The following is a 288,358-nucleotide window of genomic DNA, read 5'->3' on the forward strand; positions in this document are numbered from 1 at the left end:
GGCGATAAACGTAGTCATTCGGTGCAGGAAGGGTCAAACTGACACATCTGTTATCAGTTGAAAATAGTGTATGAGAGCATGTTCCAGTGTTACCCATTCCAGATCATTCCAACTTGGCATTTTATATATACGTAGAATTTATACTAGTATGTTTTTATACATCGCGGCCAAGTTTACAGCCTTTAAAGGAAGAAAGCTCTTTTACCGTGGGCCTGTGGAGAGAGGATCTGTAGAGGCTCAACTGAAGATCATGACCGCCTGGGATCCTTCAGCACGCTGCAGCTGGTGGAGGGGTGAAGGAGGAGAGAGCGGCCCAGCCCTGGCAGCCTTAGCAGGAACAGATAACAGCTGATACTGGGACTAATTTGGTAATGTGCAGTACCACTGGATGACGTGAGTTGCGGGCTGGTGGTGCTGCTGATAAAAAGCATGCCAGCAGAGATGAGTCCTCCTTGGGATGCTGGTCGTGTTTTTGTGAAGTGGATATATGTGTATGTCTGTCCACAGACAGGGCGGCCATTTATAAACCTACCTCAGGATTGGTTGCTGATGTGTCTTTAAACGTTAATAAGACTTGCCAAATGTTCAGTGTTCCTGTACCTTTGATTAAAAAAGGCAGTTTGTGTATCAATCTGTTTATGTATGCTCCAGTCATTTTTATTTGATCAATATGGTCACTCTTTAGATTAGAGTCCAATTCTCACTTTTAACTATAACTCTTAACTATGACTTTTGCCTCAGTAAACTCATAATGACTGCTTATTAATAGTTAGTAAGGTAGTTGCTAAGTTTAGGTGTTGGGTATTAAAGGATGTAGAATATGGTCATGTAGAATAAGGCATTAATATGTGCTTTATGAGTTCTAATAAACAGCCAATATCCTTGTAATAGTAATGCTGATAAGCAACTAGTTAATAGTGAGAATTTGACACAACTAAACGGTTATACACTTTTCAGTTAACTTATTATTAAAAGATATATTAATACATTAAAAAAAATGCATTTTAGTGTGTGACTCCCTAAATGAATACAAAAAAATTATAAAAATATAATAACCTGAATTGTTTTTAATATTTCAATATTATTAATTTCAATCAACTATTATAATTTCAATTTGGTGTGTGACTCACGTTTATGTTGCAGTTGTCAACGAGCTGGATGTATTAAAGGGTTAGTTCGCTCAAAAATGAAAATTCTGTCATTTATTACTCACCCTCATGTCGTTCCAAACCCGTAAGACTTTCATTCATCTTCGGAACACAAATGAAGATTTTTTTAAATGAAATCTGACATTTCTGTCCCTTTATTGACAGCCTACGCAACTACCACTTTCAAGCCCCAGAAAGGTAGTACAAACAATAAAGTAATCCATGTGACTCCAGTGGTTTAACCTTAGTGTCATGAAGCGGCACAAGTGCTTTGTTTGCGCAAAAAAACAACAAAATATTAATAGTAATTTCCAACGTGCATTCATGCAGCATCTGCTCTCACATCAACACAACAGCTCTCGTGAACCGGAACTGGAGATTAATATTTTGTGAATAAAGTGGTAAATTATGTTGTTGTTGTTTTTTGTGTGTGTGTGCAAACAAAGTACTTGCGTCACTTCATAAAATTGAGGTTAAGCCACTGGAATCACCTGTTTTTTAAATATTTTTTTATGATGTCTTTACAACCTTTCTGGGGCTTGAAAGTGTCAGTTGCGTAGGCTGTCAATGGAGGGACATAAAGCTGTCAGATTTCATCAAAAAGATCTTCATTTGTGTTCTGAATTTTCTTTTTTGTGTGAACTAACCCTTTAACATTTATTTACATGCATTCTTCAACATTTACAGTATTAAATTTTTTTTTAAGTATTCTATTTCATTCTATGATTTCCTCGACTACTTTATTCTATGATCTCTTAACAATCTCAGTTTAACCACTGTGAAATTGCTCACTCACAGGACGTTCATTTGCAGAGCCATTCTAATTCTTTTCTGATGGGCACTGGCTTTGCATTCAGAGCCAGGAAAAGTATTATGTTAATAACTGATACCGCTGGAAGAGTGAGAGTTTGGAAATATACAGGGATAATAATAACAGCATCTGGACTCTGGACAGTGTTATTACCATTTAAATTAAGGCCCTTGAGCTGAGAGCCTCTCAAGTGAACAATCTTACAGTTAACTAAGCACACATGAAACCACAAGGCCTGTTTCTCCCAGTATATTTTTAATTTATTCTTTTTTTCACATTGAGGTTCATTTTAGGATTACTCCCAACACAGCACGGCACAGAGTTCCATGATAAAGATTTATATTTTGGATTACTGTACCATATGTTCACATTGCCTGTTTAACCCACAAAAAGGAGAAGCATTATGTAAATACCACGGTTGTCAAGGGTGACAGATTGACATTACCCGACAACAATACGCAACCCGCTCTTACGGCTGAAAGAGGCCGGCCTGTCTCGATGTAAATAAACCTAAATAAAAACTGCTCTCAGAGCAGTGTTGGAAAAGTCACCCATCACAATGACTGGGAAATGTCTGTGTCACATGTGCTATCCAAAGCAGACAGATACACAGAGCAGCAGTCAGGCTGTAGGCTTGGCCGGCGCACAACAGCAGACATTACTTACGTTCCCTTCAGTCTGTTCAAAAATGCATTTAAGTCTCGAGTCTCAGATCTTTTCATCAGCGCGAGCTGGTCATGGGTATCCTCTAGCAGCCAGATGAGACATTATATTAGCAATGCAGTGTAGTTTCATCAAAACACATCCTGATTATTCATCATGATCGGGATGGCTGGGAAAGTGGTGAGGAAAGGTACCTGCTATAACATCCGCTTCTGATTTGTTCCTGAAAGGTTTGAAGTTTTAGAATTAGCCTGGTAAAGACATGTGGCGTGCACCGGCCAATCTACACATGGATCTGTGCTCGCTTTCTGCGAAGCCAACAGGCAGATCTGACAGCAGCTAACTAGCACCCCCTTTTGAAGTGATCGCATCTGGTCGTAGCTGCTGAGCGTCTGAGCGCAGGGGACGAGTCCAAACGTGATGTTTTTCCCTTTTGCGATTGCGATCTTAGAAATATCCATTTTATAAGAAGCCAATTGTTCTGTCATTTAGCATAACAGTCAACGTTTTATTTGTTTCCTTAGACATAAAAAAAGAAATTGGCTTCTACATTTTCAAATAACAAGCATAACACTTCCTGTTCTTTCTTTTTGATCCATTCTGCAAGTGGAGGAAGTGAAACAACAGACAATTTCATCACTGCAACACACTAGTTCAGCACATTGTGTGGTCAGATAGCGTTCCCATGGGTGTAACTCCTCAGCGGACGGCGTGTAATTAATCCCGCGCAAACACTCATAACCCTTCTCTCTGAGGGTCTGGGATCAGAGCAGGAGCGCGGCAGCTATCAGCCCGCTCTCCAGGAGCCGCTTTAGAGAGCGGCCTGCCGGGGTGCGGATGGAGCCGGGGCCCCTGGGCCACCGAAGAGCAGTATGGGAAAGTTCAGATAAACAGCTCAGACAGGATCATGGGTGAACCGTGGGGAAAGGACTCGTTTTCGTCTCTCTTTCTATCCTCTCTCCACTTGCCTGAGCACCGGAGCTCCACACTATAGGGCTCATCTGTGTGTGTGTGTGTGTGTTTTCACAGAGTTTGGAGCTGCTGTAGGTCAAAGAGGAGACTGGCGGGCCGGGGGTGCAGACGGGCTGGGCGAGCGTTAAGCTGGTCAGGTGCAGCGCCACCAGTGATCATTAGGGTTACAGCTGCTAGGGCCAGATTGTCTGCTGCCTGTGCCGGGCGAGATGTCTCACCCTGGGAAAAAGAGTGAGCATCTGTCTGTCCTTCCCCGTAGACACGAACCTCCTACCAGCCTGTCCAACTCAGCCCGACTGGTAACAAGGTCACCTATCTTTTTTTTTTCTCTTTCTCTCACTCTCTATCTCATTTTTTCTCGCTATGTAAATGCTGTTAACCGTTGCTTCACTGCCTAGTTATCAGGTCAGAGAGGCACAGTTGCTTTAAATACGTTTCTTTGACAGAAATGGTTGCATTAGATTAAGGAACAGAAAATTAAGTACTGGAAATAATAAAAAATGAAGGCTATTAAAACATTTTATTGCAATTAATCTCTCTAATTAACAAAGTTTTTTTTGTAGTTAGCACATTGAGTTTAGTTTCCAGGAAACCAAATAATATTCCTACGAATGTTTAGCAAAGACCCTGCTTATAGCATAGATTTATATAAGCTGAATTTTCTGCATCATTACTTCAGTCTTCAGTGTCACATGATCCTTCAGAAGTCATTCTAATGATGATTTGGTTTATTACTATCAATGTTGAAAACAGTTGCACTGCTTAATAATTTTGTGGAAAATTTCAGGATTCGTTGACGAATAGTTCAAAAGAACAGCATAGGTTAAAACCTTTTGTGAAATCAAAAATGTATTTACTGACACTTTTGATCAATTTAATGGGTCCTTGCTGAATAAAAACATTATTATTATTTTTTTAATTACTGTCCCCAATTGATGATGTGTTTCAATCCTAGGTGATATTTCACTTTAATGAATGATTAAATTACATTTACATTTATCCATTTAGCAGACGCTTTTATCCAAAGCGGCTTGCAATTGAGGAATACAAATTATTCATCTTAAGGAGGCAATAACACAAGAAGTGCTAATACAAAGTTTCAAATATCATTCAGAATTGTACAAGCTAGAATGGGAAGAGATTAAGAAATAGTGAAATTCTTTTTTTTTTTTTTCAGCAGGATGCAGTTAAGTGCTCACGGAATAGATGAGTTTTTAGTAGGATAAGGTTGGGAAGATCATTCCACCAGCAAGGAACAGTGAATAAAAACGTTCTATAAAGTGATTTTGTGCCTCTCTGTGATGGTACTGCGAGTACAAGTGGATACTTTTGTTAAGTGGATTTACTTTTGTCTGGGTTTGATTTCTAAATAACTTACCTGTAAAGTGGGTCTTTATCCATGATTTACTGATAAACACGTGCAAGGGACTTTTATGTGCATCACATAGAATGGAATAAAATGAAATAAAAATTGATTAACGTTGTTAAAAATGCTTTAAAACTGTGAAATAATTGCATGCATTAAAGGCACACTATGCAGTTTCTGTTTTTCTCAAACAGCGACCTGTAGAGTCGCTGTGTAGTACTTGTATTTAACATTACTGTCGTAAATACCACTCACGCAGAGCCGTCTCCGCACTCTTCCGACCGCGTTTTCTTCGTTTTCTTCGTCGACTCTGCCATGATTCACGTCTGAAATGCATGCTAGTGTCTTCCATTGAGGCTGCTTCATATGTTGATGTATGTGACGTCGTGCCGTAAAGCAAGTCGTGATTCTCGCGAAATATGTCGGAGCGCCACCTCTCAAACCTGCGTTGCTGGTTTTGTCAGCGGCTACTACGTTCACCCTACTACGATTTTGTTTACCATCAAAATGATTTCAAAGCTTGTTATATTAAAGGGTTAGTTCACCCAAAAATGAAAATTCTGTCAGTAATTACTCACCCTCATGTTGTTCCAACCCCGTAAGACTTTTGTTCATCTTCGGAACACAAATTAAGATATTTTTGATGGATCACTCCTCCACAGGCTTATGGACACTATGGGCCCTATCTTGCACCCAGCGCAATTGACTTTGTACACCGACGCATGTTTCATTCCTATTTTGCACCCGCGCAAAGCGCGCTTTTCCCTCCACAGAAGCACGTCGCTAAACTAGGGAATGAACTTGCGCTCCCTGGGCGGTTCAGCGCAAAAAAGGAGGCGTGTTCCGGCGCAAACGTTCCTTCATGCTATTTTGCAGGTTTAGAAAACAATTGCGCCACTAACAAGGAAAAAATTGTTTAAAGTCAGTGGCGCGTTGCGCATGTTATTCATATGCTATTTTAAGGGCGCATGCTTGGCCATAATCAATGTAGCGTGTGCACAACGCGCATACACTTTGATTCTCTCATCTACACAGAAGCAGCAGTTTTCATTTTTTGCAAATCATACATTATTACGATAGATAGATAGATAGATAGATAGATAGATAGATAGATAGATAGATAGATAGATAGATAGATAGATAGATAGATAGATAGATAGATAGATAGATAGATAGATAGATAGATAGATAGATAGATAGATAGTTTATTATAAAAGCATACATCTAGCTTACACATTTACCCAAATTATCATACGCCTTTTTAACCGAAGTTAATTTGGGTGGGTTTCTCCATCCCCAACGTCCCTGACGAGAGCGTTGCTCTCCTTGGCTGTGAACCGCTCCTGGCGCGCGCCTGGCAAATCCGCCGTTACAATAGGAATCCGCTTTAGAAAAAGCGCGTCTGCTCTTAAAGGGAATGTAAGATGACGCTCTGATTGGTTTATTTCACGTTACGCCCAAACCACACCTATGAATAATGAAGCTACTTCAGACCAACCCATTTTAGATTTGCGCCTGGCGCAAGAGTCATTTATCTTGCCGGGAAAATAGCAACAGCGCCAAGACCCGCCCACAAAGTTACTTGCGCTTTGCGCTTTGACACTTGCATTTCAGATCGTTAAAATAGGGCCCTATAACTTGCTGGCCCAGAAAATGTATTAAAGACATTGTTAATATAGTCCAAGTGACTCCAGTGGCTCAATCTTAAGTTTATAAAGCGACGAGAATACTTTTTGTGCGCAAAAACAAACAAAAATAACGACTTTATTCCACTTTTCATTTCCTTCTCTCTGGGCCTCGAGTCTTTTCACGTAGTGTAATAGCGTAGCGCGTCTGTGTTTCACGTCACCACGTATCACACACATGACCAGCGTCGCCCAATAGTGAGCCTACGTGGTGACGTGCAACACAGATGCGCTACGCTATTACACTACGTGAAAAGACTCGAGGCCCAGAGAGAAGGAATTGAAAAGTGGAATAAAGTCGTTATTTTTGTTTGTTTTTGCGCACAAAAAGTATTCTCGTCGCTTTATAAACTTAAGATTGAGCCACTGGAGTCACTTGGACTATATTAACAATGTCTTCAATACATTTTCTGGGCCAGCAAGTTAAGGTGTCCATAAGCCTGCAGGAGGAGTGATCCAGCACTCAGATTTCATCAAAAATATCTTAATTTGTGTTACGAAGATGAACGAAAGTCTTACGGGGTTGGAACAACATGAGGGTGAGTAATTACTGACAGAATTTTCATTTTTGGGTGAACTAACCCTTTAAGGTACAAATCTTGCATAGTGTGCCTTAAATATGTTAACTTTGACAGACCTAAAACACAGTAATACATTTCTTTAAACAAAAAAAAAAACACATCAACTTTACACCAGAATGTCTTTATTAATGAGGCTTTCGAAAAGTTATTTGAAGACATTGTTTCTGTTATAAATAAATGCCTTGTGTATTTAGTCAGAGGAAACAAAACAAGCAAGGTTATAACCCTGGAAGTGAACAAACATTGTCACTGGGCCAAAAACCTGAGAATCCTCAAAACAAGTGCTAGGATTTGCTCCTAATAATCCTCTCAGCATATGAACACATCTCCATTGTTGATTATTTTAAGATTAACTGGACTCATAATCTCAACTAAAGTGCATGAATTGATGGATTTTAATCAATGTGAGTGAGTTCTACTATGTAGAGTGTCATAATAAAAATCACATCACAGCCTCAATAAGCCACAAATAGCATATGGCTGGCTATTAATCTGTCAAATGCAAGATTCTGCAAACATACTGGGCAGCGATTAATCAACATCGTCAAAATATGATTTTAAGTCAAATGATGATTTTAACGGACAGCAGATTAAAGCAGAGGTCATTCCTGCTGCTCTGGTGGCAAGAAGTCAAACACCAGCTCTTGAACTACTGAGAACACAGAGTCTGAATTTATGAAGAAAACTGCTGTTTATCATCTGGATTTGAGCGAGAGCTGTTTGGACGAATATTTTGGAGAGTATAAATTGCTTGGGCTTTTATGAAACAATGACCTATAGGCACAGGGCAATGCACAATATAGCAAACTGTTTTAGACATATATACAGAAGAGACAGAAAGGGAATAAAGAGGAAGCCCAATAGAAAATACTTTGCATTAACTTGGAGTACAGTAAATACCATGGCAATTGTTTACCATGGAAAATGCCCAAATACCATGGTTTTACTATTTAGACCATCCTTTTGCCATGGTACAACCAGTGCTTTTTTGTAAGGGATGCAAAGCGAGTGGCAGAGAGAGGGAAAGAGAGTGAGAGGGAACACAAGACCAAACAGGTGTGACTCCAACTTTCTGCCTCACAGGAGAAAATGAAGCGCTGTCAAGGACACTGCACCTGTGCTATTGTCTGCAACAAATGGCTTTTAAGTGCAAATTTCTGCCAGGCTTAAAGGAGGGCTGTGGCCTTTGCACTTATATTCCCCATCTGAACTCGTACAATCTGCATAATGGGGTGGGAATCAAAATGAGGCTCCACAATGATTCTTCAGTGCTATGAGAGGAACACACGACACATCATCCCATCCTCAAACACTTACTGCCATATTGCATCTGTTTCCACACTCTTATTTCAGGCATAGAGCCATAACATTAGACATATGAATAGTTTGACCAAAAATGACTTTCTTTCACCATACCTTGTAGAATCTCCGAGCTGTTTTCCCTTACATACTGTGATGTTGGATGGAAAAGGACAAAAAAACACCTTGAAAGTACCATGAAAATTGGCAAACATCATTGATGTTGTTGCCACACGTCTTGTGGACAATACTTTGCACTAACCGCATTAGTAAATGATGACAGAATTTTCTTCTCTTTTTTTGTGGGGTGAACTAAACCAACGTCATTTCTAGTGTAGTTTAGTAGAAGTGCAACTAAAAATGTGGTAGTATATGCGGATGTCTATAATTTGAGGGTATATACGGGCTATTATAGCTATCATAAAATGGAGCAATAAAATACATGTTTTTGTCCATAGATAACAATACACAGGAGAACATATTCACAGAGACCATATAAGGACAGTAACTCCATGGAAGTATTCGCAATACACAACATGACAGCTGAGGGAGGAACAGCCAAATGTTAAAAAAATAATTCAGCTCTTTTTGAGTAACAAACTTCTGCAGTATTGAATGCAGTATGTGACTAACATTGTCAATGTTAGTCGTGATTTCAAACATCTCCTTAAAATTGGATTGAGACATGGCCTGTAGTGCATGCGGTGAGCGAACATCTACACCACTTGACCACCTAGAATGCGATCGTGAATGGACCAAGGGGGACACACCATTAACACACACACATGTTTGGGACGGCCCTGTGCATGTGCCCCTACATGTGCGAATTCAAATCTGGCTTAGGTCAATATATATCCGATGGCAATGTTGTATTTTCCATTTGCAATGTTGTGTCATTTGTAAGGCTAAATGCATCAGCTGACAGTTGACGGATACAAATTAACATATTACATGAACAAACAAAGGCTGTTAAATAAATAAATTGATGCTCACCTCTGCTATCAGAATCAGTTCATAGATAAATAGTGTATGGAAGTGCTGATGCAAACTCCTCTTGCGTAGCTTAGAAAGTTTCACTGACAAAGGTGGAGAACGAACGTAGCAATCTCTGAAATTGGAATGAACCTGTGATGCCCCAGGATATTTGAAATAATAAGGTTACGTCTTAGAGGTGGGACATGAATGGAAGAGGTTCTACTAATGGCATGCTGTGTTCTCTCTTTAATGTGTTGCTAACGTGTTGCATCAGTTTTCACTGCGCAGGTTTGTTTGCTAAACTGCGGGATTTGTACCTTGATGAAATTCTGCTGAACGAAATCATGCATGAGCCCGTGTTGTTTGTTTGGTAGTTCAGATGAAGAACAGATTCAGTCTCAAAAACATGTTGTGGTGATCCAGCCCTTTTATGAATTAGAAATAAGTAGAATTGCTGTGTTGTTTTTGAGAACTGAAGTAGCTGTGTACTTACTGAAGAACTGTGTTTCTATGTGGTCTGTATTAAGTTATTGTAATGCTGAACCTTTTTTTGGAGGGGTCTGGAGAGCAAGAATTTTTGAGCTTTGTCCAATATGTGCAAAAAATAAAAAGAAGCTATTCATAAGCAAATCAAAGGGCCTTAGAAGAGGTTTTCATCAACACAGACTCGACTTTATCTGCATCTTGTTGAATGCTGGTGTATCTAGAAGAGTCTGAGTCTGGCTTCACTGTATTGGGTGACTCAGCCCTAGTATGATGCTAATGGTTTTCCTGCGGCGGTCGCATCAACACCTACTGTATGTGCTGCAACCAGACTGCAACAATGACACGACGCCGAGAGCGTCACCTGAGCTCACTGTGAATTTTCTTCTTACATACCACCTATGAGTCATTTTTGCCATTCCTGTGGCTTTCCATAGCAAGTGAAGCTTATCTTGAGAACACCTCATTATTTCAAAGATGGGATATTCATTTTTTTTTTTTTTTTTTTGTCATCGTGATGAATCATTTGAGATGTCAGGTGGCAGCCAAAAATATCAAGCACATTATTTAGTATACAGGTACATCATTTAGTTATATAATGATTAATGCATTTTATTTTTTATTTCCAATGTTCTCTAACATTTAAAGAAAATTATAATTTGGGTAGTTGACAAACTGTATCCAATTTTTTTTCTCACCACTAAGATTTTAGGTTACAATAGGGGTAACTAGGGCTTGTTATCACACACTTTAAACAATTATTTGTCAGGATAGGTTCATTTTTAAGAAAAAAAGCCAGCTTCTGTATAGACACGTACCTTGAAGTCTTGGCTAAAAAGAAATACATTTAAATTTTTTTTTGCATATTTTGGGGTAGTTTTAACACAAAGTGTGTGTGTGTGTGTGTGTGTGTGTGTGTGTGTGTGTGTGTGTGTGTGTGTGTGTGTGTGTGTGTGTGTGTGTGTGTGTGTGTGTGTGTGTGTGTGTGTGTGTGTGTGTGTGTGTGTGTGTGTGTGTGTGTGTGTGAAAATTGCCTTTTGAAAATTGAAAAATGCAGAACGTTTTCTGTGATGTCAAGGTGTAGGGGTAGGGTTAGTGTAGGGGGATAGAATATACAGTTTGTACAGTATAAAAACCATTACGTCTATGGAAAGTCCTCATAAAACATTAAAACCTGTGTGTGTCAATAAAAAGAAAACAGAAGTACAACATTTAAAACATCATCTTGATTTTATGTTTTTTTTTAGCATTTTAATTTAGATTATAGTTAGATTATTTTAAAATATTAATAATAATTTATTCATTGAAATATTTTAAGTCATTCTGTGGCCTCCTTGGAACTTTGAATAGCACCATTTTTAATTTTCTTTATTTATTATTTGTACCCTTTTTAATGAAATTTTATCCATTTGAAGTTCACTTAGTCCTGTGGTGATTCTGAAACTTACAAATATTAATGTAGTCTTTTTAATTAATATGATGCATGTATAGTAATAAAAAAAAAAAAACTCCCTTAAAATACCTGGATGAACAGCATGTTACACTGCAGTCTGCTTCTGAACCAGCAATCAATTCTCAACTTCCATTTTTTCTCTGAATGAGTTCACTAAAAATCCTACAAGTTCTTGTGTTAAGCAGTAGTGGCTCTGTAGAAACTGTCACACTGCCTAAGCCTGCATTTCTACATCAATTCAGCACTCGAGAATTAGTTAGGCTTATCTACTTGAACTTTCAAACACTATAAACATTTTCACACAAATACTTACACTGGCAAGACAAATAACGACGCAAACCCTGAAGTCTTGTTCTCAGCTAAGGTAGATTATGTGCTGCTGCTGTGTGGAGCGTCTCCTGGGATACTTTGGATGCAGAGTAATAAAACTCTTAGCGTGCCTGTGCCAAGTTGGGACATCTGCTCACCTTATCACAGATAAGTGGGGGTTTGTCCCAGCATCTGTTAGAATTAATCCATTTTGCAAACACAGTTATCCTAATCTCCTAAATATGCCCCTTGCACATCAGCGATGCACAAATATTGCTCTTTTTTGGTGTTTTTTGTCCTATTTCATGTTAGGCTAAAAGCGATCGAAACGGTAAGCCGGTGTCCAAAATGGCTCAAGTGCGCGGAGGCCTCTCAGCGTACCTACAATCTCTGTATGCATATTTATGAGGCGCCCTCTTCCTTTTGTTGCCTGCCTAGTCAGCAGTCACAAAACACATGGTGAGGGTTGGCAGTGCCTTGCCTAGGTAGAGAGGGGCGGTGGACGGAGGCAATGGCAGGAACCAAGACCTGTGAGGGCTGACTGACGTTTCCATCTGTGGCGAAGGCTGGTAATTATCAGGAAGAGGAGCGCCCGCAGCAGCGCGCCATCTGCTAAGGGGGAAACGGCTCAATGAGGTATGATCGGGCTCCGCAGCGCCGCCGTGCCATTGCCTGATTCTGACATGAGGGCCTCGCATCTGCTGCAGACGGGCCGCGGCCATGCCACACACACACACACACATACACGTCTGGGTGCGAGCATCTGAGGAGAGCAGCCAAATGCCCTCTGTGACCCAAATCTCTATCTCCTTTTCACCTCTCAATGCCTACCCAGCCTGTGCACCACACCACTTAAACACACTGAAGTTTCCACACAGCTGTGGGATTTTGTTTGTGTGGCTGGTTCGTCTCCAAGTGCTGTTAGCAAGTGCATCAAAAAGTACCCAAAAAATCTAAACAAATCTTGTTCATTTCAACCTGGTGTGTTCATATTGCACTTTCAATTGCATGCAAACAAAGAAGTTTACTTTTAGGCATTTGGCTGCATGCAATGCATACATTCTATCAGTTAATGCATTCCCTGGGAATCACACTCATGACATTGGCATTCAAATGCGCATACCTATAGACAGAACACATAATATGAATGTGCACGCAATCAGCGGTCAGCAGAGATGATAACGTTTTTTCAAAAGTTTTCAACGCTTGCACTTTGGAACCTATTTCAAGTTTTGCGTTCTTTGCGTTCCTGTTGTTGTTAAGGGTTTTCTGTAAGAACGGTGTCATGTAAGCGGCCCCTATAAGTAAATAACTAATGATCTTTGCAATGGAAGTGAATCAATCAAAAATGAGTACAACAAGGTCAGTTATTGCAATAACAGTATGTAAGTTCTTATTTTTTTTAGACATTCCTAACCGAAAAATTCTGAATGGCTTTAGACACTGTGTCAAAAGTCTACACATTGCCACAGGTGTAACAGGCTAGCTAGTAAGAACTGTACAGGTAAACCTCACTCCCCTGCCTTCAAGATGTGGGTTGGCGCTGGTTCAAATCCAGTACGAGTAGGTCCGGTCACATTGCTGCCATGACCAGAATTGAAGTGAGGTTAAGGGGGGTGAGTGTAATGGAAGCCAGCTAGTAAGGGTTGTGCAGGTAAACATCAAGAGGAACACACACTTGCCACTAACACTAGGGGCCCTATTTTAACGATCTGAAACGCAAGTGTCAAAGCGCAAAACGCAAGTAACTTTGTGGGCGGGTCTTGGCGCTGTTGCTATTTTCCCGGCGGGATAAATGACTCTTGCGCCAGGCGCAAATCTAAAATGGGTTGGTCTGAAGTAGCTTCATTATTCATAGGTGTGGTTTGGGCGTAACGTGAAATAAACCAATCAGAGCATCATCTCACATTCCCTTTAAGAGCAGGCGCGCTTGTTCTAAAGCGGATTCCTATTATAACGGCGGATTCGCCAGGCGCGCGCCAGGAGCGGTTCACAGCCAAGGAGAGCAACACTCTCGTCAGGGACGTTGGGGATGGAGAAACCCACCCAAATAAACTTCGGTTAAAAAGGCGTATGATAATTTGGGTAAATGTGTAAGCTAGATGTATGCTTTTATAATAAATTGTCTATCTATCTATCTATCTATCTATCTATCTATCTATCTATCTATCTATCTATCTATCTATCTATCTATCTATCTATCTATCTATCTATCTATCTATCTATCTATCGTAATAATGTATGATTTGCAAAAATGAAAACTGCTGCTTCTGTGTAGATGAGAGAATCAAAGTGTATGCGCGTTATGCACACGCTACATTGATTATGGCCAAGCATGCGCCCTTAAAATAGCATATGAATAACATGCGCAACGCGCCACTGACTTTAAACTATTTTTTTCCTGGTTAGTGGCGCAATTGTTTTCTAAACCTGCAAAATAGCATGAAGGAACGTTTGCGCCGGAACACGCCTCCTTTTTTGCGCTGAACCGCCCAGGGAGCGCAAGTTCATTCCCTAGTTTAGCGACGTGCTTCTGTGGAGGGAAAAGCACGCTTTGCGCGGGTGCAAAATAGGAATGATACATGCGTCGGTGTACAAAGTCAATTGCGCTGGGTGCAAGATAGGGCCCTAGAGGTTGCGGTCTTTAGTGTTCTTATTAGATTACTTCTCATGCAGGTTGATGTAGGTTTCAATCTCTCTCAGACCAGTGCAAGTAGGACCAGAGACATTGTTGTCATGACCTGGATGGGGTGAAGTTTAGGGGGTGAATGTGACAGTGGCCAGTTTGCAAGAGTGGTGCAGGTAAACCTCACTCCCTTGGCCTCAAGAGCACTATTAACTGATGCAAGAGGTTGTGGTCTTTAGCGTCCTTGTAAGCATGCCTACTTTCTTCTCATACGGGTTGACGCTGATTTGATTCCCGCACAGAGTGGTGTGAGTAGGGCCAGTTACACAGCCAAAGAATGCATAGTGCCTGTAATGAGGGCACTTGTGAACACCTTAAAATGACATGGGCAACTCTGTGGTCTTCAGGACTACATAATGCACCAAAACAACACATGCATTGTTCCTGGAACAGTGCACATTTTGTATTCATTATCTGACCCTTCCATTTCAGGAATTGGATTCTCTACTAAAGAGTTGAATCAGGTGTGTTTGATAAGGAAGACTTCAAAAATGTGTACTGTTGACATTCTTCCAGGAACAGGGTTGGGGAAAACTGACATAGACTACTTTTATGGTATTTTCTTGCACTTTTTGTCCATTTTACAGCTTGACGCCCCAGTCCCTATTCATCGCATGGAAACTAGCAGTCTGGATATTTTCTAGCTCTTTTTTTTTTTTGTTCAACAGAAAAAGAAGGTTAAATGATTTTCAAATCACATGAGGGTGAGAAAACAATCCCTTTATAGTCTGAAACATCCATGAAATTGGTCATGAATAAGTAGAAGAGCAGAGATGAAGATGTGGATGTATGTCTGTCCTCCAGTAATACAATGCAGATGTAATAGAATGCTCATCTGTGGAGCACAGCATTGTGGGCTCATGGATCCTGGTGATGGAGCTTTACAACACTTCTCCACCTGGCAGGTGCAAACTCCCCCCTTCTCTGTCCAACTCTGATCGCTTTCCCCACACTGCCTGCAGACACACTAACATCCCCATTAACAATGAGCATGCTGTACCGGCCTCCTCAGGGGGCCGCAAACCCATGATGAGGATCCATGATGTCCCAATGCTATTATCTATAAAAACAGCTGCATGTGTGCGCAAAACCCAGCATTTTCTATGATTTTATAGAACTTGTATAACACAGTAAATGTTTTCAGTGTTAAAATACAATTTAATAAGCAGAGAAATTGTAAGTTATTTGTATGATAATTTCGCCACAAAAGTATAAACACTGTGTTACTATTAAAACATTGCTCTGTTTGTGACGGATGTTTGTGTTAAGTTCAAGTCACATCGTTTTCAAGAAAATATTTTTCTTAATACATATTTTTGTCTTGTTTTCCAGTCAAAATATCTAAAAATCTCTTCTAAATATTTTAAACTTAAAACTTATGAGTTAAATTTATGATTAAAATGATGATTTTTCAATGTGGTAACAACAATAAACTCTTATTTTAAGGATGACAACTAGACTAAAATCCTGGAAGAAAATTATTTTTTATGGAAAATACTACAGCTAACTTCAAAATGACACTATGCATATTTCTTTAAAACATTATTCGTGTCAAATGCACACCGGTCTCATGTCTCTCTTTTTCAGAAATCTCTTTTATTGTGTCTTGCTAAAATACAACTTTTCTAAACTTACACCATATTTTCTCTCTTTCTTCCAAGCTGCTACTTCCCTCTGAAATCTCTCAATATTGCAGGAGCTCTTTTCACCTTTGTGGGTCTGTGTTTTCACGCTGCACTTTAGTACTTCTGGTCCCATCTGTGGCTGAATAAAAGAGGAGGAAATAACCTAACTCTCTATCACAGGAATTTGTCAGACTGTTTGGACAGATTGGTAGAATACAAAATGCAGTGGGGAGCTCTGATGTGGTGATAAAGCGCTCCCCTTTGATCGTGCTTTGCCTCCCCCCTCCGCAACGCACATGTGCATGTCAAAGTCAGTTACATCATATACCGAGAGACAGGAAGCTAACCACCAAATTGACAGGATTTTTGTCCTGGTGTAGCTTTGAAATCGTTTCCCCTCTTTTTTGTCATTGTGAGAAAAGACAAGTTTTGCTTCTGATCAATGCAGAGAGGTTTTTTTTTGTGCCTGCCTGTACGTCAAAGTGGAGAGAGAGAGAGAGCTACAACACTACAACACATGTAGTGCGGTGAGCAATAGAAAACTACCGTTGAAAAACTATTTCCACATGTAACATTATTTCATAATTAACGTCTAAAACATTTGCTTACGAGAAAAAATTGGAAATGTGACTTTTCTCTTTTTGTTGGAGTGGCTTTTTAGATGTTGCCAGCACTTAGGAGAAATTCACGACAGCATCAACAACGGCCGTCTCCCCATTCAAAAGCATTAACTCTGTGCCATGTGTCTAACAAACAGAGGCCATTCTACAGCCCTTAATGACAAGGCAGGCGCTCCTCTTGCCTCCCTCTCCGCTGTTCAAATTGCTCTCCAAATGAAGTACAGCTGTGCCGACCAGGTGCTGCCATGCCTTTCAGAGAACAGGAAATTATCAAATCCCCAAATTCCTCAAACACAGCAAATGCCGGCTGCCTCTTCGTATCTGTGGGCTCTTATTTGAGGCGGGTTGCACGCCTCGTGTTGCCATGCGTGCACTATGCATAGATTACTGCAGCTCTTGTTGTGAGTGCCTTTGGTTCAGATTAGGAAGACTTTCCTTGGAAACCGTAGAGCGGGGGTTGGTAACCTTTTTCAACATGAAATACCATTGTTTTAGTTTTCTTGTTTATTGATCTCCTTAATTAGGGGCCGAGTACTGAAGGTGCGTAGGCACCTGTTGTATCTGTTAGTGTTCTTATTAGGGGCCAAGCACCAAAGTTGCGTAGGCACCTATTGTAATCACTAGTGTTCTTCTTCTTCTTCTTTTTCCACTATTGGATGCCCATAGAAACAAAAGAAACAACATTCAGTTTTCCTCTGATTTCTTGGCTCAAAACAATTGGCTCAGAAAATTTTCCAAAAAAAACTACTTTTTTGAAGACCGTTTGTCAGATTTACATGAAAATTGAAGCAGATCTTTTTCAGACCATACAGACAAAGAACAAAAAAACAAAAAAAAAACATGGAATTCAAGTTGATTAGCCAAACCATTCTCAAATTACTCACAAACAAATTCTACTCTACGAATTCTAGAGCACACCAAAATGGAAATGAGGCCATATTTCTGAACTAACTGTATTCAGACCAAACTTGGTATGTGTTATGACCTGAGGATATGTGCACAGTTTCGGCACAGTGCCACCTAATGGTCAGGAGATATGAAAAATTCATCAATTATTTTTGCTTATAACTTATGATCGTTTTGGCCAAAAATTACAAAACGGGTCTCTTTAGATTCGGTGTGGCAAAGCCAATTTTCCCATGTCGGCCATTTTGGGTGACTACCATTTTGAATTTTATGAATGCATTGGCATACCATTACTAAACTCGTTTCCAAAGTGTCATCGCTATCATGCCCTGAAGGTACTCAAAAAGCTTTGAAACAGAGCCACCTTGTCAAAATTGGTCAAAAATAATAATGAAAGTTGATTTAATTTGCCTATTTTAATAAACTGGTCTTTATAGATTCCTTGGGTTATACTGAGAACATAGATGGCCAGCAGCCATATCACCCTCTAGCCCAAGACTGGTTCCCCACTGAAGCTAAGCAGGGTTGAGCCTGGTTAGTACCTGGATGGGAGACCACCTGGGAAAACTTGGTTGCTGCTGGAAGAGGTGTTAGTGAGGCAAGCAGGGGGTGCTCACCCTGTGGTCTGTGTGGGTCCTAACACCCCAGTGATGGGAACACTATACTGTAACAAGCACCGTCTCTCGGATGAGACGTTAAACTGAGACCCTGACTCTCTGTGGTCATTAAAAATCCCTGGATGTCCTTCAAAAAAAGGAGTAGGGGTTTAACCCGGCATCCTGGCCAAATTTGCCCATTGGCCTCTGTCTATCATCATGGCCTCCAAATCATACCAATATACTGACTGGCTTCATCGCTCTGTCTCCTCTCCACCAATAAGCTGGTGTGTGGTGGGTGTTCTGGCACAATATGGCTGCCGTTGCATTATCCAGGTGGGTGCTGTACATTGGTGGTGGTTGAGGAGAGTTCCATGTAAAGCGCTTTGAGTGCAGAGAAAAGCGCTATATAAATGTAACAAATTATTATTATTATTATTATTATTATTAGATAGCAGTTTTGCCATAGTCGGCCAAACTTCCTTTCCGCCATTTTGTTTTTCTTTCATTTCTCCTCGTAGACTGTTTGTCAGATTTTCACCAAATTCGAGTCAGATCATCGTCACACCATTTTTTGGACCGTTTTCGTATTCCGCATCACTGAATTTGATGGCATAATGCCAAACTGCTTGAGGCTTTATCTCTGAAAAGATTTGACATATTGACACCAAACTTTATGTGTGTAATTGACTTTTCCCTCGACAGACGCACGTCAGTAAATTAGGGAATGAACTTGCGCTCCTGGGGGCGGTTCAGCGAAAAGAGGAGGCGTGTTCCGGCGCAAACGTTCCCTGGTGCTATTTTGCAGTTCCAGAAAACAATTCCACCACTGACCAGGAAAAACCTAGTCTAAAGTCAGTGGCACGTTTTCAGTGGCGCGTTCAGATGCTATTTTCAGGGTGCATGCTTGGCCATAATGTAGCGTGTGCACAATGCACATACACTTTGTTTCTCTCATCTACACACAGATGCAGCAGTTGCCATTTTTGCAAATCATACATAATTACAAGGAAAAATATTCCACAAGACGGAAATCATTGTGTTGTCCATGAAGATGTGAAAAAATAGGCATAAATCTAGCTTACACATTTACCAAAATTGTTATACGCCTGTTTAACCTGACGAGAACCTTGGTCTTCTCGGCTGTGAACCGCTCCTGGCGCGCGCCTGGCAAATCCGCCGTTATAATAGCAATCCGCCATGGAACAAGCGCGCTTGCTCTTAAAGGAAATGTGAGATGATTGGTTTATTTCACGTTACGTCCAAACCACACCTATGGGTAATGTAGCTACTTCAGACCAACCCATTTTAGATTTGCGGAGGGTGCAAGAGTAATTTATCCCGCCGGTATAATATAATATAATAATAGCAAGCTGATGCTCGCTGCCTTGATTTTTAGCTCCTCATTCTGCCTATGTGGTGTTGTCCCCTTAATTGCGGCTTGCAGATATATTTAATATTTGGTTCATTATTTGTACTTGCTATTTTTTAGATTTTTTCGTTCTGTAGTAATAACTTTAAGTGCATGTATTCCCTAAATCATGCAATTTTGAGCATCATTGTATTTTGTATGTAGAAAGATTCTTTGTTATATTCATCATATTTATTCTGCATTTTGAAACACCGTTCATGGTAATATCTCACTTATAAAATATTATTTTGAGAGCACAAAGCAACAAAAATGCAGACTAAGCTACAACACTGGCGTGTGACCATCCTGCAGTTTACTTTTCCATTGTGTTGTGCAGATAGTTTATCTGTGCTGCACAGTTCAGTGGAAGCATTTAAGCTCATAACCGTATAAAACAGACTGTGTTACTGAGGGAGGACCAATTAATATTAACTTTTAGTGCTTATTTGCCAGTGATGACCCTAAAGTTGCTGACCCCTTTCCTTCAACTGAGGTTTACAAACTAGTGTCAGGGGACATCCAGGGGTGCCACAAGGGGGTGCTAGGGTATTCACAGTCAAAAAAAATATTTTACACATGTATTTTTAGGCTTTTCAAAGTTAATGTGTGCACTTAATAGTGAAATGGCTTTATTTATATCTGATTATGAACAAATAATTTTGATGTCTTTATAATATCACAATTAATATTTTTCTCACATAGTATAAATGGGTTTACATGAAAACAGCAAGGGGGTTTTGACATCAAAAAGTTGTAAGAATAAGAATAGCCTACTCCTGTTCTTAGAATACAGAATCTCAGATTCTACAGTGACTGAATATTAAAAAGATAAATAAAGTTCATTAGCTATCAAATCTACACAATTACCAATGTGGCATTGACAAGTTTCCTACACACTGCAACAGCTTATCTATTATAAACTGTATTTTTGTTCATCACATCACTCAAAAACACATCTGCATGTGTTAAAAGTTTTTATCCCATTATCTTGTGGTTTACTGGTAGGACCAGCTTTTTCAAGTGCGCACTGCACTTTTCACTACGCCTGTGCTTGAAATGTCGAGAGCAAACATCACTTCCCCCTTTTCATCCATTCGATGTGTATGCTCAGCTGTTCCAAAGGTAGAAAAAGTGCATGGCCTTGTGCGCAGGAGAAGTACAGCTGTCAGTGTCTCCATTAAAGTCCTTATTCATAATACACAAAGCATTTCCACAGCCTGGCTTCATATGTGCACCCCCAGCTGGTCTCCCACCTCAGGCAAATCCCATTCAGGCATTGTTCCAGCCAGATGTGCACTGCACATCATGGCTTCTGGGTCAACAGATGTTAAAGGTATACAGGGAGACAATCATATGCAATAGAAAGATGAAAATCAGGGTGTTACAACTGTCCTGATATCATAAAGCAGAAAATAAACTCATAAACTCTTTCCACGCCATTGACGAAATTTTCCATAATTTTTTTCCCCCGTCATTGATGGAATTGCATGGTAATCAATGTAGGGGGCACTATTACGATTCATCTGAAAGAGTACAGAATCTCCGTCCGGATCAAACCACAGGAGAAGAAGCAGAAACAAAAATAACACCATCACCAAACGTTAAACAGCATATAAATCAAAACTGCCTAGTGTTACTTAATCATATGTCGAACCAGGAAGAGGTATAGGGCTGTGCAGGCTTGATGGTGTTGAGGGACACGATCTACTCGGTCTGTTTTAATTAGCATTTTGAATACGATCCAGACATAGTCTTTGACAAAAATGCGATTCTCTCAGCTTTTTGTTCAAAATGTAGTTTTATTTTTAATTTTATGAAACTTACCCACATTCAAGTGTTGATTAAAGGTATAGCGGAGGATCTTTCCAAATTTTAGATAAGACCCGCCCTCTCCACTTTTTGAAAAGTTTGATTGATTCACCAGAATGATTGACAATTAGGAGGACCAATAGTATAGGTTACCCACCAGGAAGTAAAACATCCTCCGCTATACCTTTAAGGAAAAAAATAAGGCATGAAGCTAGTTTTTTTTTTTTTTTAAGGAGAGGCTTTTCTTTTGATTTATTGAATGCTTTTCAGGGAAACGCACGGCTAAAGTAGTTCCAGACCGCATTACAGTTCCATATCACTTACATTGTTGTCTTTGCAGCCTACAACGGCAAAATTATCCAAAACCCACAACGACACTGACCAAGCAAATAAATATAGTAAACAATAGGGTAAAAACAACAAATTATTTCCAACTTAAAAGTTGTTAAAATTCCTCACTAGCGAGGTAAAAACAGCACTGTTCTTGGAGCAGATAAACGTATAGTTTCGCTATTACGCTGCTGTTGAGAGACAGACTCAGGTAATTCACATATGCTACGATTATTCTCTCTCTCTTTCGCCCTCTTTCTCTTTCTCTCTCTAATAACTGCATAATAGTCTGCTATCAATAGCTCAAGCCTCCATTTTAGCCTCCGCTCTAAAACGACGTTTGAAATTAGCAACGGGGTCTTAAGATGCGTAAGAAATTAGTCCTACACACAAGAGTGCTTTAAGGACAAAAACCTGACAAACATCTTGAAATACATCACGTGAACAATGTTTTCGGGTGTGTTAACCGTAGTAGAAGTGAATTTAATTGACTGCAGCCCGTTGAATTATTGAAAAATAATGCGAACCCAAGCTGTAACAGCATTACCACCTCTGAAAATATCAGCTACTTTGACCTTTTTAGGACACGCCAAGGTTAGTTCAGGATGCTAAATGTCATGAGGTGTGACTGCCAAAAATAATTCTGAATTATTAATTAATTACATTTGTAAAAAATACTTTTTACTTCGGTAAATATATTTTAATGTTTTTAATAATGAAGATGTGTAGATTCACATTCAAGTAAAGAAAATATACACCGCATGACATTTCACATGACGAGTCATTAATTAAATTAAATTAATGACTATAATTTTTTTTTTTAAATCACAATGTTATAATTTTTTTCCAAAACCATCATGTTCTCCGAGTACATTTCTATGAACTTGGCACATGTGTTTTAAAATATATATTGAAAATATTCTTCCTTAACTGTACCATAGACAGACATTTTGTCAGATCTTGTGCTTTCTCTACTCTCAAGTGCTGAGCTCATGCACATGTTTTCTACTCATGTTTCCTTCTTTGGCATTTATATGCCTCTCTGGCACTCGTGCCAGGGTCAGACAATCCAGGTGGATGCCCGACTGATCAAGCTTTTTAACAGCCAGGCTTACTGGGATCACAAGATGCGCCCATGCTGGCTTTTATGTCCCCTTGTGCAGTTGAGGACGACCTGAATTGGAGATGAGCAAACCCCTGCTGAAACCAGATAACCTCAGATGGGCAGTCTCATTCGAAGACTTGGCCTGCGCTGTGCCTCTGAAAAAGAACGCAAACTCTTTGAAATGCAGAGCTCCATAAAGAATTGAGAAGTAGGAGAAGAATCAAAGGATTGCGATTGGAAAGCAGGGAGCGAAAGTGATTCCTGAATTAAAGATGAGGAGGAAATGTGTCAGGTTTTAAATGCCAGATGAGAAAGAGGAAATCAATATGTTTTCACACAAACAGAGACCATAATTTCTCTGGACGTAATATTGGATTTATGAGCAGGAGTGTATGATGCATGTAGAATCTGATATGGAGAATCTCGTATTCAAAATCGTTCGGCTGGTTCACGAGTAATCAAACTTTCAGAAACGCGTCTTGCTTATCGGAAGTCTTTCTCTCTTCTCTTTCATCCCAGCCAGAAAAGGACAGACAATGGCAGCAGTCCTTGTGAGATAAATAAAGGGGGGGAATATTGTAATGCAGTGCCGACAAAGCGTTCTGGTGATGGTGGCAGCTGATGGCTATTATGTCCAGGTGGCCAGGGTTGCGCCAAGGCTCACAGAAAAAGCCTCCCAGCTGCTGGGATTCTTCGCATGTCAATTAGGGGAAAAGGGAATGTGTGTTTGCAGGTTTCACAAGGACACGCGGCACTCCATGTGTCATATTTGGCGAAAATGCAGAAAATCGCCATTGTGATCCTCAAACTACGGGAGGGGCTTTAAAGTAATGCAGGTGCTGCAAGATATGTTTTTAATGGAATGCACTCATAAAATATCACTATTACCTGACGGATCATTGGATTAGTGATTTAGAGGGCTGTGGTCAGATGTTTGTTGAGCTAGTCAGATGACTTTGACGTACTTTCAGCCTGTCAGTTTTTTAGCTTGTTTGCAGGAAAGCCTATATGGGAAGCAGGAAGTTTAAGGCCATAAGCAACTTCTAAAAAGTTGGTCATTTGAACGCCGTTTTACCAATATTGCTTTTGTTTTGACAACTTTGAACATACTGAGAAGACGTGCTGTAGCTCTCGCTCCATCTTCGCCATCTTAGTAGGGTGGGATTTTGGAAAGAGGGTCGAATTCAGTGGTTAGATCTGGTGGAAGCTATTTTATGTTCTACAGCTCTTTTATGTTCATCAAGGACATTATGAGTATGAGTTTGTATGTCATAGCAAAATATTTCAACTTGCATTAATAAGTTGAACAATTCAATCTCAACTGACCTTCAGTAAGCTTTGCCCCCGTTGGTTACTGCTGCTAATTTTTACAGAACATCCTATATCAATCTGAAATGTTCATGAATAGCATGATATTCAGTAAGATATGCTCATAAATATTGGATAGTATTCTTTTTGTTCCTTAAATTAATTGAAATCATTTATTTATTTTGGAAGAAATCAGTCAATTATGCAGTGACCTGATTAAAAACTTACTATGAGAGAAAGAGACAATGACTGTTCATGTTTGTGTCCACCCATAGTAGTTGTATAAAAAAAAAGAAAAAAGGAATGTATACATTTATTAATATTGCTGTACCCTTTGTATATTCCAATAAAAAAAGATATATATATATAAAAAACTGAAATATATCTCTGAAAACTGCAGAGACTATAAATCAGGCAACTGAAAAGTAAGAAGCATTATTTTAAAGCAGACGTAAGTCAACAGAACTGTTCCTAATGTTCTTAATGAGTAAAGGCTCAATTACAGTAAGCAACTGTTCTATAGATCAAATTTATATTTGTTGAGGAAGGAAAGCGGTCAGTCCAGTGTTTCTGACAGAATCCTCTTTACGCAGCATGGGAGCAAGATTCATTTGACTGCTTCAAATTAATCACTTTGAGCGATTCATTAAGTGATCTGGCTCACAAAAGTGTGATTTATAAAGACACATTTACAAGAAACAAAGTCACAATTTGGAGATATAAATTCTGTGAAATAAAGGGGCAATCATCATCAGTAAAGTCACAGTAATTATTTTTTCTCACATACAGACTACATACAAACCAAGCCATGAAATGAGTTTAATGCAGTAAGAATGTGAGCAGGAATTTGCTATGCATTTGTTTTTGCATGCGGATAAAATACAATTTCTTTCCTTATGGCACTGTAGAATCAACTCTAGGAAATGATGGGAAAATCACAGAATCCTGCACACTATCTTACAACATCAAACTCATTTCAATGGCTTGCTTTCCCAAAGACCGTACAATGCAAGTTCTCTTTCACCCTTGGATATCTGGTAAAGGTCGAAGTGTGCGTGGATGTTAGCCGTTACCCTGCTACGCCTGCCATTTTAATAGCATGCGATGGGGTCAGAGGGCAGCGAGCGTGATTCAGTTTTCATACTCCGTATCGCACAGCCGGGTCTGTCGGTGTCTGTACGCGAGCTGCTCTTCGCATTCAGCCCTGACAGGCCTGGTGTAATTGGCTCAGGGAGGTGAATCCATAATCTCGTGAGTGGCACGTTCCTCGCTACATTTTGACATCAAAGGTGAGGGAGAGGGTGTGTGTCACAAGTTGCCATAAGGAGTAACCTTGCTAGAGGCCAGAAGCTCACATGCGAGGTGTTTCTATTTTTGCCTTCAAATTGCGTTGCACTATAAAACAAGAATTTTTGGGGGACTTAAATTTCTGGCTGCATCTGTTAATTTGTTGTATGAAAACACAAGCCGTTGACATGGGAAGTGAGCGGGTAGTTTTGCATATAGAAAAGCCCACACAGAAAGCGTATAGTTCCATATGGCAAAGCTGGACTTGTCTTTCTCCTGGCCAAGACATTTGAAAAGAAACGCGTCATTCCTCGGAAATTCAGTCTCCACTGCAGCACACAGATGGTTATTATGGAGCTCCACATAAATTGATTATGTTGGAAATTAACTGTTGCTGTCAAAGTCAGCCGCCAAACCTGTCCCAGTGTGTCCCTCTGCCCGCTGATGCATAGGATCCAGCTGATGAACCAGATGTTGCGTCGAGCTCTTCATTTTAAGGTCAGCGCAGACGTGCTATGGCGGTCCTTACTCCTCATCTTGCTTTGTTTGGTAGGCTTGTTAGCCTTGTGTATTTGTCAGAAATAGCTATATGTTTCACTGTCAAGATTGAAGAGCAATCTGATGTCTATTCTAGCAGATGTGAATCTATAGTGCATATTAAGAGTATGCAAACATATCATCCCATCACTACATCGTCTGTCATTAACTGCTCTTTATACCATAAATGATTGCCATGCCTGCACATTTGAAATTAATTTACACCAATCACTCAGAAGCTTCTTTAAGTTGAATAGGCATGCTGTTTTTAGCTTGTGGACCAACTAACTATGCGGTTTACAAGCAAAGAATTCTGGTCAACCTGCATAATCTTTGTAGTTGACCATTTATCTCTTGCTGTTTGAGCTAGTTGAGAAGTTTGTTGGGGGACATCAGCACACTAGGGTCACTGTGATTTTGTCAAAGACATGTTCTTGGATCAACATATTTTGTTGATATACACACACACACGATTGTACCATGTCATAGAATCTGTGCTAACTGCTAATTTTAACTACAAATATTTTTTACACTTCAGTCAAAGCTTCATTTCTGTAAGTTTATATTTGCCAGAACAAAAATTGAGTGCTACCTGGTTCAGTTAGAACAGGGATTCCCAAACTTTTTTGTCAGGCGACAAAAAAGTACCCTCTAAGATTTCAAGTTAATATTTCAATTATATATGAACGTTGATATTACTGCCATAAAAAAAAAAAAAAGTATAACAAGTGTGGGATTTGACGTTAACGGCCACTGCTGAGAATGCAGATAAAGATCACTGAATAAAGGTTTGAATTTGGGTATGTTCCTTGCAGTCGAATGGATTCTGTTGATTTAGATCACAGTGCACAAATAAAATTGATTACTTTTGTGAATTTATGTTGCATTTTTTGGTGCATCGGACTATACTGAGAAAACGCCATTTGTGTCCCACAGCAAACTAAATAAATATTGCATGATAAATAATGATTAAACGATTACAGAAATGGAATTAATTTTAAAGTGTATCTTGTTCAACATTATGTAATCCTTCAAAACGAGTTTGCAGCAGAAGTCACACAGAACAGAGCGAAATGTTATAGTTTCATATGAGTATACTGCGTTTTTAACAAATGCGTCTGAAAACATAATGTCATTGATATGACAATTGAATACAATAGAATCAAGATATTAATGTCACAATTTTAATATTCATAAAAAAGGATTCATACATTGAACACATTTGTACATCTGTAAAGTTTTACGTTTTAGTGCTGTCAATACGTCAATATTGTATGTTTCCATGTGTATGAAAACATAAGTAAATGTATGTGTGATAGAACCACACTTTACATAAAAACATACGAATACTCATGAGATCACGTAGGTTTTGGACACACTGGCAGTCCCACCCTAACTTCATGGAATTGGTTTAGCTAATAATGACATGTTGGACCACTCAAAGAAACAAGTTAATGTTGAAAGCGCCACAGTGTTTAATTTATGAATTAGAAAGGAGAAAGTATTTAACATTGAAAACATTACACACAGCAGCTGTAAAATGCAAGATCTCTGCAGTCCACCCATCTATTCATACATCAGTGGAGGAAAATACCTTTAAAACACTGAGTCTGTCATGAAAAGAAAACGTTTCTTGCAGCGTTTCTCTTCCAAACACCTAAAATATCACAGCAAAGCAGCCATCTGCAGAACGCATTCCAGCCTTTTAGTGAGCATGCCTTTATCTCTGATTGGGGAGCGCAGGCTACACTCGCCACGTCTGGCAAAAGATGGAGTTCGGGCGCATGAATATGGATGCTGTCAGGTGTAAAAGAGTGGGGCTCTGTGATGCAGTGCTGTCTGTGACACATCCTCTGCTCAGCTCCCTGCTCCAATCACACCCCAGATGTACCAGGACTGCTGCTGCTGTCACTCAATCTGCGGCCCACAGAGTCTGCCAGCAGCAGGAACCTCGGTCCATACAGCACAGCTCTGATAGAAGAAGACACAAAAGAGCCGTCCTCAGTTTGGGCTTCCAAGAGCTACAGGGGTCCCCTTTTAAATGAATTAGAGGGAGATGTTGATAAAATTAAGCTTTAGTCATCATGGAAAATCATACCGTGTTTGTTGTCACAATATAGTTAATATAAAAGACTTTTTTCTGTAGTTTTAGGAAATGACTGGGAGTAATTTCATTAGTATTTACTCAGTGTTAGCTTCATAAATAAGAATGATGTACAGATGAAATGAATACAGTATAAGCCTGTTTCTCCCTCAAAGTTAAGAAAACAAGAATGTAATTGCAACACTATTTATTGTAATGGCAGTGGATTCTGACCTATTTTGCTCAATCTGAGTGCGACCTTTGATACAATCTCACATAACATCCTTCTAGACAGACTGGCCTCCCTAAGAGTTATGGGTAGGTTTAGGCCTGTCTTAGTTTAGATCATATCTTTCTGGTCACACTCAGTTTTTACAACTCAAAATCTTCAGATCTAAGCCATTGCAAGTTACCACTGGTGTTCACCAAGGCTCAGCGTTGGGCCCTATTTTATTTATTATTTATTTACTGCCCCTTGGACATATTTTCATGAAGTTTGGTATTCATTTCCACTGCTATGCTGACAACAACCAGCTTTACCTACATGCTATACAATCTTCCATGCCTACTTTTGTTTTTCCTCCAATTTCTCTGTCCAGCTGCTTAGCTGAAATTAAAAACTGGTTTTCATCAAATTTCCTTAAACTCAATAGTGGTAAAACCGAAATTCTCCTGGTAGGTACAAAATCTACTCTGTCTGGATAAATCTGATAGCTTCTCTGTGACTATTGACCAGTCTATAGTTTTTCCATCCACGCAGGTTAAAATCCTGAGTGTCGTCCTTGATAGCACCCTATGTTTTGAAGCCCACGTTAATAATATATTCGTTCTGCTTATTTTCATTTATGAAACATAAACCGTCTTCATCCTTCTTTGACAATGAACAGCACTGCTGTACATGCCTTAGTTACATCACATATAGATTATTGCAATTCTCTTCTCTTTGGTCTTCCTTCCTATTATAATATGCTTTGTCTATTGTTGTTAAACTGATGTTTTTAAAAAGATTTTTAAGGTGACCTTGAGTGTTGTAAAAGTGGCGCCTATAAATAAAATGTAATAAAACTTATTATTAAACCTTTGTTTCTCTTAATTGCAACTTTATACTTTATATTTAGCAAGACCCTGTTTCCTTATAACATGACTCACAATTGTCAAAATTGAGATTTTATACTTGCAACTGCGATTTTATACCTCTTAGTGTGACTTTATCAAACTTTTTTCACATAACTGCGATTTTATTTCTTATTTTAAACTTTATCTCATAACCTTTTTTTTATTTTACCCTGAGGTGTAAATGGGCTTTGATACCAACAGTCACCAAGCATATTGAAAGTACACTTTTCTTTTTCTGCTAACCCTACTCCTCTGCTGTGACTTTTCACATTAAAAGAAAAAAAAAATTATGAACTCAAGTTTCTTTCACTTTTGCCCGCAGAGATCTCACGATATGCCCTTCTTCTTAGTGTGCAAGTAATATAATTTTCACTCGACATCTGCTGAAGTCACCTTGTTGTGATAGTCATTATTATTTCTTTGTCTTAGCGTGTATCCCATATTTGTACAGGGTCCACTTGTTCGCATGCTTTTCGCCACTTGGCTCAATCCAGGGCATCATCAGTGGTGATATTGTCTGCGCACCTCCGCCAGACGATCGAGCCACCGCTTCTTTGGCCGGCCGCGCGGTCGTCGTCCAGGTGGTGATAGACTTCTGATGACGTGGCCATACCAGCGGAGTCGGGCTTCACTTCTTTTATGACGCGGTCGAATCGCGTGAGGCCAAGGGACCAGCGGAGCATCTTCATCTCCATAACGTGGAGGGCCTGGCCTGCTCAGGTTTGGTGGTGCCTGGCCAACACTCGGAACCATACAACGCGACAGGGCGTACAGCGGTTTTATAAATCTTGCCCTTGAGTGGTATGGGCATTCGGCGGTCGCAGAGGATGCCCGTGACTTGTCGCCATTTGAGCCATGCCGTGTTGACTCGGGCTCGGGCGTCAGGGTGAATGAGCAAACCGACATATTTGAATTCAGTGACTTTGTTTAATGGCTGCCCTCTAACTCTGATTGTCCCATCGGTCTGGGGTCCGCACTCCATATACTCTGTCTTTTTGATGTTGAGGCGCAATCCATGCGCGTCCAACTGCTCATTCCAGTCTTGCACTTGACGTTCAAGCCCACGATGGGCTTCATCAGTTTGGAAGATGTTGTCGGCGAATAGAAGGGACCAGGGCTGAGACGCCTGAATATCCCCCGTGGCAGTGTCCATGCAAAGGATGAAAAGGAGCGGGGAGAGGGCGGATCCCTGGTGCACGCCAACGGTGGTCGGAAACAGTTCGGACAGGCCTGCGGGGCATCGAACGACACTGGTGGTGTTGGTGTAGAGGAGCTGGATCCACCGTATGTACTCTTTGGGGGCACCGTGAGAGCGGAGGAAATGCCAGATGAGATCCCGGGGCACACGGTCAAATGGCTTCTCGAGGTTGAGAAAGGCCATGTGTACTTGCTGGTTCTTCTCCCGGTGCCTCTCCAGCAGCAGCCTGACGGCGTGGATTGCATCAGTTGTGCCGCTTCCTCTAACAAATTTGCACTGATTGGGACTGATGGAGATGATCTTCTGGAGACGGGCGTCAATTACGCACTCGAATATCTTCATGGCATGGCAGAGCAGACGAATCGGGTGGTAGATATTGCATTCGCGATGGTGGGCTTTCGCGAGTTTATAGATTTGTTTGGCTCCTTCAGGCGTGTCGAGCTGGGCATAAAGGTTGGCGTGGTGCCGGACCTTCGCGGTAGCCATTGTCATTATTTAGTCTTATGAAAACTTCTCTGTATGCAGTTTTTGTCCATTTTTGCAACATCCTTAATCATGTAACTGTATTTCTTATTTGAAACGTTGCCATAATAATGTTTTTATTTTTTACTCTAAGGTGAAAATACCCTTCGATAACATCAGCCACCAAGACACATATTAAAAGTACACTTTTCACTTACCACCAACACATTAACATTTAAATTCCTCTGCTGTGAATCTTTTCATCAAAACCAATTTATGAACTCAAGTTATTTTACTTTTGATTGCAGAGATCTCAAAAGATGCCCTTCTTCTTTGAGCGCAAGTAATATAATTTTAACTTGACAGAGAACTTATCTTGACCCTGATTAAGACTTATGAAAGCAACTTCTCTTTTTTTTTTTTCGCCTAACATCCTTGACAACAATTCTGGAATAAGTTAAGTCTAATTTGTGGCTTTCTCAAAAGTTTGAAAAGCCATTTTAACACAGTTTACAGAAGTTGATCTCACCCATAATCCCTTTGGTTTTTTTTTTCACACTGCTTTGTGAATCACCGCCGAGGATACGGACGTCTATTTATTGTGTGAATAAAAAGATTAGAAAAAGAAGCTTTCTTTTCTTTTTTTAATGCGATGTTAATGGGATGCGACACAAAATATGAAACATAAGTAGATGATGCTCTGCAAACCCAGATGGGGCCATTTAGCCTCTTTAAAATATATGAGAAATTAAACATGCTTGTAGGGGAAAGAAATGTGCTTATCTCATTTTACAAAGCACTCCTGTAGAATATCTGCTAGTATCCAGACGAAAGGAAACAGAAGTGAAACAATGTCGAGATTTTGGAGCAATGTGCACTCATTGTTGCCTGAGTTAGATTAAAAATGAGAGGGGGATGAGGGCCGTAGGGGGAGGGGGGCGTGTGCTTTTTTTCCGTGATTCATACCCCTCTGTAAAAGGCAAAACTCTCAATTCCAGTATATCAGAACCAAACACCTTGGCTGATAGACGCTGTGAGGTGGAAAATAACGAAATGAAATTTTCTGTGCTTAAACGGCGAGAAAAGAGGAAAAAATAGAAGAGGGGATATTCTCCAATCACTGCACCGCCATCCCTCTTTGTCCTGAGAGGCCTGTTTGCCATTCTGCACGATTAACAATATTATCTGTACCTGCCCGCGTCTGCCGGCAGGCTGCATGCCATTGTGTTCTCGTCAGGGGTGAGCGACTCGGGCCTGGCGTGACACTGACGCTGGCCCGTCAGGTGCCACAGGGTTGGCTTCTCCCAGGTGGGACCGAGCTGGCATTTTAACCGACTCCTCGCAGGGAGGGGGTGTAGAGACCCCCGGCAGGACAGACTACAGGGGCAGCAGCTCCTTCACCACCTGCCCAAAAAAAGGTGTAAGTGTTTGGGCAGTGGTCCCAAAGGGTGTAGCATTTGTACAGTGTGTACAGAGCTCCATCTGGCTCTTCTGTCTGGAACAGAAAAGTGTACAATGAGCCACTCCTTTTGTGTTTGATAAGCATTCGGATTCATTTATAGGTTTTTCTGTTGAACATAGTTTCAGCCTTGGATGCCTGACAGTCCGTTCACTGACGGTCAGATGCATATCACACACAAACACATCGCAAGTTCCAAGCTTGGCTGCCAGCTATGCATTTTCCGCCAGTCAGGTAGATTTATATCAATGTGCCAGGAAAAAAAAAAAGTACTGAGCTGATGTAATCAGCGCTTCTGATGAGGAACATCTGCTTCAAATTTCAACGTCAAATTTCTTAACATTTAACATTTTAAGTGTATAGTAGCCAGAATATGTGACATGCTCCATCAGATTGTCGCTTTGAGTGATTTTGTGTTTTATGCAATTTTATCTTTATTCTGTATTGCTTAGATATCAGTATTGGCTGTCATAAAACATTGTTCACAAAGATTGTTCTAAAGACTCTCAGATAATCATTAAAAATGATTTGACAGAAATAGGAGATTTAAGATATCACTTACAAGTAATATACTACCATTCAAAAGTTTGAAATTGGTAAGACTTTTTAAGGTTTTGAAAGTCTCTTATTCGCATAAGCTGCATTTAATTGATAAAAAAAAATGCAGTAAAAATTTATATTGTGAAATATTACTATTTTAAAATGTAATTTATTTCTTCAATGGCAAAGCTGAATTTTCAGTATCATTACTCCAGTCTTCAGTGTCGCATGATCCTTCAGAAATCATTTTAATATGCTGATTCAATGCTTAAGAAACATTTATTATTATTATACATAAAAAAATAATAAAAAAAATATATAAAAAAGAATCGTGTGTAGTCTATGATACTTTTTTCAGGATTCTGCAGCTCCAGTGCAACACTGCAAGATAAATTGTGCTGTTAAAAGAAATCTCAAGCTCTCTCTTTTAAAACTTGGGCACACGGATCCCTCTAAAAGTACTTTGATCAATTTAAAAAACAATACTCTTTCTCTGTTTCTACCTTTCCACTCTCTCTTTCTTTGCCCACTCTTCTATTCACACAGAATAATTGACTCAGCTGCAGTCTTTGTGATATAATAACCAGTTCACCTCACTGAATAACATTTCAGAAGCTCAGCCCCAGCATAAAGCTAATTGTTCCTGAAAGAAAAAGAGAGAGCCGTGTGTGTGCGTGTTTGTGTGTGTGTGTGAGTGTGTGTGTGTGTGTGTGTGTGAGCAGTGATAAGAGTAGACGCGACACACTCTCACTGCAGGCCTGTGTGTGTGCTGAAAATGACATTTATCTTCACAGTGAGGCCTGGCCCTCCCTGTATGCCCATATAAAAGGAATAGACTCCAAGCCACACTGTATTTTTTCTTTTTATTATTACTTTTCAATAACTACAAGGTTTATTTTTCTCTCCCTGCAGGCCCAGTCTGGGATCCTGCTGAGCTCAGATAGGCAGTGTAATATTCACAAAACCTCCATTTTCTTTCTTCCCCATGAGCACCAGGGTTATTTCACCAGACAACTTTTCATTGTCTTTCTGAACTGTATTTAATTTTTTTCAAAGCATGCTTGATGGATTTACAGTTAAAAGGCCTTTATAAGCCCTTGATCATTAAACCATTCTGGAACATATATGTTGTGCCTACATGGTCTTCAGTAAACCATATTTTTAAACAACATTTATTTTTCATGGGTTTAAATGGTCTTAAAACAGTTGAGTTACTGACTAATGAAAGAGTAGATGCATATTATAAAGGACGTTTTACAGCCACTAGGACATATTATTATATTATATTATATTATATTATATTATATTATATTATATTATATTATATTATATTATATTATATTATATTATATTACACTGTAAAAGATTTCTAACCCTCCCAAATAAAAAATTTCAAGTGACCGATAACATCTAAATTTTTCAATTGGCCCAAGTGAAATTCTGTAAATTCTAAAATTAAATTTACAGAATTTCACTTGGGCCAATTTAAAAATTTAGATGTTATCGGTCACTTGAAATTTTTTACAGTGTATATTATATTATATTATATTATATTATATTATATTATATTATATTATATTATATTATATTATATTATATTATATTATATTATATTATATTATATTATATTATATTATATTATAACAAATTGATGCATTGGGAAATGTCCTTCCCTATTTTCAATTAATGACAAAGACAGGAAGCGTATTGTGCTTTTGGAACTTTATACAACAAAATGAAGGTTAAAGAATATACATTCATCTGTAACTGATGCTATATCAATAAAATCTATTCAAAAATGAAATGAAAATTTATTGTTATTGTCAATGTTGAAAACAATTGTGCTGCTTAATATGTTTGAGGAACACTGATCATTTTTTCAGAATTCTTTGATGAATCGGATGTCTAAAAATAGCATAATTTATTTGAAACAGAATGTTTTATATATATCTATATATATAAAAACATAAATGTTTTACAGTCTTTTTTAAAATGAGTTTAATGCATCCTTGCTTAATAAAAGTATACATTTCTTTATTTTTATTTTTATTTTATTTATTTTTTACTTTCTGACCCCAAACTTTTGAACAGTAGGTATTTTAGACTGATTTCCATTCTCAGACAGTGATGGGAAATGTGCTTTTGGCTTACAAATATGTAGCCTCATAAACCTGCTTAATGAGAAGAATTTTATGGCAAGTTTTATAGCTGTTCTTCATTAACAGTACCCAAAGATGAGTACAGACTCAATTTTAGTCAACTTTAACAATTAAAACTTAATTATGGCCCATGCCAATTGGCTTCTATAATGATTTTTTTTATTGGCACGCCCCCAACTCAAATAAAATCTTATAATTTGATAATTACGACATTGTGATGGCGTTCATATTTGCTCATCTCGTAAATACTGTCCTTCCAATATTATTGTGTCACAAGTTACATGAGTCCTTTATTGGGCATAAGTCCAAAAATAAATAAATAAATAACATTCACAGCTTTACCACAGAATAAGTTACCTAAGGATATTTAACAAGATGTAGACTTCAATAACTCTGAGTGATTATTTTTAACCTGTATTTTAATCTGACAAATAAGAGGATAATTAATGTAAAGTCTCTACTTTTGTTTTCCCAGTATAATACCATCCACATGGACAAGACCAAATGGGTAGTGTTGCACTTTATTAATGTTGCCTGAATTAAAGTATTTGTTTGAACATTTGATAATACTACAGTTGGCTCATCCAGTTTTTTTCTTTTGATGGGAAATATCTCTGGACTACTTCATTTCAGATATTGGAAGCTCTATTCAAGCCTATGGGGGATTTGGGAAGATGTCCCTGGAGGTGTCATGCTTCAGTTGATTTCCTAATTTTCTTTTTTAGTTTTTTTTTTCTTTTATTGCTTGTCTACTGTATCACACAACAAAACATGTCCAGTTGGAAGGGGCCGTAAGTGTTTTCTTCTTCGGCAGTAGGTCTCTTTTGGCTCAACGATATGCATTTCTTACTGTTCTTAGTTATTAGAGAAAAATCCTTCGCTCCATTTCTTTTGCCCTCTTGTCTTTGTATCTCGCATCCGTTTCAGTCTTCGGATTTGACCTTGTGGGATGTTCCCAGTTTCAGAATGGATGAAAAAAAAATCCTCTGGGAAACTTTTTTTTTTTCTTATCCCACATTTTGAAGTTTTAGATGTTATAGTTAGCTGTAAAGTAGGCTATCATTGCCTGGAGGAAGATATGATATTGGAAAAAGATGTAATTTACTAAATTAACTCTAAAGGGGGCAAGATTTCTGGTCTCAAGTCTAAAAACTGTGCAAATACATCATATTTGATTATTATTATTATTATATTCTACAGATAATTCGCATTTAGACACTAAATGTGTACATTTAATTGTTATTAAAAATAACAAATTATTTTTAAGTCAAAAACGCAGCCCTAGTCAGTAGGTGTGGTTTCTGCAGCATACAAGTCATGAATCCATTTTATATGACCAGGTACACCCCATGATATATAAAAACATTTGCCATATTCCAGAATGGGAATTACTCCCATTATCTTCCTTACATAGCCTCTTCACACATGCATCTACAAGAGAATATTATGCAGTCGCCTTGCAGTCTGTGCTGAGATTACAGGTTTATTACATTTGCAAGAACATCAGTCTCTGTCTGTCTTTGAATATTTGAGGTGTGAGTTGAGCACCTGTGTGTGTGTGTGTGTGTGTGTGTGTGTGTGTGTGTGTGTGTGTGTGTGTGTGTGTGTGTGTGTGTGTGTGTGTGTGTGTGTGTGTGTGTGCGCATGCCTGTGCGTGTGGGGTGTGTGTGTGTGTGTGTGTGTGTGTGTGTAGACAGCTGTGAGTGGGGGAGGGGGTGCTGACACTCCTGAGCTCGCTCACAGCAGAGTGGGAGGTGTGAACAGGAAGTACCGCCCAACCTGCTCTCCGCCCAGCAGTCCAACCCCCTCACGTCCCAAACTGGATACCATTGGGGAGAGAGTTTCACCGGCAAGGTACCAGTTTTGTTTAAACTTCAGGTTCAAGTGAGGACTGCTTATAGGAGAAGCTTCAAAGATAATATAATTGGCAAAACCTCCCTTGTTGACATTTTTCATTTTTATTATCTTTGGCGGAGATGGCATTTATTAGACTTTAAACCTCACAACTGCAACTTTATTTTAAAGGATAATTCCGAGAAAAATAGACCTTGAGTCTATTTTGTAGTTTGTTTTGGATGAACTAGAGTGGTGGACACAGATTTTGACGATGGGTCCTGTCTCGACTTTTTGACTCTTATAGAATCGCCTTTGACCGCTTCAGAGTGGCTGTCTATGGGCATGCACGAACATATCCTTAAAACAACCCTTAACGCTCGTTTTCAAAACTGTGCAACTCACCGAATGGTTAGTGGTGTTTGTTGATGATTAAAAACAAGTAGCGTAGATTTAGAATCCCATTGATTAGAATCCCATTGATTTCTGTTGGAGGACTCATTGCTCGTTGATATTACTGCGCTACCGGAAACGGAAAAGGGGGCTGTTTACATTTGGTTGTAGTCTTTTCGCTCGGTTCTCCATCTCTCAGAAGGCTAGCGTGAGCCTAGACACCGAGTTCCATACCGCGTCCTTGTACGGCAAAGTGGTTGTCGCCATCAAGTGGTCGGGAGTGTGCTAACGCTTCAGACTCAAATATTGAGCGGAAGTTTATACGCGGTTGTAAGGTATCTGAAAAAATAGTTCCATTATAGCAAATAACACGGATTGAAATCATACATTGCACCGATATATTTGTTTTTAATCATCAATGAACACCACTAACCACTCGGTGAGTTGCACAGTTTTGAAAACGAACGTTAAAGGTTGTTTTAAGGACATGTTTGTGCATGCCCATAGACAGCCACTCTGAAGCGGTCAAAGGCGATTCTAAAAGAGTCAAAAAGTCGAGACAGGACCCATCGTCAAAATTTCTGTGTCCACCACCAGTTCATCCAAAACAAACTACAAAATAGACTCAAGGTGTTAAATACCGGAATTATTCTTTAAGCAATTGTGACTTTATATCTCACAATTCAACTATTTAATAATTGCGACGGTGTTTCTCATAACTGTGACTTCTCATAACTTTATATCTTACAATTGCATCTTATAACTTTACATCTTACAATTACAACTTTGCATCTCACAATATGATTGTATTCAATAGTTGAATCCTATTTCTCAATGACATCTCAATGTGATGTTCTAATGCACAATTGCAATTTTAATTCTCGTAACTGCGACTTTACAACAATTTTTTATGTTCAATACATTGTTTATTGTTCATTGATTGTTATTGTTCATCACTATTAGTATGCCACTAATGCTTCTACCAGCTTCTACCTTGAACCTCCCAGGCACCGTCAGAACATTGACAGTGCTCCGATCTCATCCACCAATCACTTTCCAGCTCAACCTATAGCAATAGTTTGGGGCGTGGCTTCTGTAGCAGGTTAAACCAGAGGCTGTTTAGCCGGTGTGGGACCAACATTTGCTGCATTTAAACCTTTAAGGATTAATCCGGTCATTAACAAGTCAAAACGAATGGGGCATTGAGATGCTACGTGCTACAAATGGACACTTTGGTACCATATAGCATATATTCCATTCAGAAAGACTAATGTACCAGTTTATAATGTTCACTTAGTTGAGGCACGTCATGTCAAAAAAATGCACCCGGTGCAGATACGTTAGATGGGTTTAACATAAGTGAGATGCTCATGATCAATGTTAGCCTACTCAGTTGCTTACTCATGACACACAGAAACATAGCTAATATGTTGTAGCCTACTTTTATTGAAAGTAGCCTACTTTTACCAGTTGAAACATGCCTTTACAAGCAACTGTAACATCTGTATTTGTCATGTTTGAGTTGGGGGAGGAATGACGCGCGAAATGAACATTTGCAAGGTTGTTTGAAAATATACTTTTTGTAATTCCGCTGGCTGCCTCTAGTGTCGCAGAAACTACATACTGCACCTTTTAATAGGGGTGTAAATCGGACAGTTCATCACGATACGATATGATATCAATTCTCTCAGCCAGCGATATGATATTTGGCGATACCTCAAAAAATTCTGCGATACGATTCGATTCAGGGCTATATCGATCGATTAATCGATATTTAGATATTATGTTCACACAACCAGTTACATTTTTATTAACTCACAAATGCAACCAAAATATATAACATGAACGTTTAATTAAACTCTTTGAAAATTGCACACCCTCTCCCAATTGGGACATTTACAACAGAAGAGGTAATTTGCAAGTCCGTTCTTGTTCATTTTCATGTTCTTTATTATTATTGTGCATTCCAAGTAATATCAATCAAACTGCAGCTGGGTTGTTTTGATTAATAATAATAATAATAATAATAATAACTTAAAAAATACAGGTAAATTACAAAATTAAAGTTAATTGAAAGTATGCTTTAATATGTTAAAAGTTTTTTTTTTTTTTTTTTTTTTAGCAGTGCAGATACATATTCACATTTCATCTTTCTGAGTCAAACAAAACCAAGTAATTGCTATGATAAATAATACAACACTCTGTTAATCTTCGTAACGTTAATCTCCTCAGCTGACATGGACGCCTGACAAACTTTGTTGTTGTGATTAACGTACACGTAATACAGTGAGCTTTTCCCACACCACTAAACGAGCTGCTTTAGTAAGGTTCTGTGAAAATGTTTCAGCTTTTATTTTCCTTTTACGCCCCGAAGAAGATATCACGGGTTCAAGTTCATTGAAATTATCCATCCTCGATCACTTTAAGTCAGCTTTGACGAAACTCCTCTTTACGCGTCTTTTCAAAGTGACATCTGACCTGAATACTGCGCGTTAAAGTCGGTAGAGTCGCTAAAACGGACTTATCGTGTTGTGTTCACCAACAAGGGTGCGACTGCTTGTCTGTTTCTGCTGTAAAACATGAACTCGCGATGCCTTGACAGCGGACAATTCCGGCTTTTGTGAAAAAAACTTGTTTAGGGTTCAGTCAGTCTTGTCAGGCGTCTATTTCAGATGAGGAGATTATAAAGACACACCGACAGACAGTAGCCTATGGTTGGTGAGTAACGTTAAACGAAAATGTGTGCTTTGGCGGAAGAATGTTACGTGAGAATGTGGAGAGTGTCAAAATAAAGGTGTATATCGATATTTTACGTGTGGAATCGATGCATCGTATCGTTAGACATTATATCGATGCATCGATCCGATGCATCGTTACACCCCTATCTTTTAATAACTGCGACAGTGTTTCTCATAACTGACTTTATATCTCACAATTACGACTATTTCTCGGAAATGCGATTTGAAATATCACAATTGCAGCACTATTTAACAATTGTGGTTCTTTTTCTAGATAAATCCACTTAATGTCATTCCAAAGAACACTGTGGTGATATTGGATATTTTATTTATTGGATGGGCCTAGTATGACTGCTATGTGTAAAATAGCATTACATTTTTTCATAGCATTGTAATATCTAACTTTTATGAGCAGGTTTATGGGGTTCTTGGCCTTTACCGATGTGGTTTTGACCATGGAGGTCTGGTGACAGTTCAGAGCAGCGATCTTCCCCTTTGTTTTCCTCTCTTCTTTCTCCTTATCTTTCCACACGCCAGAGCTTTCAGGGGCTGCTGGATCTACATGGCAGATGGGTGCCTTGCTTTTACATCTCACTTGAGGGATGGAAAAAACAGCGCAATCTGCGACCCACAATGCAGCATCAGCGGAGCCGCGCAAATGAAACAGGGAATCGATGCAAGGGCACAGCCCAGATTCTTAACAATCCCTTTGAATCCCCATTTCCCCTTGCCCGGCCCTTCAAAGTGTGCCCAATGTTTTATTTATCCGATGGAGGGAGGAAATAAAGAGCCCGGCACAACAGAGTACCCCTTCTGTTTCCTGAAAAAGTCGGCCGTTATCGAGAACGAGGGGAGGGACAGTGGGGATTCGCACATGTCTTTGAGAAAGAACTACAAATCCCAACAGGCTCAGTGGTGGAAACGGACCAGCTGTCCACAGTTTTGCAGATCAGATCCCGTTGTCTTGATTATGAAATCACAAAATAATGAGGAGTAAAGTGCAGGCATGAGTGTTTTCTCCTTTGTTCTTGCTTTTGACAGAAGTTATTTTTCTCCCGTTGCCTCCAAGCTGTGGTCTGCGGTTGCCAATGTTTGGTGCAGGACTGCATTTGTTCCCGCAGACAGAAGAGAAGACTCGTGGCCTGCCCTGTTTAAAGCTGTCATCCAACTCCCGCCTTGTGTTTTATTCAATTTTGACTGCGGCCCATACGCCTCCCATACCAACTGTCATCATCAAAATTGCAAAAGTCCAAAGCAATTAGACTTTTAGGAGACTCTCGGTTAACTTCTGTTGTGTTCTCGCATGATGTGAGATAGATAGATGTGTTACTTTATGAAAAAAAAGACAAAACTTCTTAAAAAAAGGAATTTGAGTATTGTTTTTGCAAAGATTCATAGTTGACACTTACAATTCTGTCTAGTCTGAATATGGTATGTCAGTCATACTTTGCAAAAACTGAACTGGTACAATTTCAGTCTGGCTAAAGCTAATTATTGCTTCGATCTGACAGAAGTCGAACTTTTACAGTCGGTTTAAACACACTTACTGATGCTCTCACAAGCACCAACCATGACTTCCAAAAAGCATTCCGAGTTGACTTCCATAAGGACTGGCTAATTTTCTAGTTTCTAGACAAATTTGAACTTTTTACGACACAGCAAATGAGCAAATCACAGCAGGCACCGAAAGCAGGCAGCATTGTCAAAAAAGATTTAGATATGAACAAAAAAGCTGACAGTGTTAATATGGAACCAAAAAGAGGAGCGCAACCTGGCATTCACTCAAATTTTGCACCTGCACCTTAACAAATGGAGCTCTCCTGTGTGCATCTCTGGCTTTCTCTGACTCCATCTCTCATTTCTATTCAGCAAAAACTCTCATTCTGCCCTACACCCAGGCTCTGGGCGACATTTTTGGGGTGTTTCTTCTGCTCGGTGTACTGAGTGTGCGTTAATTTGGGCCCATCCCTGAGGAAGCTCAACAATGAAGTGGACCTGTTTGGGAACGCGGTGCCAAGATTGGGGGATGACACAGCGAGGAGTTAGAGACACCTGGTCTGCCTGAAGGGCAAGCGGAAAACTTCTTCCCCTTTCCCTCGCTCTGAGAAAACAGCTGCTGATCAGCATCTCGCAGCCATCTTACCATACTGGCTCAACCTAGGCCATCAATCAGCCAACACCTCCTGGGTGAAAGAGAGAGAGAGAGAGAGAGAGAGTGAGCAATGAGCAATACCTCATTTACTTTGGCATAGGTGTTCAGTATTCTTTCACACAAGTCTCACATCAGTTTTGATGGTCTGAGTTTGTTGACAGCTACTCAAGAACTCTTGAAATCGTTTGATAAGTACAGTTCCATCCTGTGTTGACGCAGGACCAGTTTATATATAAAACTGTGTATATATATATATACAGCATATAAAGTGCTGGTCATGAAAAAAAAGAGCTTTTTGGCAGCAAACACTTAATATGGGTTTGGTTCATACAGGGATAAAAAGTACCCCATGCGTAAAATGAAATACTCTGCTGTATCTTTAATGCTGTGGGCCTAATTTTGTGCCAGAGGTCCTGAACATCTTGTTCAGATACATGGCATCACGGATTCGATCAAATACCAACAGATAAAAAATCAAAACCGCCTGTGCTAGAAATCTTATAAATGGGCCATTTTTGGATCTTCCAACAAGATAGTGATCCAAAAACAAACATCAAAATCAAAACAAAAATGGGTCACTGAGCACAAAACCAAGCATTTGCAATGGCCATCCCAGTCCCCAGACCTGAACCCTAGAGTGGGCTGAACTGAAGAGAAGAAGCGCCAACATGGATCTGGGAATCTGAAGGATCTGGAGAGATTCTGTATGGAGGAATGGTCTCTGATGGTCTCACAAACTCATCAGGTGTTATAGGGGAAAACTCAGAGCTGTTATCTTGGAAAAAGGAGGTTGCAAAAAGTATTTAATAAAAGGGGGCAAATAATTGTTCCCAATGTGTTTTGGAGAAAAACATTTATTTCATAATGTGATTTTCTCCCCACTTTCAATTATTAAATAAAAAGTTAAAATAAAAAGTTAGATTTTTGCATTTTGTTTAATAAAATATCAAAAGGATAAACAATGCAGATTTATTTTTATAGCCATATTTGATCATATTTACCAAGGGGGAAAATAATATATAAAATATATAAATATATATATATATATATATATATACCTTTACATTTTTATAGTTTTAGTTTCAGTTTTAATAATTTTGTTATACTTTTGACATTTTTATTAATTTTCTTTTTATATTACTATTTGGGTTTAAGTTTTTATTTGTTTTTAATTTTAGCACTTTAACTTAAACTTATTCCGGTTAAACATTTCTAATTTTATTCAGTTTAGGTTTTTGATTTAATATTAATATTTTATTTTATTTCATTTCAGCTTTATTTAAATTAAGAAAAATGAGGGACTTGGGTTTCAGTTTAGTTTTAGTTAATTATATTAGTAATAAATAATAATAAAAAAAGATTTGTTATCAACTTGATTAATACGCACAAAAACACAGCAAACAAAAATATTGGGTGAAACGTCTGTGCCCTGTGAAAGGAATGAGACGCTGTGTCGTGTTGCCAAATTCCAAGCATACCTGCGTGTCTTCCTACAAATCAAAGTTGATGACGTCTAATGCAGGCACACTTTCATAGTCACTGCCTCGGCCAATAGAATTGCCGTGTTTTTACACGTGCTTCAGACACCGGCGCACACTAAAGGATTTCCCATAGCATCAGCAACTAACACAGCGTTGAGCTCCCTCGAAAGGGAACAGTTCATTGTTAATTACATTAACAATAACTAACTTTTTTTTTTTTTTTTTAAGTGTGATGAACAACAAAACTCCTCTGTCCTACTACACAGCAACTCAAACATACACAGCAGACACAGTGCGAAACCACTTTCTGTACACTTATCTGCCAATATCTCAACTCACATTCTATCCATACTGCAAAGTATCTTAAATCACATTATATCAAAAATATTATGCCAAAAGTCCCAGGATGGTGTATTATTTCTGGTGGATTTTCAAAGTAAGCATGCTACTGGGCTATTTTCAGGCTAAATGAGCTAATGCATGGCACACAACCCCAAATGCGAGGCCAAAGTTGGCACAGGAGTTCTTAAATATATCAAATCATGAAATTTTAGGTAATGAAATTAGCACGGAAATACTTAAAGGTGCATTGCGCAAGTCTCTGAGTTTTTGCAGAACTATGCCCCCTCTGGCGGCAAGCGAAACTGCAACCAGAAGTGTGCACGCTCACGGACAAAAGTTTTCTTTTTTTTATCTTACGTGGAGTTTGTGTTGGTGTTTGAAATGAACTACAAGCCGGTCTCTTAGAATCCGTCTTCTACGGAGAATGGCGGCGAATACACAAACCTGCCAGACATAGCTATGTGGGCGTGCCGTGAACGCGCATGACGTCACGCCCAGTCTAAAATTCCGGCCCGAATCCCTCTTATTTATTTTACTTTACAGGATTATAGAGACAATCTCAGTGATCAGAGAAGGGCTCATTCAGCCCATCAGGCAATTGTTTAAGCATGTATGGGTTAGAAAACGGGTATTTTTAACATGAAAAGTTGCTTAATGCACCTTTAAAGGGGTGGTAAAACACCTTTTTTCGAAGGCTTGATTGTGTTTGTGGGGTGCACTGTAACATGTGTTCATGCTTCGTTTTCTAAAAATTTGCATTATTTTTCACATATTTAACCATTATTCTACACTGCTCTGTCCCTCCTTGTAAAAACGGTCGGATAATTTCCGGGTTCCATGAAATAATTTACACTGATCACATAAACGACAACAACCACAAACATTCCAAGTTCGCTGCGCTGGTGATATTAAACAGAAGTTTGTATGTGTTTGTCGGATAAGTGTGAATTAGCATTTAACAAACTGGTTTGTGGAGCCAAACAGCGTTGTCCTTCGTTTACTTCCTTGCTACAACGTACAATTAACAATACGAACTATTACAGGAAAACACATCAACGAAAAAATCATACTTACAGGTTGTGGCTCGTAAACAACAGCTTCTGTTTTTAAAGTTGGAACTGCTCCATCTTTCAGGACAAGCCGTTGTGCGAATCCTGCATTGAACTAGATTGAGGAAGCTTTCCTCCGGAAAATGTGCAGCACAGCGACATTCGGATTATAATTATGAGGGACCGTAAAAAAATAAAATGTAACCATTGCTCCCTAATTCCACCGTCCTTAGGAAGACTGAACAAAGTGGACCTGCAATCTGGGTGAAAATAACAGCGTTTCGACGGCATGGCGGCAACGACACTCTACTACCACAACAACTCTTCTCCAAAGCAACATAAAATGGCCTCGCCCCCTTTATTTATTGATGTCACTAACCCTGGAGGAATGTCTTGTAGTCCCTACCGGCTGTTTGCTGTAGTCCTTAGAAATTGATTTCTTTAAAAGCAAATATCACCCTTTGTATTGAACTTTGAGCGTTGTAACTTTGCAGATGTTGTTTATGCTCAAACAGCAACATTACACACTAGCTAAAGTTAAAAAAGTGAGATCACATTCAACCACCCCTTTAACGTGCAAATACAAACAGTATGTGATAAAAGTGGTTCATACTTTCAGTGTGCGGTAGGAATGTGAATTGCAATCACAGTCCTCAATTTCTTTTCATCTGAATGTGCTTTAGAACTTTCAGTCCTCGATGCAAGTGTGCTAAAAGAGGGAATCCTCTAAACGTCTGTCTGTCTTTCTTCTCCTCTGACGTGTTGAATAATGGAAAGTTGCAGGAGGAGCGCTTCTAGGCAGAGCCGGTGACATACGGACCCAGACACATACTCCGGCACACAACTTGGTCAGCACAGATGAGTTGTGGGAAAACAAGCAGCTGCGGGAGGAAGAATGGACCATAAGGCTCGACCGCTTGCCAAATTTCATCATCTATTATGGATTGCCTGAGAAGCATTCTCCACTGCGACCGGGGGCATGTCTGAATCACATGCAATCGCAAATCCGCACCGAGCACAGAGATATTGGTGATGTGCTCTGAGCCTGCCTAGGTTTATGGAATTTAAAATGTTACTACAGAATTAAAAGATTTAGATGGTTGAAATGTCTTGTATTGAAATACCCCTGCAATTTCAAATCAGATATAACATAGATTTGCTGACTTACTGAGAGATTTATTGCCTGTTTGCTCAGAATGATAAGTAGAGGATAAATCTGATCAATGTATTAAACTATAATAAAAAGCATCAGAGCAAATCCAAATTGATCTGAGCTCTTCGAAAAGATACAATGCTACACGATTTGGCGTTGTCCTTTTTTGTTGTATAATCCTGAAAGAAATATGTTTGTCTTTGTCTTTTTCGCCCCAATATAGCAAATAGGCTAATGCATCCGTACCATGGTACAATGATAATATCAGACAGTTACCAGTCATGGTACTTTCATATACATGACTAATATATAATACTGATATATATATAGTTGTTGCACCATTTGACTTATATTATTATATTAAACGGTTTTGTTGAAATTTGTTCTCAAGAAATAATAGAACATTATGCCAAACTATTTAATAAGGTTTCCTTTTCGAGATTTTCAATCTTTTAATGAGCTTAAAGTCAATATATGTAAGAATTTACAATATACCATGGTGCCAAATGAACACAATGTGGTTCATGTGGTACCCTAATTAACTTCAATGAATCAGTTCAAAGAATGATGATATAACCATAGTACACGTTCAAAAAAATACCATACCACTTTATTTTGTTAGTGCCATTCCAAAGAATCATTACATGAAAAGGCTATATCTCTAAAGTAAAATCCCACTCCATCAAGGCAGATATATCCCTACCGTTCATTATCTACAGCACGCGAGCTCTCTCGTAAGAAGCTGAACTAAAGCAGTGTCGAGAGTTTCTATATCTTTTCTGAGGGACCACTTTGGCAGGCACCATCTCCGCACAGCAGTCAATTGCCTTGTAAATTACGGGGCTGGGGTAATAAAAACTGATTTGTATATCATCAGGAGTGGAGAGTGTGTCTGTCTTGTAAATTTAATTAAACAGCAGGTGCAAAATCAGGTCATATGGCTTTGATGTGCCCCATGTGAGAATGACAACCAGACAAAGATTCTAATATGGGCAGCATTTACATATTTTTGCATGGGCGCTTCTACATTGGAACAGCCATCACCTTGTAGTGCATCGAATCCCCCCACCCAAAAAAAATCAAACAGGATTCAAATGAACCGTCACCTCCAATTTTAATAGATCTGCACCAACGTTTAAGCTCTTCTCAACAGCTTTAATGTTGCATAAATGCACCTATTATAGTCAGCTCACCCGTACTGAGACGCTCTAGCTGATACAAGGCAAATGATCAGCTCATCGAATACACAAAATATGTAAATAAACTCGAAAATATTTAGGTTCCTGCTATCTGCGCACATAGGCTTCCTCTCAGGCTTGCAAAGCAGTGAAGCTAGAAATCATCCTCTTATTGGACGGTGTGACCTGTGACATCAGTCCCGCCTCTGTCCCCACAGGACCCCATTGATTTGATTTGACTTGCAAGAGGTGTCAGAGTCTGACCTGATGGCAACACCCATCTTGTGCTTTTACTTTCTACTTTCTTTTCTTTTTTTCTAGAGGAGGTGCTGGATAATTACCACCTAGGATGTTGCCATCTGTGCCGCCTTTTCACGGTCTGTTAACTTGCCTCTCAAAAACTTTTCTGGTGGCAAGGGCCACACATGTAAGAGAGTGCGCATTCAAGCATCATTAAATCCTATGCTAAAGAGGATAGACTCTACTTATAGCTCAGAGCAGTATGTCACGCCGCCACAAAATAGGCCGTTGGAAAATCAAGTCCCAAAAATGTAATAAATTCAATGTGTTTTTGAACATCGAGGTCATGTTAGCGCGATCCGGTCCAGATCGTGCTGGCATGCGCTGTCTTTCCAAAGTCAGTCTGACCTTATCCACCTTATGTCCAGTTAGGCACAAATGTGTGGAATAAATGTTGGTATCCGAGAGCCGTAACTTTATTGTTCTGTCTTCTAGAGCGGCGGAGATCAAGTCTGACCCGACCGCCAACAATAGCAGCGTTTTGTTGTGGTGGAAATCTGTTATTAACAAGCTGTCGGGTATTTGTACTGACAGATTCTTTGTGAAAGCCTCACTTAGGAAACCACGGTGTCAAGCTGAGCAAGTTTTTAATGAGAAATGCCAAGCAAAACACGGCACGCTGCTGCAGGAGCGAGGATGGGTACAGGTGCATGGCTGGAAGCGGTAGATGGCTCAATAGCCAAGAGAGAACATATCTGTGTTCAGGATCTCCTCTGATTATTGCCACACATCATCAGAGAAATGAAGCAACGTCAACACAGGTGCGTGGCAGAGGGTTATGGGAGCCGGTTTGACACGTTTTGTGAAAGCTCGTGCTGTTTTATTGCTCGGGATGCTTGCTGCGCCACGCAAAAAATCCAGCAGCGGTACATTATTTGATATGAAGCAGTTCATCAAAGCTATGATGAAAAAAGAAAATATTACACCAGAGAAATAATGATTGTTTTTCTGATAAAAGCAAACAATCACAATTAACCCTTCGCTAAGCTCCACCCCCTCTGGTTACTCTTACAATTGCAGACTTGCGAGTTTATGAAACATCCCATTGGAATGAACTGGAAATTAAAATCGATTGTATATTATTATTTCATTGGCTGGAGTGATTTATGGCATTGCAAAGCATTAGCGGCAGATCGCTGCTTCTGTATTGTGACTTACATCCGAAGTGAATGTTGAAATGTGGGCGTGGCACTCAAAAGTAGAGGCAGATGAATGCAAATGGGGAGGGGCGGGGTTTAAGCAGACTAAATGATTGGAGAAGTTCTGCATATGTCACCAGAAAGAAGTTTATTGTTTCACTGGAAGATCCAGTTATGACATTTTGATAAAGATTTTTTTTTAATAAAAATTAACCATGTAGGGTGAATCGTTTTTTCATGACGACTTAGTAATTATATGCGATATTTATAATTATTACACAATAATACGATGAAAAACTGTGGACACTTCAAAACAGAATCAAGTCAGTCAACTGGCAAGAGAAAAGAATTGTGAACAGTGAACAGAACTGTTCCAACCATTCCTATGACACATTCACTATGGTACTGCAAACTCTTTAGTTACTAACTCACTACAATGACCTGAATCAACACATAAAATTAAATTATGTTAAATAAGTCCCATTAATTGACCTTGGAGCAATTTTAAAGTTCTTGCATGTTCATTTAGGAATGACGAGCGACACAAATTACAACACGAACTTCTCAAGACTTGTTTAAAGAGAACAGAGAAAATCACTTATATTCTCTCTGGTTACATTTTCTAAGCAATTCTGCAATATTTTTTAGATAATTCCAGAAAACTGTGTACAAAACTATCAAAAAGAGCAAACCCTGATAAATAACCTCATTAAACCACCTTGAACTGTTTTACTGGTCTTTGCTGGTTTAAGCTGGTCTTTCAGCATGGTAAAGCAAGATGTTTAGCTGGAAAATTTCCCAAACCCCTCTAAAACCAATTGCCAATCAGCTAAGAGCTTGAAAATGGCGAAACGGCACTAGCTGTTAATTCATATAATTGGTCTGTAATGTTTGAAGGTGTGGCTTTGTGAAGGCTCAGTTCACAAGTGTGAAGGCTCGAAAATAAAGATGAGCTCACATTGATTACTTTTTCTCCTTTAAAAAAGATCCAGCTCTAGCATATGCAATAAATTCCTCACCTACGCTCCAGTCCCAGGGTGTGTCCATTGATTTATATGGATACGCCTAAACAGTTCTAACCCAAAACACCTACGTGTCCAATAGAAATGTCATGAGCGCAGCTGAAAAATCTCATAAACTCAGGTGAAACACTCCAGGCATCAGCCGTGCAGAGCACCAGAGTCCTGGATGCAGACCTTTACTATTGACAAACATGACAGTTCCTCTTCATAATGAATATTTTCTTGCTGCAGCTGTTGTAGATAACATACAAGAGGGCTTGATGTGTTGGCAGATTTGTACAAACAAGTGAGTTAAAGCTACATTTGGAACACCAGACTATAAGCAACATGAGGACAACGACTCAAACCTGGATTGTGGTTTAACAGCGTTGAATCGGGCCAACAGCATTAGTGCTGGCAGCATGTTTGCTTGCGTAAGCTGAAGGCTGGAGGGGCAGGTCAGGGGAATGTGTTGTGTCATCTGTAGGCCTGAACGCGTCTACACTGCACTACAGACCTCAATCCATCATCGACCTCATCATCTTCCTAATTAACTTTACTCCCCTGTGGAGACAACCCAGCAGCAACATGCCCTCATCCAATCAATCCCGTCATAGACAAACCCACAGCAATCTATGCACAGGTATGAATGAACAAATCAAAGGCTTACTGAACTTATTATGTTCAACACATTCCCAAAAGTGGTTTTGGGAAGCAGCCAACATGGTTCTACAAAGGTTCTTGCTTTAAAAGATGATCAGAATTGACTTTGTGGTGTTTATGTTTCTGTGTCGTTCAATGAGTAATTCTAGTGAATGTATTATTATTATTTTAATTATTTGAACTGTTTTGTGGTGACAAAAAACTGAGGGATTATTTTATTTATTTCACTTTCCATACAAGCAAATATTTACAAATATTTAAACATGATAACAAAATCTTCCAAACGTTTCATGACTTCTGGAGTCTCAGAATTATTCAACCCCTTCATGGCAAGCATCTTTAAAACTTAGTAGAACACCCTTTTGCTGTTATGACCTGCTGCAAATGAGATGTATAACCAGACAGCAGCTTCTGGCACTGTTTCTGAGGAATCTTGTCCAATGGCCTCCAGTTCAGTAATATTCTTGGGTTTGCGTGCTGCAACCGCCTTCTTCAAATCCCACCAGAGATTTTCTATGGGGTTCAAGTCAGGTGACTGTGATGACCACTGCAGAATCTTCCAGGACTTCTTCTGCAACCAGACCTTGGTGGAATTTGAGGTATATTGGGTTCATTGTTCTGTTGGAAGGTCCAATGATGCCCAAGTTTCAGCTTCCTCACTGGCGGCATGACGTTTTCTCCTAGGATTTCCTGATACTTCAATGAATCCATCTTGTCTACCACACGCTGCAGGTTTCCAGTGCCACACGACGCAAAGCAGCCCGAAAGCATCACCGGGCACCACCAAGCTTAACTGTAGGCAGAGTGGGGTTTTTTTTCAGAATATGCTACATTATTCTTCCTCCAGACACCGCTGATCCATAGGGCCCAAAAGTTTTGTTTCATTGCTCCACAGAACAGAATCCCAAAACTTCTGTGGCTTATTTATATGATTTTGAGCACTTTTGGGTCAGTAGTGGTGTACGTCTTGGAATTCTGTCATGGAAACCACATGCGTTTAGTACTCGCCTTACTCTGCCAGCTGAAACCTCAGTGCCTGTTGCCACCAAGTCTTGCTGCAGGTCTTTTGCAGTCACTCGAGGGTTTTTCTGAACCTGCCTTCTCAAAAATCTGGTTGCAGCCGTTGATAGCTTCTTTATTCTGCCCCTTCCAGATAATGTTTTCACTGTTCTTTTAACTTTGATCTTGCAAACTATGCTTCCAACGGTGTTTCTAGGAAGATTTAGTGCCTTTGCTATCTTTTTGTATCCTGTTCCTTGTTTGTGAAGGGCGATGTTATCTTCTCTTAACTTTTTGGACCATTCTTTTGACTTAGACATATTTCTAACATGCAGACAAAGGTGACACTCAACAAACCTAGCCAGTTCAGATATTTCATGTGTTCTAGCTCAAGCACACCTGGTGCAACTAATGAAGCCCTTGATTAGTTACATCAGGTGTGCTTGAGATAACCCCTGTTTTGCAGATGTATGCTGTTGTGAGGGATTCTATTCAGAGGGTTGAATAATTTTGAGACTGCAGAAGTCATTAAAAGTTGCATTTTCAGTTGAATTTGGGAAAACCACTTGAAACATTTGTTGTGTTGAGCTATTTCAAATACTTTTGTTTGATTTGTTGATTGCATACAGCTGAAAGTCTGTGAATTTTGCCAATAAACCTGATTTGCAGTGGGGTTTGAATAATTTTGATTACAACAGTATTTCTTTACCACAGAGCCTAGCACATGATATGAAAAAAAATACAAAAAATAATTTCCTTTGCCACAATTTAAATAAAATGAGGGACCAAATTAGTATAACAGGGTCACAGTGGTGTAAAGTTTTTTAGTAAATGTAATTAGTTACTTAACTTAAGCATTTTTTGACTACTTTGTAATTTTACTGAATATCAAAGATTATAGCAACCTTTTCTCTCCATTTGAATACATTTTTGAATAAGCTTATATACTCTTAACTGCAAGACAATTGTGATGAGTAATGCAATTACTTGTTACATTTTGCATGGCACATAACTTTTTCTGCAGCTGTTTATTTCTGTTATAAACAAACAATATCACAATGTACAGGGCATTGAAGGTACTGTATCTTTTGTGTTTTGTCCTTAACCAAATAGTTAAGGTCCTGCCAACAAAGCTACTTTACATGAATGTGAGCAGGTAGTTGGTGAATCACAGGTGTTTGATTTATAAGATGAGGTCATGACTGTAGCCGGTGCTGAGGCAGAAACCAGCACATCCAGTGCAAGTACACTTTGACTGGTTAATTTTACTTAACTTTATTTTATTTTTTATTGAAGAGAACTTTTTGAAGGATATTGGTTTACTTATGGCCTTTTTGAGCACTAGAGCTTAACTGAGACGTCAGAGGCTGTTGTGTCGACCTTGATTTATTGCAACTTGATTTATTAACTGTTTCTTATTTTCACTGGCATGTCTCTTAGGTGTTGAAGAGTATTGCATCTATGAGCCTTCAGTACAAGTAAAATATAAGTACTATTAAAAACAGATACTCTATGACTTTTACTCAAGTTGTATTGAAATTGGTGACTTTTAACTTGTAATGGAGTCATTTTCACACTTTTACTCAAGTATGGTTTTCTGGTACTCTTTACACCTCTGCTGGGCCATGGTTTAAGCAAACAGAGGAATATATTATATTTATACTATATTAAACAGATTAGGCTTTTGTTACAAACAGAAAGTCAGACACTGCAAAAATTTGAAACACAAATATCAAGTTAAAAGCAAAAGAGTGGAATTGATCTGTTGATTCTGGGAACATGTCAAAATGTAATAGCAATATTTATTATGAATTGTCAAATAATATAAAATAATGTCAAATATTAAGATAATACATATAAAATAAAATATTACAGTGCTATAAAATATTAATAAAAAACAGAAATATTAGGAAGATTTAGTCTTATTCTTAGAAATCATCTGACAGGGAAGGCTAGAATCTTTCTTTTCTTATAATGTTATTTATTTAATATTTTTTGACATAAAAATTTGATATAAAGAACTTTTTGAGGCAATTTTGCAGCCAAAGGCCATCTGAAACTGCTTGAAGACACGTCTTAGAGCTTCTTTTTAAAACTTTTATATCAGCAAGTATATTAATTTGTGCAATGTATAGCTGTTACATGTGCGTATTGTTTTGTTGAGTTTCAGGTGTAGAGGTAATAACAGTATAAATAGGTTAAGCAAATCCCATGGTTTTCCGTGGTTACTGATACTTTGGTTCCCTCATTTGGTAGACTCGTGCACTGCAAACATCCCATAAACAGGGAACATTACTTAGTGTTGTGGGTGACATATTTATGCTTTATGTTTTTCTAATCCATCAAAAAAAATAAATGATAAAAATCAACGAACCCTGAATGAGACAGAATCCACATTTAAAAAAATAGATGACCTAAAACAATCTTTTATCATAAGAAGTGATAATCTTACAGAAGGGAACAAACCCAATGGCTAATTAATATTAAAGGTCCCGTTGCATGCGATTCCATGTTTCAAACTTTAGTTAGTGTGTAATGTTGCTGTTAGAGCATAAATAATATCTGTAAAATTATAAAGCTCAAAGTTCAATGCCAAGCGAGATATTTTATTCAACAGAAGTTGACTACAAAAAACGGCTCGATTGGACTACATCCCTCTACATCCTGCATTGGTGACATCACCAGAACCGTTTCTTGACTAACCTCCGCCCACAGGAATGCTCCCTCAACTCTACTGGCTATTTGCGCACTTCTTATAACTTAGGCTACTGTGTTTACTCAGCTCTTACGGTGATTTTCTGAAGTAAAACTGACGCTTCATCTTTTGTGTGATGTACAATAAACTTTATTATACTCATCAGTACATGTTTGATCATCATTCAGACAGCAGACTTGTAGGCTATTAATAAATAATACAAGCAGATGACAAATACGTTATAATAACCGTAATTAAACTACTAAACCATACCTGTTTCATCTCTATACAGCACTCTGACTCTGTAGGCATTATTGTCCGACTCGAAATGAACACCGTTACTGAGAGTTTCTGATATTATCATCATTCCGTGAGATGAATTTGTCCTGACAGACTGAGCACGAGCTCATGAAGCTCCGCCCCCTGTGTCGTCCAGCAGCACCTCATTTGCATTTAAAGGGGACACACTGAAACGGCTCGTTTTTCTGAGCCCCAAAAAATGTCAATTTAAACATGCTGTAAAAAATGATCTGTTGGGTATTTTGAGCTCAAACTTCACATACACACTCTGGGGACATCAGAGACTTATTTTACATCTTGTGAAAAGGGGCATAGAACGGGACCTTTAAAGGTGATAATGAAGGGATTATTTTTCCAAGACTATAAGCAATTGGCTCTTAATTATAGGTGCTCTTTTTCTCTCACACACACTTTACGCAGCCTTTGACGCAGCAGTGACAGAAATAACCCCTCATTAGCAGTTAATCATGTTAACCTGACTGAGTGTGCAGTGATGGGGAGCTAACTCGATTTTGCAACAAGAGATTGATTTCTTACAATTAAATGAACAGGTGCGACGCATGTAGAGTTTCAAAATTAAGAGTTCGGAACAATCTCTCAAGTTTATTTCAAACAGACATCGCTAAATAGCCATATTTTCCTTCTTTACAAATAAGATGTGAAAATCTCAGTGACTGCACATTTTTGAACTCAAGTGCGTGAGAACTTTGAGTATAAACTTTAGGAGTTCAGCCTCCAAATAAAGTTTCTCTTTAATGTCCTATTAGAGCACAAAATATGAGATCATAAAAGGCTCTGCAACACTCCTTAAATATAGGCCTACTACTGTAAAAAAAAAAAAAAAAAAAAAAAAAAATTCCAATAATATAGTGAAATATTATTACAATTTAAAATGTTTTCTATTTCGAGATTCATTCCTGTGATAGCAAAGCTGATTCAGTCTTCAATGTCACATGATCCTTCAGAAATCCTTCTGATATGCTGATTTGGTTCTCAAGAAACATTTCTTTTTTTAACATAACACATAACACCACTCCATAGATGATAGAAATTCATAGGTGTTAGTTTAGAGTCCATTAGCATTAGCAGTTAGTCATTAGGCCAGATGAAAACCACCTAAGGGTTACCATAAATCACAATCATCAATCCAGATTCCTAATGACCCTAACATCAGATGAAATATCCAGAAGTTTGGATACATTTGACTGAATATAGGTTTCTAATGATCTTAAAAACCTTAACATCCCCTTTATACTTAAATGTAAATAAAAACACAATACAAAATGATATAATAAAATACATAATTAATTAAAATGATTCAACATGCTTCCAAAAGGGCAAAGAAAAACACTAAGCACGCTACCACACATAAAGCAGCTAAAAATATACAGCACACTTGTACGAAAAGGTCGCAGCACATTCAATTAATGACTACACTAAAAGAATCATAAAATACATTTAGCTTAGAGCTCTGAATGGTATAGCTGAGTGATTGGAGTGCAGGTTCAAATAAGTATTCTCATGTGGGCACAAAACAAGCTGCTCTCATGGTCTCATTTAGCCAGACAAACTTGTGTACACCCGCACCAATACAATGTACAGAGTCAGGGCTCTCGAGTGGAAATTATGGCAAAGGTATGTTACTAAAACAGCTTTATAGCCTATAAACATAACACTACAACTACACAGATCTGCAATTTTGCTCCTTACAAATGCTCAGAGGTTTATATGTGCATCTTAAAATAAAACTAAAATATTTAGGCTGACCTGAGTTTTTGAAATACATGTTGGATCATCTAAGCTACATGTGCAGCTGCTCTTTCCTTCAGAAACAGACATGTTTGATGGTGGCACCTTGTCTAACGACATCCACACTTTTTTTGTCATTTAAAAACACAAGCTAAATGAAGAATTAAAACGCCCTTATTCTTACTGTATAACTATACAGGTAAGTTTCTCACTATCCAGGTTTAGCCTTCTTACAGACTAAAATGTGATACAACAGCGCCATCTTTCGGCTGGAGCTACACATTGTGAGTCTGAGCCTGACATTTACTGTGATGACCCTCAACATCACAGGTGTAAAGAAAAAAAGCTGTTTCCACTATAGGTTTTTGTTGCAACTGTAGCAGTGGGGTATTAAACAGTAAAATAAACCAGTATGACAGTGACACACCAGGCATAATGCAAACTGGTCCTTTATCAACCTTGTAGCCTAAAACAAAAATTGCCAGAGGAAATATATTAAGTGATTTTTAACAGCGTTATTTTATGTTAAAAATAAATGAGATGCCCCATCCATGATAGATGTTTCACCATTTTCACTATTTGATAGAAAATTAAAAGAAATTAAAATAACTTTCTGGATTAAAAAAAAAATTAAAGAAAAAATGCTACATTTTCTATTATTGCCTGCACGAAATCCCATATTATCCATGGGTAAAAATTATGATTTTTTCCATGGTTACATCAATGTTACTGGCTTCTTCAAAAGTACACTGTAATATTTGGCCCTATAGTGGTAAAAAAAACAACAACTATGCATTCTGCGGAAGAACATTGGTTGTGCTTCAGCTCTGCGTGACTGCGGACGAACATGGTTATCCTTACATTTACATTTAATCATTTAGCAGAAGCTTCTATCCAAAGCAACTTCCAAATAAGGAGAGCAATAGAAGCAGTTGAACTGATGCGTCTTTCTTGAAAATGGCTACGGACTCAGCAGCTCGGGTTGAGTTAGGCAGGTATTCCACCAGCAGGGAAGAGTCAAGGTAAAGCACATAAACCACTCACTTGGCTTAATAGATATAATCAGTTTAGATGGAAAGGTTTTTAAACTGACTAGAACAGGTTACTGTACAGGGGCGCGGGAAGTGGAAGTGCTATAGCACCCCCTGTTTTCACAGGATTGTAAATGCAACGCAAATGTTTGTTCATTAACATTTATTCATTTTTAGCATTAAGTCATTTATTTGTAATAAACACTTTAAGTGCGCTATTTAAAAAGTGTTATTTATATGTTAAATTATGATTTTTAAAACATAATATTTATGTATTTCTATGTTTTATTTATTCCCATTTATTTATTTCTACATTTCTTCCTCTGTATGCTAATGAGGGGGCGTTTTACCTCGAACATAGCTACTGAGCATTTATATATCACTACTTTTTCAAAAGTGAATCGATACTTTTCGTAAATATCGATACTTAATTGCTATGTCTGAAAATAGCAATAGCTTATTTTAAATAGCTTAAAATTTAGCAGAATTGCTACTTTTTCAAAAATGAATCGGTACTTTTTCCAAAAACAATCGCTACTTTTTCAAAAAGAATCGCTACTGTTCCCAAAATGAATCGCTACTTTTTCAAAAAGAATCGCTACTTTTTCAAAAAGAATCGCTACTTTTTCAAAAAAGATTCGCTACTTTTTCAAAAATGAATCACTACTTTTTCAAAAAGAATCGATACTTTTTTCAAAAATGAATCGATACTTTTTCAAAAATGAATCGCTACTTTTTCAAAAAAGAATCGATACTTTTCGTAAATATCGATACTTAATTGCTATGTCTGAAAATAGCAATAGCTTATTTTAAATAGCTCAAAATTTAGCAGAATTGCTACTTTTTCAAAAATGAATCGATACTGTTCCCAAAATGAATCGCTACTTTTTCAAAAAGAATCGCTACTTTTTCAAAAAAGATTCGCTACTTTTTCAAAAGGGAATCGCTACTTTTTCCAAAAAGAATCGCTACTTTCTCCAAAGTGAATCGCTACTTTTTCCCAAAAGAATCGCTACTTTTTCAAAAGTGAATCGCTACTTTTTCAAAAAAGATTAGCTACTTTTTCAAAAGTGAATCGCTACTTTTTCAAAAAGAATCGATACTTTTTTCAAAAAATGAATCGATACTTTTTCAAAAAAGAATCGCTACTTTAAAAAAAAACAAATCGATACTTTTTCAAAAGTGAATCACTACTTTTTCCAAAAAGAATCGCTACTTTCTCCAAAGTGAATCGCTACTTTTTCAAAAAGTTAATCGCTACTTTTTCAAAAAAGATTCGCTACTTTTTCAAAAATGAATCGCTACGTTTTCAAAAAGAATCGATACTTTTTTCAAAAAATTAATCGCTACTTTCTCCAAAGTGAATCGCTACCTTTTCCAAAAAAGAATCGCTACTTTTTCAAAAGTGAAATCGACACTTTTTAAAAAAAGAATCACCACTTAAAAAAAAAAGAATTTAAAAAAGTATTGCTACTCTTCCGAAAGAGAATCGCTACTTTCTCCAAAGTGAATCGCTACTTTTCCCAAAAAAGAATCGCTACTTTTTCAAAAGTGAATCGCTACTTTTTCCAAAAAGAATCGCTACTTTCTCCAAAGTGAATCGCTACTTTTTCCAAAAAAGAATCGCTACTTTTTCAAAAGTGAAATCAACACTTTTTAAAAAAAGAATCACCACTAAAAAAAAAAGAATTCAAAAAAGTATTGCTACTCTTGTGAATCGCTATTTTTTCAAAAGTGAAATCGACACTTTTTAAAAAAAGAATCACCACTTAAAAAAAAAAAAAGAATTCAAAAAAGTATTGCTACTCTTCCGAAAGAGAATCGCTACTTTTTTCAAAAGTGAATCGCTACTTTTTCCAAAAAAGAATCGCTACTTTTTCCAAAAAAGAATCGCTACTTTTTCCAAAGTGAATCGCTACTTTTTCAAAAAAAAAAAAAAAAAAAAGAATCGTTACTTTTTCCAAAGTGAATCGCTACTTTTTCCAAAGTGAATCGCTACTTTTTCCAAAGTGAATCGCTACTTTTTCCAAAAAAGAATCGCTACTTTTTCCAAAAGTGAAATCGACACTTTTTAAAAAAAGAATCACCACTTAAAAAAAAAAAAGAATTCAAAAAAGTATTGCTACTCTTCCGAAAGAGAATCGCTACTTTTTTCAAAAGTGAATCGCTACTTTTTCCAAAAAAGAATCGCTACTTTTTCCAAAAGTGAAATCGACACTTTTTAAAAAAAGAATCACCACTTAAAAAAAAAAAAGAATTCAAAAAAGTATTGCTACTCTTCCGAAAGAGAATCGCTACTTTTTTCAAAAGTGAATCGCTACTTTTTCCAAAAAAGAATCGCTACTTTTTCCAAAGTGAATCGCTACTTTTTCAAAAAAAAAAAAAAAAAGAATCGCTACTTTTTCCAAAGTGAATCGCTACTTTTTCCAAAGTGAATCGCTACTTTTTCCAAAGTGAATCGCTACTTTTTCCAAAGTGAATCGCTACTTTTTCCAAAAAAGAATCGCTACTTTTTCCAAAAGTGAATCGCTACTTTTTCCAAAAAAGAATCGCTACTTTTTCAAAAGTGAATCGCTACTTTTTCCAAAGTGAATCGCTACTTTTTCAAAAAAAAAAAAAAAAAAAAAAAGAATCGTTACTTTTTCCAAAGTGAATCGCTACTTTTTCCAAAGTGAATCGCTACTTTTTCCAAAGTGAATCGCTACTTTTTCCAAAGAGAATCGCTACTTTTTTCAAAAGTGAATCGCTACTTTTTCCAAAAAAGAATCGCTACTTTTTCCAAAGTGAATCGCTACTTTTTCAAAAAAAAAAAAAAAAAAAAAAAAGAATCGTTACTTTTTCCAAAGTGAATCGCTACTTTTTTCAAAAGTGAATCGCTACTTTTTCCAAAAAAGAATCGCTACTTTTTCCAAAGTGAATCGCTACGTTTTCAAAAAAAAAAAAAAAAAAAAAAGAATCGTTACTTTTTCCAAAGTGAATCGCTACTTTTTCCAAAGTGAATCGCTACTTTTTCCAAAGTGAATCGCTACTTTTTCCAAAAAAGAATCGCTACTTTTTCCAAAAGTGAATCGCTACTTTTTCCAAAAAAGAATCGCTACTTTTTCAAAAGTGAATCGCTACTTTTTCCAAAGTGAATCGCTACTTTAAAAAAAAAAAAAAAAAAAAAAAAAAGAATCGTTACTTTTTCCAAAGTGAATCGCTACTTTTTCCAAAGTGAATCGCTACTTTTTCCAAAAGTGAATCGCTACTTTTTCCAAAAAAGAATCGCTACTTTTTCAAAAGTGAATCGCTACTTTTTCAAAAAAAAAAAAAAAAAAAAAGAATCGTTACTTTTTCCAATGTGAATCGCTACTTTTTCAAAAGTGAATCGCTACTTTTTCCAAAAGTGAATCGCTACTTTTTCCAAAAAAGAATCGCTACTTTTTCAAAAGTGAATCGCTACTTTTTCAAAAGTGAATCGCTATTTTTTCCAAAAAGAATCGCTACTTTTTCAAAAGTGAATCGCTACTTTTTCAAAAGTGAATCGCTACTTTTTCAAAAGTGAATCGCTACTTTTTCCAAAAAAGAATCGCTACTTTTTCAAAAGTGAATCGCTACTTTTTCCAAAGTGAATCGCTACTTTTTCAAAAAAAAAAAAAAAAAAAAGAATCGTTACTTTTTCCAAAGTGAATCGCTACTTTTTCCAAAGTGAATCGCTACTTTTTCCAAAAAGAATCGCTACTTTTTCAAAAGTGAATCGCTACTTTTTCAAAAGTGAATCGCTACTTTTTCCAAAGTGAATCGCTACTTTTTCAAAAAAAAAAAAAAAAAAAGAATCGTTACTTTTTCCAAAGTGAATCGCTACTTTTTCCAAAGTGAATCGCTACTTTTTCCAAAGTGAATCGCTACTTTTTCCAAAAAAGAATCGCTACTTTTTCCAAAAGTGAATCGCTACTTTTTCCAAAAAAGAATCGCTACTTTTTCAAAAGTGAATCGCTACTTTTTCCAAAAAAGTCGACAATTTTTAAAAAAAGAATCACCACTTAAAAAAAAAAAAAGAATTCAAAAAAGTATTGCTACTCTTCCGAAAGAGAATCGCTACTTTTTTCAAAAGACTTTTTCAAAAGTGAATCGCTACTTTTTCCAAAAAAGAATTGCTGCTTTTTCAAAAGTGAATCGCTACTTTTTCCAAAAAAGAATTGCTGCTTTTTCAAAAAAAGAATCGCTACTTTTTCAAAAAAAAAAAAAGAAAAAAAAAGAATCGCTACTTTTTTCAAAAGTGAATCGCTACTTTTTCCAAAAAAGAATCGCTACTTTTTTCAAAAGTGAATCGCTACTTTTTCAAAAGTGAATCGCTACTTTTTCCAAAGTGAATCGCTACTTTTTCAAAAAAGAATCGCTACTTTTTCAAAAGTGAATCGCTACTTTTTTCAAAAGTGAATCGCTACTTTTTCTAGGGTCTAGGGTGGTATCACGGGTCATGGTAGATCCAAGATAAGTGAAATTTCCCACATCATCAAGTGCTGTATTATTTAACTGAAAGCAAAACATTTTAGCAGCTTGTGACAGTCACAGTTTTTTTCAAGCCGATTGAGAGCCCAAAAGCATCACATGATCTTGAGAAACAGTCAAGCAGAGTTTGCAGCTGCTCTGGTGAAGATGTCCATAATGCATCATCATCTGCGTATAGCAGTTCTCTGATGACAAACTCTTGTGTTTTAGTTCTTGCTCTGAAACGGGATAGATTGAAGAAATTTCCATCATCCCTAGTCAAAAGAGTGACTCTGGTGTGATTATCCAATTTTTCAAAGGCAGTCTTTGGAAGGAACATGCTGACTTTTGGGACTTTAGCTTACAGTGCTTCGCCTTCTGATAATATAGTTCCCAGTATGTATACGGTTAGAAGATGGCTGTGTCTCATGTGACCTTGTTATTTGTACACGCTGTGACTATACAAATTACAACATGTAAAATAAAGTGAAATAAATGCAGAAGAGGCTTGGAGCAAAGACACAGCCTTGTTTATTTATAGGGAATTCATCTGATAGGTCACCATTAAATTGAATTCGGCCTTTCATTCCATTATGAAAAGATTTGATGAGTGATAGAAGGGTGGGAGGACAGCCAGCGTTTTGCAGAACCATAAAAAGAGTTTCTCTGTTGACTAAGTCAAAAGCTTTGGTCAGATCTACAAAAGCAAGATAGAGCGGTAGATTCTGTTCTCTTGATTTTTCTTATATTTGTCTTTAAAATGAGTTGATGGAGATGGCGGGCTAGGGGTTCAATTCCAGCTTGGAGAAGCTCACCTGGTATTGCATCAGCCCCAGCAGTTTTACCTCAGCCCAGTCCATAATTACCATATACCATACCATACCATACCATACCATACCATAATTACTATGGTAATTACCTCATCTAGATCTGGTTCTGCATCTAAGCAATTTTGAAGTGGACAGCCTTGAAGGTTAGCTAAAGTTTGATAACAGATGATGCTTTTTGAACTGTATAACTCACTGTAGTGCTCTATCCAACGTGTAAGCTTTTCTGATTTGTCTTCAATGATGGTACCATCTTTCCAGCCCACAATTTAAACACACCACAGGTCTGGGTGGTAGTTCCTGTTAGAGTTTTGACGGCCTTATACTGTACATCGCTTTGATATTTCCAGAATTTCCTGCAATTTCAATATTAGAACATAGCGTTTCCCAGTATATTTGGGCACATTTCCAAACGGTTGCTTGTGCAGCAGATTTGACAGCACGATATAAGACTGTTGCTTGTCCTGTGGGTCTTGATTTGAGCTTGCCGCTTTTCCTCAAGGCATTGTAAGAATCAGGGTCCTCTTTTCTTTCCAAAAGTTTGTAGAGTGGTGTCATTTCTTATGGTTTCCCAGTTAGTATCAGGGTTTGGGGTATCAGGAATGCTCTGCAACGTTTCTTCAAGCCTGCTGCAGTATCTTTCTCTGAGATTTGGAAGCTTTGTTTTGAATGTCTATCATTTGGGACTGTTTCACATGACAGTGGAAATGCTTTGGTTCAATGTATATGGATGACACAACTAGACTGTGATCAGTGTCACAGTCAGCACTGTGGTACGTGCGAGTGTTTATGACTTCTTTTCTATGTTTCTGCTTCACAATGACAAAGTCCCCATAGAAATAAATGTAGAAACAAATAAATGTTGGAATAAATAAATGTAGACATAAATACATACATACGCATAAATAAATGAAAAAATATAAATGTGGAAAAAATACAATTATACATAAGGAAATAAAAGTATAAATACTCATTTAAAAAAAATTTTCTTTGTATATTTATTCATTATTGTCATCTTTGGCATTTCATACGTATGGCAATTTATCTGTTCAATAAAAAACATATGAAGAGACACACACAAGCAAGTGACGTATATATGCAATTTCCCTCAAAAAACATTCTGACAGGTCTAAACCAAATTTAATCAGGACAGTTATCCTTTGTAATATATCTAATGTTCATATTACATGTAGCAAAATAACAGGACAAACGCTTTGGGAAAAAGAAAATGCTTGTTTTTATTAGTTCTGCATCCACAACAGAGGGCTCTGATAAAGAGAAGTAAACTGGTTGGTTGTCTATATTTTGTCAAGAATTACAGAGATCGCAAACAGCATCTTTCTTGAATAAGGCTGGCGACAGAAAGGTCACTTAAAACAACCACAATGTTGAAATAGTATCTATATTAATACATCCAAAGCAAAACTCTAGTGTTCATGGAAGGAATTCCTGCAACAACTCATAAGATAAGCAAATGTCCATGAAAATAATCCACTTCCACTGCCTGCTACAAGTGGAACATAAAATTCACCCTTAATCTGCTAGTTATCATGGAAGCAGTGCTTTCCATCAATGCCTTTTCAGTCCTTTTGGTGCGATAAACCATTCACTGTAACTCAAGTCTCCTGAATGATACTGGAAATGCTAGTTTATTGTCTATCTTCAAGCTAGTCATCGGTCTTGGCCTCCATCTCCTCTGCGTCATCGTCTCCGTCCACCTCGGCATTCTCTCTCTCCAGCCGTTCTAACTGTCGAGCCAGTTCTGTCTCATCTGTGTCCGTTACGACTTTTGGCTGTGGGGATATTGAAACAGGTCAAATGCTAAATTCAAGAAAGCAAGATTTACAGCAGCATACTGAACTATATCTTCAGTTAGCAAAGTCTCCGTGTCAGAATGAGAAATCATGACTCGTAGAATTTCTCACCTCCATCTGAATGTTGAAGACGCCTCTCTTCTCTTCGATCTTCTCTTTAATGACAGCCATGGCTTGATTGAGCACAGAAAGGCCCTCTGTGCGCTCCAGTGTGGTTGTGGTCATAACGTAACGCGGAGGAGCAATCAAGTTGATCTGCAACAAAAGAAATGTAATAGTGAGCAAGTCTGGATTACTAGGAGGTGTTCACTTGGTTAAAAAAAAAAAAAAAAAAAAAAAAAAAAGTTTGCATTTAAAAAAATCTTACGTCTAAAGGCCCTTGCACACCGAGTCCGAAATAATCGCATGCGTTTTTTCGCATTCGTGATTCGGTGGCTCTGAATTGTCAAAACACCATTCAAAATGCTTGCTACGGATGCGAAAAACGCAGAAAATCGAACCTGATTGGAATTTTTTCATACGTATTTCGTACTTTTTACTTGATTTTTAAAGACCTGTGGTCTTTAATAATAAAATATTTTGCCAAACTACTTAAGATTTTTTATTCTTTTAATGAGCCATTTTTCCTTTTTTTTTTGTTACACACCACCCTTAAAATATCTAAATAAATTTAGAAATTAAAAACATGTTCATCAATAACATGGTGTACTCAAGTCTCTGTATGTATGAATTGCATTTTGAAAGCATTTTTGAATAAATGAATATATCAGTTTTTACCTTGATTGGCATGCACTCTGTTGAACACGTCAGTCCAGCCCTCAAAGCTTCTTTCACTGCGTCTATGCCCTCATAGCCATAGCAGGCCACCTCAATGTCCGCTCTTATTTTGACAGCCTGCGGAGTGAGTCGTCTGTTGATGTTGTCAATCAGGACGGCCCTTTCCTCCTCCGTCAATTCCAGACAATCTAAAATGGATGGGTCCCTACACAGAAAAATAAACCACATCTTTATACAGTTCAAAAACATCTTTACAGAAACAAGGTCGTTTCAAAGATGAATGCATACTTACGACACAGCCTGCTTAAAGATGTCGTAGGCTCCGTATCCAGGCCGCTTGTACTTCTCATCGAACACCCAAGCAGTTCGCTGGTACAGACTCTCGAGCTGCTCATCTTTGGTGTACTCTAGGACTTCAGCTACGTGCCTCAAAATGCTGTAAACCTATAACAAACATACACACAGCATCTATGAAACCACTTTCTCAAGTGAGCTGCTGGACAAGGTAACTAAGCAGCCTTTAAATATGTAGCGCTTTATACAATACAGATTGTTTCAGAACAGCTTCACAATAATAAACAGGATAATAATGATGCAAACTTCAAATATAAGACAAATATAAAACTGCTGCAAAATAGAATTACAGAAGATAGTTAATCAATAATGAAACTAGTTCAGTTCAGATATAAGCAGCTCTACAGAAGACAAGAGTCATTATGCAGCTCAAGTCAATTAAGTGTTGATTCAATTCAGTTCAATAACATTGCCAATGTAGCAAAATTAGTCAGTTATGAAAAAGTTATAATGCAGCTCTGCAGAAAACAGCTCAAACAGTCATTATTAGAGGTGTAACAATATATCGTGTCACAATATATCACAATACAAAAATGAAACAATCTGTATTGTGTATAGTTAACCCAAGATAAAAATTGCTGTGTGAGTATATAATGTATAATAATGCAATGGGGGAATATTTGTGGGTCCTGAAAATGCCACATGTCTTGTGTTACCAGTAAAAAGTGGCCTATATTATTTTAAATACATCTATTCAGTGACAGAGTGCAAGCATATTCGTCTGAAATATTTCTGTATATTTCCACCTTCAGAATCATGAATCTTTATATTCTCATGTCACTATTGTTCTGTGCATTGGGTTACCAGCACCAAGTCCAAGCCTATTCATTTTAATCAACAGTACATTGTTTTGTTAACCTTTACCATATGTCTTGGAGTATCACAATAATATCGTATCGTGATATGTATCGAATCGTGACATGAGGGTATCGTTACACCCCTAGTCATTATCCATCTCGATTCAGTTCAAGATGGACAATATTACTAAATATTAAAGGAGAACTCCGGTCAATTTTAACATTGAGCTCATTTTTTTGTAAATTTGGAGTGCTGTCAATCGGTGTTGCCTACACCGTGTTATCCTCTTTTTAAAATTTGCACCCTGTTGACCTCAATGGGGCAAGTTTTAAACCTGCTTTTAGCCTCTTAACATCCTTGATGTGTCATTACAAGTGCACAGCCAATGTGAGTGATTCCTTCAGAGTGATCACGGGTGAATCTGACTGCAGTAGATGTGAATGATATGAATAAAAATAATGTTTATTCAGCCAGCGCACATACCTGTGTTTACATCCTGTTTTCGGTCAAAGTCCATAGTAATCGATTGTCAAGTTCACCCGCATAGGTTTAGTTACCTATGATCACGCGCGTGAACTCGACAATCGATTACTATGGACTTCGACCGAAAACAGGATGTAAATACAGGTATGTGCGCTGGCTGAAATAACATCATTTTTATTCATATCTTTCACATCTACTGCAGTCAGATTCACTCGTGTTCACTCTGAAGGAATCACTCACATTGGCTGTGCACTTGTAATGACACATCAAGGATGTTAAGAGGCTAAAAGCAGGTTTAAAACTTGCCCCATTGAAGTCAACAGGGTGCACATTTCATAAAGAGGATAACACGGTGTAGGCAACACCGATTTTTGTCGTTGTTCTCTGTACTGACAGCACTCCAAATTTACAAAAAAATTAGCTTAATGTTAAAATTGACCGGAGTTCTCCTTTAAGAGTCTTTTAAACCTGGTCAAGGTGATCAAAGTGTATTCACCATTAAAGAGGCAAGGCATACTCACGGTTTTAGATTTTGTGAACTTGTCTTCGCATTTAATGGCCTCTTCAGGTGACACTCTTCTTTTGGATAAATCAATGTAGCCTGTGGGAATGTGGATATCACAGGTTAAAAATGGAAGAATGGATGAAAAAAAAAGCAAAAAACTTACATTTCAAAGTAAACACAGCCCCACCTTTCTCCTTATCCACACGAATGACCACCACGCATTCATTGCGTCCGATCCGGATGAGTTTGTTGATGGATCTGATTCGTCTTCTGGAGAGCTCGCTGAGCAGGATCATTCCCTCGATGTTGTTGTACTCCAGCAGGCTCACATAAGCGCCCATCTCTGCTATTGACCTGACATTGACCATCACCACATCTTCCACCTCTGGAAACCTGTGCTGGTAGAATCTACAGCTGAGTCCTGGCATCCTGAACCTGGAGGAGCGAAAAGGTCTCATGTGAGAATGCTGCCTATGTAGAAATCTCACTAGGTTTTGAGACTTCTAGAATGAGAAAAGCTTCTCAGTTAAACGGCTTATTATATAGAAGTGAAGTGTGAAGACTGGAGGCACAACAATCCACCATTATTTTAAACATACGGTAAACTATATAATATATAACTGACAGACTAACTGATATGAGAACAATTTAGCACAAACCACACTACTTTCTGCCACAACAACCACTTACCGATATACAGGAGAAGTGTGTACAGGAATTTAGTCAACGTCCTTTATTTGATGATGAAAATCCAAGTGCATAAATACAAAATAAGAAGTAAGAGAAACGGAAAAGCGGTGTCTCTGCTCCCTATTTCATCAGCATGTTGAAAAGCGGGCGGAAGAGGAAGTCATTATTTTTGTTCGCGGCTTGTTAAGTTGCTCTGTACCGCCATCTAGTGATTCGGAGGCGCACTTGCAGACCGGAAGATTCGGTGAAAACGCTTCAGAAAATATATTTTTTAATAAAATTACATTACATTTCTCACAGTAAATATTTACATTATGTAAACACCTGTTATTCATAACGAAACTATTCATGACACCACACAATGGTACTTACTTAATATTAATATATTGGTGCTTATTGAGAGTGGTTTATGGGTGATTTCCAGGTCACATTGTTTTGATTTTGCTACTTATCAAAGACAGATTTTTAATCAAAATAGCAAAACAGTTTTGAAATATTATTACAATTTAAAATAACAGTAATATTGAGGCTTCTTTATTTCTGTGATGACAGAGCTGAATTTTCAGCATCATTACCACAGTCTTTAGTGTCACATGATCATTCAGAAATTATTAGATTTGGTGCTTAAGAAACTTTCTGAGTGTTGTAAACAGTTGTGCTGCTTAATATTTTTATGAAACCTGTGATTGCCTATTCAGGATTCTTTGGTGAATAGAAAGTACTAAAGAACAGCATTGGTTTGAAAAATATATATATATTTTTTTGTAAATATGTAAACATCTTTATTGTCACTTTAGATTGATTTAATGTATCCTTTCTGAACAAATGTATTAATTCTCTTTCAAAAACACTTTATTTTAAGATGTCCTTGTTACAGTGTAATTGTACGCCTAGCGCTGAGTAATATTTATTAACAACACAGACTTACTAAATTTAGTTTTTTATTTTCATAACAATTAAGCACAATTTCCTCATCAGTCTCATAACCTGTAATGCATGTGGATGTTTTACTTTTGAGTTTGTAATTCTCATTACTGTGGCCTAATAAGCACATAGCCCAATGAAAATCATCTTGCCAGATCAGTACAAAAATGTGAAATACAGTATAGAACCATTATACTCACAATTTTTATTTTTTATACTTTTAATTTTATTTTATTTTTTTACTTAACTGGAAAGCTGATGTTCTGAATTTAAATAAAATGTTTGCAATGAATCTTCACACACTAATACAGCTACCATCACACATCCATAAACAACAAGAGACGAACACTATTAATCTGGGCTTTAATTCACTTGTATAATTCATACAAAAACAGTTGAGAAGGAAAGGTGATTCTTCTTTTACATTCATTAATTCTACTTCCAGTTGACTGGCATGTAACTAGATCACATGAGACACAGCGGGTTACCGGCTTCGTCCACACTCAGAACACAAACCAAACTGTAGTGCACAAGAGTAAAAACCTCAACGGTGTGTTTTCCTAGTGTCTGAGCTATTCTGTACATTAAAAAAATATTTAGGTTGTTTTCTAAACACACATTGATTATCTCAAGAAAAAACAAACAGTAAAAACAGTTCTGCAGAACAAATCTCAGTAAAGCTGCTTCCAGTGTGTGCTTGAATCAGCTATGGAGATAATACTTGCCTGCAACAACTGACAGTCCTTCCTTTAAAAGAGTTATCAATCATACACACACAGCTTTCTGTCCATCAAGATCAAGAGTTCTCTACTTCCAGCATTTGCACTCACACACCCCAAAATCATGCATTCACAAGCATTCCATCAACACACACACACCTCACCTCAACACAGAGCTGATGTTTCATACTTTTGATCAAGTCTAACGAGAGAATTTTAATGAAACTCATCCAGGTGAGATTACACCCCAAAACCAAAAAACAAAAACAAAAAAAAAAACCTTTTGCATAAAGAAAATGGAGCCTATTTTTGAACCATATTATTGTCACAAAAATTAAGCAATGTTTATTACTGTAAAATCTGATCATTTTATTCATTATTCTCAAAAGCGATTCAGAGACTGAACAGTATTTTGACCATTACAATACACACCATATGATTTATAAGCGCAAACTAAGGGCAGTACAAGAAATATTTCATGAGAATTTGGAGGAAAATGCTTAATTGTTAATATCACAACCTAAAAAGATTTTAATGCTTAATGCTTTTCTTAAAAAGAATGAAGCCTGTTTTTCTTTCTTTCTGATTTAGGGTGAAATATGACCAGGACATGTTCTTCACAAGTTTCATGAGACCCTAATAATGTAGAGCATCACCACAAGTTAAAACACAAGCCCTTTGCTCATGTTGAAATGGGTAAAACACAACACAGAACCTTCAAATCCAATCAAATCACAAAGGAAACATTTTAAATTGTGCAGAAGCATTGACTAAGACTAGGCCGTGCTGACGCTCAGATGGTGAACCTCATTGTATTGCTGTCAAATACTGTTTACAATACTGGTTACACTTCTGAGTGCTGGAAGTGCATGTGAATACTGAGACAGAGAGCATAGACTTAAAGTTAGCCGCTTACATATTGCAGCTATGTTCAGATGTGGCCTGGCAAACTCTCAAAAAACCTGAAGTTTACTATTAAACTCTGTCATAATCACAGTGTTGCTTGCCATAGGAACATTGAGGCAGCGCCACAGGGACAGAAGGCATCAGTCGCTTCGAGAGTTATCCCTTTTGGTGTCTTGTAAGCTTGCAAGAGTTGTTCAGACACAATGGGCACTGAACTCACTGCTGGAAGTTCTGGTCACATCGAACATCAAAGGTTAAAAGAGGAGAAAACAGAGTGCACAAATGTCATTGTCCAATAATAATGTCAGGGAGCCCAACGTGTTCTGGAGTCTGAATATCTCACTGGACTTTTTAAAACGGGTGACTTTTAGTACAGTTGCTTTCCCACAATGCAAACCCATCTCCACATTTGTCCAAAAACTTCTTTAAAAATACATATAGAATATTTACAATCATAAATAGTTATCAAAAGCAGTATAGAAGCCCTAATTCTACTGCTGCACCAAGTGCTGGTAACTCTCTCACTGGAATGTGGCTAAACGGACTCAAAAACACACCATGATCAAACAAATTATGACATAAAAACTCATTCCCCCAGCCTGCCGACAGCGCAGTGCAGACAGACACTTCTGTCCAGGTCTGAGGGGGCGCGGTGTCCTTATCTAGTGTCCAATCCTGGGGTGTAAAAACAGCGGTATTCAGTCAACTCTATGAAACCCGAGAGTGTGTGATTCTATCTGCTCTTCATTTACATCCGTCGGTGGAGGGGTCGCTGTGAGTGGGGTTCATCTCAGCGCAGCCAGGATGAGGGGACCCACTGAGGTTCAGTGTCTAGTTTATTGATGAAACGCAGCAGCTCCTGGTAGGCCTTGTCCAGGTCAGTGTTAACAATGGCGGCGTCAAACAGGTGGCCGTAGTTCTGCTCCATCTCCCGGGCCTTCTCGATAATGTCTCTCAGCTCCTCGGGCTAAACCGAGAGAGAACAACAACAAAAGTGTGAAACCAAGAGTATGGGAGTGGATTTGTAGTCTAAAGGTGGGTTCACATAGAACACGTTTTTGTGTTTAAAAACATGAGACAACGGGCAGGAGAATGGAAAAAAAGCACAAGGGCCGCATCCGAAAGCTTAGGCAGCTGACTTATTCCCTCACTGCCATATCAGGCAACGACTTTGAAGGCAGCGTTTGCACACAAAGGTACCACACGAGCATAACAGTTTAATTATGTACAACTAAATAGAGAAGCTTTGGAGCAATTTTAATCACTACAATACTTATTTTTCAAGCTCAACTGTCATCAAATGGATGAATCGATCAGATGAAAGTATCTCAGTTGACAGAATGTGACATGATCATTGGATTCAGACATGCCTTGTTGCCTTCCTACCTTTGTATGCAGCGTTTTTCTCAGCCAAGGTCTCAAGGTGACGTGAGCACAATGGTCAAAAGCATTTGACTAGCGCATGTTTACATGGAACAACAATACAAAATTCAGCATGGTGGGATGCTATAACACATTCTGTGTGAATGGCCTCTAAAAGTTGATCCTTCTGTGTCAATGTTTACCTTTGGGTTTTTGTTGTCTTTAGCTAGGAGGGCTCTCAATCGCTCCTGGGATGGAGGAGCAATGAAGATGATGTAGGGTTTGAGGTCCGAGCTGCGCAACACTTTTAAAGACTAAAAAGAGAAAAGAAAATAGTGAGTAACAAGATTTCTAAAGGAATCAAGGTCTTCAAGATCACTAGAAACATCCAGGCAGTTGTGCTGTAGCTAATCTCTGCAGGATTGGACGTTTTAGGAGATCACCAGACATTGTTGCACTAATGTTTCTAAAGTGTTCTGAGTGGTCCATCTCACCTGAGTGTGTACACACAGTAGGCAGATTTTGCCCGTGTTGATGACTTGTCGGACCGAGTCTGTGCTGGTACCGTAGAGGTTCTTTTCAAACTCTCCAGACTCTATGAACTTCCCTGCTGCGGAGTCCATCTCAAAAACCTGACGGGACACAAAGTGGTAGTCGCGGCCATTCACCTCAATATCACGGCGGCTCCGTGTGGTGTCTGTGGCAAAGAGAGTTTCTTGTTCAGGACATTAAAATAAAATAGGCTGATAAACAACAATGAAGAAAAAACTATAAAATGTTTTCAAACACTTACGAGGAACAGCGCCAGCAAACCTGTCCGGCTCGCTGGAGAGGAGTCTTTGTCTGAGCTCATTTTGCCCACAGTTCGGTGGGCCGATTAGAGCGATGGGCCGTTTGCGATTGGCTGGCTGATGGTATAGTGCCATCTCTTCATATGTGAGAATCTCCTCATTATCAAAATCTGCAAAGCGAGAGGAAACACATTAAGCCCAAAGTATACTTCGGTTGTTATGCGTATGCTAGGGGATGCATGAAGTGTGCAACGTAAATTTCATCATCAGCACAATAGACGCATACTGTACGTGCACATCGCACTTCTACAAACTCTGTACACTCAGCTCGCACATACACCTTGTTTTTTTTGCACTAATTGCATATTTGTCAACACGGACAATCGTTACACAGTCAAAAAAGAAAAGGATGCGACAGAACAGCAACAACAAACTACTGGAGAGGGTACCATCAACATACTGAATTATGTAGGAGCACCTGATAAAAAATACCTTTTCATGCTTTTCATGTCTAGAGACCCCTCATCACGTACACTTTCATTCCAATATTTGTCTGAAAGACTCACCATCATTTTTGTTAGCATTGTATTGCATCTTCTTTCGCTTCTTCTTGTTCTTTTTAGCACACCAAAGTTTTCCTGACAACAGAAGATCAGTGTTAATGAGAATTAAGGGCTTCGCACATATGCATTTAGGAGTGTTACGACCCCAACCTGATTTCTCAGGCTCTTTATCCTCCTCTATGGTTTGCTTCATTGCCTCTCGCTGCTGCTGGAAACTTTTGCCTGGACGATCAAATGAGAAGACATTCAAGTATTAAAGTTAATGTAAAAAAACTAGGTCGAATTATTTAAACACAGATCTGGATCCACAGAATAGTATATAATATAGGGTACCAGGGACCAGGCCAGCAAGAGGCTGGTTGTCTTCGTCCCCGTCTCTGTAGGCCTGCCACCAGTTGGGGTCGTCTTGGCTGATTATGTGGAGGATGTCTCCCTTCTGAAAGCACAGGCCGAGCTCTCGGCACGGCACATAGGGGTCATCTGAGGGGTCGTAGTCAAAATGCGCCTTCACATGCGTCTGGGTGAATATGGAGATATGGGTTTAATCATTGATTAGTTTTTGCACTGCTTCATTTAAGCAGCAATTCATTTAGTTCTGACTGAAGGCCTCACCACAGTCTCTTTAATGGGAGGTGGTTTGATCTGCGCGCTGGGGATGAGAACGAAACTGAGAACGCCATGCATGTCCGCCTGTGAACAAAGCAAAAACAACCCAAAACATTCAGAAAACCTTTATTTTGTAAGCAAGGGAATAACAAAAATGTTCCGTAGCCAAAAAAATGTATTTGGATACTAAAGTAATATTTAAAAAAATATTTAAGAACTTGTTTTATAATAAAAAACCTAACAGACTTATGTATTTTTGTTCTTCCTGTCATCTTTCTTTAAAATTAATTACCAGGATATCGAAGACCTCGTTGACGTCTTTGCCACGGATTTCCACACCGTTGATCTCCAGGACCTCGTCTCCTTCGTGCAGGAGGCCACTGCGTTCTGCCGCCCCTCCTTTTACAATGCGGCTGATGACCACGCTGTCCATATCGTTTCTAACTGTCGCTCCCTGTATAAATACGCATGTGCACATTAAGTCAAAATGTGTCAAAAGTCAAGAAGTGCATAATATGGTGAGAAGAGGCAGTGAAAGAACGTCCTCACCAATGGGACGTCCTTAGCTTTCTCAATCCGCACGATTTTGACAGTCTCCCCGCCCCACTGGGTGAGAGTCTCACTTGCATTGACAGAAGGAACAAGAGGTTCCAGCTGCATCTCTTGTTCAGCCACACTGTCATGGGCCATCATTAGCGCCTGGAGGATATAGAGAGCCAGAGATGATGGGTTATATTCAGGATGAAAGCCACTGAGTTCTGCAGAGTAGACATGAGCCTGACCTTAACGTTATGTATAGAGTACAGGGATTGTGATTACAGCTGTGAGCATCTGCACAGCAGCATAAAGCAGTGGTTCTCAAACCTATCCTGAAGTACCACCAGCCCTGCACATTATGTATGTCTCCCTTATCTATCACACCCGATTCAACTCATGAGCACATTAGTAGAGACTGCACAACCTGAAATGGGTGTGTCAGATGTAGGGAGACATACAAAATGTGCAGGGCTGGTGGTACTCCAGGACAGGTTTGAGAACCACTGGCATAGAGGATGCATGGGGGAATGTGAGGGATGTGAGTACATGTGATGGTGACAGACCTGCATGTGAGGCGTCGTGAGCAGGGTGCTCAGCTCAAGTCCATCCTTCTGTGAGCTGTTGTGTATCATGACCTCGACCTGTGAGGACAGATTCATAAGATCATCAAATAAATATAACACAACTACTACATTAATCATGCTTTAAAGTACCTTTTACAGTGATGTTGTTAACAAAAAAGTACCAGAAATTAGGGCTCCTGATTTCTTTAGGTTTTTGTAAACACAGTACAGCTTTGTATCATGGGTTCAGAGAAACCGGGGCCTCTGAGAGGTTTTTGAAATGATCCCACAGATACAAGTCATTGTAGTCTACCATGTTAAAATTTTCTGATGTAGAACGTTCAAGTATTAAGGGATATTTTAGGAGAACCTCGAGAAACACAGTATTTATGAGAAGATGAGATGAAAATGAGCTCTGGATGAGATGTGCCCACATTTGAATAGACAGTCCACACTGCCTCTGTCCCATGAGAGAGAGTATTACTGTGAGAGAAGAGCACAGGTCAGTGGATCTGGGTCTTAATGACTATGAAGGACAGAGCAGCTCTCTGTCTGTTATTGTCCCGAGAGAACCAAAAACAACAACCATGAGTTTATCAGGCTCTCATTAGCACTTTCCACAACAGTGATTCCAACTAAAGAGCCTTTTTACCAAACATCAGCTTCATTTGTGCACATCCTCAATCATTTGGGTAACTACTAATGTCAGATCTTCTGAACAGTCCTTTAATCAGTTATGCGTGGTGCCATCAGGCAATCATACTGTCATTACGTTATTTTCATATGATTAATCAAATGCCATTGACACAACTTGATAATACCTTTACTATACCAATGAACAGACAAAACAAAAGTTGCCAAAGTGCATGTTTTAATTTTTGTACACTGGTTACAGGTATTTTGGTAATATGGCACAGGGGCGGTTAACCAGGAGCCTGAGAATGGTGTAATCATTTTATTTTTTGGAGAAAAGAGCTGGGTGGGGTGTGTTCAGTAATCACTTTAGTGAAGTTCCATCCGCTTTACCAACCACTTGTTGACACCAACAACATACACGCATACAGAAATGCACTGACAGCTTGTGACTGTATGATTATAATACTGAGATGAATCTGACCGTTTTGATGACTGTGATGATCCTTCAATACAACAGGAAACAAATAGTCCAAATTGTTCTTTGATGCTAACTGATTTCCAGGCTGTGTTCACTCAATGTAATAGAAGCATCAACAAATGAATAGTTAACAATAGAACACACATTTTGCAATGTGTCATTTCACCTCTCTCTTTGTAAAAGTGCTTAAAAAAAAAAAAAGGTCTGAAGCTGTTGTGCTTCACAGATACAGAGAGTTTCTGTGGGTCAAAATACACTATAGTTCAAAAGTTTTGTGCAAAAGTGGAATTATCAATTTAATGCATCATTGCTGAATAAAAGTATTACTTTCTGTATGTGAAGATTTGTATGTTTTATGATGGAACCTTGAACCTTTTATGGACCATTACAAATATTCTCCTGATCATTTTTTTCTTCTCTCTTCTCCTCTCTGTAAACCCTGATATGATGTTAACAGTATATGAATATAATTGTATGTGATACCCCTAGTGACCTGTTTGTTCTATTCTTTTGAATGTGTTCAACTAAAAGCATATATAAAACAATAATAATAATAAAAAAAGTATTACTTCCTTTAAAAAAAACCTAGCTGACCCCAAATTTTTGAATGGTAATGTAATTTTCCATCTACATCCTGTTCATCTCAGTCAAAACACAAGACCTACATTAGAGTTATAGGAGTTATAGGTTTGGTTATTTTTCATGAGGTCCCTAATTGCGATAATGAATCAACTAATCCACAAACACTTTTTCAAAAGCTCCTTCACCAGCTGGAGGGTGGTCACAATCATGTGGCTCTCTGCACAAATTATGACAATGTCCACAAGACTGCAGGATTTAACCAAGAGTAATTTGACGAAGCAGATGCAGGCCTTGTCTTTTATGTTTTCAAGCATCTATCCTTCTTGGCCTTCAGAGAGGAAAAACCCTCAAATTTTTTGTTTGTCTGTGTGCTTTTTATTAGTAGGCATATTCTAAAGCCATACGTGTCAGAGCACTTCTTATGATTGCAGCATCCGTATTTACAATGCATGCATGTTTCCTGCTCATACTAACACTTTGACTTTGTAAGGCACTCCTCGATCCATGTATGTAACAAAGTGGCGCTCACCTCTTGCGCGAGGCTTTGTGCGTGATCCGTCAGGGGGTAGGGAGGGCTGGGCCGGTTCATATTGTGGGCCACGGCGTTGTGAATGTTGAAGGCTTTCTGGAAGTCAGGCTTCTGGACCAGCTGTAGAACCAGCTCCACGTCCTCTTGACTCTGAGAGTCATTTAAACTATGCTGCACCTGCTTGAGGGACATCAACAGGTCCTCCAGCTCTGAAAGTATAAAACCAACCATAGATTCAGTCTCAGGTATGCTTACAGATCACTCATGTACTTGAAAACACCCTGCCATTAAAAACAGAAGAAACAGTGACTTGACCCAGGAACAACAATACATACCTCTGAATCATTCACCTGGAAAACTGGTGACATGGCCTCTCACAAAGACTCCCCCATTGAGCATTTTTACTGTTCGTCACCCACACTGCACAGCGTTTGAGTAAATCACAGATGTAATTCAGCTATTCTAGTGTTGTCCTTGACGAACCGAGTTGCAGCTATGCTGTAATTCTCCTTTATAGTGTCTAATGCCATAATGAGAGAATGGCAAGACACAATAGGAGTGAGAAGTGGGTGTGTTTTCTTTGTGTGGTGTGTAATGTCTAAGTGGGTGGCTAATAGAGGTATTAGTGGACAAATCAAATATTTTAAGTGACGCCTTTGCTTTGTCCTCGACGGGATGTATTTTACGGACAATTTAGTGACACAAAGAGTTTTGGAAAGTCCCAAAAACGTATAGAGAGAGTGTGACAAACAATGCAGAGAGATGAACTGGAACACAAACAAAAAGGAAAACCGAAGAAAAGCATTACAGCAAGAGCGGTCTGGGTCAGAATGTTTCATAAAAGGCTTTTTAATTAACCTCCCCCTCTGAGGGTCCTCTTCTCCCTCCCTGAGGAATTCCACTCACACACATCCCTTGGCCATGACTTTCAGCAGCAACTCCAAGTGCCCCTCTCATTTGCACAGTAACTCATTTCGTTCTTCCTTGCCATGCATGCTGGACTTCCCCTAATGGAGATCTATTCAAAACCAAGAATTCACTGCAGGAGCTGAACATGTGTGTCTGTCTAATCTAAAGAATGAAACTCCAGTGAGAGGCTTCATGCAGAGAGGAGCTAAAGAGAAGGAATATGAGCTTGTCTTGTGAGGAAAGCAAAGAAAAGTGAAAAACAGATTTAGAAAAATCAGCTAAAAAGGATATTAAAATAATGGGGCATATAAACGGTCTTTTGTCTTCATTTAGTTTCAAGTCCAGTGGCTCTTTGGCTCTTGAACACTCTTAGTCATCAGAAACACGGCTCTTTGCCTCCTCTGAGAATGACTTCACTCATGCATGCTGATTTTAGCAGTCAAGGGCCCTTCAGTAACTCAGATTCAGATTCAACCTCACATTACCATAAATGTTACTTGCTTTTTGTCACTTTTTTTTGATGAGATTGTGGAGGGCAATGGATGATTGTTATCTTTCCTGGACACTGTTTGACTTTTATAAAAAGTCTGAATGTCATGAGTTTGAGTTTTTTTTGTATTATTTACAGACTATTATAGTATTTAATAATATTTTGAATTAACTTTTATTACTACACCTTCAATTTAGATTTTAGTTTAAATTTTAGTAATTACATTTTTTTAGTAATACATTTTATTTTAGCTTTGTTTTGGTTTTAGCATTTCTAATTTTCAATAAAGTTTTTCATCTAACATCGATATTTTATTTTATTTCAATTAATGAAAATGACTGATGATTTTTAATTGGTTTAGTTAACATTAACAACAATGATATTGTCCAATTTGTCAGTCTTATCACTAATGGACAGTAGGGATGTGATGGTGAGGAAATTTTCCCACTGGTTAATTGATGTGTGACAACACCGGTAATACCGGTCTCACCGGAGGGTGGGGGATGGGGGCGGACACTGAAGTTTTTCCCTCTTTCCCAGTTCGCTTTTAAAACACTTATGGTGCATGTCCACTGGCGCAGAGCAGAGCGAGTGTTTTCAGTTAATTTCTATGGAAGTTGAGCTTCACACTCACGCACGAGCATGAACTTCAACTTCCATGTGAATGAACGGAAAACACTCGTTCTGCTCCGCGCCAGAGGACATGCACCATTATGAATGGCGGCAATTATGAATTCGAATTAGCGGCAATTCGGGGGCGGCAATTACTTGAATGGTGGGTTCTTTATTATTCATAACACAATAAAAACACAATAACAAAACTGTACAATGACAAACTCGCTTATATTAAACTTAGAACGTTTATTAACAAAACGAATAAGCACGGCATACACCATGCTGATGAATGCATGCTGATAAATGAAATCTGACTCCTGCTGCGACTCTTGTTCGGGTCACGCTGCATTGAGCAGACGCGTTCAGTTTTTAATTGTAGTGTCCGTTCTCTAACTGAACCAATTGATTTTTATTACTATAAAAAAATCTAAACGACGGTAGGGGCGGTGCCGCGGTGGACAAGTGATGTAACCGGTATTGCAGCTGAAAACCAGTAACACCAACTATCGCAGCAAGCCTAATGGACAGATGACAGAAACAATGAGGAGAACAAAGGGGATTGATAACTGGAAATGTTGCAAGCCAGATTCGAACTTGTATCACGCTAGGCCACGGCTCAACCCAGAAACAATACCGCTGCTTGCTCTGCATGTCATGAGTGGGTTTATAGTAGCAATCTTTGGAAACAAATGCTTATTAGCAGTTTATTACACCCACCTAGTAAAGCTGGTGGTGCGGTGAGGCTCTGCAGACCACCTATGGAGCCACCGGGACCTTCCATTTGCTCAAAGGTGGGGTTATCGATGCCCACCTTGGGATTCTGGGAAAGTTTCTTGAGGCGCATGGATGAATTAAGGTCGAGTTCCTGCCGGTTGCGGCCCTCTTCCTCTCGTCTCCTGCGGTCCTCCTGCTGCTGGCGAATCCTTTCCAGCTGGGCGCTGCGTCTGACGGGCAGTGTGCGAGCACCCAGATCACTGGGACAGTCCACCGCCATCTCCCTGTGCATGTCAGTGCCTCCCCCGCCGTCTGACTCGGTCACATATCCGTTCATGTGGGAGGTGGTCATCATGGCTGTGCGTGTGTGTGGTGTAGTGTGGTGTGAGTGTGTTTGAGGAATGAGGGTTAGGAGGGGTGCTTTCTGCATGGTGTGAGGGCTGATGCCATGACAGCAGGGCTGAGGTCAGTAGCTCCAGACAGAGAGCCACACCTGGAAGAAAGGGAACTGCGGTTAGAGGAGTCTTCCACAACCAAGGATATTTTATGTATATTTAAAAATATTTGTATTCACAACATGTATTTATATGCGTTATCTATTCATTTAAAATACCAGCCAACATTTTTATGGACAAACTAAATATTAAACCTAATTCATAATTTCTTTCAGAACTGTTTGTGCTACAGGCATGAATGATTCATCAAATCATGTGACTTGAGGAGAGAGCTTCTATTACTAAGGGATCAGAATTATGATTTTCTTTTGGCATACAATGAAACAAAACAAAACAAAAAAAATCCCATACACTTGCATAGAAGTAGTGACTGATGTAATATCTAGAGACTAGACACATATGGCTGAATGATTAATTGAAATAAAATCAAAATGGCATTATGGATTAGTGCAATTATCAAATGACAAAGTCTGTGATTTAATTAGATAAATATATGTGCAGTGTATTTTAAAGTGAAGCACAGCACTGCTCATTTACTCGCGAACAGCTCGTAATACAATGTTTTTAGTATCTTAGAGCAGGTTGCAGTTAATGTGGCTTCACACAAACTCCCATCTCTATATCTGCTCTTAGTTTGGGTCACTTATAGCATGCATTTTGGAATGTAATGTGCACCACCCATTTCTCTAGATTTGTAATGAGAAGCATTGAAACCTGTTGACAGAAGAAGTAGGAGAAGCTTTAAGGGCTCCCAACAGTTTTATGCCAAAAAAGCTCAATGGATCAACGTTATGAAATTAAGGAAATATTTGTATTGTAATTTTAGAGCTGTACTATAAAATAACATTTATATTTTTCTTAAATACTTTTTACAGTGAAATTGTATTTTTTATAATGGTAATATATCTTATTTATTAATAATAATAATAATAATTTATAATAAAACAACAAAAGTTTTAAAATAATATTGATATGCAATCTTTTTTTTTGTTGCCAAATTGTGCATTCCTACAAAATAGCACAACAAACTAGGAGCTCTTATAAAAATTGTAAACACAACTTTTTGTGCAGTTAGATTCTTTCCCGCAAATCATGTAGCCATAGTTGCACTCTTTACACCAGTGACCACCCAAAAAAGCACTTAAAAACCTCATAACATCATGCTATAGAACAACCTTAGCAACAGCGTAACAATGCTCTGCTAAATACCAATAATGCATTAGCATCATGGTGACAAGTTTAGCCCAGACACCACTTTTTTTCCCTTTTTTTTTTCAGAAATTGTAAAAATCAATCAATAGATAGATTCATTGATAGATAGATTCATTGATAGATAGATTCATTGATTGATTGATCTATCAATGGATCTATCAATCAATGGATCTATCAATCAATGTATCTATCAATCAATGAATCTATCAATCAATGAATCTATCTATCAATGAATCTATCTATCTATCTATCTATCTATCTATCTATCTAGTTGTTTTGTCATTTAATTTAGGCCTAGTTTTTTCTGGACAGTAGAGATTTGACAGGAAGTGGAGGAAGAGAAAGGGGGAATGGGTTTGGGACAAGACATAAACACGGGTCCCATGAGCAAAACAGCCATGATGAGCAAAACAATTATGATTAGGAGTACTTGATTATCCAATAAAACACAATGCATTTACAAAACACAAAAACCTGCGGTCACAACAGAAAGTTGTCTAATTACTGTCCCCTCATTCAACACAGCTGATTAATTACAGTGCAATTTATGGCATTCAGTCCAGTATGAGTGTACAGTTATTTAAAGAGCTGTGTCAAAAACTGCGCAATACGATGACGAAACAAACAAGCTGTCCTCACGTTAAAGGCCTAGAGCGATAAACAAACCGCCACACGGTCCTCTTCTCCACTGTGGTGGCCTTGTGGTTGTGAGTGCCGTGTCAGCTGTCTGAGACAGGCCAGATCACTGTGTTATCTGCCCCTTTATCATCCCCATTTCTGACAGCTGACACTTTTCAGAAAACCCCAACTCGCTTTTTCACCCCCCAACAAGACCTTGCAGATGTGAGCGGCCCTGACCCTTGACCCCTGACCCCTCAAGCCTTTCCTTCCATCTTCTCAGACAGTTTTCAGTAACAAACAGCCCTGAGTCACGGCTCAGTCACTCAGTGAGTCAGGTGATGAGGCGTGCATTTGAGAGAGATGCTCTTGCAATGAGAGTATTCATGGAAAAAAGGATTTAGGGCTGAAGTGTTTGCAACTGACTAGATACCAATGTTCTACCGCTGAATTATGCATGAGACAGTGATACCACGTAAAATGGGAGTCTTCTTCCAGGAAAACCCATCCCATAGGATAAAGAAAAGTCTGCACAGTGAGGATAATGGATAACCTTTGTCCCTTCATCTACCCCTCCTCCATTCCACTTTCCTCATTCCTCACTTCTCTATCTACTCCCACTATGGGCACACAATATGAGAACCAGCCCATGCTGTGATGAAATATCATAAATATAATAATATGTATCTGACCTCCTGACAGGTAAGGGTCTTATATGGGCAAGAATATCTGGATACTGAAGTGACCCGCATGAATATTGTATGTTTTGTTAATGAATAACAGTTTTGACCAGCATTTCCACTACTTATTCTAAAATTATTATTATTCTTTTTATAATAGTGTTCTTGAAGGTTAGTTTTCAATTTTCTTGAAGGCCCACGCACCTCATGTGAGCCTGAAAAGCTGCAAGCTAATTTTGGGAGTGCTAAAGGCAATTTAATAACTTTTCAAAGTCCAGCCTGCCCAAACGTATTATCTTAGCTCCCATCTTGTTGGAGTCAGTAAATAAAGCAGTGCTGATTACAGAAGTTGTAACAGCATAAGTGGTGATAGCTGAGATAAAATCACTGGAGTTTCTGGGAAACTCTTGATTCACTCTGCCTCTCAGTCTGACCTCAGCGGAGCCTTCTGTCTGAAAGAGAACCTCTGTTATCTTTAACACCATCCCTCATTTAGTCTAGCTTCACTCCTCACTAATGGACTGCTCCCCTCACTTCTGCCATGCCCTACCTCAGTTTCCCCTCCTCCCGTTAAGACTACTCTGAGATTTCTGTGCCGCACGACTGCCTAACGCATTGCCATGACAACAGCTTTGTCTGTGGGCGGGAGGTCCCAAGGCCTGAGAACCAAAGGAGGAAAACACAAAGAGGACACACACACACACACACACACACACACACACACACACACACACACACACACACACACACACACACACACACAGGGGGAGAAGCTACACGGGGGTCCTCACCCGTGTTTGCCAGTCAGCCCAGGATAAGCCCTCCAGATTGTAGCAGGGTCTCCTCTCTCGTCAGTTCTGACCCGTCTGCCTCCTCTCTTCCCCTGAATGCTAAGTCTGTTTCTGTTGACCCCTCCTGAAATAGAGAAAAATTGTGAGTGCAGTTGACAGCATGACCTCATTTACACATGGCACTGAGATCCGTATCTGTGATCCGATCACAAGCTGATGACACTTAAATGCAGGTGACCACAGTGCATTTGTAGAGTAAATGCTAATCTGTCCTGATTTGTCACGGACACGGACAAGAGTAAACGACTGCATAATCTACAATAAATGCTAATAATAAATATAAACATATGCACAGACTACCAGTCAAAAGTTTGAAATGTCTTATGCTCAGCAAGGCTACATTTATTTGATCAAAAATAGTAAAAAAAAACATTAACAACAACCAAAAACCCAGTAATATTGTGAAATATTACATTTTAACAAACTGTTTTCTATCTTAATTAGGGGTGGCACGGTACATGAAAAAACATCCGAACCGTTCGATTCGCTTGTCTCGGTTCGGAGCGTGTGTGCGTTGGACGGTTCGCACGGTTCGACGTATGCGCAATGTAGCCTCGTGCCCGTGCTAATACAATGCTAAATCATAAATCAGACATATGTAGAATAACATTACGATGTCCAGCAATCGATTTAAATAGTACACTGGGTTTACTTAGACATTTAATGAGATCTACTCCACTATATGTTGTTTTTTTCATGTGAATAAATACATAGATCGACTGTTTCACGTATGTACTTTAATGGTCCAGTGGCAGAACTTTTGCCAAGCGTGTCATAGGTTCTGAGATCTAATCCGCACTCATATATATATATATTTTTTTCTTTTTCATCAAAACCGATTATGTTTATCAGTGGTTGTATATCAAGCAGGGACAGATTTGTGTGAATTTTGTATTGTGATTTCACCGGAACGAATAGAGTAGAGTCTCCTCAACGGATTGAAGCGCGCGTCCGAGTGAAGAATGTGCGGCCGCTGTGGCGTGTGCGCGAGCCACAAGAGAACACTGTATCAGCGCCAACGAGCACTTTGATCACTTGATAAAAAAAAAAAAACACATTTCAGCGCTAGATTGTTTCTTATTTAACAAACGAACAAAACGAATACTTTGCTAGTTAACTGGAGATGTTTTATTTATTTGTATATTGGTACATCCGTGCTGCGAGATAGTATCGACCCTGGCAAAAAGTGGTGGGAACATGTCCCACCCGCAAATTACGCCTATGATGACGAGACACGAGGAGAAATTGACAAAGAACTGTCCAACACAGCCCACGTAGCTCTCACTACAGATGGATGGACCTCCAGGGCCACTGAAAGTTTCCTCACGGTAACCGCTCACTCACTCACTATATTACTTCGGAATGGGAAATGAGAAGCTGCGTTATGCAAACACGCCCCATTTATGAAATACATTAATTAATTAAATAATTAAGCTATATATCATATGCTTAAGTAAATCTTTGGAGTGTTAAAGATTAAAAGAAAAAATAACAACAAAAACCGTACAGAACCGAAAACCGTGACCCTATAACCGTCATACGAACCGAACCGTGCCACCCCTAATCTTAATATATTTTAAAATGTAATTTATTACCCTGATTGCAAAGCTTAATTTTCAGCATCATTACTCCAGTCTTCAATGTCACATGATCCTTCAGAAATCATTCTTATATGCTGATTTAAAGCTCAAGAAATATTTCTTATTTAGTTGAAAAATAAATATTTTGCACCATTATAAATGTCTTTACTGTAACTTTTGATCAATTTAACGTGTCATTGCCGAATAAATGCATTCATTTCTTTTCTTTCTTTTTTTCCCAGTTTCAATTTCCATAAAAAATACAGTTGATTAATAATAATAAATATTTCTTGAGCACCAAATCAGCATATTCACATGATGTCTGAAGGATCGTGTGACACTAAAGAGTGGAGTAATGACTGCTGAAAAAGCAGATTTGCCAATATAGATATTTTTGTTTATAGTTCCTGCGTGCCTCCATTATAATTCACACAGCCATCTCTGAGGTCATCGTTGTGCAGTGATGGAGCAACAATCCCATAATGCACACGGAAGGAATGCAAAACAGCCTGGGAATGACATTCCTCCGCAGACCAGACCAATATAAGGGCTTGTGTACGTCTGCATGCAAACGCTTTCTCATGCAATCTTAATACCTGATTACTAGTGTAAACCGAAATAAAGGTTACATTAAGATATAAAAGAACAAGAGCAGAAAAACAGGCCTGCTGTGAACAGATTTATTTCATTAAGACCTCTAAGCTACTGTTGTTTGTTTGGATGCAGGTGTGCAGATATCGACAGGAGAAAATCCAATTAATCTTTCCTATAAAAAGATAAGAGGATTGTAGCCTTACACCTACACACAGATGTAGCTTGCCTTGAATGTAGCAAACATCCACGTGAGCGCCACACACTCCCTACATTCAGGTACTCATGCTGACGTCATTATGTTGGTTCTCCACCCTGCTGGCCACAGATAAGAACAATCTTAATGCCGCCTACTACACCGCACCAGAGACAATAAGCAATACAGAGCCAAATCAAACAATCCCCCTGACGATGCCAAAAAGCCCCGTACATTTACATAACAGACATCTACCTTTCATGAGAGTGGCTCAGATGGACGACTGAGGTATAGGCTAGTGCTGTACAGGGTCTAAAATTAACACTCAACAACAGCCAACTGAAATGAAAAATTGCCTTTGGCAAGTAAATTTACTGGAGTTACTGGAAAGTTGGCCACAATTATTGTTTAGGAAATGCAACATGATTTTAAATGGAAATACAAAAATGATTGTCTGACCTTTGCCATTTTTTAAATCTGGCATCAGTGAAGTGAGCAAATCAGGTCTGATCATATCAGAGAGATAATTAACATGCACAACTATGTTATCGTAGACACGCAGTTGTAAATACACTATTAGCCAATTTTTTTAGAATCTCTGTATTTTCTACGTTTCTTTTCATATGGCACACAATGGGTAAATGAAGCTAGCAAGGTACTTTGTTTCAGGGCAAAAGACTTTTGAGTCAAAATCTGCAAAATTTTTTTTTAATTTATCATGTATAAATGTATCATCTTTTATTGGAACATTTTTTAAAAATCACCTGCCAAGTTTATAATATATATTACATCAGCATATGAGAGTCAAATTGGACAACTATACAGGGACTCATCTCAAGATCACTCATTTATTTAAAAGTTCATCTATTTCCAAAATTATGAAAAAAAGATCACTCAAGAATAGAAATTGGTGAAAATATTCAAATCAGGAATATCAGAATCAGAATGCATAATTCGTGCATAAAACGTGCATTAAAACCAAGGTATATTCTTTTTAGCATGCAGTGTGAAGTATTTCACTTGGTTCCCTGATCATTCAGATTCATTTTCTATTGATTATAATTTCAATTTATACTCGCGTGCCAAACTTTATTTTATTTTGTATTATACAAGGTATTGTCTCTGACAGATGTAGAAGCCGGTCAGGCCGACAAAATCTCCCTCATCTCAGAAAGCGGTGCAACATTCAAAACATCCGGTGATGTGGGTTTTCCAGGAAATGCATGTACTCGCTTGACCTCTGCTTCTTGTAAATACTACTGTGAATTATGCACATTATATCTTGACAGACATCGATGTCATGATATTCAAATGATGATAATTTGAAAACAGATGGATCGTAAAGTAATAATTATTTATTTCTTAGCCGGCAAGTATTCAGTGAAGTGATTAAGTCTGTTTTTAGTTCTAATATTCCAAAAGACAGCCAGCCTAAGTTTTTCACGTATGCATAAGGGGATAACATGCATAAGGGGTGAACTATGTTTGATTTTGTGGTAATTATAAAACGTGCTACTTTTTGCATAGTTCATTATACGTATTTTACGGAATGTTTATTTTTACATTAAAAGTTTATTTCGTGGCTTAAATAAATTACGTTACACAGAAACGGACATGTTTGGCTTTTTACATCTACATATTTCACATTCAGCTTGGTATTCATTTGGTATTCCATTATTACCACTTAGCAGATTTTGACTCTTTTCTCAAACACCACAGTATCGGTTTACATAGTCAATGCACCACCCAGCCCTAACAGGTTCTTTATACTGTAAATCAGGAGAAGGGCAGCACTTATTCATTGTTGTCCCAGCCTTGCAGCAAACCACTCTTCTTACAAGCACATAATTATTTATGGTTTTAATTATTAAATTTTTTATTGTATTTTTTTGCCTATATTTATTTAAATCTTCAAGGTTCATTTCAAAGTTACTTTATTGAACCAACCAATTCTGACCAACGGCAACAGACACTTTGTCCGGTTTTGTCAGATCTGTGGTCAGCGCTAGTGCTGGGCGGTTTGACCAAAAATCAACATCACGGTTTTTTTCTAAATTATACCGGTTTCACGGTTTTTACCGTTTTTTTTTTTTTTTTAAGCATGATGGGTGTTAACCACATTTTCTACTGAGTAAGAGAGGAAATACTGCAGTAGATTTACTTATAATGCCCTATTTTATTGTCATGAGTGAATATTATAGAAACAATCCACACTAATATTAATAATACAGCAGGTTTGCAAGGCTGTTTACAAAGAGGTGCCAGCAGGACGCGCTTTAGGAGCGGCAGAAACAGTGGTTTCCCCGGTAACGGCTGTACACAAAGCAGCAACGCTCATAAACACTGCTTTATCAGGAAAGATTCAATCGTAATAACAAAGAAACTTTTCTAAAGACCGTCAGTTCACTTCAGATACGTTAATACAGTATAAAAACACGCGCGCCGCGAGAAAAAAGACACTCTCACCCCCACACGTCTCGTGCCCATTCTAGTCAATGCTTGTGTTTCAGATCGAAGCTTCCCAGAAGCGGCTCTCCGTGCCGCTTCGCTAAATATAGGCGCCTGGTCTATTTTGACGCACGCGTGTGGAGGACGGAATAAAACCTTGTCGCAGCTGTAATGCGCCGCAGACGTGTGTTGTAAATGAGGGGTGAGACTGTGTCGCGCAGCGCCGCGTTCCGATTAAAGCGACATTAGTGTTGTCACGATACCAAAATTATTGTTTCGATACCGATACCAAGTCAAGTATTGCGATTTCGATACTTTTTCGATACTTTTCCTGAAAAGGGAGAAACACTCAAATATCATTGCGGGACAACATTCTAATCATATAACACACTAATAAATGAACATATGAACAGCAGATATATTAAACATTTGAACAAAATATGAAATATCAAAATATAAAAAATAAATTAGAGCAATGACATTCAAGGTAAAAAAAATATATATATAAATTTAGCAGCATTATCTCATTTATCATAAGAAACATAAGAGCTTTACCTTGATTCTGAACTTTGAATACAAATATGAAACGCGATTATATTAAACAATGTTTAATATTGGTAACATATGATAAGCCTCATTGGTGATATATTTGACATGTAGGGAGAGCGTTGTGGAAGGCCTATACCTCATTTTAAACATATCAGCAAAGACAACGTCGGCAGTGTTGACTGCAAAATAGGCTACAGAATAATTCGTTCTGTATTGAGAGTTGCAATATTTGAAAATCGATAATATTTTTTTAAATTACATTTATATTGTATTTGTCAACTTTTAAACATCAAAATGTCATTGATTAATATATTCGTGTCAAAATGACATAGAAAGATCTTTTCCTATTCTATTTTGCCTGGAAACGCTTCCAACACGCTTGCGTGTCATGTGAAAAATAGGTGTTGGTTCTATTTCTAGCATGGACGCGTCTTCCGCGGGGCTCGAGCTGCGCCCAGACGCGTGTGTCACGCAGGCAGATTACATGGGAGCCGAAATAAAAAAGGACACGACACGCAGCCAGTGTGTCGCCGGCCTTACAAATCTGGAACGCGGTCATTCTTAGAAGTATCGATACTAATAAATTAAGGAATCATGATGTTTTTAATTTCCAGTTTACTTTAGAAGTATCGGTGCACCGTGCAACAGAGCTAGACTGGCTAACGTCAGACCAAGTCTCATTTGAGTGAATTTGAATAAAATCGCGCTGCAAGCAAGGCAGTATGGGGAAACCCAGGCTACAACAGAGCAAGGTAGGCAACGTACTTCCATATGTCACTCCTCTCGTCATCTTTTTCTACGAGTCGTGGACCACTTGTGCTCGTATGCAGCCATCTCGCTGTAGTGTTTTGTCACATGGCACTGACAGCGGTAGGTTCTTTGCTGCGTGCGTCAGGAAAAAAACACAGACGTCCATAGGGAGGCGTTTTTTTTTTTTTTTTTTTTAAGTATCGATACTGATAAATGTAGTTATCGTGACGTTTTTAATTTCCGAGTAACGCGATACTTTTGAAGTATCGGTACATCGTGCAACACTAAGCGACATACACCGGTATTGCGGTATATTAAAAATTCATATCGTAACAAAAATAAACACCGGTATTCGGTATGAACCGGTAAACCGCCCAGCACTAGTCAGCGCTTGTTCAATCGACGTTTGATCGGTCGTGGAGTGTCTGAGAATTGACGTACTGCAATTTGGTGATTGTCTGCATTGGTCACCACCTGTGTGTGAATTGACTTTAAAAAGTAACTTGCAGACTAAAACTAATAAAACAACAATAATGTTTGTTTATTTCTAAACATCTTTTGCAGTGTTTTGATAATACCAAGATAATAGCTTTCACAATTATCAGGATATAAAAATTCAATACTTGTACCAGGCATTTGCAGGTGAGCCAATATGTGGTCATTCTGTACAATGGGGTTGTGCAAGGCAGCTTAATTAATGCTGTTTTACAGATCGTAACATGTATGTACACAAACACGCTCACACCAATACCGACTGTCTTAACGATGTTTCCCCTTCCCCCCTACTTTATGACACAACACGCAGTGGAGAGCCTTAAGACTGAAAAACATATAAATAAAGCCTCAAACCATCTGCTGTTCAAGAGCTTAAGTAGCCTACTTCAAACCCTCCTGTTCCATTCAGCCACTGGCTGGCCACGACTCAACTACAGCTCGGCCAAGCACACTAAGCCTCTGGCCTCTTACACAGGGAATAGGGACATCTGGGCTCTAACTAATAAAATCTGCCCTTTACACTGATGTAGTAAACCAACCAAAATCCAAACATTAGCCTTTATCAACTAAATAATCAGGCTGATCTTTGATAATGCCAAAGGGAAGGCTAATATTTCCCAGTGTGGAAGACCAGGGATGAGGCGAGGTAGATTAGGAAGACACGTTTGTGGTGAATGCAGGTGTTTCTAGCCAGAGCAGGTGCAGCACGGCTGGCCCAAAGGCAGCCAATGAGACGTGAGCATTAGTGGGTACTGTGTCAACAACCCTGTTGTTTTTCATTCCACCTGGGAAACGGTCCTCACAGATACTGCGACTGTGAACACACTACACAATACACATGAAGGCCTCTCACCGGTCACATTCCTGGCAAGATTTTGTGATAGAGTAGTTTCGCTGATGTAAACGAAAAGTGAAACAAGAATTGTTAAAGTAATCAGATGATACTGATCAAAAACAAACAAATTTCCACTTTACACATGAACAATTTATGCGACTAGTTCTAATTAGGCCTGTCACGATTATGAAATTTGGCTGACGATTAATTGTCTAAAAAATAATTGCGGTTATGGCGATTAATTGTCAGTTTTAGGGCTTTGACGATTAATTGTCTGTGTTAGGGCTTTGGCGATTATGCCAATTAATTGTCTGTTTTAGGGATTTGTGCTTCATTCATTAAATAATTGTGATACATTTAATCCTTTGTACTGTAAGTTATCATTTTGCAGTGTAAGATTACAGTTAACACCTTGAAATATTAAATAAATATATTCAATAGCTATGACAATTTGTTTATTAAACTTAGTGAGTGTATAAATCAGCAGCAAAAAGTAATTTTTGAAAACACCTGCACAGTAATTGAATAAAATCTAAACATGTTAATAAAAACAAATGTGCACAAACCATGATAATATGATACGCTTCAAAACAGAGCGGGTCAAAGCGCGTATGCGCATCGCGGGTGCAGAATGGTGTGCTTAATGCAACATTGAGTCACAGTGCGCAGCGCGCCGCTGCACAAGTGCGCATTTAAAAGTTCACGGCACAAAGTGAAGAAATGTCGAGGGCACAAATCCTAGTGTATATCAGTCCAACAGTTGATTGATCATTTGTTTCTTCACAGTTTTAAACTCCAGTTATTGCGCGTCTGATGCCAATTCATAGTCCTTGTGCTGTGTAGGCACACGGTAGCAAACGAGTCATTTAGAAACAGCAAAAAACTCCAAAATAAAGTCATTTTATGCAAATCCACAGCCCTTTATCTACAGATCAAGCATTATAACGTCAATGTCACAAGTTTTACCGTGTATCCTGTCGTAACCGGACAACGCGCGCTGTTTGAATGCTGAACGGAATGATTGACAGCTGCAGAGTTTGAATGCTGAACGGAATGATTGACAGCTACAGACGAGTTTGTGAACTTTAATTTAACAATGTAAATATACAACTGTCCCTCACATTAAGCTATGAAATGGCTTCAGATGACTTTGAATATGTTGTTGGAAAACGTAATTAGTGCTTGTCTATTTATTTTGGTCCATGACTCCCCCTTGTGCCGTAGGCCTATAAAAGAGCGCAATAATCGCGGTTGTCTGAAACAATCGCGGTTAGATCAAATAATCGCGATCAGACGGTTATTTAATTATCGCGACAGGCCTAGTTCTAATGGCTATCATTTGAGATAATCAGCCACTAATCATAAAAGATTAAAAGATGTCCAATGCCTTATGATTTCCGCAATGCAAAAACCCAGACAAAAATGACAGAATGCGGTCATAAAAATTGCTATTAAAGACACAGTACACCCAAAAATTTTAATTATGTCATTATTTAGCTTCATGTCATTTGAAAGACTTTTTATTTATTTATTTATTTATTTATTCTAAACACAAATAAAGCTATTTTTAATGAAACCTGAGACATTTTTTGTTTCTCCGTTTAAAGTCCATTCAACCAAAACCAAAACTTTGATGCTTCAAGAACTCCATATGAATCGAGCGGTTTAATCCAAGCTAAACACAAGTTAAACAAAAATAGTCGATCTCCGAATGCAACGTAACAGGGAGAAGAGTAAAGATGGAAAGCTCCTAAAGCTAAGTTCTATATAAATTTGTTGTTTTGTCGTTATTGAAAATCAATATTGACCTTGTATTTGAAAAAGGATCCTCATATAAGAAACAATCCTAAAATTCAAAGTCAGTTCATTCGCATTCGGAGAGCGACTATTTTTGACTGTCAAAAATGCCGGCGGACACAGCTACAGTGAGTTGTTCAAAACCTTTTTGTTTCAGTAAACTCTGTGTACACAAACAATGTTCTCAATGCTGGAGTTCATGTGTAGGCCTAGAGCCCCTGGTGATACTTCAAGCAAAGTTTCATGTTGTGTCGAGCCTTCTTAGTGTTTTAAAAATAGCGATTTTTGATGCTATCATAGTAGTGCTCCTAGCACTCACATTCAAAAGGCAATCTGACCGAAAACGAAAATACGGTCAATCTTAAAAGTGGCATTTCCGTTCTATTATGCTTTTAAATGAAAGTTTGCCTCGGGTAGATTCACAAAAACACCCTAGGTTACATTTTGGCAAGAGTTACACTTTAATGTTGAGCCCTGCATTTAGAAAGCAACAGAGGGCACTCTCAGCCAAGCAACGGTGCGTAAAGCTCAGCAGACAATGAAATTATATCTTTTTTTGGGCTCTAGTCTAATTCAATAACATGCGAGTGAAATTGTACAATTTACTAGCCATTGGCTAATTAAAGAAGTATGAAATATGCAAGTGATTTACTTGCATTGTAGAGGGCTAAAGATGGATGAAAGTCGTATGGGTTTGGAACAGCATGAAGGTGAGTAAACAATGACAAAATTTTCATTTTTGGGTGAACTATCCCTTTGATCAAATTCAAATTTCAATACTGTCTATTGTGACTACTGTGTAATTTTTAAATATATAATCTGCACATGCTGCTTTCTTCAAAGATGATGAGCGGCAATTCAATCTGTCTGTAAGAGTATCATGGATGGCTTACTAAATGAGTTAGGCAATATAAAGCTCTTATGGCCTGTTAGCTTAAACAAACAGCAAAGATCTCCATTTAACGCACTAAATAACATGCATTATTCACATGAAGGAAGTTTTCTTCCTTGGCCTGGCAGACTCTGCCCTGCACAGGATGAACCTGTTACTCTGATAAACATGAAACAGCTCGTCCTGAGGAGTGGCAAGTATGGAAAACAGTCCCTGAATTCTGTGACAGGGAGGGACCGGAGCTCCTTTCCCTTCATCACCCTTCAATAGGTTTTATAACTATCTGACAATATAAGAAAGCTCTGGCGTCCACCACACCTTTACACTGAAATACAAATAATAAACTAACTGACAACTCACAGATATGAATCTTTCTCATCAGAGAACTGGAAAATGCACAAGAGAAAAGCTGATGTCTGCAAAGACATGCAGGAGATAGGGAAGCTGGACAGGCCGACACTTCCATGGCTGTCACTGTAGAGGAGAAACAGACCAGGATCGTTATCTTCTCCAAAGCTCCAGCTCAACATTCCAACACCCAGTGTTTTCGTACAAAAAAAATTCCAGATTCCAAAGAATCGAACACGTACCACTTAGTACCAGGAGGGAGAGCAATGCTGGAGAGAAAGTGGAAAAGAGAGGGAAAGAAACAAACAAAGGGAAAATATGTGGATACAGCATGGTATGTGAAGGACAACACCAGCATGCAGGGATGAATCACTTTTGGCCTTTTTAGTGCAGAAACAGAAAATAAAACCTGCACATGACCTTAATAAATAAACCATTCAACTCGCCTTCAGTCGACAACTTCCATAGAAGACATTCAAAAAAAGTAATGTGCATGGAAATGTTTGGAGAATACATTACCCAATAGACCGACAGGTGGAAACAAGACTGCAAGGCTCCACCTCTCAAACCATGAGAAAATCAACAACATACACCACAGAATACTAGGGATAGGTACCGAAACCTGCTATTAAATGGGCCCCGAGGCTAAATTATGAAAGACCACAGTACCGATAAGCTCGGGCCTTACAGGTTCTGCTGTCGGTAGAGAAATTAAGAAAACAAACATACTATTTATTATTGCTATATAGGCCTAGATGTTATATTGCATATAAGATAATATTAACCCATTTGTCTGTGATGCATTTTTCACAATCTAGAAGAGAGAGATCTCTCTCACCCAGAGCACAATTCAAAAATCCCTGCTTAATTAGCGACAATGGCCGAGAGAACTTAACATTACTTTAGGCCTGTGATATTCATTTCATTTTTCGATTTTGGCTTCCAAGGATTATCAAAAGGAAATATTTGAGGTAAAACCATTAAGAACTAGAAGAGTTCTGTCTAGCGCCACTTCCTTCCCTTCACAGCGGAGCGTTGTCATTTCTCCCTAAAACCCAAACTTAACATCAGAATCAATCAGTGATTGGTGTAAAATGCAGTCTCTCTAGTGTTGTTATATTGCACGATGTGTTTGATAATAAAAAGAGCAATTAAAAGCACAATAATCCACGCAAGAGAGAGAGACGCTATTTCCAACTTCAAGACGGCTTTCTGTATGTGTGCTCCGATACGGACCACAACTACACAAGCAAATTATACTTTAGGCTATGTGTGCGTGTCTAAACTACCAAATACACACAAAATATGACAAAGAAATGACCTGCTTGGAGAGTATTCACTTTTATTAACAGTTCATGTCTTAGGGGCTGTTTACACCTGGCCACTTCATGCGTTTTCTCAGATCGGATAGCTATCCGATCGTGAAAAGACCAGGTGTAAATGCCCTCCGAAACGCATTCGAGACGGATTTGAATCCGATCGCTTAAACTACTTCAGGAGGTGGTCTGGGCCGCATTCCAGACGAAACTGGACAAGTGTAAATGCATCTGGTTGTTGAAACCACATATGTAAATTGTACTCCTCCCAAAAATGCTAAAATATAAATGTGTGAGAGCGTGTTATAGGCTATATGTAATGTTATAGCCAGATATGACGAGGCTACTGGAACACGCATCACCGCAGATGAGAAGCTGAGCATCTATTCATTAAGCCAACGTGCAAACTATCGCAAATCAAAGTGAAAGTAAGTCGCAGACGCTTAACACACAATCATCATCATTAAAAGTAGAGAAATTAAATGATCTTACCAGGGCTGTTGCCGCTCTTTCTTATTGCGGTCTTTGATTTAGAAATTTTTAGCTGATGATCAATAAAATGCAGCTCATATCTGTTGCTTTCGTGACAGGCACTCCATTAAATCTGCATATAGCGCGGGAATTGAAGATCGGATTTAAATCCGTTTCGCAAAAACACATTTATGTGACCAGGTGTAAATGGAATCGTTTTGATAAATCAGATAGCTATCCGATCTGAGAAAACGCATTAAGTGGCCAGGTGTAAACAGGCTCTTAAATGAGCGTAAATATATGATGTGTATTATTAGATCTGCATTCTGTCTTAAAGTGGCAGCAGTCTATTAACATGCTGACGACTGCAACATTAATGTGAATCAAACAACAAAAGGCAAAGAGAACATTACTCACAGCTCTTGAATTAATAACTTAAGCTTTAATAAGCATTAATCTATCAATTTATACAGTGAAAACTATGCAGTGATATTTTACATTTTATTAGGCTACTTTATTAGATTTCTTTTGTAGGCCATATTACTGACCTGAACAGTAATGTTAGTAGACCATCCTGCAATTAAAGCACTGTTTATTGCTTTTTGCATATTTGCTTTTATTTTCCTTTTATCTCTGTATAATGCCTGTCTATAAGCGCAGCACTGCTTTGTGGTACAGTGGTAACAAAGGAAACACCATTTTTCTGCCATTCCATAAGCGCCACTGTCAATTTGCATTGTCTGTCAATTTCCTTGTAAAACAAAATCACAATCGGCAATGAAAAATGGTGATCAGAGCATTCCTAGTATTAGGAGTCATATATTTTTAATCACAACCACTGATCTATAAGTATCAAGTTCACCAGTCAATCAGACAACCCACTGACTTGTCGCCGTCGGTATTTAAATTATATGTTATTTTGGAATCCGTAGTGAGAACATAAAATGATCAACACGGTGGCACAAAAAAGCAGCAGAAAAATATTTGCATGCTTTAAAGTGTGCTGATGTGTTGCAATTTATAGCATTGAAAGCCTATTAGACACAGTGCTGGGGATCTGTGGCTCATCCACTCTTGACTGGTTGCTGCACCTGGACCAGCCTGCAATGACTGAGATCTGACAGATCCCAAACAGAATCAAGAGATTAATGAGGATTCCTCACAGCTAGCACAAGCCAGGTGACAAACAGTCAAAACAAACATTTCACACAACTGATGAGTTTTCAAGTCGATAATTTGAGAGCCATATGCTTACTTTTCAGGGGTCATTCGTTAAAACACTCAGGGACCAACGTGTTGTTATTTTTCTTCACAGGCCCCCTGAAAAGAAGTGGGAAAATCCAGGTCTAGACAGAACAGTATCCCCGCGGCATTTTGTATGGGCTCTCTAGGAGAGTTTGTGGTTTGTTTATTCTTAACCGTGGCAGTCCATCAGGACAGCAGAGTCGGTGCATATTGAGAATTCCTCAGGGGACAGACGGGTTACAGCAGTTCTGTACACTCCTGCCACAGGTACCAGCCTCTTCCCATACTACAGTCCATCAGATATAAAGTCCTGGCTAAAGCGACTAAACTCGCAGTGCTTTCAGATGGAGCAGCATTTACTACTGATCACAGAGAAGCTGTGTATATATTTATTGAATTAATATATATAAAAAATATCTTTGCGATTTCATAATCGCACTAAAGCAAATCATGATTTCGGTTTAATTTTGATTAATCATGTAGCCCTACTGTCTACTCCTTCATACTTCTCTTCCCGCATCAATGCATCACACGTATCTGAGGCCCTGTTTACACTTATTAAGATGCATTCTGGTCGATCGGATCACAAGTAGACGGGGGAGACAAGTACCTGTTTACAGTTGGTGTTTTAATCCGTCTCTCTTGTCCACTTTCAACCACTTCTGTCCTGATTTATTTGAGAGGAGAGTCTATGTGCGGTTAAATGTATGGGCTTTTTCAGATCTTTTGATCTAATGGATGAAATAAGCTCATGCAATTTACATATGGAGAGCAGCAGCTTTCGTTTCTGCTCTGATATCCATTAGGGATGTGCAAGACTATTCGACTATTAAACGATACTGCTGCTGCTAGTTGACTTGGAAATACTAGTCGTTTACATTTTTTGTACCTTTGTTTTGCTTTATATTTTTACAAAGGCTACGTTTAAATTACCATCATGTTAATGTTACATTTTAAAGTTAAAATATTATCTTGAAAAGTTTACTATATCTGGAGCAGAAAATGAAATCATTTAATTTAACCTCAGATTTTGAATGCGTACGTTTTCTCTGTGGCACTCGCGGCGGGTTCAGAGAAATGTCCACTCGGAAGATGAGCAAGGTGCGGGAGTATTTTGAAAGCATACACAAAACCTTTCGGTTTTCTTCTATGTCATGTCAAACTATAACAAATAAGCTAAGCTTGTTATACTACCGGTTATGAGGGTAAAGTATAGCTAAATCCCGTCTGGCTAGCACACCTCTCATAATGTTTACGCGTTAGGTAGGCAGAGAGTAGGTGGTCTTTTGTGGCTGTTCGAACGCATGAGCGTTTACACTATGAAAGCAATCCGGTCAAATACAATTTTCGACTACCTCTGGAACTGGTCGAAAGTGGACAAGCTCAAAACGTTTTAGACCCTGTTTACACCTGTAGCATTGTCCACTTAGCCTCTTAATACCAGGGGCCAGTTGCACAAACTTAGCCACTATGTTAAGACGGTATCTTAAGAACTGGTTTAACCAACTAGAAGTTGAATAAGAGTTAATCAGTCTTACTTTGCAGGTCAAATTAGACTGATCTACCTTTTTATGTAATTGACTTTAAAAAGGTAAACAAGTCTTGAAGAAAAAAAAAATAGATAACTAACTTTTAAGACTAGTTTTAAGACTAGTCTAAGCAGTTTATGTAACCAGGCCACAGATGTAATAGAACCTGAGAATGAGGCTGAAACACTTGAGACTATCAGCCTACTTGCTAGGTCCACACATAACTGTAAAACATTTGCTGATAACATTTGATGCTGGTGTTTGTCACTAGTGTGGATATGAACTTAATGCTTGACCAACACAGGTATTTCAATGGTTAATGCAATGCAACAAAATAATATCTAGAGCAGGGAGGCTGAGCACATACAATACCATTCAAATGTTTGAGGTCAGTAAGCTTATTTTACTTTTATTGTGCAGGATGCATTAAATTAAATAAATAAAAATTGAGAGTAAAAACATTTATAATATTACAAGTTTCACATTTTTTTAAAAATGCTGTTCTTTTGAACATTCTATTCATCAAAGAAAAAAAAATCCTGGGAAAAAAAGTAATCGCAGTTTCCCCAAAAATATTAAGCAGCACAACTGTTTTCAACATTGATAATTATAAATGTTTTTTTAAGCACCAAATCAGCATATTAGAATGATTTCTGAAGGATCTTGTGACACTGAAGACTGGAGTTGGCTGCTGAAAGTTCAATGTTGCCATTACAGGAATAAATTGAAAAAATGTAACAATTAAAAAAAGTTATTTTTAAATTGTACAACAAACAAATGCAACAACAACAAATGAAAAAGTTATTTTACACATTTTTTTACACTATAATAATAAGAATAGAAATGATTACATATAATAATTTTTTGGATATAAATGTAATTATTCTGGATAATAAATATTTAAATCCATTGATAATATCTTCAAACCGTCTCTGAAGAGTCGCACTGTTCTCTATATTCTATTCTATATATCCAAAAGGCCATCAGATTTCATCAGTCTGACAGGCCAGACTCACTGAAGGAACGTGGCAGTGAGGTAATATGATTCTAGAGCGTGCTGGCATTAACACCTCTTGCTCTACTCTGAAAACAGATACCGTCTCCTTGAAAGAAAGCCCATCTGATCCAGAGCCAAAATCCTCCATCATCCGTTATAACATCATTTATTTGTGCAGTAACTCCACACCTGTACCAAGAGTGCCATAATAACCTACTATTATTTATTGCCATCAACAGCACTGAATAATGTTATGGAACAATTGATCTTCGACTTAAGTACGCACATCAAGAGCAGGGAAGGTTATCTCTGTGACTGTGCTGCTGATACAGGTTACCTACGGCCACCTCTGAGCTGAATTATATCACAGCATGCAGTGAACACTTATCTTTAAACAACACAGAGCAGCCAGCTGACTCGCAGCTTGTGATCTGAGGAAATGATAAGATTGTCAATTGTGCTCCTAATAATGGAATGAAGACATGGATCACATCCAGCCCCGGGTGGGATTGTACTTTTGGTGACTTGGCGACATAAACAGGTAGGCTACATCTAAACAAACAAAGCCAAGCCAAAATGTGTTGACACAGTGAAGCACTTACAAAGTCTATGGGTCAACTGTCACACCCCCATAGACTTTCACATTACGTAGCCTACATTAATCAATATATATTAATACTGTAGGGTTCTCACATTTTCTGGCCAATGATTTGATATGACTTTTCCAGTTGTTTAAAAATAAATAATAATAATTATACATATGAAGAGTTCAGATGCAAAAGCCTCTAAGTGCCATCTGAAGTTTTCTTCTAGAATGATCATTTTTATAAAGCTTGTATATTTAAGTTAAGTAAATTCACTTAAATGACAATTAATAGGTAATTTACATTGCCATTTAAGTGAAATTATTGAACTTAAATATACAAGCTTGATAAAAATGATCATTCTAGAAGAAAATTTCAGATGGCACTTAGAGGCTTTTGCATCTGAACTCTTCATATATATATATATATATATATATATATATATATATATATATATATATATATATATATATATATATATATGTGTGTGTGTGTGTGTGTGTGTGTGTGTCTATAATGACAATATATAATATATTTGTCACAAATACTGTCGAGAGCGTATTTAATCCAGAATATTAATTGAAACTCACTCCATAAGCAAGTAATTAAGGTGATATGATGCTCTAAAAGTGAGGTAAAATGATTTTGGAGTCTATAATAAACAAACATCTAAAGTGTAGCCTACAAGTTACACATACTATAGTAAGTTTGAGTAAACTTTTGCAGCTAGGAACACAAGAATAGATCAATAATGGAAAACTCGGGCTTTATTTTATCTCCTTTACTAGCTCATCAACCTGTCAGAGTCCACTGAATATTCAAAAAGGAGGTTGATAAAATAAACCAGAACACTTAACAGTAAATTTTATTAGCACATAAACACTTTTAATATGCCTAGTAAACAGCTCAGTGTGTCTAGAGTCCGAGACCATTTTTACGAATGACACAGGCTCTTAATAACTCACAAATTATCAACATTAACTATAGATGTCTGTAATATGACTGGTGAAATACATCATTCCCCTTCACCTCCCTTAGGGCAATTCACTCATAAAATAAAACGATAACGCCCTTTCCATGTCAGCTTTGATCCATGGTATCCCAGTAATCACACCAGAGAGAATATGACGGGTTCGCGCTATCAGATTTCTGAACCTTCCCGAAGGAACAATGCGACATTTGTGTCCTAATGGCTGTAATGAAGGTAGATGAACAATGGCAGTCCGTGTATCGATCAAAGAAACTTCCAGGCAGTTTGAACATTTTGTTTAAATCCCTAGTTTTGCCTTTTTAAACATGTAGCTTCATGATCACTATTAACGTTACTTAATACAAACAACAGGGCATCTATCTCAAGACCTAGTGAACTGCCACTTTTTGGGCGTAGAAAGCGCTTATGATGCCTACAAATGCTGTCTAGGTAGGCAGCTCATTAGGTTTTGAGAGACAGCCGTTGTATGAGATTGGCGTGCCCTCAAAACTAAACAAACAGTGAAACATATAACTTTTAAATCTTCTAAACTGTCTCTTGAATGTCTCTAGTGCTTTATTTGATACAAATGAGAGTGTGTTTTAGGGTTATGCTGAATATTTGCATAGCTAACACAGCTAGCTGGCCACTTCCCGAAGTGCAGCGCTGCTTTCTTTCCCAGGCAACCTGTTGCAAACACACTTAACTTACGCCGCGTTTTAACGGCCAAAACAACTTGAAAGTGTCGCTTAGCTTACCTCTTCAGTAAGATGTGCCGTTCTTTTAGTCCAATTAATGTAAATATACTCCAACAAAAGCGGTTTTGTTCACAGAATATCACATTAGATTGTTGTCATGTTGTGTGACGGGTCGCTGTGGCTAGAGACTCGAGTCTCGGTATTGTGTGTCTGTCTGTGAGACTGACGGAGAGCGGCTCAACAGCGCCTCCGGCAACTGTATGAGACGACGCTTCTGATTGGACAGATCCACCATGCTTAAACTCCACCGTCCAATCAGGTGTGGTTTTTCTTGAGCACGTAGAGTCGATTACAAACCGGTTAAAGGATTGGAATTTTTTAAGGCTTGTTCAGTTTTTTTAGATTGTAACCACTTTTAATATTGTAGATCCAAACGTTAAGTAAAAAAAAAAAAATAATAATAATAATAGAAAAAAAGCATAGACTTATGGTATAGCAAATTGTCCACTGTGAATGGTGTACATTCAGGTATTCACCAATTTTTTTTTACAGTCTATGGTATTCACCTAACTTGACAAACAGCTTTTTGCCTGCTATATAGCCTAGTATGTCGACCTTTAATAATGCTAAAAGTAAAAAGCCTATATTTCAAGAGAGTATCAAAAAATATACTGAATATTTATTAAGAACATATTTAAAAAAAAAAAGATGTTAAAACAAATATTTAGTACATAATAAACATACATCATACATGCATGAAAATAAATGACAGATATGGAGAACTCAATCAGCTTTCAGAGTTTATTTAAAAAAAGAAACTGAACCACGTCTTTACATAATGATCAAGAATTTTAATTCTCGCATTAGATCAGTATTACAGAAAATGATATTATAGTACAGAGTTTTTCAATATCTTTTCAATACCATAGTATATTCCTTAGGAGTGCTGGTCACTTGTCTGTACAATATCACTCTTGCATTTTTTTTGACTGTACATTTTATGCAATTTGTTTAAAAAGGCTGTCAGCACTTAAATAAGCTGTCTTCATCTTCGAAGTTAACAAATAAAAGTTTCCAGGGAGCTCAGCCTCTAGGATTGGGCCGGGCGAGTTTAAATGTAAGGGTAGTGGGTAAAATAGAGAGTAATAAGGGCAGAGCTATGAGGGCCAGTTTATTATGAAGTATGTTTCAGACTGAGGTAGCCTGTAGCACAGGACATGCCTCTGTGTGCGCTGAAGTAGCACAGACTTTACACAGACCCTCACCCGTCATCGTTTTGCGAAAACAATCCGTACAAAGTCTGTGATATCGGCGACACCCGCTGCTTTTCGGCGTCATGACCACAAGACCTCCCCCCCCCACAGCCCTGGCTTTTGGCACTGCGCACATAAACACGACTCACAAGATAAACAACAAGCAAAGCGGTTTTGTAAACCCTTTATGAAGCATAATGAAGTCTTTATGGAGCATATAATACTAAAGGGAAAGAAGCTGGGTCACCTTGGTGCACTTTGAGGAGAGATGAAAAGATCCAGCTCCCGTCGGGGATCCAAAGGGGTCCCCGCTGTCATTTTGAAGAGCTTTTCATTCCTCAGTGACACATTTTCTACTGATGAGAAAATAAGCTTTCTGATGTATGTGTGACAGGCGCCAACAGCTGTCTATTAAAATGCTACGGCTATCTATAAGTTCTAGCATTGAACACACAAAGCAATTGCAATGAAAGAGAACAGAGTTGCTTAATATGATAATATTCATCATTATATTAATAATCATAATAATTATAACAATATATTACAGAATAAATCTCTTATATTTCATATATATATATATTATCAATTTAAAAGGTATAATATTTTCTGTCTTTGAAATACTATGATGTCTTCGAAGTCGTATTTTCATAAATTTCACATATTCGTCTGTTCGAAATGTTGATTATACTGGATCAACTTCTCCCAAATCAATAAAAACTAGCTGTGCCGTTGCATATTACAGAATAGTAATGATATGTGGACATGCACCACTTTCTTGCTCTATACTTGGTCTGTCCCCTTAAGATGACATCATAGCCGTCCTATGACCATGACGTCCACGACTTCACCCTTGTGCAACTCCACGTATTGCTCTGTTTTCGGAGGCAACATCAGAAGGCCGTTGGCACTTCGCATGCTCATTAGCCGACTACTCATTTGGTTTCCTGAGAAACAGAGCAGGAAATTGCTATTTAGCATACAGATAAGTTACTTATAGCATGTGTCTGTGAATATACGCATAACTAATTATGTATACCTGTGCTCTGTGCCCAGGGAAGTGGTTCCTGGTGGTGCCATGTCAGTATACAGCGATGATATTCTGGACGTGGATCCAACTTTACATCACATGAAAGCTGCAAAGAAAAGGACACACACTGATTACATCCCGGAAGTACAGAAACACAATGCAAGTCACAGAAGCTTTAGTGGCTGTGCTCACCCTGGCTTTGATGATGGTGGGCCGTGGGTCCAGTATCCCCTGCATCTTTCTTAATGCAGGAATGACAAAGAGGTTACAGGTTACAACAGCTGACACTGGGTTACCTGAGAGAGAAAGGAGAGATGACTGTTGAGGTGAAGACTACGGCTGTGACTGTGGGGTGCAGAATCTAAACTGTAGATCAGTAGTAGATAGGAAATCAGTTCTGTCTCCTGATAAAGCACCACTGATGTCTATAAAGCAACAATTCACCCCCAAATTTTAATTCTGTCATTTATTTACCCTCATGTCATTCCAAACTAGCAGAATCTCTCTTTTCCATTCATTTCATGTATACAATGATCAGTGGCTGTCAAGCTCCACAAACAACAAAACAGCATAAAAGTACCAGAAAAAGTTGTCTGAAGTCTGAAAATATACCAATATCTGCCATCTCAAATCTAATTATTGTACACTACCATTCAAAAGTTTGGGTTTGGTAAGATTTTTTTTTATGTTTCTGAAACAAGTCTGTTATGCTCACCAAGGCTGCATTTATTTAATCAAAAACACAGTAAAAACAGTAATACTTTCTATCTTAAAATGTAATGTATTCCTGTGATGGAAAAGCTAAATTTTCAGCAGCCATGATTTGGTGCATTTCTTATCACTAACTATGTTGAAAATGGTTGTGCTAAGTAATATTTTATTGGAAACTATATATATATATATATACAAAAATGTCTGTACGTACGTACATATATATATGTGTTATATGTATATATATATATAAACACACACTCACCTAAAGGATTATTAGGAACACCATACTAATACTGTGTTTGACCCCCTTTCGCCTTCAGAACTGCCTTAATTCTATGTGGCATTGATTCAACAAGGTGCTGAAAGCATTCTTTAGAAATGTTGGCCCATATTGATAGCATCTTGCAGTTGATGGAGATTTGTGGGATGCACATCCAGGGCACGAAGCTCCCGTTCCACCACATCCCAAAGATGCTCTATTGGGTTGAGATCTGGTGACTGTGGGGGCCATTTTAGTACAGTGAACTCATTGTCATGTTCAAGAAACCAATTTGAAATGATTCGAGCTTTGTGACATGGTGCATTATCCTGCTGGAAGTAGCCATCAGAGGATGGGTACATGGTGGTCATAAAGGGATGGACATGGTCAAAAACAATGCTCAGGTAGGCCGTGGCATTTAAACGATGCCCAATTGTCACTAAGGGGCCTAAAGTGTGCCAAGAAAACATCCCCCACACCATTACACCACCACCACCAGCCTGCACAGTGGCAACAAGGCATGATGGATTCATGTTCTCATTCTGTTTACGCCAAATTCTGACTCTACCATCTGAATGTCTCAACAGAAATCGAGATTCATCAGAGAAGGCAACATTTTTCCAGTCTTCAACTGTCCAATTTTGGTGAGCTCGTGCAAATTGTAGCCTCTTTTTCCTATTTGTAGTGGAGATGAGTGGTACCCGGTGGGGTCTTCTGCTGTTGTAGCCCATCCGCCTCAAGGTTGTGCGTGTTGTGGCTTCACAAATGCTTTGCTGCATACCTCGGTTGTAACGAGTGGTTATTTCAGTCAAAGTTGCTCTTCTATCAGCTTGAATCAGTCGGCCCATTCTCCTCTGACCTCTGGCATCAACAAGGCATTTTCGCCCACAGGACTGCCGCATACTGGATGTTTTTCCCTTTTCACACCATTCTTTGTAAACCCTAAAAATGGTTGTGTGTGAAAATCCCAGTAACTGAGCAGATTGTGAAATACTCAGACTGGCCCGTCTGGCACCAACAACCATGCCACGCTCAAAATTGCTTAAATCACCTTTCTTTCCCATTCTGACATTCAGTTTGGAGTTCAGGAGATTGTCTTGACCAGGACCACACCCCTAAATGCATTGAAGCAACTGCCATGTGATTGGTTGATTAGATAATTGCATTAATGAGAAATTGAACAGGTGTTCCTAATAATCCTTTAGGTGAGTGTATATATATATATATATATATATATATATATATATATATATATATATATATATATATATATATATATATATATATACACAGCCATTTTTGATCATATTATTAATAATAATATATAATATATGAATATATTTCTTTTTCAGGATTCTTTGATTATTAGAAAGTTCAAAATAACAGCATTAATTTGAAATAGAAATCTTGTGTAACACTTAATATATCCTTGCTGAATAAAAGTATTATTATTTTTTCATTATGTATACTTTAATTTAAATTAAAAAGAGCAGAATAAAGATTTTCCTAAGCTTCTTTTGTGTTCTTTGGACAAAGGAAAGTCATACGAGTTTGTAACGAGACGAGGGTGAGTAGATGATAACAAAATCTTCATTTCTGGGTCAACTGCCCATTTAAAGAGTCTTTTTTATGTCAGAGTTTAGTTTGTCAGGTTGGTGTGAAAGCTACACTCATGTTGAGGATGCAAATGTACATTTGTGTTCATGTAGATTTCGGAGCCCAATAATACTGGGGCTGGGGGAAGGAATTGAACTTTGGTTCGGACCAAACCAATCAAATAAAGTGTGAAAACAACCCAAGACTCTCTGATAAGACAAATGTGTAGCACACTACTGAAATCAGTCAAGGAAGAAAAGTGTGTCGAGTGCAGAGGTGCTGCACCACATCGACAGCAAGGGAAGAGGGGCACTGAAAGCAAAAGGAGGACAGGACTATTTCAGACAAATAGCAATTTCAAGACACTAAGCCACATCACGGTACACAAACGGAAGGGCTTTGAGAGGTTGCAACAGAACTAATAACTACAAGGAGTGCCATGGACGCAAAAAAAAGAAAAAGCAAAAACACAAAGCTTCTCTCAGAAAACAGAACAGAAAGCGTCACATTGGAAAATCAGAACAAAAATATTATTTCCTATGTTTCATTTCATTGTGTTTTGGAGGTTGTTAGATTAGACAAGGCTTTTCATGTTTTATTAACATCTTGTGTCCGTAATAATTATATCATACTGGTCCCAAATGAGCCCAAGTGCACTAAAAAGAGATTTCGGGTTAAATCCTGTTCTGATTTCGAAAACCAGTTCATTAGGATTTTGTGTCAAAATTTCAAGTCCATTTCCGTTTTCTGAGCGCGGGCTGAAGACAGGGCTTATTTCCTGAATTAAGAGCACCTACTTCCTCGTGGGGGAGGAGGCACAGGCAGTCTGCTGGCCTCGCTGTCACTCAGGGGCACAGTCTCCAGAAGAGTCGCCCCTGTGTCTCTGTAGGTGAAATTACCTTTAAAGGGGAATATAGAAATCGCCACTGTCACCACTGCCTCGACCACCTGGTTTCTGAAGGCACAAGGTGGGAGCACAGTGGGCTCGGGATGGGGGCAAGCCTGGGGAAGCTGATCGGGCCAGTGGGCAAGAAGGGAAATGTAGGTTTGCAGAAGGGTACATAAGTGGGTAACCGTGGGCTGATTATATTGAATGGAGAAGGGACCATTTAGTTTGGAGATGGTACTATATAGAGATGTAGGTTTATGTATATACTTAGAATAAGGGAAATTGTTCTAACTGGTACAATACATACATGGGGAAAACAGGAAACTCAGTCACCTGGGTTTGTGTATGTACGTGTTCTTGTTGAGAACATTTTTCCTGTCAATACTTCTCTGTTCGCATGTCAAATAGATGGCGTATTGTACCTGGAAGGGCGAAGATCAGTTTTCGTGTACCGTCAATGTCTAAGGTGGCAAAAGTAGTAGGCAAACTGAAACAGAAATAGAATAAAGCGTTAATATTCTGAATTCCAGGGGGGAAAAAATCATTTTGAAAAGAAAAAAAAAAAACCTTATTCCCTAATCAGACTTAACATGTCATGAGAAAATGTACAGTCAGTGAGTTATTATCGCAAATCATTACACGGCTCTCTAAAACACTTTCTAATTGGTCAATCAGGGCATTCGGCTCAAATTAGCTGAATGCCACAAATGACCAATCAGAATCAAGTATTGTAGAAAGCCATGTAATCAAAACCGGTGTTATTGTTAACTAAAACTATTTAAAAAACAAGTACACAAGTCAACAAAATACACAACATTGTTCTAGTGGTTTTTGGATATTTGAATTCAAAAATCTTACATATTGTGCCTTTAAGCTGAAATAAAATAAAATATAAATGTAAAAATAAAATATAAATATGAGATGAAAAACAAACAAAAATTAGAAACGTTGACTATTTTATTTAACTGAAATAAAAATACATTACTATAAATAAATAACTAAATAAATGTATTACTAAAAATACAACTGAAATAAAAATATATTTTTTAAAACTAATAAAATGACAAAAGCACATTTACAAACTGAAAAAAACAAACAAAAATAAAAGCAAATGTAACAAAAATAAAAACTATAGAACTATATAAATAATACTAAAAGAACACTGATAAAACAACATGTAGCTCTTTTTCTGTTTACTTTGTCTTTGAATCAGATTACATGCCAATGTTCAAAAACCATCTGATGCATATTGCACACACAAATAAAAATAAAAATTCAAAAAGAAATATGATTGGCAGGGTACTTCCAACTTTTGGGAGTCAGGGTGTAGTGGTTCTCATCAATATTTTAGTTTTGCCAAAATTTTGGAGGTCATGACATTAAACACTTGTAAGAGTTTTTCGACAGTTAGTTTTATCCCAGAGCACAACCAAATGCCTCCCTCATGTCAGTGCCGCCCCATCAAGACTTTACGCAAGTCTAGCTCTGTAACACTGCTTCTCTCACTCACCCTGGCTTCATAAACACTCGACCGAAGTGGATCTGGGCATGGAGGTCTATATCCAGCACTTGCTTCAGGTAGTCCTGAGAAAAAAAGGAAAAAAAAGAAAACAGACGTTAGTGGTGTGTGTGTGTTTGCGTTTCTCCTCTTATGTAGTACAACACATCTATCCCTGCCTGGTGAAGTGAAACATTAGGTAATTAAAGAGCTCTAATTAATAGGGCGGAAAATCAAGAGCAAGAGGCGGTCAGTGCACTGCTGCCTGGGCAAAGACCCAAAATAAAAGGTCAGATTAACAAGTGTTGCTTTGTGATAAAAAAACAAGCAGTAACACTAGATGGCAGTAAAACACACGTTGACCTGTGGCATAAGCTCTTTAAGTGTTTTGATCTGAGATCTCATGGCCTTTGGGTAAACCAAAGGAATCCTCTCCTTGACATGAAGCAGATTGATCTGTGAGGCCGCATTCCTTTATTGAAAAGCTCAGACATTTAAAGCATGTGACCTTGCATACACTTCCAGACAACTCCAATCAACTGACCTTTTCACCCATGGACACGCCCCCGGAGGTGATGATGACATCAGCACGACTAATGCCCTCGTTTAGGGCGTTCAGCAGGTCGTCTGGGCTGCAGGGAGAGTTAGAAAACATGTTCATGCCAAATGACTTCCATTTTCTCTTTGCCACATCCATTACTGGCATATTGGTTAAAAGTGTCAAATGTTTGCTTACGCCAGGTTCACACATACTTTATTTCCCGTGCCCTTGTTAACAGATTCTAGCATTCACACCGCACACGGATGCGGTCCGGCAATGTGTTCCAGGAGTAGAGCGTATTGTTTCCGCACTGTCTATTAAAGTGACAGTGTATTGTTCGCATAAAAAAATAAACACATGGCTTTTTGCCCAGAGTAAAGCAAGGGGAACTACACCTTACCTCATATTTAGATTAACAAGGCGACATAATGGATGACAGTCGTCTCTTCGTGGAGGTGGAAAAACAGAGTTCTTTATGACCCGCATTTCTTGTATGTAGATTTAAATCCAAAAATAAAAAAGGCTGAGAGTCAGCTGTTTTGTCAATGTGTAAGTTTTACTTTAAAATGTTACCTTAAAAGAAAAGTATGTTTAAATGTTATCCCACTTTTTTGAGCAACCTAATATATAAAACTAGAATGAATTGAATAATACATTGTTTAAATTGGTGTACTTAAACGTGGATAAGTCTATGAAACTTTGCTTAACTGTTATGTGTACAAAGAGAATCACAACGCTGAAAAAGCATTTTTCAATAAATGTTGTGTTTGTGGTATACAGCAAAGGATCAGTTGCACACTGCAAACGTGTCATATGTGAAAGCACATGAAGCCGTGCTGCTTCTGCACTGCGTACTGCAAACGGAGTATGTGTGAACCCGGCGTTACACTGTTAATAGTGCAAATTGAATGCAAGAAATAACCTGAATTTAATATTTTTATTCATCAAGGACACATTTAATTGATCAAAAGTGACAGTAAAGACTTTTACATAGTTGCAAAAGATTTATTTGAATCTTTTTTACATCGTTACAAAAGATTCAAATAAATGTTGTTCTTTTGAAATGTGTATTCATATAAGAATCCTGAAAAAAGCATGTATTACAGTTTCCACAAAAATATTAAGCAGCACAACTGTTTTTAGTATTGATGATAAGAAATGTTTCTTAAAAACAAATCAGCATAATAAAATGATTTCATAAGGATCATGTGACACTGAAAATAGGAGCAATGGCTGCTTTTTCATCACAGGAAAAAATTACCTTTTAAATTATATCAAAAGAGTAAAGTTATTTTTAAATTGCAATAATATTTCACAATATTACAGTTTTTACTGTATTTTTGATCAAATAAATGCAGCCTTGGTGAGCATAAATCTTACTGACCCCAAACCTTTGAACTTTTTTTTTAATCAATATTCAACCTGCAATACTTCAACTGAAAAAATTAAATAAAACATCTGTTCTTCTACTGTCCTTATTTTTCTTTCTTTTTTTTTTTTCTTTTTTTTGGATAGACTTCATTGGATATGTCAGCAGAATTACATAAAGCAATAAATAATACATTTCAAAATACACAATATCTTGTTATATTTTATATTTATACTAAATGCATTAAATACTTCAGTCAAACTCGTTTTTCATCACTGATACTTTCAATGTAAACCTATTTGTAGTTGCTCCTTATACATGTTTTTGTAAACATCCTTACAGTATATGTATGTGAAGACAAATAATGGTGGAAAAATACTTCAGAGGACTGCAGGAAGTGCTGTCGTCCAGTAAATTCTGCTGAGACGTTGTATGATCCTGTATCGATTCTAATATATGAGCTGGAGTTTCAGAGGAGTGCTGAGGTTGGAAAGATTTAGATATGTGCAAAGCTGACTGTGTGAGTGTGTGTGCGTGTGCGTATGCTTGTGTGTGGGCGGTAAAGGAGGGATGCTGACTTGTCTCCGACGATGCCGAGGTTGATGGTGGGGTAGCCGTGCTCCTGAATGGTGGCCAACAGTGTGGATCGGTTACTGTCCCTGATCTTGCCTGGGTGGAGGTCATCCTCAGGGTTCAACAACTGCACACATAAGCATATATAAACACGTTCAAACTCGTTTTAAATGACCATGAGCAAAAGAGAGTAACGAAGCAAGCCCTACCTCATTGCCAGTGGACATGACTGCTACAACTGGGAATTTCTGCACCTCCACCTCTGTGACTCCTACAGTGGCCAAGAGGCCGATCTCAGATGGACCCATGTGAGTGCCCTTAGCCAACACACACTCTCCACGCTTGATATCATGACCTATAGGCCTGTGTGTGACACAAGCAAGTGACTAGACTTTAACATCAGCATTTAAAATACCAGTTTATATTATTCTAAACAAATGAGCCTGATTAAGAATATTCACATCAAGCATCAAACATGATATATGTACACATACGCTACCGTTTTTTTTTTTTTTTTTTTTAAGAAATGAATACTTTTATTCAGCATGGATGCATTAAATTGAATAGAAGTAATAGTAAAGACATTTATAATGTTACAAAAAAAATGTATGCTGATTTTAAAATGTATCCAAATAGAGAATAGTTATTAGGGGCCAAGCACCGAAGGTTAAAATGTTAAAATTACCAATAAACGTTTTTTGATAAACCCAACAGTTCTCAAAAACGCACAAATTAATTTGATAAAATAAAAATGGATGTGAGGCTATATCTCCGCAACACTTGAGTGTATAGAGACTTGAGACTTGGTACATGTCATCACAAGCATGAACTGAGGCTATATGCAGCGTTTTGGCACAGCGCCTCTAACTGGTCAAGAGATATAAAAAAAATAGCTATTTTTGCTTATAATTTCTGAATGGTTTGCCAAAAATTCAGTTGAGTAAACAGAGTCGAACAATACCCAATTTTCCCATATCGCCTATTTTGGACGCCGACCATTTTTAATTTTGATGTAAAATGCTCCATTTTATAAACGGATTGTCGTATCGATACTAAAGGCTGATTTATACTTCTGCGTCGGAAACTACGCCGGATCCTCTACGCTGTAGACTACACGTTGGTTTTCATTTATACTTCTGCGTCATTGTCCGCGTTTTACGCGGAATTACACATATAGAGGGAGCATGTGAAACACGAGGGAGGGGTTCTGGCAGACCAATCACAGCGCTTGCGCCCGCGTAGAATTGACGCGTTGTTACATTTTTGGAGAGGTGCACGTCAGGGTACGCGCGCTACACACAGCCTACGACGTAGCTACGGCGACGCAAAAGTATAAATTGGGCTTAACACGGCAAGTGTCATCGGCACTGTGCCCTGAAGGTACTCAAAAAGTTGAGACTGAGATTGCGTTTTGATGATATTTTGATCAATTTTGACTTGATGGATTCCTTGAGTCATTGCGAGAACAATGATGCCAGTTATGCCACTGTTGGTCAAATTTGTTTGAAAACCTACTTTTTCAAACTCCTCCTAGACCGATGGTCCAATTTTCACCAAAATTGGCTCAGATCATCTTCAGTCCACGTTGGCAAAAAGTTATTAAAATCTTTTTGATAGACAAAACCTTTATCAAATAACGCATCAACGGAATTGTTGGCATGATGCCAAGCTGATTCTGAGGCTGTAACTACGCAATACGTATTGACACCAAACTTTGTACGTGTCATAGTCACCTCACACTGACCACACAATATTAATTTGGTGACAGCACCACCTATTGGTCAAAAATGAAAAGCAATTAGATCGTATTACTAGTGATTGTATTAATGCTTTTTCAACCATTTTTCATATTGTTGTTGTTTAAATGTTCAAATATTGATACAACAAAATATTCTGGGGGCCATGACATTTTTTCTGATGAAAATGATCAAAAACTCTACTGGCTGGCAACTTAAAAAATAAAATAAAAATGCTGGCAAGGAAAGAGCTAAGATGGGAAAATACAGTAAAAATCTAATTAAAAAGTAAGTATTTTTTTCTTGAGGAAGCAAACTACAGTCCAACTCACCTGATATCCTGTCCTGGACGGGCCTGAACCAGGATCCTCACTTCCAGCTCCTCTGTACCCTGTAATTCATAACCAACCCATAACCAGACACCTGTACACTAATGAACGACACTGGACTTTCATTTATATGCAAAGTTCCTACACACTTTTTAGAAAGTTTTATGTGTTGTGTTTCTTGTTTTATCCTTACTAAAACCATAACACAAAAAACATACCCTTAAAAATCCTTATGTATAATTTATTGTAATTATATAGTTGTAGATTACTAGTGTTTTTTTGTTTTGTTTATATATATATATATATATATATATATATATATATATATATATATATATATATATATATACACAATTTTTAACACTTTGAAGTATGCATGTTTCACTTTCGAGTCAAAATACGTGAAAATTCCCATAAGAAAGTAGCTAATACTAACAAAATGGGCAGCATCCTCAAAAGGTAGAAATTACTCATAAAAGTATTTTTATTCTAAAAATACAAAAGCTATTATTTTAGGGATATGGTTAATTTGAGTAAGTTAAAAGTTATTTATTAGAAGTTTTATTTATTTATTTCCATTTATTTTGAAATATTATATATTAATTATAATAATTACAATTATTTTGTGGTTGAGAATGTGATATACTTACGTCTTCAGACTCTCGTAGCAGTTCTGTGTCTTCTACTTGCACTACAGCGTCTGCACCACATGGGATAGGAGCACCTGTCGTCACCCTCATCACTTGGCCTGGCATAACTGTGAGAGTGGGCTACACACAGAAAAAGACCCTTCACCACTGTATCAAAAAAAACATACATGTGTATGCCTTTGGTGTGGAAGCAATACACTGATGTTTTGTCCTTCTGATACTGGGTTAAATTGCGTTTATTCACATAAAATAACATGTAAATACATATAGTACATTGTTATCTGTATGGCATCAGCTGAGAAAGCAACAGTACAACAGAATGACCCAAGACACAAATACAAACACACACTTTGCATGTTCATTTTAATGTGGACGTCAGCCATGAGCACTGGAGTGCTGGCCTGCACTCTGCTGCACACAGCCCACAGGGATCTCCCCCTCTCTCTCTCTCTCTCTCTCTGTTTAATGCACTCATTAAACACGCTCACTGATTCTGAGTTTTCTTGCCATCTGAGCACACAAGTATCCTGCAGATGCAAAGTGCCAGTGCAAAAGCAGGCATTTCCATGTGTAAGGAAGAGAAACTCAGCATGTTCACATCAGGTTTTCATGGCACAACAGTGTAAGAAGACTAGTGAGTGTTAGCTTAACTCACCTGCTCCCCAGCCTGAGACTCCCCAATGATGAAGCGATCACCAGGGCCATCAGCAGCTGAAAAACAGTAAAAAGAATAACTCAGAGTTATTTTCAGCAGGTTTGGTGAATGAGATTCTAATGGTAATAAGGTTAAGAATAAGGTTGTTATATATTATTAAGCATTATGGGTAAAAGGGAAATAATCATAAGTTCTAATGAAGATATCAATTAAACCTTTTTTATCGGCAAAGTGCAGGTGCCAATTTGGCCCTGTTCCAAAAGGTGGTGGACCGCAAAATCTGCGCTTTAAACTTGGTCAACTTGTTGTTGAACTGCAAACATCATTATGTGTGAAATTATATAGATTTGATTTGTTGATGTATCTACCTCCTACATATATACATTTAATGGTGGCATAAAATTACCTTGGATGTTAAAACTTTCTTAAAATGTTTATTTGTGTTTGCAGGCATTTGTTAGGGCAATGTGAACTACCCTGAACACTGAATGTGCAAATGTATATTTATGGGCAGGTTATATTATATAATCAGTTATGTGATCGCTCTGCTCTTAAGTCAATATAAATGCGGTACAGACTGAGAGAGGTTGGAAAATCTCCAGACCGAGCACGGTTCCAGCAAGTAAAAAGCACCATTTGGGTGGAAAAGGGGTAAAAGAGACTTATTGTGTGTTTGTGTGAATTTGGCAGAAACGAGTAATCACCTCGAACAGCATAGCCATCTTTAACTGACGCAGGGAAAGGAGGCAGGTTGTCTTTGGCGTAGACGTCCTGAGCCAGAACTCGACCCATTCCATCTACAAACAAAAAAAAATTCTGATGAACTCATACAATCATGAATACAACAACAAAGAAAGATAACTTCCTTGTAAAAGTCAGAAAGGGAAAATGTGCCTAGATCAGAGGCCAGCAAAAGAATGCAAATGCATGAGAAAGCAAATGCACACATGCAGCCAAGACAACAGACATGAACACAGGGACGTAAAAACAAGGACAGTGCATATTATGATGTACACTCTCTTAGCTATTTTAATAAAAAACAGAATGTATGTTATTAATTACCAGTTAAACATTTCATGTTTGTTGTATGTTTATTCTGGTAGCCTGCAAGCTAACAGGTTAGCATATTAGCTTAGCATACTGCTAATTGACAAACATGCTGCTAATTGACAAGCCTGCTAGCCTTGCACACAAACTCGCATAAATTATACACCATTATTTGTAGTAGCTAGCACTGCTACGAAACGACAACCCATAATAGTGAAACTGGACACTCTTAAATAGTGAAATAACATCCCTAACCCTTGAAAATGTGAGAAGAATTTTAATCTATCTTGTATAAAGTAGAATTGTTATTTTTTCCTCTTCAAATCATCTTAAATGACTGAAAAGTTCCTCTAATTGAGGAATCAGCCATCATTTCAGTGAATCAAGCTAACCAGTTAGCATACTAGCATAGCATACCGCCAGTTGATGAGGCTACTAACTAACTTTGTATTCAGCTAGTCAATAAGCTAGCTAGCTTAGCGTACTGGTAATTGATAAAACGGCTAACCTAACACATTTGAAGCTAGCATAACCCACAAACGTTATAAAAAATAATGTATTTAAAATAATATCTTTAATTTGAAAAAGTTATTTTCATGGGGCGCATCTCAATCAGCTCCCTAGTTCAATAGTCAGGGCACTGATCAGGAAGCCAGCCATTTTAAGCACTGTGTAATAGTAGCTGTAATATGTGCAATAATGTATTTATAATATTTATAAAGAACTTTGTCAGTGGTCGAATTTCACACATTTCATACTCTCACGTGAAAGCACAAATATTCACACATAGCCAAAATGAAGTTGTAGGAAAGCTGGATGAGCGTGTGCCCTGAAACACAGACGTGCCATTTCCTCTGAACACCAAACATACACACTTACACTCACACACAGAGCCTGAGATCTCTTGGGGGAGCAACAAGCGCCCTCCCACACATGAAAAGAAGAAGAGAAAAGAGAGATGACAGACAGAGAGGGAGAAAAAGGGGAAGGAATAAAGAATCGGGGAGAGCCAGAAGGAATGAGAGAGAGAGAGAGAGAGAGAGAGAGAGAGAGAGAGAGAGAGAGAGAGAGAGAGAGAGAGAGAGAGAGAGAGAGAGAGAGAGAGAGAGAGAGAGAGAGAGAATAAAGAGAGACAGAAAAAGAAAGAATGAGAGAGTGCAAAGGTGCTCTTGTAGAGATAAAGCAGGAGAATGAGAGAGGGAGAGCGAGCTGATGCTAATGAGGCCTCTCCTCGGTTGGAGGCTGATTAGAAAAGACTTATTTCTCTAAAACAGCACATCTGACGAGGCTCTAAATATAGCGTGTGTCTGGATTGGGAGATCAAACAGATGGGGTCGGTGTTATCTACACACAGAGATGAGTACTCAAGCGCACATCACAGAGCCCTGACAACCCAGTCACCGTGAAACTGCAATGATTCCCTGCAGCTACAATACAACAAGCCCAGATCAACTCAACACAGCCGAGCACAGGCCCGTAAACAGACCACATGTAAGCCTGGAGTCCATACCAAATGCTGTCGTCTTGAAATGAACACTAAAACAGTGCTCCTAAAACTGAGTTAAAGTTATCTTTGACTCAATTAACTTTAAACTTATGGGGAAAAAAAGTTGATAATACTAATAAGCTTGGTAAAGACACTTAAACTTGTAGAAATTTCTAACCAAATGAAAATATTTGGGGAAAAACTTCTAAAGAGCAGTATTGAGGATATTTATAATAAATTGTACACATAAATTCCATATATTATAAATATAATTGAAAACATTATAGTGAAAAATATGATAGGAGAATTATATAATTAATATATATATATATATATATATATATATATAAAGAGAGAGAGAGAGAGAGAGAGAGAGAGAGAGAGAGAGAGAGAGAAGAAAAATACATTTTTAAACCTATTTTAATCTATTCTTTAAAACTAGAATGATTAGTTGCTTTTTCTAATTATATTTTTTTCCTATTTAAAATCATCCTAAGGGATAAAAAAAAGAATCAGCCATAATATCAGCCAATTATACACTACAGTTCAAAAATTTGGGGTCGGTGAGATTTTTTTTTAAAGAAATGAATACATTTATTTAGCAATTAATTCATAAATGTTGTACATTTGAACTTTCTATTTATCAAAGAATTCTGAAAACATGCATCACAGTTTCCACAAAAATAATATATATTAAGGAACACAACTGTTTCCAATTGATAACTACAAGAAATGTTTCTTGAGCACCAAATCACTGAAAACTGGAGTAATGGCTGCTAAAAATTCAGCTTTGCCATCACATTAAAATAGACATTTTAAATTGTAATAATATTTCGCAATGTTAATGTTTTTTCTGTATCTTGGTCAAATAAATGTAGCCTTGTTGAGTTTCAATATTTTTCAAATCTTAACAACATCAAACGTTTAAATAGTGGTGTATGTAGACATAGATGTACACAGCAATATCTGCAAACCTATTGGTTATTGGTAATTTATATCGGTGCATCAGAAACTCTTATACATCAAAATCCATCAGAACAGGCTCTCACCTCAGCATACTCTAAATGGCCAATCTTCTCCAAGGCTGAGACCATTTATACATTTTAAATTCATTTTATTAACCAAGGTGACAGAAAGAGGTTTTAAAACAGACAGCCGCTCATAACTTACACCCATCTTGTTGTATGAACAACGCATTTCAAAAATTTATGAGTGACATTACTTGGCTGGGTGAGGATATTTCCTCTATTTACGCTGATCTGGACCTGCCCTCCTCGTGCTCGCACTGAGCTGAAAATCAATCACTTTTATCTGTCAGGAAACAGTGAAGCTCTACACACAGTTACTGATAGATTGAAGGCACAATGTTTGAGGTGCTGGCGGGTTTTGTGAGAAGAGGTGATGTCGGAAAAGCTTGCGTATTGAATGTTTGTTTTAAGTTTTTACTGTTGGATTTGTACGCAAGCACACTGACATATCTAAGCGTTCACTGGCTTCAATAGCGGCAGTCATGGACAAATGATTTAGAACGCAAAAATGACAACAAAGCTCTTTAAAACTAGGCCATTCTTCGTGGATAAAACAAACAGATACAGCCAAACATGGAACATGATTCCGTTGACTATGTATGACAACCATGCCATGTCCAAATCAGTGGAACAAGCTAAAGGAAAACCAGTGAATCACTAGCCTCTTATGAGCTGAATCCCAATTCGATATACTATCCGTAATAGTGTCACATTAAAGTATGTCAAAAGGTACTCAAATGGCATACTATTTCTGGTTGGATGGATCATTCCATGCAATGCAAGTGGATTTGTTTGCAATGATTCACTGATGTAACATCAAGACACGATTTTTGTCACAATTTTGTACTGGCTTACTTCATACTTAAAAGTATACAATCAATGGCTAAAATTTTTATATTATACTTTGCATACAAGTATACAAAATTATGCAAATAGTGATTCAGCGAAACTCAACTCAGACCTTGACATGACTTTCTTTTTCCACCCTCTCATCAGTGGCAGCAAACAACTCTCAACCGCCCCCTGTTGGTCTGGAGGTGAAATGGCACTGAGGCATGAATGACTGTTCCAAATATTACTGGGGCCGGATGAGCATCAAGCATGCTCGAAGGTGTGCGCCGGACATGAAGGTGGTGCTGGGTAAGGTGCTCACTGACCTGTGTCAAACTTTTGGGCTTGGGCGGCACTGGCCAGGGCTATACTCTCTGCCTCTGCTTCGGCGCCAGTGCAGAGAGGAATTTTCCGCCAACTTGAGCCACTCTGGCGCCAGATGCCTTTTCGTGCTGGAGGGGCCAAGTCATCTGCATTGGGCCCTGCCAGACGCATTGGGCACATTACACTACCACATGGGCAATCCCACTATCCCCCACCACATGGACCGACATTAACGCCCAGCTCACAGACCTGTGTCTTGGTGGCACAATTCACATCCACATGCAAGGGTGGCTGCTCTGTGTTAGTGATGGCCATGAAAAATCAAAAAAGAGCCATAAAAAAAAAGAATAGCATGGGCTAAACTAAACAGCTTTTGGTGCACTGACCATAAAGTACATCCCATAGTTTTTTGTCTTGTTTTGTTTTGTTTAATCTAACCAATGGGACTGGACCGCTCCGGATGTTCATGTGAATTGAGTCACTTTGAATTGAGAGATTGAAAATCTTCCATAGTTTTCCTGAAATTCAGAAAGAAGGCCTTTACGGTTGGATTTGTGTGTAAACTGATCACAAGATCTGTCTTCAGATGAACACAATGGCATCAAAGCTTCAGAGAAGGTCAGCGAGTTAAAAAACAACAGAGGACGGCGGATGGAACGAGCGACAAGATTAAAGCTGGAAAGATGGAGAGATGATGGGGTGAAAGAAAGAACGAACAGATGTGTGACAGATGAGGAGCTACAGGCAGGAAAGATGAAAAAGCTAAAGCTGAAGCCTGCAAAGCAAAAAGCTTGGTGACTATATGCCTTCAGCACTTACTGGCCTATATACACCACAGTCCAACAGCCAATGAGAACACAGTTTGGTATCATAAGAGGGACAGTACTACATGTTAAAAGGATAGCCCACAAACAATGAAAATTCTTTCATCGTTCATTCATCCTTGCGTCTTTCAAAATCCATTTGACTTTCCTTCTTCCGTGGAGAAGAAAATAACTTATTCATGACAGCATGTCTCTATAACAAAATGCTCTTCACAATAATGAAAGTACTTTTAAGATGTTTTATGGCTCTTCAAATTACATTGTATGAAAAAGAGTAGCAAGAACATTCTTCAAAACTTACTGTGTGTTCCATGGAAGAAAGAAAGTCATATGGATTTGTAACAACATAAGGGTGAATAAATGATGACAATAATGCTGGTTTTTGGGTGAACTATCCCTTTAAGGCTTATTCACAACATTTTTTTTGAATGAGTCTGAATTTTAAATACTAAAATATGCATGACAACATTTTTTTAAATGAAACGATTCAACCTTGTGAACTCCATGCAGAGTCTAAAACACCATACTGCAATGATCCATTGTTGTTTTTTAATTCTGTTCTGTTCATTTTTACTGGTTGTTGAACAAATTATAAGGCAATCAACAAAAAAACAGAGAATGACGTAAACAGAAATAGGTTTTTTTTTACAATAAGTTTGTAAAATGCCAGTAGTTTATAATAGTACTAGTAAAATATCATGTTTCTCAATACCAATTTCAATGCAACAACAAAACAAATTATGCTAGAGAATACATTCCTTTATTTTAAGGTATATAAGGTGTATATATATATATATATATATATATATATATATATATATATATATATATATATATATATATACTGTATATATACACAAACACACACACACACACACACACACACACACACACACACACACACACACACACACACACACACACACACACACACACACACACACACACACACACACACACACACACACACACACACACACACACACACACACACACACACACACACACACACACACACACACACACACACACACACACACACACACTTTGCTGTTCATGTCTGATTGTAAGTGACTCATAACAGCTACTAAAGTTATTCAGCCAAGAGCAGACTCTTTCTTGTTAATATTGTTGTTTGATTAATATTAATGACAGTTGCGGGTCTAATAGGCTGAATTTACACTGCAAATCCTAATGTACAGATTTCATATTTGATTTGATCACATTTTTGTCCCACCTATTCGCGTTCACCAATATCTCACCAAGATTGATAAAATGACAGTTGCGGGTCTAATAGGCTGAATTTACACTGCAAGTCCTAATGCACAGATATCATATTTGATTTGATTACATTTTTATCCCACTTGTTCATGTTCACCATCTCACCAATATTGACCATTTTAAAATACTTTATTAATACATCCCTAGTTTGCGAATATACATTCTCTCATCTGGTTTAACTTTGTGCGATCAGGCATTTGGTGTAGTTTAGGGTTGGTATGCACATACAAAGAGCTTACCTCTGTAGTTGATGATTTCAGTACCCAGGACAGGAGTCATCTCTAGCACAGTGATGAAGGCCTTGTCCATAGAAGTGAGGGGAAACGGGGACATGCGGTGTCTCCGAGCTACCTTGGTGATGTCCACTGCACTGTGACCTGATACAAAGAGTGAGAATTTACACATGCTCTCAAACGCACTTGCACAAACATCACTGATAATGCACAATCGGTCACCCACTTGCTCTCAGGATGTTCTCCTTGCTGCTGCATCGTGACTGCACCTACAGATATAGAGAGAGAGACGGAATGAGAGGGAATGAAGAAGAGAGAGAGAGAGGAATTGGGAAAAGAAAGAAAGAAAGACATGAAGAGAGTTAGCGCACAAAAGGAGCCCCATCCTCCGTCCAGGAGAGTTAGCATTCCACTGACAGGGTTCATATAGATCAGAATGATCATCTACACATTCAGACAAAACAACCAAAAGAAACTAGCTTGAAAACAAACAAACAAACTGAAAATAACATTTTCAGTCCTACTGCCATTATTATCATTATCATCATGGACTTAATGCTGTAGCAAGGCTGAACATTTAAGTGTTATGTCATGTTAGCACTCTAGTGCCCAAACCAACCCGGCTTCAGAATCGTATCTGATATAACAGACATTAAAGTCAACATGAAACTTTCTAATCCTGTAATCTGATGTATTTTAGAGATGCAGTTGTAAGCATTTCCTATTAAAACATTGAAGTACTTGAAGTACTACTTTTATGGTACCTTTATAGTGTTTATTTTGTCATTTTACTGCCATAAGTAATGCCACATAAAAAAAAAATAATGTAGAACTTGCTTTTATCCATCACAAATTAATTGGATTGTGAAAATTGGGTGTAAAAAAACAAAATGGGTTTTCTGTCTGCTTTTTGACTGGAACTTGAGGTTGAAGGTCAAGTTTAGCCTTAAAAGCATTTTGACTTATCCCATTGATAATTCTCCTTTTTTTAAATCCAATGCTATTTGATATTGTTAATGTAATATTTTTGAAAAGTTTAGTTTCCTACAACAGTAGCCTAGATGTGGCCTACTTGATGTCAAATAAGAACAGTCCTTTCAGAGGCCATTAATTATTTATTATTTACATATCTATTAAAATATACGTTTATTTAAAAAATACGCTCAATTTCAAGTTGACTTTAACAGCTAGGAAGCTCCGTAAAACAGAACACCTCAAACACTCCCTCCCATTCAGTTTAATTTTGACCCCTTTTAAGCTGAATTTCTCACAAAATTAGCCATGAATGTTTTAAGATAATAATAATAATAGCAAATTTGATTATACATTCAGCTGTAACTGTGGAATCTACCAATACAAAGTATCATAAAGTATGGAGTTCCCTTAGGCCAAGAGTAATGGTATGAGAGGGCAATCAAATTCCATGCAAAAATACACATTGACTTGAGGCTATAGTGGCTGAAGTCTATAGATATTACGTTTTTGATTTACTGCATGAAAGCGTTAAAACAGCCCTTTATGTGTCCTTCGTGCTGAGACGCAATGCCCCTGGCCTATAGGGGGAGACACACAAGCAAGTCCCAAATCCTTTCTACTCACGATCCAGTTACAACAGACTAGCACCAACACGACAAATCAATGATCGACACAGAGCAGAGAGAGAGTTAAAGAAAGACAGGAAGAGGAAGAAAACAATGAGGCGCAGCTCACATACAGCAAACAGCAATAAAACACTGCATCTAAATGGAGATAAAACTTAAAAGGAACAGAAAAACAGGAGAAAAAAGATCTAAGAAACAGAACTCAATGTCCACAAGAGACTCCAACACACCAAACGGCTAATAAAACAAAGAGAGCATTAGAAAGAGCAACGTCTATAGACAAGATAATGAGAGAGAGAGGAAAGAAACAAGACAAGGAGAGAGAAGAAGAGTGTAAAGCAAGGAGTTTGGACTCCTGACGCAAAGCAGAGTTTGCGGATGGAAACAGCTCCTTTTTTTTGCGTGGGTTGGGAATAGTTACTCGCGAGTCGAAGGTCCTATGGTTCCTGCGATCATCTTTGAGCCCCTCCAGCCTAGAGTGGAGCTTTGGCAATGAACAGAAACAAAAGGGTTTACAACAGACAGAGCAAAGGAGAAGCTTTGGGAGACCAAAAAAGAAAACCGAATGAGTTTTAAAGGCTCTCTGAGACAGCGCTCGCTCAGTTTACACACAACAAGCTGAGATGACAACGAATGAGCACTGAGAGGTGAAGAGAGATCTGACTGGACGTCATTCGCTCCTGTTGCTAATGTTTAGGTGGGCATTATGCCGGCCAGCCAGGCGGTTTTTGAGGTGAGGCACAATGTCACTCGGCACGCACAGTTAGCGAAATAACACGGCACATACTGCACTTTTGTTCCAGTGAGATTTCAGAGGACACCAGAAAAGACAGTGGTGTTGATTATCAGTGTGCTAATGGCCACCAGAACAGTTCAGAGTTTGTATAATACATTGGATGGATGGATGGATGGATGGATGGATGGATGGATGGATGGATGGATGGATGGATGGATGGATGGATGGATGGATGGATGGATGGATGGATGGATGGATGGATGGATGGATGGATGGATGGATGGATGGATGGATCTTTTAGTTTAGTTTTCTTTCTTTTCGTGAAGTACTGAATGCGCTAAAACAAAAATTGTCAACTAAAATACAGGCAAGTATAAGATAATTTGTCATAATTCAAGATACATTTAATTTACTGATAGCCCTGTTTAAACTTTGTGTAATAATACATTATGATGATCATTTCATAGATCCTAGAAAACCATACACCTAGAGTTACTGCAAATGAATGAATGAAATTTTAATTATTTATTTAAACCAGTTAATGCACAAACTGTTTCAATTTCTTTTGTTTTCTTTCTGTAATTCTATAATCCTAGTACTTAATAAATACATTATAATTGAATGCACTACACTAAAAATAAATATCAGTTCAAACTTAAGTTTGAGGTTAATCATATTAACTAAAAAAATACTATACTAGATTAACTGTGATGAATTTTAATCAACTAGTAACTAGTAAAAGTTATTGTTTAGGTTATTTAGATTCTAGATTTAGATTTAACATAGTAAGTAAAAGGATCATAATAAAAACACAAAAACTGCTTCTAAAATGCAGATTAAAATATCAGGCCATAACTCAATGAATTATAAGATTAATAAAATAAAATAATTATTTAAAACAGTTAATGCACTAAAATAACATTAAAACGGTTCAATCAAATATTTTCTTAAAATAAAAATAAAATAAATAAAATAAACATTGTCTTCCCTTAAAAACCCAGTAGTATTAGTTGTATTAAAAAAATGGGCCAGTTTAACTACAGTATATCAAACACATCACCACAAACATGCAGATCTAAGACTGGTAACATCCCGTTAACCAGCAATCTTTAATCAAGTCCTGTACAGGCAAGGAAGACTGTACATACGTAGCACTTTTTACTCTTCCCCTCCTCCTATTTGTACATCCAACATCCTTTCATCAAAAAACAGACAGCATGAGTGAAGATGCTCATAGTGACTCATAGTGAAGATGAGAGGTAACCAATGATCACAGGACGTTGAAGGAATGGATGGAGGCAATGAAAGCAATGCAGCAATGTCAGGTCTCTTTAAATCAGAGTGGGACCAAAGAACTCAGTGGACTGAAAACACACGCTCACAAACAGACACGTCCTCACACACATAGGGTGGGGAACGATGTGTCAGCATATGGGCAGATGAGAGTTAATCCCTGACCGGTGAAATGAAGATGGAGTAATTGGGAAACAGCAATGGGGAATGAATTATTAACAAGAGAGTGTCAGGCCCAATAAGATGAACTCCGCTCTGTGATTAACCAATCAGAAATGATTGATAAGACAGTATGGAAACTAACAGCTGTAATGCTGGTGAGCCATTTTATTAGCTCGGAAAGAGGGATGGAGAAACAGAGAGAGAGAGGTAAAAAGAGAGATGCTGTATTCCAAAACTTAGTGAGCTGCCTAACTAGACAGTATTTCAAGGCATCATAGTCACACTCCTGACATGAAAGTTGCTCCAAAAGGTAGGCAGAATAATTATATAGGGCAATTAATTGATTTAAAATAATAGTCAACCTGATTAATCTCAAACTTGGAATTTGCATAAATTTCACATATTATTTTATTTTAAAGTATATATTGTATTGTATTGTATAAATATAGTGTATCCAGTTTTTTTGGCATCAGTGTTTTTTTAAAGAGAACCTATTATGCCGTTTTCTAAAATCTTACATTTGGTTGTGGAGTCTACTAGAACAGGTTCTCATGCTTAAAGGTATAGCGGAGGATCTTTCCGAATTTTAGATAAGAACCGCCCTCTCCACTTTTTGAAAAAATGCACATGCGCAACACTCTACTTGCTCCCGATAGGGAACGCCTATTAAACGTGTGCGAGGTTCTCCTCGTGCACGCTCTGTTTACAAGTTGCTGTCGGCATCGCTCATACAAGATTACTTTCCAAAAGAAGATTTGCACTTTTTCTCCAAATAGCATGCCAAACTTTACCTGTCAAGTAGAAACTTCGCGACTGAGGCATCAGTGGGAAGCCCAACCTGTGTTTTCAGCGCACGCCATCGTGTGAAACAATCTCCCAAAAACACTCTGATCTTGTTTCTCTCTTCTGAGGCCTTTCTCTTCTTCTCATACAGTTCGTACAAACTTTTTCTCTTGCGACCCTCAGACATTTTCAAAGGACCCGGTCAAACGGCGAGCATTAATGAATGGCTGAGCTCTAGCTCACCACACATAAACACCTGAAAGTGCGCATGCGCAGAAAGCGAAAACTAAGGGACGAGCACGTACGACGGCCTTACGTAAACATATCACCAGAATGATTGACACTTAGGTGGACCAATAGTTTACACTACCCACCCGGAAAAAGAAAATCCTCCGCTATACCTTTAAATATTTAACAACACATTATTTTTCAGATATATTTACATTGTTCCAGCACCTCCCAGTCTGTCAGTAACGCTATGTTTAGTTCCTGTTTCTATGAAGCTCTTCCTTACGAAAAACGCAATGTTTTCGGATTGGTCGGCTGGACCAGTGTGTTGTGATTGGTCAACCGCTTCGAGCATGTTTCGGAAATGTCACACCCCTCAACATAACCGAGTTTCACCTATAGACTATAAAAAAATATAGACTTAGTGTCCGTGACGTCACCCATAGGTGTCTAAAGAACATTTATGAAGCCCAAAGTGGGTGGAGCCGGCCTTTGCCATCTTGGTAGCGAGTCACTCCCGGATAAACGAAAATGGGCAAAAAGGCAGGAGTAGCTGAGGTGACGTGACGGCATGGCTAACAAACAGCAGACAAACGGCTAGTAGTGACAGCAGCCGCAATCCACCTGTCACTCAAGTGGTCACGCCCTAAATTATGCAGAACTTTAAGGCTTAATATTATTTAAACGGATGAGTTATACAAAAATTCACCCTCCTTACAGTTGTCATGAAGGGCAAAATTAGCTATATAGACCAAAACCACTTTTTGCACCAGGCTGTAAACACTTTTTTTCTGCTGTAAAGTTGGCCATTTTAACATGGGGGGTCTATGGGATTGACTCTCTATTGCAGCCTGTCTCTAGCGACCAGTCGATAAATTGCAGTTTAAGGTTGAATTGCAGAGACAGGAAGGTTGCCGCTTGGTTTCAACACACTACTAACTCAACCAGGCCTCACCCCTTTATTTTGTATGCGTCTTTGCCGGGAATTATTCAAATGAGGAATATTGTTCTTTTCCTGGAAGAAAACTCAAGACTACAATCAAGGCTTTCAGGGAGTTCAGAATCAGTGCTTACTAAAATAGAGAATAACTCCCTTTTTAGGTTGTGCTTTGTAACTTTGCAGACTAGTAACTTTACAGACTTGTAACTTTGTAGCTCAATTAGCTAAAAGTGTCAACTGCATTAAATTATGAATATTTAATAATTACACTGCCTTCTAAAATTACTAATTTGGTCAAATTGTTAGAAGCGCGAGAATGCAGAAATACCAAAATGCATCGCAACAAACTGTGAAAAACATCCATCAAAAATAGCATACAAGTCAAGAAAGATGTTAATGATAAATATATTTAATTAAATAGCAAAAAAATTACTTGATTGAATTAAAAATTGTGAATCGATTCTCCTGTGCACTTCATGTGAGGAGCGCTAAGATAGCCATCTTTGCAGTCGCTAAAGCAAGGTAGTTCACTAGGTTTTGGAACAAAGCTAGAGAGAAAGAGAGATTTTTTTAAGACAAGAAGTCAAAGCTATAACAAAAAGTGTATTGATGCTACATCAGAAGGCTTTGGGCCACGTGCAACACTCTGAGGGAAGACTCTGGTGCATGTTTGTATGTGTGATTGACTGAGTGCTGACTTATGTGAAGATTAGGGGAGAAAGGGATATCTGTTTACCTGGTCCAAGGTAGAGTACCTTGACTTGAGCGTGATGACCTCATCCAGGTGAGCCCTGAACTCTCTCCGTGAGGCCTGGAGGAAGCCACAGGACAGTAACTCACCTGATACAGCCTTGCCCGTTAACAAACACACACACACACACACTTCACAATATACACTGTCACAAACACACACTCTAAGGATCATCTAACACTGATATGAAAAATATGAGGGGGAATCAAGCGAAAAGTCATAACAGCAAAATAATCCTACTACTGTACTACTACTATGCAACCAAAGAGGAGCAAAGCAGCTGCAGCGTGTCTCTGTGTGTTACGGCGATTTTTCATCTGATCTCTAAGAACAAAGGAGGCTTCCGTGGATAATGAGCACTCATGATTGTATTAAAGCTCATTTCTATAACTCCTCCAACTTTGTGAAGCTGGAAGTGTTGCAGAAAAAGTACAATATTATGAGAGATAAAAGTCTTTAGTCTGGAAGGACTAGCGTGTATTTGGTGTTTTTTAAAGCTGCTGTTAGCAAATCAGAAATCATGCTAACTTCCACCACCATTCCCCATCCTACACTCTCGACAAAAAGCTGCCCTCTAAGGATGAATCTCAGATCTTTCAAGAACATGTCTTAATCATATCATATCAAAAGAAGATAAATTATATTATATTAAATTTTATTTGTGAAAAATTACTACAATGCAAAAAAAACTTTCACATTACTGTAATGTGAAAAAACAATGATATATTATTTAAAATGTATTATATTATCTCTATATGTTGTACAATTAACAGTATTAATATATCACTTGTTGTCTTTAATATATGAAATAAATAAAACACTACCTATTAAAGTAATAAGAATCACCACTGACAATAATAGAAAATAATGCTTTAATAATTTGATGATTGGTGGTATTTCATAAAAATTGCTTAGAACAGCTTTAAATGTTGTTTTTTTTTTATCAATCACATATTATGCTATACATTTTTCTAATTACTGATCACTTTATTCTTATTTAAAGACTGAAAAGTTCACAATTCACAAGAAATTGAAGCACACACACAAACACACTCTCAAACACACAAAACAAACTATGAGGCATTTTGGGGGTAAATAAATGAACCGATGAGACAGACTTGCATCACAGGGATGAGTTGTGCACGTGTGAGGTGTGTGAGCAATGATTGGCCGAGTCTCTGAGAGGGGCGTGGTTAGTCGCAGGGTGATGGGCGGCGCAGTGTAAAACATGCTGTACCTCTGTGACACTATAAGTGGATGAGCAGGAGGTGAGCCGGGCCTGGTGTAGGGAGAGAGGGAACAGGGAAGAGGAGGGTTAACACTGCAGCCACAAGCAGGGGGAACACATATAAACAGCATTCCCATCATTACAGCGGCTCACAGGCAAGTGCTCTACAGGGAGAGGACACATTCAAGACACAGGTGGCAGCAACCCCACTGCCAGTTTGACAGGACACAACTGCATACGTTTGCCAAGACCTCCAGAGAGAGATTATCTTCAAACACAAAATGAAACATGCAACAAACTAGTTACAATGATAGCTCGCTGACAAAAAATAAAAAAGTAAATTCTGTCATAAATTACTCAAATTTCAAACCTCAATGACTTTCTTCCTTTGAACACAAATAGAGAAATGTTGAAGAATGTGTTGGCTACTCCATATTATATTCTGCTTTTCCATTTTATGAAAGTAAATGGGATTCTGGGTTGTGGAGTTTCAAAATGAACAAATAAAATTATTAAATGAAACAAAATAAAACAAAAATAAGGAGCTCAAAACTATGACAAGAAGAAAAGAAAAAATAGATATTATAACCAGAAATTAAGAATTTGTTCCCACAACTTGGCCACATTAAATCTATGCATGTCAAATCCTGGTCTGTACATCACATAAAACTATTGCATAACTTTAGAAGGTTTGGAATGTGTAGTGCATGAGTAATATGGACAACTTGACTAATACTTTTATGGTGCTTTTGGTCACTTTGATGCTTTTGACAACCTGGATCCCAATTTACTTACTATCGTTTACTATTATGGCAAATGGCCAGTATTTCTAATGCAGCATTTCTGCTGTTGTGTCACATCAGAAGAAGAAAGTCATGTGGGTTGAAAGATATGAGAGTGAATGATGATGGCAGAATTGTAATTTTTGGATGAAACTATCCCTTTAACGCCTGTTTATATTCTGAAAGAGGATAAACGATGGAAAACAGAATCCTTGCTCTTTTAAAATAAAAATAGTTTAAACATACTCTAAAACTCACAACACAAAGCTTCATCTCTCCATTTGAGAAAACTAAACTGCATTAAAAAAAAAGGTAATTCTGAGATTGGTTATAACATCACAACATAACATGACCGCCAACATTTGCATATCAACGCCCATTCAGTATTCAGCAACTCAGCCCACTCTGATGAACGACGACGTGAATTAGGCTAGTATTTCTCACATGCAATTAGCCATTCATAACACAATTAAAGTCAATTAAATATAGAACTCTTACAGTAGCAGGTACAGTAAAAAAACAGTCTCTTTAATCTCACTGTTTTTGGTACAGTGTAAGATTCTGTAGAAATGAAGAACATGGTCGCTTTAACAGACTGCCAATGTAGCTGTATGTGTCAGAAGATACGTACGTGTATAAACAACAGAACCTAAAGAATGAGCTAAAGGATGGATTGACGTGTGAATATGAAGAACTGAAACTATGGTAAAGGACACACAACTGGACAAACGCATAATTCGAATTAAACAGAACCAATCAAGTCTATAATGTACCACTACGTGTCCTTGAAAACTTGTACCAGCCTTTAACCCCATAGGCACGCACACACGCACAAACGCACACACACACACAACTAAAAAAATTAAATGCAGAGGCACTGCCAGATACAATATGTATCTCTTCCACAACTGCCACACACCTGTCACATTCAATGACAGGGATGTGTAATCGCCACGGCAAGCATAAGGGCCTGTTCTCCCCTTCAGCTGACCTTCAATCTCCTCTCCATTCATCAATGTAAGAGAGAGAGAGGAGGTGGGGGTGGGGTGGGCTCAGGAGCAAAGGGTCATTGGCCTGTCAATGTCCATTTATTACACTTCCAGAGAGGTTAGGCCAGATACGCTGTCTCTCAAACCGACACACGCAACCTAAACATGTTATTAGTGTTTATGTGACTTAAAGTGCCTTATTTCGGTTATCCCAGTATCCTATATTTAACAATTTCTTTTAGACATTTCTTCTTTTTCATTATTCATAATGAAGGTCCGCCCTGTTTACACCTCATATGATACAAGTAACACAAAAGCATAGAATATTGGTTTCTCCAGCACTTTTGAGAGCTATGATAATACATTTTGAAACTGAAATGGGCATTGCAGAACACCTGTCCCACATGCTGACGGGCGAGGTTGCTCCCGTCTTGCTCCCTTTTAAAAGTCAACCCATTTCAAGAGAACAAATGCAAATCACTATACTGACAGCAAACATGCCCAGCGATGCAGCCAGTAACGTATTGCTTTCGATGAAAAACCTTTCATGTCAAACCTCCACTTAAGCAAAAGGGCATGGGAATATTGTTTTCATGAAAATTATATATTGGGGTATTTAGTCATCATGACTTGAGGTATGATTTTCAATTTGAACAGCTACATAGTTACATAGGCCTATATATAGATTGAGAATACTGAGAAACTATATTCATGATAATAGAAATATTGATATTGAATAGAAATATTGATGATGATTATTTACACCAAAGCAATGGGTTTATTGCTCACATCTGTAAAAAGGCACTATAGGGAACTTTCAGCATCAACGCAAAAGCACTAGAAATTAAATTTAGCACTTTTATAGACAAAAAAAAAACAAGTATTTCATTATTTTTTAATTAAAACAAGAATCTTGTATATGGAAAATTGGTTTGTATCTGCTTATTCTTTTTTGTAGTGTTTGTATCAATAAAGAAGTCAGAAACCCAGAAACCCGTTATACTCGGAGTGGTTCGTGACGTTAATCAGAGCGGTTCTTTTTTAGAATTTATGTGTTTCAATGGCAACACTATCAACGGCGAAATGAACCTGCAGCCGTCAGCTGGGGTACAGGTCAGGGTTCTTTAAGTTGTTTACGTTCATTATTATTGTAATGTTATGTGCTTTGAAACATGCGCTAGTTTAACGCCGTCTTGTGACGCTTATATTTGCTCCCTGCTGTACGCATTCATGTGTTTTGAAGGAGGCGTGGCTTTGGAGATGCTCTGAAGGAAGGGTGGGACCTTATACTTTCAAAGCTAGCTCGCTATTGCTAGTCTCTCTGAAAATTGCCTACCACTCCTTTTATTACAGTCTCTTTTTTCTGTCTGTTGCTGAAAGCCCCTCCAGGTGGTATCCTTAGTCAACCCTATCCCGCAAGCACACACCAGTGAACACACCAGGGTGAGCTTCAGTCTGAATCTCTCTGTCTATATCTCATATTGCTGTCATCTCGACTTATTATACATCACACACATGATGGGAATCACCAGTGATTAAGAGGTATGGCACCATCATTACGTGTTCACTTAGTGTTTCTTTACAAAGATCGCCAACTACTATAAAAATACAAATACATACAACTATATGGGAATGGGGATCGTTTTGACAATGTTGTTTGTCTGTATGCGAAAAACGCAAAGGAAACACTTTCTTAGTTTGTTTATTACATCGTTGTCATGTAAATGTAGCCTAAATATTCAATCAGATACTTAGCCTGTTTTTTTTTTTCTCTTAATATCACATCACAATAGATTACATTACATTATATTATACTGAATTACAATACATTACATTATATATGTTTTGCAATAACAATGTGTTGGAACTTATTCATGAAATGTCTGTTATAAAACTTCTGAGAAAATTGTGTCTTTATAACGGAAAATCCAAAGTGTGTAAAATAACAGATTCCCCCTCCCACAAACAAACACACACTATGAACATGAATGCGCAAGCACACACAACAAAAACAAGCATACGTACACTTGCACAACAGGCAAACACGCATAGTTAGCGACAGAAGGAAACAAAAATGCACAAGTCATTAAGGAAACAACACGATTCTCCCTGTAAGCACTTCCAAACAGTGGCACCTAATGGAGCCTCCATTCAGAAAGCCACAGTAATGTATCCTGTACGACCACATCAGACCACTGCAGTTATTACAAAACCAAGTGGCTGCTCCTTACGCTGTAGATCATGCTGCACCCTGAAATCCCCCTGTCCCACGATCCCCCTCAGAGTCTATCTGAAGCCCTACTCACTTACACCCCACACGCACACACATCCAAAACAGACACGTGTATAACAAAACAGAGTGACGCATCAGAGAGGAGAAAGACGGCGCTTACCATGCTTTATCCTGGTACACAGAAGAATGCCGCAAGTCTCCCGTGCACACACTGACACACACACGCACACACACGCACACACACTACACGCATGAAGCCAGAGAGAGTGTAGGAGGGGAGAAAGAGGTGGAGTGAGACAGCATGCAAAAGCGGAGGATGAGTAAAAAACCACTGGGATCTAAATTTGGAGGAAGTGCAACCACAGATTTGAGGGATGTACGGCATAACGGGGTTGACGACTGTGTGTGCGGTTACGGAGAGTGTTTTCTGAAATCAGATCGGCTCAGACGAAGCATGTGAGTGGGTTAAGAGAGGGAGAGAGAGTGTAAAAACGTATTATGCATTATTACCTCTGTGTTTAGTGCGCATGGAGAGCTCACAGCCAAACGGGGTCTTATGTAACAGCTGGACGATGTGCTGAGGGAATGCAGTGAGCATATGTGTGTGTGTGTGTGTTGCCTCTGGCCGTACTGGATGATGTATGCTCGGAAAAGGTTTTTAATCACACGCTGCTTTCACACTGCACACAAATCCAATTTGGCTTCCCATCCGATCTTTGGGCCTGATTGTTATTTTGATGAAATAGGAATTGTTTGTTCAGAATGTTAAGTTTCAGTGAATCCTCATTGTAACGATTTTAGTGTCAGCATGGTTCTAAAAGTCTCTCTCATACAACAAGCTGTCAGCTTGGAAAGAGACGACTGGAAAACTGGAATTCGGCCTCTGCTGATGTCTACTACACCGTTCTGCTGACCAGAACATAAGCTACATTTTATGCATTCATGCATATATTGTGTGCAAAACTGCTGATTTGTTCACTACACAGTGAATGTCACACAGTTCACTATATAACTAAGGAAGGAGTCAAACAAAAAAGAAAATATTCAGACACAGTTCCAAACAATATTGAGCGCACTATGGATTTTTACAAACATTATCATTCAAAGTCTCATAAAAAAGTAGAAAAAAAAAAAAAAAAAAAAAGCATACTGACCTTGAAGTTTTAAAATGCAGAGAACCTGCTTGAAATCTGACTGATCAGAATGCAGACTTTGGATTTAATGTTTTGGTTCCCATTTGGAACTGAAACTGTTTGGTTACCAACATTCTAAAAAAATATATATATTATTATGTTCCACAGAAGAAACAAAGGTTTGGAACGGCATGATGATGGATTTTTTTTTTTTTTTTTTTTTTGATGTGCTATCTATTTAAGTGCCTCTGTCTTGGAAAACAATTGGTTTTGGGAAGTCAAACAATCCAGTATATATAATGTACGGTATAAGCAGTAGAGCTGCATGATTCTGGATAAATTGAGAATTTTTTTTTTTTTTTTTTTTTTAGAGAGATCAAGATTCTCCCACGATTCTAAATAGACAACTAAACAAAATAACATGCAATTTACTAGAGGTTCTGACAAAATGTTAACTGCTGTGGTCCATTTAAAAATATTTAATTAATTTAAATTAATTATTCAAAACCAAATCTGTTTGAATGACTGATTCAATTACACTTATTTTATTACTGGATGAATCTGCATTTTTCAATGAATCTCTTGAATGAATGATTCAATGACAAAAAGATTTTTTAACAGTCACATTTCACCACTTAGAGGTGATATACAATCTTTGTTTGAAGCGTCGAGTTATGAAAGGTGACAGACATCAGTGTTTATATCCAAACTATAAACTTTTATTCCAGTACTTCTGTGATAATTTGAATTATTGTAAGACAGAATTAATGACCCTGTGTGGTAGAAAGGACTGTTTGTAAAGGTGTTTTATACAGTACCTACACGTCAACTGCTCTCTCTGGGTCAGCGGCAGCGTAAACGCAGATTTTAATGTTTGCTGTGATCGTGCTTGTCAAAGGTTTAATAGACACAGGAAAATCGTTGTCAATTAAGAATAAGATCATGTGGGTGTTTGAATCAAAATTGCAATCTTTTGACGATTAATCTTTTAACGATTAATTTTAGCCTAAAAATTTAAATATTCCAAAGTGATTTACAATGATTAAAAGCCTCATTATCCTAAAAATGTTAGGATGATTTTATGATAATGAGGTGTTTAATCATTGTAAACGACAATGTTCATGGGGTTATTACATGTTAAATGTATTTTTGTTTTCCTATTTTCATAAAACGTAAGTCTTTCATCTTGTCTTAATTTACTTGATAAAATAATAAGTATGTTGTATCTTAAATCTAGGTAATGGTATAGTCCAAAGTATTTTTTACACAAACACTAGGGTCCACCCTGTACATGTGCAGCTCGATTTTTCTAAATGGTTGAGTTATGAAATGCTCAAAATAATATCAATGCCATGCATTTAGAAAACAGATTTTTATTTGATTACAAATTTAATTTGGCCCCTCTATGAATGTGAGCCTCACCACAGTCTCTCTCTCTCTCTCTCACTCTCTCACTCACTCACTCACTCACTCACTCACTCACTCACTCACTCACTCACTCACTCACTCACTCACTCACTCACTCACTCACTCACTCACACACAAACACACACACACACACACACACACACACACACACACACACACACACACACACACACACACACACACACACACACACACACACACACACACACACACACACACACACACACACACACACACACACACAAACACGCAATATCCGCATATAAATTCTCCACACATTTGTGAACCTGCCATAACTCTGTTTTTTCAAATCTGGGAATTCCCCAAATGCTCAAGCTGGTAGGTACACTGCTAAACAGCGCATATAACAAGTACACACACACACATACACTTCTCTGCACGTTCTTTACTCTGTAAACCTCTAACTGTTAAGTGCCACCTGACACCCTTGTTCAGCAACTAAAGCCAAACTGCCAGACACTTGTCATAAAAAACAACAGTCAGCAGAATTAAAACCCAGCCTGAGGTCAACGCTGAAGCTTAGAGCACTTCATTGGAATTCTGCTTACCACAGGCGTTTCACATACATCCTAAAAAAATATGATATAAAGAGGCCAAAACATTTCCATTATATACTTCAAGCATTTTGCAGACCAACTTTACATAGTCTGTTACTAAGACAAATACTTGCATCTATTAATACACACTGTGTTCACTAGAGGGAGACAGAGAAACTAGTGCAGCACCACTAATTACTTATTCTGATTATGTTGACAGATTTCACGCACACATATGACTTATGTGACCCACTGTCTCATGAGCTAAATTGACACACATACAGTGGTCCTTACCCATGATGTCCACGTCATCAGGGCCAAAATAGGAAACACACACTAATACTATGACACTAAAAAACAATTGAGAAAGAGCTGCAATCAAAGTAACTTATTGACATGCACTCCACAACAAAATGTAACTTGTTATAAACACAAAGAAATGACTACATTCAGTATACAACTCGATTGTCTACACCAATAGCACTTTTCATTCAAAAGTTGAGATGCGAGTGCATGTTTGATAATGATGTATAAAGTGACCAAATACAGACACAATAGGGGCTTTCGCAATGGGAAGATCTAGGAACTAAGTTATAGGAACTAGCCACCATGGTGGTTCCCCCGAGAACTACTGGTTCCCAAGGAACGTTTTACTGGCTTCATTCGCACCACCAGTAGGAACCGGTAGGAACTCTGAAGTGACGTAAGCCGCAATTGTTGTTGTGACTTTTATTTTGACAGCGCGGCTGACCTTTATTTTGACGTCCCTGAGAACGCCAGCCACAGCCTGAGCACACAGCGCTCCCATTCTCCGTGTTCATTAGTTTACGGTCTGTCTAACAGTCCTGTCTAATACTTTATTAGATAGAACTGTTATACATAGAAAGTAGACAGTAATGAAAAGTTATTAGCGTATGCCGTGTGGTTGATGTCCAGTGTTGCTAACTGAGCAGAAATACATAATCATGTTTCACTTGGTCCCCTCAAAGTTGCGTTGGGTTTTCTCCTCAGCGTAAAGGTTAAGAGGCCCATCGATCACTGTTTTCCATGTTCGTAGAGTTAGTTTGTTGACTAAATATATAGGCTACAATCTGTGTGTTTACACAGCCTTTTTTTAAATGGCGGGTGCTGGCGTTCCGCGTGCGTTCGGCCAATCAGCGTACACTAATGTCACGGATAGTTCCTGTAGTGCTGGTTTAGACCCTACTCTGATGTAGGAGCTAAATTAGTTCCTCCAAAAGAGTTCCTAGAACTAAAATCGTTCCTAGTTCATGCAGTGCGAACACGCCAAAATCCGAGAACTTCCACCGATAGTTCTAGGAACTATGAAAAGGTTCCTCAGGTGTGAAAGCACCTAATGCGAGTTAGGCCCTGTTTACACCTGGTATTAAGATGCGTTTTGGTCGATCGGATCACAAGTAGAGGAGGGAGGCACATTCCCGTTTACACCTGGTGTTTTAATCCGTCTCTTTTGTCCACTTTCAACCACTTATGTCCCGATTTCTTCGAGGGGAGGGTCTTTGGTCGGGTAAATGTATGTTTTTTTTTCTAATGGGCAAACGCGCATGGAGACAACGGAAAAACATACTGAGAGCAACAGCTTTCGCTTCTGCTCTGATAGCAGCAAGACCACGCCGAATTCTGTGAGAGTTTGTTAGAAATCAGGAATGGTGAGAGAACATTGTGATTGGTAAATTTTTCGTCTTCAAACCAAATTTGGGTCTTCATCCGACAAAGTTTAAATCCAGTCTGGCTAGTGTGCTTCCCATAATTTTTCCACATTAGGTCAGTAGGTGGAGAGCAGGTGGTCCTTTGTAGCCTAGAAATCTAGACGCACCCTAGCGGCAGCAAAATTTATTTTGCCGCCCGCCAGTGTAGTATAGCAACTCTCTGTTGACTTTCGAGCTGGAAAAACCAAACTCTAGTCTGGCCAATCAAATCGTGTATAGAGTCGGTGGGCGGGCTTAACATAATGACGGCAGAGTTGTGACGGTTCTGCGTGAATTCCCTGCTACTTGAAAAGAAAGAATGGCAGCTGCTGCTGGCGAACAGCGGTCTTTCAAATCGGCTTTGGCCGCGACTCTGGAGGACTTGGAGTTAAGTTTTTCTTTGAGAAAAGAACAAAAAACGACACTTAAGTCATTCTTAAAAAAAGAAGATGTGTTTGTAGTTTTGCCGACCAGATACAGCAAAAGTTTAATCTATCAATTAGCTCAGCTGGTGGGCAAACGCTCAAGTTGGTTGTAGCGCTATCCTATTGCATGCAGGGGGAATTTGAAAGACAACCGTTTATCCCGCCCCTCGGATTGAGCCGTGCCAATGGTGAGTTGCCAGGCTAGGTCCTTTGTGGCTGTCTGAACGCATTCGACCACATGTGCGTTTACACAACTAAAGCAATCCAGTCGAATGCGTTTTCGACTACCTCTGGAAGTCGTCGAAAGTGGACAAGCTCAAAACATTTCAGACCTTGCGTTGTCCACTTGTGATCCGATCGACCATCTTAAACGCATCTTAATACCAGGCGTAAACAGGTCCTTAGAGACACTTTAAATAACTGTTAATGCTGCCAAAAAAAAAAAAAAAACACCCAAAAGAGCTCCTGAATATCTTAAATAAAATAATAACAAATGTTATGAATTAATAGCCCCCCTAATAATCATACGTTGGATCTAAAACAACAAACTGTCAACCGCTACAGGAAGAAAATCAAATTGGCCAAACTTAAAATTCAGTCAGTGAAGAAGCCCCGCTTCTCCTATCGCACGGCCCAATGAGCAAAGTCACTGCTGTCTGGAATGCAAAGCAGTGTGTCAAGCAGCCAATGAGGTGGCCATGGAGGATACTGAGTGCATGACGAAACAGAAAGCTGAGGGGAGAAGGAATGGTGTGAATAAAGGGAGAAGGGGTGGAGTCTTACTTTAGGGGTGGGGCAGGAGGCAGTGGAGAGGCGGGACTGCTGAGCACAAGGAGACTCTGAGGGTGTGGTGCTGAGAGAGGCGGTGTCCCGCGGCAACACCTGCACGCCTCGTGAAATGATGGACTCTGGGATCTGGAAATAGAAGACCATGACAGTCAAATTCAGTAAAGAATTGTTCAAATTAAGCATTTATACTTAAATACTATTGTTTACACTACCATTCAAGGGTTTAGAGTCTTAATACTTTTATTCAGCAAGGACACAGTAAATTGCTCAAAAGTGACAGTAAAGAAATTTATAATGTTACAAAAGATTTCTATTTCAAATAAATGCTTTTCTTTGGAACTTTCTATTTACCAAAGAATCATGAAAAAAAAACAAGGTTTTCACAAAAATGTTAAGCGGCACAACTGTTTTCAACCTTGATAATGATAAGAAATGCTTCTTGAGCATTAAATCATCATATCATGTAAGACTGAAGACTGAAGAGTGATGGCTGCTGAAAAATTCAGCTTTGCCATTATAGGAACAAATTGCATTTTAAAACATATTCAATTAGAAATTGGTTCACTGAAATTGTAATAATTTCACACAATATTTCAGTTTTTACTGTATTTTTTATCAAATAAATGCAGTCTTGTTGAGCATAAGAGACTTTCAAAAACATGAAAAAATCTTAATTATTCCAAACTTTTGAATGGTAGTGTATAATGAAATAAATTGGCTGAGAAGGACTAAGGTATTTTAGCTAAACTGAAATTAAGTCATTAAATCTAAATTAAATTCAAGTAAAAAATAAAATAAAAAACAACTAAATAATTGTGTATATAATTGTGTATGTGTATATATATATATATATATATTTAAAATATATATAAAAATATGTATATTATACAAATTCTATAGAATAATTTTCAATGACATACACATATTTAATTATAAATGTTAAGTATTTATTTATTTTATTTATTTATTTATTTAAAGAAATTAAACCCCTGATCTTTTACAACAATCTAATTTTTAGTCGTTAACATATGACCTCCATATGTGTTGGCTGGCACGTTGCAAAGCATTAGCCAATCATAACACTGCTTATTTGCATATAGAACTCTCAAAGGTACAATAGCATCAGAGAGGGGTGGTAAATAATGTAACACAACATTAAACCTTGATTAACATGGATTTTCAAATGCTACAGAAGCGCATAATATGGCCCATTAAATGTCTGCAGAAAGCATCAATGAGCATCCACAACGAAGACAAATATTTGAAACGCCATGATCTATACAGAATGATATTTGCTACTGTATTCAGACTAAGACTCTGCTTTTGATCCAGCAGACGAGTCTTCGTGCAGTAACAAACTGCAGCTATGCTGTCTGGGAGAACCGTGGTGGGATTAAGCAGGAGTCTGATGGGCAGAAGGGCGAAGAGCGCAGGGATCTTCCACAGGAACGCTGGGGCTTAACGGAGCACTAATTAACACTGGGGCTAAATCAAGGCCTCGCAGGAAAGAGCAGCTCCACAAGCGCTTTAATTACCCAGCGCAGAAGCTAACCCGGCGCTAATAATAGCATTCGACTCAACCTCTGCCGTCCCAGGAGACCCGTGCTGCGAGCGCTCCCTGTGGAGAACACAGTAATGCCAACCTGCATGACCCCATTATAATTACTATATAAAGACAGCTAATACAGGATATACGCTCAATCCTATGCTATCAGGGAAAAAGCTTTACAAGACCAGGCAAAGCTGAACAACAAGACAAATATTGCTTACTAGATAATAAACTGATACAAGGAATTACAGAAAGAAAGTGAGACGTGCTTGCCAGTGCAACACTAAGGTGTTGTGGGTGGTTGCCAGGGTTGTACTTACTGGCAAAATAAAAAAAGCAAGACCTCAAAGTGCCAAGTCAATGATATTTTGGTCTCTAGATATGGCTTTATGACTAAATAAATAAACAAATAAATAACAGTATAAATCATTTACATTTACAATTAACATTAAAAAGGTTAACTTTGTTGTTATTGCATTGTGATGCAAAATCATTTTGTGTAACATTCAGATTAATGAAAATTAATAAAAGAAATACATTATAAAAAATAGCATTTAAATTATTAATGAAATTATATAATGTTAAATGCCTGGTTTACTTAAAGTTTAATTATTAAATAATATTAAAAGAGATGGTAAAGGTTTATACATATGTTGATGTTACACAATCTACACAAGAGTTAAAGTGCCCCTATTATGCTTTTTCTGATATTTCCTTTCATGTAGCGTTTAATATAGCTGTTTGAGAATGTAAAATGTCTGCAAAGTTTCAAAGTTTAAAGTGCATGATATTTGTAGTTATGGTCTACCAAAAGAAAGAACCAATTCAGAACTGCCTGAAAAGAGTCGCCAGTAATTCCAGCCTTACTTCATGCTCAAACCTATGTAGATTTGTAACATATTTGCATAATGCCAGGTTAATGTCTTCATTAGCAACATCTACTTTAACCCCGTCCTTAAACACTGTAGTTGTAGCTGAGGCCTGGAAGAGTTTGGTTCATGATGTCGCGAGAGTAAATCCACTTTGCATGCACTTTCGAAGGATGAGGACTTGAATTGATACGATAAAAACTGACACCATTGTTATTGTTGGTGTATAAAAGTGCTGAGGAAGCCTTCAGAGCTGAAATTCAGATATGGTAATGGACATTTGGTTTCTGTAAGACGTAGGCCAATCAGAGAAGAGTGGGCTCTTGGAAAGAAGGGGTTTAGAGAGACGAACTGTTTATTGAACTGCTTTAGACACGGTGAGAAAATAGGTGATGCTGCAATGGAGACCTCCAAAACAAATTTAGGAACCTAATAGGGACACTTTACATTAATTCAAGACTGCAGTAGATAAGTAGAAGAAAGTACAAAAAAAAAAATATATAGACCAGGAGGTGTCAACTATTTAATATTTTGGTCTTTAAATATGGTTTTCCTGTTTTATCATCAACCAATAGTAATAGCGACAAATCATGACATTTCATTTCTATGATTGGCTGTGAAACTAGATGTTCAAAAGGGCCAATGGAATATCAGGAGAGGTGAATATGGATGGAAAGGTGGGTGTGCCTTACCGTGTCGCTGCAGGAGCAGGTGAAATGGGAGGGAATGGAAGTGGGCGGGATGAAGCCACTCAAGGGCTGCCCACCTTTCGCCATGAAAACGGCATGGCTGGGATGAGACTTCATGTTCTGATGATGAATATGAGACATATAAACATGACAAAAGACTTGACACATGTACACACAAAACATGAATTAATGGAACATCAAGGGCAAGAGATGATGAAAGAAGGGGTAGAGCGTCATTTTTTCAATGTCAAAATTTCAGTTTTCTTTCTCCTATTCCACTGTTAGGAAAACCTGTTTGAAGGCAGTTGCTGCCAATCCACTAGTGGCACAGAAATTACACACTTTACCTTTGAATACAATACGAAATTACTATTTAATGCAAGCTTATCTTCATAAAGTGATTAAGAATGATTTCTTTTGGTAATTTTTAATAATTTAAAAAAGAGAAAAAAACAATATGATACAAAAACATATCAGTGAAATAAGCCAGTCTTAGATATTAAAAGAACAGCTTGAGCCAGAGTGTTATATAGACTAAATAACCATTAATGGTGCTCACCTTAGCAGCAATAGCAGCTGCTGTGATGTGAGAGGAGCCGCTGTCCTCTGTGGACGCAATGCCACTGTCCTTCTTCTCCTCGTCCTCTTCCTCACACTGCACACCCTTGTCTTCTGTCTGCTTGTGTGGGCTGGTGGTGGGTGGAGGGGAGAGGGGCGGCGGAGGGGATGGCAGGTCCTCTAGAGCGTCGTGTACCTCCTTCACCTTCACTATGGCGTCCCGTAGCAGGTCTATGGCGTGGGGCAGAGCAGGCAGGATGAACTGGAAGCACTCCTGTGAAAAGGAAGAGAAGAAACATGTGAAAGAATGAAACAGCAGGAAGATCTTTTAAACCCAAAACATGTTCCTTTCATATCAATGAGCTCATGAGCAGCTCAATTCTACAGTGATGCCGTGGTACTAATTGCACGTGGCAATAATGTGACAAGACAGTGGAAAAGCGATAGAAATATTAATTATAAATGCACTTATAATTCATTCAATACTGAAAATAACAAAAAATATATAGAAATATCTTTAAACAATAAATTAAATTTAATAAGCAACATAACTTGTCCAGTATTCGAGTGTGTAATGTATATTTATTATGAGTGTCACATTGGTAAATGGCAGTTACTAATAGGCCGTAGGCAGGTTTCAAAGTTGTGGAAAAGAGCCTTAATTAAATTTAATTTAATTTAATTAAACTTTTTGTTCAAAAACAAATCAAACATAACATAAGTAAACAGTACATAATTCATATCTTAATGAATTATTTAATTTACATAAATACAGGATATTAAACTTCGATAAATAGAATCAAGGTTAAAAAGGTTCAAATAAATTATTTCATTCTCTTACTATACTGTTTGATGGAAAATCTTACTGTCTGACATTCGGGGGAATAATAAGAAATTACGATTTTTACAATAAAAATAACACTCTGGGATTATTATTATTATGGTTTGCTTTTCAAAATTTACATAATTTTTACAAATATTATTACAAGAGATCAAGAATCAACATACAAACTAAAGAAATGCCTGACTGAAGTAGATTTTTATTTTTCTTCTACTATATTTGACATTAATATTTGTATCATACAATATTTAACGTGCTTAAAGGAGCTTAAATAATATTTAACCTGAGCTACTCCTTTAAGATTTGAACGGTGGAATTATAAAAAACAAATTAATCTGTTGTATCTCCTCAGAGTTCAACTTTCTCCAGCTCCTAAGCGTCAAGTGTACTGTTTAGCAGTAATGCGAGGTCTTTACGGCGTAAATCCCTCTTGTTCTCCTCCAACGTAATGGGCCACTATCTATCCGGATCCCCTAATAGGATGACATACAGGCCAACCTATTGACACTAACTTAATGGAATTTCTAATACAGTTGGACATCCTCCATTTTGAGGGGATGAAGTCCGATAAGGACACAGCATGTGAACTTAACACAGGTGGCCAAACTCGATTGCTCTTAAACCACATTTCTTAAGTACTTCTGACAAGAGACATTAATAATAATGAAGGAAAGGACGGCAGCGGGGATGGAGACGGTCCAGGGAGGGTTGATGCAGTGGAGTATTTCCCCCCGCAGGTCTGATGTGGTTGCATCTCTCCGTTTTGGTGACTCAGAGTTAAAACGAAGATTAATGTGTGGAGACATTAGAAGTCCATAGGCTACTTCATGTCCTCTTGGTGCATGTAGGAATGGTCTATTTTTGTCTTCCTGGTGCAAGGTGAGGCACATGTGTGTGCGCTGACACTCCAGAACAGAGCGCGCGCTGCTCTGTAGGAATAATGGCACCTGAGCTCAAAGAAAGAGTGATTGGCAACTCAGACACGCTGACCAGACAGGAACATGCCAATATGGATGTGTGATGTGAAGCCACATCACTGTAAAAGCAGATGGACACATTTCACGTCCAGTTTCCTCGAGACAGCAGTAGAAACCCCTACAACGTAGCCCTTATTCAGAGCGGAGGCATTATAAGACATTTTGTCAGTCACTTCACTTGGTTTCTATTTTGTTGTGTTCAACAGATCAACCGTTTTCTTGTCAAAAACAATGCATGTAATGCATACAATTTAAGACGTAGCATTGACGTATGCATTCAAATCCAATGCAATAATCTAAAACATATGGGTTTCAACTTCTGCCAACTTTTGAACTCTTGAAACTCTTGGAAACTTTACATTTTTACCATTAAACTATGAAAATCCATCATAAAAATAATCTAAACAGAGCAAAATAATTGTACAATTTTATGCGAAATTTAGTTCTGATAGAGTTTTTAAAAAATTCTATTGCCTCACAGTTGTGGCATTGTTTTTTTAACACAACGAAAAATGTTGCACCTAATACAGTGAAGCAGTGCGTGGAGCTTTTTTTAGCAGCCTTGGCTCCCCATTCATTTATCCCATAGAAAGTCAAGCCAAACAGGATTTAAAAACCAAACAAAATACAAAAGGTACACTGTGCACTTAATGGTTTTCATAAGGGAAAAAAACTATAGGTCTGTCTTTAAAGAATTAAATGTTAATTAGCAAATTGATGAAATGTGGAGGAAATTAAAAGGATTTGACTTTTCAGGACACCTGACTGTTGACTCTATACAGTTTATTTTAAAAGTGTGAGAGAAAACAAAAAATCTAAGTATATTGTATAATTTCCAATCAAGCTATAATTTTGTCAAATTACACATAAAGTGGGAACATGTCAGTAAAGGGGTACTTCACCGCTGGCAAAATGGGCTTTCAATAAAACTTGGCTGCCTACACAGTAAAAATGGTGGATTTAAAAAATGTTTTAATTGGTGTTACCTGACTAGAGAAAACAAAGAAACGAAAACCGCCGTTCTATCAGTTCCGCCCGAAGCAAAACGCCGTTGCGTGCAGGTAAGAAAGCTGTTGCCATAGTGTTCCATTTTGACCATAATGTATAAAGACAGTACGATACAGTTTTCAGTGATAAACCTAACACTCTGTTCTGTTAATAACCCGCTGTCGATCTGACTGTCTATGGGCGGGGATACAAAAATACTGGAGTATAATCAGTTTTCATGAAAACCCTGGAGCTCTCAAAAGTTTATCTGTCCAGGTAACACAGAGAACGATTACACATTGTTCATTTACATACTACTGACATTGGGTCTCATTCATGAAACATTCGTAAATATTTGAGTAAATATGTGAGTGATTTGCGTGTAAAGAGACCTTCCCGAAAACTCTTCTCCTGATTCACAAATACTTCGTAAACGTCAGATGTGATAGTGAAATGTGTGTGTGTGTGTTAATGAATTCCAATCAGTCGTAAATGGGACGCGCGTGCACGCTCATTCTCAATTACCATAAATCCCGCCCATTAAATCCGACTGACAACTATATATGGGCATCATATTATGATACCAAACGAAGGATTTCAACATGTCTTCTCAAAAGCGAATGAAAAAGAGAAATTTCTCAGATGCAGAAATTGAAGTTTTATTATCAGAAGTTCATTCAAAACGCCACATTTTATTTTTAAGCGTATGTAGTGGCGTATCAGGTCCTAAAAAAAGGAAGCTTGGCAGCATATTACAGATGCAGTTAATGGAGTTGCATCTATTAATCGAACAGTCCCAGAAGTGAAAAGAAAATGGTTCGACAAGTAACTCCGTCAAATAAACCAGATTAAGGTGAATTCATATGCAGACTTATTAATGAGCAAAACGTTTGGATGTTAAACGCACTATTTACGCGTGGCTGGGAGCAGGTGTAGATTTCTTTCGTACCAACTAACATTTGGAAAACACGAACATTTTAATGAATCCAAAAATTTACGCCAGAACCAATTTACACACGATTTACACAAAAATTTGTTCATGCTCGTGTTTCATGAATGAGACCCATTGTAACAATACAAAGTAGGTTGAATATCTATGAATTTATACTTTAATTGTGTGTATTTAGGATATATAAAATGCCAGCTATCTTAATTAGCAAGGAGTTAGCTATTTTATTAATTTATTTATTCATCACATAATAAAACTTAACAACACATTATATGAGATGCAGCGGAAACAGTCAGGAATTTGAGAAAGTGCCCAAGGTTGAAGAAACACCAATTATGTTTATTTTAGCACTTCATGGCCCTTTGAAGTTTGTTTGTGTTTCCCATTCTAGTGCACACTGGGAACACGCATTCCCATTTTCTCAGATGTGCTGAGGTCTGTGGCCCTTCCCCGTTTCAAATTCACTCAGTTTACTTAAACGGTAACAATTTTCCTGCATCAAAGCTCTTGCTGAGAACATTAGTGATCTAAAGGCGTTGCGGAGTTTCTCTGTGGACCGGTGTCTCTCTCTCTAAACCTTCAGCGGTGTGGCCTGGGTCTGTCTCCATTTTAAAAGCAAGAAGGGCAAACTCAGTCCAGAAGCAGAGTCGCTGTCATAGAGGAGGAGCTGGGGATGTGAGGAGGCTGCTTTTATGGGTCGTGGACGTGGGATGGAGGGTGCTTTTATTTAGGAAGGGAGAGGGGGAGTGTAGTCGCTGAGCTGGACTGAGCATAAAGGGGTTCTTCAAAGTTTAATCCCCTTATCGGCTCGGCTTCTGGACTTCAAAGCAGCAGTGACAGCAGAGTTCTCCGTGGCTGGGGCTGATGGGTAATGGAGATTAATTCCACGGCCCTATCAGCAGAGCTGCACGGGAAGTAGCTCTAATAGGATTGGCCACAATGTTAACACGGTAAGCGAGGGTGAACGTATATGTGAGAGGTGAAGGAAGGGGAGTGGACTCATTCGTATACTCATTATATATATATATATATATATATATAATTTAAAGAGCTTTTTACATGGTGCTTTTTTATTTAATTTATAATTTTCATTTATGTAATGCATCATATATATCTATAGTCTGATATAGATTACTCTTATATAAATAAATGCAATTTATAACCAATATAAGCAATCGCTTATATATTTTATAGATATTGCAGAGTAGTTGAAGACAAGGAAGTGATCAGAATACTTATGTACCAAAAGAGAGAGACACACACACACACACACACACACACACACACACACACACACACACACACACACACACACACACACACACACACACACACACACACACACACACACACACAAATAGCTTACCTGTGAGCCCTTCTTGCTCCCAGGTAAATTAATGATGAGGGTTTTGCCTCTGATTCCACATACGGGTCTACAGGAAGGACATGATTAGTATTTAATCCAATTAGTATTCAAAACACATCCTTTACACTTGTGTGTTTGAGAGTGAAAGGCAGAAAGGAGGAGTGAGATAGAGGACATGTCTGTGCATGTGCATTCACCTGGATAGCATGCCGAGTGGCGTGACATTTAGGGAGCCCATGAGCATTGCTAGAGCCATCCCTGGAGCTTCACGCTCGATCACCTCTCTGGTGGCCTGCGGACGGCAGAACACACACATATATAAGAAACAAGTAGTTCATAATCCAATGTCAAAAGCACCAGTATTTTGGAGTCAAGTCTTTCTACAGTACCAAATTGGTAGATGAGTGCTGTTTTTCTTGGTTCCTGAATAATTACTTGGTTACTTGAATAAAAGCCTAAATTCAACCTGTTCATCATATAAAGTGATCGTGTCTCTTCAGAAAATTTTGGACTAAACAGCTCAATTCATATGGATTAGTTTTACGATGTTTTCATGTACTTTTTGAAGCGTCAAGTGTGCATCTGTCAAAGGCGGGACAGAAAGCTCTCAGATTTCATCAAGAAGATCTTCTTTTGTGTTCTGAAGATAAACGAAAGCCGTACGGGTTTGGAACGACATGAGGGTGAGTAATTAATGACAGAATTTTCATTTTTAGGTGAACTATCCCTTTAAGAAAAGTGCTACGCTGCATTTTGTGCCATCTAGTGGTTTAAAAGAGAATAAAGTCAAATTATTAATTTATTTTTTCAACTTATAGTAATACACCCATGACATCAAGTAGTACACTAGACATGGAAGGCCGGAAAGGAAGAGCTGACCAAACCCTAAAAATTCTGTCATCATACGATATTTTTTTTTAAATGTTTCAGTGTCTCAGTGTTTTTTTGTCCATTCAATTAAAGTAAAGGGGTCCAATGTTGTCCAAAACTCTTCAAAATATCTTTTTGTGTGTTCCTCATGAAAAACAAAGTCATATAGGTTTGATACGACATGAGGATGAGTGAATGATGACAATTTTTGTTTCCAGGTTAAAATAAATAGCCTATATAGGGGGCCTTCAAATATTGTGTCGGAGAGTGGCCTTCGAGTCAAAAATGATCATGTCGTGACTGCATGTTTTGTCAGTGTAAGTGCCAGAAATTTTGTTCCATAAATGTAAAAATGTTATAACATACACGCTAACAGGCTAAGCTAATTCATCATTTAGAGCCAATTGTTCTTCACAGCACAGTTGCAGAGAATTATCACTACGAACACAATTCAAGTGGGCCTTTTATGTCTCTACTCTTCCATCTGAAATCCCTGTTCACTGAACCCTTCTCAGCCACCCAAGGGACACATATCCCTCCATCTCCACTGTCCCATCCCAGTGGAACACACACACACACACACACACACACACCCCATACAGTCTACTCAAACAAACACATTCAAGAACACACGCAAAGTCAGAAGAAAAGTGCACAGCAGGGAAGGAAGGAGAAGAAAACGAAAGGGATCTCACTCAGGCTAAAGGAAGGAGAGAATTTCTCACCGACGTGGCGCACTGTGCCCTTGGAATTGAATGACACTTCAAACACTCACATTAGTAAAAAGGAGAAGGAGTGCAGGGTACATCAAAAAAAATATCTACACAGCATCGTTCCACCAGGCACAATCCCCACCAGACAGACTCCCATATGGATATACACCGTTTCACTCGTACACATCAATTACAGCACCTTTGTGTGGAGATCTGCAGGAACACACACGCATATTTTCTCCTTATGGATCAACTAACTTTTATGAGTCAGTTCCCTTTAGTAAATCAAAAACATACTGCGCAACCACAGTGGTTCATCTGCCAAACAAATTACTCTTTTGTATATATAATTGGTGTTGGTAAGATATTTTTGAACCAAGTCACTTATGCTCACCAAGACTGCATTTGTTTGATTTAAAAATGTATTCTTCTGAAAAAAAGCTGTATTTACAGCTATTACTACAGTCCTCACACGATCCTTCAGAAAACATTCTCAAATGCTGATTCAGTGCTCAAAAAACATTTCTTATTATCAATGTTGAAAAAAAGTTGTGCTGCTTAATATTTTTGTGGAAATAATGATACTTTCAGGATTCTTTGATGAATAGAACATTAAAAACAGCATTTATCACATAGACATCCTTTGTATAATCTCTTTACTGCAACTTTTGATTCATTTAATGCACCCTTGTTGAATAAAAGTATTATTCTCTTCTTTCTTTTTTTAGACTTACTGACCCCAAAATTTTGAATGGCAGTGTTTATAATTGTCAATTATACATAAAATGATAAGACCGTATTTATGCCACTTCTAAAAAGACTAGTAAAGCTATTAAAAAGTTATTACAAATACACATATCGCAAGAACTGTTTTTCATAAGAAAGCATCAACCAAGCAGCATGCATGTGAATGTGAAAATAAATTGTGCACAAAAATACACAATGCCCAAATATACACAAGTCACAATTTCTCTCATTCTCATTCGAACTCAGAAAACAAGGACACATGGGGGTGGGGACAAAAACACACACTCACATGGACACAAACACAAACAGGTGGGCTCCCATGTACCTCAGGCGTGACATCACGGGGTGCAAAACCCGTTCCACCGGTGGTCAGAATCAAGTTGAGCTCCTTCTCATCGCACCAGTCCACCAGTGTCTCCTTTAAAGCGTGCACAAACACAGAATATCAACACAAAACATTCAACAGTAATTCTATATAGTGCAAAAAGATACATTCGTATCCCTCAAACTACTGGTGCAACATCATTTCAGCTATTTCGGGCATATGGTCTGGCCTAATAAATAAAACATCCATTTTTATTCTGCTGTTACCAGCAAAAAATATCATATACAGTGGCTCCGAAACGTATTTGCACATTTAAGCCATTGCATCACTGCAGCAATAGACTTTTAACCAATTAGTCCTCCATGGTGATTTTTAGTGGATGTCTATCACAGTAACCACATGTGAAGTTCACCACATTGTTTTATCATTTAAAAACTTCACAAAATTCCTTGATGAAATGTTTTGCTTAAAATGGGTTTAATACTTGTTTTGTAATGCAATGATATGTATACTTGGTAAATGTGCCCATTTTAGACACTTCATTACATTTGTCCATATCTGAGCTTAGATAAAGTCCATGTTATGGATAAGAGTGCAGCACTAATACTGGCCTCTAGGGGGCAGTAGTGTGCAAAGGTGTGTATGGATGTGCATGTTTGCCTCATGGTCTCACTGAAGGGGTGGAGAGGAAGCATTACCTTGATCTCGTCAATCTCATCAGGGACTATTTTGTATGCAGAGATTATGCCTCCGAGCCTGTGGGTGAAACACACAAACAACAACAACTGTTAGTGTATGTTCAGTCCCAACAGCAGGGGAGAAACAGGGAGCGAGAGAGGGAAAAAAACACAATGTGACAGAGTGCAGGAAAAAGAAAGAGCAACACAATGCCAGAGGTACCAGAAAGCTGTCAAAATACATCCCCACACACTCCACCCACAACCAGAATGACAGTTAAAGAAGAAATTTCTTTCTTTCACAGGGCTCTTGCTGTTTTATTCACTTCTGCATTCACAGGGGTGACGGCTCACTAAGGATCAAATTTTGACAGTGCTGTTTTAGGCCACAAAACAGGTGGATTAACACAACAGCTAGGTTTCAAGTACAAGCCTCCTATATAAACGTAAATTTGCACTCGAAACTTTTGAGCAAACCATGTTCAAATACTGAAGTGCAGCGCACACTAGTGGCTGCTTCTAGTACTGCAGCTCGCAATACAGAGACAGGCAGCTCAGACACAGATGCAAGCACACTTACCATTTTTGATTTCGACAAATAAACGTGTACATTATCCAGCTTAGAGCATGATTATATATAAATAATTGATTATATAAATAAACAAATTAATGTTTCATGTTCATTTAAGTTTAAATTATGTTATTACGTGAGAAGAAAGGTGATACAATATGCAGACTCCTAAGTTGGAAATCAGTTGCTGGATACAATGACCAATTAAACAGTTTAAAGCTCTTTAAATATTAAACGGGAAGCTATTAAGGAAACAGTGCAGGAGATGATGCAAGTCAGACTCAAACTTGTATCGTCTGCGTGAGAACCACGTCTTGACGTGGACATGGACCGCAGAGCTACGTGTCCAACTAAAGAGGCTAAAACCAGGACAAACGGAAAAGATTTTTCCTTTTTCAGAATGGCTCAGGACTGGTTTTCTGGAGCTTATTTGTATATTTGGGGCTCTCTCACGTTGTTGTTTTGCATCTACTTTCTCTCTTGAATCACCTCTATCAGTCCATCTAACTACTATGGTGTAATGCCCATAAAAGAGCAAGAAATAGAGAAAAAGAAAGAAAGAGAGAGGGAGAGGAAGGAGAGACACAGAGAGAGCAGAGACTAAAAGAAGAATATGCTGAACACAAAGATGCAGAGCTCTTTAATCCGGTTGCCAGGGAAACCGCTGGTGTGTGAAGATTGGGGGTTTGGAAAGAGGTGCTTTAAGACGGAGATGAGTTTGGGATTTCAACCTGGGTATTTTGTTTGTGTAAGTGAGTACACACATGCACATACGCGAACAAAGGAAGGCGAAGAATGCTGAATTTAACTGAAGCGTCTACTGAATCTGGACGAAACTGTTCGATTGTGGCTTTATAAATGAATGTGTACGTGGGCTGGGCAGCACAGTCTGTCAAACCCAAATCAGTGTGTTAACGTGCGTCTTTGTGTGCTGATTTAGTTGAGGTTTCAACCTGAATGAACCCTGAATAAAGCCATCACACACTATTTTCAACTTTAAAATCTCTGTGGTGCAGTACATGGACGCCACGAATAGCCACCCATGCTCAACTAAGCAGACAAGGATTTGGAATATATAGGGATGAATTTACTAACCAGTTGAACCTCTTTTACACAGTATTTCAGAGCATTATTCAATTACCATCTGCAATTAAAGGCACAGTATGTGGTTGCTTATTTAAAACAATAACAAGGACATAGCTTGAATGAGCGTGGAATCATGGGAGTTGTCGTCTTCACCTCCACAGCCGATGGAAAGCAGTCCGACGGGATTCAGGCAGAAATCATGTTCATGGATGACCTAATGTATTAAGATCATTCTAAACCTAATGTATTAAAGTTTCATTAATGTTACTGTGGTATGAAGCAGGGTGGGACCAATAGCAGAACGATGACGGTGGAGCGAATGCTAGAGACACCTGCACGACACACCTCCTTCTTTCCTGAACTTGTTTGTTACTTTGTTACAGTTACGTTTGATCACTTACATTTCACATTATTTTATTTTTATTTAATTCTAATGAAATAGCCACAAGTGCTGAATTACTACTCCTGCGGGCCAGTTTATATGACAAAATAAAATAGTGGGGTAATGCAGCACTGTTTTACTTGGTCAAAACAATCATACTAAAAATACATTTAAGTGTGTTGAAAGTTATGTTAATGTTACTCTGTGCGTTCGCTTGGTGGCTGGTATGAGACACTTTTTGCACACTGTAGTAAGCTACATCAATATTACAATGAGTACTTGATGTAATGTATTAAATGTGTGGTGAAAATTAAGTTTTTAATGTTGTTTATATGTCTATGTGGTGTTTCTAATATTCTTTGAGACAAACCATGTGCAAAAGTCAGCACCATTGCTGAGTATTTTCTCCTTAAAACTCCAGCGAACCAAAGACAGTCTTTAAAAATGCGGTTTGAAATCGCTGGTGTTTCTGTCGTCAAAAACTACCTTGTAACCAATCACGTCAACGTGTGATCGCCAATGAGTGGATCTCTGAGCTGGAGTGAATGAGTGAGTGAGTGAGTGAGTGGAGGTGGGGCTAATTTGCATATTCATAGAACCACGTATACTAAATGAGGCAAGGGTGTAGAGTTACATTCAAACTATTTTAAGGCATGGAGAATTTTTTACAAGGAAATACCATTTAAATATGTCATTTTGGTGATCATAGAGGAGTTTACTTTTACTGTTCACTCCTTTTCTAGTACAGTTAGCATTGCGCTAAACACGTCTGCGGTAAACGGAAAGTTAAAAAATGTTTTAGTGAGAAGAGACCCAGTAAAGTAGCCTTTACAATGGAGTACTAAGAACTCGGCAACTTGCTTTAGGCACAGTCATTAGTAAACATTGCAAGATGGCTATGAATGAACACCAGTTGTTTGAACGGCTTTGGCCGCTACAATGAACGAGTTAGACTTGGCTTTTTATCTAAAACAGTAACAGAAGACGCTGCTCGAATCGTTCCTTTGCAAGAAGGACGTTTTTGCTGTTTTGCCGACCGGATACGGTAAGAGTATAATCTACCAGTTAGCTCCGCTGGTAGCTAAGAGTATGGGGTTTATTGTTGTGACTGGTCGTAGTGTTATCCAATTGCGTGCAGTGAGATTTTCAAATGCATGCTTAATGCCGCCCCTCAAGCTGGCCGATTTTCATTAGTCGACGCCAGACCATTAATCTTTTAGATTTAGCTCTGGATTTCCAGGCTAGGTTCAAATATGGTCCCATCCCAATCCCATCCCTCCCAATTTCCAGTCTCCTCTCTACTGTCATTGATTTAACAAAAACTTATAAACAGACCACTCTGGCGAGTTAATAAATAACTGTCTGCAGGCCCGTTGCAAATAAAAGCCGGTTTCATAAGGAACTATAACCTTGGTGACCCTTTTCTGCTCTCAGGTGAAGACACGTCCATTTCTGTTTCTCAGGTGAGTGCTCAGCTGTCCCTCTCTCAAACGTCTGCATGTTTACCTCTCTGTAGGTGAAGACGTCAGAATCCTCTCTATCCAGAGGACGATGAGCCACGCGTGTCCCCCACTATGATTAATTCAGCTCTATTTTTACCACACCTCGTTAGTAAAACTGACAGCTCTTCCAATGAATCAATTCACCTGAGCTGACAGAGCACTGGAGATGGAGCTCACCAGTCAACAGACAACACACACATTCATTATCCATCAATACTCTCTGAAGTATCTCTACCTTCTGGCGGCACCCCATGCTTCTCTTCCTCTCTGACACCTTTCAGAGACCTACATCCTGCTGTCTCTGTCGCTTCACTGACCTTGTCGGGGTACAAAGATTTGCTCGGTACAAAGCTTTGGTTTTTGATGCTAAAGTAGAAACAGAGGTGGACAGGCATTGCAGGTTCTGGTACAATGTAGTCTTCGAACAATTGGGAGTTCCTTTAATTCCTGATTCATCTATGATGACCCTACTGCTCAATCCTCTTTACCCATAACAGCACAATACCAATAACCACAGATATATCAATTATTAAAATGGGGCATTGTACACTTGCTGTCTGAAACCAAAAGCAGCTTTTTTTAATGACATAACAAGTAGCATTTTCTGAAATGAAGTACCTCCCAAGGAAACTAGTCTTTCAAAGGCACTCCAGAAATCAACAGATTGGTGCATCTTTTTAGACAGGTTGTTAGTGAACATTGGATTTGGATGTGCCTTGATACCTTCCAACATTCGAATTATGCCTAGAGAAGGCAGCATTTCTACAGAGGTGGAAGGACAATGAGTTCTTCTTCTTGCTGAAAGTCTTTTAAAGAACGAGAAGGTTTCTCAAAGCTCGAGAGGTCTCCGCTGAAGTATACAAGAAGTAGCTGACATTCAAGAGGCCGAATTAAATGAAGAGTCCTCACTACACCTACTATGCATGTGGTCATTTTTTCATGGCCTTTGACGCATGACTGAAGAAAGTAAATATGCTACTTTAGCATCTCATATGCACAAAGTAAAAAGTAGAAACACCTCTGATGTAATCGACACTATAATAGACAATTTCACTAACTGCTTACAGTCTACACAAATTACAGGAAATAAGATAAGTCCTGTTTATATATTAGTTCATCTTATGGACCCAGATTTTTGACCACTGACAAAGTCTGGTCCACTTTGAAGAGTATTCTGTCCAAAAACTTCCTACCTAGGCCATTTAGAAAGGACAAGTTCTTACTTATTTAGAAACCTCTGCATTAGATTTCATTCAGACAGGGAACAAGGGCCAAATAAGAGTTAAGGAAAAATCTTAAATATCTTTCAAAGATCTGATGCCATAAAACTAACAATCTTAGGCAAACCCAGCAATAAGCTGTTACTCAGAAGCATTTATTATATCAGCTTGATACCCTGTCAAGTAAATCTTGCTTCCTGGAAAACTGATAAAAGTCTGTGCACCTCAATTCCTAGAAATTGTATAGAAGCTTTGCTTCAAATTTGGTCGATTTACAGAATCAATGAAGTTTGCAACAATGCATGAAAGGTATTGCAGACAGACTAAGTAAGAAATTGCAGCTGCTGTCCTCCTTTGTCAGGGATGGATTCTTGGGGCTTGCACCAAATACTGTAAACACTCGCAGTCTTCTAAGTCCAAACATTGGTCTGGGTCGTTGGGTAGTAGTCCTTATCAGTGTGGGCTTGACATAAGGCCACATTCAAGGGCACAAAGGGACTATAAAGTAGAGGTCTTCACGGGTCCACTTGAATCCGAAAACCCGAGGTCCGACCCTAGCGGGTTCGGGTCCAAAACTTCGACGAGTGCCTCGGACACGGGTTGGGTTCGGTATTAGTGGCCTCAGGTCACGGTTAATTTGAAATTAATGTGCTTTTTCCTAATGGACCTGAGAAGACCCGAATTCTTTTAAACTATGTTGGCCTTTTAACAAAATGTTATTATTAAAAAAACAATTCTATAGAAGAACAATTCTTCTATGGTCTCGTGGACATCACAAACACTTGCAGTCTTCCTCCAAGTCCGCACATTGGTCTGGACCATTGCGTAGTAGTCCAATCAGTGTGGGCTCAGCATAAGGCCGCATTCAAGGGCACATATAGACTGTAAAGAGGGCTACACTATGGTCTTGTGGACATGTTCAAGTGACAGCAATCACATGTCCACAAGACCACAAATACATATCAAGTGCAGAATTTGGGACAAGGCCTTTATCTTTAAGAAGGACATCCATCCATTCAGCACAGAAAGACAAGGAATGGGAAACCTGTCCGGAAATGTCCTATGATGAACGAGACTTAATGCATGGACAGTAGTATTGTACAAAGCCAATGTGCTTGTGTGTGAATCACTTACAAGGATGGGTCATGAACAAGATCTTTGAGGTTGATTCCACTGCGGTCCTCAGCAAGGTTTCTGAAGCAGCTGTCACTCACTGCAGACAGGAGAGAGATGGAGGAAGGACATGAGACATAGGAAAAGGGAAGAGAAAAGAGGAAAAAAGCTCATTATTGCATGGGAATAATATAATGCTCTTTTGCATACCACAAATGTCTGATTCCTTAAACGTCACGTTAGTCCTGAGGTTTGAGAGAATATGAGTTATGTCAAAACACATTACTCAACAAAAGCACGCAACTACAAGCGTGGAGATTCATACTCTCAGGCCTTCGTGTGTTCTATGTAATGGAGGCCACACTGTTACACACCAGACAGTATTAACATTACATTACTGTCCTCCTCTGCGTTGTGTCAACTTCCTCTGGTATTTTACAACCTGTATGATGGTGAGCAGATTCAGCACCACTGATAACCATCAGCTGAGCACACATCCTCAAGCACCAGCACAAAGCTCCTAGTAGTTACAATTACAACAAAGGGTATGTATTATTAAAAACAGGATTTTTCTTGCTCTTTCCCTGTTCTTTTTGAAACTGCTGCAAAAAATCTGACATTCAGAAATTTTCATGGTATTGATGCCTAAACCATAAGCTTATTAGCATATGACCAACCACGCCGCTTGCATATCAATGCCTATTTAGAATTCAGTAACATGACAAACCTTGATGAACAACAATGAGAACTTTGTTATTAAAAGGTTAGCCAATTATAACAGAGGTCACTTATAGAAGTCTTATGGAAATAAAAATTCAATGTTCCATGTCCTATGTTGTTTTGGACTCCACTGACTTTCACTGTATGGACAAAAACAGTTGAAGCATTCCTAAACATTATGTTCCACAGAAGAAAGTCATACCGGTTTTAGAATGAAAGGAGGCAAATGAAGCCTAGTTTCCCGTCAGTGTCACGCAAACCTCTGCAATGCACACACAGTGTGCTCTGGTCAAACAATACCACAGAGTGGAGTCGGCACAGACACCACAAAACAAGTCAAGACCAAATGCTCCAAAAGCTCAAGGGTCCATGACAAGACCAAGACCATGAAAATATGGTCAAGATTAAGTCCAGACTCGAGGACTACAACACTGGACACTGTTCAAGACAACAGTGAAACCCCATTTAAACCAGGTTTTACTGTGCATGTTATGCCAAAGAAAAATATCTTTAATGTTTCATCAAAATATATTGGAATCAAAATATATTTCATCAAAATATAACTTGCTCTGCCTCTAAAATTACTTTTTAGGGTCGCTCTTATTTTTCAACCACCAGCTATATTTATGATAAAAAAAAAAAATCCATTGAATATCATGCTTTACCTAGAAATATGCGCATTACCGAATTAAAAAGGTTGCAAATAATAGTAACAGAAATAATAGTAATTTCAACAGCATTATGATATAAAAGGGTCCAGTCTTGCTCAAAACAGGTCAAAATCTGTGACGAGGGAAGAGAATGACCCGTGTTGTGTAAATAAATGATAAAGTGCTGCCATTCACCGTCACATTCTCCATCACGCACAAGGGCTCGGTGCAACACTTGCTTCATAATTGCAGCATTTTCTCACCCTTCTCTCTTTTCTCCACATCTCTTGCTCTCTCTGTTCTCTCTCTCTCTCTCTCCACCCTGCTAACCCTTGATCTATAAATAGGCTGGTGTTCCCTGCAGGAGGCAGGAGAAGTGAGCTCTCCTCAGAAAGGCGGCAAAAAACTTCTTGTCACAGGCACGGAAATGCAATGTCTGTGTGAGCATGAATGAGGGTGAAGGAGGATTGTTCTGCCGATGCATCGTATACAAGTGGCCATTTGTGTGTGTGTGTGTGTGTGTGTGTGTGTGTGTGTGTGTGTGCGAGAGAGAGTGAGAGAGAGAGACGCAGCAGTTGGAACATTCATCAGAGATGTTAAGGCATCAGAATGTTAATGTCACCAGAGCTCTGCCCAGCATGAGAGGAGAGGAGAGTTGTCTATTTTCTCAGAACTGCTAAAGAGCTACACTTCTCAAGTAAAGCATTACGTATATCAATTCATTGTTAAAGTCAATGTTCCTTTAAAATATTTTTTAAAAGCTGGCAGTAACCAATGGTAATACCATGGTGCTTATATATATATATTTTTTTTTTTTTTTTAATTCCTTGGAATACTATGTGAATGTTTAAATCTGTGTATATATATATATTTATATATATATATATATATGTATATATGTATATATGTATATATATATATATATATATATATATATATATATATACACACATATATATATATATATATATATATATAGTGAGGAAAATAAGTATGTGAACACCCTGCTATTTTGCAAGTTCTCCCACTTAGAAATCATGGAGGGGTCTGAAATTGTCATCGTAGGTGCATGTCCACTGTGAGAGACATAATCTAAAAAAAAAAAATCCAGAAATCACAATGTATGATTTTTTAACTATTTATTTGTATGATACAGCTGCAAATAAGTATTTGAACACCTGTCTATCAGCTAGAATTCTGACCCTCAAAGACCTGTTAGTCTGCCTTTAAAATGTCCACCTCCACTCCATTTATTATCCTAAATTAGATGCACCTGTTTGAGGTCGTTAGCTGCATAAAGACACCTGTCCACCCCATACAATCAGTAAGAATCCAACTACTAACATGGCCAAGACCAAAGAGCTGTCCAAAGACACTAGAGACAAAATTGTACACCTCCACAAGGCTGGAAAGGGCTACGGGGAAATTGCCAAGCAGCTTGGTGAAAAAAGGTCCAGATTATATACACAGCTTTAAACATTCACATAGTATTCCAAGGAATAAATAAAAAAATACTACATGACAACATATGACTGTTCTATATATGAGAATAGGAATGATGATTAGTTGACTTAACATTCGCCCAGAAGCTGTAACTGATTTGCTGAAAAGCAAGTAAGTGAAGGTGGACATAATAGGAGAACCAGTCACTGATTCATTAATTACATCGACAGTCAATTTGTAACCAGTTGACAAAGGCTTCTGCTTGGTTTTAAATGGCTTCGTTTTATGTAGCCGGTAGCCATTTTTTTATTTGTACTATAAAAAGAATCTCTGAAAATATATAATGTAAATATTAAAAATATATAATTAAATTATAAATATTTAATGATTATATAATGACATCTTACAAAAAGTACTGTAGTGACTGATGGTCATGGTATTTACATAAATTTCCAGAGGTAGCGAAAAATACCATAATTTCACTATGAGTAACATATGTGACCCTGGATCACAAAACCAGTCATAAGTCGCACGGGTATATTGTATATATATTGTGTATATTGTGTGTCAAAATTATCGATTTTTCTTTTATGCCAAAAATCATTAGGATATTAAGTAAAGATCATGTTCCATGAAGATATTTTGTAAATTTCCTACCGTAAATATATAAAACATTTATTTTTGTGAGTGAATGCAGCACAATCGCGAACATAAATGGACAACTTTAAAGGCGATTTTCTCAATGTTTCGATTTTTTGCACTCTCAGATTCCAGATTTTCAAATAGTTGTATCTCGGCCAAATATTGCCCTATCATAACAAACCATACGTCAATGCAAAGCTTATTTCAGCTTTCAGATTATGTATAAATCTCAATTTCATAAAATGTACCCATGTCACATATGGTAATGCCATAATAATTAAAACGTCGTTCTGAATGAATACACTATTCAAATAGAGTACAATAGTATTTACATGGTAGTCCAAGTTACTTAAAATAATTATTTAGTATAGTGTTACTATAATATTTTGAGATATGAACTCAATATGTACAATGTACTGTATATACATGCCATGGTATTTACATACAGTAGTACTCTAAATGTACTTCAGAGAAATTCCAGATCCTATCATACAGTGATGTAACAATTGTTAATACCACAGCAATCTGTTGCACTCCACTGTACGCATTGAAAAAAAAAAAAAAAAAGCATGCTAATACCATGCTTATGCTACATGTACAAAAATCAAGAAATTAAAGGGGTGGTTGATTATGATTTAACTTTTTAACTTTAGTAAGTGTGTAATGTTGCTGTTTGAGCATAAACGAAATCTGCAAAGTTACAATGCTCAAAGTTCAAAGCAAAGGGAGATTTTTGCTTTTAAAGAAATAATTTTTTAAGGACTACAACAAACGGCTGGTAGGGACTACACAAGCTTCCTATCAGGTTAGTGACATCACTAACCCTAAAATTTACATAAACCCTGCCTCCGGGAACACGCAACAAAGGGGGTGAGTCCATGTTGAGAAGAGGTAATAGGATTTGCTAACACACAAGCTCTTGAAGCTCCGCCCTCTGTGCAGGGAGCAGCAGCTCATTTGCATTTAAAGGGACACACACAAAACGACACATTTTTGCTCAACCTCAAAAAGGGACAATTTTAACATGCTATAAAAAATTTATCTGTGGGGTATTTTGAGCTAAAACTTCACATACACACTCAAGGGACATCAGAGTCTTATTTTACATCTTGCAAAAGGGGGCATTATACCACCCCTTTAATGTTACATTGAATTCCTTTTTAGTTAGTAAAAAGGAAATAAAGTATTATATCAAATAATCTAAATATAAAGTAATTATTGAACACCACCAATTCTAAAGTCACACAGAAATGGCATCTTTCAAGCTCTGTTTGTAGGAAGGTGCGCACACACAGACACACTAGCTCTTTCTTTCTACCTCATGTCTGTGACTCACAGCTCTGCAGACGGAAAAGTCTGTCTGCATGGACACTTTGGTGAGGTGAGAGTTTCCCTCTCAGCGTGAGACTGTGTGTGTGTGTGTGTGTGTGTGTGTGTGTGTGTGTGTGTGTGTGTGTGTGTGTGTGTGTGTGTGTAGGTTGCCTGTGGCTGTGCGTAGGAGTTAGACTTGCATGAGCTGAGCTGGTGTAAAACCCTGTCTCGTTAACCCCTGCCTACATCCAGAGAAGACCTGTGGACCTCAAACACCACAGGTCCAACACCTGGGAGCAGATAAGCCCAGCTTTGAGCATCAAACCTCAGTGGAGGAGCATTCCCTTTGAAAAACACTCCTGCTATAAAAGACTACATATAGAAACATCCGATACTAAAGCTTACAGTACAAGGGACAAGTCTGTCTCCGATTGGATGATCAGCTAATCCATTTGGTTCATTTACTTCCTGGCTTGTTTCATCCCACTTCTAGTTTTTCAAGGTTTATTCTGATACCAAGTAGCAAATAAGGTTGAAACTTCCATTTAATAACTCTTACACAACTAAAATATTCTTACATTTTCTGAGGCATATACAGTAGGAGTGGTGCAAAGTTTCTGTGTGTAGTTTCCAGGGCGTTCCTATGCATTTGCTAAGGTCTCCTGGGTGGTTACTAGGTGTCCTGAGTGTAAAGGCCCTATTCACACCAAGAACGACAACTATAAAAATAACTATAATGATAACTGTGAGTCCACATCAGCGGACAATAACATTGTTTAAAAGCCTGCTGCAGTTATACATGTCATTTAAAGTCACCATGAAATCGAAATGGACAAACAATTCTTGTTTAAAAAAAAAAAAAATAATAAATTGTGTCGTCCTAATGTTTAATCAAAATTACGTCCCCTCCCTCTTGCATCTCGACGTATTTTCTCTGATGACATGTTTACGGGCGCGAGGGCGGGACATCCTGTCACTCACATGAGATCACAGCAATAGCAAACCACAACCATCCAACGATCCAATCCACAACGATCCAAAAAAGTGATTCAGAAGATTTTGCTTGATTCAGAAGATTTTGCTTCTCTGTGTCCTTCTCATATCTGTGGACTTCACTATTCTCATAGAATTAGAGACATTATTAAAACTTTGTAGTTACAGGTTTCATCATTGGTGTGAACGGGCCTTTAAAGTCGCGATGAAATGGAAATAGCAACAGATCTTTTCTTCAGTATTGTGACATATATAGTGTGAATGTAGGACACGGACTTAGTTATAGACATGAACTGTTTAATAAATGGAGGCAGATCGACAGAATATGAGCTTGCAGTCGATTGTTAAAATGGGTAGGGGGGGCTTAAGGGGACTAAATGATTGGGAATATCAAGTAATGATATTCTGAGTAAACATTTAAAAACTCTCCACAAAAATAAATAAAAAAATAAAAATAAATTCACACAATACAAGATCATTCATGTTCTTACTTAGCATAAAATGTTCCAGGACCAGGTATGTATGCACCAGAGTTCAATATCTAGTGTTAGTGGGTACTCTTTTCAAAAATGAGTAATAGTAGCTTTCTCAAGCACCACTAGCAACATGATTTAGAGGCGTTTGCTGTCTTCAGATGTGTGTCCAATCAGACTGAAGAATGTGTAACATCCTGCTGACCAATCAGAGAAGCCCCCTAGACCAACTCCCCAAGAGCAATGTTATACATTACTCACTCCTAGCTCTAGATTTAATCAATGACTATCTCTACTGCCCCCTGCCTCCACCTTCATGACTATGCAAAACTGCTCTGGATACATGGAAGGTGTGGAAAAAATATGGGAAAAGGGCAGAAAGGAAAAGGGCTTTCAAGAAAAGAGAGAGTCTGTGTTGGTTTCAGGTGAACTCCATTAGATCAGTGACAGGAACACGCTGATCCCCAGGCACATAGTTAAACATGCTGGACAGGACAAGTTGTGTGTGTGTGTGTGTGTGTGTGTGTGTGTGTGTGTGTGTGTGTGTGTGTGTGTGTGTGTGTGTGTGTGTGTGTGTGTGTGTTGGGGGGGGGGGGGTGTGGGGGGATTTTTCAGGAGAGAAGAGAGAAAAGCACAATGGAACTCAAATCTGTGAGCTGCATTTCAAAGCACCTTTATACAAAATGTATCGTATAGAGTCTACAAAAGCTGTTTCTAGATAAGCATTTCACAAAGGCAAAGGAGGGAATAGAGAAAATGAAAAAATAATTTATTTAGGGGGGAGGGTGCAGAAGGGAATGTGGACGTGTTCTAGAGAGGAATGAGGAGCATCTAATTAAATCATTGAGAAAACACCAACATCATGCATCACGATATATATATATATATACACATATACATATATACACACACATATACATATACATATATACACACATTTATACATACATACAGTGCTATGCATAAGTGAATACACCCATGCTAAAGTTGACTAAAAAGAGGAATAAAAAATCATATTTTGGAAATTGAACTTAATGCCTTAATTTAAAAAATTAGGAAAAACCCAACCTTTAAGGACACCAATTTTCTTTGTGAATGAATAATGTATCGTAAATAAATAAATGTTCTTCCTTAAAATACATGGTGCATAAGTGAGTACACCCCTATGTTAAATTCCCATAGAGGCAGGCAGATTTTTATTTTTAAGTATTTTTTTTTTTTAGGATACTATGCATCCTGATAAAGTTCCCTTGGCCTTTGGAATTAAAATAGCCCCACATCATCACACAGCCTTCACCATACCTAGAGATTGGCATGGTTTTATTTCAGTTAGCCTAATAGCTGGTTTGATTTGCATTGAGAGATGATCTTATGGAAAGTACCCCATGCCAAACTCTAGGTATGGTGAAGGCTATGTGATGATGTGGGGCTATTTTAATTCCAAAGGCCAAGGGAACTTTATCAGGATGCATAGTATCCTAAAAAAAAAAAAATACTTAAAAATAAAAATCTGCCTGCCTCTATGGGAATTTAACATAGGGGTGTACTCACTTATGCACCATGTATTTTAAGGAAGAACATTTATTTATTTACGATACATTATTCATTCACAAAGAAAATTGGTGTCCTTAAAGGTTGGATTTTTCCTAATTTTTTAAATTAAGGCATTAAGTTCAATTTCCAAAATATGATTTTTTATTCCTCTTTTTAGTCAACTTTAGCATGGGTGTATTCACTTATGCATTGCACTGTATATACACACATATATACATACATATATACACACATATATACATACATACACACATATACATACATACACACATATACATACATACACACATATACATACATACATACATACATACATACATACATACATACATACATACATACATACATACATACACACATGTACATATATACACACACATATTCATAAATACATATATATATATATATATATATATATATATATATATACACATATACATTTTTAATGTTACATGTTTTTAAAGCTGTCATTTTATGTGGTCAGGGCTGCACGCTGAATCAAAATAAAACCTAAATCGCAATTTAGCTTACTGCGATTATGAAATTGCAAAGGATGTGAACTGCACAAGCACTGCGAGCTTGAATTTCTTATAACGTGCATTTGAAAGAGCAACAGGCGTCAAACATCTTCCTAAACTTGTAATGCAAAGCGTTTATAAACCTGTTGTCCAACAAAAGACATATAATAACGTTTTTACTCCAAACTCACTTCATAACATCAGTTGAGTGTTTGAAATAACTTCTTTTTGTACGCTGATATGGCTTCTTATCATAGAATAAGGCAGACAATATATTATTGCATAGTATTCTATAGAGTGATAGTCTATGTCGATTAGCATTGCATTATAAATATACTTCATTATGATGAAAATACCAGAGGCTTGAAGAACAATAGTAAAACACGTTTGTATTGTAATGTTTACTGCCTTGACCTCTGTGTTTCCACTGTAAGTGCCTTATTGTACGTCCCACGCTGCTAAAATATTGACACTACAATTTAGACAACAGTTCAAATGACACAAATATCGGTGTGGAAAAAAGTATATAAGTGCTTTAACAAAATGACAAGCCCAATGTTCTGGTTTCCCCATAGTAAGCACATTAATGTAAATAAGTCAAGCATTTTCTGTAATTGTATTTAAAAAATGTTCCCTAAACATCAGGCACATCAACCAGATCATCTGACCTCACTGGACTTCTGCACCAACAAAATGCGCTTTAAACATTCCATCATGACATTCTGCGAAGTCAGACTTTATAAGAACACCACCCTGATCTAAGTCTGAGTGAAAAATAAGAAAAAAAAAAAAACGAGTTAAAAGTTGCCCTCGTCGTCTCTCTCTTTCCAGAGCAGATTAATAAAACATCATACACAGCAGCTCCACTGCTAACTTACTTAGTCAGCGAAATGTAGCCCATCTCTCAATACTGAACACACACACACACGCATGCAAACAACGGAAAGATCACACAATAACAAAGCAAGCACACACAAAAATAAAAGAAATCATACTGCGAAGAAGCGAATGCTTTCAGTCCGTCTTTTAAAAATGTTCAAGTTCTCAGGGACGATCAAAGTAAAAAAATATATATATTCACAGTATAGACCACACTCGCATCTTAAAAAATGATTATGTGAATTATGATATGGGTGAATCCACTAAATGGGGGATTATAAAGCTGAAAAAAAAAACTAATTATGAATAACTGGAAACTTTCATTTGTTTAAACATACCAACAAACAAAATCATTTCATGCTGTTTTCTTTCATCAGTTTGACCAACTTATCCTTTTTAAAGTTAACTGTTATTAAAAAAGACATTTTTTCCCAATTTGTCTTGTTATATGACTGTCAGTAGGGGATGATCTTTTAAAAAAATCAACACTGTTACCATGATATTCTATATTTAAAAAGGGTATAGATATATCAGCATCAGATTGTCTTTATAAGCAGCACCTTTTAGTTTCATGACCTAGAGAGGTTTATAACGTCAACTTAAACTAAAACTTACCACCCTGTTACGTTTCTGAAGGGATAATTATTCATCAATGTATATTAAAACTAATCAGCTTAGCAATGCAATTTGGTAAATGCATTATTTGTCTGATAGAATGTTTCCACTTTAATCAAACTGCAAAACTACACATTTTATAAATTAATATATTTTTATTTTCTAGTTGCTCAAGATTTCTGGATGAAGTTTTCTAAAACATTTAGGAGGAGCAATATTAAGCCGATTAAATATTTTATTACTTTTCGTGACTTTTCCAGATGTGGAAATCACTGAAAAAAACTGATAAATTCCCTTATAACAAGATGAATTAGTCTTTACCGTGAGTTTTTCCATTTTAATTACTGTGAAATAATTCCAAAATTTTTCCCCCCAATGGCCTTTTTTTATATCTGTGAGATGGGATTGTCCACCATTATTAATATTTCATTTCCAAGTTAATAAATATTGAGGAGAGACTCATTCAGGAAGCCGCTGCACACATAGAGAGGAATCTCAGCACTCGTCTCTTTATATCCCTCCATCCTGCCACTCCTGTCATCTTCAGCTCTTACACTCATCTACATTTCATAAAAATCAAAAGACACAGATAGTTCATATTGAGAGAGACAGAATGACAAACAGAGATGGATAGAGACAGATGGTCAGTCAGGAAGAACAATGGGGAATGATGAAGGGATCTGAAGACTGAAGAAGAGAATGGGGGAGGTGTAGAAGGAGCGACTGAGGAAGAGTTGGATTAGGGAGGAGAGCGAGAGACTGTGGATGAGAAGAAAAGGCATCAGAGTAGATAAATGATGAACAAGATGAAGCATACATCCTGAGAGAGCGAGAAAGAAATATAGAGAAAAGACATCAAAGAATGAGAGATTTCGATTTACAGAGGTATGACGCAAACCCTTACATCCAAAACACACACACAAACACACACACGGCTATTCCCCTTGTGAACACTGGTAATTATCTTAAAGCCCACTGCTGATGACCCCTGTGCTTTCATTAGCACTTTTGCCTCATTTCTGCACATACTAGCACACACACACACACACACACACACACACACACACACACACACACACACACACACACACACACACAGAAACTAAACTGTTTACTCTCCTGCAAGACATTCATTAAGAGCAGAGCTGTCACTGTAACACATATGAAAACAAAATTTTGGAGTTCCTCTTGAGGGGATATTATGGCTTTAATATGAGTTAAGGTCTATGGGAAACATCTGTTATCAATTATGAAGAAAAAAAAAGAAAAAAAAACATTTCAACCTTTCCCTCTTTTTGCGAAAGCAAAGAATAAAACGCACATAAAGGACTTGCAATGGACTCCATTGCAATTATAACTCCATAGTAAGAGCATTTCTGTCTCACCTTTTTTGTTTGTCGAAAAAAAAAAAAGGTCACCAAAGTGAGTGCTTTTTGCTCCAATACTGCTGAAACTTGCATTAAAACGCACACAAAGAAAGAATAAAACGCACAAAGAAAGATTAAAACTTAACAAAAATGACCCAATGAAAATCAAACAACTTTTGTAGGCCATGTTTGCTTTAAAGCTAAATGCTAGTGTACTCATAAAAAGTCAATCACACTTTTAAAATTAACCGTTTTTCTTTTCTGGAACAAAATTGTTGTCTGGTTACCAAACAGTTTGGGAACCACATGAGGGGAGTAATTGACAGAATATTTTAGGTGAACTCTCGTCTCTAACTCATGGCCATGTCAAACTGTTTGTCCAATCACATGGTCTCTAGAATGAACATGTCCCTTCTCCTATTACCATCTACCTTATAGCAATAGCAAGTAGCAAACCATGGTTTAAGAGTCTGACAAACTAAAAGTTAGTGGCTACTCAGAAAAAAAGAAAAGGAAAAATATCTTTAATATCTTTCAACATAACTTCCTTTTTAATAGGAAACAAGGGCCTTTAAAACAGAGAAATGAGTTGGAGAAGTGGCCTAGCCAGACGTGCTAATTCAGGATATTTCATGGCTTCCTATGCACTCTCGACTACTTCTAAAAATAAAAGTGGCAAAATCCCAAAAATATAAAAGGCACCAGCCTTGAATCACCCTCAGAGTGACGGGGTGCAAAGCTTCTCATTAGTTCTCATAAAAAACATCATACTCCGATCTTTTCTCGATTAAAGCGGTAGTTCACCCAAAAAATTTAATTCTGTCATCATTTACTCACACATTTACATGTCGTTTCAAAGTCATAAGACTTCTGTTCATCTTCAAAATAAAAATTAAGATATTTTTAATGAAACCTGAGAGATTTCTGTCCTGAGAGATTGGAAAGTCCATGTAAACACAAAATTTGACACCTCAAGTTTATAAAGATATTGTAAAAGCAATCCATATTAACGGAGCGGTTTGATGTGCTCTATGTATGCGTGTTGATTAAAAGCCTAAATTAACTTGGTTTATCATATAAAGTATTCCTGTCTCTTCAGAAGACTTGGAAATAACTTGATTTGCTTAATTCACTTCATAAGGATTACTTTTACTATATATTTATGAACTTTTTGAATTGTTGAACATTTTGGGTGAATAGACTTTTGACAGAAATCATTAAATATACCTACATTTCTGTTTCAAAGATGAATGGAAGGCTTATAAGTTTGGCACAACATGAGGTTGAGTAAATGGGTTGAACCAACCCTCTTTCATGGAAACTATGTACAAACCTTAATTAAACAATTTAATAAACAATTAAAAAGGAATTTATACTTGTGTATTACACTGTACCCACATTGGACCAGCATTTTATAAAATGGAAGATAAAATTATCTTCGAGCGCCATCGTTTTGCGAGATGTGGGAATTCCTTCGGCGCAACTCTGACAGTGCATTATGGGTATTCTCCAGCCTAGTGTTTCTCAACTGGTGGGTAGCAAGACCGTTTTGAGTGGGTCGTGGACTGTGCAGTCAAAGAAACAAACGTAAAATTCAGTTTTTTCAGATGCAAGACTTTTATTTTGATGTTGACACTTCTGTCAGACGCAATTTAAGTAAAGAGTGCCTGTGAAAAACACATTGTCCCGATTCAGTATCTGCGGTCAGATGAGATGTTGTCAGGCTATATGTCGAACGTTATTTTTGTAACTTGTTATGACATAAAAAGTCTCTCACCTCAAAAAAAGCGAATGTTCCTGTCCTGTCAGACATTATACTGTTCTCATAGCGTGCACTCTTTATTTGCATGTCCAAATGCGTTGTCGTGCGCTGTATAGTATCAATTCATTCTAAATAAAATTGCAAAAGAAATTAGTTATGTTGTCTATTATTAAGTCATGGAAGTACCAATACATTACATAACTGGTACGTCATGTGTAAACTGGAAAGACTTTTGGATGCAGCTATGTTTATTCAATTCATCAGGAGCAGTTGCCATATGTTTCATTAACAGTTCATGTTAGTATTATGTATTTACCGTGGTAACTGTAGTTTCAGTAACCCCAAAATGCCACTAATTTTGTATATTTTTACTGTAGTGGCTCATGCCAACTTACTAACTTTATTGTATTAACAAAAACTAGTTTACTAACTGCGGTGCATTATGGGATTTAATAAGTACACTTGATAACGTCCACTATGGTTTCGGACACCAAATGTCTGTCCCCTCAAATAATGCCCTATTAAAGGTTTAGGGGCTGATTTCAAACACAGCCCAAGACAAAAAGAACTTCCTGTAGGCCTCATGTTGCAGACTAATTTGTAAAAATCATTTTTGGGGACTGTGACAGCAGGACTGTCCTTCACTAGACTGACACTGCAGATGAAGACAGTCTGCTCCAAAATGTGAGAGCTGTAATCCCACAATCCAGCTCTGCATCCGAATCAGAAGCTTAATCTGCTGCAGAACGACTCGCTGGGTCTCGCACACCACACTGACTTAAAGGTGCTCTTTTCATTCACCTTGTGGATTGGTGTGTTTTGTGAATCAATGAAAGTGTGATTGCATCTGATATGTCCAGGTAGTTGGGATCACCCATGATAAACAGGAAGATCTCAAGCATGACTAATGATCCAAAGCTGCCCGTCTACAATCACAAGAAAGACACAAAATTAAGCAAAGCAGAGAGACGGAGAGATAGCATGGATTAAGAAGATAGAGTTGACAGAAGTTGAGTTCTCCGCTCCTGCAGGAGTTTGAGAATCCCTCTCACCAAAACGCATCAGTGCTAAGATCATATCAGAGATTTCATTATGTTATACTACCAAGTTTTTTTTCAAAGTAGGTTCACTTCAACCAATAGACACAAACTGACACTTTAGACCAGTTAGACTTGTTTCATTATTAGAGAAAGAATTCAATCAATAGAATATATTATTATTATTATCATCTTTCACCAATTTTTCATTATAATACAGAATCACCACTCTGAAGCAAACCAAGCATCAATGCTTTAATTAGCATTTGTTGTTAAATCAAAACAAATTGCACTGCTTTTGGTTATTTGAGAGCAGTCTGAAGTTATTGTAGTACGGTTGCGCAAACTTAAAGACGTCTCATTCTACATACGCACCGAGAGCCTGGATTCATTTCACCTTTAATAGCATTAAAGAGAAACAAAAGCCTGATATGAAAAATGCAATTTTTAAGAGATGCCATATGAAAGCCTTATTGCAGTTTAATAAGTCTTGATGTTCTGTAATACTTTCCGTATTTCTGCATATTAAAGAGGCTGAAACTGTACTGCAATATGACCCGAGAAATATGAAGATTATGACGGTATTGCGGGATCCTTGGGATTCACACCCCAATAATTAATAATAATAATGGTGGTGGTGGTAGCAAAATGTTTGCAGTTTCAATTCCAAGTAGGTGTGTGACCTACTCTTTATTCACATTGAATGGTTTTTGGAAAGATCTGTGCTTTCTACTCATCAAAGAACGCAGAAAGAAACTTCCCACCTTGCCTTTCTCAGGACAGGCACTGCACTCACAGAACTCTGAAGCAATGCCGACACAGAAACACATCACATATGCTCTGAAACACACACTCCAACAGTTTACAAAAACGTAAAGAGCAGCATGTCCATTTGATCAGCGGTGCATTCCGGGGGTTCCTTTAGCCGTAGGTGAAGGGGGTCTGTGATTAATGTCTGTATTCTATTATCTAAGCCGCTGCAGTCACACTGTGTCCAGATAAGGCTCGAGTTAAATTATTCATCCAGACACGAGCCAACAGAACACAGGCACATTCAGATGGGAAGGCATGTTTAAGAGAAGAGATCATTACTGAGACACTTTGGCAGATTCTCTCTCTCACACAGTCTGTTTCCACCATATGGGCCTCTTGTACTGTTACTGATACAGTTTCTACCTCACTGTGAGAAGTGTTCCCGGAATATAACCAAGCTGTTCAGGCATCAACAATAAGGATTTTTTTTCTGCTGGCCCAATCGATTTGTCAATAAGCGTTCAATTTTTTTTTATATAATTTACATTTAAAAGTAAATAAATAAATAAAATAGTAAAAAAAATATATATATATATATATTTTTTTATTAACAACATTTTATTTACTTTTTATTTAGTTTAATATTATTTCATTCACTTTTTAAATATTAGACTAACAAGGACTAGTCATATTGTTGCCCTATTGTTGGTTTGATTGCTTCTATTGCTCTCCTCACTTGTAAATTGCTTTGGATTAAACGTACAGTATGTAATTTTTTTCAGCGCTAGGGGTCGCTAACCTCTTACAATAACAAAGGCGTAGTTTGATGACGCAACATTTGCTAAGAATTATGGATCTTGTCGTCAACGTCAAGCCGACCGATTTAATAATGTTTATGGATGAGTAAATACATCAATGTTTTTATCATGACTGTGATATGAAGCAGGTCGGGATTGCTAAGAGACAGCTATCAGCTCCACACGCGACGCAAGTCCCGCGGATATAAAAGGAATATGGACATTTCATTCAACCGAACTACACGCAAGTGCAGAATTACTACTCACAGGTCAGTTTATTAGACAAATTAAACTTGTGAGGTAACGCAGCGCTGTTTCACTTGGTCTAACATTACACTATCACACTAAACTGCATTTGAATGTGTTGAAATTAATGTGTTAGTTTGTCTGTATGAGACTAGCAGTAAGCTAGATCAACATTAGAATAACATACTTAAAAACTTAAAACTTAAACAACTTAAACTTAAAAAAATATATAACATAGATATTGTGATTTTTGCTATTTTTAAAGCAAAAAAATTACATATTGTACCTTTAAGTCTTAATTTTACATGATCTTAAAGGGGTCCTATTATGCTTTTTCCCTTTTTCAACTTTAGTTAGTGTGTAATGTTGCTGTTAGAGCATAAAAAATATCTGCAAGGTTACAAATATCAAAGTCCATTTCAAAGGGAGATATTCACAAAGAAAATTGGTGTCCTTAAAGGTTGGATTTTTCCTCATTTTTTAAATTAAGGCATTAAGATCAATTTCCAAAAGGTGATTTTTTATTCCTCTTTTTAGGCAACTTTAGCATGGGTGTCCATACGTATTCACATCACTGTATATAAAGCACAGAAACACTATTATCATTTCTTCTTGCCTGTTGCCATGTTTGTGTACTCCAAAGTCACATTTGACCATGAGAGATTTTGCGAGATTTCCCGTGTTCACAGTTGGGAATCTCGTTGTTTGTGAATGGAATCTGTTAGTGTGTGGTGTGCTGTCTTGGCACTCCACATGCTATAGAAACAAAACTGTTAAATCTATGATGTTTTATTGTCATGTTTGCGGTCTCTCACATTTTGAAAATCTGATAAAATTGAAAAAATCTTTTAGTTTGTGAAAGCCTTAAGCAGTTTATACAACTGGCCAGAGGTTCTAAACGAGCTGATAAACGGATAGCCTTTTTCAGTCTAACAAATAATATGGGCATGTATGGCTGTGATATAAGATATGCAAATAGAAAGGCATAATAAACAGCTTAGAGAGCTGGAGCTAAACATTTTGACGCGCTTTTTATGGCGATTAAACGGAAAACAATACGAACCGTGTCAGGCATTGCTCCATGGGGCTGGTGCGGTGAGAATAGCTCCCTGAATACAAACACGTGTACACGTTCACATCACCAACATGCTCACAAACATGAAAATAATCCCCCCCCCCCCAAAAAAATCACCCAGCATTATTAAGGAACGATAAAAACTACACAATTAAACCACGTTTGCTCACACAATCACAAAGCCATTACAAAGCCATGTTCTCAATCAATTCCACAAACACACAGGCTTTCTCCTATGTATTCAGAGTTGTATGTGTCTAGCGTTGGACAGAAGTGTGTTTGGAGTGCCGTTGACAGTGGAGGGGTGTAATGAGAGTAATGATTAAAGGCCGATTAAAACTGCATGAGGATTATCATGCTCATTTTCAGCCTCTGCTGTGCTAACTATCAAAGTGCTGTATTTCAGCCACTGCGCTAGAATATCCTGCAGCATGCATTCGTTTTATACATATTCCTATACGTGGTATTTAAATCATTGATTTTTAATTGGTACACAACACTGCTTTGTGTTTGTGTGTGTGTGTGTCGTGATCTGGGCTGGTCTCTGAACTCTAATGGTGGAGCATGATAAATATATGACCAGCCATGAACCCCTTCAGAGGACCATTTAATCAGCAGTCAGGAGGCCAGCGTGAAAAATCCACCATTTCAAGGCCAGCACTCAGGGCATCATGGGACAGAGGAGGGCAAAGGTCATTTCTTGATCATTAAGAGCTGAAAGAGGCACGAGTTTGCTGAAATAAAAGTCATAATCGGAAGTGAATTATATCTTGTTAGGCACTTAGGCTGATATACTGTCATACTGAAATGGATCTCAGGAGCATTTGAGCATATAAATATCTTATGAATAAGCAAAATCCGTTTCTCATTTACATAGATGTTTATAGAAGACAAACTATTTTTAGCAGATGCGCTCATATTGAAACAACTTTACAGTGTTTTCTTAAACGTGTAATTGGACCACTCAATATTTCACTATAGCAAATACTAAAAAGAATATGAATAATGAATTATCATCAGGGCTGAGCATTATCCAACAAAACAAAAAAACTCGTATATTGTGTGTATATTTCAGACCTTTGGTATTAAAAGAGAAAAGCCATTATAATTCAATAATACAGCAAAAAAAAAAAATAGTAAAATGAATAAAAAAAAAAATTCAAAATAATAAGAATTACATTTAATTTAAACACACACGCACACACAAATAAGTTTATCTTTACTCTGAAAAATGCCACAACGAAACTTTATGGAACATGGACATAAATCAAGGTCTATTAGCACTTCTGCTAATGGACATTAGACATCCTTTAAATTATAATATAAGAAAGAGAATTAAAAGATTTCAGATTTTACTTAAAACAAATGAAACGTGGATGCCTGACGTCAGCAAACAGGCCAGTCTGGTTCTATGAGGGTCATATACACTGTGTGTAAAACACACAATATACCATCTGCAATGAGTTCACACACTCTCCACACACTCTGAGTGTAAGTGGGAAGTGAAGCATAGGCTAGACGGCATGGTATAAATGTCCTGCTGGATCATATTTCCCACTGCTCCAAATCCCCAGCAGGACACAGACACAGAGCCAACACGTTCATGAGCCATTACACATTTATGAATGAAGCTTGTGGTGTGGTAATAGAGGCAGGCCTCTGAGCCAACACACTGCGAGAGGACAGGAGAGCTGTCAGTCACTATAGATCAACCAATAGCAGAGCAGATCTCAGACAGGTGACCTTCTTGAGAAAAAAAGTCTTTAATAAATCATGTGTAATGAAACAATGTTAAAACCATTTTGGAAATTATAGGCTACACTGTTCATTTTGTATGTAATTAGGTGCAAAAAAAAAATACATAAAAGAATAATTGGTCTTTTTGCGGAAACATGCTCACATGCACAATTGTTCTTTATTTTGGCTCTTAACATTAAACACAGCCAAATAAAGAATCATTTGGCATGCAAGTATGTTTTATGGAAAATAAGAGCCAGAATAAACTATTCTCATGTTAGAATGTTTATGTTTAAGTATGCTGATGCAAAATTATTCAAATTATTATCAAGAAAGAAATGCTTGCATGCAAGATTATTCTTTATTTTAGCGCTTACTTGACATACAAACACGCATGAATGCAAAATTATGTAAAAAAAGAGCCAAATAATTTGACATGTCAGCATGTTTTATGGAAAATAAAAAAGACATGCTTTTGTGCAAAATAACTTTTTGCTTTTTATTTGTCAAAAATGTACTTGTTTGCATAATCATGTGAAGAAAAAAAAATTAATTGTATATGCACGCATGTCTTTGTAATATAAGAGCCAGAATAAAAATATGTTTGCATGTCAGAATGTCTTTACTCTTTATGTAAAACATTTGCAAAAATAATGAATAATTTGTAATAATACCCAAGCAAGCAAGCATATATGTAAAATAATAGCCAAAATAACTTTGCATGAAAGAGTGTCTTAATGTAAAATAAAAGCCATAAAGAATCATTTATCTTAAAAATGAGCATCCTAACGTTTAACTGTAAATCTGTGAGTAGTACTTGCATAGAGGACCTTCCATTTCAATTCTGTCTGTTCTAGTTGGACTAAGTGGACCCCTAAGGCGTTTCAAAGAATACATCATTGCCATGGGGTTACACTATAGCCGAGACTTACATTAAGTATATCTCAGTACAAGCTATGGCTCTCTAAACGGCAGAGAGATGCTTCAAAGATAATCCGCTTCAAAAAGAAATTCTTGTGCCCATGCTGAGAGATCTGAGCTCTAAACATATGCAGATAACAACTGCAGTGGATTTATCATGAGCATGCAATTTCATCTCGCCCACATCTGGACAGAAATCCCTCGATGGAATAGATTAATAATCCGCTAAACTGAAGATACCTTCAGCATGCAGTTACCAGAAAGAGAACTGCTTTCGATGGGTCTCTCTGGTTGCGCCGTATGACAGCTTGGTCACCAGATACATGTAAAAGGTTGCCCGTGAGCATGCAGCTTAGTGCTTTTTATGCCAAAATGCCTCAGGAATGATATAGTATTAAGTCACTGTAGGTCCAAAGTCTTTCAACATCCTAATTAACTTTGAAAAAACGACAGTGATCTTTAAAAATACGCACCCATATGCTTCTATAGTGACGACTAACCTAGAATACCATAAATGTATGTACATGTATACATCATTCTGAAGTCATTTGTCCTCTACATCCCCAAAGGGCAACTACAGTCAGAAAACAAGGAGCATAAATCCACAAAAATGTCATCCATGTCGCCATGGAAAGGAGTATTCGCATAAACCACTACATAAAAGCCGCACATTTGCCTTTAGCTTTGATTTGATATCTAGCATACGTGCCGTTTTGAGAACACTGACCAGAATGCTTTGTTATCTGTGTTCTCCGGGGCTGATCTTGTCTGAATTTTTAACACCTGTGAAATGATGCCCCTGTAATTCAATACTGATAGCTTCGAAACGATACCTGGGGACTGACATCTGAACTATCTTTCATTAAGGCTTATTAATGGCAACTGTTGACGTAGAGCTGAGATTAGATCTGGGCAGAGGCCAATGTCTTTCAAATACAAGGTCCTCTATTGCCTTTAAGTCTGGCACATGAGTTCCCAATTGCTATTCAAGTGTCTGCTCCCTCACCACTGGAGGGTTTCTGGAGGTGTTAAAGGGACTTGAAGTGTAAACTTTTGGAGAGCTGTTTGAGTGTTAGCACAAAGATACCCTTCACAAGGGTGCTAACATGCTCTGACACCACAATGGCCTTGAGGAACTACATCTGAAGGTGGATCTCAAGACAGGAGCAGCTTACTGGTGACTAGAGATGTAAAAAAATGCAACAATTTGATAATAAAAAATTCAATACAACGATTACGGTACTTAAATGACTGCATAACAGAGTGTTATGACTATAATAGAGTGCTGCAGGGACAACATTTTTGTATGCCAACCTGGAAGTTAGCATCACCCTGGACTGGTTCCCTCGACATAAAGCCAGATTTTTTCCATTGACTTTTGGACAACTACAGAAAATAAGCTCTGTGCTGCCAACAAAAGTTTATGATACTTGCATGTCTTCTTGATCTTCACAAATGAATACAACTTTTAGTCATTTTGAAGCCTTAATGCAATCGCCAGAAGTACAAATCTAAAGTTAGGCTATAAAGAACTACTCCACGATCGCATGACTTCAACTCCCCCACTGAGCTTCTGACAACTCTTTGTCTTTATTTAAAATCTACAAGTTAGAAAGTATGAGTTAGAATGGTTTGCAAGAGTACGAAGGCTGTAAAAGCCGACTAGTGAGTAGATGAGTTTATCTGTTTGGCATGATGATGTCCTCAATGGCCTCTGTAGTCCCATTTCGACACTCCTTTTTCAAAACATCTAAAGCTTAAATAAATCACAAGGGTGTAATCCTGATGTATTTTATTGTCAGAATAAAATGTGAAAATATCTTAAGCTTGTGTTAACCACGGATCTAATTTCAAAGCATAAAAGTTATGCTAACTAATTTCTGGGTTTTAGGATTCATTTCTGTGGCAGACTATAAAACCCAATGTGTTGTATCAATATAACGCCAAGGTGGCGCTCTCTAAATCGAAACTTCAGTTTAATGGTAAAATATCTGGCCAAGTAAACCAAAGTTACGTAGCCCCACACACAACACAAGGGGGAAACTCTTATTCATTCGCTCTCTCGTTTTAGGTAAATCGTGGCCACATTGTACCAATTCGTTCCTTCGTTTTAGTCAAATCGTGGCTACGATTTAGCTTAGTTAAAATCAGATAATGAAGTAAGTCATGGTTGCGAATTCTAAATTCTTGGCCATGATATCTTGTATTTCTTCCCTGCATGTCATGTGTGGGGCCGGCATGCTTGGCCATATATTTAACGGCTAAGCTGATGGTTTGGTTTAGAGAGTGCCACCTTGTGGTTGTATTGTTGTAACACTTTGGGTATTATTATAGTAATTAAGAATTCTTAATTTGTGGCAACAATATCTAGGCTATTTTTGTATCTATACAATGACAGGCATGTACCTGACTTAAGTTTATTCGCTGAAGTACGACAGCTGTTCAGAGGGAGGAGCCCTGCCCACACGGGAGGATCACTCCGAACACCTCAGAGACAAGTCCTGACAGCATCCACAGCCGTGAATGTAACTCTGATGCTGGCACCTTTGAATTGAAAGATGAGAGCTGGAGAGGAAATGATCTAAAAGCTTGGGATTTTTCTCTATGTGTTATTTCATGTATCCGATATCAAAAAGCAACCAACGACTTACCGATAGATGTGTCTAACCCTCCATAGCATGCACAACTACAGCTCAAGCAATCAGAATGAAAAACGCTTGGTTGAGCAAACCTGATGAATGCAGTAAATATATGGCGTTTACAACACGTTAAATTTGGTCCAAAATCACAATCCCCTTCAGGAGGCGGTTTGTAAGATACACAAATATTTTACCATTCTAGAAAAACCAAAAGCAACACAATCCCAAAAATTGAAGCCTTTGAGCTCAGCATTCAACCAAAACCTTGAGACTCATGAGAATTCTGCATTTGTCCTTTATATGCATTCATTATTTCCCTTTCTCCCCCAAAATGTTCCAGGCTATGAATGTTATATGTAAAACAATCATAATACCAGACATCATTCGGAACAATGATAACGTTCTGGAAACCACTCGGATATCAAAGCATGTCTCGACTGCCACCCCAAAAATAAACACCAAAACAAATCAACTTTGAATAGCACAAAATCAATGGTTTCTAATTTAAATTATTTTTGAATCCCATTTTAATGCATCAGTTTGGAGACCTATTAATTTGGAAGTCCCTGTTATGTTTCTATCATACCAATTTAAAACATCTAAAACAAGGGGTCAAAAGGTTTTTGCCCTGTCAATGCACAACTGTCTAGAAATGGCGATGTGTCACTCGCTCACTATTAAGTATGCACGTTTCGTATTTCTTTGTGTTTGGTCCCTTTTTCGTCTCACTCTAAGGCATCCATACTCGCTCTTGCTCCCTTCCTACCTCCTTTACACACACACACACAGAGCTCCTCATCAATAAGCGTGCGCTTCCATGAAATGCCCCTACACAGTGCAGGCATGCTAACCAATCTCCTAGAAGGGTTTGCCGTGACTGCGACTAATGATGGACTAGATCAGCTGATGTTAGTATAAGAGAAAGGGGAAAAGGGGGGTGCTTATAATGTCCTCAGGAAAATCCCTCTCACCTTTTCAAATATGTTTCTGTTACGGCTCCACATAGCTGAGAAAAACGTTGCGACAAGCACAAATATGAGGCTGACAGCACTTCAGCACCAAAAAACAGTGGACAGCACCCTCAGCCAGAAGTCATGCTTATACAGGGGTGCATGTGTGTGTGTGTGTGTGTGTGTGTGTGTGTGTGTGTGTGTGTGTGGTGGGGGAGGGGGATTCCCACACTGTTTTATGCCATTCCCCCTCGCAACAAGCTCAAAGACTCGTGCTCACAGAATGGGCTTGCGGAAGCACGCCGAAAAGAATGTCATGAACATGTGACACACTGCAAAGTCATTGACATTTGCATTCAGTCAGTGTGTGCATTTCATCACTTGTGATCCAAGTCCAATTTATTTCCATGAATCGGTTCCTTTAAGCAGTTTGTTACAAAGAAGCAGTTAAAAAAATGATTCAGCGATTCTTTTACATCATCATGTGATCCGTGACATAACTGTGTGGTATTACATCCTCTAAAATGTTCCAATAGAACCATGCAGCCACATAGTTGGATAAAACTGCCATTAAGTTAGTGTTATTAATAAGGGTGATTTTAATAACTCTTAACTTAATGTGATCATATTTATTGTTGTTCGCCAAATTTTCAGGACTAAATCCAATTATTTTATCTGGAATCAACAGGAATTTCACACAAGGGCAAAAGATTTCCTCACACAGATTTCACAATGGGTTCAAGTTGGTCACACAAGTTTGCAGTGTGGACCAATAGTGAGCGATTGCTACACTATATATTGACAATAGATCACACAAGCAAAATTTCGCAGAAATGTCACTAATGGGACTGCTTAATCATGCATGTTGACAAAAAGTACATATAATTAAGTTTTAATTTATTTACGAAACACTGGACATTATTTACGAGTGGGAAAAACTGTTCTCGAATCAATGAGTCGCTAATACAATCGATCAATTCGACTCGTTAATGAACGAGTTCCATACGACTAATTGTGAACAAGTTCATTGTAAAGATCTCTGACTCAAAAAAAAAAAAAAACATTCGTTCACGAATCGGACATCGCTATTCATCACTCATCACTTATTCCCTCCTGCTCCCGAGGGAAAGCAACGGCAGCGATATTTAACAGGAAGGCGGCTGCTTCGTTCCCCTGTTTTTAGCCAAAATTGGGGTGGCGATCAATGCAAACGATTCACATGCATACACGAGAATAGGCTACTACTTAATCGCGCGCATAGTAAAAGCCATTATCGTTAACCCTGAAAGTCGTGTTTCAGGTGCATTTCTAAGTGGATCTATCTATTGCACGAGACGCTGTATATATTTAGATATCACCGTGCATGTGTACAAATAAAGACTCGAAGCAAACCCGAAGCTGAGATGCTGCTGTGCAGAAATCCATGAGGAAGGAAAAAAAAAAAAAACACACTGCGTGACCAACTCCAAATACCAACTCGTATCTACATAACAGCACTATTCAGCAGCCACACACGTTAATATGACCATAAACAGACATATGGCATCGATCGGAAGGTTCATTCACAGATATAGGAGGGTTTTCCAGCTATCTGCTTTATGTTATTTGGATGTCTTGCGTACAAGCTATGAATAATTCATCACACAAACTGTTGTCTTGACACTGAGCTGTGCTGCATGACAGACCAAAGGCAGATCTCACAGAGCCGGATACGTTATAGCATATGTGTATAAATGAATACGATAATATATAGATAAATAAACGCACAGCTTTTTACAAATGAGCCGAGAAACGCGAGCGATAGATGGGCAGAACTCGCTGATAGGAATCACCACCAACACGACTATCAACAGCGGGCAACAGCGTGAACGGACACACCAGCACGAGCGACGAGGCGTAAAAGGAGCTAGTGTCATTTCGTATTTACCTGTCAATATTCCAACTCGGATTTGGTGGTCGTGGTTGGTTAAAATCATCCCGTCCGACGCCATGTTTAGCAGCGCTCTCGCCCGCACTGACAAGCCTGAGCAGAGCCGAGAGACGAGCGCATCGAACTCGGGGGGAGGAGTCAGGTGAGAGCAACCGAACCCTGAGCACAACACTGTAGATTTGGCAAAGTTGCTGGTGTTGGTGTACAATAATATAGGCTACAGTTTACTCTCAAGTCGCTTTTTTTTTCTTCTGAATGTTAGAGAAATGACTGGGGATTGATGCCCTATATAGGCTAACTGGTGTTTTAAGCCTAACGTTACTCCTCCATGAATATGAGATGAAGACCGGAGTGTAGCCTAATAGATTTTGTATAACGTAACGCTATTATTTTAAAAGTCTGCAAGAAACAGAAGATGCTATAGTCTTTTCTTCCCTATTGTGACTTATATATCCGAGTGAAACGGAGAAATGGCTTATTGAAGAAGTAAATGTAAAGTGGGACTTTCTCATGTGATTGACAGGTTGTCCTGCCCTCCCGCCAGTAAACACGTCATCAGAGAAGAGATGTCAATTAGTGTGTGTGTGTACAATAAATATAATTTTGGCATACTTTTAAATTCTAAATAATTGTATTCCATCCTCTTGCACCGCATGAATTTCATTTTATATTCAAAATGGTAAACGGGAAATAAAAGGGAATCGTCAATGTATATAGCCTATCAATGAATATATCTCAAACTACTTTAGTTTAAAAATTGTTTAAATGTTCATTGTTGTTGTCCTGAAAATGTTTATACCCAGCAATAATACAGTATTTGGCAAAAAGCCTAATAGCTTGACATGTTTCAAATATGTGTTTCATAGTTCGTGAAAAATTATTTAAATGTATGATTTGTATATACAATGATTTATTAGTGTGTATTCTTTGGATGCTTTTTGTATGGGTTCACAGTGAGTGGAAAAAGCACATTTGTGCCTTTTTATCTACATTTTATTTGTTTGAGCTTGAAGGGGCAAGATAAGGAGTAGGCCTATCCCAGCAATATGTCAGTTGCAAAGATTTACAACTCAATTGTTCTGTGGCCTTTGGCATTTGAAAGTTTCAGTAATACCTCACATATTTAGTTTAGTTTAGTTTAGAAACCTTTTATTATTTATACCCCTTAGCGATAATTTGTTCTGCATCGTGGAAGTTTACCATCACAAGAAAAACACATTCACAACATCAATAATACTTTAAAATACAGGAAAAATATATCTAACCTTTCCTATTTAAATTGAGGAAATTTATAGCACATGGTACAAACGAAAATTAATGTATAATTTTAATTAATTAATTAATTAATCCTATCATAGACAAATTATGTAATTACTGCAAATGATTAAATAAACAGACCCAATGGAACTCCGCAGAAAGATAAGTAGATTTGCATGGAACTGATAAACTTGAGTCATACATGAGTATTTGGTTAGTACATGTTTTGGCTAATTTGATTATGCTTTCTGCTACTAATGGGAATGTAGTAGTGAACTAGTGTGTGGAAATGCTGAAAATTGTATGCAAAAACTGAGAATCTGATCAGTGCTACAGACGTTTAGAGTAGGACTAAGGGATCATTAACATGATATGGATTCCTTGAGGTTCACTTATAATGTTAATAAAGTTTTTTATGTGGGAAAAACGATTATTTTCAACCTACATTCTGACTCTCTGTCTGAAAAGATTAGTTTTTAAGGGGCGGCTCCTTTAAAGGGATAGTTCACCCAAAAGTTATTCCAAACCAGTATGAACTTCTTCTGCTGAACACAAATGTAGATATTTAGAATAAGAATATGGGTAACCAGTTGATGGGCCCCATTGACTTCCATAGTATATATTTTTTTTCCCACACTATGGAAGTCAAGAGGGCCTATCAACCGTTTGGCAACCGACGTTCAGCAGAAGAAAGAACTGCATACAGATTTTGAACAACTTAAGGGTGAGTAAATGATGACAGAATTTTATTTTTTGGGTGAACCATCCCTTTAAGTCTTGTCAGTAAATGGCCACTGTTATGATTGGCTAACATCTTTGCATAGGAAACAGTATCACTATTGCACATGAGTAAGTGTTTTGAAAACATTTTCCTTATAAAACTGTCATTTAAAGACAAAGCATTATGAAATCATTTACTTACGGGTTGTGAGCTGCTGTCAATAGAGCTGACTGCTTCATCTTTCAACAAAAGTTTTTATGCGAACTCTCCATTTTAAAGGGGTGGTATCTTTTTACAAGATGTAAAAAAAGTCTTTGATGTCCCCAGTGTGTATGTTAAGTTTTAGCTCAAAATACGGTTACCCCACAGATCATTTTTATATCATGTTAAAATTGTCCCTTTTTGCGAGTGAGCAAAAAACGCGTTTTGTGTGTGTCCCTTTAAATGCAAATGAGCTGCTGCTCCCTGCACAGAGGGCGGAGCTTCAAGAGCTTGTGTGTTAGCAAATCCTATTACCTCTTCTCAACATGGACTCACCCCCTTTGTTGCGTGTTCCCGGAGGCAGGGTTTATGTAAATTTTACGGTTAGTGATGTCACTAACCCAATAGGAAGCTTGTGTAGTCCCTACCAGCCGTTTGTTGTAGTCCTTAAAAAATGATTTTTTTAAAAGCATATATCTACCTTTGCTTTGAACTTTGAGCATCATAACTTTGCAGATTTTGTTTATGCTCAAACAGTAACATTACACACTAACTAAAGTTAAAAACGTGAAATCATAATCAACCACCCCTTTAAGCTTGATTAAACAAATGTTTTGTTTATAATGAGGACGGCGTTTTAAGCTATGAAACTTACAGGATGTTTTAATGGTACAAAGATCTTATATGTCAAAAGATCAAGGCAAATTAAATTTTTCATGTCATGACCCCTTTAAATCTAAAACTTCTCTGGTTAAATGTTACTCTGGTACATTATGCATTATGAATCCCATTTAAAAACTCCAAATATTTTACTGTTTGTATGTCATTCCCTTTTCTCCCTTCCAGCACATAATGACATGGTGGTCAATCACCTTTAGCATCCCTCTAGAGATCATTTATTAAAAAAAATATTCAGGTTCAGTATAAGTTAAGCACAATCAACAACATTTATAATTTTGATTACCACAAAAACTTTTTTCAAATGGTCCCTTTTAGATTTAAAACACAGACACACTTACAATGGAAGTGAATGAGGCCAATTTGTAAATGTCTCAGTAGCCAAGATCACTATATGCGTGATTTTCACATGAAAAAAATCACTTACTAACCTGTCCTGTGTGAAGTTTCTTCGTTGTCATGACAATGCAACTCCATAAACCCTAAATTATTATACAAATTATGATTTAAACAGCTTTACAGCTTAGATAATACACACGTTTTAAGATAAGAATTAATGGAAGTGCTTTTATAATATTATAAGCTTCACATTTCTGCTTTTAAATCCTTGAAAAATTTACCCCATTCACTTTCATTGTAAGCTTCAATATTTGCTTCTCTCTTTTTTTAGAAAAGAAGGGAGTCTAAATTAATTTAGTATTGGTTCACAAATGCTGCTGATTTTACTTAACTTGAACTGAGCCTGGAATATTCCTTTAAGGGTTGATGTTTAGCGATGATATTATTGGAGTGTCAGAGCGGGATGGATCCAAGGGAGTTGGTACCTGTATCAGAAATTAATTACACACTTTATTGCATCACAGAATCACAAGCTTAGATCTGGCACTAAGGTGCAAACCTCTAGAAGAAGCACTCCAGCTTTATTAACATGTGCACAAGAGCATTGTGCGGGAAAAAAATAGGGAAGGCTGTGGGGAAGCTTGGGTCTTGTCCATTAATAGACATGAATGTTTGCAATGGTGTTATTAGAAGAAACCATTTTCTGCTGTTGCAAGGATCATAGGGAGATTTTCAGGCAAGCACAGCTAAATCTAGATCAGCGCTCACCATGTAAGCCCAGGATGTCAGACTTTACTGGAGTTGAGTGAAAAGTCAGCACGTCAGCGCAGGCCTCCTAGGAGGACAACGGCTTTCTGCAGGTCATTATTTAAGCATTCTTATTAGGCAACAAGCTCAAGCCAACAAAATGAGCCGCTGTTTTCTGCTGGCAGAGCACAAAAAACACAGCATAGAAATCACAATCTATCCTCACATCTCAAAAATACATGCAAACACATTTGACAGCATTCAACATGGGGTTGCACACTCCCAAACGAAGTGTGCTCTATAGAATTCTATGGTGCAAATGACACTGATGTAAATTACAGTTTGAACATTTTTGGAGTAAAAAAAAATATTTTGTCTTCATAGGGGCAATTTCACACTGTTTGAATAAGCAGCTTGGTTAAATTAGATATTTTATACATTGATAATTACCTTGAAATTGATATTTACCTTGATTAAGGTCATCAATTTAATCTCAAGCTCTTCACTGACTTGTTAAACAAGTGCAAAAAAAACTTTATTAGGGACAAAATGGACAAATATTGTATATATTTCAAGTTTGGAAGTCTGGATAAACAACACATAAACAATACAAAAAACTATTTATACATGAGGCATTTCAAAAGTAGCAAGAGATGAAATTTAGATAAAAAAAAATGTTGTGAAGAAAGATGAAACCTGCTAATTGATAATAATTTAAAATAAATAGCAACTCCTTGGATGTAAAACAAGTGTCAAAAGTTGAAGAAACACCCATGTAAATATGTTTTATGTCTCTGACATCACTTTCAGGATCTTTCAGTGTCTTCATGTATGACCCTCCTCTGCTTTACAGAATGTGTGTGCATTACTATAGTAACACAGGAAGGCCTTTCACTAGAGCTGACAGGAACATTTCCAGCTGTTGGCACTCTGTGAGGAAAGCCTTAGCACTCTTAGATGAGACGGCTCTCCAGTTCACACATACTGTATGCAGGCAGAATTTTAACCAACCTGAATTCCAAGTAGGCACTAGCCTGTGAACCCGCTCCACTCGCCCATTCGCTCACCTACCCCATCCTCTCAATCTCTCTGTCTTCCTCACCAATGTCTTTTCAGACATTGAAAAAATAATTAAATGTAATTAATTAAAACAGACTGCTACCATGATCTATAAATACTACTAGTATACTGTATATATATATATATATAGTGAGGAAAATAAGTATTTGAACACCCTGCTATTTTGCAAGTTCTCCCACTTGGAAATCATGGAGGGGTCTGAAATTGTCATCGTAGGTGCATGTCCACTGTGAGAGACACAATCAAAAAAAAAAAAAAATCCAGAAATCACAATATATGATTTTTTAACTATTTTTTTGTATGATACAGCTGCAAATAAGTATTTGAACACCTGTCTATCAGCTAGAATTCTGACCCTCAAAGACCTGTTAGTCTGCCTTTAAAATGTCCACCTCCACTCCATTTATTATCCTAAATTAGATGCACCTGTTTGAGGTCGTTAGCTGCATAAAGACACCTGTCCACCCCATACAATCAGTAAGAATCCAACTACTAACATGGCCAAGACCAAAGAGCTGTCCAAAGACACTAGAGACAAAATTGTACACCTCCACAAGGCTGGAAAGGGCTACGGGGAAATTGCCAAGCAGCTTGGTGAAAAAAGGTCCACTGTTGGAGCAATCATTAGAAAATGGAAGAAGCTAAACATGACTGTCAATCTCCCTCGGACTGGGGCTCCATGCAAGATCTCACCTCGTGGGGTCTCAATGATCCTAAGAAAGGTGAGAAATCAGCCCAGAACTACACGGGAGGAGCTGGTCAATGACCTGAAAAGAGCTGGGACCACCGTTTCCAAGGTTACTGTTGGTAATACACTAAGACGTCATGGTTTGAAATCATGCATGGCACGGAAGGTTCCCCTGCTTAAACCAGCACATGTCAAGGCCCGTCTTAAGTTTGCCTATGACCATTTGGATGATCTAGAGAAGTCATGGGAGAAAGTCATGTGGTCAGATGAGACCAAAATAGAACTTTTTGGTCATAATTCCACTAAACGTGTTTGGAGGAAGAAGAATGATGAGTACCATCCCAAGAACGCCATCCCTACTGTGAAGCATGGGGGTGGTAGCATCATGCTTTGGGGGTGTTTTTCTGCACATGGGACAGGGCGACTGCACTGTATTAAGGAGAGGATGACCGGGGCCATGTATTGCGAGATTTTGGGGAACAACCTCCTTCCCTCAGTTAGAGCATTGAAGATGGGTCGAGGCTGGGTCTTCCAACATGACAATGACCCGAAGCACACAGCCAGGATAACCAAGGAGTGGCTCTGTAAGAAGCATATCAAGGTTCTGGCGTGGCCTAGCCAGTCTCCAGACCTAAACCCAATAGAGAATCTTTGGAGGGAGCTCAAACTCCGTGTTTCTCAGCGACAGCCCAGAAACCTGACTGATCTAGAAAAGATCTGTGTGGAGGAGTGGGCCAAAATCCCTCCTGCAGTGTGTGCAAACCTGGTGAAAAACTACAGGAAACGTTTGACATCTGTAATTGCAAACAAAGGCTACTGTACCAAATATTAAATAAATAAATAAATACCAAATAAATATTAATTCTGGATTTTTTTTTTTAGATTATGTCTCTCACAGTGGACATGCACCTACGATGACAATTTCAGACCCCTCCATGATTTCTAAGTGGGAGAACTTGCAAAATAGCAGGGTGTTCAAATACTTATTTTCCTCACTGTATATATATATATATATATATAGTAAAAATTTGTAATAATTACATTTTTTAAATGTCATTTAAATGTGTTTAAATTAGTCCCGAAAATAAAGTCACAATGCAAAAAAAAAAAAGGGGGTGATAATGTAAAATGATATTTTCCTTTGGTTTTAACCTGGATATTTCTTGACGGCTTTCATTCTAAAAAGCTGCTGTAGTATGATCATTTCAATGTGATGTTGATATAGAGTCAAACTCAAACGAAATCCCTCGGCATAACTAGAGATGATGGACTGGATAAGGGATTGTGAAGGCTGGTTTAAGTGGGCTGTTGGAGAACACGTACCACAGTCCCAATTTCTAGCAGCACTGCTCATATATTCCAGGAGGTAAATGAGGATGGCTGTGTGGTTACAGAGATTGAAATATATTCATTAACTTTTCCCTTTTTGCTAATATAAGCCTTTTAACGCCACGCATCCCTGAAATTTACATTTAAATTAAATTGACTGGGGGCCAGATGAGGAGGCACCCTAGATCAGGCCCCTGGGGTGACTGTTATTTACTGATCTCCTCTTCTCGTTGGTCAGTCTCCACTGCATGTCCCCCTCCCAAACCCATCCCTCGCTTTTCCCCCTCTCCCATCGCCCCGTGATGGGGAGGACACAGGCCTAAGCCTTTAAGCAAAAATTCCTGTCAAGAACTTGCGAAGACCCGAGCTTAGAGATGTGTTCGCTGACAGCTCGTGAAAGAAGACTACATGTCTGGAAATGGAGCGGATGACATTGTGACACGCGTGTAGAGGTGAGCGGCGCGTTGAAGGGTCAGGAGGGGTCAACCTGAAAGGTCACATCTTCATTACTGTCACGCGCACGCATGCACACACACACACACACACACCTACACAAGCTCTTCGGTCCACCCCAGATAATTCCACAGGACAGAATTGAAGGTTAACTTCAATGAGAATCGATAACCCATTTATGCTAATGTCAGCGTAATGTGCGTTTCCAGCGAGTACGACCTAACCGAGTTTGTGCTCGAGTATCGGCCTGCCACGCGAAAACAGCTCTAGCGAGCAAAACGCTCTCCAGATTCATTTTTCATCTTAGCGTGTTTCGGCTTAGCGTCGGTTTCTTTGTAATTGGATTTCAGGCGAATTACAGCCAGCGAGACAAACATCCATCGCTGGACATCGCTCTGACTGCAAAAAAAAAAAAAAAGAAGTGAGCTTTAGGTTGATCAGAATTCATCCCCCAATTGATTTGTTTGAGCAGGGGAACATAAAAGAGGGGAAGGGGTTTAGATGGAACCAGTGGCTGCCATCATCACACGTCTTGGAGCACCAACACATCATTTTCATATTGTACACGCTTTGCCACAATGAGTGTAATTTTATTCAAGCCACAAGGATAATGCAACTCAATAACTACATCACCAAATCCCAGTGAAAATGCATAGATAAATGTCTCACCACGCAATTCAATAGCATCCATCTATCCAAACCACTTATCCTCTAGTCTACAGGGTCGTGGGAATTCAATAGTATTTAACTTTGAATTTCCTTTTGAATTGCACAGAGTCTATGTTTTATATTTATGTTGCTTGAATAGGCCTGTATGTTCAAGGTTTGAGCGGCACTGAGCACTGATTGGAAAATATCAAATACCTCGACTTTGTTTCATTTCTATTTCATTTTTAATGCATCTTTTCAGTTTAGGTTTTGTTAGTTTATTATTGTTAGTTTTGGCTTCAAGTTTGGTATTTTTAGGGCTGCCAAAGTTAATGTGTTATCTGGCGTTACATTTCTCAACACAGTCTAGTGTTATTTAGTGGCATTTTCATTTTCAATTTGGTTAATTTGTGGTTCACACACCATATATCAAAAACTAAAATTAATTTGTGGCCATTTATTTTTTGGAGTCATAAAAATGTATCTCAGTTTAGATTTTTTTTTTAATGTTTATTTAATTTAGTTTTCATTATGCTCATATAACTGCCTCACAATGCAATTCAATAGCATTTCATATTAGTTTTAGAGCTGAGAATGCATTTATGCATTTATATATATGTATGCATTTTTATTTGATTTCGTTTTCATTAACAACACTAATCCTCATAGAGATCACCATTTCCAGCTAGCAAACTGGTGAGTCTGTATATGACAGAACATACGGTTACATCGGCAGGCTGATCAATGAAGACATCCAGCTCATTAATATTCCACATCTCCATGTGACCTGCTCACCTCCGACGCCTCCTAACCTGACAATACTGTGTGACCTGAGCGCCCTCTGAAACGATCAGCAGGGGACAGCTAAAAGGCTCCGTAATCCAATAAATAGAATAAAGGCTCATTATTCAATTCTCAACAATTAAGTGTGTCTATTCTTTGTAATCAAGCGCTGAGTAAATGTTTCTCATATGAGGCCCACCTCTCACCTCCACCCAGAGCGCACTCATGCAAATGCACGATTAAAACGAGCCATTACCCTTCCAGAATGCAAAACTGTCATCCCATTATCATGACTAATTGAGGCTTTATAACATGGTGTTGAGGTCTGTTTAGACAGTGACTCTTGTCACAACAGAGAAAAATAAAACGGTGCAACTGTGGAACATGGCGGCAGGGTGTTATTTAAGTAAGTGCAGAGAGAAGATTTATTTTTAAATAGGCTACAACATATTACTATTTGGATAAGAAGGTGTGTGTTGAAGGCCTAACTCATGAATATTAATTATGATAAAAAAAAATGTTTTCACACAAATAAAAAGTCAAGATTTGTTTACTGGAATGCTGTTTACACAGAAGGTTCACACACACCACTGAATTGTGCTGTGCTCTGCATCAGTCCTGCAGGCTCATTTTGCAGTGCCACACTGAAATGAACAATATAATTAGCCAGTAGATGGCAGCAGCGTGTTGATAAAAGGTGTTGGGCCTGGAAGGTTATGACTCCAGCATACCTGTTCATGCCAGCCATTCATATCTACACTTATTTGTGTAGCTTCAGCCACCATTTTGGCATAAACGGTGCCACAATCATAAAATGAAAACTGCATGAAAAAAAAGCACTGGAAAATACAAAAAAGCCACTCATAAAGGCAAATGGGGCATTAGTTATTTCACAGACTGTGGTGATAAAAAGCAGTGCCAAATAGCCTATAAGTGAGATAATCAACCATCCTTGATTAACTCAAGTACATTAAGATGGTTTTATGTCGAAATAGTACCATCTACATTTAAGGTCATGCAAATCTTATGGCTCAGATCTCAAGTGCTTCATACCAGACGCCCATAAACCTGTTGAGCTCAAGATGGGCTACATCTGCAGGGTCGCCAGGTTTCATGTAACAAAACCAGTCCAATTGCTATTCAAAACCCCGCCCAAACACGACCAAAACTAGTCCAATCGCGTTCCGTGATGACAAATCAGGTCCTCTTCGAAATCGGGTCTCTGTTAGGAGTACCCCAAGTTACTTTTAATAGGTACTCTCTTTAGCATCTGATTACAATTCCTACTAGATCATGTTATGATAAATGGTGTTTGAACTACCTTATAATGACAATAATGTCTGTATTAGTTAGCTTATGTACTAGCATAGCATACAGATACCAAATTAGCCTGATAGCTTAGTTTATACGCGCATTTGCACTTACCCTACATGTATTCACGATCATCTTTTAATGTAGTAGGCTAATTACATGTTAAATTGAGTGTTAAATGTCCAAATATTTCTGATGATGTTCAATTATTCACTCAAAAGGCTATTATTATTATTCGTAATTAATTAACAGTTTATAAAAGAAATTACGTTCAATTTGTTTTATTATGCACTATAAGCTGATAGCAACCTGATTTTGTGGGAGTACCGTGACACCGGGGAGTAAAAATCGACTAAAAAAACAACCCCCTTAAAAAACCTGTGGCAACAGTGTAAAAGTAGCTCAATGCCGTGGGAAAACCGTGGATGACAACACTGACATTAGCAGGAAAATGAATTTTGAGAGGAAAAAGAGGGGGAGGTTTGCACCGTTTTTGCTGGGAAAAGTGCTTGTGAGGTAAAGGATATGCTTGAGGAGGGAGAAAACAAAAGTCTAGTGAAGTGAACAGGATGACAGATAAGAGTACGAGCCATGCTGTGATCTGTGAGCCGTGTAAAGCCTAACCTCACAAGTCTGAGTGCTCGCTCTTATGTCCAGATTTATAGCTGCGCCCCAACTTAAAGCGAAATATTCCTGTGCCGGTCATAAGATATAGTTGGGTTACAAGTGCAGGTCTCATAACGCACGATGAGCCTCGGCCTGTGAAAACAGCCCTCTGATCTTTATTGCTGTACTGAGGTAAGCACTGTAATTATGAACACTATCTCTGTGTGACTCCAATTATGTAATCTTTCCCTCCCTTTCACTCACTCTTTAAAGTTATAAGAGTCACAGATTTATAAGAAGGATGAGCAGCGGGAATGGGACAGTAGATGAAGAAAGTATGCTGCTTGCCCATGCAACTCGCCAGTGTGTGGCTAAGCTGTTTTGAATGTTTTTAGCACATAAACACTCAAATATAGCATGTGGTTGCTAAGGCGTTGCTAAGATGTTTTCTCTGTGGTTGCCAATGTGAGTTTTTTTTTTTGGATTTTGCAATGTGGTAGCTAGTGTGGTCTTGGTGGCTGCTGGGAATTTCTAAGGTGTTCTGAGTGTTTTTAGCATGTTGCTACGCGATTACTAGAGTGTTCTGGGTGGTTGCCTGGGCATTACTAAGGGGAGTTGAGTATAGGTAGTTGCTAGAGGGCTCAGGTTGTTAAAATCTACACAGTAAAACACTGTGTAGATTACATTTTTTTTAAATCTGGCAACCGCATGCATGTTGTAAGATCTTTGCGGCTCTTAGCGGCTAGACTTAAGTCTGTAATTTTTTGTCTCCTCTTTTTTTCCCAACAAAAACAAAAAGTGATTCACTACATAGTCTCGTCTTTTTATGTCAATGATATTGCATGTTTATACTGTCACAGTTGTCGTTTAATGACGTTGGTGTCGTCGCGTCATCGTCTCATCTTGATCATGGAAAAAAAGGTTGTCAACGAACATTTTTCGTCATAGATTTCGTTTAACGAAATTAACACTATTGCCATTATTATTACGTTTTCGGATGTTGCTAGCATTTTGTCGGTTGTTGTTGGTTGCCAGGGCATCACTACAGTGTTTTAGTTTTAGTGCATTGTTATGCAGTTGCTAGGCTCTTCTTGGTGGCTGTTGGGCATTGCTAAGGTGTAAGGAGAGTTTTTGCAGTTGCTAGGCATTGATACCATAGGTGATTAATTAGGGGTGGATCAACAAAGAGCCATGACACTCATTTGGGTTGCAAGCGTTTGAACTTGTGACATTTCCTGATTTTGGTCCCACCTGTTCCCCAAATAATGTAGCTACTGTCATCTCTTTCCCTGTCCAACAATCAATTAAAAAAGTAAAACATTGTAATTAACCAAATGTGTCTATAATAGGAGTAAATGATTTAGCATGTGTTCAAATCATATCCATTTATGATTTAGAAGTAAACTTCTCTGATCTGTAGATTAGCACACAAGCACTTTCATATTTCACAGATGGTGATACTGTATATTACCATGCAACACACACACATCTCCATGGGGAGGATATCCATCACATCTTCTTTGATCTTCAGTCTTCTGGAGGCTTACAGAACAGCAAAGGGACCCTCAGTTTTTGCATCTGTAGCGAAGTGGCCAATTACACTTCAAAGTAAAACCAAGGTTTTCTTTTTTTTAAACGCACCCCATAAGGCGTCCCCCTGGCTCTTTTCCCTCTGCTCCCTGTTTTATCACATTCCCACTCTCTCGTTCTCCCACTCCGGTACATGGAATGTAGACACACAACTACTTGGCATGCAGCGGTCTTTTAATACCATCAAATATTAACAAGAATGCTTGACAGCCCAGGTGTTTGAGTATTCTAGACAAGCTCACTGAAGCCTCTTTCCTACTTACTTTCAGGTAACGCATTTCCTGGCAAACTCATTTAACCGACCCAGCTCTGACACTCTGTGGCCAAGTTGCATGGAATTTTTCCATGCAAGTCGATATGCAAACATGAGAAAGCCAGGAAGCATTTAAATGGAGATGGTAGAGGCCAAACCATATTTATCAGTTCATCAGAGGAGACAAATGAAAAAAGACATGCTTTATTTTGCTCCCATTATTTGATACTTGCAAATGGAGCGCTTCCCTCCCATTCTGCCCCCGTCACAGTGAAACAAAAAAGCTTTTTAGTTGGGAGGAATTATTTGAGATAATGTGTGTTCTCCCAGTGCGACTCACAACTGATTTAACCTGGCTGCGAGTTGCCGTGGAGATACGCGAGGAGGGCGTGCGCGAGCGTGTGGCGTCTCTCTTGGTTGCTGATGGGAATAAAGTGGAGAAATAAAGAACATTGGGTTTCTAATGAATCTGTGCTGCACCTCCTCACAGTGTGTGCAAATGGAAATAATGTCTCCAAACAGCCCAGGTGAAATTCGGCCTTGTTTGACATTGTTGCAATCATATAACATTACTTGAAAATTGGCTGTGGGTTTGTAGGGATGTGTAGGTTTATACTTTTTACTCTTATTTGAAGGGGGAAATGATCTAGTTCACTTTAAATTCATACTGTTTCGGGGCTCAAAAGTGGATTTGGATCTCTTTGTGTGTATCTAGTTGTGAAGGCCTCATTGGTTTTTTTTTTTTGAAGCGTTCACATTTAAACTAATCCTGCAAACCACTTTCAGACACAAAAATGAGGTAAGTGTGAAAGCACTGTCATTTTGTGTAATCAGCATCTTTAGTTAGTAGAAATACAGCAACATTTTTCATATTTCCATAAAATTCACAATTTCTTTCAAACCAAAACTCTCACAGATTATTAGAAAGAATCCTAGATTATTACCAACCCTGTCACAATATGTTTGGCATTCATATACTTTTCAATACTATTTGAATAGAGAAGTAAATTAACCCTTAAATGCATACCTCGGGTCTTTAGTGACGTTATTCACTACCCTCCTCCTTAATCAATTTTTTAAAGTTATACATCATTCTTCTTGGTTTTCCTCAATCAATTCATTCTAAACAATATAACAAGAAAAAAAGATAAAAAATTGCCTGTTTTCCATTTTATTTTTTGTAAAAATGGTATATAGGGTCGCTACCGACCCAAGGTGTGTATCAGTGTAAGTATACTTTTTTCTACATAACAATAATTGAATCTTTGATGACTGAATAAGTGCAATTCACCCTTTTTTATCAGACTTTCATGTCTGAAACGTCTGATTAATGATGCTTCACTTATAGTTGCCGCAGGCAGAAAACAAAAGAATAGGAAGTATCATCAGCAAAACCTGAAATGGCTCAGTGATTTACTACAGAGCAAGTACTGAACACAATCAAATATTAGTGTCTCTGTCACTTGATGGTGGATCTGGTGAAGAAGCTGTCAGCGATCAAAGTAGGCTAGTGATTTTAAAGATGTTGAAAAGGATAGATCGCGAATATGAGCCAGATGTTGAATGTACTGGGAAATGAGCTCTGACGAGGACAGTGATGATGTTATAAAACATCTGCTTAAACTGAACGCTTCCAAGCTCTAAAAGGTAACAAAATGCGCTTTATTTCATTCTTCTGTAATTGTTACTCTAATATCAGGAGAGTTTTATATTATAACGACAGGTAGAGATCCATCCGTGTTAGATATAGATCCAGGCCGCTAAAGACCAGGATATGAATTCATGATTGGCGAAACATTCATGTATTTAAGGATTAATATTTAATGTATGAATAATTTTTGACACATTTTTAAATTACACATTTTTGGTGTGTCTTCTAAAAATAATAACATTTATCATAATTATAATGATAAAAAATATGTATATTGAAAAGGTTTAAAACTAGCTATACTACATTAGTATAAATCATTACACATATTATTTACAATTAATATTGCTGCAAAGAATCTTTTCTATAAAAAAAGATCATTACATGGATTTATTCCCATCTAAGTAAATGAAAATGGGTAGATGTCACAAGGACACTCATTACACCCAAATGCCATTGTATCCTGAGAGTAACCCTAAACTGTTCTCAACACCACTAATCACTTATTTAAATCCGTTTCACCGGAAAAGCTTATTATTACCATATATTGTTACTACATGGATTTTCTTTCTTTCTTATTCCCTCATTTATCCATCCACCCATTCATTCAGCCATTGAATTTCCCCAGGCTATTTTCCGCTGCATTGTTGCAGGTGCTCTTTTGCCATCTTTAGTCGTAATAAGACGGGATCTGATTTGTTTCTTTTAAGCAGCATTGTATTCATCTGTCCTCCCTAACCTATTATTCCCTTTTGCATTCTCATGTCCCAGTTTTTCTTTTCTTCCCTACAAACAGACCCACCCAAACACACTCACAAAGTCATTTTATATCTATCTGTGGACTCCGCCCCAGTTTTGTTACATTTGTTGCTCTCTGGTTTCTTTTTAACTTCACTGCATCTCTATATTTCATCATCCTAACACCTTATTTCCTCCCTCCCACGCGCTCAATTCTCCTATCCCTTTCCTTGTCCTTTATATCTTTTGTTTTCTTTGCTTTCATCCCTACTCTCTACTTTTCTCACTCTCATTCCACATCAATCACTCTTAACTAATCACCGATGATGTGGAGTTAAATATGGAAATGAGGTACATGCAACAGGAGGGGAAACTTACTCCATTTAAAGCTTGCCCGGCCGTCCCATCCATCAGTCTCCCCGGCACGGCCTCTCATCTCTGCCCCGTCTGATTAATCATCACGGTCACATTACAGAGGCAGCGTTATGTGAAATGGGCCTGAGGAATTTTTAAAAGATTCAATTTAGAGTATCACTCCTCATCCGTTCCCAATAAATGCCAATGTGAGCATCATTATGGTGGCCTTGTTAATCAAGATATAGAGAGAGGAAGGATGAATCAGAAAGGTGCTGCTTAATTTAATACTGGAAAGACTTTATGGCCAATCCACCAGATTACCCTGTGTCCACCTGAAGGAGTATGTTGGATTTTGGGTAAGATATAAATACAATGACTCAGTTATAAGCTAAGGTGTTTTTTTTTCCTACTCTGGCTGTATTTAGCATAAAATAGCTCTTTGTTTTGAAGGACTGTATCTGTCTTTTTGACAGACGGATAGATGGATACTAGCAGCACTGCATTCTATACTAGTTTCTATACAGTATGCAAATGTTCTTGGAATATAGTATGTATGTGTGACTTACTATATTAGTCAAAATGTCCAGTATAAAACAGAGCACACTGCATAAAATATTGTCCCACAATGCAGTGAACTCAATTTGAAACTTCAATTTCCAGTGTGACGAATGAACCGGAAGCAATATCAATGTTAAATTATAATATTTCCTTCTTGGCCCGTGTATTTCATCAGACATGTAACTCAAAACTTGATTAAAATGCAAACGATATTTATTACTCTCTGGAATAATTTGCTTCATGTCTAGCTTCTGAACACTGTCTGGATTTAGTTCAAATGTTCACCTGATCATCCAGTTGTGTCAGAAAAAATACTATATTTTTGGTTTGGTACTAGGCTATATATTTATATATATCAAATATAAATATATAGCCAAGTACCGAACCAAAAATATAAACTTAAACTTAATTATGTATATATATATATATATATATATATATATATATATATATATATATATATATATATATATATATATATACATATATACTACTAGTGTTCAAAAGTGATGTCCTGGGGGATATTTGTTTTTTAATGACCCTACAAATTCGATTAAACAATCAAAATATGGGGAAAATATTTGATATTTTTGAAAATATTTGAAATATGAAGGATGAAAAAAACACTGAACTTAGTTAAGGTGTTTATCTGACAAAATGATTTGGCTACAGCTAAAGGTTATATTTTACTGTACAAAAACAAAAAGGCATAGAAAAATAAAAAGCTCACAGGAAAAAGCATATACGTTGACCACAACTTGCAACTGTTTTTAGCACATAAGGTTTTAATTCAACTGCTAAGATGCTGTGAACACACAGTACAAAAGGGACATCCGAGAACAGGACACCACAAAACGGGTCGTCTGGCGACGCTAGTTTTCCAATAGGAGATTTAGCTAGCGGAAACACTCCGTCTGTGCGTGTGTTTTTGTGTGGTGTAATGGAGACAGAGGGAGATAGACAGCTTCATCATCTCCTCACAGTGTCTCTCTGTCCATATGTTCACCAGAACTAACTCAGTTCACTACATCGGGAATGAGACGCTTGGAACAGCTGCTGAAATTGAGTATGTGTGTGTGTGTCCTCATACATATGTCAACTCGGAGGAATTATTCATCAAAGTGAGAGCTTCTGCACACTGAGTGTCAGCATTGGTTTGGTGATTGGATTCCGTCTCAACTTGGCGAAGAAGTTCCTCCCACGGAGGCGAGAGAGACTTTGTTTGTCCTTTCTCTCTAACGGTCGGGGATGCCATGGATCGTGGTGTTTGTGTCAGCTGAGTAAACAAGTCCATTTAAGCTGCTTCATCAACATAGAACAAACCAAATCGAGCCCAGGCAACAACAGAAACCACACAGAGACTGTATTGACTTAAAGGGTTAGTTCACTTTGATGAATTTTGTACTCTCATTGTGATGAATAATGAACGAACTAACACTTTAAGGTCAAACATATCTGATAATTTCACCTTTTATGACAAGATTAGTTCAGGTTGTAAAATGTCATGTGGTGTATATATACTGTAGGCTATATATAAAGTTTACCTACAGATATTTTGAAACATTCTCTTAAAAACAGTAGATCTTTATCATTAACATGTTCATCCAAATTGACTTCCAGTACACTTATTACAAGGACAGTCCCAATCAATCATCCTGGAGTTAAGTGCCTCGCTCATTGACACAACAGCTCATATCTTGCTTCTTGCAAGTCTTGAACCAGCGACCTTCTGATTATCAGCCTTAGGCTGTAGCCACTGCACCACATAACTAAAACAATAAATCATCTTTAGCAGATGACTCCGTGTCAGTCTGCCACCCTTAAGCCTGCAAATGATCAGCCCAAGCTGAACACTGAACATTATCCGAGGGAAGTTTCAGAAAAGACACGTAGAATGTCTCTGTATATAAATATGGCTAATATGCGACCCTATTTGTGTTTTGTTAGAGTGGATGTACTCTACTAGATCCATTCTAATCAAATGAAAGTCTGTAATCTGGAAAAGGAGCGTATAGCTCCGTTAATTAGAGTTATAACCCCATTTTCTCTGGCCGTTTGCCCCAGCAGAAATGAACAGACTCAAATCGAATGATTTTATCATGGGAAATGAAGCTTTTGTGCTTGTTGAACAGCTTTGTCTAACATTAGAGTTTAATTGGAAGACACCGCACTGCATTACACAGTCTGCCACTGTGTACTGAGATAGAGTAGTTTAAGTTTTTTTTTTTTGTTTTTTTTTTTACAAATCATTTCTTTTTTTCTACGATCTTTTAACATTAGTCAAGGTTATTTGTACCATAAAATTTAAAATTATACATAAAATTAGTTTTTACCCTCTCTAAGCCTTCAGACCCAACTGGCTGTTTTGCATAAGCTCTGTTTTTGCATGTTTTTTGCATCATATGCCATCGATTTCCCGCAAAGGTGTTAGGCTACATTAGCTGTATAATTTCCAAATGTACTTTTTGTAAACTGGTGCTCTTTGCGTGTCGGTCAAAACTTTTTTTTTTCTTTTTTTTATTATTTCAATGAAATGAATTTACTATATTTTAGTTTGATAATTATTTTTATGTAATATTTTGTATTTTTAGGGGATTTTATGGTCCTAAATTATATTATATTAACTGTCGTTAATCTTGAATGCTTTAGAGCACAGACTTAAGTTTGATCTCTTTTCAAAAATGACACTTGGCAGATTATTGCTGAAGTGAAAAATGTAGAAAAAAGAGAATTTGGAAAAAGTTACAGAATTTTACATTTATTGTTATGAAAATTGCTCAAAAATAAAAAAAAATATTTTCAAAAACACATTTTACTCTAAAACTGCAAGAAAATCAAAGCCATAAATCTAAACAAGCTTGATATATATAAAAAATAGCTTTCAGTAAGATTTTGTTTGGCCGTAGTACCAAAACTTTTCACTAGATGAAATTCGTCTCCCATTAATTTCCAATGCGGTGAAAAAAGAGCACAAGTGTGACCATTTTTTTCAGGACCATTAACCTTTTTGAATCATGTCCATGATTTGTGTGTGTGTGTGTGTGTGTGTGTGTGTGTGTGTGTGTGTGTGTGTGTGTTCACATCAAGTACCAAAACCTTTACCAAGTTTCGTACCATGAACTAAAAAAAATCTCGGCAAAAGAGCACTAAAGGGTTAAATAAAAAATAACAACAATTCTATATTTTTAGTGAACAAAAAATGGTAACATCTGACAATAAGGTCCCATTAGTTAACATTAGTTGCAATTATTAGAATTAACTAACAAAGAGCAATAGTCAAGTCAAGTCACCTTTATTAATACAGAGATAACAGGAAAATGATGCATGTCGGCTGTTGTTCAGCTGAAGTAAATTGCTTCATTTCTGTTGTAAAGATCATCAATTATTAAATTAGTTCATTTCATCTATAAAGAAGTTCTGCAAAACAAATGATGTCATCGTCCAGCTCAGTTTAGTTCTCATACAACAGCGTCAGTACAGTCAGATCAATAATATGGTTGTATATTAAGTGTCCCGAACTTAGCAAGCAGAGGAGACAGTGACAAGGAGCCCAAACTCCATCAAGGTGACAATATGGAGAAAAAAACCTTGGGAGAAACTAGGCTGAGTCAGAGAGCCAGTTCTGAAGCTGGTCACGCTTGACCAGGGTCAAGGGAAGCAGGACATTGCTCGACCAGGGTCATATACCGCCTTGCTTTAGTAGGAAATACTTCTTAGCAAACTTTTAGTCATAAAGGTGTCGACTTGTATTGTTCCCAGGTGCAAGAATTCAAAGACTAAACGTTTAGTGGGAGTGAGTTACTTTCGGTCTCCAGGGAAGGATCCAGTGCGTTGTAGTCAGTGGCTAAAGGCAAAGAATCGGAAATGCAAAGAGAATGGCGTAACGGAAAAGCCTTCATGTTTGTCAACAGTTAAAACAGGATGACCACATACACACAGTGTTTTCTATCAAACGGAGGGGAAAAACATGAAAAAAACTGCCAATCCGTCAGTTCCGGCCAAAGCAAAATGATTTTGCGTGCAGTTAAGAAAGCTATTGCCATAGTGTTCCATTTTTATCATATTGCTGTTGTAGACAAAGTACTACAAAATTTAGTGATAAATCTACTCTTACAATAACGGTTTTGTTAATAACCCTTTGCCGATCCGACTGTCCGTGGGCGGAAGTATAAGCTGTAGTTTTCATGAAAGACTTTTGCTGACAAATAAATGTGATTTTTTTTACATATACTGGCGACATTGTAACAATACAAAGCAGGTGAAATTTGGCGAAGTTGCACTTTAACTGAGATTAATAAATGTTTTAGAATGTTTATAGAATGTTTTTTTCATTGTTAGTGCATGATATAAACTAATACACAACTTTAAAGAAAACTTAACATTTAATAAAAAATATAAATACTTCCAGTAAATATAAAATGTGAAAATCTTAACTAAAAAAAAAAAAAAAATCTTTATTGTTAAGTACCAAGCCATTTCTGCAGCTAAGTTTAAAAAAAAAAAGTATTTTTGGATCGAGGGGTTCTGGAACGTACAGTATGTTTCCAAGTGCAAACTTATTTGTTTTAAAAGATCAATAAAACACACAGAAAGCACAGGGGGTCTGCAGTAAAAGGGTCCTCCGGTGGATCCCGCGGAGTCTCGGCACTGCAGAGTCAGCACAGCCCATCTCACAGCCTTCACCACAAGGGCAGACCGCTTCTCCTTTATCACTATTTCAAAAAGCCCATCAAACGGGACCGCAGACGCTGACAGCTCTGCAACAGCAGCTCTCCATCCTGTCAGTCAGGAGCTATTACGACTCCATGTTTGGCTGGGTAGATCTGGGCACTGTCCCAAAGAACATCTTTAGGAGTCGAGCCCAAAGAGCGAGTTTCAGTGTCCATAGTGGGACAGCAGATTGTCAGAACACGAGCCTCATCAAATATTCATCAGAACGAGGCCCTCTGGTCTCAGATCAGCAGGAGAAGAAGGGAGAAGAACAAGATGTCTTTCATTCCACACATGATAGCAGAAATGAAACATGTCGTTTCAAGCTCTTCAAGGACATCTCCCATCTAGAAACACTAGAATCTGACCTGGTTTAACGGTCTGAAAAGGAGGAATGTTCTGAACATCCTCTGTCTACACATGAGCACTTTGAAACAGTATTGCTAGCAAGCTAATATTCATTTAAAGTAAAGTTCAACTACAATTGAGACCTTCTTTTGGAACTACATTGAAGCAAAGTAAAGGGGCAAAATATGTTTTGAATGTAATTATCCTATTATATAATTTAATTTAATAAGAGCCAAAATAAACAATTCATATTTTATATACAATGAAATTTATACAAATATAAAAATAGAAAACTAACAGTTACTTCTGCTTGTGTTATTTTTTGAGTAGCTTTAGATAAACATTTAGTAAAAAATAATTAAATGTACACATTTCTATTTCAAATAAATGCTTTAAAAAACAAAACAAAAAAACTTTCGCCTCAAAGGATTTCCAAAACAAAGTACCACGTTTTATAGCAGCACAATGATTTCAGCAATGATAATTGTTTAAATATAAATCAAATAAAAATGTTTAAAATGATATAAAACATGATATAAAATGTTTCCTGAGCACCAAATCAGCATATTAAAATGATTTCAGAAGGATCATGTGACATAAATTTAAAATAATATGAAAACGGTTATTGTAATTTTAAATGCAGACAAAAAGAAAAGACAAAACGTGAAAAAAACGGTCATATCCCAAACTTTTCTACTTTAATATAAAAAATAAAAAAACATTTTCATCATTATATTCCTAAAGATTCTCCATTTGCTCTCTATATTATCTCATTGCTGTCTAGGAGAAACAGTTTGTATATATTTTTTTCTCTAGCATGTTTACTGATTTATTCATTAACCTTACTAACCTAGACCTGCACAAACATGCACACACAGCAGAGACAGAATATACATTGCTTATCAACCAAAAAACCTGAGAAAAACACTAGATTTACAGTTTAAAAACTTCATTGGGAGCCCATGGTGAGAGTCCTGAGATACCAGCTGTGGTCACCAGTGACTGAGTTCAACAGTACTACTCTGTTTAATGGCTCTTAAAGTCACAGCGCACTGAATAGACCACTCTTCAAAACTAGCATATACACCTGTTGCATGATGCCACTTGAACCCTTGCCATATTTTTGGCCATTATATCCCTCACTGGTTTAGATTAAGACTGACTGTATTGTGACTCTTGGATCAATATTTAATAAAGGATGCAAATACAATTCAAATGCAGCATATTTCTCCACCATTATTTCCTTATTAAGGAGAGGATATAAAAGGAGGAACGGGATGTTCTTTCAGGGGAGGAGAGTAAAAATGAGTTATACACTACTGAAGGATTCTTCAAAAAGAGATGGGAAATGGAATGATAATAAAACCCTCTCGTTTAGCACACCTAACACCCAGCTGCCCACCGAGCCATTCACACACCATCACACAGGATCTCTCGTTTTAACAGACTCATTATTCAGCTCTAACCAGGCGGCAGTTCCAGCAGCTGAACCAGAGAGGACCCTGGGAAATCAAGCTTTCAGAGGACTATTCCCTCTCCACTGCTGCATCACTCTCTGTCACACACAACTCATTCTCACTTTTCATCCAAAGACAAAGCTTTCTCGCAGTTCTCGGGCGTTTATTACTGTATACACACACGCGGCACACACAGATGTGAATGATTTCAAATACGGCAGATGATTGTTCAAAATGAATATAAACTAGGGAGAGGTAAAAAAGGGAGAAAGAGAGAATTGACTTAAATTAGGCAAAATGGACAATGCAGAAAGTTTTTTTTTTTGCCACTTTAATTGAGAGGGCGATGGAGAGGTGACAAAATGCGGAAAAGGAAAACAAGTGTCTTTGTGCAACATGTCAGATCTTCTCTCAGACACAAGCGGACTTCCCTCAGTCTGTTCACTGGCCGTCTGCATATTGCAGTGCATTTTCAAAGTCAGGGGACAGGTTTTTTTTCTCAGTCCACCAGGAAACAAATCATTGGTCAACCTGGACTTGTGGAATCAAATCAGTTTTAAGGCTAAATCTCAACAAGCAAAACTGTACATTCCACTGTGTTTTCTTTCTAATGAACAATAAACAATCAGTACTTATTAATGGGCATACAGATAATCTGATAAAAGCCCAGACACATTTAATTTTCCAATAATTTTCAATTTTAGTGCTTCCTGTAAAATCTGTATTTTCACATGATATTTTCTGTTAAATGCGATAGTAGTTTATCAAACATATCTGATAGTTCTCAGTTCATAAACATGGGCTATTTTGCTTCAAGTGCTTTAAAAAGTAACACTAAAGAAGAGTAAGCAATTTATACACACGCAATGACCAGAACTGAGGTAAAACTTAAACAGTTAGGTTTATTTGCAGACATGGAAGGAACACAATAAGTGATGACACTTCAGATTGTTACTTGAGATTGTTAGCAGATGAGATTATTATTAGTATAGACTAGTATCAGTATTAGTATAGTATTGTTAAAGGGGGGGTGAAATGCTCATTTTCACTCAATCTCCTGTTAATCTTGAGTACCTATAGAGTAGTATTGCATCCTTCATATCTCCAAAAAGTCTTTAGTTTTATTATATTTATAAAAGAAAGATAGGCTGTACCGAGTCTTTCCGGAAAAAAACGAGCGGCTGGAGGCGTGCTGTGTGGGCGAAGCTAAAGCTGTGCAAACGCGGCGAGCTAACAACAACACACAGAGACAATAGAAGCAGTTTTACTCACCGCCCGGTTCCAACGCACGACTGCGAACCTTTATCGTTGTGACTGCTCGATCCTTAAGCATTAGACGATCTGCAAATCCGTCGATCTGGGCTTTGTTTATAAAACAATCATCGTCGAAATGCAGGGAACAAACAGTCTTACACACAACTCCGTTGATGCTCAGAAAAAACAAACTCCATCCACTGGTCCCTTAACGCCGGGTTCTTTGGGAATCTGTGCAGGGTTGTCTTGCCCTGGCAACCAAAAACCCACTTCTTTGGTGACATTGACTTCCCAAAAGCCGAGCAGGGCGCTTTGATGAGGTACTGCTTTCGCTCTCTTCTCTCTCGGGTCTACGAGTGCGCGCGCGCCCGCGATCTTACCGGAGAAGTGCCCTTAGGACCCGTATAAGGAAATTCCGCCACATCTGACGTCACACATGCCCATACTCGAAAAAAACTTTCCGAAACTTGTGACAAACCAGACGTACAACTTAATTTTTGAAACTTTGTCCATGTTTAGCATGGGAATCCAACTCTTTAACAGTGTAAAAAACTCAGTATGCATGAAATAGCATTTCACCCCCCCTTTAACTTTGAGTTTTTGTCTCTGGGCACACACACACACACAAGGGAACAACATTGAGATGAGGGATGACTGGAAGATAACTTGGATGACATGATGACTGGAGATAGCGGTAGCTAGCAAGGTTATCAGGAACATCAAGCGGGGAAGTAGCAATCTGTAGTATCAGATGAGGTCAGATCAGGGCTGTGTTTAAGTCCATTTTTTACGCCCTCCATCTTGTTTACGTGGAGGTACATCATGCTTACGTTGCACGAGTGTCCACTACTGGTGGAACCTTGCGATGTTTTTAAATGGAACGCATTAAGGCCTTGATCACTTGGAAACCACAATGGAGCTTGTCTATTAGTTACAGTTTTTTTTCCTTATAAATTTGTTTATACGCACCATTCTATACGAATTCGTACAATTTGGTAGGTAGGTAGGTCATTCGTATGAATTCATACGAATTGGGCAAATTGTAAAATACGTATGAATTGCCATGAGATCGGGTTGGGGAACACCAAATGGAGTAGCGTTAGTATTTATGTAACAGACACTTACTGTATGTCCAAAGCACCTAACAGATGTAATACTGGGACAGGTCTACTGGTGTAACATGAGGATAAGTACTTTGTTCAAGGGCACAAGGGTAAAAGCTCAGAGATAAACCCTCACATGGATTTTACCCACACCTTTTCACTTACCAGCCCAGATCATTACCCACTACAACACGCAACCAGTCAAATAAGCCTTTGTTCTTTCACTGTTAAAAGAGTTGACACCATATGAGCTCACCTGAAAAAGTACAGCTGGACAATTACTGACAAAAAATAAACCAGCAGAATGCCTGTTCCAGTAGGACTGTGGAATAAATCCCCTCAGGATCCAATAAAAAACGTCTCGCATCACCTACAGAGAGGGCTTTTCTTTCACTCATCATCCTTTTCAGCTTTGTTTACATCTTTATCCTCATTCTTTCTCTGCTGTCAAAAGCAGCACAGTTCCTTCATACACCTTTTCGTCCTTTGCTTTCACCACATATTTATTCGAGTGTCAGAGAGTGACACCTTAATTACAGCAGATGACCTGCAGTCCCAGAGAGAGTAGCGATTCTTTCACTCTCCTCTTCTCTCGCTCACCAACTGCTGGACAAGGTTATGGCCAGTGTTCAGCATTTTATAGGGTTTATTTTTATATTCAGCCTAAAGCTGAAAAAAAAATCATTATATCATTAAACACGTCAATTTAATTGCTTAATATTCCAATAAAATCGGAAACAACTAATTTAGAAGTGATTAAAGACCCATTTAGGTTTAAGTGTATATTTTTGGAAATTATTTTGAGTTTGCAATTAAATAACTGCCACCATTGCACTGAATTCAACATTATTTAAAAAAATCATCCCCAAAATATGTATTTTATATTAAGCTGACAGGGTATTTGTTTTTATAAAGCTGAAATATAAATTTTTTATATATATGAAATGAAACAGTAATAATGTAAAATAAAAAAAGTTAACTTTTTTGTCCTTGTTTTTCTATAAAAAATGTTGCCGACTCCAAAGTGCCCACTTGAAAACTCCTGAATTAATGTGTCTCATGCTTAGATGACTAAAGCAGTATTGCTATGATGGTAAAAGACCTTATAAAGATTGAATATTGGTTGAACACTTGAATGAATGAAAAAAAACAACAACATAGATCTGTGTTTCCCCTCATATTGTCTCGCACACACAAGCGTACACAGTCCATTTAATGACAGCACAAATGACAGACAATTACTTCTTTTCAATGCAGAATTCTGCAAAAAGCTTTTAAAGTAACGGATTCCATCTGCTGTCTGATGTGGTTCAGTGATTTCTCATTTACGAAGCTGACGAAGTCATTTGTCATTTCAAAGCATCCATACGACTCGTCGCCAGTTGGCTGAAAGAAAGCGCGAGGGGAAGTTTCACCATTTAAAAGCTGCTGGGGTCACTGACATCATTTCGAGAAACGTCAGAGAATCTCTAAACTGCTTTTATATTTGTAATGAAGGTCAGTTTAGGACTGGTTTAGAAGGGGTTGTGTCTGAAAAATGCATGAAAACCACTTATCTGCAGGCCTATGAAGCAAGAAGCCATTGCTGTGTTGTTTTGAAGACTGACTGAATTACATTTACTCAATACATGCAATTATCGCAAATGTAGTGGGGGTTCAACTTAAAATCCCCCTGTAGTCAATAATTGTATATCTTTGATAACCAACTGTGCACTCTTGCTTCATTTAATATAGACCTTTTGTAGCCCCGCCCCTTTCTATCTACTGTATCTATCTACACCAAACCAAGGTTGTTGTGTTTAGTTAGTGTACTTGTTTAGCAAGACAGTGAGTAAAGAGTGACGAGTAAAATAGTGAATTCTGCAACAAATCGAAATGAATGTCAGCGGTAACCGACAGCATGTTACAGATGAATGACAGAGCTTACCTTGTATTTAACCCCGGGCGTTCCTTTAATCTTATTAGATCAAGCCGACACTACAAGACTGAAGGTCGCCGTCCAGCAAATGTTACAAACTCACAGTTTCTTGTTTCCCGACTGGTTACGATCCTGAAATTCATTTCTCACACAAACTTACACATTTACAGTCATGCTCATAAGTTTACATACACCTTGGAGAATCTGCAAAATGTGAATTATTTTAACAAAATAAGACTGATCATACAAAATGCATGTTATTATTTATTTAGTACTGTCCTGAATAAGAAAGTTTACATTAAAGACGTTTACATGTCCACAAGACAAAATAATGACTGAATTTATAAAAATGACCACGTTCAAAAGTTTACATACCCTTGATTCTTAATACTGTGTTGTTACCTGGAGGATCCACGACTGTTTTTTTTTTTTGTCCTTTGTTTGACCTGAGCAGTTAAACTGCCCAATGTTCTTAAGAAAAATCCTTCAGGTCCGGCAAATTCTTCAGTTTTCCAGCATATCTTGCATATGAACCCTTTCCAGCAGTGACTGTCTGGATTTTAGATCCATCTTTTTACACTGAGGACAATTGAGGGACTCAAACACAACTATTAAAAAAGGTACAAACATTCACTGATGCTCTAGAAGGAAACATGATACATTAAAGGGATAGTTCACCCAAAAATGAATGTTAGCTCATGATTTACTCACCCTGAAGTCATCCTTCTGTAGGTGTATATGACATTCTTCTTTCAGACGAATACAATCAGAGTTATATTAAAAAAATGTCCTGGCTCTTCCAAGCTTTATAATGGGAGTGAATGGGTGTATGTCTTTGGAAGTCCATCTAAGTGCATCCATCCATCATAAAAGTGCTCCACGCGTCTCCGGGGGTTAATAAAGGTCTTCTGAAGCAAAGCAATGCGTTTGTGTAAGAAAAATATCCATATTTAAAACTTATCGACTAAAACAACTAGCTTCCGGCAGACGGCCTACGCAAGTCGACTTACGCCAAAAGAGTCACCCTTGACGATGTATGAGGTAGGAGTGGCGTAAGCTTTGACGCCTCTCGGAGTTCAAACAAACAGGGCTGGTCAACCGCGTTTGTCATTATGTTGTGCATCAAGTTCAAGGGCGACTCTTTTGGCGTAAACCGATGCGTACCGGAAGCTAGATATTTTAGTCGATAAAGTTTTAAATATGGATATTTTTCTTACACGTACGCATTGCTTCACTTCAGAAGGCCTTTATTGACCCCCGGAGACACGTGGAGCACTTTAATCATGAATGGATGCGCTGTGATGGACTTCCAAAGACATACACCATTTCACTCCCATTATAACGCTTGGAAGAGCGAGGACATTTTTAAATATAACTTCGATTGTCTTTGTCTGAAAGAAGAATGTCATATACACCTAGGATGGATTCAGGGTGAGTAAATCATGGGCTTATTTTCATTTTTTTGGTGAACAATCCCTTTCAGAGCTGGGGGTGAAAACTTTTGAACAGGATGAAGATGTCAAAATTTTTCTCATTTTGTTTAAATATATGTGAAAAGATGGATCTCAAAATACAGTCACTGCTGGAAAGGGTTCAGATATGCAAAATATTCTGGAAAACTAAAGTTTTAGACAGGAAATGATTACATAAATAACAAGTCCACTTTTTAGTCTTAAGCCTTCGGGCCTAGAAAGGCTTACCTTAAGCACACATTGACATTCAGTAACTGAGTCGTGATTGATTTAGGAAGGAATTATACTGTACGCTCATACCTTCAAATCTCTATTCTATAGTCCTGCATCTAGAGCGTAAAAAGACAGATGGAGAGGGAGAGGCGAGGAGCGGCTGTAAAAGTAAAGACGTTTAACGTGTGAAGAGATAAGAGCCGTGCTGCAATTTCTCTGCGTGTCGAGGCAGAGACGCAACCTCTTAATCACCCAAGCTATCAGATCAGCCCAGCTGCTAACAGCGCTAAAAGCCCAGATGCTAGAAGACCAGAAACACGCTGTTTCAGCCAACATGCAAACTAATGCCAACGAGAGAGAGATAGAGGGTGATGTGGGGGTCTTTGGCAGTTAATTGAGGCTGCAGGCAGACAGGACGCTAATCATTCTAGAAAACCTATTCTAGGGGCAATGCTTCAATTCCTGCTTCTACAAATTGTTGCCCTTGATTAGAGCACTTCATCTCCTGCCTCCTAAAGAATTACAGCTGCTGTTTTGTAAATATTCAGTTCAGTTAAAGGGACAGTTGGCGCAAAATTGAAATTCTGCCATTTTAATGTATCATTACAAACCTGCCGTTCTCTCTAAGGCACAAAGGGAGTTAATTAGCATTTTAGCTCTTAAAGTCTAATCTATTTTCTAAATGCATGCTATAAATCTTATTGTGAATGATTAATCCGTGTACGTTTAATTTTTTTTTTGACATCATAATACTCAAACTAAATGTCCATCCAAATCTCTATCTTTTAATGAACTGACAGACTCCTCTCTGGTGAGGTATGCCTGACTTATCCAAAAAATCAGTCTGCAACTACAATCTACAGCATTTCACATTCAAATGTGCCTCCATCCATTCAACAACCAATGGATAGAACCAAGTCACTGCTCTACATTTTTTTCTTTTCGATAAACTGTTTCACCCGGATGTTCATTTCAATACAGAAAAAACTTGTTACATTGTGACTTTTGAGAGTTATGAAGATTTTCAGTAAATAAATTGAAATTCTGTCTGTTCCTCAATCAAAGTTATCAAATGGTTTAGTAATATGGGTCACTTTTATGATACTTTGTTTCATTATATAAAAAATCATAAATATTCTGTTAATCATCTTCTTTTGGCTTCCACAGAAGAAAGAAAGCATGGACTAGCATGAAGGTAAGAAAACACGGACAAAATTGTAGTTACTGGGTAAACTTTGGTGATTGATGTACCTTTAAGACATGTCGTCTACAGTGTTTATAGCCAGGCCCAAATTTATCTGAACTTGGAATCAGGTCATAAAACTGAGGAACCCGAGAGGCACCAGAAAAACAGATCCAGTCTCCTTCTGAGAGCCTCCAAGAACAACATGACATCCTGCTGGGAGAGAGAGCTTATTTCCCTATTTGTTTTATTTTCATAAGCATATGGGGTTCATTGGTCAGTTCAATAAATAATTGTAGGCTAAATAGCAATTTCATTGAAATACCTGCTCAGAGTGTGTTGTGGTTTAATTAACGAGAGCAGTGTGACCTGTGTGTTCAGGAACACCTTGGAGAAACGTTCATTCTGTTTAGCCCACCGCTGGGAACTGAACTTGGTTTCAGAGCTGTAATTTGGGCTATGACGCACACACTCACAGGCATGCATCAGGTTTGTAATTAATTATTGACAAGACTGGAAATCTCACCTCTCTATGGTACTAAAATTGCATAAGCATGTGGCACATGAACACACACGTTTGATTTGAGACTTTTCCTGAATATATTTGCCGCTAATATCCCTTAAAGGGACTGTTCACCCCAAAATTAAAATTCTGTCATCATTCGAAATTGAAACCTGAAGCCTTTCTTTGTTCTACTGAACCCAAAAGAAGATATTTTGAAGAATGTTCATAACCAAACAATTTTGGTTAACATCGACTTCCTTCGGATGGATGGAAAATTAGATAGACAGTCAGACAGAGAGACAGAAAAACATACGGATGCATGAATTGATAGAAAATCAGATAGACAGACAGACGATAGATGCATGTTTGAGTTGTTTTAACAGAAAGCAACTTGCACTGAAAAAATATGTCAGTCCCATTGTTTTGTCTCAAGATGCACACCAGTAATTTTTTTTTTCTAGGGCACGCTTATAAAAGCTACTGTAACGTCATCCTTATGTCATGGGAACGACATCTTCCCTATATTAAGGGAACGACATCTTATTCTCGTGGCCACAACTAACCTGTGTGACCATAGCAACCTGGGATTATCAGAAATTTATGTTAATAAATATAAATGAATATATTTTGAACTAAAAATTACAAAAAAAGTGCAGAATTAATATATATATATAGATATAGATATGTATCGCTATAGACAGGTAAGATACAATAAAAAAAATAAAATATATATTTTTACACATTTATCACATATTTATAATATTTCAGATTTTTTACAGCATAACTATACATCTTCATATTTTAGAAAAGGAATTCTTCCCAATGGGGTTTGTCAAAGCAAAAAGTTTGAAAATACCTGTTGTAGGTACACTCACACAGTGTCAGTGATTGACAACCATATTTTCCCACACACTCTCAAACGGTCCTGCTCATACAACAGCTTTCAAACAGTTCTCGCTATATCGCCTGACATTGTAAATATAAAAAATGCCGACGTCTAGAACATTAGAAAGCTTTATATCACAGATCATATGACACAAGCAGTTAAATAAGGTTCGGTTCACACAGATTTATTGACATAGCGATTTTGAATGCTGAAAGTGTCAGGAAGCTAGTTCGGTTAAAATACTCTTGTTTATAACCAAACTGTGTGTGAATACAGTGGAATTTAGTGCGCTAAAATAGCACTGAAAACATATTATGCTACTGTGTGAATATAGGCTAAATATAAAATATAAAACTGGGACAAAAAACGTACAATGTCGTGTTGTGCCAGCACAATAATAAAACAAAAAATGTAGTTTGTCAGCTTTAAGTCAATTGTCCCTAAAGAATAGCCAAACATACACACGCACACACACGCACGCACGCACACACACACATCACACAATATTAAAATACAGACATACACACAATAGTAAAATACAGACATAGACCAAATTTGGCTGATCAATTTATTTGATCTGCTTACCAAAGAGACAATGCCCGCAAACATAAAACAATGAACAACTCCTTCATGATTAACTAAAATTTATAATGACAGCAAGTGTCATTCTTACCATAATTATTCTTTCTCTTCTCATCTCATCATCAATATCATATCATTAATAATATTAGTATCCTTATCTTCATATTAAGTGTCATTTTCTTATCTGTTTTGTATTTTAAAATGTAATAAAATGAAATGATCTCTTAAAAAACATGATGGACACACGGCTGTGGATAAGACACTACATGGAAAGGAGGGGAGGAGTGTAATTCTGCGTGGAAAGGCTGGTCCGTAAGGCTCCAGAGTCAAAACTCTTTCCGTAAAAGTCAATCGCCCTCATAGGCACCGTTTCCGCACACTTCACACACAAACGCACATACACACTCACACAAACGCATGATAAACCTTACAGTGAAAATAAAAACAGCATAAGTCACATTTAAAAGCACAGTATGGCAGTGGAAATTAATAGCTCATGGGTGTGAAGAGGAGTGTCAGTTGGCAAAGCGATGGCATGAGAGAAACAAGTAGACTGAGGCTAGAGTAAAGGATGCCATCATTTGTGCACAAGGAGGTATAAGAGCATAGGAGGACGAGAGTAACCCGGGTTTATGATTCCTTTGTCATGATCGGTTTGTCGCAATGTTTCTTCTTCCAGTTGTGTTCTTAAATAAACGTATTTAGTCCCCTTCATTACCCGGAGATTAATTAGAAAGTACCTACAGTACAGTGGCTTCCGTTTTTCTGTTGCCTTGAGTTCATGCTCTTTGTTTTTTGTCTTCCACGACCCTGATTCCCATTTCAGGGGGACTCAAGGTCCAAGCACCAGAGTTAGGAAGATTTCCCAAAACCCTTTGAAGAACCCCTAGACAACACACACACATGTACACGAACACATTCATACACACTCACACACAAAGTGCATCCCATTTGGGTGGTCCAGGGTTTCCTCATTTCATAAACAAGAGTATTTGTACTGTCTTTCTCTACGGCTTCTTGAGAAGTTTGTCCGCCTCTGGGTACGTGGGATACTTCACTGTCTCGATCTTCTCTTTGACTTTATAGGAGGGGTAGAGGCCAGTACGGCCCATTTTGCGGTTGATTCCCTTAGAGTATCCGTCCCAATGATTGCCCGCGACGCCAATCAAGTCTCCGGGCTCTAGTGGGATGTCTTCGCTGTTGCGTGGTTGGTGCGGGTAGATGGCGATCTGGTTGTGGGCGTTCTGCCCACCAAAGTAGTAGATGTCGTCGAGGGAGTAGAAGAAAGAGGAAGCATCTGGGTGGAGAGTCTGCATGATCTCATAGGCCACTCGACACACCTGTGCACAGTGGAAAGGAAAACAAAGACACATGTTCACAAGCTCCTTTCAAGCAGAATCCTCTGAGTGGAGTTGAAAGGGATATGTAGTTGCACCTGACAAAGATGAATGGACTTTACAATGGTTAAGTGCTCCTCATGAAGAGATGAAGTGAAGCTTAAGGAATATTAGAACAAAGTACCCACAGTCTGGAGCATACTGCACACAAAAAAGTCAAGATTTCGGATTTCAAAATCAGAAACTTGGATCTGACTAGCTGGCCTCTGCAGGGGTTTTTAATCAGTTTGTCGGGAAACAAAGTCTTGTTTAAAATGTATCGGACTGCTATAATGATGAATGATTAAGAAAAGTCACTGGACCAAAAGTTTTCTTTCTAATTCTCGACATGCTGTGGTCATTTTTATGGATCTTTACGATTGTTGATTGGTAAAGTCTTGCTCTTGGAAGGCTACCATACTGTAGAGTAGGGGTGGGCGATATGGCCAAAAAAATTATCACGTTAAAATTTTTCATATCAGTTAATAATGATAAATGATAAATGTCAAATCTTTATTTCTTTCAAGTTTAAAGGCAGATCTTTGCTCCTTGTTTTTTTTTTCATCAGAAAAATTGACAAAAACTTGTCAAACAAGTGAACATTTTACTGTAGCTTGAGTTGGGATGCAGATGTAAATGTATGTTTATTAACAAAAAACAACCTAATTTTTACAGGGTAAAATTTGGTCTTCCATTGTATTTGGATCTAGTGTTTAGAGTATTTTAACCACAGGTAAAACCACGCATTGCACCTCATTACCAGGGTAAAAATATTAACTATATTGCTTCTATGGTATTTGTTATGAAAAACAGTAGCCTAAAGACATTTACAGTAGTATAATACAAATGCAAACTGCTATAGCTTAATAACAAAAAATACTCCACAATATTCCACATTTCTGCCACAATCCCATGGTTTCAGTTAGTGTTTACAGTAAATCATGGTAAATGTTGGCAACTTGTGGATCGAAAAGCCTTCTAACTGTATTGTTGTGGCTCAGTGTTTCTGTTTCTTCTGTTTTCTGCATCAGTGTTGTTGAGAATGTCAGCGCTGTTTCATCTGGCTTATAAGTAGTTGAAATCACAAGGCATTTGATTTGTGGTTTGTATGTGAGAACTCTGCACCGAACTCGAACGCTTTTCACAGGGTCTCACAGCGCTGTTTAGTGGTGGCGTGATTGAGACAGTCAGCAAGTAAATGCATTCACTCTGAGCTCAGTGTGTTTTGAGCCGAACTGATAAATGTTCTGTGTGGTGGTTCAAACAAGCAGCTCTGTATCGTTCCGCTTTTGGCACATTCACCGTTTATGTTTCTCATATGCAACAGAAATGGCAGGCCTTATCAGTTATTGCCACGAGCTGCGACGGTCTGCAACACGCAGGCGCAGATTTTTTTGCAGTGCATAAACATTATGTCGAACACTTATCGAAGCTGAGGTGTTCAGTGTTATTTGAAAATAACAGACAGGTGTGTTGGAACTGAAGTCTACAGAAGCAGGGTTGACTACCCCTATTACTCCAGTGAGATCTTGGCTAAAAGTCTTGGTACACTGTGACACCCATGGTCTTTTTTATGTGAGAGTGCACAATTGTAGCAAAGACTGCTCCCACTCGTCCCATTGATAGCTGGTTGGAGCAATCACACTGCATGACTGTGACTTCATCAGAAGTCATAATGTCATAATGGGAATTAATCAACTGGCAATAAATATGTCACACTAGCAATTTGTAATATACAAATATTAGTTAATATCATTGATTTTGGCAGTCAAAAATTGTTCAGTGTGAGTTTGTCTTATGTGGGCGATTCCTGGCCAGAATAAATGGACCAGACTTTCTGTTCATAGTAATTCTAGACTATTTTTTGCCAGACACCATTTCTGACATGAAAACAAAAATCACAAACCAAACATAAAATCAGCATGCTATTTCAGAGCTAACCACAAAGTCCGCATTGTACCAGAGAGGACTTGAGTTTAAAAAAACTGAAGCTCAAAAAAAAAAAAAAAAAAAAAAACTAAAGAAAATGGGAAGAAGAACAAGAGGAAATGGAGAGTTATAAAATGGTCAAGTCTTAACCCCATAGAAATGCTGTGGGAGGTTTGGGCACCACATGCAGGAAAACACATGCACAATAAAGACATCACACAGCTACAGGTGTTTGGCGAGCAGAAAGGGACATGACCATATAGGAGACAAACAGAACAAAAACTTCTTTAAGAAGTGGGTCAGACTGTACCTGTGAGGAGAAGGTGCACACTAAGAAGTTTGTCCTGGAAAGGAAGTGGATATCCAAGATGACTCCTCTCAGAGAGTTTTCAGTGTAGCGGTTGTGTAGCCCAGCAGACCATGAAATAGAATTATCACTAATAAATTCATAATCAGGGTACCTGCACACAAACACAAAACAAATGTTGATTAAAAGGCCCTCCTGATGGCCCACTTCTTGCTATGTTCCAAACCCTGGTCAGCTGCCTACCTACAGTGTACAGCAATTTTAAGCATCATTTCAAGCATGCTTATGACGTCAAGGCTGTTCCAAACAGAGAACAGCAAGTATTATTAAACACCTAGATTTGGCCAAATTCTAATGCAGCACTGCATGTATCCTTTGCTAATAAAAGAATTCCAGAATTCACTCTGTGCACAAAAGGACTTCCCTTTTCACATTATTAATGATTATTAAATCTTTCTAGCTATAGTTATCGTTACAGTTATCAACCATGGTGTGAAAGAGCCTTTAGGCCGTGTGTCCACCAAAGCATTTTTAGCCAGCTGAAAATGCCAGGTGGTCTTCTGAAAATTGCTAGATGCGGGCGCTTGAAAGCGTTTCGGTAACACAGCACTTTTTTCAGAGACATTGTTTTAAATGATTTTGTTTCACTATTGTGCTTGTTGTCATCTGCTGTCGTTGTACAAGCAGTATGTGACAGTTGGTCAATGTCGTATTTGTCTCGTCCCTCCTCCACTGTGATTGGATGGCTGGGTAAAAAGTGATAGTAATGAGCACAGCGTTTTACCCAAAGCTGAACATTTTTCAACTCTTGGCTTCTGGAAAAATAGACGCTCAGCACCTCGTCACATTGCTGCCGTTTTTAAATTCGTGGCACTCCCATTGAAAACAACTGAAAAAATAGTCTGGCCTTGGGAAAAAACGCTCTGTGGACACGGCCTTAGTCAAATTGAAAGTCAAGTCACATTTATTTACATAGCACTTTTTTAAAAATCAGATTGTTTCAAAGCAGCTTTACAGACATAACAGAAAAATAATGCAAAAAAGTTTGTTTCCAGAAGAAAATAGCGTCACAGTTGAGTGATGTTTCATTTTTGTTTTAAAAAAGTTATTAATTTAGTTCATTTATATATATATATAGCCGCTCTGGAGTAAACCATGATGTCATCGTCCAGCTCAGTTCAGTTCTTGTATAATAGTGTCAATGCAGGCAGATCAATATTATTGTTGAATATTAAATCAAATGTTACATTTAATGTCCCCAACTAAGCAAGCCAAGCCAATGGCAACAAAGGTGGAAAAAGGCGACAGTGGCAAGGAACCAAAACTCCAACAGGTGGCAGACTGGAGAAAAAGACCTTGGGAGAACCCAGGCTATACCCTTACAGTGTTTTATTTCAGTCACTTAATGACGATGTTCCATGTTGGTTAAAATGGTTACAACTTAGTGTATTCTTAATGATTCTAAGCTATTCTCTTAATGATTTTTTTTGTCTTCTTTATTTCCAGTTAAAATATCTATCTTAATATATATCTTTAAGAGAAGAACAATTGAATTGATAAGAAACACTGCATGGGATACTAAGACTGTATAAATTGTACTCACTTAGACTTGGCCTCTTGCAGTAGAGAGGGGTCGTCGGTGGCGAGGTAAACTCGTTTCTTGTCCACATGCATGCGCTGGGCCAGGCTCTGGTAGTGGTCCTCCACATGCGCCATGTACTCTTCTATGGGGTGGAATGCCGCCTCCGTCCCTACCTTATCTGTCCGGCGCACATGTACCCTGGAGAGAGGAGCAATTCCTGGGTCAGGCTGATTGTGTGTGTCCGTTTGAGAAAGGGATTCAAGGTCGCCAAAGAACAGGAAAAAATACAGACCAGCAGAATAAAATTGTGTTATTTTTTTAAACGGATGTTTAAAGGTTTTACGCTTTGGGGTGCCGGTTTTCTGAAAATGCCAACCATTATGTGTCTATGTGTGAGTGTAAGGATGGGCGCCTGAATAAAAAGATGACAGAGAAAGTACGAATAGTGTGTGCGAGAGAGATAGAGACAGAAAGATGGCTGTGAGTGGTTGCGCTCCCACTAGAGAGCAAAGTGGGTGTAAGTGGAGATTGATTGTTGGAGCAGTGGTGGTTTGTGTGAAAGGGTCTCTCTCCTCCTTTTCTCCCCCTCCTTCCCTCTCTCACACATAAATACATTCAAAACCTTACAGTGCCTGTGTTTCCTAAGCTTGAGGAAGCTTTAAACACATAGCTTTAAACAATGGGACTAATAATTATTATATATGTTATTTATGTTTTAGCTGATTGCTTAATTTCCCAAGAAACAATGAGTCACAATTATTTTAATAAGTATAGTAAGCATAGTACGTTCTGGCTTCACTAATAAAAAACAGTGAAATATGTAGCGTCTGAGTGGATTTGATGGGATAATGTGTAATGTCTCACCCTATAATGGGGTGCTTGAAGCCCAGCTTGTTGGTGGCCTCTTCCATCTCCTTCATCAGCCAGGCCTGAGGGCGGATCAGGTACTTGACAAACTGAGACACCCACCACACGGCTGGGTCTCCGTGAAGCCTCTGAAGTCGGTCCGCAAGGTCTTCAGGGATGGCCAGGGGCAGGTATGGGGGACGAGGGTGCAGGCTGTCCACGATGGGCAACTCTATGACCTGAACATCCCGATCGTTTGCTTCACCTACAGACAAAGGCACAAGATAATAAGCGGAAAAAATAAAGGAATGCACTGGAGAAATGAAATATTGCAGAATGGACTGTAAATTGGCCCAACATGCTTTTCCAATATGAGATTAATTTACAATTAGCAAGTCAATAAAGCTTGACGGAGAAGCTGCTCACAAGGAATAAAGTGTGTGGGCTGAGAACACAGGAGCAGGAGAGGAAAAAAAAGACACCCTTAGGCCACAAACATAATACACGTAGGTATAAAAACAGATTCAAATGCCTGCTGAACATCCTTTACATTACATTACATTGACGCCTTTGGCAACCGGTTTTATCCAAAGTGACTTACAGTGCATTCAAGGTGCACAATTTGTCAGTGTGTATATGCCACATACATCACATGCCTTCTTGCATTAGTGTGGCGGTAACAAACCTCAAGGGGTGAGGTGATGGAGTTCCCTTCAAATGTCTGTGCCATTACACTGGATGTGTTATTATGTGCTTACACACATGCCAAGAGTATGTTTCAGGCCATGGGGATGTAGAAAATATTGGAAGCCATATCAGTATATATAATGTGCATATGTACAGTACTGTGCAAATGTCTTAGCCACGTTAGTATTTTCACACACACAAAAAATGTTAAGACAGTTATTTATCGTTTGCTGTAGTGTGTCAGTAGGACATATCAGTTTACATTTCCAAATATTAATTTTGCCATTAATTATAATAATTCTCACCAGAAAAAAATGGTTTTAAGACAGTTATTTATATATTTTGCTCTAGTGTGTCAGTAGGAAATATCAGTTTACATTTCCAAACATTCCTTTTGCCATTAATTGTAATAATCCAGTGAGATTTCTGTATGCACAAGGAGTCTGACAACAGCCGGTATGCTCCAAGCGGAGATCTGATCTCACCATCATTGAGTCTGTCTGTGATTACATTAAGAAACAGAAAAAACTGAGAGACTAAATCCAGAATGACTGTGGCAACATCTCTAAGACGCTTGAAGAAACCTACCTGCAAACAGCATACCGGTTGTTGTCAGATTCCTTGTGCATACAAAAATCTCGCTGGATTATTACAATTAATGGCAAAAGGAATGTTTCGAAATGTAAACTGATATTTCCTACTGACACACTACAGCAAAATATATAAATAACTGGTTTAAAACCATTTTTTTTCTGGTGAAAATACTAACGTGCCTAAGACTTTTGCACAGTACTGTATATATATGCGCATTACATGGTGGCTGAAACACTCTAAAGATATCTGGAACAAAAGGCAATAACTATTGAAAAATCCATATTGTTCAACCACTGGCATGTAGTAACAGGGAAAAAAAACTTTATCAGGGAAAAACATCTTCAAAGAGACTGTGTGCCAGGTTTAATTTATGCCTTATGCAGCATTAAATGTTAAAAAGTATTTTTACACAAAGAAGTGTTGGAGAAACTCCCCAGCCGTTCTTATATAACCTTGCTGTTAGGCTCTTTGCATGAGGATGAGGTTTTTCCAGCCCAGCACCCCTCATTGCACTGATAAACAAAATAACTCTCTCTCTCTCTCTCATCCTCATTAGAGCAGCAAGAGAATCTAAATTACATCTTGTCCTTGCATCCCGATGAATAAATTGAAGGGGGGGCTTCAGGGGAGGAGGCTTCTTTATTATTTTTAATTCATGCTGTCTATGCGTATGTACCGCTGAAGCGACACTGATTCATTTTAAATGCTGCATGTGTTTGGGTGTGCATGTTGCTGGGGGTATTTTCTCTAAACGCCAGCAGGATTATCCTTAAGGATTTTGTCTGCCCTTCGACCCCGTGCGTGTTATAGCTAGAGGCATTAACAGGGTTATGTTATGCACATTATTGAGAACCATCGAAAGCTCCACTAGAATTAGCCTGAATTCATTTGGGTATCGTCAGTATGGGCGTTTATTATGAGAAGCTGAAATGTTAATGTTAATATGTTAAAAACTGATGGCATGGCACTAGCAACACCAAGGTCATGGATTCAATTCCCAGGGAATGTAAAAAACAGTGAGTAACGGACCACTTCGAGCTCCATCTTGAATACATTGTAAGTCGCTTTGGATAAAAATGCCTACCAAATGCATAAATGTATGTAACGTAATGAGTTGGAATGGCGTGTTTAATTTCACTCGCTCCATCTCTGTCAATCACACTGGTCCGTGGAGTGCAGAAACTCAGACTTTAGGGCAAACTAAGAGAGACTGTGTCCTCAGGGAGGAAAGAGTGATGGGAAAGCGCTGCTTTGTTTTGAGGTCATTTCTTTCATGTTTTAAAGGCAGTCTCTCCTTCCCCTCTGCTTTCCTTTTAAGAGCACAGCAGGTTCACTCCAGCTGTAGAGAGATTTCCCCGAACACTGGATTCAGCCTATTAGACAGACTCTTACGCAGGACCAGTGTATATAAAAATGACCGTTAGTGTGTTCCCCGACTGAACACTTCAAAAAAATCCATTATTGAATACATTTTCTTGCATTTATGAAAAACAATCAACTAACCAGCACTCCAATTGACAATTTAAAACAGCGAGATGCCAAAAAACATGTGTACTGAGAAAAATAATTAAAAAAATAATTGCAGTATATAAAATAAACAAAATGCACATCCCCAATCTCAACACAAGAAACAAGCAGATGAAGTGTATTATCAAGGTCCCTGATCACTTCTAAATTTCACCTAACCATCTGGCACATTTTTAGCATGGACTGAATTTAAATAGGGATGCGCTAATATCAAAATTCTGCCAATACTAATAAGCTTATAATTTGTTTTGTGTTATGATAGCCTATTTTAGATAGCACATATCTAATAAATGGCAGATATTGTACAATTATATACTATTTTGCTTGAATAAATAAAAAAATTACTATAAAAACTCAAATTAATCATTTCAAATGCTAAAAATTAGGCATCACAATATCATAATGTATAGATTAAAGATGTTGATAAAGGTAATCTGAATGTGCAAATATGGGAAATAAGCATGAACAATAACATACCCAGTACTGACTGATTATATCCCATGTAAACAGACAAATTACTGTGCATCCCCTTTGTACTACAGTCTGATAGTACAGTCTGCACAAACTTCTAATGAATAAGTAAGTATTACTCATTTAACATTTGAAGAGATCAGCCAATCATAGCTGAGGTGATTTGAAAAGTTTGGGTTCAGTACGATTGTTTTTACAATTAATACTTTTATTCAACCAGTAAAGACATTTATAAGGAACACCCTCTAAAAATTCCTTTTTAAATAAATGCTATTCTTTTGAAATTTCTATTCATCAATCGGGGAAAAACAACAACATTGAACACTGAAAATAATAAGAAATGGTTCTTGAGCAGCATACTGTATCAGCATATTAGAATGATTTCTGAAGGATCATGTGACACTAAATACTGGAGTAATGATGCTGAAAATTCAGCTTTACCATCACAGGAATAAATTACACTTTTAAATATATTTAAAATAAAAAACAGTACATTTATAATGAATAAAATGTATTTTGAACAAATAAATGCAGCCTTGCATTCAGCATAAACAAATCTTACCAACCCCAAACTTTTGAAAGTGATCATTATAATAATACTTGTAATAATACTACTTTTTAGCCTTGTATGTGTGTGTTATGTGTCCTGTCTCGTTTGAGTGTGCATGTGTGTGTTACTGACCAGACCAGTGTCCAGTGGAGGCCCCCGTGCGGTCAGTGCAAGAGTCGCTGACGGGTTTAAAGACGGTCTCCCAGCCACCGGTGGCATAGCGCCAGTTCTGTGACTCCAGTATGAGCGTGCGCTGCGTGCCATAGGCGATCATGAAGCAGTAGACCACATGATGCAGCTGGCAGCCGTACCCACAACCCTTATTGATGTTACACACCAGCTTGCGTGCCTTGCTGCAGTCCGGAGGGTTCTACAGATCAGTAAAGAGAAAGAGAGGTTTGAAGGTTTCTCAAATACAGGACAGTTTTTGATACTGAAATCGTACCTCAAAATGTCTGAATTGCATTTCATTACAGTAGAAAGACTGTATTTTTGTCTTTCTGCTGTATTTTTTCAGTCCAACAGGTTCCTTGATCTGCTAGATGTCAAAAACACCACATGATTTTGCATTTGGCAAGACCGACAGCTCAAGCGTGTCTTCTGTACCGTGCTCTGTTCACTGAGCAGTTCAAGACATTTGTATTATACATCTTTCAAGGCCACCAGTAAGAAAAAAACATGATAGAATACAGAGAGAACCAGATTTGTCAAGTTCTCCAATCATCTCTGGCATGAAAATATTTTTAGTATGTGCTGGAGGAAATGATAAATTTGGCCCTGATGGCTGAAGAAAATAATGTCTGAATGATATTGGCTGGATGAAAGAAAACGAAACAAACAGGACGAAAAATGGTCCCTCCATCTATTGCTGTTTCTCTCATACTGGGACAATAGAGAGGAGAATGACTGGAGTAAAGAGAAAGGAAGGAGCAAGAGAGAGATAAGAGATGGATGACAGCAGTGTAGTGAGACAGACAGAGGACCGTCATTCTTCATAAGAGACACGGCTTCTTTGTTATCAACCTGTCTTTCTCTCACACACAAAGTAAAATACACTCCATCACTTTAATCACACTCCAGCTCTCATTACCGTTTCAACCCGTCTCTCTGATGGAGAGCATTGAAACAAAGTTATTAGCCAAAGTTAATGTAGTACAAGCAGCACAAAAATTTTCCCCTGGGCCCAATGAGTAGGTTATAATACAAAGCAGTGTTTCTCAATCTTTGCCTGACCCATCAGACCCAATGCCTACCCATCATCATCATCATCATCATCAATCCAGGAATGTGTAACTTACTTTTAACTCATATCAATACTGAATTTTATTTAGCATTACCATTAAATAGATATTATAAAAATGCTTCACATTTAATGACATTTAATGGGATAAAAATGTGAGTAATGTTTTGCTGTATTCAGCCTCAATATTTTAATATGATACAAATTATAAATAGATACAAAATATTTAATTGATGGATTGTATAAAAAAATCATTATATATAATGTATTGCGACAATTATTGTTTTAAAACGTTTTTTTCTATGATGGCAAAGCTAAATTTTCAGCAGCCATTACTCCAGGCTTCATTGTAACAGAAATCAATCTGATAGGCTGATTTGGTACTCGAGAAACTTTTTAAAGTTTAAAGTTTAAAGTCGTTGCCCTGCTTAATATCTTTGTGGTATTCTTTGAAAAATAGAAAGTTCAAAAAACAGTATTTATTTGAAATGTGTATATGCATACATGTTCTGTATGTATTTGAAAAAAAGAGATATTGATTATGTCAAAATAATTGTGGTTAGCACAATCCATATGTATTCTAATTGCACATAAACCCATTTTAATGTGATTTGTCATATTTTGTCAACTTGCAGAGTTTGCTAGCTTTTACTAAATGACTTGACTACCACACTCTATGGTATGCACTTAAATAACAGAGTTTGATTCGATGCATGGCCTTGAGATTTAAAGTGAATGAAAGCCTAAAAATAAAATAACTAAGCCTATTTATTTTTAGCCTTTATATGCACTTAGCATTGCAGACCAAAGACCCATTTTTAGTTTATACCACTGCTGACGGTATAAAACTTAAAGATAAATATATCACAAATATGCAGCTACAAATATGATTATCAGGTAAAAGACACAATGTGCTGTTGACATTCCATCTTTAACTTCACCATGTGACAGCGGTTTAAATTCTTTCTGCAAGAGAATCAACCCAGAATCAGAATCAAGCTGAGCTCTGCTGATTACAGCCTATTTGCTTGTGCGTGGCACTGCATTGTGTTGCAGCTGAATGTCAGTTTAGTCTCCAGTGTGGAGTCAGTGCAAAACAACCGCCCCATTCCATCTCAGAGAGAGGGACAAAATACTGCTGTCCCGCCAAATGAAATATAATCACCCCTCTCACTGATAAATGGGGAGAGGAAAGGAGGAGAGTGAGTGAGTGTATGTGATCTTGTTCAGCTAATAGACATTATTCGAAACAGACGGCATGTTTAATTTGAAAAAAATAGTGTTGCACGATGTATCGATACTTCAAAAGTATCGCGATACTCGGAAATTAAAAACGTCACGATACCTAAATTTATCAGTATCGATACTTAAAAAAAAAAAGCCTCCCTATGGACGTCTGTGTTTTTTTCCTGACGCACGCAGCAAAGAACCTGCTGCTGTCAGTCTCATGTGACAAAACACTACAGAGATGGCTGCATGTGCGAGCATAATCGTTTATATACTGTCTATGAGCACAAGTGGTCCACGACTCGTAGAAAAAGATGACGCGAGGAGGAGTGACATATGGAAGTAAGTTGCCTACCTTGCTCTGTTGCACGGTGCACCGATACTTCAAAAGAAAACCGGAAATGAAATACGTCACGATTCCTTAATTTATTAGTAGGCTATCGCTTCTAAGAATGACCGCGTTCCAGATTTGTAAAGGCCTGACACACACTGGCTGCGTGTCGTGTCCGTTTTTATTTCGGCTCCCATGATGTTAACTGCCTGCGTGACACACGCGTCTGGGTGCAGCTCGAGACGCGCGGAAAACGCGTGCATTCTAGAAATCTATTTTTCACGCGACACGCACACGTGTTGGAAGCGTTTCCAGGCAAAATAGAATAGGAAAAGATGTTTCTATGTCATTTTGACACGAATACATATTAATCAATGACATTTTGATGTTTGAAAGATTTGACAAATACAATATAAAATGTAATTTAAAACATATGATCGATTTTCAAATATTGCACCTCTCAATACTGAACGAATTATTCTGTAGCCTATTTTGCAGTCAACACTGCCGACGTTGTCTTTGCTGCTATATATATTTATGTTTAACATGAAGTATAGGCCTTCCACAACTCTCTCCCCACGTCAAATATATCACCAATAAGGCTTATCATACCAATATTAAACATTGTTTAATATAATCGCTGTTCATATTTTTATTCAAAGTTCAGAATCAAGATAAAGCTCTTCTGTTTCTTATGATAAATGAGATAATGCTGCTAAATGTATATATTTTTTTACCTTGAATGTCATTGCTCTAATTTATTTTTTATATTTTGATATTTCATATTTTGTTCAAATGTTTAATATATCTGCTGTTCATATGTTCATTAATTAGTGTGTTATATGATTAAATGTTGTCCCGGTTTTAAAATAAAGCACAGCAATGATATTTGAGAGTGTTTCTCCCTTTTCAGGAAAAGTATCGAAAAAGTATCGAAATCGCAATACTTGACTTGGTATCGGTATCGAAACAATAATTTTGGTATCGTGACAACACTAGAAAAAAACAAACAAAACATACAGACAAAATAGAGGCTGTGAGGGATGGAAACAGTGCAATAGACACGAAGGGGGACCCCAATATCAGGGATTAAAGTGAAAAAAATTCTTCTGACTGAATTTTTTTTTTAGGCCAAGTCATATTCCTTTAACTTTTTAAATAGTCGAGACCAATAGCGTTTTAAGGGGAGACGTTTTAAACCGCTTTAATATTGCCAGTAGGCGTATTTTAAAAGCTATATTTTAATCTATGAAAACCAGGCATGGAACATACTAATATTATTAATAATTTGTAATTAATAAATTAATAATATATATATATATATATATATATATGCAAATTATAACACGTTTACACAAAATTTGTTAACACACAAGTAAGTTACTTTTCCCCTTTACTTAACATAAATTGTAAGAATATGACTAATAGTAAAGACTAGTACTAATAAATACAGTGCTATGCATAAGTTTAGACACCCATGCTAAAGTTGACTAAAAAGAGGAATAAAAAAATCATCTTTTGGAAGTATAGCAGAGGATCTTTCCGAATTTTAGATAAGTCCCGCCCTCTCCACTTTTTGAAAAGTTTGATTGATTCACCAGAATGATTGACAATTAGGAGGACCAATAGTATAGGGTATCCACCCGGAAGTAAAAAGATCCTCACCTATACCTTTAATGCCTTAATTTAAAAAATTAGGAAAAATCCAACCTTTAAGGACACCAATTTTCTTTGTGAATGAATAATGTATCGTAAATAAATAAATGTTCTTCCTTAAAATACAGGGTGCATAAGTTTGGATACCCCTATGTTAAATTCCCATAGAGGCAGGCAGATTTTTATTTTTAAGTATTTTTTTTTATTTATTTTTTAGGATACTATGCATCCTGATAAAGTTCCCTTGGCCTTTGGAATTAAAATAGCCCCAAATCATCACATAGCCTTCACCATACCTAGAGATACTTTCCACAAGATCATCTCTCAATGCAAATCAAACTAGCTATTAGGCTAACTGAAATACAACCATGCCAATCTCTAGGTATGGTGAAGGCTGTGTGATGATGTGGGGCTATTTTAATTCCAAAGGCCAAGGGAACTTTATCAGGATGCATAGTATCCTAAAAAAATAAATAAAAAAAATACTTAAAAATAAAAATCTGCCTGCCTCTATGGGAATTTAACATAGGGGTGTCCAAACTTATGCACCCTGTATTTTAAGGAAGAACATTTATTTATTTACGATACATTATTTATTCACAAAGAAAATTGGTGTCCTTTAAGGTTGGATTTTTCCTAATTTTTCAAATTAAGGCATTAAGTTCAATTTCCAAAAGATGATTTTTTATTCCTCTTTTTAGTCAACTTTAGCATGGGTGTCTAAACTTATGCATAGCACTGTAAACATTAGGCCTAGGCTAAAGCTATTAAATAGCAGTCCCAAACTAGTTTTTGTTAATACAATGTTGGTATGAGCCACTACAGTCATTTAAAAATATAAAAAATAACACAAAGAAAAATAGTGGCATTTTGGGGTTATATGGAAACGACAGTTACCATGGTGAATACACAATATTAACAATAACTGTTAATGAAACATGGAAACTGGTGAATAGAATGAGAATCATACCTGCATTACTTTTATTTCGTGTAATTTACAACGTAACGGCGTTGCATACTCGTAGTTTCTTTTGCACTTGATCAGTGAAGCAATACAGCGCGCGCCGCTGAATTTGCGCGTGCAATTGAGTGTGCGCTACGAGAACAGGATAACGACTGACAGGACAAGAAAGTCCGTTTTTCTGAGGTGAAAAACTTTATTTCAGCGTACACTTCCCACACAGCAAAGGAGTCCGTGGCGGACCCGCCCTCAAGCCGCCAGATCCGCCTGACTGTCAGATTCGTTTTCGCTGCGCTAACCAAGTGGTACTCGATGCAGAGCCAAATGGGAGGAGCTAGAGCTCCAGCTCCTCCCCTCGCTGGAGCTCCAGCTCCTCCCCTCGCTGGATTTAGTGGGAGGGGCCGCGCATGCGCAGGTTAACTTTCTTGCTATCAAAGAGTTACGTCACGATCTTTTCCCGCAGCGTTGCATTCCGGGAAGGCGCCGCCATTTTAGGTGGTAACTCTATCAGTTGCCATGGTTACTTCTACAGTGAGGCCAAGATAAATAGCAAAAGAGAGAGAAAAGATCAGCTTGATATGCGTTTGTATTTTAGCGATATGCCACAGTTTCTTGGGAAGATATGGAGAAGAAAAAAAAGCTTAAAGAAACGGCCTATCACGTTAATGACGTAGCCTACGACATTGCCAGAATGTACGATCTGTCCGCACACAGCAGGTCCAAAATGCACATCCAATATCAGATTTATTTCCACATATAAATAAACCCCAGGCAAAATTAATCAGTGAGGCCCATTTTTTAAATATATTTTATATAGTCCTATAATGTTTTTTATATAATATATTAAAATGTATATTTGTTAATAGGCTATCTTCATTGCCTAGATATAATTAAACAAAAACACATCTAACAGAACATAACCACCAGTTGTTCATTTTTTACAATATGTTCTTATTTATTTTTTATTTATTTATTTTTTCATTAACGAAATGTCAATCTTCGTCTTTGTAACAGAAGATACAAAAATCTTCAGCCTATTAGGCTACATGTATAACGGATTATCACCTTATAAACAGTCCTTTGTGGAATAAGGCCTAATGCTATATAGAAATAGCATAGCCTATGGTTATAGCATCTTAATTTAAACTTTATTTTGGTATTAGGTAATTAAAATGCTAACTCGTCTATGTAAAGAGCTGGATACTAGGCTACTTAAATAGTATGTCATTAAATGTAGGCCATCTACGATAGACTAAATATTTTTAACGTTAGTCATTCATTTAAGCAATGACTAATATCGCACGTTAATCAATCCTGGGTGCAGTTCAAGCATCAAGCACCGGCAAAAGTAGGCTAATGATAATAAATGTGTCTAAAACAAAAAATAAAGCATTTTCATTATGTATTAATAGGCTGTGTACAGTATCAGTATCATAACACTGAACAACTCAACAGAAATCAGATGATTTAGATTAATTCACAAATAACACACACGTAAATGCAGTGGACAAAAAATAAATAGGGGTGCACTATCTAAGCTTTCACAGCCTTTTAAGTCTAGTAATTTACATAATAATAGCAGACGCTTTTGTCCAAAGCAGCTTTAAAAGTGAGGAAAACAACGAAACCGTTATAAAGATAAAATAATACATAGATAAAAAGTTTCAACCGTTTTGAAACACACACACACACACACACACACACACACACACACACACACACACACACACACACACACAGTGTGAGCAATGTTCTTATTAGGTGTTTACGCATTTGTCACAGAAACGATAAATATTTAATCATAATCACAACAAATATTAGAGAAAAATACAATATGATGTATGCCAGCATATTGCGCATCAAAACAAACTTGTCCTTCCATCACGGTTGAACTCGCACTAGATCCAGCAACAGTGAGCTAGCTCTAGCTCCTCCCATTTGACGCTGCAGCGAATCCCCGCTCACTAAATTTAGCAAGGTGGAGCTGGAGCTCCAGCGAGGGGAGGAGCTAGAGCTCTAGCTCCTCCCATTTGGCTCTGCATCGAGCACCATCTCGCGCTAACAGGATCAGCCCCGCCTCCAGGATCGGCCCAGCCTGCGGTTTTAATCGGCGGACCCAGAACGGATCACATACGGATCCGCACTTCGGACGCGCCTTAACATGTGCCCCGCCCCCTAACGCACTGTCACCTCGCGGACTCGCTACAGACGCTGGGCGGACCCGCTGACCAAACGCGCCTAATTTCAACTGTCGCCATCGTCACAGAATCATTCTCCGCTCTGTGGAAAAGCTAACCGGCAGGTCGACAAGCACGGAACACGGTAAGAATGGTTCAAATATGCTTTATTTGTACAGTTACTTAGCTGTAAAACATTACCGTTCATACCGTTCAACATACCGATGATTTTATTTCTGAAATGATTGTGGCAAACGAAGTTAGCAAATTGTCATTAGCGTAGATTTGAGTAAAAATGTATTTGATAATTAATAACTTTGAGTAAAAAGCTATTTGGATGGTATATTCTTTCTGTCTGGGAGGTTAGGTGATTTAATTAACGTTAGCTGTCCGGATTTTTATCACACCCTGATCGCGTATTTTCTCCCCTCCAGTAACGTTAAAATGTCAGGCAATATTATCATGTTAGGCCTAACGTTACCCAACTTACGTTTTTCACTGAATTTCTGGTATAACATGTCCATTTTTGTTTACATTTTGACAGTTCCACCTCCCCATGTAATGTTGTTTCAAAAAAATTATTAATATTATATGATACTGTGTGTGTGTGTGTGTGTGTGTGTGTGTGTGTGTGTGTGTTCTGTTGCAGCTTACAGTTTGTTCAAGTGCCACCAGTCTTATTTTGGAGTTTCATCTTTTCCTGACATCAGAGTAAGTAAGATTTAATACTGTTCCAACTGGATTTGTTGTCAAATACTGACACTGGTCCACACTACAGCATTTAATACTGTACTGGTTTGGTTAGTTTGAGTCCATTTTTGTTTACATCATGACAAATATATTCTCCACCACCTCCCCATGTAATGTTGTTTCAGATAATTATTTCATATCATATTAAGATTGTGTGTGTGTGTGTGTGTGTGTGTGTGTGTGTTCTGTTGCAGCTACAGTTTACAGTTTGTTCAAGTGCCACCAGTCTTATTTTGGAGTTTCATCTTTTCCTGACATCAGAGTAAAGTAAGATTTAATACTGTTCTAACTTGATTTAGCCAGATATGTTGTCAAATACTGACACTGGTCCACACTACAGCATTTCAATTGTCAAGGCTTAAAAATTTGCAAATTATCAACTTGAAGATGCAGCACTGGCCCAATGGGGCCAAAAAAGTTCTTCAGCAACTTCACTGTAAGTTGACAGTTCATTGTTGATTCAATTGAGTTCAGTAAGGCCACATTTATACTGCAGGTCTTGATGCCCAATTCTGATTTGTTGACCATATCTGAATTTCTTTTATTTTTTTGGACCAGCTTTTTTAATTTAACCATATGCAATTACACCATACACTTGGTGAAATAACCCAAGGTAGACATACTGACCTGTTCTTGAAACAGGAAGTTAAATTTATCTGGTGCTGTTTGTTACTTCCTTCTCGTTTAAGGATGTTTGGTGCCACAAAATTGGTACAGTGATGGAGTTACCTATTGGCCAAACTACAAAAATGATGAGAGAGTGAACGGGGCAGTGAAAAATTCTAAGGAACCTGGACCTGACTGGAAAAAATATGATGCCAGAGTCATGTGGTATGCTATTTTCTTTTTAAATAATCTAAATGGCTTTTGTAAGCAAATATCAAAGTATTTTGCCAATATGTTATATGGGAAGAAAATCCTTTTAATTACATTCTCATATTGTTCTGTTGTCTATAGTTCTACTCTATTAATTTGAAGGTCTACTGAAGTTTAACATGTAGGCTATTTATTTTATAGATGACTACTTTGTGGCACAACAACTCTTGAAGAAAGCTCTAAATTGCAACACATCAGATCTACAGTCTGAAGAGGAAGAGGAGGAGATTCGGCCAAAAAGAAGGCCAAAGCCGATGTTAGTATAAGTATATTATCCTTTATATTTTACATTAACTTTTTGGCCTCTATATTTTCTCAAAAACATAATTTATTGTTTAGGATATGATGAACCCGACAACCACCACACGTAAAGCCAGCTGAAATATAGATAAATGGTTTCTCAGAGAAACCATTCTCAACCAATTACATTGATTTACAATTTAAGTTCTTAGGCCAGTGAAAATGTTTATGTAATTACATTTACATTTATGCATTTGGCAGACGTTTTTATCCAAAGCAACTTACATTGCATTTTAAGGTACACATTTACATTCTTATCAGTTCTTGCTTCCCCTGGGAATTGAACCCATGACCTTAGCATTGCAAGCGCCAACACTCTACTGTTTGAACTACAGGAAGGCTTTACATTTATTATTATTATTAATAAGAGTAATTAATAAGATGTTTACTGCTTGTTTTTTTCCACCCTAATTTATAGTCATTTCTTGGGAGACTCTGATGAGAGCGAGGAGGAAGATGCTCATAAAAAGAGGCAAACTTTTAACACAACCATCAGCTCCTGTTTTTGCACCACCACCTTTTATCCTAAGTAGCGGCACAGCTGCTCCACCTCCACCCATTTCTCCACCTCACTGTTCACAGAGACCAGCAGAAGAGCAAACCCCTTCTGCAAGCAGGGTCTACAGACCTACCTGGCGGGGGGGAAGATGTGGATCAGACAGTATTGCCTGCTCTGGTGAGCAATACCTCATTAGATACAAGACTCAAATAGAGTATATTTTGTCAGCTTTTTTATTTTTATGCATGCTTAGTCCTGTGTCAAATTTACTATTTAACCCTCAGAGGTCGGAGATCACGCCGGCGTGATCTGCTCGCTTTTTTCCTTATGAGTTGAATTGAGACCCCAAATACTCTTTTGACTTTGATTTTATAAAACAAGTTTCATACATCAATCGATTCTGTTAAATGTGTATTATTTTTGTGTATACTCACAATAAAAACAAAATGTTGTGCTTTTTGCCAAATAAAGAAAAATAATCACGAAGCGAGTTCTGCCTTCTCTCTGTCCGTGTAGTCCATTCTGAAACGCGTCCGAAAATGAACCATAACTCAGCGAATACTTCTCACACAGGCACGTGAGATATGTCTTTATGAAGCTTGAAATCTCCTCTTTTAAATGAAGTAATTTATATAAAAAACAAATGTTTTTAACTCATGTAATCCCTTTGAAAGCAAGGAGAGGTACCGTTTTTCCTTCTCCCTTCATTATCTCTAAATGAGCTGCAGCCGCCCCGCCCCCGGCGCGATTCACATGTAAATAGTTTACCTGATCTAGTATGCATCGCATACGCCCCCCGATCAATGCCATAAAAACACAGTTTGTTCATCAGACTTCAGACTGATAGTTCATCGCGTTTTGAGTATGACACGCTTCTCCGGTAATAAAGACTCCCTTCAGATGATTCTGGACAGCGAGGAAGAATGCACCTTTTCCTCAGAGGACGAACGGCAGCATTTTGAAGAGCGAATTCCGCCGAGAACACAATTTCAGAGTAAGTTTTACTTAAAAGTCTTTTGTCTTTTATTTTTCGTGTTCGCATTTATGAGGAAAAAACAATATTTGTGACAGTTCTCCATTATGGACGCGAGCGCTCTAAAAAAAGCACAAAAAGACTTTCAAACTTTCACAGAGACCTCAAAACAGAAAGTACAAATCCTTTCTTTAAAACGAATTTCGTTTTGTATCAATTGTATCTTAATTTTAATAATTTTTTCATTAACAAATTTCCTGGATTTAAAGTAAATATAGGCTAGCAATCACAACATAAGGTGCTTGAACTGGAGATCATCATGAACCAGACCGTAGCCTATTCTCGCCTCACATGTCTAAAAAATGTGAAATATATTTACAGAAAGCTGGTTCTAAACAAACCATCCAAAACACTAGCCTACTGCGAAGATCGCGAGTCAATAGCCTATCGTCAACTTCATCTTTGCCAGAAGTTAAATTTAAATCGCGTGTGTGAATGAATGATGATGTTTTAGCAAACTGAATTGCTACTGAGATGAGTAAAAATCGACTGAAATATGAATACATAGATAAAATGTAGGCCTATAATCTTTTTTTTTTTTTTACAAAGAAAGAGTACACTTGAAATATTGTTGAAATTGTAATTATTGTTGTAATTGTAACCTTTTTAATAAAATAGCAAAACATATTTACAAGATAGATGTAAGCAAAATCTTAAATGGTCAATATAAGTCTTCTAAATATATCTGTTGTTCTTGTATTGTGGCTCAGTCAGTTTCACACCTGAGTGAATGGCTCATCATTATGCAAAGTGGGTGGGACACTGTAATCTAAGGTGTAAACTACTCCTCCCCCTCGCATATTGGCTTTCCAAGCAAAACCTGTTTTACATCAATTTAAATCAATGTATGGTTTTATGTGAACGATAAAGCAAGACTATTTTCACATAATTTTGAAGAAAAAACACTAGGCGAGGACATCCATTTGTCAAAAGTCTTATTGACACATATTTACTATGTGTTTTGTGGCCTTATTTCAGAATTTTTATTTTTTATTTTTTTCAATAACCACGCATAAACATTATTCTCTCAAAAATGAAAACATGTACATACACATGGCTCACATATTATGGTAGCCCTGTTTGTGCTTTATAGAGTGAATTTACACCTTTGCCATTAATATGTTTATAAGCAACTGAAAAAAGCACAAATGTCAGGGCATGTCAGAACATCTCAAGGACCCCAAAAACAGCCCAGACCCCAGAGGGTTAACTTTTATCATATTTAGTCAACCTTATCCTGTTTTTGTTTAGTTCTTTTTTTAGTCAACTAAACTTATGGGCATTCAAGTTTTATTCAAGGAAAACTTTTTTTTTTTTTTGTCACGCTGTATAATGGTTAAAATTATAATCACTTCATTTTAGTTGAACTTCTGTTTGTGTTTGTGCCAAATTCTTTAGGGAGTCTATTAAAGTCTGTAGTTTTCTTATGTCTCATTAGAACTACAGAAACGCGACCCGATCTGGCAATCTTACATAGCGTGGTTATAGCAGATAAAGGACCGCAAAGCGGAGGCTGAAGTGCCTTTCACCCTGTTACGACTTGACATTATTTTAAGTTAAAAAAAGAATTATGTCTATCCTCTAAAAAACAACAACCTGGTAGCTTCAATGTGATTTCATGACATGTAATGAAAATCTGCTTATGTATTACAGGTGGTGTGAGAAAGAGCCATGTCTCCTGTGCCGCCACCGATGACGACATTACAAAACATGTAATCCGGTGGTTCAACCTGGCATCAGATAGGGGAAGCTCAAGGAGCCGGAGCCCCTGTCAGCAAACCTTGACCCAACAGTAGTGAAAAAAAAATACTTTATCATTTTAGTGTAATGTTTTTCACTAAATAAAATGATGTTCTTGGTACAATTCATGGTTGATTTCATTTTTTTCTGTAATGTCTATTCAATGTATACATGAATAAAACTATTTAAAAAATTAGTAAATACATTTATAGTCTGTAATAACCTATTTTGTTATTGTTAGTTGGCTAAAAATTATTAATGTTTAATGATTCATGTTTTATTCAAAGGCACATACATTAATAACTATTCAAGCTTTTATAGAGCAGTCCAGTCTATCTAATGTTCGTCCACCATTAGATTTTAAATATATCTGTAGCTATAGTTTTGGCCAGATAATCAAGTGTGGGGAAAAAAGTGGCATTGTAGACGGAATTTTATGAACGGGTCCAAAACGGACCCGGGCCGGGCATATGACCGGGTCCAAAACGGACCCGGAGCGGATATGCGGCTCATTCGCGGATCCAAAGCGAAGCCGGGGCGGATGTACCCATTTATGTACGGATACGCAAAGGGACCGCAGCGGTGTCAGACCGGATCCGCGAGCCGCCACCGCGGCAGATCCGGCGCGGTGTGCAAGTGGACGCAGTTTCGGATCCGCTTTCTGGATCCGTTCCGGAGTTCACTGTACCTCCGCGGCGGATGCGTTTCGTAGTCAGTTTGCTGTCTGGGTTATGTCACTGCCTGCCTGGTAGTTCCTATTGTGCTGGGTTTTCTGAAGTAGTCATGATTCGCCTCTCATAACATAACATGCTCTAAACACGCACGCAGTGTGGAAAAGGAGGAGCAGAGGCGCGGGGAGCAAGGATCACAGCGCAAATTTGAACTATATCGATGTGATATGGTCTAATTCCATATCGCATTTAAAAAATATATCGATATATTTTTTATATCGATATCGCCCAGGCAGCCCTACCTGCATTATAAGTGTGTCACTGAAATATAGTTCTACCTCAGCGCTCAGCTGTAGCCTGACATGCACTTTCCGTGAGCGGTAATTGAAAACCCGGAGTGGACTATGAGCGAAGTGATTACAGCAGTGACGTGCGGTCTGGGTAGGCAAACTAGGCACTGCCTACCCTGCCAAAATTCAAAAATAAAATGGTTTATTAAATAATAAACTTGTATTTGTATTTTTACTGTTTATTCTTGTGATTTATATATGCAATATGTGTGTTATTCCAATTATTTAGACGTTATGATGACAAATGTAGCAGTTACGCATAATCAAATAAAAAACAAATCGTAGAATAAGCAGTGCTTTTACCCGTCCATTCATTGCAGACGGCAAGCGAAAAACCCATGTTGCGCATGCGCACTTCGATCCTGTATTCTTTAACACGTACGTCAAAAAGCACAACTCTGCTGTGCCTTTGGACGTAAATATGGTATGCCCGTAACATCTCCGTAACATATCAGACATGGACCAATTAAAATCAAGATATTACTGGACATTTGCGCAGCTAACGTCATTAACGTTACACACCACAGATAGCCTACATGCCTAATCCCCGCGGCAAATTCAAAGCCAAAATGACAGCACCGGAGTTAAAAGGCTGTCATCAGAGAGTTAAATGTTTTAAATTGAGAGCCAGAGACTGTGCAAACTGAAGGCCCGTAAAGATGAGTTTTACAAAGCTGCGATCGACGTCTTCATGAGGAAATGGCGGCGGATGAATTTGATGTAGGCTACAAATAATCTACCGATTGGTGAGTCAAAAACTATTTTGGGCTTAATATTGAATTGATAAATATGGTTGAATTAATGCAAGCCATTTGACTTCATATTCAATTGAGCGGTGTGTGATTTTACTTTTACTTTTGGCCGCTGTGCAACAATAAGGATTAAGAATGGTTGCATTCTAATGCTGGAGTGGAGTGGACATAAACTACTGTTACTCGCGGTGTGTGCCTGTGCCGCGCTTGTGTGTGTGCGACGTGCGTGTATGTGTGTGTGTGTGTGTGTGTGTGTGTGTGTGTGTGTGAGAGAGAGAGAGAGAGAGAGAGACTGAGAGAATACACGCGATATACATCCTGATTTGTACATTTCTTGATATGCCGCGCTTGTGCGTAATGTTTACTGGTATTATTAGCCTTTAAACAATAAATCAGGTAATCTTAAATCAGGTAATCAGGTAAACTCAGTGCCTAGCCTCTTTAAGACATCACCGCACGTCACTGGATTACAGAGTGCTTAGAGTGGAGAGAGGAACGTGCTTTTGCTCCACTCCAGGCTTTGATCACATCCCCCTCAGCAGGGTGAATACACCTCGTCTTTCCTTAATTTAAGACCTATTCAAACTAAAATTAAGATATTTATTACACTATTTGAGAAATGAAAGCCTATTTACGGCCTTAAAATTATGAAAAGTGAATTTAAGACTTTAAGGACAGACTGGAACCCGCAATGACGGAAATCCGTCATGGACTTGCTGCAATTAACGGAAATCCGTCGTAGCGACGGAGAACTTTAATCCCTGCAATATTCATTTGAGCCAAGCAATATGGGATGTTCAATGAAAAGTATTCAAATCTTTACATTTTTCAATCATACAAGACCTTGAAAGTTTGGTTATATTTTTGAACAGATGTCAAGTCCATTGAGTACATCGTACTGTTCATGAGTGCTGATCAATTAATTAAATGAGAACTTATTGAATAAAACGGTTCATAAATCACACACAGAACAGGAGATCCTCTGAGCTTGAGTGCGTGCACGAAAAGTAAGTTACTAATGCCGAATTTATTATTGTAAATGAAAATCATATTTAGGAGCCCACTGTATGAAATGCTTGAATGTGGACATGTTCTTTTTTGTGTATGACCATCTAAACAACGTTAAAATAACGCAAATGAATGTCCATGCATCTTCCCTGCTGCCATAGCAGTTTCAAATGATATAAAACTATTATGTTAGTTTAAAATGTTAACACATTTTGCCCTATGTGACGTCTTTTTTTATATTGCATGTTTACATTTGTCAACAACACACATTTTGTTTTTCCTCATTTTTATATACTATCTCCTGGTTTCACAGACAAGGCTTAAGCCTAGTCACAGACTAAAATGCAAGTTTGAGCTGTTTTAACTGAATGCAACTTGTCTTGCACTGACATATCTTAAAATACTGTATGTCAGTGCCATTGCTTTGTCTCAAGATGCAGATCAGTAATGTTTTTTTTTTTTCTAGGGCACGTTTATAAAAGCTACTTAAATGTCCTAATTAAACTAAGGCCTAATCCTGGCTTAATCTAAACCCTGTCTGTGAAACCAGGCCTAAATGTTATATTTTATTGTTATTTTAACTTCCTTCCAAACTGCACTTTTTTTTTTATTGTGACAGGACAGTAGAGAGATGACAGGAAACGAGGTAGGAGAGAGACAGGGGATGGGATCGGGAAAGGTCCACGAGCCGGGACTCGAACTCGGGCCGCCCGAGCGCAAAGGCGCTACATGTCGGCGCACTGACCACGAGGCCATTGCCGCCGACACAAACTGCACTTTTAGTCAAGTACTTGTTTGTGCACTTCAGCCACCACTGATACTAACTCACATTTTTGGTTCACTGAAGTGTCTTCCTTTTAAAGCATTTGACTGCTTTTCTGCCTTCCAAGTCGTGAGCAAATCACATAAGGAGTCTCTAAGTAGCACTATACCTGCATAGACACCATTATATGAGAACTGAACTGAGTTGGACGATGACCAGGGCCGGTTCTAGACATTTGGAGGCCCTAGGCAAAATTCATGTTGGAGGCCCCCCACCCCCAATAAAAAACACTTGAAACAAATATGATTCCTAACCTTTTTATTTATACAACATTTAATTTTAAATTTAGTATATTTTTACTTACACAGTACACAAGTTTGGACAAATGACTATTTTTAATGTTTTTGAAAGAAGTCTCTTATGCTCATCAAGCCTGGATTTATTTGATCAAAAATACAGAAAAATAATATAGTGAAATATTATTACAATTTAAAATAATGGTTTTCTATTTTACTATACTTTAAAATATATTTCTGTGATGCAAAGCTGAATTTAGTGTCACGTGATCCTTCAGAAAACTTTATAATATTCTGATTTATTATCAAATGTTAGAAATGGTGCTTAATATTTATTTTATAACATGTGATACTTTTTTTCAGGATTTTTTGATTATTAAAAAGTTGTTTTAAAAAAGTCTTCACTATCACTTTTATATATTTAACACATCCTTGCTGAATATTCCTGTTTTTCTGTATTTTTGATCCAATAAATGCAGGCTTGAAGAGCATAATAGGAAACTTCTTTCAGAAACATTAAAAATAGTAATGGGTCCAGACTTTTTACTGGTAGCCTACTACATCAAACTTTATCTAAGGTAATCTCTTTTTTGTTTAATGAAGATGTTATTGTTCTTCTTGTTATTTTGCTGTTTTATTCAGTTTATTCACAGTTCCAGAATAGCACTTCAGTAGATGAACATGAACGTGCTTTTATAAATGTTTTCATAGCTACGTTATGGGCAGGATGTTTCCCTCCCATTTAATCAATATTGACTGCAGATATTGTCATATTATTAATATCAGTAATATGATATTATGTATTGCATTGCTACCTTAAATATGCTATACACAAATCAAGTGGAAGAGAAAGATACGATCGCTACTGAGCAGAAAAAAAATTCTAAACTAATATTCGTATAGGCTAGGATGTCAGGGTATTATCTAATCATCAGCATCAGAATATAGAAGATAGACCCATAGATATGAGATCTTTTATTTGAAACATTTAAAAATGTTGCAGTGTGTTGGTTTTTTAACTTTGAATACAAACGTCTTGTCTTTTACTTTTGTAGCTTTTTTATTAGTCAGCTCCCAACGCGATGTTATTCATTGTACGCGCAAATTCAAAGCGTCGCGTCTGGGCACGTTAATGACGCTCGCGCTCTTTTAAACTCGTAGACTAACAAAGCGATGAATTATTTTTCCAGAAATGACGCTGATCTACAGTAGCCCACAAGTTTATATTTAAAATACATTGCAATCACTCCAAAATCGATGACCTGCATTACGAAATGTGCTTCTTTGCGTGCCTATTTAGGCTTTTGCTTCGCACTCGCAGCACCTGATGGATGCGTTCGTTGACCGCCCCTGACCGCCGCTGACGTCCCCTCGGACTTAACTGGCTGGCGCCTCGCGTTAATGTGATATAATGTAACAGTCTATGGTTTAGATAAACATCGTCACTATTTTTAGTTATTTAATAAATTTTGAAATAAATTGTAGATAGGACATTTGAACATTTATTTATTTTTATTTTTTTATTTTTTTTGTCCCTCTGTCTGGGCCCCATCCCGCCAATCGGGCCCTAGGCACGTGCCTAGTTTGCCTTTGCGTTAATCCGGCTCTGACGATGACATCACGGTTTTCTCCAGAGCGACTATATATAAATGAACTAAATTAATAACTTTTTTACAACAAAAATGAACAATCACTGAACTTAAGCTGGACTGTGATGCTATTTTTTTTTTCTAGAAACAAACTTTGTTGCATTATTTTGCTATCATCACTGTGAAGCACCGTGAAGAGCATCACTCTTATTAGATTTTTAACATGCAATTTTTAATAAAAGATGATTTTGGTTTTTGTAATGAATCGTTAAGTAAATGATTCAGTTATCCATAATATCAATAGACTCACTTGTAGCCAACCTACTGACAAAAGGCACACTAAGCGAATTGGTTTGCAAATCTGAACAAATCTTTTTGATGAACAGCATTCAAAAGATTTTGTACAGAACTGAATCAAAATCTTAGCCCCAAATGTCATCTACACGAACTCAAGTGACAAATGACTGAAAATGTAATCATAAATATAATAAAGCCTATCTAAAAAATTTAAAAAGGAAAAGGAAAACAATTAAGGTGATGTACCTGTAGATACATGATTCTGTTCTGTACTAGGTCGGACACTTCTTTCGCTTCCTTCTCTCTCCAATCTCCAGCACCATCTGCCTGGCTCAGATGATACAGGTCTGTCATGATGGACCTAAAGATCACATAAACACCACTGTAAAACACAGCTCAAAACTACAAACAGCCACATCACAGCGTTTCTGCTAATTAAACCAATTGATTATGGCTAATTACATTTTGTAAAGAAATAATATTAAATTAGTTTTACAGCCACAAACTAAAGTCAGCCTGGCCTATGCCTTGCTAATCATCCACAATACAATTAAGACTGTTCTAGTAATGATTAAAACATTTTTTTTTGCGTCTGTTCGGCATTACATGGTCGCCTTTTTTCTCAAGTGTGAGAAAACGCACTGATCTAAACATACACACCCATTAAACCTCAGTAATGGTATTACTGCCACATGAGATTACAGCTGTTTAGAAAGAGATTAGAGATGGAGAGAGTTATTAATTTTTTTTTTTAGTTTTGATGCCTGTACATCAGATATTTAAAATGTAGTGGAAAAAAGCTTATGTGGTGAATTATTATTATTATTATTTATTTTTTTGTATGTCATTAAATTGTATTGTAGGCTTATCAAGTTAATTGTGTAATGCAGATTTAATAAGAGTATAGGCACTGGCCAATCGTTTCAAATGTATCCTTGTAGAGTGTTTATGTTATGATATCCTACTATTTTTTTTAAAGCTGCTGTTGCGTTTGAAGTTGATTTGGTTGTTCAGAGTTCAGACCACCCCGAATATTTGAAAGGTAGTGTAGATTTACAATACAGGCATATCTGCCTTACTGGTCAAAATGCATATGCGAGTGTATTCATGATGTATACATATTTGTGTGTATAACCTTTGCTGGTGTCCCAGGTCCTGCAGGAGTGTGTCAACATGTTTCTGTAGTGCTCCAGTCTCCACCATTGGCAGTTTCTTCACCTCACTGCGTACGAAATACCACAGTTCCCTAACACCGTTCTCCACCTTCCTCCTTAGCTCCTCCTGGTCCTTTCCTGGGCCTGCACACATGCAAAAACGAGCATTTGTTTATAATGTTTTCTTGAGCACCAAATCAGCATATTCTAATGATTTCTGAAGGATCAGGTGACACTGAATACTGGAGTAATCGAGTAATCACATGAATAAATTACATTGTAAAATATATTAAAACAGTTAATATAAATGTAATCTGCTCATTGTTATTAAACCAAAAATAATAACATTATGCATTATATACTACACTCTCTAGATATCTACATTGACTGACGTCATCCATTAAAAAAACTCATTAAAGAAGTTGCAGCAAATAGCATTCAGGGATTTGTGTTCATAAGTGGATGGAGGTGTAGAGCGTTTGTTTCGTGCTGTTGGCCATATGTGCAAGAATGTGTGTACTGTAGTCTGTGTGTCCTGTGTACATGTGTGGATGCTATAGGCAGCGCAAAGTTGTGAGTGGGATTAAAAAGCGGTGTCATTCAATAAGAGTATCAGTGGCCGTAAAACAATCCGGAACACGGCTATGATCCTCAGTGTATAGTGTTTCTCTAGTGCTTCCTCTCAAAAGATCATTCACTGCAATACTATAAGAGCTGATGACCCAGAAACCAGCCACAGAGGATGTGCGCGTGTGTGTGTGTGTGTGTGTGTGTGTGTGTGTGTGTGTAGGGTTATTATACAGGACTGAGGACAGGTTCAAAGCTTAACACCGTGTCTACAACAGACGCGAGCGGACCAACGTGACAAAAGCAAATAGAACCCATTATAATCAATGATGCTGTCTACATTGAATGTGGCGCGACACAACAAAGTCCCAATTGTAAACTGATGCCCCATTCTATTTCTGATGTACTTCACAACTCGCATTACTTCTACTAGCATGATAAGTGAACCAGCATCCCTGGATCTCTGCTGGTCCACATAAAGTCTTAAATATAAGTTAAACATATACACTATATAAAATATTTAGAATTACATTTATTTTTAAATGTGTCTGGAGAGTAATTACTTTTTGAGGCCACAGTATGCATGTGTCTTTAGACAGAAGGCAAAGGGTGGCTAGAGGACGATTTACACAGACCGCCTGTAGTGATATGACCGTCCTTCACTGCAAATACTCACTCTCATACACACACACTTTTCATCCATATTAAAAGGTTCCTATTAATTTGACATGTTTCATCTCTCCTTCACTCAGTATTAACAGCAAGCTATTACTGCACATGTAAAAAAGAGCCGTCACACACACAAGCGCACGCACACACACACACACGCGTGATTACTCAACACTTTTTTAGGATGCCCAGAAGCTTACTAAATCTGACAAAAATATATTCAGAGATTAAATAAAAAAAAGAATAAATAAAAAAAACATGAAAAATGTTTTCTTTTAGAGTTATGGTTTGGTTTGTACAAGTTAATTTGCCTCAGATATTGAGACATAAAAATTAAAAGGAACTTTCTGACATTTAAGCAAATTATAATTTTACGAATACTTCTCAGACACTTTTATGATTTTTTTTTGTGGTGTGGCCAGCATTTTAAATAATGGCAGGCAAGTAAAAAATATATAATTTAAAATAAAATAATGTATATATAATGACAGAAATGTATATATATATATATAATATATATATATATATATATATATATATATATATATATATATATATATATATATATATATATATATATATATTGACATATTATATATAAATAATTCTTAACATAAAGAGAGAGATTTTTCTTCACTGGTTCAGCCAGTGAAAATGTAGGTAGGCCTGACCAGCAGAAAAAAAACCTATTGTTCTGTTAGCTTTACATAAAAACTATACAATTCTGTGGTGTGCATTTATTTAGATAAACATGTGTGTATTTACACACCATCAGCAGGGAGACTTCGGTAAGAGTTAATCTTCTCCTTCGCCCTGATCAGTTGCTCTTCAAGTTTACGTAATTTACCCACGGCTCCAGGACCACCATCGGCCTGTCCGTCAGGTAACCTGGAAGACAGAGAGAGAGAGAGACATGTTAGCATGGACCTTGCCTGGGGAACTGGCATGTTTATGCGCTGTGCGTTAACTTATGATCTTTTGAACCGGTGTGAGCAAGAGTGAACGTGTGGCCTACTAGGTCAAGGTGAATCGTGGTTGGCTAATTTCCCAGGGGCCTTCGCTCCTTGCTTCCAGTTCCAATTTAATGCAATGATCAGTTGCGGCAGCCACTGCGGGCAATTCATTTGGTGGCAGGGGCTATTCATCACACACAGACTCACAAACAGTTGACCGAAGCCTGCCCAGTGTGGGCTCCTCAAGTCTAACACACACACATTTCCATCTTATAAATTTCATTACCGACGAACATCCCAAGACCTGAACCTCCATCATTCCCTGACACTCCTTCAGCCAAATGTAGTTCATTTATGAGATGACTACCTTTACTAGACTAAAGATCCTGTATATTCTCTCTCTCTCTTTCTATCACACATTAGTTCTCCTAAATCTAAATTGGTACATAACATTTTTATTGCTTTTCTATAAAGCCAATTATAATTTCCATACACCAGGAGTCTCAGACTCATATTACCTAAGGGCCACATCATTCTGCTTTTATCGGCCAGTACCGATTGTTGGCCAATAAATCGGTGCATCTCGATCATCAATATATGCACCGATGTATTGGCCAACAGTCAGTATCGGCCGATAAAAGCAATGATTTTCACTACTCATCGGCTATCGGCCGATTGTTTAAAAACAGCCAATGATCAGGGCCGGTTATATCCTGTCAATCAAAAGGGGGTGGAAAAACTTGTTCAGACTATAACTCATACTGTGTAAAGAAAATATTTTTTTTTTCTTTAACACAAGTTATAGCCCGAAAAAACATGCAAGAATATCAAAAGGTATGTTGAAACATACAGAACCACTTACTGAAATGAATCATGTCTCATGTAATTGCTTAATTCTGTTTCTTCACAAAAAGACGTAAAAAAAAAAACAGCTTGTGAAAAATGTCACTAAACATTGCATTTACCTCAGAAAAGTTATTAGTTAACTATAAATAAACACATATATGTACTGTATATTTGAATAAATTTACCATGAAGACAAGTGTGTATGAAAACTATCTTATGTGCAACTGAGTGGCACACAAACATTTCAGTTTTTATTCGAGTGTAATTATTATATCTGAAAATAAATAGCAGTTGAAAACAATAGCTCTGTTAGCTATTTCAGTAGCTAACAATTGTTAGCTAACAATAGCTCTGTTAGCTGTTTCTTTTAGGGTTTATATATATATATATATATATATATATATATATATATATATATATATATATATATATATATATATATATATATATATATAAACCCTAAAAGAAAACTTTTTTTCATTTTTATAATAATAATAACAATTTATTTTCACAAATATTATTCCACACAACTAAGGATGTTTTCAAATACCCCTATGAAAGATTTTGTCAGATTTTGTGGCCAAAGTACATGCAAACACACACATCGCAGAGCTCGGTCCACCTTTTTCTCATGCACAGCTCTGTGCCCTTGCAGTGGGTTTGTAGTGGAAATCTGAGCTGTATTTGAAATGTGTTTGGCGTGAATGGAAAGCATTGTGAAAACCCGCCTCACTTGAAAGAGAGAGAGACAGCAATAGAGAGAAAGAGGGGGAGGAAAAATGAGAATGGGCTGCAGAAGTCTTATCTGAGGAGAGAGGGATGGAAATGCATTCGTGGGAAGGCGTGCATAGGGTTTTGAAATGGTAAACAACACATTGCCATTACACCTGGATGCAATCGGTCATATGGATGTCTGTCAACAGAAGGAATGACACAGAAAAAGAGAAAGAAAGATGGGTGAAACTGAGAATGAGTGGGGGAATCTGCCATCAGAAAAATTGCTATGTCAAAAATTTATGTCATTCTTGGCTGGTCAAGGACAAAACGAGAAGAGAGAGAGAAAAGGAAATGAGCGAAATGGGGTTTACGTGTGATGTGTGTGTAGATTTGGTTCTACTTGTGAGGGCAAAATTTTCTCACTTATATAGTGAAATATTATCACAACCGACTAAAAATGACCTATAAAAGCCTTGTAAATCGGCCAAAACATGTCCCCATTATCAGAATTATCAGAAAACATTATCAGAAAACATTTGGTCCCCAAGAGGAAAACAGCTGTTTTTGAAAATGTAAAAAATGCTGAACGTTTTCTGTGATGGGTAGGTTTAGGGGTAGAGTTATAAGGATGTTTAGGTATTTTACCTGAAAAAAAGGCAAGAGTGCTTATAAAAATTTGTCTCTTATGATCACCAAGGATGCAGTTTTTGAATGAAATATACAGTAAAAATAGTAATATTATGAAAAATTATTACAAATTATAACTGTTTTCTATTTTAATATATTTTAAAATGTAATTTATTTCTGTGATGATAAAGCTGAATTTTCAGCATCATTTCTCCAGTCTTCAGTGTCACATGATCCTTCAGAAATCATTCTAATATGCTGATTTGCTGCTCAAGAAACATTTCTCATTATATAAATGTTGAAAATAGTATTTGCTGATTAGTATTTTTGAGGAATATGTGATGCATTTTTTTCCAAGATTCTTTGATTGATAGAAAGTTCAAAAGAACAGCATTTATTTGAAATAGTAATCTTTTGTGAATTACAAATGCATTTTTTTATTACTTAAATGAAGCATTAATCTCTTTAAAAAAAAATCTTACTGACTCCATACTTTTAAAGAATATAGTGTAGAGTAAAAGCCTAAATGTCTCTGACAGTGCAAGACACCCCCCCCATCTAAAACAACATTTAATGTAATCAATACATCAATAATCAATCAATGAGACTTTACCTCACTCTAAATTATTGTTCACTAAATATGCAGTATCACACATAAATAGGTCACATTCAGTACTTACAGTAAATGTTGCGGATGCAATTTAATGTTGTCTTTTATGGCGCTTTTCCACTGCATGGTATGGTACGCCTCGGTTTGGTACGGCACGCTTTGGCGCATTTGCACTGCATGGTATGGTACGGCTCGGTTCAGTACGGCTCACTTATGGCGCATTTTCACTGCATGGTACGGTACGGTACGGCTCGCTTCGGCTCGCTTTAAATGGTACCACCTCTGTTGAGGTTCCAAGCGTACCGTACCGATACTAAAATGTGACGTGCAAAAAACTCTACAGATCACTGATTGGTCAGACAGAATCATCTCTACCAGCGTCATTGTATTTACAACACGAGACACTAACCTGCTAGATTTAAATAGCCAGTAGACAACAGCAAACCTGTTTTAAAAGTATTTGCTTCAAAAAAAGAGTATAAACTTAAAAAAAAAGAAATGGCTGAATCGTGGTCAGTGGACGAGGTGCAGACATTCCTCTCGTTGGTTGCCGAGGAGTGGATGGGGAAACACGGAATGAAAAATTCGCATTTAATATGATGTCATGGTATAGAGACGGCAACTATATAATGATCAGTCCCACCCACATGAAGCGGTACTAACTGCAGTGGAAAAGCAAACGAGCTAAAGCGAGCCGAACCGTGCCGTAACGAGTCGAGTCGTACCACGCAGTGGAAAAGCGAAGCGAGCCGAACCGTTCCGCGCCGAGTCGAACCGTACCGTACCATGCAGTGGAAAAGCGCCATTAGACTGGCACAGCTAACACAGTCCTGACACACACTTTAAAGACATAAACCTCCCAAAGTGTCCCCCTCAAGAGGACATTAGTGAATGTGTGAGAAACAGTAGATGATCTTCTCTCTAATCTAGTAACAATTTCTAAGCCAGTAACAATAGAGGCTACACTATTCACTTGACCTCCCTCCTCTCTCTTTCTCTTTCTGTTCTCCTCATACATCACCTCTTCTCAGAAACCTGAGCTTCATCATGTGGCATTACATAACCAGCAATCACCAGCTAATGAGGCCACATCACTCACAGCAGGGGCAGAGAGAAACATTTAGAAACACACCAGAGTTTGGGAACGGCTGTCAGAGAGGTGTGATGGAAATCCCACGAGGCTTCGTGTTTTCTGCTGACGCTGAACTCTTGCGAGATGTTGTGGCAGCCCACAGAGACACTTGTACCAAAGTAGGACACGTACACTTACACAAAAAGCAGACAGGATGAAAATAAGTGTGAAAACCGTAAGTGAAAGATGCCTAAAACTGTCACGCTCAGGCGAAAGTACCAACGGCTTGCTGTGGGCTATGGTTTTGACCCTCTATGAGAACATTTCAGAGTGACACGAGCTGCCAGTGAGCTAGCAAACAGACACTCAGTCAACCTCTTCAGTCATTACTGACGAATTGGAGGACATTTTGTATGACACCTGGTGTGTAGGTGTGCGTGTGACAGAAATATAGATGTGCTGAACAAGAACTTGATGATGCCACAACATGACTACAGTTACACTATGACTGACCGTGTCAAGTGTAATGCAAGCTCAGGATTTGTATCCGGAAGGTTGCTGGTTTAAACCCTGCAAGAAGTTGAGCCGAGAGCCATCACTATTGTGCCACTAAGCAAAGCACTTAACCCCAGGTTACTGCAGAGGGATTGTCCCTCTAATAAGTTCATGGTACTGTTCGACAGTGTGAGCTGCTGAAACAAATGTGTGTGGTCCTACTTGTGTGGTGATAGATTACAAACAATATTTTAAGTATTGACAACTATAACTGATTGGCTTAGTCTCAAATGTCATTGTGAATATTACTACAGGCTGGAATGCACTATTGCCAAGGTTAATGCTGCAATTTGTAGTCTGGACGAGTCGACACTAATTGCTGAAAGTCAATTCTGCAGATTTGGGGTAGTTGATTTTTTGTTTCTTTCAGAGAATTGCAAAGTATATGATGGACAGATACACAGACTCTATATTCATTGATGGAATGGAGAGATTCCATTACATCCATTTGGAGGATATCAAACATGTTTGATACTTTGAGCTGATTATAGATCCTTTTATTTTTCTACAAGCAAAGTTAGTTGTGTTTGGAATGAATTTGATTGTCTGGTTATGTGTGATCCTCAGTCATTTAGTATATTAGGTGCCCAGTTTTTCTTTGTAAAAAGTCGGCAAGTGTATGATGCCTAGTGTTTTGAAAATCTGTTTCATATTTGAGATGTGTAGTGTATTTTAGGCTTAAGTGTATCCCTTATTCTTAGCATACAGGCAGGGGTTAAAAGGGACTGAATATTCCTTAATGGCATTAGGCACCTTTAATAATAATAATAATAATAATAATAATAATAATAATAATAATAATAATAATAATGATAATAATAATAAAAACGTACACATTTGAATTCAGCAACAAATTGCCTGTGAAAAACCCTGTGACTCAATGCTTACAGGAATAGTTCACCAAAAATGAAAATTCCGTCTTCTTTTACTCCCCCTCTTGTCATTCTGTCGAACATAAAAGAAAATATTCTGAAGAATGTTTTTCTCTATATAATGGACCCTATTGATTTTCATTGTCTGCACAAAAAAAAAAAAAAAAACAGCAAAAAACGAACAAACCAAACACACTGTAACACATACCTTCCTTTGTGTTTATACAAGAAGACATACAGTTTGAGAAAAAAAAAATGGTTTAACAATTAAATATATTAGCACAAACCATAGTACATTTGATACAATTTGATATCAGTAGAACTAAATGTGTTAACATTATTTTCATAACAAATACACATTTTTAATTATAGAAACCAAACGGATGATTTGACCTAGTCGTATTACCAACAGCCCAGTTAGACTATGGATACTACACAAGAACTGTGTTAATTTTTCATAAGGACAAGTACAAAGTGAAATAAAGAGCTTTAAAAGCTGGACCTCAATGAATTATGGAGGAAGCTGTCAGTTTTCCTCTTGAGTAAAATCTGTTCTGTTCTAATGATCTTTGATTGCAGGAAAAAAGAAAATCACTTTCTTTGTGTGCCTTCAGAAATTTCAACAGGTGAATGTACATCAATAATTAAAAACCAGATGAAAGGAAAACAATATCTGTTAAAGAGTCCCAACTCACTGTCAGAATATTTGAACTATAAATTAGGTGTTAATTCATGTTTAATTATTGAACAAATTGATGTTAATAGGCCTATATTGTAAGTAAATTTAAAATTGGTGCTATACTATCAAATGTCCATTTCAATGGAATAAAATATGCAACATTATTGGTAACTGCACGTATTGGTATAAATCAATAACAATATCATTATTTTAGGTACAATGTCCTGTTAAATCACAGCTCTGCCGCAGTGTGTGCTATGTGTGTGCATGAAGTCAATGACTGCCTGTGCCTATTTGCAAATGATGAGGCTCCTAAAGTGCACATTTGTTATACAAATGTGAGTAGGATCTGAAATAAGTGTGTGTTTTCACTTTTACAGATGACTGGTGGTGGTGTGGAATAGTTTGTTTTGGAAATTTGTCAATGTGAGTTGTGTGTGGGAAACCTAAATCAAAGCTAATTACAGTTTGATGTTTTTTATTACAGCTGCACCAAATAGAGAGGCCAAATAAAAGGCCAAGTCTAAACCCAAGTGTAATTAGTCACATTTAGTAGGTACTAATGGACTGTCAGTGAATCCAGAGTTCACAGTCGCTATGGCGATGCAATGCCAGGCAAGGACCTCATGCTGTGACTGGCTCTTAGCTCACGTGGGCGTGGCCTCTCGGCAGCATCTATTGGCTGGGCAGCCATTTATTAAAATCAAAGCAAAATCTGAAATTAAATCTCTCCATTGTTTCTCCAAGACAGTAATGAGATTAAATGGAGAGCGAATTGAGCAAAGATCCAAAATAATTCTGCAATCAAGTCAGAGATCTCGATATGAACTCAAATACCTACAGTATATAGATATGCCATCCAAATATATCATCACATTTGTTTCTATTTTTATTTCTCCCAAGGAATTTTATGAGAAATATCTAAGACCTGAAAAATGACTATTTCATTAAATCTCCTGAGCTATGAAAGAGCAATAAAACGTTACTCTGGGCATCGTTTTGCTGCTGATAAAAAAATCAATTTCATGCTATGAATCCATCAGAAACATTTCATAATATATCAAATTGTCTTAAATGTAGATCCAGGCAAACACAGACGGCCTTGCACATGCTGGCACATGTCTTGGGGATATCTGTGTGTCATCATAAAAAATGTAAATATCAGCTCTTATCATGAAAAACATCAGCTTCATCAGCCAAAGTCCATCTCCACCCTTATCCTTTATCACTTTTCAGTTTTTCAGCACACACACAAATATATATCTAGTGAGTGTTTTAGAGGAAGGAGATGAACCACTCTGAGAAAAATAAAGAAATCATAACTTAGAAAATGGCTATCAAACATGATGAACTTGGAGACAGAGGAAAGTAGTATTAAATAACAATAAAAAATAACTCGGAAACTAGGAAGAACACAAGGAACAGAACATCAACGGAACGTCCACAGAGACCTAGAACAAGACCTGACATACAAGGGCTATAATATATACACAAAGGTAAATGGACTAACAAAAACGGAGTGTACTGACGTCTTTCCGCGGTTAAAATAACATTCCTTCTTATGTTCTTTCATGTTTATTTGATGCTATAAATTATCTAGAAGGAAGAGATGATCGGTTCACGAGCAGCTTTAAGAGCAGCTTTTTTTCTTTCTTTTTTTTTTTACAGCGATCTGTCAGACACATCAAAGAGCCACAAAACGGTATATTGTTTAAATTTCTTTAAAAAAATGACCAAATTTGGAAGTTGAGACTTTGTTTCATATCAAAAGTAACCTGGTCTGTCCTGTCTGTCAGCCTGTTGACATTGTCGTCGATTGTTGTAGTTATGTTATCAAAACAAAAATTAGGGGATTTCTACTTTCAAATAGGTAGGAGATGTATTTGTATGCTTAGTACATGAAAAACCACTGACTGCGGGCGTTACCAAGATGGCCGCCGAGTGAACCGACTTGCTTTAAGTTGCAGTCACATTAAGGAAATTTCTAAATTGTTGTCAATTGGACAATGCACGATTGTCATCATCGCAGTGACGCTCACTTCTACTCTGTACTGTACCACAATTCATCAGTACATCTTCATCAGCACTGCGGCGTCAGTGTGAGAGTGTCAGTGTCAGTGCTCGAGTCGTACACCTTCTCTTCCATCAGGCTCCTCCCTTTGGATCAATCACAGCACCATCTTTGGCCTGTCCAGTCACTCATCCACATATCTCCTACCCTCTGTGTGTGCATTATCAGCCTTTTCATTTACGCAGGAGTCAATATAAAAGCGAGATGAAGCATCAGTGGGCTCTAATAGGGAATCGTAGTGTGTGTGTGATAATTCCCACAGGAAGTGCTTAATGAAAGACTGACAGAACTGATACTGTTCTGTGGTGGTGAGATAGGAGGAGAGCAAACTGTTTCAAATCGTTAGGACTGTACATGTTCATAAATTACAAAGAACACTTTCTTCATTCTGTCCTACTTCGAGTAGGGCACGCACACATATATACACTCTTAGGAGTCAAATATCTCTATGCAAACACTTCATCGGAAGTCAAATTCAGGAGTTTACTACATCAGAGAAATCAGAGCTTCTGAAAACATGCAGCAAACAACACTGACTGTTCATTGCTTTTAACAGAAAAGCTCTAAACAGGTTGCTAAGGAGTTCTAGGTGGTTACTAAGGCAACGTTCTACATTAATCCGGATACATCATGAACTGGGTTTTCGCTTCAAAATAATCTCCGTCCACACTAGCAATTTTCCAAACGTTTCTCATCCACACTGAACGTTTGAAAGTGCTAAATTCACGTACTGCGCATGCGGAAAGTCTCATATAAGCTGACTGAGATGATACAAATGGAACAGACATAATAAAGTTATCATGCTATTCTTCTGGCAGGATCATTTTATTAAACAAAAATATCTCACCATTCACTGATGCGTTCAGGTCGCACTCAGTCACTATTATATGTTTGGTCTAAAACGCAACTGCACTCATGTTTTGCCGCAGGACAGAAATTGCAAGCAATTGCAAAAATATTGATATCGCACAACCCTAGTTCAACTAACAAGAATTTAATCTTAAGTAAATTTTAGACATTTTAGACACAGTATTGCCACAGTATCACAAAGCAAGCCACAGCAAGAATCTACTGTTGCACTGCTCCCAGCATCACACAATATTGGCATTTTATTCCTGAGCAAATACATTTTTTAACAAATTGGAGTGAATGATTCAATGGCTCAATCATCCAAAATCGAATACTGTCTGTGTAGGTACTACTTCGCCAAAAAAGTATGTTATATTATGAATTTGTGTAATATGAATGAATTCTGAATTTACTACTATGTCCGCCATATTGGCTTTGTCATTCGACTTACAGTTGCATCACTTCAATGCCATTCACAACTCCTCTCCTGTTGCCCAATCAGATACTAAAGTGTCCTTTGGATACACACTTCAGAATCTTGCCAGTAGTAGTAGGTCATCCAGGTACTTTTCGGCAGCTGCTTTATAAATACTATGCATACTATTCATTTCAGGTATTGTTTTTTCTCTACTATATAGTAGAGGAGGCGGCATATTTGAACACAGGGTTAGTATATGTGAATGGAGGATTGTCATCTGCAGTATGTTACCCAACATAAGTTATGTGCCACACTAATCCAGATTTTTTTGGGGTGTGGTTATCAACATTATGCCTCAAAAGCTGTCAATTGAGCTTAATTTATACTAATCCTATTCCTTTTTATGAATATTTCTTTCAGTCAGTCTGTCGTGTGTGATGCCGGTAAAGGCAGGTCACTAAAGTCAACAGATTCTTTTCATTGCCCATACAGCAGTTGTTTTCAATCATGTATAATTGTCTGTAGGATGCAATGATCTGTAGCTAAGGAATACTTCACTGAAACTGACAGCAGTTGAAACAAGCATTCTTTTAAAGCAGTTTCATTTTGAAAATGCTTTTGAAAATTTTACTAATCATACAGTAAGCCTTTGTCTTTGTTCTGAAAAAATGTCCCTCCCGAAAAAATCTGTTGTTCTTGGCTTGTTTACATCCAGTCAGGAAGTAGGATGTGCTGTTTCCTCTTTTTGTTTATGGGAGGATAATTTTCATAGTCTTTTTATGGTGCTGGTGCTTCCAAACACTTTCCGTGATGTTTACCAAGGTTTTAGATGTTTTGTAGCGTTCGTAACTATTTCGGAGTAGTCAAATTTGATATTATAGGTCTTTAAAAACAGCACCTGACAACTCTTATTACACAGTGTGTTCAACAGTAAACTCTCACAGGTAACATAACTTAATATTTTAATGTCTAGCTTGCAAAAATTATTCATCTTTTTATTATTTGACAATATTAGTCTTGTAAAGCACAATGTTCACATTCAGGGGTTGAATGAGAAATAATTTGTGTTTCAAACAGGATAAAAAAAAAAAATTCTGCATATCGATTATCAGACACTATTGGATCATCTAAACATAAAAAAAAAATCAGTATCAGTCATAAAAAACAATATTTGGCTCATATTTGGTTTGTTCAGTTCAGTGTCAGGAAAAGAGGCTGGAAAATGGCCATCCATCCATTCATTTTCCAAACCGCTTGTCCCATGTAAGATCATTGTGGCCAGTTAGAAAATGGTCATGAAAAATTACATACATTTTTGGTGCAAGGAACCTTGAATGGAAAATTGTTGCATGGAACTGTTTTTATAAGATATAGGTTGAGGAATAGAAAAACCCTTTCTGTCACGCAATGTATTATTTTTAGATATATATTTTATATATCACATGTGAGCATGTGTATGTAATCACTGTCAAATATCAGATGATTAAGAGGCTCATTTGTGGAATAAGTCACCCGGGTCATTTTAATAATTTACAATAACACTGATAACTGAGTTTACATAATGCATAAGCAGATAGATGACGAGTCCACAGCTTAGTGAAATACACATTACACACAAGTTTGCATACTGCAAACACACGGCTTTAAAGCACAACACACACTCGTTTAGAGGAAAACTACAGCATGCAGATGAACTGTGAGGAAGTGCGTTTGCATCCGTTGAGTATAGAAGGTTTCCCTAAGGGTAATGATCATTTAACTAGCAAAGCAGTTCAAATTTAGTCCAATGGCCATCTGTCAAATGCCACAGTACATGATAGGAAGTGACTAGTGCAAGCCTGACCATACAAGATCAGCTACTGGCTGATGAGGACCAATCGTAACCCAGCATCTGAAAACAGACCAATAGAGCTACACTATCAAAAGAAACATTGCTAACAACGGACATTTGTCTGAAAGTAAATTGTCTTGAAATGTATAGTACATGATGAATTGTCAATAGCACTGTGAAAGCGCTATACAAATAAAATTGACAAGATAAACTTGTTGACCTCACCAATTAAATACTTGGTTGTTAGAGGACTACTAGTCAACAATCTTGCCCAATCCTAGAGAATTGTAGTGAAAAAAAACAATGAAAAGGAAGAACTGGGAGCCATTTTTCACAAATCGATGTTGTTGCTTCCTAAAAAAAAAAAAAAAAAAATATATATATATATATATATATATATATATATATGTTTCAGTGATTGAAATAATGCTGAAATAAAATACAAAATATTAGATATTAAACTGTAATGTTAGTATTGTTTCATTATTAAATATAAATAATACACATATTAAAACTTAAACTTAAAAGAAAAAACTAAAAGAAAAAACTAAAAGAAAAAAGTTTAAGTACTAAAATTATTCAAACTAAAAAAAATTAAGCTAAATTTAAATAATTTGAAGAAAAAAACAATAACTAATTAAAATAAAAAAATAAAAACACTTAAAGTCTACATATATATATATATATATATATACCTGAACGCATCAGTGAATGGTGAGATATTTTTGCTTAATAAAATGATCCTGCCAGAAGAATAGCATGATAACTTTATTATGTCTGTTCCATTTGTATCATCTCAGTCAGCTTATATGAGACTTTCCGCATGCGCAGTACGTGAATTTAGCACTTTCAAACGTTCAGTGTGGATGAGAAACGTTTGGAAAATTGCTAGTGTGGACGGAGATTATTTTGAAACGAAAACCCAGTTCATGATGTATCCGGATTAATGTAGAACGTAGCCTTAGTAACCACCTAGAACTCCTTAGCAACCTGTTTAGAGCTTTTCTGTTAAAAGCAATGAACAGTCAGTGTTGTTTGCTGCATGTTTTCAGAAGCTCTGATTTCTCTGATGTAGTAAACTCCTGAATTTGACTTCCGATGAAGTGTTTGCATAGAGATATTTGACTCCTAAGAGTGTGTATATGTGTGTGTGCTAGGGCTGCAGCTATCGATTCTTTTTGTAATCGATTAATCTAGCACTTAATCGATCGATTAATCGAGTAATCGGATAAAAACTTTTAGTGTGTTTTTAAACAACCAAAACAAATAATGCATAACGAAAATGATGTGGCTGAAAAACTCCAACATTTGGCTTCAAAACTAAGCCTATTTATTGTCATTTTTACCCATTTAGTGTTTATAAGTGCCAGTGCCAACAATTATATAAAAATACAGTTAAGTCAACTTTATACTGTAAAACATGTATAACATGTAAAACTATGAATACAAACTTAAATAGTAAAGGCCATTTGGCCTTAGTTTTGTCTTCTTAATACAACATTACAAAAAAAGGATTGCACCTTCTGCAAATTACCCAGCGGAGAACAAAAATAAATGAAATGAGTATAAAATATCAAGCCAAACAGGTACACAATGTATACAATATAAAAAAGATAAGTGTAGCTTTGAAAAGGGGAATGTTTTATTGCAAATATGCATTTTGTTAAATAGAAAAAGAACAGCATTTTGTTTTTCACTTAGGCTAGTTGAAGAATATTAGCACGTTTTGTAGTATTATATATTTTTGTTAATTTAAAATGTTCTATGCTCAATTACTTTGGTAGCCGATTATGTCTTCCCCAAAAGTACGAGTGGATTTGGAGAAGCAGGCTGGTGGGGAGTTTCATTTTTTTGTTGTTGTTGTTGTTGTTGTTGTTGTTGTTGTTGTCTGTAACTATTTGGTAAGACGTGACATAGACAAGGTCTCGCAAAGACTGCAATACAATATTTGTTCCTCCATCATTCACGTCTCGGTGTATACAGTGAATGCATGCTGAAATTATTGTTGCGTGGCTACATAAAAGTTTAAGCATATGTGATGCATTGCCGCAATTGGTCTGACTGGCGCGTGAGAGAGACGAGGGTGCGTGTGTGTGTGAAGGGGTTCTTTCTTTAGGCTATACGTTTACTTCTTAAAAACATCAAAGCTAAACATCATATCTAGTCAAACCGCATCACTACAAATACAGTATGGGATTAAATTCAGCGAACATCATAGGCTTCGGCACGGGCGAAGATATTGGCGCTGGGTCCAAAAAATGCGGGGGACAGAATCGTTACCTTGATTCAGCGACGCTGAAAGGAAGCGATCCCAAACTTTAGACATTCTCTGCCGTTTATGGACATCTACTCTCTGCCATCGCGCCAAATAAATTCAAAATGTATCACGCGCTATGGTGTACTTCCTGAACATTGAACAACGGTCCGTGTGAAATCAGATCCCTGCGCGTATAGTGCGCGTCATAGGAATTTAACGAGGCTTCGAGGCAGAGTTTTTGCCTCGAGGAATTTTTGTAATCGAGTAAATCGAGTAACTCGATGAATCGTTGCAGCCCTAGTGTGTGCCCTACTCGAAGTAGGACAGAATGAAGAAAGTGTTCTTTGTAATTTATGAACATGTACAGTCCTAACGATTTGAAACGGTTTGCTCTCCTCCTATCTCACCACCACAGAACAGTATCAGTTCTGTCAGTCTTTCATTAAGCACTTCCTGTGGGAATTATCACACACACACTACGATTCCCTATTAGAGCCCACTGATGCTTCATCTCGTTTTTATATTGACTCCTGCGTAAATGAAAAGGCTGATAATGCACACACAGAGGGTAGGAGATATGTGGATGAGTGACGGGGCAGGCCAAAGATGGTGCTGTGATTGATCCAAAGGGAGGAGCCTGATGGAAGAGAAGGTGTACGACTCGAGCACTGACACTGACACTCTCACACTGACGCCGCAGTGCTGATGAAGATGTACTGATGAATTGTGGCACAGTACAGAGTAGAAGTGAGCGTCACTGCGATGATGACAATCGTGCATTGTTCAATTGACAACAATTTAGAAATTTCCTTAATGTGACTGCAACTTAAAGCAAGTCGGTTCATGGTAACGCCCGCAGTCAGTGGTTTTTATTTGGTATTTCAGTCAGTCAGTCAGTCAGTGGTCAGTGGTCAGCAGTCAGTGGTCAGTAATATATATGGTATTTCAGTATGAGTACGGAACGTGAAAGCGGGGCCTCACAATCCTTCTGGCTTTTTGGGTTTTAAGCAGGAGGTGTAAGAAAAGTTACCTATATATTTACTGCTTGTGGTTACCTAGATACATTTTGGGATAAATTGTTGAAATGTAGGAAGATCAACACTCTTGCGTGTCACGTGAAAAATAGGCGTAGGTTGCGGTTCTATTTCTAGCACGCGGTTTCGGCGCGGCTCGAGAAGTGTGTGTGTCACGCAGGCATTGTGTTCTAACACAAGCTCTAACCAGTTAACATTAGAGCCGACATAAAAACGGACACTCCACGCCACGCAGAGAGAAATGTGATGCAGTGGCAGATCCAGAGTGAGACAGAAACACTAGCGGTTCACGCTTGCGCACATACTGCTGGTTTGGCGCGCAGTGTTCTGATTCGCTTATTTACTTGTTGGTGGACGCAATCCAGAATTACTGTTGGTTAAATTATAATCAGACCCTCTCAAACCCCCCCTCCCCCTGCTTAAAAAAAAACTCTTCTGATCTGCACGATTCACACAAGTCACCCAAACTGACATGAAAAAAGCGGGAGGCGCCGAAAAGCGCGCTGTTTGCACCCCTGTAGAGTACCTGACTAACCAAGTATCTCAGGTTTGAAAATAAACAAAGAAAATTGAATAATTTGAAAGAAATATCAGAATTGAAACATTTCACCAACCTGAGTGTCTCAGCCATGCGTCTCAGATCTTCATTCTGCTGTTTCAGCCTTTCCAGCTTGGCCAGAATCTTGGAGAGCTCTCTGCTGGACCGTTCCGGATGCTCGCTGTCCTTCACGAGGTGACCCCCAATGTAGAAAAGCAGAGTGCCCCAGGCCAGCAGCACCAGCATAATCCAGCGCCAAGAGCCCGTCCACGGACGCATGGCGCCTAATGCTGTCCAGCGCACACTCTCCTTTCACAACACAGATGTTTGAGGCATGCTCAGCTCAGCGGTAGCGTACCACCTCGGGGCTCCTCCAGAGCGGAAGGGGGACTCAGGGGTCGCTGGGTCTCGTTTGCGTGTGCGCTTAGAGGCTTGGAGGTTATATCATGTCAGCGGCCCCTTGCAGAGAAGGGGAGGAGAGCTTTGAGATCCCTTGAGACTTCTCTGATGAGACTTCACTTCAGAGAACCGATGGCTCTGATGAGTTCCTCTTCCTCTAGGGCCTCTGCAATGGTTTCTGGTCCTGTAAAAACACAGCAGCGTATATGATCAGTGAGATGATAGGACATGCTCGCGCTGACTGTGAGAGATAAAGGCATAAGTGAGCTCTGAGATTATCTATCAGCTCCACCCTTTCTTTCTCAAGGATATGAGACTGGATTGAGCTGACAATGCAACAGTCATACAGCTGTTACTGAGGATTAGAGTGAGCTCAAGGAGTGAGCTGTGAAAGTTAGATGTCAAGTCAGCACAAAATGAAAGTGCGCATAATGAATTCCTCAAAATTAATCAGTTACGGAAAAGTGCAGAGAAGAAACGACAAAAGAAATAAAAGTGATATGGAGAAAAAGAGAGACCCTAGATCTAAAGAATTTTAATGTTTCCATTTTATTTATGTTTTCCATTTATTAAGTGAGGTTTAAAATCGTACAGAGGATATAAAACCATAAAAAAGTACACATTGATCGATATATCACTTCACAGGAAGTAGAGAAGAAAATTTACCCAGTAGTAATTGCAAACCACCTGAATATCTCTTACATAGGATGGATGGATGGATAGATGGAAAAAGAATTCTAAAGAACTTTAATTAATTAATTAATTGGCACTAAATATAGGAGTTTGGGGTATGAAACCTAATATTAAAACTATTTCTAAAATTAATAATTATATTAATTTGACAAGCATTCAATATTTCTAAAATTAATAATTATATTAATTTGACAAGCATTCAATGCATTCAATGCTTGTCATTCAATAATTATATAATTTTTATATAAATATTCCAAAACTGCATGAAGTATTGTCTGTGTTTGATGATGTCCCAAATGAACAGAAATAATATCTAAAATATAGAAGATCTAAAAATCTACCACAATTTTTTGTCTTTTTTTTTTTTTGTCTGCCAAGATAGAAGGCTTATTGTTTTTTCACACAAGATTAAAAATGCAAATGAAATGTACATAATGAGGTCATGTGACAACCATGCTGCATGTTACTGTTTGAAATGTTTGCATAATGCATTCTGTTTCACATCATTTAAAAAAAATTGCAGGCAATATTAATTGTACACTGTACTGTAAGCAGTAATCTTGTATTCCATGCACACTGAACACAGGTCACGTTCTCGTTGTTCATGTGAATCCAGTGAAGTCTTTTTTTTTTTTATCTCATCGCATTCAATTCAGACTGCAAACTCTGGTCAAATATAATTTCTTTTTTCACTCACACACACATACCCACTGTGACTTTAGTTCAACTTGTGAATGCTTGTCATTCATCTATTGACTTAAATGAGCAATCACAGTCAAATTACACTTGTATCACAATCTCAAGTTAATACACGCAGCACACCCACGAGCAGCCTAGGTCGTATCTTAAAAGTGAACCATTTACAGAGCTGAAATAATGTGCCACTCACTCTGCATGTAAAAGTGGCTGATGGATGGAGACTATCAGACAGATTGGGGAACGTAGGCACTGCTTATCCTTCATTATGAATGAGGGTGGAATATAGAGAGTCATTATGGATTTCTGCACAGAGCATATACAATGCATTATAGATTGCGGTGGTGTGTCAGACCCAGTAATCAAAGGCCGCAGTGCGGGACTGAATCAATAGAGTGACCTTCTGCTAGTGTCTCAGTACAGCAGACCGGCAGCTATTTATGCACATCACTACTGCAGTCAACGGTGTGCGCACACGGGGCACTACTACACACTAAACACTGGGATTTACCCACACTCCTGCTGGCATACAGTGAAATTAGCTTAAAATCTAATGCATGAACTACTATCCTACTCATTAAAGCTTTTCCTTGCTCATTTAAATTACCAGCACACTGTAGACGTACTGTATTCAAATCGAAAAGTTCCTTCCCCAAACTCCCCAGCTGAAATAAATTTCACAAGAACAATTATAAAACAAGATAAGATTTTTTTATGTTTTTTTAAAAGAAGTCTTTTATGATCAGCATGGTTGCATTTAATTAATCAAAATACAGTAAAAACAGTAATATAGTGAAATATATTTTAAACATTTATTTAAAATTTTAATATTTAAAAATGTTATTAATTCCTGTGATGGCAAAGCTGAATTTTCAGCATCATTTCTCGAGTCTTCAGTGTCACGTGATCCTTCAGAAATCATTCTAATATGCTGATTTGCTGCTCAAGAAATATTTCTTATCATTATCAAAGTTGAAAACAGTTGTACTTTGTGGAAATCGTGATCCAATCAGGATTCTTTGACAAATAGAAAGATCAAGAAAAATTATTTTGCAACATTGTAAAAGTGTTTAATATTGCTTTTGATTAATGTAATGCTAATTAAAGCAACAAACACACACACATATGCATGGCATGTGTATTTTATACAATTACACAGATATTATACATCTATTTATTTACACAAGTATGTTATGTCATAAATCTTTTAGTTTTAAAGTTTTTAAAGATACAGTAGCAAAAATAGTTCCTCAGTAAAATGCAGTTGGTTCAAAATCCTTTTCCTCAAAACTCGATTTTAAACATCCAATATTTTTTAAATGGTTGTGATTGTGTTGCGAATGAATGACACATAATTTCTCCAGGGCAGAAGAGTGCAATGCAGGACGACATATCTCTTTACTACACAGTATTAAGTGCCTCTTCAGCATGACATTCTACTTATTTAAACTTGTAATTAACCCAGTACACTCTGGGCTGAAGCTGAGATTGCCGGTTTAATATACAAACGTATATCACAGAGTATGAGAGTCTTAGTTTTAAATGAGAATTCGGGAGCAAATTATTAAAATACTGCAATACAGCGAACCAGATGATTTGGTGCTGAAAGAGAAATAATCTGTAAACTGCACCGTCCCGCAAGAGTGCACCACCCTTTACCCCCCTTCTACAGCTCATGAATAATTGAGATCTGCATAGTGACACAGCAGCGCACAGACAAGGACAGCAATAAATCCATAATTAATGCCTGCATTTATAAAAGCGTGCAGGGCTGAACAACAGCCTGTTCAGGTTAGGGTGGATTTCTGCAGGGTTTCAAGTATCTTTCTTCCCCTTCCTGTTCCAAACCGAGGCCAGGGCAGCAAAACAAACTCCCTGTTACAAATATGTTAGAACTAGTGCTGGGCGGTTTGACCAAAAATCAACATCACGGTTTTTTTCTAAATTATACCGGTTTCACGGTTTTTACCGTTTTTTTTTTGTTTTTTTTTCAAGCATGATGGGTGTTTACCACATTTTCTACTGAGTGAGAGAGTGCAGTAGATTTACTTATAATGCCCTATTTTATTGTCATGAGTGAATATTATAGAAAAAATCCACACTAATATTAATAATACAGGTTTGCAAGGCTGTTTACAAAGAGGTGCCAGCAGGACGCTCTTTAGGAGCATAACAAAGAAACTTTTCTAAAGACCGTCAGTTCACTTCAGATACGTTAATACAGTATAAAAACACGCGCGCCGCGAGAAAAAAAGACACTCTCACCCCCACACGTCTCGTGCCCATTCTAGTCAATGCTTGTGTTTCAGATCGAAGCTTCCCAGAAGCGGCTCTCCGCGCCGCTTCGCTAAATATAGGCGCCTGGTCTATTTTGACGCACCGCGTGGAGGACGGAATAAAACCTTGTCGCAGCTGTAATGCGCCGCAGACGTGTGTTGTAAATGAGGGGCGAGACTGTGTCGCGCAGCGCCGCGTTCCGATTAAAGCGACATACACCGGTTTTGCGGTATATTAAAAATTCATATCGTAACAAAAATAAACACCGGTATTCGGTATGAACCGGTAAACCGCCCAGCACTAGTTAGAACTATCACTTTTACCACTAAATATTGCTTTATAAATAATCTTCCTGATCAGTTTCTACTCCTCGGAATACCAGGTAAATCGATGTTCCAACAGAAACTATTGACTCTCTTTTCCAGCACTTAACACACAGTTGCACACCTTTGCGCTTAAAAAAGATTAAGGAAAATACTTAATTGAGGGCTCTCAAGAAAGCAGCCTAAAAAATAGAGCGCATCAGGAAGAAAACAAAACTAGAGGTATTTCACATTTCGTGGAAGGAAAGTGTTACTGCATACAGAAAGGCCTTAAAAACGGCTAGATCTGCTTACTTTTCGACTCTCATAGATGAGAAAACCCTAGGTATTTATTATTTTATTATTATTTAATGACTTTATTTCTTTACTTGCAAGATTGATACTATTAGAGAGAAAATGATAACCATGCAACCGTCTACTACAGCATTGCATCAGACGTCATGCTATATTAGGAACAATTCCATTGATTCTTTGCAATTGGAGAGGAAATATTGTCTAAACTTGTTAAATCATCAACATCAACAGCATGTATGTTAGACCCTTTACCGACTATGCTACTGAAAGAGATGCTTCTAGAAGTTATGATTGCCATTAGGATAGATATGGATTAGGATTAATATAAAAAATTAGATGACTTGTAATTTCCTAACACTTGATGGCTGCTCTGTCAAGTCTTCGTCATTAGTTAGGAACTGGGGTGTGCTCTTTGATACCAATCTTTCATTTGAAAGCCACATTTCTAATATCTGTAAAACCGCATTTAAAAATATATCTAAATTATGACATATGCTCTCAATGACAAATTCAGAAAAGTTAGCTCATGCGTTCATGACCTCAAGGCTAGATTATTGTAATGCTTTACTGGGTGGTTGCCCTGCATGCTTAATAAACAAACTCAGTTCCAAAATTCAGCCACTAGAGTTCTTACTAGAACCATGAAGTATGACCATATCAGCCCGGTTTTGTTAACATAGCATTGGCTTCCTATTAAACATTTCATACATTTTAAAATCTTGCTAATTACTTACACTCACTCGTGAATTTGGCAGTTTCAAATCACAATCAAATTGCTTTGCAATGACCTGCATCAATATGTACCATATTGTGATGTTGTTGCCGAAACCCAGTCCTCATATCAGCTTGATTTTGTTGATGGTACAAAAAACAAAGTCAGTTCATGCACTTGATATAGCTGAGCAGCCATGTATGCAGTCATGCTAAGTTGACTTTCACCTTTAGGTTTTTCATACCTCAGAAACTCTTCAGTTTGACACTAAAGAGTTCATTGCACTTTCTACAAACTTTAAATGCAATTCTTTTTCTTGATGGTGCTGGAAATGACAGACTCTTAATGGATAGTTCACACAAAAATTAACATTCTGTGATCATTTACTAACCTTTATGCCATTCCATACCTGTATGACTTTGTTCTCTTCCGTTGTGATGTCAATGGTACATTTTTCAACATTTCTCCTTTTGTATTCCTCAGAATAAAGAAAGTCATACAGGGTTGGAAGGAACAACATGAGAGTAAACAAATGATGGCAGTGTTTTCATATGTGGGTGAACTACTCCTTTAAAATGCAAACTAACAATGATTATAAATGCTTATCGATTCAATGTTGTGATGATAGACTATCACAATACAGTAGCGTATTGATCTTTCCTCTTATTTCTGTTGGTTCCTTCCTAAATCTTCAGTCGATTTTTTTTTTAAATTATGTTTTATTGTCATTATTGTCATTGCAGCTGTAAATGGCGATCATGTTCCGCTGTTAAAGATTTAGCTTTTTTTTAAATCTCTCTCTCTCTCTCTCTCTCTCTCTCTCTCTCTCTCTCTCTCTCTCTCTCTCTCTCTCTCCCTCTCTCTCACACACCACACACAGTAAGGATAATAGACTCCATAATTTCCCTTCCCATACTGATGTGCAAAATGTCAGCTCTTTTCATTCCAGTAGAGGTGCATTGTAGGAGCTCTACATTTCTATGGACCACTCCCACTGACTTCACGTAGCATTATGCAGCCTGACTCCTGTACAGATCCAGTGTCCTGTGGGAATCACTGATAACCTGTAAGCTCTCCATTCAGGTAGAAGGTGAATACTTTAATCATTCAGAAAGATGAAAAACAAGCACGTCATATTCAGGTGTGGTCTGATGCACATGCCTCACGTTTTGTACAGTATCTAGAGCAGTACAACCCATGGGGCTTAAATGTGAGCAGGTTCACTGGGCCATCACATACAAACACAAAAACACAAAAGGTGACAAACTGCTCTGGTTCTTTTTGTGTTCACATTGGACTACTAGGGTTACAAGTGAAATGTAAGTGGACTTGGTCTTTCATATTAGATCCTAAGATTTCAGCTCTAGAAATTTGACACAATAAATTTCAAGGTCACTCCAGGAAGGATGACGCAAGATGGAACATTTTTCCCAACTCAAAAAGATCTCAGAGGACAGCTGTGCTTTTGCTTAGAACAACCAACAAAAAAAGTGGACTACCAGTTTTCTACCATGAACTACTTGGAGACAAAATGTACATTTATACAATTTACACTTTTAATTACATCAGTGGTTCCCAATTCTAGACCTGGAGTATAAAATACATATCTAATATATCCAAATTACATTTATTTTCAATATTAAATATCGAAACAGAGATTTATCACACAGTTTAGCCCATTAAATATAACAATTCATAAATTAAATTAATAACTTAATATGTATATGGTAACAAAATAAGGTCTCATTAACTAACAGTGAGCAATATATTCTGTACGGCATTTATTAATCTTTGTTAATGTTAGTTAATAAAAATACTGTTACATGTTAGTTCACAGTGCATTAACTAATGTTAACAAATAATTTATTTATTTTTTCAAATTAACTAAGATTAATAAATGCTTTAGAAGTATTGTTAATTCTTATTTCATGTTAACTAATTATAAAACTGAAACGTTTGCTCCCTAAAAAGTCCCACAATGCAGTGTGAAAACCAGGGAGCATCGAAAGCTCACTATGTTCCCTTAATGGAAGTTCTGAAGTGCAAAACATAAATCACGTGAGCCACTACACAAAATGACATGCGATAGTGTGATGTTTTGAAAAAAAAAAAAAAAAAAAAAAACTGTAATTTAATTATTTAAATATTTAGATGCATAAATATACATCGCTAGACAGGTACTGAACATAATCTAGCTAAAATTCATACTTAATTTACGGCTGAAATGCTGCAGGTATATGTAACAATCAAAGCATTTACTATAATGTGCTTTAAATAACACGTAAATTTTTTTTTTATATTTTATAACATTTATAAAAAAGCATTTTTTAGCTTTCGGATGCAGCTTATCTCAGCAATCATCACTACCAGATGTTCCAACACCTCAACTGCTTGTAAAACACCAGCCCTAGCTGTTACCTTTTGCTCTTCCAGATTAGTTTCTGTGGAAGTCTCATGGAGGCATTGAATAAACTTGGCCAGGTCAAAAGGAATGCTTGCCCCTTGGTAAACTCTTACCGCATTGCAGGAAGCTACGTTTATCTTGTTTTCATAGTGAAATCCTAATCAATTATATGCAAATGTAGGCTTAAATGTAGGCGTGAGTAAACTCGCATCCTAAACTCTTAAATTCTGATCAGCGTTCTCTCTAAGCTGCAAAGCCGTGCCCTTCTGATGCTGATCCCATGCTGCCATGCAGACAATAGTATGCAGACAAAAGTTTGGAAAGCTAAAAAAGCTATTTTTGGAATTATGGAAGACCATAGTAGCCATGCAATATTTTTCTGTCTTGCTAAATTATTTTGCATTAAACAGGTAGACGCAATGGGAAAATTAAAATGTCATTATTTACTCCCCCCTCATGTCATTCCAAAATTGTATGACTTTCTCCTGAGGAACAAACAAGAAAATATTTAGAAATTTATTTTTGTCCACATAAATGGAAGTCAATGGTAACCAAAAAAGACACGAGGGTTTGTAAATGGAAGGATTTTCATTTTGGTGTGAACTATCACTTGTTATCCAACTAAAATAAAACAATTAAATGAAACACTCCAAATATAATAAGCAAACAAAAAATAACTTTTTATTAATAATATTTTTTTTTAAGATGGTTTAAGATGCTTTGTTGAGCACTCCATTCTGCCACCTGAACTAAAACACCCCACTGTACCTGACTTAAGGCCTGTTCACACTAAGGACAATACCTATAACAACAAAGATATAGTTCTAAAAGTCGTTGTACACATAAAAGAATAGCAGTCCTACCACAACTATAACGATAACAGCACAGATATATACGTGGAATCACTATCAGAACGATTTTATTCAAGCCGATGAACGATAAAAACATTGACAGCCAATCAGAAACCTACCTCCAAAGATACCTGAAAAACTATGTGCAAGTGTACCTGGACAAAAGCTGTTTTAAACGCAAAGGGTGGTCACACTAAATATTGATTTGATTAAGTTAACCGTAGTTAATTGATAATGCTTTACAGCATTTTTACACAAGTGCCTAAAACTTTTCACATTACTGTAGCTTTGCAGGAAGGTTTCTTCAAGTGTCTTGGAGACGTTGCCAGTTCTTCTGGATTTAGTCTGTCTCAGTTTTTTTCTGTTTCTTCTGGTAATCATAATCATAGATGAAGACTCAATGATACAGGACCATACAGGCTGTTGTCAGACTCCTTATGCATACAAAAATCTCACTGGATTATTACAATTAATGGCAAAAAAAATGTTTGAAAATGTGAACTGATGTTTCCTGTTAGTTCCCAAAGAAAATGGTTTTAAGCCAATAGAGGCACGTCATAATGTGATCAAATGGCTTTAGATAGAACATTGTGCCATCCTACATCTTAAAAACTAGGCTGTGAACAATCTGTGTGGGGTTTAGAAATGATTTTAGTGTTAAACTGTGGCCGAAGTGTGAAAATTGTGCAAGAACCTTGCATGTTTGCAACAAAGTTGCACTCATTGTTTGTGTATGTATGCTTTAGCATGCTGAGACACTATGTAAAATGTGTGGCTTGCGGCTATCACAGAACAGAGAAAAGGTCACACCTGCTCGGAAAGAACAGAAACATTCTCAGAGACCTGTGAATGTGTGTATATAAAAAAGAATTATGCAAAGGACAGGGTCTGTTCGAACAGGGGGTGGGAGGACAATTAGGTGGGAAAAGCTTTGGTTTGTCTCTTTCATCAGTTTTATATTCAATAAGTGTCACATTAGGAAGGCAACACCTGTTAAGGCAATCTGGTCTTCCCTCTCTAGGTGTATTAGCTTGTGTGTATTTGTAGCGGTTTAAACCACACTGAATACTTGAGCTACTGTATACTAATATAAAAACTTCTGTTTTCAACATTGATAATAATAATAAATGTTTCTTGAACAGTAAATCAGCATATTAGAATGATTTCTGAAGCATCATGTGACACTGAAGACTGGAGTAATGATGCTGAAAATTCAGCTTTTCCATCACAGAAATAATTAAATAATAAAAAATTATTATTTTAAATTGTAAAAATATTTCACAATATTGCTGCATTTTGGATATAATAAATTCATCCTTTGTGATCAGAAGAAACATCTTTTAAAAACTTTTTCTTTTTAAATTACAGATCTAAAACTTTTGAACGCCATTTATTAGTGTTTTCAATCACACTTTTCTGTAATTAATCACACCTTACATTAAACTGTATTATATTTAGTAGAAACTGAGACAACAACAAAGACTGTATATTTTAAATATTTGTATAATGGCATCTTTTTTTTTACTAAGTACTATAAATGAAGGCCAGTATCAGATGCCAATAATGCTACTGATGTCTCTATTAAATGGATTTTTCTCAATTTCTAGGGATGAAATGAGTAATTATAGCCATTCAACATTACAGTATAATTGAAAGCCATAATTCTTAACATTTAAAAGGCTTTTAAAAATATAATAACTTTTAATTTAAGTGAACTTAAAACAAGTTATTGCATTGTTAACTGCGTTAAATATTTTAATGTGGTAAAAAAAATTTTTTTTTCATTTTGACAGCCCTAAAGCATGGAACTTGCATGTTTGCAATTATTGCATTTTAGATATATTAATTAAATATTAATATTAATTTAATAACTGTGTGTGTGTATGAGTGTATATATGTATGTGTGTAAAAATACATAAATTCAAATCAAATGCCATGAATTACTAAACACACACACACACACACACTCATTACACTTAGACATTTGTCTCTGCATGAGTAAGGCCTTCGAACATGAAACCCCCAAATGGAAACTGAAATCAAGCCATTGCAACTCACTCAAGTTCCATCAGATCAGATGATCAAGACAGATCTCAGACAGAGATGATGTAAAAGAATAAAATAATAAATAAAACTAAATATTTACATTTGCTTAAAAAAATGCAAGCGGTGCTAAGCCATTGAAGAGTATTGCTGTGTGGTAGCTAGGGTGTTCTAGTTAGTTTCTGCTTACTGGCCCAAAGTGGGGTAGCCTAGCATTCATATATGTAGAACAAACAGTGCGAAACGAGGTACGTGGCAAAGTGTAAAACTCAAGCCTGGGATCTGCTTCTGTTTTTATGCACCATGTTCAGCTAAACTAGACTTTCTGTTGACCATGATCTCACACTTCAGGCTTAGGGCTTAGAACAAACCCGTAACCCCAAATATGAGCAATAATAATACTTGTCTCAGTAATGGACCGTAACCACTTCTGATCTTGTACTGTATGACTGCTCAGTCCTTGCTATTTAATTGCAAAATCTGCATCTTTAGGAGTCAACAGAACTCCAGCAAGAGAGCAGCCAGAAAGAGCGGAGCTGAATCCTCTCAGCACTTTAGAGTGCTGAGTCAAGAGCTATAATAGACTCTTGGTGAGCTGCAAGTGTGATTGGGGATGTGCGCCTGAGGTTGGGTTTAAATTTGATTTAGCTTCTTATGAGAATGAAGAGGTTGAGTGTACATGTGGGTGTATATTTTATGGTATAGGTATAGTGGCTATCAAGAGCGAGCTAAGATAAATCGGTATGCATCATGATGGCAGTAGATTAACAGTGGATGGATGTTTAGTGAGGACATATTACAGCTTAGGTCATGAGGTAAGTCCAGAGCTATATTTTGTCTTAATGGAAAAGGCACTCGATGTCGAGCAGCAATGCGGCAGTGTCTGGAAGGTTGTCAGATGTATTTAGTGTCAGGTTAGCTGTTTGAGGCTGTAGGATAAATTAGGCCTCGATTCAGCCCTGATCTGCTCTTTTTATGAGCCCATACAATAGATGACCTTTGCTCCGGCACGTGTGCTAGGAATGCATACAAGAATATGACAGAAAGAAAAAATTGGCTTGTGATTCTGGCTTTGAGCTATGAGTGAAAAAATGGCAATATGTGCTGGTCTATATACCTCAAAGTATACTCAAATAAAAAGATTAAAATAAAACATTTAAAGGAGTTATTTTAACCTTTCCCATGAAGATCTGTTGCACTCTGGCAATCACGCATTGCATAAATACCATGCAAGCTGTGAAATCAATGCAGTGCAAGCCATGAAATGTTACTTGGGTCACAGGTGTGAGAGGCAGGACAATGTGGGAAGTGTCTAGAGACTAGTGGCTGCTCAAAATATGAGCATGAAACCTCTAGTATCAAACTCTCCATCTGAGTTTTGAGTGAGAGAACAGTAGGCGTTTTTTGACATGGTGATTACATTCCTTTACTGTGAAGCAATCACACACAGGTCTCTCAAAAGGAAGAAAAGAAAGCATAAAACTATCAAAAGGATAGTATTTGGTGGAATGGAAATAAAAAAATTGTTCGTTTGCTTGTTTGTTTTTAACGCCATGCCAGCTTCTGCTATTCCCTGGGAAAAGATAATGGCCACTTTCCACAAATAGGGTACAAAATAAGGCAACAAATATTAGAGAATATTGATTGTGAACCTCAAGTCAAACTAAATATAATATTTTATTTCTTTACATAGAATCTTTACTTTTTTCTATTTGTCTAAATACTAAATAATAGTTATATTATATATATTATATTAAACATAAATTAAATATAGACTACTAATCAAACTGTTAGGGTCAGCAAGTTTTTTTTAAAGAAATTGATACTTTTATTCAGCAAGGATGCATTACACAGATCAAAGGCCGTACAGTAAACACAATTATAATAATATAATGTTTTTATAAAACATAAAAAAAGAGAGAATGAGAGAAGACAGATAGCCCTGAACAGTAATCATTTGCCACTTCAAGTATGTTCCCTCTAAACTATAAGCTATAAGCAATTAGACAAGGTGGTTGTTACACGTTAGTAGCTGAGAGAGATGCCATTGCGTTTGCTTTACTGTAGTCTATGAGCAGCAGAAGATGCAGCGAGTTGTTAAAAATCAGGCTCAGTACCTCTTCTTAGGCTTGCATGGAGTTTTGATCTGAGTATCGCTTGGTTAATGAGCAGCACTGATGATTCCTCGAGTTGGTCTCGCTAGAAAAGGCTAATCGGTTTGCAACTGCCTCCAAGGGATAAAAGAACATGAGTGTGTGAGCGGGCATGTCAGAACTCTGCCCGTCCTCAAACTCACCACCTCTGGCTGTATTGAGTGCACTGACGTGAAAGCAATCATGCTAATGTCTCACCCTGTTGTTTCATGGGTGGAGGATAAACCATTTCATTGGCGGAACATATGTCTCACCTGAGTTTTCTCTCGCCTGCTATTATTCTGTCTTGCTTGTCGGTGCTGATTCTCTGCTTCAATGGAAGAAGGCACAGCCGTCATGTTTATCTAGAACAGGGCTGTCCAAGCCTTGTTTAACGGGGACTAGATTCGATGCTGTGGAGACGCCTGGGGGCCGGATACTTTTATTATATATTAGGGGTTTAACAATATATTGTGTCACAATATATCGCAATACAAAAATGCAACAAAATGTATCGTGGATAGTGACAATCTGTACTGTGTATCGTTCACCCAAAATTTTAAAATTACTGTGTGAGAAAAAGTTTACAGCGTTTTAGAACATTAAACTACTATATATAATGTTGATTATGCAATGGGGGAATATTTGTGAGTTTATTAACAAGCGGTGACAATGGCAGATGCATAAAGTTCAATTTTACGCTTTTTCAAGAAATATGAGCGAGAAGGAGAAAAAGAGCCTACTTCACCTTTCCAAGAGGAGACTTCAACGACACAAATTGACAAAATGCCAAATGATTTTGTCTCATTATAACAGCGGAAACAACTTAAAATACACTGTAATTTATGGTCATACAGATAAGAGTAAGACATCATTGTAAATGGTCTTCTATTTTCATATATTTTGAAATGTAATTTATACCTTCAAATCGATAGCAAAGCTGATTTTCAGCATCATTACTCCAGTCTTCAGTGCCACATGATCCTTCAGAAATCATTCTAATATGCTGATTTGACGCTCAATAAACATTTCTTATGTTATGTTCTTATGTCGAAAACAGTTGTTAATCTTAAGTACAAATTTTCAGGATTCTTTGATGAATGGAAAGTTAAAAAGAACAGCATTTACTTGAAATCTTTTAATGCATCCTTTGCTAAACAAAAGTATTAATTTCTTTAAAAAGAAAAATTAAATTACTGACGCAAAACTTTTGACTTGCAGTGTATAAACAACTAATTTCTTAGTATCCTTACAATTGTAACTATAAGAGATCTCTTAATTTAGTGGGTTTGTCGCAGCTGGTTTCATCCCCCTGTAACTCATGGCTGCCACTTTCAGACTTTCTGAGCCAAACATCTTTAAGTCACAATAGCGACAGAGCCATGGAGCTCTGGCTGATCCTGGCACCTCATCCTCCTTCTTTACAACCACAATGCAGCCTCTCACTGCATCCAAAGGCTCTTTTCTAAGCAGATCTGCCTCCTCTGACATCCCTAAACAATGGAGGGCAGTGATCTCTGACAGTGGCCCACAGGGCCATCGTCTGATTAAAAGGAAACAAAGAAGATGGGTGACCTCCGTCCAATCATCTAATCTTAGAGCCACAATGAAAGGAGGCAATGTTTTGGCCAATGCTTGGTTTCTCGAAAGCTGACAGTGCTAACTGTGGATAGATGAAGCTGGGGGTGGACCTGAAGAATGACTGCAGAGACTGGACCTACTCCAATCTCGTGATACAAAAAAGCTGATCGGCCTTCATTATTCAATTAACAGCCTGGCTAGTAGTAACCGACTACAAACGTACGCTCAGTTGCCACAAAGGTCATAGCTGCTAAATACACACATTCTAAGACGTTTATCTGTAAGTAACTGTATGTTGAACATTGCTATGATATGAACTTTGAGGCAGACAGCATGCAAGAATGTAAACATCAGAGCATTCTTCTATTTGATGCGGGTCAACACACATCCTGTTTCTCCCATGCACCGCTGGGACAACAGTCAGCTCATGCGGGCTCCTATGGAAAATGTTCGCTGTGGCAGCAGCTTCAAAGCAAATATGAGGCGCAGGAAACACAGCAAAGGGATTTCAATGAACTAAGCCTTTTTCTGGGACTTCATCAAGTTTTAACCACCGCAGCATGCATATCTCTCTCAAATAGTAAAAAGAGTGATATGCGCTCTTATGGTTTGGACATGCCAAAGAGCAAAGAAGTCTGGACCTCTGAAAGGAGACAGTTGATGCCTATCTTTAGAGGGCGGCTATAATGCCATTTCCAAGCACTTCACAGTATAGAACAGCTGTATGTTGCATTCAAGACAGACTGAAGTTTGTCCATGATCATTTAAAACAAGGCTATGAGTTTTGGAAGTCCGTGCTGTAGTCTAATGAGACAAAACTGAATCTGTTCAGGAACATTTAATTAGCTTTTGTTTGGCGAAAGAAAGGAGAATCCTTCAACCCTTAAAACACAGTTCCCCAAGAGGGCTAATAACTGTAACCTTAACTGTATTTACTTTCTAAATTAATCTTATTGATGAATGTGTCCTTTTTTATAAACTCGATCGCCTGGTGAAACAACAGTCTTCTCTCTGGTGATGCATGCCAGATTTATCCAATCGTTTAGTCCGCATAAACCCCACCCCTTTCTTAGAATCAAACCAAGTTCTAGGCCTCCATCCAATCAACAACCAATGGATAGAACCAAGTCTCCGCCCTACATTTATTTCTTTTGTGATAATCCAGTTCACTCAGATATACTGTACAATACATATGAAAAAATCTGTCGCTATTTCCGTTATATCACAACTTTAAGCGTTGGGCAAAAATAATAATAATAATACAAAATAATAAATAATATAAACAATTAAATAATTAATTTTTTTAAATTATACATTTAAAATTAGAAATTAGAAAGTGGGCCAGCCAAAAAAAAAAAAAACCTTACTTTTGAACCTTGTTGCTTGTGATGTGATCACTTAAATGGGTCCACAGTATGTAGAATCAAGTAAATCTGATTTTCAATCATTGGTTAATCTCATCAACCCATTATGTAATATGTTTTTTTTTTCTCCCACAGTGCTCTATTGAGATAAGACAGGAAATAGTGCATGCAATGACTTCAGTATTTTTTAGTAAGCTCACAGTACACAGTTATCTCAGATTCCATGAAAAGCCCCGTCACCCTTGCCATATGAATAAGATCATGTGAGTGCTCTCGACAGAGATGCCATGAGCTGACTTTATTGGTATTTATTTAGTGAAGAAAGATCCTATAAGCACTGTCCAGCAAACAAGCCCTTCAGCCAACATTTCCTGAATACCACTAAAAGCTGTTGCTAAGCAACTTGAGCATCTGCAGCAGGGCCAATACTGGTATAACACACAGGCATTCAAATAAGTGTAACTTCAATGGTTCAGTAAATAACAGAGATCTGAAAAATAAAATCACTATAACTTTTTGTGAATGTTGATGCTTATATCTAGCTAAAAGTGCACTATAACATTAATTGAATTTGCTGTTACTGATTCAGACTGATAATGTGTGACTGATTCGTGAATCAGTTTGATTGATAAATTGGAGGAAAAAAAACAGCTCATAAAATGTATTTTGTAAATCAGGTCATGTATTAGTCGTGCACTGTAAAGACTGATAAATCTGATAAAAAAATGTATGTCAATGCAAAAAAGTGCCAATGTTGAATTGATTTTAAATAACTAATAAGTCATAATTTTGTCATTTTCTGGTCACATTTGCGAGCCATTTATCTGCAGTCTAAAACTCTGTAACAGCATGTTAGAGGAAGAGTGACTGCTTGTGAAAATGTGTGTATTTTCCTGAGCTAAATTTCAGATTTTCTATTTTAATACATTTGCAAAGTTGTCACAAATCAGTTTTTTGCTTTGTCATTATGGTGTATGAAATGTAGATTGATGTGAAAAAATGAAGGGGTACCAATACTTTCACAAGGCACTGTATATATACAGTGCATTTGTTTTATAGTGTGTAATTTGACACCTTTACCCTTATTTTTGTTATTCTCAGGTTAGGCAAGTCGAATCTGACCTATATTATAAGCACTTTAAAATACTTACTATCGGACAGAAGACTTCTCTGTGGTCTGTTCTGGCTCAACGTAATAAATCACTGCCCCGGGAGGCAGACTTTGTTATAAAAATAGAAGTCAATTTATTGATTACAATCAGTATTTGTAGAAAACTTGTACTGCTAGAGATACTCTATATAAGTATTAAGTAAAGTTTTTCAATCAAGGCAATAAAAACGATGGTTCTAGTGCCCGTAGTAGAAGCTCTTCAGGTGGTCACAAAGCAGCATCTGATGTCACTGTCATCGTCACAGATATTTAAAGATAAATTAGTGACCTCCCCAAATTAAGTAATCAAGACTGGGAACGCCCCCTTAAAAAGGCCTGTCTTATGTCTTCTCCTCCGCATATATACAGTATGTATGTGTGTGTGTGTGTGTGTGTGTGTGTGTGTGTGTGTGTGTGTGTGTGTGTGTGTGTGTGTGTGTGTGTGTGTGTGTGTGTGTGTGTGTGTGTGTGTGTGTGCATGCATGTGTTTTGCTAACCGAATGAGCTGAGGTTAAAGGAACACTCAAGTGATTTGTTTGAGGTGTGTGGTGGGTTTAAGTGAAAAAGTGTTTTGTTAAGCTGATCAATGTATTTGTAATCAACAGCTGGTAAGATGATGGAGATTTATGCAACTGTAACTGATGCTGAGATTACTGTGTGTGTACAGGTTTGGCTATGTCGGCGAGGGCAAAATTGTTGACAAAGTCTTTCATTGAAAACATCAAGAACTGACTTATGAGGACATCTGAAGTTCTGTGTAACGGTTATAGTTGGGATTTAAAAAATATTATCACCTAAAAGCCACAGCATTATGTTCTCACAAGTGGAATGAAACCAACATGTGTAAGTGCGTATGTCTGCTTATATGCCAGAGTGTTCTTTCTTTTTATAAAGTAGAGAAGTGAAACATGAAGAAAGTTTGACTGCCGTCTCAACGTGCTCTTTATATCTATCAGAAAATTTAAAAATAAGTAAACACAATGGAAACAAATGTGAAAGGTTGTCAGATGTCAACAGAATACTAAATGACAGCCTTATCACGTGCACATACATCTCCTGTCTGTCATCAAAGCTTTGAAAATAAATGCTCACATATCTTTTTTTTATCAGGAGAAAATGTTCTGATGATATAAAAAAGTAATGCTCAAAGAGATGACCTGCAAGATCTTGAATGCTAGTTTCAAATCGGTTTCTTACAGGAGTATCTGATCTTACCCAACATTCTAAAAAAAGATTGTCCTGCAACTCTCTGTGATCTGATTTTTCATAAATGAAATTTCATATTAAAGGGGTCCTATTATGCTTTTTCACTTTTTCAACTTTAATTAGTCTGTAATGTTGCTGTTTGAGCATAAAAAAAAGATCTACAAGCTTACAAAGCTCAAAGTCCACTCCAAAGGGAGATATTTTATTTAACATAATTCACTTTCCAAGGAACTACAACCAACGGCTCGTTTGGACTACAAAACGATTTTACCGGATCTTATGAAGTCATAATTTCCTCAATTAAATAATCTGCGCCCACGGAATACCAAAAAAAGGTGTCGATTACCATTTGAATTACCATAGTTTTCCGACAAATATCACGATTAAATGGTGTATAACACTGTATCTAAAGTGTCTAGAAAAATTACAAAAACAAAACAAAACAAACCACTCTGAAACGTCCTGTGAAGTCAGTGCTTGCATAGTCCATGAATGAAATCCGTTCTGCACGATCCTCTTGTTTGTTAACATTATTATTATTATTATTATTATTATTATTAAGTCTAAATCAGGCTTGCATTGGTTTGAAATTTCCGCTATTTACATAGTAATGATAGAGTGAGAGGAGTTGGCTGTTATGAAAGGGCGAAACATTTCCAGAAGACGTGTTAACGGTGTCAATCAAAGCACATTGGGCCAATCATAGCAAACTGGGCCAGCTGACCAATCACAGCATATTTCGTATTTCAAAAGGAGGGGCTTCATCGAAAAAGCGTGTTCGCCCTGACTGTGGAGAGGGAAGCTGTAATAATGTAAAAATATATGAAAAAGAATGTGTTTTTTTAACAATCAAGCATGAAAACTTATTAAAGTTCACCCCAAAAACAAAATCAAGACTTCATAAAAGGGCATAATTGTACCCCTTTAAACACCACTAATGATGGCCCAAAATGCTATCTCACCAATATACACTACCATTTAAAAGCTTGGGGTCAGTAAAGTGTTTTTTTTTTTTTTTTTTTTTAGAAATTAGTATTTTTACACAGCAAGAATGCATTAAATTGATCAAAAGTGAGAGTAAAGACATTTATATTGTTAAAAAGATTTCTATTTAAAATCGATCCTGAAAAAAAAAAAAAAAAAAAAAAAAAAAACAGTTAAGCAGCACAACTGTTTTTAATTCAATATTGATAAAAATAAGAAATGTGTCTCGAGCACCAAATCAGCATTTTAGAATGAGTTCTGAAGCATCATGTGAAACTGAATACAGAGTAATGGCTGCTGAAAATACAGCTTTTCCATCATAGAAATAAATTACATTATTTCAAAATACAGCCGCAAGGGACAATCATCGGTGTCCTACTCTAGCTTCAATGGCCCATGTGAATGATTGGAAATCCAATTGAAAATGTATCTACGATGTGGTTTTTATAGCAAAGTCCATCTTGAATCTTCGCTGAAAGATTTGGTTTTGAAATGGTATGATCAAAAAAAGTATATGTGGTGTATGTATGGACTTTTCAATTTAGAAAAAAACGCATGTAAAAAGGCCCAGTAAAAATCAAATGTGGCGGGTAACACTTTAAAATCACTAGTCAATTTGGCGGGTTACTAATTACGTTTACTCACTTTGCTGGGGAAATTCGTGTAAGCCAAATCTGCGATTTAGCCCAAATACTCAACTTGTGAGTCATCATGATATTGCAGCGTATTGCGCAGAATCTGAGCACATCTGGCTTACTTGAACATACAAGTCACTACGCAACAAATAACTACTTTAAGCTGTGACGTAGATAATCTGATTTATTTATTTATTTATTTATTTATTTATTTATTTATTTTTGGCTAGTAGAAGTTCTGAATGGCCGGTAACTTAAACATTTCAAACCATGATTATTGTAAAAAAGACATAAAATGGTCTCTTCGGTTGGAACGGTTTGGCAACTTTGTCAATCTCAACTAGTAATAAGAAATAAATCATCACGAATTGTGATTTTGCATATTTTCTTTAATTAAATATAGTTAGTTATTGACCATTAAAATAGTAAATGAAAAAAAAAAGAAACATGTCTCAAGAATTAATATTTAAAGTACATCTGAAAAAAAAAAGAGAAAAACTGTAAATGAAAATAACCAAGATAACTTTTTTTGTATCCTGTATGATATTGTCATGTATCACTTATAGCATGAAAGAGACATTCAAAAAAGAATATAACATATAGACTTTAATTAAGATCCTTTAAGAGGAAGTCACCATGTTACCATGTTTAAGGATGTACCAGTTTCATAGATATTTTATTCAACAGAATTTGGCTATGAAAGCTATAATAAGCCCAGCAGGATAGACCCTTAGACATAAAGCTTGTCAATACCTCGCCTCAAATGTCTTCTCATTAGATCACATGGCAGGAGTCTAATGCATTTAGCAGGTTTGGCCTTTTCTAAGAAATTTGCTTTGGTCTTAATGAAGAGCCTATAAGAACGTTAGAGAGAAACCCAGGTGATTCTGGAGCTAAACCCTGGGCTTCATGCCGTCTGTCATCATTTCAAACACTGAGAAAATGGAGAGCCACATTTTGAGTGTCTATCTTTAGGAAGAGCCTAATAATGAAACTCTTGAGCTATGAGATGTGACACATTTGCCCCCCGACTGTGTCGTCTGATGGAGGGAAGAAAGAAAAAGAGAGAAAGAGCGAGGGAGGGGAGAGAAGAGAAGAGTGTTCTGAGGGGGTTTAAGGGGAGTGAGGCTGAGAGGCTGCTGTCATGCTCTAGTTGGCCAGTTGAAAGATGGTTGAGACACGTTTAAAAGGGTGAAGGAGGGGGGTTTATGCAGGGATTCTCCTTCGCTGAGCAGAAGCTCTGAGTCTGGACAGACACAGAAGTGGTAACAGGGCTGACTCACTCAGCCCACACGCAGAAGAACGCTTTTTCACCCAGAGAGGAATATTAACGATATAACAGCCTGCACTCAAAACTGCCAGACCTGTTGCGAGCGCTCAGGAGCAAGCAGAAAGAACAGATATATGCATACATATGGGAAGCACATATGCAACCATCCTACTGGATCGCTAAATCTGAATGTAGACTAGGCAATACAATCGTACATCACAAAAGTTCACATGCAAATTTGGCCTAAAGTCTCTATTTAAATAAAGTCTCATTTCACACTCACTAAATAATTTAATTATCCATTTAACAGCATTAAAAAGTATAGCCTACTGTATATACTATTCAAAAGTTTAAGGTCAATTTTTTTTTAAGGAATGAATACTTTTATTCAACAACAACAAAAAAAATGTTTAATGTTACCTTTCTATTCATCAAATAACCTTTTTAAAAAAAGTGGTTTCTACAAAAATAGTAATTGGAACAACTGTTTTCAACTTTGATAATATTAATAAGAAATCCAATAAGAAATCCAGGATCAAATCAGCATTTTAGAATGATTTCTGAAGGATCATGTGACACTGAAAACTGGAGTAATGATGCTGAAAATTCAGCTTTGCCATTACATGAGTAAATTTTATTTTAAATATAGTCAAATAGAAAACACTTATTTCGACTGTAATAATATTTGACAATATTACTGTTTTTACTGTATTTTTGATCAAATAAATGCAGCCTTGGTGAGCATAAGAGACTTCTGAATAGTAATGTACATTTCTAATACTTTGAAAGTAATGAACATTTCCACCACACCTCATCTTCTGGCATAGAATTGAAATTTTAACTTTTTAAAAATGGCCTTTGTCTTTCTAAGGCTAATTTCATACTATTCATAGACTGTAAAAAAATGGGATGATGTGTCTCCACCACAATCCACTGTAGAAAACTGAAGCCAAAATATCCCAGAAACAGTCATTTTCGATTACGTCACTTGGAGCCAAAGTCTGCGCATTAGTGATCCAAAGGTACCCACCTCCCACGCCAGAGACCCCAGTTTGAATCCCACTCAGAGCGGGTCAAGTAGACCAGTTACACATACTCCCGCAGACTCAAATCACAAGTACATCTGTCAATCATGAAGTTGACGATCGATTCAATTAGATGATAGGGTGGGATTTATAACCTATACTGCAGCCAGCCACCAGGGGGCAATCAAAATGTTTTGCCTTCAATTGTCAGGACATGTGCGGTACACTTGATACTATTAGCATTTATGTATCCAAAATAAACAATTAAACAAACAAGCTGTTATTTTTTAATAAAAATCAACCCATATGAATATAAATGTGCCATAACTTGAAGAAACACCTGATCATTTCTCTCATGATATTATATCAATACAAATATTTTCAACCCTTATCCAGACTGTCAGCCAACCTTTCAGCCAATTAGTGAAAATGATTCTGTCCTAGAATCCTTATAAAGCAACTTTATAAATTGGACATCTAATATTTGTAGGTTTTGAAATAAAAGTTTATAAATCTCTCCACAGACCTCCTGCAGGATCTTCATGCAGCCCTAGGGCTTAAAAAACTTGGCTTTAGAACCATGAATCGATATTTTACTTCTTTGAGGCACTTTAGGGGACATCAGTGAAGTGAGCCGCATGAGACAGATTGAAACTTATCCCACAGATTCACTCAGACATGCTGAGAGTCTCTCTTCTGCTCGGCCCAGTTTCAATCTCAATCCAGTAGTTATATAGAGATTCAATGCGATATACTGAATTGTGAAATTATATTGCAGATTACCTGCAACACCTAGCCACAAAGCAGACAGTTGTTTACCACAGTTAAACAGCACATATGTAGACCAACACATGTAACAGAGACAGCTTACCAGACAGTGTGTCCTATAAAAAGCTTAGCTGGGACATGCGAGGATGAATCCCTCCCCCTGTAACACAAGAAAAATAAAATATAAAAATCACATCACTGACACAAAGTAAATATTCTCTTTTTTTTTCTTTCGTTTTTTTTTTTTTTTTTTTTTTTTAAGAGTCAGCAGGAAAGAGTTCTCAGACAGGGGTAATTTGTCTTCTCCTCAAGGGTATTCATGAAAAGGACTGGAAGGCACATGCAAGTGTCAACAGCAAAACTTTTGAGGTGAAGTATTGTATTTGATGTGAGAGAGATACTGTTTTGAGAACCAGAACCATCCATTGTTCCTGACTGGTGCTGATGTGGACGCCTCAGTCCATGTGACTATCGCGGATTCGCACATTGCGATATAGATGCTAAAACGATAAATCGTGCAGCCCTACATACCGCTCAGTATTAGTTGTAACTGAAAAACATTAAAGGGGTGGTTGAATATCATTTCACTTTTACTTTAGTTAGTGTGTAATTAGTGCTGGGCGGTTTACCGGTTCATACCGAATACCGGTGTTTATTTTTGTCACGATATGAATTTTTAATATACCGCAATACCGGTGTATGTCGCTTTAATCGGAACGCGGCGCAGCGCGACAAAGTTTACAACACACGTCTGCGGCGCATTACAGCTGCGACAAGGTTTTATTCCGTCCTCCACGCGGTGCGTCAAAATAGACTAGGCGCCTATATTTAGCGAAGCGGCGCGGAGAGCCGCTTCTGGGAAGCTTCGATCTGAAACACAAGCATTGATTAGAATGGGCACGAGACGTGTGGGGGTGAGAGTGTCTTTTTTCTCGCGGCGCGCGTGTTTTTATACTGTATTAACGTATCTGAAGTGAACTGACGGTCTTTAGAAAAGTTTCTTTGTTATTACGATTGAATCTTTATCTTTCCTGATAAAGCAGTGTTTATGAGCGTTGCTGCTTTGTGTACAGCCGTTACCGGGGAAACCACTGTTTCTGCCGCTCCTAAAGCGCGTCCTGCTGGCACCTCTTTGTAAACAGCCTTGTAAACCTGCTGTATTATTAATATTAGTGTGGATTTTTTCTATAATATTCACTCATGACAATAAAATAGGGCATTATAAGTAAATCTACTGCGGTATTTCCTCTCTCACTCAGTAGAAAATGTGGTTAACACCCATCATGCTTGAAAAAAAAAAAAAAACCCGGTAAAAACCGTGAAACCGGTATAATTTAGAAAAAAAACGTGATGTTGATTTTTGGTCAAACCGCCCAGCACTATGTGTAATGTTGCTGTTTGAGCATAAACAACATCTGCAAAGTTACGATGCTCAAAGTTCAAAGCAAAGGGAGATATTTGCTTTTAAAGAAACTGCTTTTTAAGGACTACAACAATCGGCTGGTAGGGACTACACGACATTCCTCTGGGTTAGTGACATCACCAACCCTAGAATTTACATAAACCCCACCCCTGAACACGATTTATAGATTATCAAGACAGAATATGCTAATCAATGACTAGAAGATAACTACACAAGCTACATAAATTCACCAATTAACCATTCAGAAATGTTGTCTACATGTTGTCACTTCTTCTTGAGTCTCTCCTTCTTTCTGACTTCAATTTCCAGTACATGTCTGCTGTCATGCTATATAAAAATATTTGTGGGGTATTTTCAGAGGTGGGAGTAAGTCACACATGTGCAAGTCACAAGCAAGTCTCAAGTCTTAACCTTCGAGTCTCAAGCAAGTCCAAGTCAATTTTGTGAAAAGCAAGTCAAGTCAAGTCAAGTCAAGTCAAGTCAAGTCACTGCTTTATGTCAAGCAAGTCAAGTCAAGTCGTAGCTTGGGTCCCAAGTCACTGGCAAGTCATACAAACGTTTGATGATTTCACTGAATTTATATATTAAAGGGGTGGTTGATTATGATTTCACTTTTCTAACTTTAGTTAGTGTGTAATGTTGCTGTTTGAGCATAAACAACATCTGCAAAGTTACAATGCTCAAAGTTCAAAGCAAAGGGAGATATTTGCTTTTAAAGAAATTGCTTTTTAAGGACTACAACAAACGTATGGTATAGGGACTAGCCTACACGACATTCCTCCCAGGTTAGTGACATCACAAACCCTAAAATTTACATCAACCCCGCCCCCGGAACACGATTTGTAGATTATCAAGACAGAATATGCTAATCAATGACTAGAAGATAACTACACATAAGCTACATAAATTCATCAACTAACCATTCAGAAATGTTGTCTACATGTTGTCACTTCTTCTTGAGTCTCTCCTTCTTTCTGACTTCGGTTTGAACATAAAAGGCTAAAAGTGTTTGAAATTTTCAGTGCATGTCTATGTGAGGTAAAAAGACACAAGCTGATGAAGCTCCGCCCTCTGTGCCTGGAGCAGCAGCTCATTTGCATTTAAAGGGACAGACACAAAAACGGTGCGTTTTTGCTCACCCTCAAAAAGTGACTACTTTAACATGCTATATAAAAATATCTATGGGGTATTTTGAGCTAAAACTTCACATACACACTCTAGGGACATCAAAGACTTATTTTACATCTTGTGAAAAGGGCATACCACCCCTGTAAAGTAAGGCTCAAGTCCAAGAATGACGTAAACACACACACATACACATACATGCACTTATAAATGCTATTAAAGTCTGTTTCCTCGGACTACAAAATAAAATGAATCAATGGTAAAAAATAGAACATTTAAAATGACAAAAATTAAGTTTGCTTTTTCAAGAAATAAAGTTGCAATTGTAAGGGTCGTAATTTGAACGAACAGGAATTCAAATTGCAATACCAGAATTAAAATTTAATGCTGCAAATGTGAGATATTAAGTCACATTAGCTATGTTTATATGCATACTTCCAAATAATGCGTTAGTCATCGGATTGATGGTTTGAAAATCCTTCATGTAAACCAGTAAAACATGTAAACCATCAGATTGAGCTCGATCCAAATGAAATGTCGATGGGATTCAAAGGGGTGGTGTAAATCTGAAGCAATGCGATAAATAGGAAAAAGCATGTACATGCTTAAAAGAGACTATCTTCTCAATCGCATTCCAAAATCCCTTGCACACATGGGCAGTGCCATGATATGCATATCTACCAGAGACCTTTCATAATAAGATCTCGGATTGTGCCTGTAAACATATCTATTGTGAGATATAAAGTTGGAATTAAGAGAAATAAGGATGCAATAAAGATGGCTATACAGTCGCAATCACGTGTAAAATAGTCAGTTGTTTTATTAATTTATTAATTTTTATTGCACTCTGACGCAGAAACGGGCTTCCATCAAACAGTTAACTTGACCTGACAGCATTTTTTAGTTTTACCGTAGAGCTCTGTGTTTCTAAAAAGAGTATGATGGGAATAACTAACACTTATTTTCTTTATGAATTGACAACTGCACAAGTGACTTCTAAGTGCGCAACAGTCAAGATAGTAATATGCATAATTTAGATACAATTTTGGATCAAAATAACAATCCTGATCTCGTGTGAGGATAAACCATTTCCCACAGAAGGAAAGTAAAGGGATTCAGATTCATATTTCATGGCACAGCACTCTCAGAATAGAAGAGGGGAGAGTCGATCACAAATCCTGTGCTTAGAGTATTAGAGCACAGCAAATGCAATGCTAGTTATGTTTTATTAAATGCTCTCTTCCATTGCTACCGCACCTATGAGATGCCGGTGCTTAATATTTCAGCGCCAGACATTGGAATTCTGACTGAGGAAGGGGAGATGTGTGGATCCTGTCTCCGCAAAGTCCAATCGGAATGATTTATGAGCGGTTTGGTCATTGGCATCCCAGTCAGCTGCACGGAGGGCATCCGCCGCAGTGTCTGTTCTTATAGTTCGGGTTGGCGACAATTTCTTTGCACAGGAAAAGTGGCAATTTTGTCAGAGCCTAAAGCCTATTCACAATATATGTGACGCAACAAAATAACACTTTTTTTTTTTTGCTGCATGATTCACACCATATGCAATGCTCTGTTTTACTCTATCCTCTTTCTTTCAGGGATTTTCTCTTAAATAATGTGTTTGCACCTGTTTAAAAAGTGAGAGCCTTGCGGCCCTCTTCCAAGCTTTGGAGACTAATGCTACAGGGATTGTCTGGTGGAAGTCTGCTACATCTAGGGCTGCACAATTATTTGAATTTCTAATCGCGATTACAATTACGGGATGCCACGATTACGTAATCGTTCGACGCCGCGATTACAAAAGAAAATCCACTCTGCGTGCGTGTGTTTCATGTTATGTTAT

At 37.8% G+C, this 288,358-nt stretch overlaps 4 protein-coding genes and 1 long non-coding RNA gene across 11 annotated transcripts in view; 1 reads left to right on the forward strand and 4 right to left on the reverse strand.

Annotated features, from left to right (window-relative positions):
• Positions 1–63,688: 63,688 nt before the first annotated feature.
• On the reverse strand, positions 63,689–68,139 carry eif2s1a (eukaryotic translation initiation factor 2, subunit 1 alpha a). The gene is made up of 7 exons (XM_081347263.1): positions 67,897–68,139; positions 67,394–67,641; positions 67,223–67,302; positions 65,359–65,510; positions 65,067–65,271; positions 64,401–64,544; positions 63,689–64,268 (listed from the first exon to the last, which is right to left on the reverse strand). Exons 2-7 carry the CDS (start codon positions 67,632–67,634, stop codon positions 64,143–64,145), a joined length of 948 nt encoding a protein of 315 aa, XP_081203389.1. The 5' UTR covers positions 67,635–67,641; positions 67,897–68,139; the 3' UTR covers positions 63,689–64,142.
• Positions 68,140–69,164: 1,025 nt separating this feature from the next.
• On the reverse strand, positions 69,165–102,151 carry pals1a (protein associated with LIN7 1, MAGUK p55 family member a). The gene is made up of 15 exons (XM_081394004.1): positions 101,988–102,151; positions 83,577–83,700; positions 79,824–80,313; positions 77,093–77,301; positions 74,868–74,945; positions 74,317–74,466; positions 74,060–74,221; positions 73,774–73,851; positions 73,495–73,678; positions 73,312–73,383; positions 73,165–73,236; positions 72,601–72,768; positions 72,302–72,504; positions 72,011–72,121; positions 69,165–71,412 (listed from the first exon to the last, which is right to left on the reverse strand). Exons 3-15 carry the CDS (start codon positions 80,248–80,250, stop codon positions 71,236–71,238), a joined length of 2,091 nt encoding a protein of 696 aa, XP_081250130.1. The 5' UTR covers positions 80,251–80,313; positions 83,577–83,700; positions 101,988–102,151; the 3' UTR covers positions 69,165–71,235.
• Positions 102,152–102,761: 610 nt separating this feature from the next.
• Positions 102,762–182,961, reverse strand: gphna (gephyrin a). Of its 7 annotated transcripts, none has more exons than XM_081393820.1 (26): positions 182,838–182,918; positions 157,850–157,928; positions 151,976–152,033; positions 151,278–151,370; positions 148,820–148,914; positions 148,623–148,689; positions 143,504–143,776; positions 142,948–143,064; positions 139,832–139,963; positions 129,802–129,843; positions 128,550–128,624; positions 122,297–122,339; positions 122,077–122,214; positions 115,721–115,813; positions 115,017–115,072; positions 114,362–114,481; positions 113,715–113,773; positions 111,856–112,009; positions 111,652–111,773; positions 109,708–109,795; positions 109,176–109,249; positions 108,088–108,152; positions 107,574–107,675; positions 104,400–104,503; positions 104,217–104,313; positions 103,846–104,124 (listed from the first exon to the last, which is right to left on the reverse strand). In XM_081393820.1, exons 1-26 carry the CDS (start codon positions 182,899–182,901, stop codon positions 103,991–103,993), a joined length of 2,544 nt encoding a protein of 847 aa, XP_081249946.1. In that variant the 5' UTR covers positions 182,902–182,918; the 3' UTR covers positions 103,846–103,990. The 7 variants fall into 7 exon arrangements, with proteins under 7 accessions (XP_081249951.1, XP_081249946.1, XP_081249952.1 ...); XM_081393826.1 differs by lacking the exon at positions 107,574–107,675 and adding an exon at positions 124,093–124,155; XM_081393821.1 differs by lacking the exon at positions 129,802–129,843.
• A 30,764-nt stretch (positions 182,962–213,725) lies between these two features.
• The window catches only part of fut8a (fucosyltransferase 8a (alpha (1,6) fucosyltransferase)), a 103,859-nt gene continuing 29,226 nt past the window's right edge, over positions 213,726–288,358 (reverse strand). The window contains exons 2-11 of the mRNA XM_081393827.1: positions 284,071–284,127; positions 261,237–261,743; positions 246,001–246,119; positions 243,977–244,139; positions 243,088–243,202; positions 224,458–224,695; positions 220,515–220,761; positions 219,672–219,848; positions 218,072–218,222; positions 213,726–215,796 (exon numbers count right to left, since the gene is read on the reverse strand). Coding sequence (XP_081249953.1) covers positions 215,464–215,796; positions 218,072–218,222; positions 219,672–219,848; positions 220,515–220,761; positions 224,458–224,695; positions 243,088–243,202; positions 243,977–244,139; positions 246,001–246,119; positions 261,237–261,439 — 1,746 coding nt within the window. The 5' untranslated portion in view covers positions 261,440–261,743; positions 284,071–284,127 and the 3' untranslated portion in view covers positions 213,726–215,463. The remainder of the gene's footprint in view (positions 215,797–218,071; positions 218,223–219,671; positions 219,849–220,514; positions 220,762–224,457; positions 224,696–243,087; positions 243,203–243,976; positions 244,140–246,000; positions 246,120–261,236; positions 261,744–284,070; positions 284,128–288,358) is intronic.
• Positions 233,360–234,467, forward strand: LOC308707675. The gene is made up of 3 exons (XR_014032204.1): positions 233,360–233,498; positions 233,685–233,799; positions 234,262–234,467. It is a non-coding gene; the product is annotated as an uncharacterized lncRNA (long non-coding RNA).

Source organism: Scardinius erythrophthalmus (assembly GCF_964197995.2).
Source record: "Scardinius erythrophthalmus genome assembly, chromosome: 19".
NCBI classification, from domain to species: Eukaryota; Metazoa; Chordata; class Actinopteri; order Cypriniformes; family Leuciscidae; genus Scardinius; species Scardinius erythrophthalmus.

Excerpts from the sequence above, each read along its gene's own strand:
- pals1a (XM_081394004.1), bottom strand. The coding sequence starts at position 80,250 with ATGCAGAAAGCACCCCTCCTAACCCTCATTCCTCAAACACACTCACAC. Across the intron at positions 73,852-74,059 it reads ACGAGGTCTTCGATATCCTG|GCGGACATGCATGGCGTTCT; the intron begins GTAATTAATTTT and ends CTTTGTTCACAG. Across the intron at positions 72,122-72,301 it reads TACTGTGTGTACACACTCAG|TCTTTAAAAGTGTTGCGCAG; the intron begins GTGAGATGGACC and ends TTCTCTTTTTAG.
- eif2s1a (XM_081347263.1), bottom strand. The coding sequence starts at position 67,634 with ATGCCAGGACTCAGCTGTAGATTCTACCAGCACAGGTTTCCAGAGGTG. Across the intron at positions 65,272-65,358 it reads ATCTTTAAGCAGGCTGTGTC|GGACCCATCCATTTTAGATT; the intron begins GTAAGTATGCAT and ends TTTTCTGTGTAG. Across the intron at positions 64,269-64,400 it reads TCTTCAACATTCAGATGGAG|CCAAAAGTCGTAACGGACAC; the intron begins GTGAGAAATTCT and ends ATATCCCCACAG.
- gphna (XM_081393820.1), bottom strand. The coding sequence starts at position 182,901 with ATGGCGTCGGACGGGATGATTTTAACCAACCACGACCACCAAATCCGA. Across the intron at positions 143,065-143,503 it reads CAGCTGCTATTGCTGCTAAG|AACATGAAGTCTCATCCCAG; the intron begins GTGAGCACCATT and ends ATTCATCATCAG. Across the intron at positions 112,010-113,714 it reads CGTCCAGGACAGGATATCAG|GCCTATAGGTCATGATATCA; the intron begins GTGAGTTGGACT and ends TGTCACACACAG.